This window comes from Rhamphochromis sp. 'chilingali' (assembly GCF_963969265.1).
Source record: "Rhamphochromis sp. 'chilingali' genome assembly, chromosome: 21".
Classification (NCBI taxonomy): Eukaryota; Metazoa; Chordata; class Actinopteri; order Cichliformes; family Cichlidae; genus Rhamphochromis; species Rhamphochromis sp. 'chilingali'.
Window position 1 is genome coordinate 12,123,918 of NC_137949.1, and position 284,233 is coordinate 12,408,150.

Below are 284,233 nucleotides of genomic sequence, written 5' to 3' on the forward strand. Positions count from 1 at the left end.
GATTTAATCAGACTGGCTGTGGACACAGCACAGCCTCGGCTACAGCCTTTGTCCCCAACGCTGAGAGCAGGCAGAGACCAGCAATAGAACAGAGATGCAGCAGAACAAAAGAGCCTAATGAAGCCATTGGGGTTTTTTTTGTTTTTTTTTAATATCCTTGTTCAAAACACACAGACACAATTTTTATCAAGGGAAACAGTGTTTTACTTCCCTCTTGTCCAGTCATCTGGCTTCACCGGCTCCATATTCCTCGACTTATTCAATACCTTCAAAGCTCTCAGCGACTTGGCATTCTCATATTTTTCAGACCTTCACCCTTACGCCCCTTCCCAGTTTCAGCTGCTGTTCTGACTGCTCCTCACTTCAAACCTAACACCACGGGTGCCCGAGCTTTCAGCTGTGTTGCAACTCATCACCTCTACACCTTCGCCAGCTCGACTCTTTGTCACAGTTCAAATCTCAGCTCAAAACCTGCCTGTTTTCATTTGCATATCAGCTGTAATCATCCTGTTATGTGTTACTTTCTCAGTTATTTTTATCTTTTAATAGTGTTCTTGTTGTTTAGCGTTGTGTAAGATGACCTCGAGTGTTTGAAACAAGCCAACGGATGAAACGTGTTATTGCTTTTGTTGTCTCCAGCTCTAAGTTAGTCCGTGCGTTTTCCCTCACTGTGGGGAAAATAAATGTATTTACCTTTTGTATTCCAGTTTCCAGATACTGACTGTAAACTGAAGGATTTTAGTGCTTGAAGTACTTTGTTTGAAGGTCACATCTCTAATGCGAGCTAACACCTTAGTTTCCTGCTCTCTGACCAGAGATCATTGTGGCTGTTTTCACAATTTGCGTCCCGTGTGACCTGGAAAACCATCTATAGGCGATGTGCGGGAATTCAACAAGTCCCTGCGAGGCAGGAGTCAAACTGCTCCTGTAAAGAGCAACAATAGTAAAAGGTTTGTGGAAAAGAAGTCAGACAGTAGAGCCAGAGGATCAATGGGGAAATTGGCTGCTTAGCAAGGAGTGCAGCACGGAGGTCACTGTCTAGACTTTAAAGTGTACTTTGGATGGATGCCCATGAGACCAGGTTACTGTGAAAAGCCCATAAAGTGGTATAGCTCCGAGCTTAAGACTAATGGACCTGGTGGACCTGACTGGGAATGTCCCTGATGCCATCTGTACGTTTGACGGTGATGCTGATGACTTTATGACAGCACAGACAGATGTTTTCTGGCTTTAATGACATTTCTAAAAAGGTTCTGTGGATCTAGTTGGCAAAACAGTCTTTTTGGAATATAGCCGCAGTGCATCTTTAGAGGGGGATTATGATGACATCCAAGGCGAATAAACGAGAACGCCACGAATGCTTTTAGTGTTTATATCAAACATCGTATGATCAGACATGTGAACAAAGGCTTCAAAGGGACAACACCAGATTTTTCCCCCCTTGTAAAGAGGCTGTTATTAAAAGGAGGTCTTTCTGCATATCAGGCATCAGTTGCTGGAGTCCCAGGGGCATGTTTAGCTCTAATTTACTCATCAAAAACATCAGAGTGTCTCTCAATAATCTCTGCAGTCCATTGGTTGTTTGGGGTGGAGTCCCCTGTCAGAAAGCATGCCCTGGAATGTTAAACACTAATTCACCTCTGAGCGGTGGAGGTGGATAAAGTGATTGTTCTATCTGGGAGCTGATTAAAACAGGCTCTAGCCCGTTTCTCCCCTCTGCATTCACCTCTGACGTCCATCACATTCATTTCAGTATTCATGAGTGGATGAGAAAGCCCAGGCAGAGCGACTGCCGTATTACAGATAATAAGGCCAGCGGGCACCACATTCACTGCCACAGGTCCCCCCCCCCACCCCTGCCCCAGCTCATTCAATTACTCTACAAGAGTTCTCTGAGGCACAGCTGCACTATGGGGGTAAAGAGGAGCAAATTGAGGTACATTCATGTAGACGCACACGCACTCACGCACCTCACAGATACAAAGAAGTGGAGGAGGTACGCACACGGCAGCGAGAGCAGCCAGCGTATAAAGCATCTCACTGACAGGCATTTAGCTTAGTAGTCAATACATTACACAAGTAGACAACAAAAAAGGCTCATCCTCTCTAACTCACTGGCTCCCTGAAGATTATATTGATAATGACTCTATAAGAGAAATGAAACCAAGGCCATTCCTCATAGACTCCATATATGAGGTTGCCATTATCTTGATGAAAGTGTAGACAGCAGCTGTATCATCTACGAGCATGAAAGATGGACTCTGGCAGACCTAATGGGCCATATCCGTTATCTATTGATTATCATCCATTCATCTAAAGATGCATTAGGGCCGTGTGAAAATCTCTGTTAAAAACATAACTGCCTGCTTCCTGAATTATTTACAAAGTTAGGTTTTAAACAATGGCTCTAAATGCGATTGTCCACCTGGTGTCATCACTCAAGAGAAGACTGGCTGCTCTCCGTGGTGCTGAACTTCTCCCCTGGAGTTTACAGCAGCAGCTGTCTCGTAGAGCACTGAGGATGTAAAACACTTAATGTGTAAATCTTGCTCTCAGTGCGCCAATAAAACACCCATTTTTCCACTGTGCGTGCTTTGATTGGTTTTTAAAATTAAAATTATACATAATACTTTTTGGAAATTCATGTATTTGCTCATGTCCCACACAACGATTGGCCAAATCTTTGCATTTCTAATGGAAATGTCTGGCTTGTCTTAGTAAAGCACAGCGCTCTCCTTTTAAGTACATTTATCCTTTTGTTTGTATCCTTTTGTTATAAGTGTTATAAGGGTAAAACCACAGCCTGTAACATGATATCGCGAGTTTGGCTGTTTCCCTTGCTTTCAGCTTTTCTGCTGCTTCATATTTACTTAAATCAGCGAGAGTGGTATTGATTTTCTTTTCAAACACTTACTCTAGCAACTTAAATTGTAGGCTACAGAAAAAGATGAACGTAGCCACCGTGATGTCTCCAGTCAGATTTGAAGCTTTATGCTGGAGCATCTTGGATTTTTTGTTTTTAGCGGTGGATCTATGAAACTGAGGAAATCCCAATGCAGACTTGTAAAAAGCTAAAGATTGAGATCATCGATTCAACAGGAAAGCGTTTAATAAGGTCATAAATTAAGGGAGCGAGAAGGTCATTTCCTCATAGATTTCTATACAATGCATATTTTTTTAAGGAACAGGAGTCGCCCCCTGCTGGCAGTCAGAAAAAATACAGATTTAGGGCACATGTGCACTGGCTTCAGTGCAGCATGTGGTCTATGTTTAGTGAGCCTGTTTCACAGACATTTCTTTGAGTATTACAGCCCAGAGGTGGGACCAAGTCATTGTTTTGCAAGTCTCAAGTAAGTCTCAAGTCTTTATCCTCAAGTCTCAAGTCAAGTCTCAAGTAATGTCAGGCAAGTCAGAGTCGAGTCTCAAGTCACTGGTGTAAAAGTCCAAGTAAAGTCACAAGTCTGAAATTTTGAATTTCAAGTCCTTTCGAGTCTTTAAAAAAAAAACGAAAAAAAGCATGTTGCAGTTATATGCTAAATGTAAATATTAGACCATGTAATTTTAAAATCTGTGTTTTTCTCAACACATGACAAAATAGTGAACTTAGAAAATATACACAAATTGTGAAATTGCACCTCTTTAAAATGCAGCTCAATTAAACCTAGCTCCAAGAATAATTTTCACCGACAGTTCTGAGATAAGCTGCATGTTATTCTTGGATGCGCTTGTAGGACCGGCTTTAAAATCGCATGACAAAAATATCATACATAAATAAATGATATTTTTAAAAAAAATATAATTTAAAAAAAAACTGCATCACCAACGTAGCCTGGAAAACATTTGCTAGTTAGATGAAGTCAGCTATCTCATCGTAGCATATTTATATGCATATTTATAATTATACGGTTCTTGGAGTGAGTGCATACACTCATGAAGTTTAGTAACTTCCGGTCACTGCAACAAGCCCAGGTACAGTTTACCGACGGATGGGTGCAGGACCTTGAAATGCACCGTGTAGAACGAAAGACCATCGTACGTATCATAAGTTTACCAGTCTCACAAATCGTCGTCATAAATACACAATCGTTAACCGTTTATTAATAGGACCTTTGAGCTCAACGGTAATTAATTAGCAGTGGAAATAATTTCTGGTAGCATCACAGAAATGTAGCAGTGACAATAATATTGTATGCTGTAATCGTACTGGGCAATTAGTGATACAAAACAACTGTTTTACCCTGTGAATAAAAGTATATGTTTTTGTCAATGTACCATAATAACAGAAGCGAAACACAATATTCTGTCAGGACAATTCACTATTTATGCACAATAAACAAAGGAGCATAGCGCGACAATTTCTGTTCAGCGCCAGACTTGCTTGTAACCTATATCACCAATTATGTTAAGAAAAATGACGCATTAACTACAACAGCAGACTGACCTTTGTGTAAATGCTTGGAGCAGACTAACCTGTGAGCTGGAGGGTTCTGGGACGTTATATTTGGTCTTTGAATGGCTGCAATCCAGTCGCATCTTTGTTACTTCGGAAACATGGCTCGAACAATTTCTCTTCAACGACGTAATCCGATAACAACCGATCTCTTTACCCGTCGGCTTCCCGTGGCTGTCATGCGACCAGCTATTGCAGTTAATAACACAACAGCTTCTTGACATTTTTGTGTTTCTTTTTATCGCTGTGTGACTGGTTTCAATTGAAAGCCTGCGTGCGCTAGTACCGCTTGCCACGAGTTCCCAGAATCCTTTGCGGTTCTACCCGTGAATGACGTCACATTTTCAATCTCTATATAATATGCGTGTTAAATTTTATATTTGGGGTAAAATATCAAGTCTTTTCAAGTAAACCGGTTCAAGTCCAATTCAAGTCCCAAGTCATTGGTGTAAAAGTCCAAGTCAAGTCACAAGTCTTAGAACATTTTTTCAAGTCAAGTCTAAAGTCATAAAATTAATGACTCGAGTCTGACTCGAGTCCAAGTCATGTGACTCGAGTCCACACCTCTGTTACAGCCACACGTTGACTTTAAAAACGTACCTACTTTCAGCCGCTCCTTTATTCACCGGGGCCGTCACAGCAGGTAACTCTGCACGTGTGATTGGCAGATTTTTTACACCAAATCAAACGTCCTTAGATGAATGTGTAAACCACTTTATCTTTCATTAATATAATAAATGCTATGTCATCATGACATATCTTTGTCTCCTGCTCTCACAGTTCTCCGCTGAGATTTATCAAAATCTAACAAATGCACAAGTCTTGGAGACATTTTGAGCTCAATTATCAAGTCCACCCTTAACACATGTACATTTCTTGACATTTGATTTGGGAATTTTCCAAACAAAGAATTCACAGAATTGGTACACTCTTCATTAGATTGCATAATTTGCATTCTCTTGTAATTGTGCTGCTTCCTTGATTATTAAACGATCACCCTAATTAGGGAGCATAATAGGGTTAATCAGACTCTGCTCGTCACACTTATTATTCCTCCAAAAAATGAAGGAAAAAGATACAGTACTTGATTAATTATATCAGCCTTTTCATCAGCTGGGCTACCATCCCCCCCCCCCCCCCCCCCCCCCCTGAAATTAATATCATGTTGTAAATGGAAGGAAGGAGCTGGCCGGACACAGACAGATGAAAGATTTCACTCAAATTAATTAAGCACTAATTATGCGGCGGGAGTTGGGAGCAGTTTGCATAATGAGCTCTATCAAAAGAGATCAGTCATGAAGAGGGACTGTAGAGTTTCTATACAGCCTTCAGATCATACAGACACACCACTGCACTGCACGAAGAGGGCTAGCAGAGAAGTGGGAAGAGGGTTAAAGCACTTCGAGGCTTGAGTCGTGAGGTTGAGGAGTGTTTTGTTTGGTTTGTCAACATGCCGAGGATCAGAGCCTTCCTCACTTGTGCTACAAATATGGATTATTCCATTCTCACTTAAAGGTATCACATCTGTCCCGAGGCTGTGTATGTAATTTTTTTTCTCCCAGCTTAAGAATGAGATAATGAATTCCCTGGTCTGGCAAGAGCAAATAAGAACAGAATGTACCTATAAGTCCAAGCTAATCACAAACAACCTGCATCCACACTCGAGGGAGCTTTAAAGACCCTAATCACCTCCCACTCCAATTCTTGTGGTGTTCTGTTATTGCTGATCAGGGACTACACTGTGGCTATCTATTTAGACAATGGGAAAAGGGATTAAATAGACAGAAACTCTAGGTCTTAATCGCCTGTTTAATCACTGCAACTGTGCAGTCTGTGGAGCTGAGTTACTTGAACTGATTTGTGCCATAGCAGCAGCAATCATGCATTGGCTAATCAGGGTGCACAGCCCGGAACTGCCCTTCAAGGTCTCCGAGTGGAATTACAAAGACTATGATTAGTTAATCAAATGAAGAACCCAATGTCCTTTCTTTATTTGTGTATACACCTTATCTAAATGGAAATTGTATAGCTGAGGCACTTCCAGAAGGGCACATCTACATGTGAATGATCCTCCTCGAGTCCTTGGCACTGAATGCAGAATAAGATCTTTCACTCCCAATCATCGTGTTATGGCATTGTGGGGACTTTTACATGTCTGAATGATATTTGTTGTCGATGCGCGTGCGAATGATGCAATCACTCCGTCTGTTGTCAAGTAAATCACAAAGCAGTAGACGGCAACTCTTCGAACGCTCGTGATGATCTGTGGCAGAATGTCAAGACTATTACTTTGAGAAAGGAGAGAGGGGGAAGCAGACGGACAGCTTTCTGATTATGACGATAAACAAAAAGGAATGAATCAAATGTGCAAAAGGCTAGTATGTATGTATGTGGCACAGAGATGCTGTATGTAAGCCTTTAATCATGTTGGGTGTCTGCTAATCAGGTAGCCTCCTCTCATTGTTTCCTAGCAGAATCCAGATGATCTTTCCATCATCTGGATTCACTTACTGGTAATATCACAAATCTGTTGTAAAGACAACCAACCAACACATCAAACAAATACACCAAAGATTAAAGTTGTGTTTAAGCATCTATATGTGTTACTGATGCTCAGCTCATCTAAACTTTAGTCTCTCCTCTCAGCACACAGAGGTCAGAGCGACCTTCCAGGAATGGTGGTGCTATGGTCCAGAGAATTGATTGGTCAGTATCATAACCTGCTCCAGAAAGGTTATCTGGATAAGATGAAACCCTGCTTTGTAAAACTGGGCCCTGTTCTGACAGTAAATTAAGAAAATATTGAAAAAGTCACCATGTGGAATACACAGTTCTGTTCTTTAACTCTACAGGTGACCGTTTTCATGTCATCATTTTAGCTTTTCTTTTATGATCTGCTGACTCATATCTTAGTGACCGGCAGTAGTGGCACATCCATCCTTTTTGGTTCTTTTGGACACAACTGGGTTCCATGATTAACCGAAGCAACGCCATGCCAGAACCAACTGGACCATAGAGTCATCAGGAATGTGCTTATTGAGTTCGCTCATCAAAGAAGCCAGTGTTTAAATTTCCGTAAGCTTCTACACTAAGGACTTGTTTTTGCAACTACAGGAGATTACAACAAATGTAGATTAAGCCACTTACTTCACTTGTCTGACCCAGAAGTTAGGTCCATCTTTCATATACAGTCTATCGCCTGGTTTTTGTCCTTCTGTAATAAATTTTTCTCCTGGACATTTTTACTAGTTTGCATTAATTTGCTAATGCATTAATGGCTTGTGTAGGTTTTCTCTGCACAAAAACATTTCTGTTATGTTCCTTTGTGACTCACCTAGTTCATTTAAATCAGATTCAAAAAATATTTTGAGTCATTTTCACTATAATCAAAACATCTAAAACTCCGGTAAAACCTTCACTTGAACTACAACTGAATTTTAGCATCAACAGTCAACAACATGCTACATTTTAGTTGCTTCCAGTTGCTTTTAAATAACAAATATGTTCTGGGTTCACTACATGGTGTGCAAGAGTGTACAAGTCCAAGCTGGGAATGCCATAAAATGGATGCATCCGTGTATCTTTTATTGAAATGCTCATGCTAATGAAACAAGAATTCCAAAGGATGCTGTAAGAGTGTCGTCGACTGGGCCCAGCCAAACGCACATTATCATACACAGCCATTAAATGCGCTCTTTTCTTTTAGGTATTTAAAAAGCGTAAAATGCTTCCCCATATTTCCCCCCCACTATTTATCACTCATAACTGTGCGCTGAATTACATTTAGATTGATTTTAAATAAAGTCATTTTTTAGTGTTAAAGCTTTCTCTGCCTTCTGTCAGACATGCTGTTTGACATTGTGACTCTTGTTCGTAAGGAGAAAAGAATTTCCCTCCATTGCTTTGTGATAACTTCCTTCCAGGGCCAGCAGACTTGACCCGCACACTCCTACTAGAATCACCTCTATTATTAGTCCATGACAGCAGCCCCGTGGAGGGCGGGGGCCTCCCTGAAAGGTACAGGGTCGCGGATGTCCCAATCCATCTCTGTCTGCCAAGCGATTGATTGTGATTTAGTGCACGGGGCACGAGATGGTGGGGTTCCTTTCTGATGAGCGATAGGTGGGAACCCTTTGACTCCCAGCACATGGCAAGCAGAGGCAGGGCTATGATGAGGGGTCACAGGCAGCTGATGGGGGTAACTATGGTGGGTAGAAGCAAGGTGGGGGTTGTGTGGATCACAAGATAGAAGATGTCAGAGATCCAGGACAAAGCCCCTCTTCCCCAGCAGACAACCAACCGCCCGAGTCCATCACTTTACCCATCTATCACCCATCCGGCTTTGTGGGCAGCGTAGCAGTTGCCTGCTAATTGTTCATCATCAGGGGGATCCATCATCAGCAACGATCAGTGTGAATAGAGAGGGGCAGGGAGGCCACATCAAAAAATATAAGCCCCTATGAGGGGCGTCGTGCCAGCTGCTTAAAAAAGTGGGTTTAACCCACTGAAAGAATGAGTGACATTACCACCCCGGATTTACCTCCAAGACATATGAACACCAAGAGTGTAAGATAGAGCTGATTGGATGCTTAGAAATGAACAGCTTCTTCATTTTTGGATTCTGAATCAGGATTTTTCCAATATTGTGCTCTCAGAAACTCTGGGCACATACTGTGTCTGCCTTGATTAGGAGACTAAAATATGGCCAGAGTGAAGAGGATATATTTGATATCCTGTCAGATGCTCCAATTTCCCAGTTCTCCTCTAAATATTACCGACCCCAGACAGATATGCATAATACACAATATCTGACTGGAAATCAGAGGGAAATGGCTTTCACTTTTTTCTTTTTTAATTTCATTTTTAAATCTCAGTACTCAGGAGCAAAGTTCAGACAGAAAATATTCATCCCGCTGTTTTTTTTTTCTCCCACTTCAGGCCTGGTGTGAGACACAAGCTGCTCTAGGATGGATGTTAAGCCCAGCCGCAGCCTCGCTTCACTGGGCCGCTCCGGCAGCTTAACTCCATAATCAACCTGAGACCAGCTTTGCTAGGAAATACACTGCACGTGTTAGGCTGCATTTTTATATAATGAGGGGGGTTATCTGCTGTTTACTTTTTATTATCCACCCAAACATCCATTAGCCGTTCTCGCTTACCCTTTTAGAGGGTCGCGCAGGGCTGGAACTCCAAACACAAACGCCGTAGCCAGCCAAACCCAGAACCTTTTTGCTGCGAGACGCACTTCATACCATCGTGATTTATATATTTTTGTTTTTGTCCATTTAGATTTTATCCAAAAACATTGTCTCAAATACGTGTGACCTTAATATTATGAGGCCAGCAGTGAATAAGGCCAGCATATTGTCAATCACAGGAAGTTGTGTCAGCCAGGTCAATGTGTAGCCAGTAACCTGAGCTGCTGTTGACAGAACAGGGACAGGTGCACCAGCCAAACTAATCCATACATGCATGCCAGACACAGGTCATCCATTAAGGCAGATTGATTCAAAGCATTAAAAGACTGTTCCTCAACAATCCCTCACCCGGCCTTACCTTTGCTGTTGCCACGATACCAAATTGCAGTAATTCAAGATGGCCTGAACTGGAAAGGGAAAGGAATGTTCACTGTTTGCCCAGCTAATGCTGGAAACATTTTGTCACACAGCGGCCGAGGGAACATTTCTGGAAGTTTTGTCTGAGCTTTAGAAAATGAAAATGAACTGGTTGGTTTAGCATCTGATGTATTAGATATAGAGACTCTTTATTTAACCCGAATTTCTTGCTGCAGAAATATCGAGTACCTCGGGCTCGTGGGAGGACTTATACCCTGCGTGGCCATTTCACATAATAGCCTTGTACAAAAACATATAAACCAGATTTCACTTTGATTCAGTGTTATTATCAAGCCCACTCCTGTGAGGCCCCAAATGCCAAATAAAGGTTTACTGGCAGAGGCTAGACATCTGCTGCTTTCTGATTGGTTGATAATGCAGCAGTAGTCTCACCTGTTTTCCACAGCCCAGTGCATGGTAAACACCCTGAGTCAGACTTGCAGGGAGAAGGAGCCCATCTGGTCAGCAGCATTAACAACTAGCTCTTTAACAATGGCTTCCAGGAAAAGGAGAAGGGCACAACAGGCCATATCAGCCAATAAAAACAGGCTATGCATGACATTTAGCGCCTGATGTGGGGCTTAGGAGTATACAGGTTACCTACTGTCCACACCAGCCTCTGGCAATAAAACAAAAGCCAATCTCACAGAGTGAGGGGGATGCTGTGCATAAAGCTGCCTGTTTCAGCTGTTGATCTTATAAAATCTGTATAAAGATGCACACGGAGCATCAAGGAAGAGGATCATTTTCATATAAACATCAAGCAGCATAAAAAGCTCTTTTTTTTCTGCTATGCACAATAGTTTTCAATAATCAAACGGACCGCGAGAGTTAATGGATAGGCTCGTTTAGAAAGATGAAAAACATGAAAAAGTGCGAGACAGATAAGAGGAGAAAACCACGTCTACTTCTAGATGTGGACGCATATCTACAGAAAACCACTGAGGAGGTTATTTGACTAAACAGTGCCATCTACTGTTCTGCTGTTAAACTCTGAAACTGCAAATGTCACATTGCTGAATTTGTGATCACACCAGCTTCCTCACTGCTCTACAAACAGTTTTTCATTATTGTCAAACCTCCTGTGGAGCTGAACTAACGCACATTGCTACAAGAGGCCGGACAGGCTAGGAAACGGAGGCACCTCGGGTTTTTAAATATCTGATCGTGTCTGTTTTTTGCAACTAGGACGCAGAGGATGGATGCAAACTCTAAATAAGATCTAGGATTTATCAAGAGGGATGTGAAGACAGAAATGTTCGGGGTGGAGTTTGAACAGCAAGCAATGGGCTCTCTACAGCTGCTGGCACTAATGAGGATAATTACCCCCGTAATAACATTAGCCTATCTGAGGGAATGGAGGGGAAGGACAAGTGGTTGTGTTTGTGTGTGGGAGGCTATTCAAGCTTGTGTGTGTGCGTGCGTGCTCGTGCCTTTCCTTCTATCTCACTTGCGGTCTCTCCCTCATTCCCTGAATCTCAATATCTCTTTGTTAGCCCACAATAATTGTATTTGGGCCTCATATCCGCCATATCAGATTCGAGTTTGTACAAGGTAATTAGCAGAGGAAGGGAAGCCTCCACACCAGGAGGACAAATGCCCCCATGACATCATTCTGGCTCCACTCAGGAGGGGAAGCTTTTTCCCCTCGCTCCCTCTTACTCATCTTTCTTGTCATTCGGCTGTCAAGAAAGCGCAGTTAATGGGGGCAGACTTGTAGTAACAGGCAAAAAGTTGATGACATTGAAAAGGAGAAGAGCCGGGATTAAGAAGATAAAGAAATGAAGAGATGGAGGAGAAAATGGGGTGGAAAGTGATTTGAGATGAGATGGAGGGCTGTGTTTTTGCAGCAGGCCTGTAATCTCCAATCAGCTTCTACTAACAGACAGCAGGGGAAAGTTCCTCGGCGTTAATGCAGCTTGCCATTCAGAAGGAGCCGGTGTATCCAGCTGGGAGTCGGGGGATGAGGGGAGGATTAACGGGCACTCAGGTGGAGAGAGATGAAGAGAATCAGACGGAGACCCCGCGGATGGTCACACCCTCTCTCCCTCCATCTCTCACGCTCCTTTTTATTTTTGATGAACAAATGTACTCCGCCGTTTTAAAAGTGGAGTGGCGAAAGAAGGAGGAAATGATAGAAGCTTTACTTTAGGGGTGACTTCTCTATCTGTTGATGATTCTAATTTGGATCTGTCCTCCAGAAGACAAATCAAAAGCTTCTCCTGTATAGTGAAGGACTTGGATCTAGTATCTGCCTGCCGTGAAAGAACATCCCAGATTTTCCTTACAGATCAGTAAAATATGATCAGACAAATTTAAAAAGCTCCACAACGTAGAAGTGATTTACTCTTGTGCTCTAATGTATCATTGTAAAAAAGTCAACTATATGCAGAGGCATTGTCAAATTAGTCATTCATCATATCAAATGAAGCACGACTGACAAACATCATGTCTTTTAATTTTATTTCTTTTTTTGGCTGATCCCATGTGCTGGTTGAGACATTTTTTCCTGAAGCCTCCTCATCAGCTGCTCCTCTAAACTGACTTAAATTAATGGCAGGTAATCTGCAGATGCCAGCTGTGCAGCATCACTGCCTTCCTCCAAATGATCAAAGAGTTCTTCCTCTTCTTCCTCGTGGCTACACGGCCTTTCATCGACTTCATCTTTGCAAAGAAGATTAAAAAAAAAATAGAAATAAAATATGTATGGTGTAGTTAAAATGGGTTTGCCATCCAGCTGAGAACAGTTAACAGACCTTGTTGTCTGAGAACTCACTTCTCTGAAAGTATTGTGGGAGATGCGACAGCAGCAGAGCGAGTCTGTCTGTCTCGAACAAGGCTGAACAGAAATGGGACTAAAAAGATAAAGAAATGAAGAGATGGAGGAGAAAATAGGATGGAAAGTATTTTGATAGACCCTAAGACAATTTTGTGTCTTGGCAGTTTAAGTCAATGCAGGTGAATGATGGTGCAACACATGTGAGTAAGGTCTGCACATTTTGTTGCTACTGTGTCATCTCAGCTTTCAGTCCAGTTTTGTTTCAAACAGAGGCTCTTTACTGAGGGATGATGGAACATATGACTCAACGCCAGCTTTTCTCTCTTTAGTAAAAATAGATCTTTCTCTCCATCTGCAGTAATTTATATTTTGTGGTATGGCTATTTTCTGGGACCTTTTCACACTTCCATATCCATATCTGAAAAACCTAAGGTAGGGAGAGCACTCATCCCTGCCTGTGCACGTACAGTTAGGCCCACATGTTTTAGGACAATGACACATTCTTTGTAATTTTGCCTCTGTAAACCAGTAAAATTAGGGGGGAAAAGTTTCACTGTCCAAAAATCTATGGATCAAAATGTACACAGACCCCTCGCAGAACAGGGGATTCATAAATAACAGACTGTGAGATCAGAAATAACATGAATGACATTAAGTCAGTGTAAAGGCGGGATGTAAAAAAAAAAACAGCTTGCAGAGTGTGCAACAACTGCATGCAGGTTGAAGCAGCTTAAATACTTTATATTTTTGCAGATAAATTGAGATAGCACAAGTTTTCCTGTTTAAATTCATACTTCTCTGGTTAACAATTATACTTTGACAAGATGATAGTCAAACAACAGGTAACAGTTAACAATGTAAAAGCGTATTTTATTGTAACCTACCTTTTAAGCCACATGGATCATTCGGTATTCCAGAAATAAAGGGTCTGGTATCTTTTACAAAGTCATTTTGGTGATTATTATCCAGTGTTTGTTGTTTTCCATTGTGCAAAATCAGTTTAAATATTCTTTAGTATTCTTGATTAGATGATTTCTGGATGAAGGGGTGTTAAACTGGCACAGGACACAGTTTAATCTAACAGAAATTCTTAGTGAAACACTCAGTTGTGTATAAAAACTGAAGGTCTGCTCAAACCTGAACAGAAATGTTGGGATCATCTCCTGTCAGGAAGTCAGTCCCGGTCCTCCTCCGGTTCAAGCCTGGAAGAGGGTAGGCTGCGCTCTCGCAGCCAAAGGTGATGTCACTCCCTGGATAGCTGGAGAGATTTATGGGACCTCAAAGGATACAGCAAACTGCAGTAAAAGGAAAGGAACACCCCAGTGTTTAATCGCCTAAAACTGCTCCATGTCAAGATAATAATGCATTTACAGTTTTAAAATATGAACTTTCCTAAACTATGATGTATGAAAAACAGAAGTACATTAACTGGAATAACAGGGTCCCCTCCTGCTGAGGTTTTTGGTTGTGTTACTGCTGCTGGCAGCCTCTCTCAGCTGGCAAATACTGGGGTGGGTCCACCCATCTGAGCCACACACAGGGACTTTCTCCTGGCACGCACATGAAGGCTCTGGCTTGGTCCTGTGTCCCTTCTTTGGTAATTTAATCTGGCAACCAAGGCAATCTCCACAGTGGTCATATAACTTCTAAGCTCCATCTGGGTCACGTTACACGTTTGCACACAGCATCTGTAAGTGTCCTGCACCCAGTCTGCAGAGCAGCTGTCCGGCACTGGAGGGCAGAGGTGCTCGTCGCACTCCCTGCGACCCTCCACCTCCTCCCACAGCCGCAGACGAATATGGTGCTGGGTCTGCAGCCTGGGGGAGCGTGCACCATTACATCCATGCATACATAGACACAAGCAGAGCTGAGGCCTGCTGCTAACACACATCAGTGCACAAAGTCAAAAATGAAGTCTAAAGTAACCAACTGAGGCCAGACAATGTAACTGCAAAATGAACCACATTCATAAGAGAGACTGCATTCCTGTTTTTCTGCTCTCTTACAGTCAAACATGTTGTTCCTCCTCTGAGTTTTAAATGTTTCCTTCTGTCTCCTCTCCTCTGTCCTCTTCTGAATGGTTGATTTAGTTTTTTTTATTAATACCATTGAACATTGCTGAATTATATTGCCATGCTCGTGCCCCTCCTTTGAGATTTCTTCATCAGCTTCGATTCCTTCCTAACAAAGAGATGGAATTTACAGGGAATGAAGCGAGCAAACTTCATCTCTCAGGTATCTCTTTCCTTTTTTTTTTTCTTGCTTTACTCACAATTCTGCTGCCTTTCATCGTGTGCCAGTGAGACAGGACTGGAAACTGGGATTTACAAGAGCTACGGGAGATTCTGTGCAGTCTGCAGGTTTCAGGTTGAAGAACTTTTGTCAGCTATGATATTCACGTCTCTTAGAATTATGACTGAAACTTTAACAGATATAACTTACATTCAAGGTGCTGTATCTGACCAGTGAGGAAAATCATCATGTTTAGATTCACTAAAACATGAAGTCATTTTGCATCTGCGTGTTCGTTTTTTGTTGTTGTTGTTGTTTGTTTATTTTTACAGAGCCTGCTATTATTTTTGGGATTTGAAATGTTAGCCTGCAGTTTGTGTCTTAACCCTGTAACACTACCATATTTGACGCATGGGTTCTCTAAATCAGTGTGGTTTTATTTTAATTTCTCAGAGAGTTTAATAAATACTCCAGTTTACAAGAAAATTGATTTCTGGCAACTATTTCACAGTACAGGCATTAAGGGGTTAATATAATTGATTTCAGCTTCCCAAAAAATGTTTTAAAGTGTTCACTGAGATGTGCTGTGTAGCTTAACTGAGTTTCATAGGCTGCTGTGTCATAAAGACACTGGTGACTTAATTATTTGGGTTGGAGCAGGGTTCGGTCACCAGCAGCGGCTGAGACTGGGTGGAGGGCAGTTTGTTCAACCACGTCTTAATGTCATTTGCTTAAATCAAATCCATAAACATGCTATAATAATACGTTGTAATACTATATCATATGAGGCATTTAAATGCTATGAGACCTGGTTTAAAAGCCTTCTGTGTTTGTGTTTACTCCTGCGAAGCTGCACTGCCGGTAAGTCCGGTGTTTAGGTAACGTGGCACTTTTCCTTTCGCCATCTAGTGTGGCTCTGTGCGTACACAGAGGTGGAGGCTCTGCACAAACGCTTCCTTGTGTAAATGGCAAAGAGGCGTGGCTTACCTCACACGTCACGTCGCTCACGTAGCACGGCAAGAGGATTGGAGATCCGTGAAGTTAATGAAGATGCGTCATTAAAATCCGTTTGATGCTTCAAAGTAAGAAATAAATTTGTTTAATGTTCCCAATAAATGTTAATATTACATTTATAAAAGAGCACAGAGGCTGCACATTTAGGGGTCACCCCAACAGATCATCTGCCTCACCTTTTCTCCAGCGTCCTCCTCTGTCACCCCAACACTCTCCATCAATGAACCTGTTTTCCTCCTCCTGCTGCATCCAATATATATTCAGTGTTCCTCTCCTGCACATGTCTCAGCCCCATCCCTCTAACTTTAACTCCAAACCTGAGCTGTCCTTCTGGTCACTAGCCTCCTAGCCTCACATAAGAAGGTTCTGGGTTTGAATCCAGTCTGGGGGTCTCTGTCTTGAGTTCGCACGTTTTTCCTGTGCTTACCTGGATCCTATCTGGCTTCCTCCGACAGACCAAAGACAATTAGTAAAGTAAGTATATAGGTAAATTTTGGTGAATTAGATTAGCAGATGAGAATGGATGGATAGACTGCTACTAATAAAGCATCTGATGGCCAGTGGGGTTAAAGTATTTATCAGTGTAACATTAATGGATGTCAGAATTTAAGGAGTAAAGGAAAAAGCGACAGATCTAAAACTAAACTAAACTGATGGACTGTAAAGAAGTCCATCAGTTATATTTATCCCATATGGTTTTACAGAAGTTGATTTCGCTTTCTTGAAACTAAAGTGAATTTACCATTTGTGCTTTTATTTTGAAAGTAGGCGTATAGGAAGTTGTCTGTTAAACTTTCGCTTGACTCCGCCCCACGTTTTACAGGAAGTAAAGAAATGTCTACAGGAAAAACTAGAAGACTTCACTGAATGAACTGACGGATAAACCTTCAACACTCACCTCTTCTGCTTCTGCTTCCGACAACGTTTATCAAGAGTCTCCACCGGAAACGCCTTTTCATCTCTCAAAGAGAAACGGTGAGTATTTTACAGAAACTCTAAATGAAAGTGAACTGTTGTGTCATTTTAGCACTTATTACTTAGGTTATGTTTTTATTCTTCAAGTAATATTATCAGTTTCGGTTATTTAGCCTGAAGAAGCAGCTTTTACTTTTTTCTCTTTTTAAAAACAAAAAGCCTTCAACGTTGCTCTGATCCAATATTTCATCCATTTGAATTAACTATAATATGTGGAGTTCTGTAGAGAGATAAAGTATAAGCCTTGAGATATTCTGATTGCTTCCGTGGAACAAACAGGATGTCTTCAAGCTGAGTAATAACTGGAACTGAGTGATAAAGTTTCATCATACAAAGTGCAGGGAAGTTGTGGCCTGTTGGAAAGAGAATATCACTCTCTCGAAAGATAAGATGGCTCTTAACAATAGCCAGTAGTCACTGACGTGTTATTCTTCGAGCAATATAATTGTTTCATGTGGTTGGACAGGTGAAGGCTTGAACCTGCTGACGTGGGACAATACAGGTGTGTCACTTGGCTTTAGACAGGTGTGTCAGGATAAAGCATCTCCTCATCCTCCAGTCAGGGTGGCATAGTTTTGCTTCCACTACAGCATTCAGACTGAGAGAGGATTTTGATTGACTTGATGTTATTGTATCTTTTATCCATCAGACCCAAAGAATGGCAGAGAAGGTGCTGGTCACAGGTGGAGGAGGCTACATCGGGAGTCACTGTGTGGTGGAGCTCATTGAAGCAGGCTACCAGCCAATCGTGGTGGATAACTTCAGTAACGCTGTGCGAGGTGAGCTCACCAATTAAGAGCTTTTACTGAGAAAATTACTGAAAAAACTGTAGGGTCTACCTTACAGGCAACTGATTTGGATTAATTAAAATTGAATTGAATTGAAAAGTAATCAGCGTGATACTTAGACCTAGTGTTTCTGTATGTGTGTGTGTGTGTGTGTGTGTGTGTATCCATTGTGTTTTGGATTGAGGAGAAGGGAATGTGCCAGAGAGCATACGCAGGATAGAAAAGCTCCTGAAAACCAGCATTGAGTTTCATGAGCTGGACCTCCTCGACCGCCCCGGCTTGGAAAAGCTGTTCAAAAAGGTCAGAAAGTTGTTACACTTGGTTTGTTTTTCCTAATTATTCATCTGCATCTGCTACTGTTTTAGAGAGTGCCAACAGTGTACACACTTTGATTTGTAAAGTCAGTGTGTTTGGGGTTGTTTGGCTAAAAAAAAACAGCCCGGTTTCTGCTTTACTGTTACACACATAAAACAATCAGCAAGAAGATAAATGCACCACCATTTAACTTTTTTAGCCTTTGTTTGTTTCCTTAAAAATGTCCCTGCTGGCCTGCATAAACTGTCATGAAAAGCAGTTCATTTGTAGTATTTGCATGCCTTAAATCTGAAACCGGCCTGTGTCACACATGTGCTTCTCTGTTTGTGTGCTGCAGCATTCCTTCAGTGCTGTGATTCACTTCGCGGGGCTGAAAGCTGTGGGCGAGTCGGTGGAGAAGCCGTTACTCTACTACAAAGTGAACCTCACCGCCTTCATGAACCTGCTTGAGGTCAGTCAGTAGCTCCTGGGTAAACTGATCTCAGATCTGCACTTTCAATCTTTGCTCTGCACTCATTATTAATCCCTGCTCTGACCTTATTCTGTGTTTGCTGAGCGCACACCCGTGTGTTCATTTGAAAATGAGCTGATAAATTCTAAAACCGCATCCTTCTGATATGTTATGCATGTGGAGCTCATCATAACAGCCAGAATCAGCCTTTTTTCCTCAGCCCTGAGCTGTGGACTGCTGACTCGCTGGCCACTGATTGTGTGTATGTGCCGTGTTTATGTGCATCTGCACGTCCCCCAGGTGATGCAGGCTCACAGAGTGCGCAATCTGGTCTTCAGCAGCTCCGCCACAGTATATGGAGACCCCCAGCGCCTCCCCATAGATGAGCAGCACCCCGTGGGAGGCTGCACTAACCCCTACGGGAAGACCAAGTACTTCATCGAGGAGATGGTCAAGGACCACTGTAAAGCTGAGAAGGTAAACTCAGAAGAAAGACATTCACAGACGCACACACTTCCATCTCCTGAGTTGTCTCATTATTCCTTCTCTGTGGGCAGGACTGGAATGCTGTGCTGCTGCGCTATTTCAATCCAATCGGAGCTCATTGCTCCGGTCAGATAGGAGAGGACCCTCAGGGTATCCCTAACAACCTGCTGCCATATGTTGCCCAGGTATCTAAAGTCTCTGCCAGATGCCACGCTGTGCTCATCATAGTGATTGTATTTCAGTCTTTCATCTGTCTCCATGAATCACATGACTCCGATTTGCTTGCATTGCTTAATTTAGGTCGCCGTTGGGAGACGAGAGTGTCTGAGCGTATATGGGAATGACTACGACACGATCGATGGCACAGGTAACGAAATTACTGCAAATCACTGCACTTGCTTTGAAATAGCACTTTAAATAGCAGCCAGATACTCGGTACCATGAAAACGAGGCTCCTTTCTCTTTGCAGGTGTGAGAGATTACATTCATGTTGTGGATCTGGCAAAGGGACACATAGCTGCTCTAAAGAAGCTGAAGGAGGACTGCGGGTGCAAGGTATAACAACTTGGAGCAAATTTCCATCACGACCATTGTCACATAGATGCTTTAGATATTTATTAGTGTGTGTGTGTGTGTCTGTAGGTTTACAACCTTGGGACAGGAAAAGGCTACTCAGTGCTTGAGATGGTGAAAGCCATGGAGAAGGCTTCCGGAAAAGAGGTGAGTCATCGTGGTTACTGTGAGAGCTGAATCATGTTTATAGTCTGTTTTCTAGAAGTGACGCAAAGCACGACCAATCTGGCACTGTGGAAATACCTCTGATCACCTTATTTTTCCATGTAATTAACATAATGTGTTTTCTGTTTAGATCCCATATAAGATCGCCCCTCGCAGAGGCGGAGACGTAGCTTCCTGCTACGCCGACCCTCGCGTAGCTGAGAAGGAGCTGGGCTGGAAGGCTCAATTTGACCTGGAAAGAATGTGTAAGGACAGCCACGCTGGAAAATCTGATTCTTCTCCATGATTGCTCTTCTACAGTCAAATAAATGCGTTGTAGCATCTCCCGTATGATCTCTGTGTTTTTTCTTTGCACTCCTTTCCATGCAGGTGAGGACCTGTGGCGCTGGCAGACCATGAACCCCACCGGATTTTCTAACGGCACTTGCTGACGCAACCCGAGCAGACTGTTGCTTAAAAATCCTCTTTTAAAATCACCAAAGGGAACCACCAGCTTCCTCATTGGCGCAATGACACATAAGACCTCAAGAGAAGCTGCATTGTTTTTATTTTTGTTAAACTCTAATGATTCAGCTGACTACAAGAAGAGTATCTAAATGTTTGTTTACTCTTTGCTGTTAGATCAGACTTAACAACTGATATTTTCTCTATAAATGTATTGATCTGTGAGCCATAACAATGAAAGAATAAATTAATTTTCTTACTGAATAGCTGAAGCGCGCACTTTGCCTTGACTGTCTGGAGTGATTGTGACCCCGGTTTTTGTTGTTATATACATATAAAAAAAATTCTGAAATACGGGGGCAGATTAAAGATTCGGACCTGTGTGGTAAGGTTAGAGGAGCATCATGAGCCCTGCACAAATACTGTATGAATATCGCTCCTTTCGCAACGAGGGCGTCTGTTTAAACGGGGCACTGGGACTTTAAATGGCTCCTTGAACCCTCGGGCACCCAGTTAATAAACACCCACGTCAGCACTGTGCTCCAGTCGGTCTAACCGGGTTTCGGTCTTTAGGGCTGAGCAGGAAGTGCCTGACTGTGGACCCTGGACGAGCAAAGAAAAGAGCGGAGGGGGGGAAAGGCAAACGGGAATTAAACATGGATATGGTGGCGGACTTGGGGGCGAGCAGGCTGTACAGGGCGCCGGGTGAATCGAGCCACCAGTGAGTATCGATGGATTTTGTCAGGGGGGGTAAGAAGGCGTGGGGCGTAAGCGGGTCCTGCCGACACCTCGCGCCTGCGAAGCAGTCGCTCGCTTTGGGCAGCAGTCAAATCCTCCCCGCTGCTCGCCGGACCTCCGGAGAGAAGTGGGGGTGGTCTTGAGGATGAAAACGGGCGTGTTAGTGCGTCGTTGCCCTAGACTGTTACACAATGCGAATAGATGTGTTTTTCCAGCTCGCAGCGCGCTCACTTGCCGGAGGTTTGTGTCTGTTTTTCTATTGTGTGCTGGCTGAAGCCTGAAGTGGGCGTCGCTCCAGGACAGACAGACTGGGCTGCCCGCTTTCCTCTCGCAGGACTGCAGCACTGTCGTGTTGCTTTGTAGGTCGAAGGATGTCTGATTTTACGCGGAAGAGCTCGGTGGGGACGGTAGTCTTGATTTCGCGTGCCGTGAAAGGCACCGTGGAGTCCTGCGGGCGGGCGTTGCACCGTGGGTTGTCGGGCGCTGCGGAGGTTGTCACACAGCCGCGCTGATGGCTCATTAAACACGAAAGCGTGCAATCCCGAGCCTGCACGAGCACGGATTGAACAGGTTACCGTGAAATGAGAACTGTTCTGAAAATCAGGGTGCTGGACATTTTTTTTCTCTTTGCGTGTCCGGCTGCAGTGTTTTATTTTCTCTTCCTACAAGTCTGACGCGTTTACTCCATCGGGGGTTTCCGGAGCGCGTGAGACCTCAGAAATGATTAAAGGTTTTGTCACCCGATGCTCTCTGACTGACTTGAGTCGGGTGTAACCCATTAGGAGAAGATTTTGCCTGAAGGATCCTTCAACAAATCAAAATGCAGAAAAAAGTCAGGTGGGCGGGCCCTCTGCTGAGCCCGTGTAAAGACAAAGATGCAATAATTGACAGCTGCAAGCATGTGGTGATGCTGCTGTGTTTGTTATGCTCAGATCAGTGTGCCATGATTACCATTGTAGGCTGTTACCAGACCATTAAAATCCAGGAGCCCGTGTTTCCTTTATTTATCTGTTAATTTGGCATTGGGAGAAGTTCAGTAATAAATGTCCACCGGGTCTGCGGGACCTCTGTCATTTCTTATTTTCTTGATAAAGAAGTGAGTGTGTCCTGCATACAGAGCTAGTGAGCAAGCTGTCATGTTGTCTCCTGCAGGCAGCCTCAGAGGTGGTTCAACACGGCCGACATCACAGTGTCTCACCAAAGCAACATGCTGAAGCAGCTCAACCAGCAGCGTCGCCAGGAGCTTTTCTGTGACTGCAGTGTGTTGGTGGAGGGCCAGCTCTTCAGGGCTCACCGCAATGTTTTGTACGCCAGCAGCGGCTACTTCCGCATGCTGCTGTCCCAGGGGCCCGATGACTCTGTCAACGCCACCTTCGACGTCTTCAGCCCCGAGACCTTCACCGTCATCCTGGATTTCATCTACTCCGGCCAGCTGGACCTCTCCAGTCACAATGTGATTGAAGTTATGTCTGCAGCCAGCTACCTGCAGATGAACAACGTCATCAGCTACTGCAAGAACTTCATCAAGTCCTCCTTGGACATCAGTGTGAAAGATGAAGACAGCGATCGCTGCCTCAGCTTGTCTGAGACCTGTAGCTTTACCAGCGGAGCAGGAGAAGACTCCACAGAGCAGCATCAGGGCCCCTGCTCTGTTAGCCCTCCACCTGCGCTCTGGACTCGGGACAACTCCAGATCACAGTCTAGCTTTATGGGAAAGGACTCGGACCAGGATCCTTCGGCCTCAGCCCTGAAGACTGACCCTAACAGCCCTGTTAACGAGCTCAGTGCAGATGCAGAAGACCTCCAGGACCCTCAGGACCCTTTGTACACCTTGCCTGGATCAGAGCGTCGGCGTGGAAAAGGGAGCACAAAGAGGCGAGCGTCCAACAGCGCTCGGTCCAACCAGCACGAAGACTTGGACATCCAGGAGGCACGGACACGAAAGGCTGAAAAGGCAGAGGAGCTTTACGCTACTCTACCACCGATTGTGGGTGTTATTGGACACTTTAATAAAGGTGTGTGCTGCCAGAAGATGATGATGACTGGAACACTTGGACAGAGATGATAGGAAAAAGTCAAATGTCACAATTTCTCTGTTCCTCTTTGCAGATTCGAATCCTACCATGCGCTTCAAATGCCCCTTTTGCACACACACAGTGAAGAGGAAAGCAGACCTGAAGCGTCACCTGCGCTGTCACACCGGGGAGAGGCCGTATCCATGCCAGGCCTGCAATAAGCGCTTTACTCGCCTGGAGCATCTACGCAGCCATTTTGAGACAGTAGGTGTTTTCACAGCAGATGGTAAATTTACACTTTCTTCTGTGTCTGTGTCGGCTTACAGCTCCAGGAAAACAAGCTGCTAAACAAATTTACTCTAATATTGAATAAATCTTTATCCGATCTTTTCTTTTTCTTTTTAATCTCCCAGATTCATCAAGCCAGGAAGCTGGTGTGCAGGAAGTGTAAGTGTCAAGTGACCGAGGAGACCGGGCATGTGGTGTGTGAGGGCACGAGACGCTACCGCATGTGCACGGCGTGCATCCAGGAAGTGGGCTGTGACGACGTCCCCATGAACAGCCTGGAGGGGCACAACGAGGAGCCGGCACTGTTACTGGGCGTGGACGGGGAGGAGGAGGGGGACACAAAGAGGAGCTGGATGGTGACTGACGACGATGACCTGGCAGAAGACTCGGGCGCCGACCTCATCATCCAGCAAGTGGACGTCAGCGACGAAGAGCTGCAGTGAAACTGGACCAAAGTGTGCGTGTGTTTGTGTGTGTGCAGATGCGTAACCATATTTGAAGTGTTTGTGTTTTAAAGTGCCCCTGGTATGCTTATTTTCAATTTAGGGGTTTACTACAATAAGTTTACATTCATTAGTATTCAAAAATCATTTTTCTCATATTGTACTGTGCATAGTGTTACTGCTGCTCCTCTTTTCACCATCGGCCTGAAATGATCTGTTCTAGGAAAGCGAGGTATCCAGCCAGAGTTACAAGTACCCCAGAGAGTACTTTAGCAAGAGCAGTTAATTAAATTACAATTTCATTAAAGAATTGATTGAACTTAAAGAATTTTTGGCAGATAATTAATTGAAAGTAATGGTTAAAAAGAAGAATTGGGCGAAAATAGTCATGCATAAATGATTCAAACATATAAGAAATGATCAAAAATGAAATATCCTGCTAAAAGCACAGCTAAAATCTTTAGCTAAGAGAATATGCAGTTCAAATGGTTCAATAGTGGATGAATATAACAGTTATATAACAGTTACAATTAAAACACAACAGAAAAATAAAACCTGTTTTCTAGGCTGTATTATAACACAACTAAAGATGGTTAGCCGTGCAGCATTTTTGTGATTTCTACTGTCATTAGTTTTTTTTTTAATTAAAAATGGAATAAAAGAAATTCACCAGGTCTTCAGTTCATCAGCCGGAGGGCACAAAAGCTTGTTTTCATTCTTCCAGCCTCGCAGAATACTTGGTTTGCTGACATGTTTTACATTTCGTTTGTAGAAAAGAGAAAAATGGCAGACTTTTAGGCAGTTGGTGCAACTGGATGTAGCTGAGGCATTCTTTGTTTAGCTGCTAAACTGGCATTTTACATGGTGACATAGAGAAGTAATGGAAGAACAGCCAGTTTCACAGGCAGTTTCACTTCAGTGTTTTGTGTGGGTGGGTGAAACTTTACTTTTAATAAAGGTGTGAAGAATAGGGAAAAACCCCAAAAGCTTAACAGGGGCACTTTAAAGCCATGCAGGAGAGTTTATGCATAAAATGTGGGATTCACTCATGTAAAAACATACGTTTATGATATGTTGTGTATTAGTTTAGTCTTTTCTTATCAGTTTGTTGAGCTTTGTCAGAAAAAAAATGAAGGTTTTCTGTTAAGCTTCATAAAGATATGCAGTATCTGAAGCATGCATATTATGTGTTTCCTTTGCTTCAATCATAATATGATATTATAATCTTTTCAATAAGCTTTTTTTTCTCTCGTGCATGAAAAGCTTTGGTCCTTTTGGCTGCTTTCTGCCAGCCTTTCAACAAAAAGGTGAAGAACAGAATGATCACCTGTATCCTGTAGGGACAGTCTTTTTAAATGTTTTGTTATGATATGCAGTATGATACAAACGCATAATTTATTTGTTTGTTTGTTTGTTTTTTACTTTTGGACACATTAAAGATATTTTTATAAATTTGTTTCTGGGTCTTTAACTTTAATCACGAACAACCGAACGACTTCTCATTCAAAGGAGGCTCTGTTTTTTATTATTCTTATAGGAGTATTAAATGGTGTAAAGTAAGATAGAAGTAAAGTCATAGAAAAATAAATAAGATAAAGGACAACGATTGTGGGAAAACTGGTAACAGTGAAAAAGTGCAATAAACTAAACCTGAAAAAATTATAAAATTTTGTACATCGTTTTGTCATCTTGGAACAAATACATCAGTATATACAAAAACTTTACAACTCTGAATGCAAATTGCATGTTACCAATAAAATCAATTCTGGAGTCATTACGGCATCTGTGATGGAAAAGTTTAAATAATAAACGACAAAATATTACAACAATGTTGAATATAACCTATTTAAACAGTTCTATAGTTTGCTTTCATAATGGTGTGTTTTGTAGACGCTGACAATGATTTTCTTACATCTTCAAGAATGTTCTTGGTTCGATGTTGTGGGGAGGTTTTTCTTAACCATGGAAATAATTCTGTGATCATTCACTTTAAGTTGTCTGCTGAATTTCTTGCTATTCCTCTGATACACCTACTTTTGTTCTTTAAACCTTATTCTGAAAGTTCCTGTCGTGGAATTTTTTAGTAATAAAGTCTGCAACACGGTCAGCTGTGGTCAGGCTATTTTAATTACTGCATGCAGGAGAGCCAACACACATCAAACATCACAGTTCACAGTCATGCGAGCTCTGCCCTTAAGATGTTGCAGGTCTCTTTTATACCCACACACAGCTCTCGGTATCTTTTCCGTTACAACAGGTTTTTTGTCCCATGGGCTGTTGCTGGGCAGAGAGCAGTTTCCCATGAAGATCCCGGCACTGGTCTTCTTGGGAGTTTCGTCCTTGTACGCCCTTACAGTTAGCAGATAACACAGTGAAACATTGTTTCACAAGGTCATATTGACACATAATGTGAAAACTAGAATTTTCCCCATTACATTACAGATAAAAGCTACCAAACACAAGTTCAACACTTCGACAATAAATCAACTCTATATGTTTTATCTGGTTAAACTGCCTTGCCATTTACCACTGAAGCTCTGAAAATGAAGGACCACGAACACATAGTCTTTCATCCATAGTTTGCCACTGTAATAGTGTACAGATGCAAAATTACAAATATTGTGGACCTAATTATATTTTAAAAGGAAAGGAAACATATCTGGCCACAAGGAAAACCAAAAGTGAGCTAAATTAAAAATTAAAAGATAATAATTAATAATCTGGTTTTGCTTGAAGTTTCTTCCTGCTAACATTGAGTTTTCTCGTTCCACTGTCCACAAGTGCTTGCTCACAGTGGGTCGTTTGATTTTGAGTGTATTGTAGAGGATACAAAGCGCCTGGAGGAAACTATTATTGTGATTTGGCGCGTCATAAATCATAAACAATTCTTTCAGTTCCACCCTTTCGCCCATAGATGGCGTCCACGCGGTGCTTTCGTGAGCCTGTGAGGACTCCGCGCCTGGAAGGGACGTCGTGACGTCAAACCGGAGGCTGGACCATCATGGCGACTGTCATGAAGCTCGTCCACAGGAACGCTTTAACGTCGCTTATGGGGCAGCACTGCCTGTCGTTCAGCTCCGCGGCGGCGCACAGAGCAGTGAGTTTGAATTGTGTGTGATATGACGCGCTGCTTAGATGCACGGCCGTGTTTGTCCGCTAGCTGTTAGCGTCCCCTGCTGTTATGCTAATTGTCGTTACATGTTCGAGGCCCCTAACCCTAGCTGATGGTAATTTAACACCACTTGTTTCTTCTGTTCGTGTTTTAGGCTGGAGTAAGAGCGGCCCAGGCTTTTCCAGGGAAGGTGAAAATAGTGGAGGTGGGACCAAGAGACGGCCTTCAGAATGAGAAGGTAGCGTGTGTTTACGATGGCGCAGGCGCATAGTTCGTGCTTTGCGTCACCAGGTGATAACAGAGTTACCCGAGTTAGTTATGTCGATCCTTACATAACCAACTCTTTGCACTTTCAGACTCTTGTACCAACAGAGGCCAAAATTAAATTAATTAACATGCTGTCAGAGTCGGGGCTGTCCGTCATTGAGGCTACCAGCTTCGTCTCCCCAAAGTGGGTTCCACAGGTGAGTATGCACACGCACACACAGTGCTGGCACATCCGGCTAAGGGCAATACACAAACTGCATGACTTCTTTCTGTCACTGCTGACCGGTTTCTGTCATCCAAATGTTAGATGGCAGACCAGGTGGAGGTGATGAAGGGTATCAGCAGGAAGCCCGGGGTGACTTATCAAGTCCTCACCCCCAATCTCCAGGGTTTCCAGGCTGCTGTGAGTGTCAAGCATCCAATCTCATCAACCGTCACTACATAAACTCCTCCATCGCCATCTTCACACACAATCGTTGGTGCTTCAGTTTAATTCCTCACAAGAAATGCTCTTATTTACTTCAGGTCAAGGCAGGAGCCCCAGAAGTAGCCATATTTGGTGCTGCGTCTGAGCTCTTCAGCAAGAAGAACATAAACTGCTCAGTAGATGAGAGTTTACAGCGCTTTGACGAGGTTATGAAAGCGGCTAAAGAGGCCGGTGTGCCAGTTAGAGGGTAAGAATAGTGGCCTCCCCTCAACTGTCAGCAGATCTTTAAATCACTTCAATTGCCCTCTAATTCTTGCTTATGTGCTTCTTGTCATCACAGTTATGTCTCCTGTGTCGTCGGATGCCCGTATGAAGGCAAGGTGGCACCTGAAAAAGTGGCACATGTGAGTTATGGCTTGTTTAAAAAAAAAAAAAAAGCAAAACTATTTTGCATTAATTGATGTTGCCGCTCAATCTGTCCTCTGCCTCACAGGTAGCTAAGCGGCTATACTCCATGGGCTGCTACGAGATTTCTCTGGGTGACACCATCGGAGTGGGAACTCCAGGCAGCATGACTAAAATGTTGGAGGCAGTGATTAAAGAGGTGCCCGTCAGTGCGTTGGCGGTGCACTGTCATGACACCTATGGCCAGGCTCTGGCTAACATCCTTGTAGCTTTACAGGTCAGGCTGGTTTGAGACTATTTTGTTTACACACACATATTTTAGGGCTGCCACAAACGATTATTTTGATAGTCGACTTGTCAGATCATGCATCCATTGGACCTGAAATGTACAGCTTATTGCTCCAGCATGTATCTGCTCTTACATAACTATCATTAGCTTACAGCTTAAAGTGTTTAAGGTATGTGCTCCCTAAAAATAAAGATACGATGACAGTTTATTAAAGATTAGATTAGGTAAAACTTTATTAAAAAATTGTTCTTGAATTCAACCATTTCTAAGACACGTGGGTGAAAATCACCTGACGTTAGTGTTCTAGGGTTAATCTTTGAGTAATGCAGAAGGATAATTGGGTGTCCTTTTAGCTGATCTGTTGTTTGCAGGATTGTACTCAAATATTTGATTTCTTTAGGCGGGGTTTGTATCATCAGGCTTGAGTTTGCCTCACTGTTGCCAGCTTGGGCGCTACTTTTTAACCTTCTTTAAAAAAATACAGAGGAAAAACATTATTTGTGGTTCTGCTTTTCGGAGCAGGAGAGTGAGGAACACCTCTCTGTACACCGAGTGAGCTGCAGCAAGGCTGACGCTTTTATTGTTTGTAAAGGGGGGAAAAGGAAGAGTTGTTCTGTTGCTTCCAATTTTCTTTCTGTGTGATTATATAGAGGAAGTCACATGACAGCCATTAACTTCCAGCTGGTGGTGCCATGTTGTTTGTGTGTATTTTTTCTTAATCACCCCATTTTGCTGTTGATTACCACTCAGTCTCTTTAAAAGAGAACCTGGTATTTTTGAATAGCTGCAGCTGGTCACTGTTGTCTGTTTTCCTGATTTCTATGCTTTGTGTTTGTTTGTTTTTCAGATGGGAATCAGTGTGGTGGATTCATCAGTAGCTGGACTGGGAGGCTGTCCCTATGCCCAGGGGGCTTCTGGGAATGTTTCAACTGAAGATGTAGTTTATATGCTGCACGGACTTGGAATTCAGACGGTAGGAGGACTTCAGACTTTGTCTGCGTCGATGCTGCTACCTGGCTGCTTGAAGATAATTACGACTTCCGTGCTTAAGTGCTCTAATATGACCTCTTAAATTTTGTCTGTACCCCAGGGAGTCGACCTCTCTAAGCTGATGGATGCTGGAGCTTTCATCTGTCGAACCCTCAACAGGAAAACCAGCTCCAAGGTGGCACAGGCAGCCTGCAAACTGTAGAGGAACGACAAACCAGAGGCTCTCTCTCTCTCAGACTGAACACTAAAGCGTGATTATGTAACCTGGAGCTGTCTGTGTTTTTTGTTGTTTTTTTTTTTTTGTTTTTTTTTGGGGGGGGGGGGCGCGGCGTTAATTTATCTTCTATGGAAGATCAGGATCAGTAGGCTATGCCAGTCAAATCGGAGTAAAATATCTAATTGGATATTAATATGACAGCATTGCTGGAACGGTGCCTTATGTAAAGTAAGTGTAATCACATCATGACCTGTGTGCCTGTGTTTTAATAGTGTGCTTGCATTAGTTTCCAGGCACTGGCGAAGCCGACATGATCGCCAGACTTTGTTTATAACAATAAATTATCCAGTAAGCATCTTGTGGGCATGGATGACATCACCGTTTGAGTTTCCATCATTCTCCATCCTCGACTCAGGCATTGAGCTGGCTGGTGAAAAACTGTATTGACACAGGTTATTTTTATTTTAAATGTATTTATTTTCAAATCTAAAATGCAAATGTTTCTGTAGACTTTGTTTTAAAAATAAAGATTGATAAATTGTCTTGAATCTTAAGGATCACCTGTGTCTTATCTGGTATGATTCGTGGCCTGAAAGGTAGCTATACCTATACTCACATTTATTTTGTGCTTTTTAACCGTACCTCACACCCACAGCCAATTTAGAGTCATCGGTTAACATGACATGTACGTCTCTGGGCACCAGAGAACATGCAAACTCCTCCAGAAAGGCCCCAGCTGGGTTTCAAACTAGTACCTTGTAACGATGAGTTTGCAATGCAAGTCAATGGAGGTGAGAGTGCATCTTCACCATTTCTATAGTAATTTTCCAGCTTGCGTAAATGACTCAGGATAAAAACGGTTCCTGCTACACCTTTTAAAACCGGCTTTGTGAGCCTGACAGGCAGATTGAGATTCCAGAAATGTCCGCTAAAGATCTTAGACAAGCAAAGCCCGTAGGAATGAGTCGGTGACCAAAATCTAAGTTATGTAGTTATCTAAATTCTAACTTGTTTACAAATGTGAAAGTTGTCAAACGTATGTTGATTTTTCAAATCAACGTATGTTTTTGAAACAACTTGAACATAATATAATGACAAGCAGACGTCCCACCTGATCACAGATCGGCCTAAAAAAAAATTAATCAAGGGGATTAAAGGCAGCTCTTAATAGCAACAAAGAGGATGAAGCTAGGGCTGTTTTTAGACATTTTAGGCATTTGAACTGGCATGGAGTGACGCTCTGATAAAAGAACAAACAGAAACATATTCCAAACATTTAACATCTTTACAATAATAAAAATGAAATAATAACAAGGACAGGAAATACAATTCCTCAGAGCTTCCACAGTCGCCAATGAATGACTCACAAAAATACTTGAATACAGTTCCGTGAGCCGTGTGTGTGTCCACAGTCTTCCAGCACTGAATTAAACAGCAGCATTCCTTTCACCTTTAAAATCAACAGTGGTCTTGGATCAGACGGCGTTGTGTACAAGTACGTCAAAACACAGCGTGTCTACAGCATAAACTGAGACCAAGCAACATGTCTACCAAGGATTCAGAAGGAACAATGCAACAACAATAAATGCATTTTTTGTTACCATAGTTGATCCTAAATGCAATAGAAAACTCATTTTTTAAGCCAGTTTGCACAATTTCTACTATTCCTCAAACATACGTATCACCAAACGAGCCTCCACACTCTGCTGCACAACACTTTACTATAAAACTGGGAAAGGAAATCCATGATTTAAGTTCAAATTAAAATAAAGGGATCACAGAAGCAAAACGGGAAGTAGGGTGCTCAGACATGTGGATACTGGCAGGGAGGATTCATTACCACCACCAACCCCTCACCGCGCAGTGAACCTTTATTAAAAAAATTCAAACCGCATATCACTAAAAGACCAATTTTGCTTCAAGCCAAAACAAAAGTTCATGTGCTCCTTAAGTGTTGCATGTGGACACAAGGGTCCACAGGATGAATCCAGTACTGATGACTCAACTTCCAGGCTCTGACAGAATGTAGTTTGGCTCATTGTTCTGAGTCTCTCATTTTTTTAGTTCTGTCTTTGGATTGCAGCCCAAACTCTGCAGAGCTTTTGCTCTTTGGCCTGGTTTCAGCTCTGATCATGAGATAGATAGGTTAGGAGCAGAGGCTCGTATCTTCTCCTCAAGTCTGATTGCAGATGGTCTGTATGGAGGAGACTTGTATGAAGATTTGAGGAATGAAGGCTTTTCCTTTAGATCATGCTTCGACCCAACACGGTTGGAGTTGTTAAAGGGGTCCTCAAAGTCGTCATGTTGGATGTCCATGGCGCGGTTGCGTCTTTTAACCTTTTTTGCACACTGTACAATGCGCTTGTAGATGAGATAAAAGATCTCACAGATATTCAGGACGATGCAGAGGGCTGAAGCTCCGACCATGAAGTATGTAAAGACTTTTTTTTCAGTGGGGTGACCAATGTAGCAGTCCACAATGTTCGGGCAAGGCGACACTTCACACTTGACCAGCCTTGGCAGGTAGAAGCTGTTGTATATTCGGTGGAGGATATAGAGGAAAGCGATTTCAATGCCCGTCTTAGCAAAGAGGCTGATCAGGTAAGTCCACCATAAGCCGCCATGTTTCTTGCCCGTGTTGTTGTACAGCTTGGTGTTCTCACCATGCTTGGCCTTGTACTTGCGCTCACGGTCATCACGATACGCCACATGCATGACCACCATTAATGATGGACAGGTGACAAAGATGAGCTGCAAGGCCCATAGGCGGATGTGGGAGATGGGGAAGAAGTGATCATAGCAGACGTTGGCACAGCCGGGCTGCTTGGTGTTGCAGTCAAAGTCCTTCTGCTCGTCACCCCACACTCGTTCTGCTGCCACCACATACACCAACACCCTGAACACAAACACCACTGACAGCCAAAGACGCCCAAATGCCGTGGAGTATTTGTTCACCCCACTGAGGAGGGCTTGAAAGGTTTTCCAGTCCATGGTCTAGTCTGGCAGTTAAGTATCTTGGTAGCAGTTTCTCTTCAGACCTGGATGTGGTAAAATGAAGAATGGTTGAGCATATATTCACTATCACCTGAATTATCTGCTTTGAGACTCTGAACGTTAGTGTTTGTGAGCTCTTACATACGAGGCTTTCTTTAAAAATAAAAACATTTTCTTACTTAAAAGGAAAAAAATGGCACTGGATCTTGTAAAGCTGATTTTTTATTTAAAAACAGCTCCCACTTCTAATCTATCAGTGCTACCAGAAACACCCACAAACGCAATTATGAGGAGGCTTCATGCCAGCTTGATCAAAAAGGAAATAGCTGAGCCAACACTAACACACCCAACCTTATACACATAAAATGTACTTTTTGGAACTTTATAGTTAAACAGTTAAACATTAAAAGGAGATATATAAGCACCAGTCCTATCATGTTAATTTGTTTATGAGTAGACGCGGGTTCTTGGAATCTTTACAGGTCGTTAAAAAAGCCTTTTACGCACGGGCTGTCTTGGGTTTTGTTTAGTTTTTTGACTTTTTGGACACCGCGGTACGTACATGGCTCTTCTCATTCACCAGAGATAAATTGCAGTTACGTAAATTGCTCCACGAAAGTCCGCGAATCGATCACTCAGCCTGCGATCATTTCCAGCTTGCGCAAACGCGAAGTACATTTACGAAGTTTAAATGTCAAAATCAAGAGGAGGAAGAAAAAGGTTTTCACTAACCCAAGAAGGTTAATCCATAATTGTTCCAAACTGATGCAAGCACGTGTTTATTCCCCGATGATCTGTCGTTTCTTTTAGTTCGTTTGACTCCTTTAGTGCACAGACTTGGCTCTGCTCGCCAGGTAAGGGAGCGCAGTGCTGAGAAATGTCTTTGTGGGTGTGGTTAATACGAAAGACTAGAACTTACCCCCAGATTTTCCTCATCTCCCTCTCTCCATGTGCCTCTTGTTCGCCAAGACAGTATAAAAACTATCACAGCAACGAACTGCGTTGTTTCCGGGTAATTCTGGTAGGATTTGAAAATACGGGAGCAATCACCACACTTGGTTCAAATGTACTGGTGGCAATCTGGGGACCACCAGGAATCATTCTGAGGGTCTGAAGATCAGACTTATCATCACTTCACAATGAATAAGAGTTTTCTTCCCCACACATGTACCTTCTGAGGTGTACCAATATTAATCTGACTGATTAAATCTCATCGAACAGCGTTAACGGGCATTAAACCCCTTCAATATATTACTTATTTATTTTTCAAAGGGTTAAAAGGCAAAGCACTTAGCTTCATTTTTTATGTTTGAGGATTCCAAGAACAGGGTTTGCTGCCTTGCCTCAACTTGTTTCTGAGTGCTTAACAGAGTAGACTAAAAGGAGGACACACCCTAAGGTGAATACATTTTTTGTTGTTATGTGTGACTCTTCCTCTTCATGTTGAAACTTTCCCTACACTACTTTTTTTCTTCTTCTTTTAACGAGGTTAAAGCAAAAGATTAGACTTTTGTTAGCGGGGAGATCAGTTTATATATTTGTTTGATTTGTGTTCTTTTCTTTGTAAATGAATCAGTTTTCTTCTTTCAAGGCTGAATATTGTGTTTCCTTTATGCTTTTTGAAACGTCTACTCGTCTCAGATAACAACTCACAAACTCCCAGAACGCTCAAGCTCCTCTTCATTGTAAGATCATAAGCTGCAGCTTTTGTCTCCTCTTTATCATCTGTAGGTTAAAAACTATTGTATTATTTTGCAGATGAAGATCCTGTCTGGAACATCCAATGTCTGTTTGTTTGAAATTCCAGGGCCTTGCTACAACTTGCCAGCTCTTGTGCTGAAAGCATTTCTATTCAGTCTTTGAATACAAATAATATAATGCAATAACATAAGTCAGGTTTGTTTGTACTGTTTAGTATCACAAACACAATGCCCTAATGGGTTTGATACAGGCTCATAATAGCCATGTCTCCCCACCAAACACAAAAGTTAAAATAAGTCCAGGAAAAGTTCGCAGAAATCACAGAAGTTCCTGTTCAGGTGTCACATGCACGGTGCAAAACCAAACCTGATCATCAAGTTAAGTTACTGTTACTCTTTGCACCTTGTAAACCGCTTAAAAGACAAAGATATAATAAGAACTGTGAACCAGAACCAGGTGAAAATGTGCACAACCACAATTAATTCAACTGTATATCTTTAAATGCTTTAGAAAGAACTTCCTTTACATATTCCAGTCTTGCATTCAAACAACAAACACCTTTGTGTCATTTTGTAAATGTAAAAGCAACACTAGATGCAGATTGTTGGAGTGGTGCTCTCTTTAAATGACATGGCTGAACTTGAAGCTTCAGCTGTAGCTGAGCTTTTCAGGAAATCCTCTGAGGGCAGGGCAGCACAACATCAGCAATTCACAACTTAGATCAGTTCAGTGGACAGAAATTACATTCAATTCGGGGAGGGGTTAAAAAAAAGAGTCTTCTAGACTTTAAATGAAGAACTAGTCAAGACAGATGAGGCACGCCTGGAAAAATGCAGTCTGTGACTCAACCGTGGCAAGTCTTTACGTGAGAGGCCAAAACGACAGGATAAACACTTCTCTGGTTGTGATGAAAGTAAGGAAACAGAACAGAGGAAGTTGGTGCAAGATGAGAAGATACACCAGGGAAGGTCTGATGATGAGGCTCATTAAAGAAAAGACCCACACAAACAGACCACATAGAACAAGCACAGAACAGAGCTGAACATAAAGCTGCTCTAAATTTCAGTGCCAGTTTATATTACACAATACTTTATGTGACGAAGGTTAATAAAGTTATTATTGACCTAAGTCATGTACACACATACCAAAACAAAATTTTCTGCTTAGTGCACATCTGTCATATTTCTGATGGCATTCCACAGTGAAGGTGAAAGTGGCTTTCCTGAATGTTATTACGATAATCTACAGACCTCAGGGGTAATTTTTGAAAAGAGTGTCTACTAAAATATACTTTAACACTTCCAGTTGAACATTCACGTCTACATGTCTCAATGAGAGCAAAAAACTCTCTCCTTAGATCTACTTCATCTCTCTTACAGTGTAAATACTGAAGCTGTCCATTCAGAATAGCAAATTCCTGTGCTGGGTGGATCCACACGTCAGCAGGGATGAAACAAACCGAGGAGTGGGAGGTTCCTGCTCTGCCCGTTTTAAAGTACCAATCAACTGTAAAAAGTTATGAGGGCGCTGCTCATGGCAACAAAGCAATTTGTGCAGCCAATGAGAGAGGGCCTTATGAAACACATGGATGAAGGAAGAAAACAAGAGAAGAAAGTCTGACGCCTTAGTCCAACCACAGAACCTCTAATCCTTTTCTGGACAGGCCGCCTGCTTTACATTGTTCTGCATGGGAATCTGTTTACTGGAACTACAGCTCTCATTCTGAAGTTAATACAGTATATGCTGCAGTGTGTGGACCTCTAGGACTCAACCCTGCACTAATAAAAACACACTCAAAATGCAAAATTATAATCTTTAATGAAAAATAATCACAACAAAACTGCATCTCAGTACAGTGAAATATAAACACCCTGATATCACTGACTGCTCTTTGTTCTCTACTGCATGTACACAGGAAATACAGAAAGTAAAATGCAGCAACTTTCCAACCTTTTGATAAATAATGAAAAATACAGTTCACCAAGAGTCTGACACACTGAGTGTCTGAGTCAGAGGGAAAGACTGCACACAGTTTGAACCAAACACCTTGAGGCTGGGCAAGAGCAGAAGGAAAATCTTACACACAAACCACATGTGTTTGTAAAACCTTACTCGCCAAACCAGCGAGTGACTCATGTATTTGATCTCAAGGCTCAGTTGGACACCGCTTTGCACAAATTGTTTTTTATTCTCTGCAAGGGCTAAAGAAATGTAAACTGTAAAATAAGTCCCTACAGCAGAGAGGAGTGCAGAATTTAAACTTTTAAAACCATATAGAATAAACTACACTGCAGTTCAGTCTCTGAGAAGAAGAAAAATCTTCTGTCAAGTCTTTTAAGGAGGTTGCTGTAGAATGGCGAGAGACAGCTTTGCTTTCCCATGTCTTTTTCATAAAGTCTGTGTAATGTTCTCAGTATCTCAAGATACGACGACATAGTACGACTTCTTTTCAGTGGTGCCTTGTTCCGCTGACTTTAGAGCGTTTGCCTCCATCAGTTTGCTTCCACTGGACATTGAGTGGGTGATGACCTGACGAGAGTGATGGGCTGAGCTGAGAAACTCATGGCAGCGTTTTCCGACTAGGTAGAGGATTTCAAAAAAGGAGAGGAGGATGCAGGCCAAGCTGGTGACCACCATGAAGATGGTGAAGATTCTTTTCTCAGTAGGCCGAGAGATGAAGCAATCCACCGTGTTGGGGCAGGGATCCTGTGCACACTTAATGAGACTGGGGAAGCTGTAGCCCTCGTACATGTGGTAAACGAGGAAGACGAAGGTGGCGTCCACGCCTATTTTGAAGACCAAAGTCAGGATATAGGTCCACCACAGGCCTCCACGCTTCTTGCCCGTGTTTGGGTAGAGACGCTTGCAGTTCTCGCCATACTTTAGCTGATTTTTCCGTTCTCGGTCCTCCCTGTAGGCGACGTGCATCACCACCAGGAATGAGGGGCAGGTGACGAAGATAAGCTGGAGGGCCCACAGGCGCACATGGGAGACGGGGAAGAAGTGGTCAAAGCAGACATTATGGCAGCCGGGCTGATTTGTGTTGCATGTGAAGTCTTTCTGTTCATCTCCCCACACCTTTTCTGCTGCCACCACAAACACCATAATTCTGAAGAGAAAAACAACCGAGAGCCAAACTCTGCCGAAGGCTGTGGAGTATTTGTTCACTCCGCTGAGGAGGCCCTGGAGAACTACCCAATTCATGATGACTTTTGTTCACAGTCTGTCTTCTCTTGCTGCTGATGGAAGAGAGAGGCAGCCGTTGGTGGAACAGACCAACGTGAGGGATGAACTAGCCTGAAACAAGAAGAAAACGCAGTCGAATCACAAATGCATAAAAAGGGAGAAGAAACAAAGTGTGGAGGAGCTGGGTCATAAGCGTACACGTTTGCGTGTTTACACGGATTTGGGGCGACAGTGAAATACACAAATCCGTGTAACGCGAGCAGAAAAGAGACTAAAAACGTATACAGTGTGTTTTCAGTTGCAAAATGTCTGACTTTGGCAATCATCTGCGTGCGGAGTCTCAATCCGTCAAGTCAAACCAGCCTTTCCACTTCACACAGTTTTAACAGTTAACGCGTAATAGCGCAAACCAAAGTAGACAACAAGCACTAAAAATCCACTGAAACAAACTCGCTTTAATATCTGAGCAACTCCTTTACACATGTCTGTGAATACTCACAGTTTAAACCCAGATGTCGCGGTTCAAAGTCGGAGCGGAGTTTGGACGAACCTCTCCGATGACACTCTCGGAACATTTCCCGACAGGATGGGAGTGGAAGGGGCGGAGTCGCTCGTCTGCCTCGAGCTCAGTGTGTTCAGGTGAAATAACTGCTCCACCTAGAACGTGTTCAGTCATGGGGAGTTATTTTGGCTGCTTTGAAATATGCAACAATAATTCCGATGCAACTTTTTTTCCTCCTCGCTGTTATTTTTTAGAAGACTAATTAAAAATCAATGATGTGGTGGATCCTGTTCAGCTGGGAAACAACAAGCTTAAGCAGAGACAGGCAACAGGCACAAGTTAAGGTAAACTGAAAGAATGCATATGTCTATTTACACTGTCTGCTGCACGTTTGTGCTAATTTGCAGTTTTTTTTTATCTGCATATTCGCTAAATAACGTTTCCCGAAAAAAAGTCATTTCAACATTAAAATTTTCTGTAACGCCAAACGTCTACTTTCATTCTTGTTCTAAATGTCTTTACATTAGAGTTAGATTTATTTAAGTATATTATGCCTAATTTGCATATTACTCTTTGCTTTATAATTTGCAGTTCACATTAGATATTCCTGGATTGGAACCGGCCCCTCTCTACTTTTGTGAGGGGCAGCCAAACGGAGGAAGCGAGCTTTAAAGGGAGGATGGTCTTTAAGTGAGTTGCACTAAAACCCAGGTTAAGATTAATTGGGATTATTTGAATCATGCAAGAATAAAATTACGAAGCATATTAGGTCCCTGTAACCTTGCAAAACCATACAACAGTAAATATGTGCAAAAAATGGCCTTCACTGTGGAGCTTTGAATAGGTAAGCAGATAAGACAATCAAAGAAAGATGTTTCATTATAAAATGAGTTTATTGAAATATTTACATGGCAGAAGATCTGGTTTCAAAGTACAAAACAGCAAAAGGTCATCTTGCTCTCAGACATGTGCCGCTTACACACACACACACACACACACACACACAGTGCTTTTTATTCACACATACTCTCCACAGTCCGAGATGATCACTTTCTGCTTCGGCTTTCCGTCTTTGGTTCCCTGAGCCTGCAGAGAGAAAACAACAACAAGTTATCTGACATGACACGATCGTTCACTGTCAGTCCTTTAAATGGTAAATGGCCTGTATTTGTATAGCGCTTTACTAGTCCCTAAGGACCCCAAAGTGCTTCACACATTCAGTCATCCAGCCATTCACACACTGGTGATGGCAGCTACATTGTAGCCACAGCCACCCTGGGGTGCACTGACAGAGGCGAGACTGCCGGACACTGGTGCCACCGGGCCCTCTGACCACCACCAGTAAGCAACGGGTGAAGTGTCTTGCCCAAGGACACAACGACCGAGAGTGTCCAAGCCGGGACTTGAACCGGCAACCTTCCGATTACAAGGCGAACTCCCAACTCTTGAGCCACGATTTAAAAGTGACATCTACAGGGCCACAGTAGTCCAAGCTGTCTCTGCAGATCATTCCAGAAACAGGGAGCCACGCGTTTGAAAGCGTTGTTGTCCGATTCTGTTCTGAATGTTGTGAGAGCTTTTATACTAGTATACTGAACATTCCACCCCCATATTCAACATCCTTTGCTCTCCACCATCTCTCTTCTGCACATGTCCAAAACATCTCAGCATCGCTTCCTTAACTTTGTCTCCAAGCTGCACAACCTGGGCTGTTCCTGAGAATTTTCTAAACAGAAGGTCCACCACTGAAACGCTCCAGATGCAAAATGAAGGCGTGAAAAGGCGAAACAAAACTGTGCTGGAGAGGTCTGTGCACCCATCCGGTGCATTCCCAGGTTTATGGAGCACAAATACTGGTGTATATTGAAAAAGAACAGTTTTTTCTTAACAAAAACCTTTACAAAGTGAAACAGCCAACACCATTATAAAGAAAACTCCTACTGCAGCTTTGACCCTTACCTCCATTGCCCTGAGTACATCCATCCCCTCCACCAGCTCTCCAAACACCACATGTTTGCCATCCAACCAGTCCGTTTTGTCAGTGGTGAGGAAGAACTGAGAGCCGTTTGTGTTTGACCCAGAGTTCGCCATGGAGAGTTGCCCTGTGTGCATAGGAGACAACAGTTAGTCAGTCAGCCCTGCCTGAGTCTAGTTCTGCTCGAGGTTGCTTCCTATTAAAAAGTAGTTATTCCTTTCCACTTTCATCAGGTGCTGCACATAGGGGATCATCAGATTTTGGGGGTTTAGATCAAATACCGTAGACCATAAACGATCTGCTTTAGTGAATTGGCAGCATTTCAATAAAACTAGCTTCAACTCTTTCCATCCATTCGCTTCCGCTTGTCCTTTTTCAGGGTCACGGGAGCCTATCCCAGCTGTCGCAGGGCTAACACACAGGGACAGACAACCATTCGCACTCACATTCACACCTTTGGGCAATTTAAATTAATCAATTAACCTATCCCCAATAAGTGCATGTCTTTGGTGGGAGGAAGCCTGAGTACCCAGAGAGAACCCACGCAAACACGGGGAGAACATACAAACTCCACACAGAGAGTCCCCGGCCTGATGGTGGAATTGAACTCAGGACCTTCTTGCTGTGCGGCAACAGTGCTAACCACCATGCCACCCACCACATTCAACTGAATGTGGAAAATATGTTGTTACAATATGTCTGCACAAAGTCTGTGATAACATTACCAGTATTGCAATGATAAAACGTGTGTATTAGCTATACAGGCCTATTGTTCTTCTTTATCAGGTCCAGTCTGCTCGCATAAGCACCAAACGCTGAATAGCCTCGATCCACTCAATCAACAAAAGTAAAAGAATTCAAACATGCTTTTACTGAGGTCAAAAATCTGAGGGTAAATACATGCCACGAGTAAATAAAATAGCTTTTCTTATTCACTGTGGATTTTGCAATGTTCGTTCTGCACGTTCATATAACAATGATGAAGAAATTATGATTTATCAGTCATCTCTATGTCATGAGTCTAAAATCATGCCTTCTGTGCAGAACCTGCCTACATATAGCAGTGCTGATAACCCAAACAAAAACCTAGAGCACCATGATAGCTGGGTAACGTTCTTTGTGTTATGACAGGGAATGCGCACGTTAACACGCTAATAAAAATATAAGACTCTTGAAGTTACATTTTTAGCCTCTCAGCAGGTAACAAAAAGTTATAGATTAGAAGTGGCACTACGAATATTACAGTAACACACCTGCCAGGTTTCAAGTGATCACAGATCGAGTTTGTCACTGAGATGAGTCTTCCATGTAGGATTTGTTACTGCAAACTGTGAGCTATTCCAGTATTTACTTTCCTTTAGTCAGTTTGTTGAGTGGGTTGTGCCTACATAGTTAATCATGTAGCCTGCAAACTACTTTAAAAAGAACTCAATTTCATCTATAACGCTAATTTTAAAAAAGCCTTTGCGTCAGTAAAGTTCAAAAAATCCACCAGTAAGGTTCATTCTTCGTTAAGGCATTACTGTAGTTTTCAGGCTAATAATCCTGAAGTGCCAGAATTACACTTAGTGCCATTTATGTTAAATAGTAATTGACAGTAGTGTTAGTTTAAATAAGTGTTAATTAAAAGTCAGATAAAAAGATTATTATAGCAGCTCTTAGTTACGATGGTATGAGAAAAGTGGTGAGAAAAGTAAGTTTGTCATGAAAAATCCCACTTGTTTGACTCGTGTGAATGCGATTGGAGGATGGACTGATCTGTTACACTCGCTAACCTGTGACTGAATTCTTGACACAAGTCTGTCAGCGAGTTATTTGTGTTTCCTCACTTGATTTACGAGTTTTCAGCTACATATGCAAAGAATTCCAAATGTCAGCAACAGCTCTTCAGTCATGCCACGTTGCTTTTCAACGCTTTAGCAATCACAGGTTTGAAACAAAAATGCTGGCGTGTCCAATCTGGTCGTAGGAACAGGAAGTACGAGCCAACACACCTTTGTCTTTTGTTGCGCTTCTGACGTAAATCACAAAAGAAATGATTCACACTGAAAGACCCATTTTTCCAGTGTTAACAAATCTGGAGACTCTCACCGGATGCTCCTAATTTTATTCTTGGTGATTTTAACAATTGTAATCTTAAGAAATCACTGAACAATTTCTTTCAATATGTCACTTGTCCTACAAGGAATAACAAAACGCTGGATTTGTGTTATGGACCAATTAAGGGGGCATATAAGTCTGTGGCCGGACCTGCGCTAGGTTCTTCGGATCACAATGTTATTCATCTCCTCCCTGCTTACAGATCTGTGATTAGGAGGGAGAAGGCCTGTGTGAAGCGGACTAATGTCTGAACAAAAGACAGTTGTGTTGCCCTTCAGGGGTGTTTTGATTGCACTGACTGGTCCTTGTTTCAAGAGAGCACTTCTGATTTGGATGAACTCACCGATGTGGTGTGTAGCTACATCTCTTTTTGCAAAGACTCTGTGGTTCCAGTCAGAGAATTTAAGACTTTCCCTAATAACAAACCGTGGCTCTCTAAAGATATTAAGGATCTGATTCTTAAAAGGAAAATTGCTTTCAACGAGGGAGACGTTCCCACTATGAGAATATTAAGGAAGGAGGTGAGGGCTGCAATAAAGATTGCCAAGATGAGGTATAGAAATAAGATTGAGGCAGAACTCAGCAGTAACAACCTCAAAAGAGCTTGGCTTGGTATGAAAACAATGGCAGGGCTACACACGAAAGGTAAAAGTAATATTACCTTAGAGGGGTTTACCTCTGACAAACATCTGGCAGACAGTCTTAACAGTTTTTACCTTCGTTTTGAGAACTTTGACTGTTCTAGGCAGACCAGCACACTGAGGGAAAAGACTATCACTCCCCCATCAATTTGTATTGATGAGAGGGGGGTAGATAATCTTTTTAGACACACTAAAAGCAAGAGTCCTGGACCTGACAACATCTGTGGACAGGTACTGAGAACTTGTGCTGATCAGCTGAGTGGGATTTTTCACTATATCTTCTCACTTTCTTTAGAGCTACAGACGGTACCTAAGATTTGGAAACATGCTATGATTGTTCCTGTTGCTAAGGGCAGTTCTCCTAAGGCACTGAATGATTTTAGGCCTGTGGCTCTGACTTCTTTAGTGATGAAGACATTTGAGAAGATAATTAAGAAGGAGATTTTAATGCAGGTTGAACACCATCTTGACCCCTTCCAGTTCGCCTATAGAGCAGGAAGAGGTGTGGAGGATGCTGTTGTCACACTCCTGCATCTCTTGTATAAGCATCTTGAGGCCCCTCACACCCATGCAAGATTATTATTTGCTGACTTTTCATCAGCATTTAATACAATTCAACCCCTCTTACTTGCTGACAGGCTTTACAATCATTTCAAGCTTGACACTAGTCTGGTCGGCTGGGTGACAGACTTTCTGACTAATAGGTCACAATGCGTGAGGGTAAATCATGTCTTTTCTGATGTGCTCTCCTCCTCTACTGGATCACCCCAGGGTTGTTGCCTCTCTCCCCTTCTGGTCATTCTGTACACGAATGAGTGTCGCAGCAATTTCACGAACAGACATATCCTGAAGTTTGCTGACGACACAGTGATCGTCAGTCTTCTAGTGGGGGACGAGTCAGGCCATGGACAGGTTGTAGATGATTTTGTGAATTGGTGTGATGAGTCCTTCCTGTCACTTAATATGTCAAAAACTAAAGACATGATTATTGATTTTAGGAAGTCCTCTTATAGCTCATCACCCACTATCATTAAAACTGCCGTTATTGGGATCGTTGAGAGTTATAAATATCTAGGTGTGGTACTTGACCATAAACTGTGTTTTGAATCTCATGCTGATGCCACTACTAAAAAAGTTCAACAAAGACTGTTCTTTTTAAGGAAAATGAGATCTTTTAATGTCTCATCCGAGATGTTGTCTTTGTTTTATAGAAGTTTTATCAAATCTGTGATGTCTTTTTGTATCGCTGCCTGGTTTGGTAACCTGACGGTGAAGAATAAGAATCGGTTGGGACTTCTGGTAAAAACTGCTAGCAAAATTTCAGGGCGCTGGCAAGATGGACTTTTGGCCATTTACAATAGAAATGTGCTTAGAAAGGCTCATTCTATTATTAATTGTTTGAACCAACCACTTCACAGTGAGTTTGAGTTGTTGCTTTCCGGCCGTCGTTTTAGAGTACCTCCGAGGAGGACTAAAGGACTCCAGGTCTCTTTTATCCCCACTGCATCTTCTCTCCTCAATGGCAAATAACTGTCCTTGGACTTTCTATCACTATTATTGTCATTATTATTTTATAGTATTGTTCTGTTTATTTATATCCTGCTGCTAAACTAATTTCCCCTTGTGGGACAATAAAGAAATTGAATTGAATTGAATCAGCTAAAAACCAGGAGCCTTGTTGACATGCTTCACTGCACCTTCTCAGAACAGTATAAACGACTGCTCACCTGGAGCTGTGTGTTTAAGGACAAAGTTTTCATCATCAAACTTCCGGCCATAGATGGACTTCCCGCCGGTGCCGTTGTGGTTGGTGAAGTCGCCTCCTTGGCACATAAACTGAGGGATGATGCGGTGGAAGCTGCTGCCCTTGTAGCCGAAGCCCTTTTCGTGAGTGCACAAGCAGCGGAAGTTCTCTAAAATTAAAGAGAAGAGTTGTTCTAACAGATAACACAGGTTTCTTTCTACACACATGGAGACCAGTTCAAAAAAAGAGGAAAAATTTGGGATTTGTAGCATATACACATACACACCTGCTGTCATGGGAACAATGTCAGCCCGGAGCAGGAAGCGCAGTCTCCCTGCTGGCTTGTTGCCGATCTTTATGTCCATGTAGACCTGAGGATTTACTCTGCCCTTTTTAGCCGGAGGCTCACCCTGCAAGAACAAATTACCGCCTCACATCTTAACAGATTTATAAAGGGAAGACCTCACAGAGACACAGATTAGAAGTGAAATCCTCTCACCTCCTGAGCTGTAGTTTGGGGTGTTTCTCCAGCTGCTGCCTCTGCCTCAGCTTCTTCAACGGTCTTCCCAGAAAACTTTTTCAACCAGTCATCATCCGACCACACTGCAGGAAAGGAAGACTTAAAGTTTGAACCGCTATTGTTTTTTTTAAAGAGACAAACAAAATGTATGAAATGTTTGTTATTCACCTGGTCGAGAAGAACCTTCTTTGATTCTCATGGGTTTGGCAATATTGACGCGGACAGTCCTTCCAAAAAGTTCAGACTCATTCTAGAGGGATAAAAAAAACATTTTAACAATAATCAAGCAGATTAAGGTTTTTAACAGAGTGACGTTATCTGTGAGTGTCTGCATAACAACCATACTAAGAGCTGCTCCAGATCTCAGACTACTAAGGAAACCTGCTTCAGTGCTTCCTTTAATACCTAATTTAGCAGATGATACACTAGACTGTCCTTTATGACACTTAATGAAAACAAATGATCAGGTGACTGCTGTGTTTTCAATCATGTGCCACGACTTTCTAATATTTAGGGTCGTGGTGGGGTTGGGGACTATCCCCGTTGTCATAGGGCGGGAGGCGGGGTACACCCCGGACAGGTAAAAGGGTTCTTTTGATGCTGTTTTTTGGCTATTCAATGGGAATAACGTCTCTGGTCTAGCAGTTATATGAGAAACTTACCATGTTATCAATAGCTGCTGCAGCATCCTGCAGAAGATGAGAAAGAAGCCGTAAATAGGTTATGAGGACAGAAATATGTTTCTCCTGAAGTCACCAATAACCATTCAAATGACTCACTTTGGTAAATTCCCAGCTCTTAAAACGGCAAGATGCAGATGAACGCTAATTAATGACGAATACCCAAGTTAATACTAAGTGATGATGCCACGCCAGAGAACAAACAAAACTACTTCAACAAGGAAGTGGAAGATCATATTAAGATTTAATACATTGTCATTTTTAATTTAAATAAAAGTATACAGAGCAAGATCATCATGTGCATAAAATAATCTGTGATTGGGTCATTTTACCTCAGTTCATCAAATTAAAACAACAACAACAAAAAAAGATGGATATTTCAAAAACGAGAGAGAACATCAAACTTTTTTGATATAATATGAACACAAACTTCCTCTTCCTAAAAGCGATGACTTGGATTTGGTAGGTAGTGTCATACCTGTGGAATTACACACTCGAGATGAATGAAAAGGTGTTTTTGTAATATGTGTAAAACCATTCACCTAATGTGAACCCTGGCCTTAAAGATACTATGTGCCTTACTGGGGATTTATGCTTCAGTGAGAAATATTATAACTGCAAACCCCTTTGAAACCCTACATCCTAACCTACAGCATAACATGATGTCCAGCTCCCACAAAATCTAACTACATGTGGGGTCGATGCAGCCCACAGCTACTGTGAGTGGCCTGCCGCCGTCAAGCAAATTCCTGGAGGATGATGGCTGAAACTATCAGAGTGGATGTGAGAGAATGTACAAAGAAGTGGAAGAACTGGAGGGACAAGTATGTTTGACCCTTAAAAAAACTGATCATACAAGCACAAGGACCCAGGAGGAAAAAAAAAGTAGCAGTGTTTTATTTGTTTCTATCATAACTCACAGCATATAAAGCACCAGGACATGACTGTTATCTAGCTTTGTAGATAACAGGTTTTTTAAATGATATCGGAGGAATATCCAAACAGCTGCCTATCTTCATCCCCATTAAGTATTTTTAGTAAGATTTTTAATGACAGCAGGGACCTGACATTTTGCATAATCATTATTAAAAAGAAATTTTTGCCTGGAATTTTTTTTCAGGAAAATCTGACCTGACATAGAATGACCCAACGATACTTGTTCCACTGCTGTATCATTTACATAATACCGTTAATAGGCTAATATTAGCACACTGTAGGCTGTATACGCCGGACTCACCTCTGCAAGCTCAAATTCGATGAATGCAAAACCTCTGTGCTTCTCTGAAAATGTAAAGCACAAGACAAAGCCAACACTTTCATCTTGTGCTGCTGCAGGGTTTATTGTTAATCGTGGTTAAAACGGTCCTGATCTTACCCGTTTCATAGTCCAGCGGGATCTGGATGTCGATGATGTCTCCAAAGGGAATAAAGGCAGCATGGAGCACCTTCTCATCCACCTCTTCTGCTAAACCACCTGACGTAAACACGCATTTTTAAGATCCGCATTCCAAAAAAGGGAAAAACACTTTCAACAAATACAGTGTAGAAAGCTGGGATAACGGACAGTATTTACATGCCGGGTTAAACGTGAGCTCATTTTTCGGGCTAAACTTCGCTTTCGCGCGTCTTTGTCGTGTTCCTGACATGCGCAGAATTACTGTTACGATACAGATTTATAATACAGTCGTAAACTCGTAAGCTACATACACTCAAACAGCGAAAATTTAACAAAAACGGCCATAACGTACCCACATACAACACCCGCTTGTTAGCCGCCATATTGGATTTAACCCTTCAACTTTGAACCCAGCAGCTTCCTATTGGTGGAGAGAACCAGAACTAAAACAGGCAGCCTCGGATTACTGAACTCTACCGCCCCCTGTCGGAGGAATCTCCCATTATTACAATAAACTCTGAATTTTACTTCAATTTGGATTTAAATATTTGTAGTTTTAAAGCCACGATGCAATCTGATCTTTGCTTTGATTTTTTTTAAATTAATCTATTTTTGTCCAAGACCGTCCCGCTTAGTTATCAAGCCTATGTAATCAAATTACAGGAAATAAGTAACTTTTATCAAATCAAATCAAATCAAATCACTTTTTTATTGTCACATCACATGTGCAGGCACACTGGCACAGCACATGCGAGTGAAATTCTTGTGTGCGAGCCCCACAAGCAACAGAGATGTGCAAACACAACAACACAAACGAGCAAAATACAAGAATGGCCAACCTGAAACTAATAAATATATGTACAATATATAATAGTGTATGCATTTCTGGATGTGTATACTAAATATTTTCCTACGTGTGTGTGTGTGTGTGTGTGTGTGTGTGTGTGTGTGTGTGTGTGTGTGTGTGTGTGTGTGTGTGTGTGTGTATACACATTTTTACAAATTAAATAGTAAAAAAATAAAATAAAATAATAATAATAATAATAATAATAAAATATATAAAATATACAGAGTTGAATATGTGCAAAACAAGTGGCATTTATATACAGTGTGGAGTGCATAATGTTGAAGTTCCAGTAGTGAAGCTGAGGTGTCTATGACGTGTTCAGCAGTCTGATGGCCTGATGGAAAAAGCTGTCTCTCAGTCTGCTGGTACGGGACCGGATGCTGCAGAACCTCCTTCCTGATGGAAGCAGTCTGAACAGTTTATGGCTGGGGTGACTGGAGTCCTTGATGATCCTCCCCGCTTTCCTCAGGCACCGCTTCCTGTAGATGTCTTGGAGGGAGGGAAGCTCACCTCCAATTATCCGTTCAGAGCACCTGGGTCACACTTGAAAAGTGCCATTAAATCATAGTTACATTGCCATGGATTACTTTTTTGTTTCTCTTTAAACTGCCACTTTAAATTGGTGTAGAGGGAAGATGTTAAACCATTTTATCACTGGGTTCCTCGAAACAAGTGAAGAAACCCTTACAGGCAAGCTTCCATGTTAGTAAGCCAAAAATAAAATCATTTGATGTGGGTACAGATTTGATTAAATAAAGGCACGAGCAACAACTTACAGTTCACAGTGTAAAAACAATGGAGCATAACTTGGTAAGATTGCTTAGTGGCAAAAACAAGAGCAAAGCAGAAATTTAATGGCAGCATCCAACGTGAAGGCAGAGTTAAAACATACTCCGAGGTTTCCAATAGAAGACTTAGCAAAAATGGCAGGAGGACCTAGAGTTTCCATTACTTTGGGCATAAAATTCGTAAAGGCTCCTGTTTTCTCTTTATTAACTTTTAATAGAGTCAAACTAATTTCCACATGTCTCTCCTAAATCAAATATTTTCTCTCTGCCTGAAACCAGTCCTTTAATCCGTCAGAGAAATTAATCACAAATAGTAGAAAACAATTGCAAACTTCACAATTCCTCAAAACTGTTAATAGGACAAGCTAAAGATAGAGTTTAACATTTTACTACAACCTTTTAATTCTTTGCAAAATTTGCATTTTCAGAAGTAATGTGTAAGCACTGCAAAGCCACTTTGACAGTTTCCACACTGGATCATTTGAATATAGGGAAACGTTTCCTAACTTTTTTCCTTCTTTTTGATTAAATGCTAAAAAAGAAACACCCTAAATAACACCAAACACAACTTATAAGTACGTTATCATGTTTCAGTATTACTTTGTACCAAAGTGTTTATCAGACACACACTTAAGTGTGTTTGGTCAATAACAGGCTTTGCAATTTTGCCTCTGCACACCACCACCATGGATTTTATGTCAAACAGTCAAGATGTGACTGGAGTGACTTTAACCATTTTTAAAAACATAGTTCCCCATTTTCAGAGGTTTAATAGCAGCTGGACAAATTAACTTAATAATTTTTCTTGTTTTTAATATTTGGATGAAAAATCAATGACTGCTGAAAGACTAGAGCCCATGAATATCATCGGGTGCTTCGTTTCATCACTTGAGATGCTCGGCCAGGCTGTCACTGCAGTCACCTTCAGTTGCTGCTTGGTTTGTGGGTCTGTGCCTTCAGTTTTATCTTCAGTAATGAGAAAAGGCTGCTCTATTGGGCTGAGATCAGATGCCTGACTTGGCCACTGAAGATTATCTAGATTTATTTACCTGGAGTAAACTCTTGCTTTTGCAGCTCTGTGTAATTCTCCATTTGCACGTTGTAGTGCTCTCTGTGCGGCTTTATTACAGTTGTCTGAACCTGAGCAGAGTCTATAGCTCTGCACACTCCACATCACATCCTGCTGCTTCCATCAACAGTCACATGATCATTAAAGCTGGTGGTCCAGTTCCACTGCTCGTGCCATAACATTACCTCCATCACGTTTCACAGATTACTTGATATGCTTCTCCGCTTCTGCACACTTTCCTTCTCAATTAAAATAACACAAGGTGAGTCGCCTGGACATATCATCCCTTTATTGAAATTACCACACACCCATTGATAACGTGTTAGGATGGAGGAGTCATCTCACACCAACATGAAGCTTTCAAGCAAAGACAGAGAACAAGGCTCTTTTTACTTCCTCTCCTTTGCCACAAAATAAAGGGCCTTTGTTCAAGATTCATTTGCATCACTGCATCTGGCGTGCAGCGTTAAAAGTATTACAGAACTACAAAATTATGCATTATGTAATATTTTTTCAAAGTGTACATTTAAAATAATGTTTTCCTTTTTTTTCTTGATTTTTGTTTTTGTGCGATTGTTCAGAAGACTCTGGGCTTTCCAGCGTAGTGCGTCTCTTCCCATCTCCTCTCAGTTTTCTATGCTCTGAAACAACACAATGTCTTCCCATTAGTGCCGCACAATCTTTATTATAGCCTAATGAACCTGATTGATTAGCTTGACTAAACATGGATTTCCATACCAAGTTAGAATAGCTCAGAGTCTTCAGGATGTGGCAGCAGCAGCAGTAGGAGCCATGCCACCTACTTTCTGGGTGGCGTCTTTCTTCGCCTGGTGAGCCTGTAGAACTGCAACAGCTTCTTCTACCTGTACAAACACAAACATGAGCATGACGCAGCTTAGAAAATGGATACAGGACTATTCAGTGTGCTTGAGGTAGCGAGGTACCTTTGAACGTAGAGACTCATGGGACTCAAGCATGTGTAGTAATTCAGAGTTGTCGATCTCCAGCAACATGCCAGTGATCTTTCCTGCTAGGTTGGCATGCATGGCCTGAATCAGTGGGAACAGACGCTCCCCTACGGAGGGGAAAAAAAAAAAAAAAAAAATTGTGAGTGAGTATAAATTTGCCCAAAAACCAAAACCCTGAACAGCATTTGTTTGTATCTGTCAGTCTTACCCAGCATCTGTTTCTGCTCCTGAGGAGGTGCAGCAGCCAGCATGGAGGCCGTGAGGGGCTCTTGGCCCTGAACGTGCACAGCTGGCTGAGTCTGGAAGGCACAGTTAAGACTTAATGAGGAACAATGTGTCAACATTTGGATGCTTAATGTGGGAGAAGTTAATGTGATACCTGCTGTAAGGCAATAGGTTGCACCACCTGGGGGTTGGGGTTACGGACACCAGTGGCGTATTTGTAAGGAGGCATGGCCCGAGGACCGGGGACTCCAACTGAAGGACGAGGACCCATGCTCTGACCACCAGCTAGCAACCACGAGGAAGAAATTACAGTTTTAATAACACGGAAAACATTTGTATAACATCAATATCATTGATTTCAAATTCCAAACCCATAGTCAACGAATTGATGCTATTTTTTTGTGAATGCACCTCGTGGGCCTTGTGTGCTGCTGCTAGGACTCATGTGTCTGAGGTTGGCACGGGGCCCTGGCTGACGCAGCGAGCTGGGCATTGCTTGGAAACCCCCTGGAAGTGATGAAAGAACAGATAAAAACAATGTGAGTATGGGCATAATGTTCAATATATCACAGACATGTGCTCCATCATGGTCCACAGGCTCACCTTGACCTCGTCCACCTTGTTGCTGCCATCGGGGATTTGGTCGCATTTGAGCAATCTGATTGGGTGCATAGTATGTAGTCCTATTCTGAGCCTGATGAATGCAAGAAAGTCAAATGTGTGATCAATACAAACTTATTATTTTGGGTCCTTGGAGACAATCAGAACAACCCTGACAGCACCATACTCTCTCCATGTTGAGCCCAGCCTCAGGCCGTAGTAGCTAGTCCTCATAAATCAACTCTTTCCCCCATAAAAACGACATTCGAGGACACCCCAGCACCCTCAATGATCAGTTTTGACACCTCAGTATATATCAATAAAAATGCGGTGGGACGACCATTAGAATAGTTTCTGAGTTTTTCCAAGGATAGCTTCATAGCCAGAGACCACCCTCACTAACCTCTGATGCACACCCAGTCATTTTGTTCTTCAAGCAGGCCTGAAATATGACAGAAACCACCCTGAACATGCATGCGTTCCTACTTGTAGGCTTTCAAGGGGAGAAGAATTAAGTTGCTGCTGCTTCTGCAATGCACTTTGCAACCGATCTCCACTTTGCATGGCATTACTGCCTGCTCTGTCCTGTAACAGGTGTCGCTGCTGCTCATCCAGCTTCTGTCTTTTCTTTGTTTTTGCAAAAGAAGTCATCTTTTAACCAAGTGGTCATGACTGAAATCACTTTTTGGAGCTTTTTCACAATAACACCTGCACTACAGCTCTAAACAAAAATAGTAAAGTTGAACAAAGAAGGTGAAAAGCATCTGTGCATTTGTGATTGTAATATAGCCCTTTCATATTAAACACAGTAATACAATCAGTTTTAAAATGCACATCAAGCCTGAATTTGATTCTCACACCTGTGGCACAGCTGGCATGAAGTATCCACTAGTGGGCTGGAACTGATTAATGATGGCATTAGCTGGCATGGCTCTCATGCCAGCTATTCGCTGCATGTACTGGTTGGTGAGATGGGCTTTGCGCTCCTCTTTGCGCTGAGCAAGAGCCACGTAGAGAGGTTTAGAGCCAACAATACGCCCGTTCATTTCAGTCACAGCCTTGGTAGCCTCTTCAGGGGAGGAAAAGCAGACAAAGCCAAAGCCCTTGGAGCGCCCCTCCTCTAGCATCACCTAAAATACAGACAGCGGAGGTAACTTATGTGTTGAAGTCTCTTATTTATTCAGTGTATTGAGCCATTTTTACCTTAGCACTTGTAATTGAGCCAAATGGAGAGAACTCCTTGCGCAGTTTCTCATCATCTATTGTGTCATCCAAGTTTTTAATATAAAGATTAACTCCCTGAAACAAAAGGTACGATTTATCCAGAACCATCAGCTTACTTACTGACATTGAAATATAAATGTTTATAAAATTAATTGATTTTTATTTTGACAGACAACCAGTAGTTTCGGCAGACCTGATAACGACTGATCCTCTCTTGTTTCAGCTGCTCAAACTTCCTCTTCAGCTCCGCCTGCCTCTCCATTTTCTTCTGAGCTCGGCCCACGAACACAGTCTTGCCGTTGAGTTCAGTGCCATTCATCTCCTCTACAGCCTTAAAATGAAGCCACATTTGTCAGAGAAAACAGACAAACGCACACTTGACACATTTCCAAAAGTACAAAGTACCTTGTTGGCATCCTCATGTTTTTCGTAACTAACAAATCCAAACCCTCTGGATTTGCCGCTGGGGTCTGTCATCACCTTCACACTGAGTGTTTTACCTGCAAAGGCCAAAAAAAGTGGATGGAAAATGAAACAATGTGGCTGCACAGGAATATCAGTGAAGCACAACATTTTTCAACTTCATCCATTAAAAGTACAATTCACAAATTGCTCCCAGTGCACCGGCCAAGACCAGATCTGCCCCCCCCAGGAAGTTCTGTTCTGGATTTCTGCATCTGCAGTGTGCACTGGATTATCTTTACTATTTCCAAACAGTGACCCTTCAAGTTGGATTTACTTCTGGGTGAGAGGTCAAAGTCAAAGGGAGCCAAGTCTGGAAAGACTGTGGAGCAATAAACCACACTTTAGGTCTTTTTGGTTGATTGATCACTCCCAGGTCTTCCCCTGGAGGACAAATTCACAGTACACGATGCGCATGCTCCTCAGTGCCCCACTAATCAGATGCACCACCTTCAGGCTTGCGCTACTGCTCATAATGATCCTAATCAAGAAGGATGAGCAGTTTTGACACAGAAGTTTTGTTTTGCAGTCCTTCCAAGTTTCAGGTCTACAGTGAAACTGCAAGTACCAGTGGTCAGAGCGATCTAAAAGTAGCAGGAGCGCTGCAAATGCTGCAGCTCTTCATCTGGAAATGATCAGGAAACAAATTTAGATTTACCGTATTTGTCAAAAATCTCCTTCAGGCGTTCATCATCCATGTCGTCCCCAAAGTTCTTGATGTAAACGTTAGTAAACTCCTTAGCTTTGGCACCGAGTTCAGCCTCCCGTTCTTTGCGAGATTTGAAACGACCCACAAACCTGAAGACAGAGGGAGAGTAGCACAGGCACACTCTTGGAAAACAGGCTTGACAAAAGAGAAAAAAGCAAAAAACAACAAACCAGACTCCATCTCTTTTGACTTCCACTTTCCAGTCTACAAAAACACTGGCTGTCCGGGGTTCCACGTTAAGAATGATCAGCAAAAACCTAACCCCGCAAACACAAGAACAGGGACAACATCCACAACACAAATTCACAGCTACGTTTCATCATGGGACTCATCATTCCTGGGGTGAACAACGTGTACAATCCATTCAACTGCTGTTAATACCACCAGACGCAGGCAGATATGTCAACACAGTGGCAACCATCTTAATTCTTGGTCCAAAACTTGATGTGGAGGTAGATGGAGAGGGATGGAGGAACAGTACAAACGAAAGCTGAGGAGGACCAAATGATCTTATATACCTTGCCATGATGACCTCTCCCCTTCTGCCATCCAGTATTGCATTCCTGCATTCGATCCATCACTAAAACACACAAGCATGGTCATACACACACACACAAACACTCCAAGATGGGTGACCAGCAAGTGAACTGAGGCAACAGAAAATGCAACTGGTAGGAAGGAAAGGTAAGAGGTTTTTAGTCTGTTGTCTCTTAGTTTAGAGGCTATCGTCAGACTGGCGGCAGTAAGAGATGAGTGTATTAGTCATATTATTCACACACAAGCTCACCAACTGAAAAAAAGACACAAAAAGTCAGTTGACGCAACACAAACGTAGAACACACAAGTCAGATTTATACATTAGACACAGAAAACAACACGATCTGATGCACATAAGCTGCGGTTTTCAATATCATGATAACTTTTATATTATATCAAAGTCATCTTGAAATTCAGGCAAATTCTTCAAAAGTCTTCCAACAACATTAAACATCCACACCTCCAGTTCAGAGATTATCAGACACTCACACCTTGCGGTCATTCAGAAGCATGCCGTTCATCTTCTCGATGGCGCGATCAGCCGCGTCCTGGGTCTCAAAATGGACAAAGGCGTACCCCTTGGAGCCGTTTTCATCACACACCACCTACAGTGCAGGGAGACGCACATAGACACGACTATGAATGAAGGCAGTTCTTTCATTTTGAAGCAAGTTCGACATTTGGAGAGTGGCGTAAGGCGACTCAAATCGGTTTTATCACTTCTCTGGATGTGTCCAGTGAAGAAATTATGTTTTGCTGTTTTAAATGGATTTATTGTTAAACTCCTTTAATGTAATTGTAATTTTTCATATATTTTTTCACTGTTTTTAATTAAAGTTTCCTTTCTTTTCTTTTTTTCCCCCTTAAAGATACAATAACAGATTCTAGGCTGCTGCTATCGGCTACAAGCTTAAACAGCAATACTGTTTAAGTATTGCTCAAAAGGATCCATTATGCTTTTTTTCTAGAGTAGCTTTGCATGATTGCCTGTCTGGAACAAGCCAGTCTATCTCCTCAATAAATCCATTTTCCAAATGGAATACCTTCACAAACAGAAAGTTTGAGGGGTGCTTATAAACTATCTGAAATCAAACATTTGGAGTGAATCCTGAGGTTTTGGCTTTAAAGGATTATTTGTACATAAACTGACGTCATTACTGGAAACACTTTTCATGTGTAATGTGAGCATCCACCACAGGAAGAGTAATCTTGCACCAAATACACCAAATCTGTCAGGAGTTCAGCAACCAACATGCACATCTCAGACCTCTGAAGGTTCTTATCTATATCAGATATTTTGATCACGTTGCCTAACAACCACCCACCAACAGCTAAAGCTGCCACAGGTTTCATATTTATGCACCTTTAACACCATATAAAGGCACTTTATCGTTCTTATTTTATGACAAAAAACATCAAATGTATATATCCTCTCTGAATATAATGACATATGATCTATTATTATACCATCATGTTGCCCGGTGTTTGTTAGTTTGTTGCCTGGGAGTCACCTATCCACAACAATAATTTACTGGCTATAAAATTTAATGTGTGATAAATAACTAGTAAGTAAGTAAAGTAAGTAAACTTTATTTATTAAGCGCTTTTCACAGACAGGCAATCACAAAGCGCTGTACACAAATATTAAAATATTAAAATAAACAATAAAATCAATAGACATTATATACAATGTAAAAGATAAAAAGTAAATAATGTAAAAAAAATAAAATAAAATATGTAGATCAACAAAAGGCTTGTTTGAACAGAAGAGTTTTTAACTGTTTTTTAACCCTTGTATGGTGTTCGGGTCTGTGAGACCCGTGTTCAGTTTTTTTCAAAAGAAAAATTAAACAATTAATTATTTTTTCACGTGTAAATGTGTTGTGTCTTTCCACTCACTCCACTTGATTATAACTGATTTATTTATAACATTTTATATAAAAGAAAAACGAGAAGCACATTAATTCATAAATGTGATCTAACAAAGGTAAAGGGAAAAAATTAACCATGTTTGCTGTTCATATGTCTTGTAATTGGGATGAAGTAAACATCTGTTGAGTAATTTAACATAAAATTGTTTGATAGTGTTAATTTGGAAAGCCAAAACTCTAGCGGGTCCACCAGACCCATGAACACTGGCTGAGTAACAAAAATACGAACACCACACAAGGGTTAAAAGAATCCACAGAGTCAAGCAAACGTAATTGTAGTGGTAAACTGTTCCACAGCCTTGGTGCAACAGACTGAAAGGCTCTGTCCCCTTTTGTCTTCAATCGTGTACGGGGAACAACTAAGAGACTCTGAGTCTGTGAGCGGAGATGACGAGCAGCAGTGTATTTTAAAAGAAGCTTGGATAAGTAATCTGGAGCCTGGCCATTTAGTGCTCTGTATGTTAAAACAAGAATTTTAAAGCGAATTCTAAACTCTATTGGGAGCCAATGTAAAGAATATAAGATGGGAGTGATGTGAACACGCTTGGTAGAGCGAGTTAGTAATCTGGCTGCTGCGTTTTGTATTGTCTGGAGGCAAGAGAGAGATGATCTATTCAAGCTAGTAAACAGGGAATTACAGTAATCTAAGCGTGATGACACAAATGCATGAATGAGTTTTTCCAGTTCAGCTGAGGAAACCATATGTCGTAGTTTAGATATGTTTCTTAAATGATAGAAACAGGAACGAGACAAAGATTTTACATGAGAGTCAAGCCCAGGGAAGAGTCAAATATTACTCCAAGATTTCGAATATTTGACTTGACAGATGGACAGAAAGAGGCAAGAACCTGACTGATTTTAGAATGTAGCTCAGGAGGAGCTATGATCATGGTCTCGGTCTTGTTAGTATTTAGAACAAGGTAGTTGCTTGAAAGCCAATCAGAAACCTGGGTTAAGCACTGGACTAGGGTGGACAGCCTATCCAGCTGATGAGGCTTAAAGGACATATGGAGCTGAATGTCATCAGCATAAAAATGATAAGACAGGTTGCTAAAAGATTGAATGATACTAGCTAAAGGAAGCATATAAAAAGAAAATAGTAATGGACCTAAAACTGAGCCCTGTGGGACACCACAGGTCAGGGCAGCAGTGTTAGAGGAGAACCTATCAGTCCTAACAGAGAAGGTCCTGTCTGATAAGTAGGAAGAAAACCAGTCTAGGGCAGAGCCAGATACACCAGCCAAAACCTTCAGCCTGTTAAGTAGGATTTTGTGGTCGATGGTGTCAAAGGCTGCACTAAGATCAAGCAAAATGATCACAGAACAGTTCCCTGCGTCAGATGCCATTAACAGATCATTATAGACTCTTAAGAGAGCGGTCTCTGTAGAGTGCTGCTTTTGAAAGCCAGACTGAAAAGGGTCAAGAATCTGTAATTTACATAATAGAGACCTGAACTGATTTTCAACAATTTTTTCAAGTAATTTACTGACAAATGGCAATTTTGAAATAGGTCGGTAATTACTAGCAGAGCTAGGATCGAGATTCTGTTTTTTTAACAGAGGAGTTACCTCAGCATGTTTAAAATAAGATGGAACACAGCCTTGCCTCAGTGAACTGTTGATGATGGATAGTAATGTGGGACCAATGCTGGTGATAGACCCAGACAGGACAGAGTGAGGTAATATATCTACAGAGCATGACGAGGATTTCATTTTACCTAAAACTATAATTAAGTCATTTAGTGTGATTGGAAAAAAGGAGGTAAATGATCCAGGACAGCAAGGGGTATCTTCATAAGGGGAGGCACTTGAGGAAATTTTAGATTTCAAGTCCATCACCTTATTTACAAAGTAATTAAGGAAAGTATTACAATCTTCATCGGAAAGCAACAGAGCATGCTGGGTTGGAGGAGAAACAATACTGTTGATGGTATCAAATAGAATTCTGTGCTAAAGGTGCTAATTTGTCAATCTTACAAAATAATAATTTACCAAAGCATCTCATTTTGGTTTTTCCCTCAGGTGCATGTTATTCACCCACAAAAGTATAGCATGAAGCATTAAAATATGCAACAATGAGAAAAGTTAATTTATGACATCAATATGGGGGTATATTGGATAGAACCTATTCTTCACCATCAGACCAGAAAAACTAAAGAAAGGCCTAACAGGTCCAAATGAAGAAACAGGTGTGGGGACATTCCTGTTCCCTTTTCTTGTTTTGAACGTGTGCAACTACCAAAAAGTTGCAAACTTGGTGCATTTTACAGAAACTGAGGCAAAAAGCAGTTGAGGCGTTGTTTTTTTACATTTGTCCTCTAAAAGGCTTCTGTTAAACTTGATCACTTTATTTATGTATGTGTTAAATTTCAAACCAGCAAATAAATTAATACATAAATAAATCAGTGTTATGTCAACTGTACCTTGCAGGAGAGGATGTTGCCAAAGGCAGAGAAGGTGTCGTACAGGGCTTTGTTGTCAATGGACTTGTCGAGGTTCTTGATAAAAACATTGCCCACACCCGACTTCCTGAGGGAGGGATCTCTTTGGGACCACATGATTCTGATTGGCTTCCCTTTCACCACGTCAAAATTCATGGTGTCCAGGGCTCTTTCAGCTGCCGGAGGAAGAGCAGAGAGGTCACAGGAAAGGTCACTGGTGGTTATTTACATGTCAGAAAACATATCAGTCACCTTTATGTGTCATGCTTCAGTCTGTTATCTGCTGATACCATGCAACAATAATAATGCAGCCATTTTTAATGCATGCACTATAATAATAAAAGAGAGAAACTGCTTAAATGCATTAAAACAGGCCGCTAACATGTTCAAAGGGGTGAAGGTACTGCAGCAGACAATAAGGCTGATGAGCTTTCTGCAAGCAGCTGGTAAAAGTGTGGGGGGGCAGCTGCAGTGGGCTAGCTTGGAGCACATGTCTCCCTGTTCTGATTAACCACATGCTGCTGAGCCACATGCCACTTAGCAATGCAGCAGGCCTTCATTTAAACACTATCAGAATATCAGCTCATGTGGTAGAGATGAGCAGTAATATGTTTGCATTGACCTTTATTCTGTGATCTGTAGGCCCAGGCGAACAAATGTACCCCCCCCCCCCCACACACACACCATGTGGGCACATGCCAAACGTCCTTTTGTTCACACACACACACACACACACACACACACACACACACACACACACACACACACACACACACACACACACACGGCTTTCCAGCTGAAAGTGTCTGGTAAACAAAGCGGAGCTGCCTTGCGTCTGCTGGCATCAGCAGTTTGGTTTGCAATTGTACTTCACAACCTGTGCGCTCAGGGAAGATGTGTGGTCACCGTCAAAAAAAAAACAAAAAACGGGACTTCAGGAAGGTTCAGAGTTGGGAACTTTATTCAAAAAAGGCCAAAGTGACCTCTGTTGACCTCATATATCAGATGTGTTGTTTAGAAGAGAAAATGGAGCCATTAACGGTCTTGAATTACCCATTATTGTTAACCACTTTTTATTTAAGCATTACGGAGCAGGCACGTTTTGGGCTGCACAGGGGGAAGCTATATTTAGAGAGGGGTCCTGAGAGGTATGTGCTGGCATGGAGTGCGAGTAGGGCATTCTCTACCACTGATGGGGAAGAGACATGTTTAAAAAGAATGCTCAGAAGAGCGACACCCGGGTTTGTGTTTGTTTACAGATACAACTGTGACATTAAGAAATGCAGCAGGGAACACAGTGAAGCATGAAGACCGCTGTTTCATATGAAACGCTCTTTACTGACAACTGCTTTGTTATAGTTTTGCATTAGTAGCTGTATTATTCAGGCACAAAGCTACTGCCCCACAGACACGTGCTCAGGACTCCATATAAATGCCCAGCAGCCAACACCCCCTCCCCCCTGGTGTCTACACCTCTTGTAACAAATGGTGTCTTCTAACTTTTGGCTCTTCTCACGTTTGTAACGGAACGATATCCTGAAAGCGAGCCACTCGTAACCTCTCATTTACTTTGGCTTTTGGTAACCAACTCGAGCGCAGATAAGCTGTGACAGGTGTTTTTTGTTGATAGGACAAACAGTGTCAGCGCACCCCCAAAAAGAACCACAACACCTGCTACTTTTGCTCAGTGCTTTGATACTCCTGCATTGTAACTGGAAACAGTTTTATCACAAAAGGTACTTAACAGCACTGCTGATACGGTTACATATACATTCACTTTTGTGTATCATGACAGATTAACAGCTTTGAGTGGTGAGGATATAACAGATAACCCAACAGTGTGAGTGAACTAATCCCAGCTATTAAAGCTGGGATTCAATTCAAATAGAAACAGGATCAGGTTTTTCCATTTGCAGTGAATATACAGACAAGCAGCAGCACAAACAAGCAACAAGCAGTGCAGCGGGCTCAGCTGTGCTTGTCTCTTTCATGCTTTCAGTGAACATGCCAGCAGAGGGCAATGGGAGTTAGTTTCACTCAACTCATTGGCCCTTTAAATAGGCACAGAAATGGGTCATTTTGGTTTTTAAAAAGGTGTAGGAAAAGACTCCATTTACCCAAATCTAGGCCTGTGATTTATGGGGATGGTTTGTTGATTTTGGCCAACTTTTAAGGACAGTTTAAATTCTGCATGTTCTGGGGGCTTGAATTACATCAGAGACACACACAGGCTGCTATATTCCCAACCATACACGAGAACTGGGACGTGCTTATGTAGGTCAAATAACTGATACAGTCTAAAGAACTGCTATGAACATTTCACACTGCAAAATTAACCACATTTATTTGCGTTTAATTCAGGCTCTGTACACAGTTTCAATGGCAGGCTGGAAATGTCAACATGTTCACGCCTTGTGGAGGCAACGTGCTCACACAGCACAGCTATCCCATCCCTGCTTACCGTCAGCCGGCTGTGAGAAGTTCACATAAGCGTATCCCAGGGACCGCCGGGTGATCATGTCTCGGCAGACCCGAATGGAGAGCACCGGTCCGGCTGGGCTGAATTTCTCGTACAGCATAGCCTCCGTGATGTCGGGGTGCAGGTCGCCAACATAGAGAGAAGCCATCGGATAACTCCCCGTCGCTGTGTTCATATCGCTGATTTCAGAGGATGAACGCAAGGCTTCGTTTTAAAAAACGCCAGAAAAATGTCGGTATGGTCTCTAATCCGGATCCAAACTGCGCTTTGGTTTAAAGACACGCTGCACAAACAGCTGATCGGGCGTTTTGAAAATGCCAAACCTGGAAAAAGCAGCGCGATAAAGACGTGTGTCTTCTGAAGTGTTTCCTTTAAAAAAGACGACAACTTCGAGTTAAGCCGGAGGCCTGATGTTTGTTTGTTTTTAAATAATATTTTGCTATTTTTTTTAAAGGTTTCTATTTCTTTAAGTAGATCTGCACTTTTTAAGATTTTGTGGATTTTATATTTTTTATATTATTTTTATTTTAAGTTTTTCAGGAACAGTGAGTTGGACACTCACGGTTGTTTTGTGGCCGGGGAAAGAGACTGCGTGGGGGGAAGCATGGGCACTTTATAGAGAGTGACGGTGCGGAGGAAATAGTGGCCCGGGTCAAACTTGGGGTGGAAAAAACACTGAGCATGCGGCGTAAAAGGGAGAGCGCACATGGTACTGTCCCAACTACAGCGCCCAGCTCCCTACAGCGACATCTGGGTGGGAATAAAAGCCTTTCACTGTAGCCAGGATGGGGCGTTTCATAAACAGGCTAATAATGTGATGCACTATTGAGCACCGGTGGAGAAATGTTGTGAATGAGTATGACTGCCTTATTTAGTCGACAGTGTCATTTAAAAATGCAGCTTGTATTTCAGACTTGCTGCTATGATGCCAGGTTTCTCTTGGAAATGAGATTTTTACCTGGATAAATAAAGGACTAATACAACCTTTTTTTTTTTTTAAAATAAAAGTGTAATGAGACCAGATAAGTGCACATCAGTTTTATTTATCTCAAGTACAAGTTTAAAGTCTTTTAAAGCCGTGGTTATTCTGCATTCTTCATCCTCCTGAGGAAAAACAAAAACCAAATTAAATCAGCCATCTTCACATGCATTAAACAGTCTGCCAGCTAACTGCAAACAAGTCATTTACCTCAACAGATTCAAGAAAGTTGAGTGCAGCCCCTTTAGTTTCAACTGTTTTCTTTCCACTGGACTTGTCTTGTGTACCACTGCCTCTTCCTCATAACTCAGTGTCTGCGACCCATCAGCAGCTTTGGAAAAGGAGAGTTTGGAGCGCGTTATTGGTGGGATTTCATCTGTTCCTTCAGGCATCATAGCACCATCTGTCAGCATCTGGGGCAGGTCATCATGGTTTGGGTCCTTAATCTCATTCTGCAGCCATTTTTCACTTTGGGATTCCTCTACAGCAGCTGTGTTGTCCAATTCTGCTGAATTTGGCCGTTCAACCAGCATAAGGTACTTTACACTAATCTCAGCTGGCAAAGAAAAGTTAACCGGTTCCTCTTTGCTGTCAAAGTTACCAGATCTTCCAGACCGGCTTTTTCTTTTGAAGTCCTCTGGAACAGCTGGGTGTGGAGGACTCTTCCATCCGTTAACTATAGTTGGCAAATTCATAGTTGACGGAGAAACACTACTGAAACTTTGACCTTTGATCTCATTGGTCGGATTCGGATGAGGTTCTTGATTTGTGGTTGAAGAATGCAGTTTGGTAATGTCATTTGAGTCAGACTGAGGAGGCACCTGTTCAGGTAGCCAGAGCGTCAGCCTGGTGGCAGGGTCCTGACTTACAGCCACTACACCCTCTGGGCCAGCATTGAACTTGCTTCTTGGAACAGAAGAAACTATCACATCAGCAAGATCTGGAAGAGCAGACTGCATGGAGTTTGGGACGTTAGCGCTTTCTTCTTCGGCGATTGAAGGCAGAGTTCTCTCACCATCTTCATCCACAATGACAAAGGGACCAGTGCTGACCACAGCTTTGGCATCTGAAATGACACGCAGCAAGTCTGTTATAAAGTTTCTGTCTTCCATCACCTTCAGACAGAAAACCAAAGCACTTACCACCAGGAAGGTTTTTGCCTTTACACCTTGAGCTACAGCACTCACATGCCTCCAAATCACCACTTAGTTCCTCCCATCTGAAAGGAAAGTTTCATTTATAGGACATTGGTAAAAGAAACAAACACATACATTATGTGAATATTGATACCTTGATTCAATCACATTGTAGTTGCAGGATTTAGAGCCTGGGGTGACACCTTGGCCTGAGATCAGCACGCTACAGTGGATATACAACTTGTAGAGAAGAGTACACAACTCAGTTCAGAGAAGATTCAGAGCTGCACATCAGTGCAATCCGTTTATAGAGACTTACCTCAGAAATGAGATAAGACGTGTTCAGAACAAAATTAACCGCATCTGCGCTGTTGGAGGCCACAAACGTCACTCTAGTAGTGGAGGAACCCAGTGGGGTTACGCACCTGCAGTAAGCAGTGATATCACAGGCAATCAGAAGGTTAGACATAACAAAAACAGTTGAGATAGACACCCAACTGAAAACTCACCCTTTGTTAAATATGACTGTTTGCCTTGGTTTGGCCCGAGGCTCAGGGAACACAGAGACAAAGCAGGACTGGATGAAAGCCTCTTGATTTATTCTGGTTTTAGCCAAAACCTGAAGATTGACAAGCTGGCCTCTTTTGTAGATATTTGACTCTGCTGCGCTCGTCCAGGACGCTGCAGGAAAGAACTGTGTTTACAAATTAAGCTGCAGCTAAAACTTGTTGTTGGATGTGTTTTATTACTTACGACTCATGGCTTTGATGCTAATGTCATCATTCTCAGGAAGTGCTGTGTCGCTAAACTTTGGAATCTTGTTCAACCTGTAAATACATGGACCTACTGTAAGTATGGTTGGTGACTAGCTGCAGACACTGAAGTAAGAACATACCTTTTTGCAACACAGAACACGTGGACTGCAGAGGGAGTTTCCCACCAGGTGGGAGAAATTCTTCTCAGATTCAAGAACAGGGTGTTGGTGAACACCTCCAAGTCATCCTCCACCTGTAAGATGGTGCAGTTTTGGTAAAGGCTTCATAAAAAGATGCAGAACTGCAACAGAACTTTATGCTCACCATAGGTGTAGTTCCACATTCACCAAAACCATAAGTGAAGACAAATTCATTTGCAAGCTCTCCATTGCTGAAGCAGCCATTGCCCAGCTGTATTTCCTCTCCAGTCAGTTTGAGACCACTGACACTCTTATCAACCAGCACGGTTAGTGTAGATGCGTCACAATACACCTGTACTCTGGGAACATTGAGGAAGGGAGAGAGTCCAGCTAGCCTGTGAAAGTCGGGGGTCCAGGATCGCCAGGAGCTGAAGATTGTGCCTTGCGGAGTAAAATCAAAGTTTCTTCCAAATGAAAAAGGCACTCGATTTTCATAAACTCCCACAACATCCTGGGTGAATCTGCCATTGTGATACAGAACAGACTGAACAGCAATAACACAACCAAGAAACACACATAAAGATATCTGCGTGGTCCCCATCATGAGCCCCAAACAGGACCAACAATTCAGCTCATTCTCTTTGACAAGTGCATCATTAATAAGGTGCAGCGATAGTGGAGACAGGTGCTGGCAATCAAGCCAATGAAGCTGACTGGAAATGATTCTTTATTCAGTGTTAACACCACGGCAGGTGGATGGGACACATCTAAGATGCTGTTAGTGAAAAATGCAAAAATAAATGAAGCAAAATGTGTATCTTGTTCACATTTGTGGTTTTTCAGAACTTGGTTTTAGAAATCACTCCGTTGAAGGCCCAACCAGCTGCCGTTTAAACCTGTTCTTGAGAACTATTCTAACCAGAAGGCATAAAGACAGGATGGCTTTATATGGAGACGAGCTGAAAAAAGCTAGTTTCAGACAGAGGGACACTGAAGGGCTGCACCAAGGCCCAGTTTAAGATAAGTCAGGATTATTTGGAACTATAAATTATACAAAACTGTTTTAGTAGACTCCAAACACAAAAAATATGGTGCTGGATATAAGAATTATGCCTGTTTGTAAGGTGTTTGTGGGCTTGGTGATAACATGAAAACTTGTAGGTTAAGTCATCTGGCAGGCCATTCCTCGGCTACAATCTGAACAAACCAAAAGTTGTGAAAACTTGGTTAGTTTGGGTTAATCTAATGTCTATAACACCAAAAAACTTGTATTTATGTTACAGAATTTTCTTAGGCAAAAATATTCAAAATTATATATTTCTATTAAGTAGATGAAAGACATGTAATTTAACTCTGGCTTTTCTTCTGTGTTGAGCGAACCTCGAGATTTAAGATTTAAGATTACATGTGTTAGATGTGTGTCGGCACACATGGCAGAAAACAAAATCACACTATAATTCTGGAATACTTTCAAGGAATGAAAGGAGTTGAAGGATAGCACATAAGAGGAAACTGGTTATAAAAGATTAAAGAAAGACATAAACTGAGAGCACACCACCTTCTGCCTCATCTAGGTGGAGCCATTGTCAAAAAGCTGACTAAGGCTACGTTCACACTGCAGGTCTTAATGCTCAATTCCGATTTTTTGATCAAATCCGATTTTTTTTTCTGCTTGTTCACACTACAAATAAAACGCGACAGCAAACGCGCTCTAGTGTGAACGCTCAAAGCGGCCCGCATGCGCAAAAGATGTCACACACAAGGCGCTCTGTTTAGACCCAGAGCAAACAGTATTGTTTGATTGATGGCCCTTAATATAAAGACTTCGGACTTTACGTTTCCCAATTTTTGCTTTAAGTTATTTTGTTATTTGATAATGTAAATAACCTAATAATTATCCTTATTGCTGTTTTAGAGGAGCGGTGCTTCAAAGGATAGTTGCAGATTTTGAATTTGGGGCACTGAATGTGGTTTTTAATCTGCTTTTTTTTTTAGCAGCTGACTAATCGATTAAGACCCGATGAATACAGAGCATTTGCCCAACACTTTCTTCTTTTATTTGACACTGGTATTGTTGTGATGGATTGTGCAAAGTCAGGAAAATTTTATATTTGTAACCTAGGTCTCTCCCCAGCAATATAAGGCTTGAGCAGGCAAATGCAGTGCTGTGCAAAAGTCTTGAGCCTCCCTCATTTCTTTACATTTAGCTTCCAAACAGACATTTTTTTCCACTGGGTTTTCTGGAGGTCTTTCAAAGGTTTTCTTTGAACATTGGCCACATTTTCACTCATTTTAAGTCCCGTCCTTGTACCTGACAATTTTTGGAAGAGTGTTTGGTTGTTTTTGTTATGTTTTTTACATTCGTTAAGACACTTAACACTGACATATGAGTCACTTAAGCATTAAAAAGGGATCTAACTCATAGGAACCAGTTTTTTGTCTACACATAATAGACACGTTAGAACAAAAAACAAATTTAAATTGTAACTTTTGGCTCTTTGTCTTAAAGAATTTTACAGATTGTTCCCATTTCTTTAGTAGAATCTTTGTCAGAGATAAAATATATTCACAGGCATGAAATATTACTTTTGCACAAAGGGATTCCCAGAAAGCTATCAGCTGAAACCTTGGCATATATCATGCAGTCCTTAAAAACTGAGGAAACTGGACAAGAGGAGGACGAAACAGTATCTGAAAGCTATCTGTAAAACACAGTGGAGGTGCTGTCATGTTTGGGGCTCCATTTCAAACATGGTGTGTTTCCTATTAATGGGATTATTAATGTAGAAAAGCTTTTTGATATCTGGAAAGCATCTGATTGGCCACAGCTTCATTTTTTTTAGCATGACAATGATCCCAAGCGCACTAACAATGCAGTATAGCATTATAGCATACCTGAATATAAAAACACACAAAGGAATACTCCCCGGCCCCTCAAGGCTTGTTAGACTTGTACAAACTCTGCTTGTGCCTTATCTGTTTCCATATAGTGTAGTCTACACGTTTTAAGAAGTAGCTGCACTAATTCCCAATTTCCTTGCAAAATATAAAGAAATGAGGGGTGATTCAAGACTTTTGGTCTTGTAAATAACAATTGGCCTATATTCTCATTCTGGGAGAATAGGAAGGTTAAATCCAGGTTTAGTTTTATACTTTTTGCAGAGAATATGTAAGCTACAGTCAACAGCATTCATAAGTATAAGAGTATTTCCCAGCAACAGACAAGGTTTGTCTGAGTCCACTTAAACCTGCCGTTGTGGTAAATAAATTACACAATCATGAAGCACGGTGACATGGGGATTAGCACTGTTGCCTCACAGCAAGAAGGTCCTGAATCCATCAGGGTGTTTCTGTGTGGAGTTCTCCCCGGGTACTCCGGCTCCCTCCCTCCAAAGACATGCAGTTAGTGGGGTTGGGTTAATTGGTAACTCTAAATTGCCCACAGGTGTGCGTGAAGGTCAGTGGAAATGGTTGTGTGTCTCTAGGTGTTAGCCCTGCGACACACTGGCGACCTGTCCAGAGTGTACCCTGCCTCTCCCCCTAAGACAGCCGGGATAGGCTCCAGTCCCCCTGCGACCCTGACAAGGAGGTTAATGGATGGGATCACGATCATGACACTTTTTTAAAATCTAAAAACAATCTAATAAACTATAACAATAGCGTATGTGAATAAAGCTGTATTGTTTGTAAACATATGAATACTTGTTATTGTCTCCGACCGACACTGGAGTGTTTTTTTTGTTTTGTTTTGTTTTTTTAAGGTATCGTGGGCGGAGCTTCCGCTCAGGTAGAGCCCGTGTGTTCCCAGGTGTGCGGCGTTTAGAAGAAACCGACAACCCGCCGAAAAACGGTCGAGTCAGAAAGCTGTCGAGAATGAATTTACAAACGACAATAATATGAAAAACAAAGGAAACAGAAAGACGGGCACAGGTGAGTTAACCTTTCACGTAGTCTGGCAGGTACCGAGCAGGGGAATGTACGTGCTAAAGTTTCTAGGCGTGGTCTGTGCTTTTGAACATGGAGCTCAGTGAGGAAGAGACATAATCAAACCACAGTGTTATTGTTCTATTATAACTTAATATTTTAGTGTTTTTCTCGCCGTTTATACCAGTTAAGAATAATCCACCCATCGTATGGTTGGGTTTTACTATCAGTGATATTTCTTTAGACTTTCCTTGATATACAAGTGGTGGGAAAATGTGTGGCAACAAAGGACAAACTGCCAATATTATGACTGAAAACAAGTATTTCAACAGCACCCACCTGTGCGTGAGAGCAGCGGACCATTGGGCCACCTCTGTGTGCTGATAAATGTTTGAACACCCCACCCTGAGCTTTGTCTTGTTTGGTTCAGGATTTTCTTACATGGTCTCTAAACATGTGTGCTTCACTCTTAAAACGAGGGACACAGAATAGTGCACCGTGAGCCTGCTGAGACCTGCAGTCTTACCACAGCTGCAGTATTTTCTGCAAGCAGTGGAAGACATCTTCAGGCCTCTCTGCAGGGGGCTGGGGATAATTGTGGTTACTGCCTTGTTCTCATTGTGCTAACCGCTGCCCCGCTTCCTTTTTAACTCTGCATAAGCCACGGTAAAGTCTGCACTAACTTCACACAAGGTCTCAGTGTTTCACATTGAGATCGTATTTCAGTTCAGTTCACATTTAATAAACTTGTATGCACACGCGTCAAGCTGATGTGCACACAGCTGTCAGAAAGTATGAACTGCTGCACACACAATGCAATGATGATGTAGCTGTTTATCCGTTTCCCCCCGGCAGAGATCATCATGTTCAAAGCTAAGTTAAGCTCATGATTTCAAAATAACATATTTTTGGTTTTGGCTTCCCTCAGGACTATGCTGTGCCAACCTCAAGGACAACAAAGTCTTGATGAAGATGGGGTTGGCGCTGGTGCTGGTGGGCCATGTAAACTTTATTCTTGGAGCACTGGTGCACGGCACTGTGCTCAGACACATCAGTCTGCAACACCAGGTCAAGAATTTGGTGTACCCCATCGCCAATATCATCGCTATCGTGGCAGGTCTTTTGGTAAGGGCTAGGACTGACAGCTGCGTACTGTTACATACTGCATATTAAAAGGGAAAAAAAGAGACAAAATTACAGAACATATATTTAAGGGTCATTAATGGCTTTATCCTGACCACACCAAAGGGCCAATCCCTGGATTAAACAAACAAACAAACAAACCCATTGAAAAGCTGCAGGAGAAGCAGGTTTACAGAGACAAATTTACAATCAGAAACATGATCAAACCATCACAATGGCACATTCAGTATACAGCTGGAGTGTCCTCTCTGTCACTTGAATGTTAAACTGAATGTTTGAGTCATGTTGCGTCATCTGTCTGAGTAATCATCTTCTTTTGCTGAACTTCTGGTTTTTCTTTAGGGAGGGATCTGTGGAATAACAGCTATAGTCCTATCCAGAAACAAGAAAAACAGGATCCTGGTAAATATTCACTTTGCCAAACGGCTCTTGTTTCCTGGCTGCTGTTAGAACCTGCTTTTTGTTTGTGACTCAGTGCGTGTGTGTGTGTAGATAACGATTTAAATACGTAACATACTTGCATGCAAGCGTAAGCTCCAAACAGGTTTGAAACATTGGATGTGTTTTCACTGAACAATCTGTGCCATCAGCTACATGCTAAATGTCATCTTTTCTATCATGGAGAAATATTTCTATCACTTCCCAACATACACTACAGCTCAAAAGGCTTTAGCCAACTCACACTTCTTTATATTGTGCTACCAAGGAGTGCTCTTGAGCAATACTTCAAAAGTTGACTCTGATCATCTGGACGTAGCGTTTTCAGTCCAGATGAACAGAATCAACTTTTGGAGATTTACTTACCTGGATGATTGAGCATGCATCAAGACTCTTGAGCAATAGTTCTCCAGGCATTCTAAAGCTAGCGTCCAAAGTTGTTTTGTTTTTTTGTATCTGTATCTGAAAATTTTCAGATTGTTTTTGAGATTTTTTTTTTTTTTTTTTTTGTTAATCCACGTAACACTGACCTATATGAACACATTTCAAATTGCTTCTTTAGGAACTTTGTTACAAGTAGCCTGTCACAAAAATCACATAGTTTGTTCCAGTTTCTTCAACTGACTCTATGAAAAATGCTGCAGTTTAAAAATAACAGTTTGACAGGCATAAAATAGCAGTTTTACCCAGAGTGCTGTTGGCTGAAAATTTAGATCTTAGCATATCTTAGCCTGATGTGCAGTCACATCACACACTTTCCATCAGGAATGTGTCTAATTGGCCACAGCTTCATTTGATTTATTTATTTGATAGCATGACAATAATCCCAGCGCTGTTTTGGCAGTGCAAAAAAGCATACTTGGATGGAAAAACACACAATGGGACATTTTGAGTCATGGCTTGGCCTCCCCACAGTCCCACAAAGCTTTGAATGTCGTTCAAGAAGCCTGGAGAACTTTTCCTGAATAGTACTTAAAGGTGGTCATTTCAAGTATTGACTTTCAAGATCATTCGAATTGTACCAACTCTGTTTTCGTCGTGTTGTTTTTGCAGATATGGGTCCTGCTGGTCTTCAGTTTCATAGCAGGTTTCCTGGCGTCTGCCTCCACCGTGGGCTTGTTAGCTTCTGTGATTACAGCTATTATGTCCAAAGGAAAGGCCCTGCTGTCACAATGCAACGCAGCCGTTCAGAATATTAGCTCTTTTAGCATCACAAACGAATGCCCCTTTGATCCCACCCGTATCTACGTAAGTTTAATATAAACATTCATCTAGTGACCGCACTTCTGATTTGAACTGTTGTGTGGTGATCAGTTTTGCACTTTGTTTCATCAAGGCGACCACCATCATTCTGTGGCTGCCGCTCATCTTTATGTCTGTTGTGGAAGCAGTGTTCTCCTTCCATTGCTTTGCTGCCTGCATTTCATTCCTCTACCTCTGTCCATGCAGGAAGAGGCCACGTGTGAAGAACAGGGTAAGCGACAGTCAGATCATTGTCAGCAGCGTTAGCGGTACATTACTTATTAGGGTCACATCATAGTAACAAATTTCAAGATTTTGTTTCTGTGAGGAAAATGATAACGATAATTTTCTACCTGACATTCTTACAATGATATCTCTCTGTAATAAATATATATTAAAAAGGCAGACATGTAAATGCTGAATAATCATCAGCCAGACGTCACGTCTAGATTTGGTTGAAAAATACTTTGAAAAGAAAATTTGCAAAGATGTTGAAGATGTCATATCGCCGTCTGTGGGACGTCCTTCTTGGTCTCTCTAGCAAGAGAAAGTTTGTGTACAAGAATAGTTTTATTTGATCATTTTAACGACCATGTTTCCTATTCTTATCACTTGTGCCTTCTGTTTGCAGTAGTGTGAATAATATCTCTTGCTTGTCTGACTGGATAACTATCGTTGGTGGAATTAGAGTATCCATCCAGCATACATGTACAGCTATCCTTCTCTGGTTCTGTTTTTACAGTCACTGATCACTTTTGAGTGGCAGCAGAGCAAAGAAGGGAAGCGATGATTAATTTTAGGAAAAAAATGGCATAATTTTAAGAAAACGTGAAGAAATTAAACACAGAGGTTGATGCAGAAATAGCAGCAGACTTTGAGTGTCTCTGTGCGCTAGAACAATATTAAAAACTGAACGTGTGCACTTTAAGCACTTTTATATAAGCACTTTTCCAGTGCTCATATTAATAAGGTCTCACCTATTTGAAGTAAGGAAAAAAGCCAGCTACGCAAGAAATGTATCGCTGTCATCGTAGCCCTGTAATTAATACCGAATCTGATGCATTAAAATTGTTCTTCCATTAAATTAATATTTGTGCGTAACACAGTTTTATTTATTTTTCAGCTGAAGCATCGGTGCAGCGTAATGATCTGTTTTGAACCAATTTCTGCATATATAGCTTTGCAGTAGCTCTAACCAAGAGATTAGAAGTTGACATCTTATTACCACCATGAAGTAAACCTGTGCTATTAATTCTATCCCATCCCCACTGTTGGAAAACATCATGTGAAATCATTCATATTTCAGATGCGGAGATCTGCTGAAACCACACCAGCACTGCAATACAGGGAGACGGACACTGAAGTGGGATCTACAGAGCAGGATGACCTGCTGGACAGCAACACTGCTGGGGTGCAGAGTGACTTACTCTGAAGCAGCTGAATCTAAGAGAATAGGTTACAAAGTGCTGAGCTGCACTGGCTAAAGCGTGGATTGTTACACATTTAATGTATGAAGACAAGTTGACAATAGGGCTAGCCTTTTTATATCAAAATGCATTGTATTCTTGTGTTAAAGAATTAAAACTTTTCCAAACAAAACTGAAAACTACGGGACCTTTTGTTGCTCAATAACATCTGGAAGCTGTCGTCTTTTGTGTTGAACACTTTTACTGATGTTTTTCAGAATACAAATTTATATATACACACACACAACAGATGATCTCTGACATGTCTTGCCTCTCAAGTTCCTGTGAGATCTAAGCCTTACACTAAGTCTGATTCAATCTGACAAAACGTTATCAATGTCACAACCCGGGAGCCCCAGAAATCAGACAGATGTCATCGTGGCTGTAAAGGACAGAAACTAGAACCTAAAATATAAAAATATGCTTACGATGTGCCACAAAAGCTAATTGTGAATGTTATGTTCAAGCGTCTCACTGACTTTGGCAGGCAAGACCAGTGACACAACATTACAGAAAAGGATCTAGGGTACCAGCATGCTGTTCAACTACATATTCAAAGGCACAGGACAAAAGTGGGACTGAAATACCTAAAATAAAGTAGCCAAAATATCATGATTTAAATAAATTAAATCCATCAGATATATAAAAGCAGACATTTGCGAAGCCATTTTTACAATGTTGGTCACAAGAGGGGGGGAAAGCAAGTATAAGAGCATAAAAAAACGAAACCGTATACAAAAACAACACTTCAGTCCATTAACAGCAAAGTTGAAAAGGTTTTCTAGAAAAACACAGAACCCGTCTCCATTCTCATGGAGAGAGGTCTCATTGTAAAGTCAAAGTCCTTTATTTGCTTCCACTGCAGCAGTCTTATCCAAACAAAATCTCCGTTCTGATCTGTTGTATTGGCGTCACTGGGTGCTGAGGACCTCAAGGTGTCTTGGATTCCTCTTTTGGCCTAAAGAACCCAGAGTAACAGCGAGTAAGGACATTATTAGCATTCCCACTTAACCACCTCCTGGACAGCAGGGTCAATGTGTGTGTGTGCACTGTTTTCTCACTTTGATGTGTCCATTTTCTCCTCCTCTGGCACCTTCTCCTCTTCTTTGACTTCTGTTAAAAACAAAAATAGCATCAGCCACCCCGAGAGCCATAAAAATCATATTTAAGTGCTCTTGATATTACAGAACTACATGAGATAGGTGAGATTAGAATGAAAAGCATAGATACCTTTTGTTTCTCCCTCACCTTTCTTCTCCTTTTCTTCTCCCTCTTTCTCTCCTTCGGATTTAGTTCGCTTGGCCTTCTTGAAGCTGGCAGCATTTCTGCGGCCTCCTTCACCTTCATCCTCCGAATCAGAGAACTCCTCCTCACAGGCTATCCTCTTGTCACGAGAACGAACTGAGGGGTTAAATTTGAACATGTTACACTCTCCCGTCTGGCAGTTTGAACTGAACTGGGGTCTGTGTGAAGGTTCTTACTGGATACGCGCTTGTTGGGATCCTCCTCCTCCTCATCCCCGCTGTCCTCCTGCACTGCATCTTCTGGAATGGCCTGCATCTGGACACCAGGGGCATGAGGGAGCATCCGCAAGTTCTCAAACAGGCGCTGCCTAGAGGGGAGAAAGGATTTTTCAGTCAAAACATTTTCCACAACCTATGTGAGCTGCTCTTTTCCAGCAAGGCTGCTATAAAAACTAAAGAGCTGTTGAGGAAGAGCTTTGTGTATGCCTTTCTTCAATTCTAGCCAGGATACCAGATTTGTGTTCATTTAACAGGCCCAGGTTTCACTCTGTGTGAAACCTGGGCCTGAGTGTAAGCAAACAGACCAAATTGCTGATTTAGGTTCTGTTTTAGGCTACAATGTGTCATTTTGGAACATGTTTTGCTGGCAGGGTGCCACGGGATATTTTTGTTCTATAAAATGTGTCGTGGCTCAAAAAAGGTTAAAAAATACTAATTTAATCTATTTTCATGAGCTTACTTGATCTTCTCCAGGTAGTCGTTGGTGTTCTGATTGGTCATGTTGGAGGGGCTGATGTGCAGCTTGAAGTCTGGCCCAAAGTACTCAAAGTAGTCGTTGTATGGAAGCTCTGTGAAGCAAGTTTTATTAAAAGTATGTTAATGCTTTAAGGAGGCTGCTGGCCTCCTTTAGTGCTATGAAACCAAAGTTTGCTGCTAGTTCGTGGGACCAGCACAGAAGAATGTTACCCAACGTCTGTGTCTTAATTACAGCAAAGACATTTAAACACACCATTTGGGATGGAGGTATCTAGGGCCACGGCAGTCTCATACGTCCAGCAGCGTGCCACATTACGGATAGTATAGCCTCCTCCACCCAGCATAAGCAGTGGCAGGTTGAAGCTCTTCATATACTCCACACACTTAGCATGACCTAAAGCAAACAACATGGAAACAATCATTAAGCCTTCTTTAGAGTCTCAGTCCAATTTAGATCAAGAGAAGAGGATTTTTGTTTTAGTTAGCCAACCTTTGATGGTGAGGTTAAAGCAACCAAGCCTGTCTCCAGACAGCGAATCGGCTCCACACTGGAGAACCACCGCGCTGGGTTGGTACATCTCCATCACTTTAGCCATGATCTACACAAACAACACAAACACTATCACGAATGTTTCGTTACAAAAATGTCAAAGTGCAAAAGTTAACAATAGTTTTTTTTACTCACAGGCTTAAATATGGCTTCATAGGACTCATCGTCAATCCCATCCCTCAGCGGGTAATTCACAGCGTAATATTTGCCCTTTCCAGCTCCGATGTCCTACAGATAACAAAGCAAATATCAACTGGCTGCATTACCACACTGACATTTTGAAATGTATTCATCAAAGACCTACCCTGAGGTCACCGGTGCCAGGGAAGTACTCTCCATACTTGTGGAAGGACACGGTCATGACACGGTCTGTGGTGTAGAAAGCCTCTTCCACACCATCTCCGTGATGGATGTCAATATCTATGTACAGAACTCTCTGGTGGTATCTGAAAATAAAAGGAAAAGTTCTTGGAATCCACATAATGTCAGAAATATCGTCATTTACTTTTGAGGCTATATCACTTGTGTGCTTTGGGTCAGTGGCTTCCTTCATCTTGCAACAACACAGTTTCTTCAAAGAACAGTTTGTTATCAGCTGTGAGGTACCAAAGAAACCACAAACCACGATGCTTCTTCCAGTATGTTTTACACCCGGAATGAGGTTTTGGTATGCAGTGTTGCCTTTTCTTTTTCTGCCCTCCCAAATGTGGTCTTTTGAATCGAATTTGGATTTTGGTGGGCCTTGACTTGACTTCTACAGTGTTTTTGTCATCATTCATGCCTTTATTTACACCTCCTGGTATGACTTTTGATGGATTTATACTGAGTATAGTGAGTCTGATTTTGCCTTTTCCAATTTGTGCATACTTATAATTCTTCATCTAAGGCTGTGTGAAAGTTGTTTGTATCGTGCTATAGTTCCTACCAACCCATCTGTCTTGCACTGATCACTGATAAGAGTGTGGGACCTCCTCAACTTTTGTTTTCAATCTACTCATCTAAAACTGTATCTTTTGGAGAAGTAATTTGCAGAGACTTTTACTTCCCTTTTCCCTGCTGTAGCATTTTTGACTTACTTCAGTAACTCCAGGATAGCCAACACGATGTCATTGACATAACAAAACCCAGAGGCCTCTGACTTCTTGGCGTGATGAAGGCCTCCAGCCCAGTTGATAGCAATGTCTGTCTGCTGTTTGTTCAACTTCACAGCACCGGCTGGAGGACCGCGAGGATGTGAGAATTGAGAATCAGATTAGGTTGAATTTAGCAGATTACTGACATTATTACTGAAAGATGCTGCATGCCTCTCTGATGAGAGTTCAAATAAAGAAAACTCACCAACGGAGCCCCCGCCTGACAGCTGGCAGAACTCAAATAATCCATCAAACACTGGACAGTCCTCCCCCACATTAACTGTAAAGAAAAGCACAAAATTAGTCAACGTACACAATCAGTTTAATTGACTTTAGCTAAACAGCAAGTCTCTTACATCTCTGCATTTGTTTGCTGTATTCTGACATGTTATCGGGCCGGATTGAACGCAGGAACTTGATGTAATCGTCACTGTGATACTTGGTCATCTCCTCTCCACTCGCTTTGTGTGGACGCTGCAACAAAAAGGGCAAATTACTTACAGCTACTAAAACCAAACTTACACATCCAGACTGTAACTTTCACATACATATATTTCCATCTTTCTGTAGAGGCCATAGTTCAGTAACAGGTTGTGTGTCATGCGGATTCGGTGGGGCTTCATGGGATGCCCCTGTCCATAATAATAGTTTCCAACATCACCTGAAATGAGAACAAATAAAAACACACTGGATTACTATTTTACTCTACAGGCACGACCTCAGTTAGGAGAAGCAGAGCTGAAGTACAGAGGTTTGCACGTATGAAACATCCATGCAGCGGAAAAGGTTGTGAAGGTATCCAGCTGTAACTTCACGCAGGTCTGTTAAGGACCTCAAGCCAAGACACGCAGATCAAAGAGTCTCTGTTAAAGTCCAAAGTCGTGGCGTACACGGAGGATTTAGTGCACTGTGGGTCAATATCGATGAAAAGCATTTTTTTTAAAACCAGAACCACCGACATCTGAAGGAAGTAAGACGACCTAACCAAGTGTTAGCCTACTATTAACCAACTGTATTAACAATGAAGTACCCATTGTTAGCCTGCTAGCTAGTAACATTAACTAGTCCAGTTAAAGTAACAAGGTCCGGAAGAAAACGCTTTTAAGCAACATCTGAAAAGAAACCCTAGTATTTAGACAGTCTGAGCAAATATTATTGGAACATTAAGGCTCTGCTCGGACACAGCGGGACTGTGAGCGGCTCAGATGCTGCAAAGCCGCCTGCGACTCGAGCTAGCTACGTTAGCAACAGTGCCAGGTTAGCAGGAGGTTAAAAAAAAAGAAACGGTAACCTTTGTTAGTGCAGAGAGGCGGGTTTGATTCATCAACACGCCAGCGGTTTAGAGTGCAGCCACCCCAGTACTCACCATCATAGTAGTAGCAAACTTTTTTCTTTGTTCCTTGAGAAGTAAGCGCCATTTTTAGTCCGTTTTTAGCTGAATTTCACCGCCGCCGCACACACACCGCAGGAGACAACGGCGACAAGAGGCGGAGAGTTTGTGCCACGGCCAATCAATGGAGTGTGATGCTACAGTCTCGCCACAGGGGGCGACAGAGGGAGAGGCTGACAGAATCCACAACATGAACATGAACTACAGCGCGGATGAAATTATTTCTGTAGTTTACCTCATTAAAGACAGCAATATCATAATTGTTTTTAGTTAGAAGAGATTTTGCTTCATCCAAATCTCAACATTAACATAGAAGCAGAAGTATAATAAAGATAAAGATCCCTTTAGGGGTCGCCAAAGTGGATCATCTGCCTCCATCTCAGCCGATCTGTCAGCATCCTGTCAGCCTCACCTCTCCAACTTTGTCTCTATTTGTCTCTGTCCTTCTGATGTAGGCATTCCTTATCTTTTCTATCAATGAAAATCTTCAGCTTGACCACCTGACTTTTTTGTTACTATCATTATCTCCATTTTCCATCTTTTTCTATCATAGAAAAAGATGGACTATGGACTATGATTCATAGCCCTCAGAGCCTGCTGTCTGATCGTGTGGGTCAACTGTTCCATCACCATTGCTTCTCTCCATCATACCAGCAGCTCTCCTCCGTTACCTGTCAGTCTTTAAATTTAACGTACATACTCTCACCTCTGCCCTGCCTTTCATTCTCTCTCTGCTGCCTAACACACCTTCTCTTTTCTTTTTCATTTGTCTTCAGCCGACCTTTGCACAGTTTCCACCTTCACCCTGTTGCCCAACAGCACCAAAGGAAGTCATTGTTAAACTGGGATCTGACTGAAAAGGTATGAAGATCTAATTTTTGGTTTGGCAAAAAATTTACTGTGTTCTTCCTGATACAACTCTCTCGATTTATCCAGGACTGGAACCAGCACTACAGGTATGCTGGCTTTTGTCTGGTCAAAAAGCAAAGCAATTAGTATATTTAACTATAAGTAAAGTCAAAGCTAAAACTCAGATTGATTTTGTTTTATTTAACTTACAAAAATAAATTGTTTAGGGAAAAAAAATTACAGTACTTGGGGAAAGCCTCCCTATATTATTATTATTATTATGAAAAACTGAGCTAGAACTGATGCTTTAATTAGTATAAACTAAACTAAAAGCAGTAAACCTACTCAAGCAAACCCACTCGGGAAAAGAAAACTAAATGGAAAACAAAAATTAAAAAGAAATAATAAATATATAGAAAAAACAAAAAATGACTGTGTTGTAAACAGCATTTTAATGATGCAGCTGCTTTCTCCATATTTAATCAGAGGCAAATTTCTCAAATATAAACGTCTGTGTTATGTAAATAAAATCCTACAATAAGCAAGTAGCGCTGCCCCTAAAATAAATACAGCATTGTAAAAATATTATTTGCCTTTAAAACGAAATGCAGTACAAGTTTAAAGAACCCAAGATCAATGGAAGATTCAGAAGTTACCCCAAAACTTACAGTACTCGAGCAATAGCAATAGTTTGACGGCTCTCATGATTTTAGGGTAACGCACTGCAACATCAGCAATGATAAACTAAAATAATGCACATGTCATCTGGTAACAAACAACATTCATGAACAGCTTCTCTTTTTTTACTGAAATTAAAACACTTTCAAAAACATTTATTAAACAGCAGAGGTAAAACACAGCTGAAGCAGTGAACAGTATTTACACGTTAACAACAAGCACCAGGAGAGCAGCTGGTTATCCAGCTACATCAGTCAGTCCCCAGTTAATTCAAGCAGCTTGGCGATCACGCTCCCCTCTGCTGCTGGCTCTGATCCAGCTGGTTCATATTCATAGTTCCATAGGTAATAGTATCATATCTAAGTGGTCATGTCAGAATATATTTGATGCAGAAACTTGGAAAATGTCTGTTTATCCCTATCAGTAGAAAGGCATGCATTCTTCTAAAGAAAAAAATCAAAATCCAGCATCCACTGTCACAGGCTGTGCCTTAGTTTGAATCTGTTTATTGTATGTGTCTATTCCTAGCTATTCCTGGTATTGCCTCTCTGTGGATGTGAAGAAATCCTCCAGAACATTCCTCAGGTACTCGAACGTAGGTCTCTCCTCCGGATTCTCCTTCCAGCAGTGACACATGATGCTATAAAGAGCATCGGAGCAGTTGTCAGGCTGTGGCATTCTGTAGCTCCGCTCCAGGTTCTGGATTACCTCTGGGTTGGACATACCTGATAAAAAATAAATAAACAAATAAGAAATCAAATGTTTTTACAATTATTATTATTACTAGAATGAGTAATACGAGTGTGATCATTTACCAGGGTAAGGAATGCGTCCATATGTCACTATTTCTGTAAGGAGGATCCCAAATGACCACACATCAGATTTTATGGAGAAGGTGCCATAATTAATAGCTTCAGGGGCCGTCCATTTGATGGGGAACTTTGCACCTAGAAACAATGGAGAAGATTAAACAAGAATCTATGAAATGCTCTGAAATAGAGCCGAAGAGATGATATAGGTAAAGCTGTTGCTACCCTCTCTCGCTGTGTATTCGTTGTCCTCTATGAGTCGTGCGAGTCCAAAGTCGGCAACCTTGCAGATGAGCTCATGAGAGACGAGAATATTGGCAGCTCGCAGATCTCGATGAATGTAATTTTTCTGCTCAATAAATGCCATGCCGTCAGCCACCTGCAGGGGACAGCACAAGACAAAAGAAGCATGAGTGTGTGTGTGTGTGTGTGTTCAAGCACAAAATAAATGGCTGTGTACGGCCTGTGTGTATTTTAGCACTGTGCAATGTTTGTGTGTTAGACACATGAACCAGACAGATTCCCAAAGTAGGGAGTTGACTACTTCCTCGGGTCAGTTCTCTCTACCCTTTCACCTCTGTGCTCCACCCAGGTGCACAACACCAGCTCTACTTCCCAAAACAAAATGCTGCAGTCCTTGCTTTGCCTTCCCACAGACTGAGAGTTTATTACAGTGGCAGTCTGTGACTCATTCAGGTACAACACAGCTCATTTTGAAAGACGTGGACCTACAAGGGACTCTGATAGTGCACTCCGATGAATAAGGAAATTGATGCTAAGGATTTCCACAGAATTCACCACTCCACAAACACAAATTATCTGATACATTTATGGCGATCTGTTCATTTCTCTAGTTTTATCTAGTTTTTCTGAAGCTGCGGTGCATATTTCAGGCGTGAGAATGTGTCACATAGGCGGGGAGAAACCTGAGATGTACGTATGTTTGCGTCTTTCACAAAGTGGCAGTGTGACCTCCACCTCTACCTCTTTATACCTCTTTACACCTTTGTTCCATTCATTTGATTGTGGCATGAAAGAAATAATGGAAAGCATTTAAAAAGTTCTTAAAACCACACTTAGATTTGTGGTTGCCACTCTCAAAATATTATGAGTAAAAGCTCTAATTCCTCTAACTGCATGCATGTACTTTGATTTAAACATAAGGTAGGGTTGTGACCACAGCAATAAATCACATTTGTCTCTATGGTCCACTGCATGGTGGTTACAGTTACCACAAAATCTATCAGTGCATAACTGGCTTGAAAACGTTGATTCTGTAAAAATGCGTTCACTGCTGTGCACAAACTCCAGCCCTCTGCAGCGAGCTCTGAGGCATTCGAGAATTTGCCTCTTGCACATCGAGAATCTCGTCAGGTTAGACTTTGAAGCTTCAGCCTGCCTTCCTGTGGTTTTGTTTTCCATTCCCAAACCTACACATTTAACTTCTTTGACAGGTTATATTTCACAAAGTAGGAGTGGGTACAAATAGTAATATATGCTTAAAATTTTGCAGCTGAAGCCAGTGTGAAGTCAGCAGTTGGCTGGTTTAGCTTTGCTTTGCATTAAGACTGGAAAGATAAGGAAGCAGTGGGTCTGACTTGAAAGAAGTTTCAACTACACTTTTTCGTTTTCGACCTAAGCTTATTATAATACTTTCACTGCCACATGTATTCGGTGGCAAAGGCCATACTTTTAAAATTTTAGCTACGTTGGCATCTTTGTGCAAATGTGTGATTAAAAAAACACAAGATAAAATGTTCAGGCAATAGCCCCCTTGTTCGGTGGTAATAAGCCTCTGTGGTATATGTGCCACAGTGTCTAGACCAGCCTGCATTCATCAACATGGTTTCACATCTGCACGCACACACACACACACACGGTTCTGATATTATCACCAGATTAAACTAAGCCTCAACAGTGGGTACTTTACTGCGTGGAAGTGCTGTGCTAGAATAATAGGAAGTGAAAAACGAAATCTTGTAAATAACTTGAAGAGAGGATGGAGATAAGTGGGCAGATATATTCACTGTAACAATAAATGTCTTGCCTGAGATGACATCTCTATCAGGACGTTCATGGGCAAATTGCTCCCCTCTGTTGTTTTCAGGTAATCCACCAGGCTACCTGTAAGAAAAATATACAACTTAAGTTTTCATTCATTCAAAAAGAATAACAGGTTGCATAATGGCGCGTCCACATTACTGACTGTTATGCAACAAAGATTAGGCAACAATGAATGCTAAAATGAATTGGAAAAAACCATGCACTGTCCACAAGACTAATTATATTTCCCTTTATCCACAACAAAAGCCCTCGCGATTCTCCGCAGCCATAAATACAGCGAGCTGGACCAGAATAGCACCTCAAATCAGTGAACATTTTACTTGGAGGAAGCAGAGACCATCGGATATGTTTCTGATAGCTGACTTTGTGTTGACTTTGATTAGCAGAGAACAATACCTCTGTGCACCACCCAACCAAGTCAGACCAAAGGAAATAGTTTCAGAGGAATGACTGTGCCAGGAAAGAAGAGGCAGTTACTCCTCTGCTTAAGTCCGGAGGACAGTTTTTGAAGTATGAGAACCAGGGTAAAGCTCTTTGTCAAGGTCACAAAGGGAAGCTGGGATGGCACGCCTGTTATTTTCCATCTTTGTTGTCTCTGATAATAAAAAAAAGGGAGAAGCGGAAAAGATGGGAACTCCAGAGCCGTCCTTTCTTTTCACAACAGAAGCGACAATTGTGTCCCGTTAACATGTGGATCCCAGACAAAGACACGGCCTCACATAGAACCAGTGCTGGTGGTTTGCAAGCTACTCACAGACGACTATACAAAGGCACGCCATTCATTTCAGCAGTAGGGCCGTTGTTGTGTTTGTGACAGCATCTCTCTGTGCATTTTGCGATTGTTCCTCTCAGTGAAAGATTTGTGGGCAGTAAACCTTTATTGAGAGTACTGAAACTGCTAACATGATTTGTGATTCACTGCAATTCCTCATATGTTATGTAAGAGGAGAGGGGAAAAGAGGAAGACACAGTGGCGAGATGCTGAACAAACTGTTATTCAAAGCGCTGCGGCATGTTTGTTTACGGCCGCAGCGGTGCAGTGTGCCGACATTTGTGTAAATGTGTCCCTGGAAAAGAGCCAGGCACCATCAGGGGTCTGTGTGAACAATAACACAGTGATTCATCCTCTCCTAATTTAACACCCTTCGTCTCAGACGGGCCGGAGAGACTTCCCCTCGATGCGTAAACACCAGTAACCTGTCTGGAAGGGGCCCAGCAAAGAAGTGAAAGTTCATGTTTGCTTTGAAACATTTTAGCAGCCAGCAGTGAAGGCCACGAGGAGAAGCCGAAAATGGCCTATCAGAGCTTGGCCGCTTCATCAAAGCAGCAAGTTTTGAAGGGAAGGGCCCGTGAGTTACTGTGGCTGCCTCATTCAGATTTCCTCACACGACTCGATTCATGTAAAAATTACAGAGCTTCATCTCTTATCAAAGATCAAAGTCAAACAAACAGAAGGGCAGCTGTGGATGTACCATCAAAACCTATTCTACTGATTCAACAGGCTCACTGAGGTGGAGCAGGTGTATGACGACATTATGACTCAGGGAAAAGAAGAAACGCATTGGGCTGCCCGCTCTTTTGTTCGAGCATGTGCTTTCACCCAAAGTCTGATAGGAGATCAACATGTTTAATCCTGAGCGTCTATAACAGCGCGAGAACTTACAACAGAAATTCTTTTGTCTTTGCTGCAGGCTGCAGGCACAGAGCTCACCCTGACACGGCAGGAGATGTCAGACAGGCTTAGACATATTTTAGATTACTTAATTGAATGGAAAGGAGCTGGTGTGATTACAAACGCATATCTCTTTAATTTACCTTCAAATAGGAACTGCTCAGAAACACTGATTTATTTTCCTTTAATGCTTCAGCTGACATGTGGAATTCCCTCTTGAGTGTTGGGCGCTACTAGCTCATTAGTAAAATTCTCCAGGTTGTGACACATGTTGTGTTTCTGCCTACCATTTTCCATGTACTCGGTGACAATATAGATCGGCTCCTGGGTAACCACAGCGAAGAGGCGGACGAGGCGAGGATGCTGCAGGTTCTTCATCATGTTGGCTTCTGCCAAGAAAGCTTCCACTGACATAGTGCCCATTTTCAGATTCTTGATTGCCACTTTCCTGTCGTTGTTGTAGACACCTGAAAACATATGGGCATATAGATATCACAGGGTGAACTCATGCTGGTGTTTACCACTTAGCACTTTTTACTTTAGTATGTCAGAGCTGAAAAAATTGAGCTAACAAGCAAGTGTCAAAAAATGGCAAGTGTTTGAATGGCCACTAGTGGCTGGTTTAACCTTCCCATAGTTAACAACCTTCCCATAGTCTGGTGCAAAAACAGGTTTCTAACTGTTTCACTGTTTAAATCGTGGCAAGAGGACATGCAAACGCATGACTGTGGGTTGAAGTTTGAAAAAGACAAAAGAAGTGTTATATAAATACACATCCATTTAGCCTTTGGAGTTACACATTACAAGGGTGTGTCTGCCTTGAGTGTCTTAATATTTAATCTGTTACCCACCACCAGTCCAGTATTTGTGCAGTGCACCAGCACAGACTATGACTGTAACTTGCTGAGCGGTTTGTCAGTGAGATGGCTAAAATGAAGTGGGTGACTCCACGTTTGCCGTTGATTAAATAACATTGAATGCTAAATCATTACTTTTGTGTGCGGTCATGACTAACCAAGTCAAGTCAAATGTTAGAGTGCTGCTTGAAACAAGTCACCCAGTACTTTATATAGTGTAAGGTAAAGACCCTAGAATAATACAGAGAAAACCCAAGAATCCGATGACCTCCTATGAGCAAGTACTTGGTGGCTCGAAGGAAAAGCTCAGCTTTAACAGGAAGAAGCCTCTGACAGAACCTCAGTGTCTGGGGTTGAGGGTGAGGGGAGGAGCGTTTAAAGCTGAATGGCGAAATGCGGTGTATAAAAATGTTTGCAGGCTCCGTGCTTCTGAAAATGAAATCATTGTGGGTGTAACAACAGAAGATTTATTATCGCACAGCACGAATCCCAGCTATGGAGACATTTGGTAAAGCTGTCTTTTAATAAGATGTTTTATCTTTATTTTATTGTCTTTTTTTCCTTCCCTGTAATGAAGGCCGATTGATATCATATCGTGCCAAATATGTCAAACAAAGCAAAGTCAGCAGGACTCCACTCTACTCATTTTTAGAAAATGTAACAACTTTTATCCACAATCAAATGTTAGATTATAACCCTGAACTGATTGCCAAACAAAGCTATGCCTCTACTCCAACTAAGAATGTCCTGTTCTGTCCACACGAGTAATTAAGCCCGTCTAGTTGCCGGCTGGTGATTTGATGACTCTAAACACAGCTCTTTTGTCACCAGTGGAGCGATTCAACGTGGGCCAGGCGAGCAACAGTTTTTGAATGGCTTTCATGCAAACAGGTTCTCATTCCAGCTCTGGAACACTGACACCCTCCTCATGCCAACTAAAGCCACAGCCGAGCAGTTTCACTTTCAGTTACACAAAGCGCTGAACAATTCACACCAAACATGAAGTGCAGCGACACTGTGAGCAAATTATTTTTACTATTCAAAGCATCTCTCTGCCCCTTTTATCTACTATGGAAATCTTGTTAGAAGACGTAGTTGTGTATTTTCATGTGCATGTGAATAAACATTTCAAAGCCAGGGACAGTCGCACCCACAATTCAAGAATGTCACTGAACCAATGTTTGGATGAGGATGAAGAAACAAACAGAGCTCTGGCTACATGGGAGCAAACATTGTAAGTATAAAGTGGCTGTGAGTGGAGAAGTTCCATTGTTGGTAATGTTTAGCTCTTAAAGAGAGGTTTGTTTGGGATGTTAAATTGTGCTGGCAAATGAGGATGGGGAATAGAGGGAAAGTTACCCCTGCAATTCAGTAATAATGGGGTTGTGGTACAGATTAGTTCAACTGATACCCATGTGATCCAAACACTTTGTGTCTTGTTTACCTTAATCCTTCACAGGAAAGCCAGATTTATGCTGCTTGAGCGATGTTGTGTAACACGGTTAATACCTCCCATCACTCTTCAGTTAACCAGCTCAAACAAGCCTACAATTAAGACTGCATGGAGGAAACGCTTCTGCATACACTGCAGAAAAACCCTGGCGAAAACTTTCTGGCAGCCACGCAGTCAAGGCCACAGCCAGATTGAGCAACTGGGCTTTATACACACGATCTTTTTCTGCAAAATTCTGCAAACCTTTAAAAGTCATGCAAATGGAAATGCACTTACCCATCCAGACTTCTCCAAACTGCCCAGCTCCGAGCCTGCGTTCCAGTTTCAGAGACTCACGAGGAATCTCCCACTCGTCCTGCCACCAGGGCTTCTGCGGTGCCCTAGACTGACATGGTTTCACCAGCTTTGTGCACAGCCCGTCTGCATCACCTGAATGACAAAGAAAAGAAACGTATAAAATTATTAGAATGAAGACTCCACAGTAACCAGCAATATCGATAATCCCCTCAAGAGGCTGTACGCACGTGAGTGATGATGGACGAGCTCCTTCAGCGAGTTGAAGGATATCTTCGCTGTGATGTAGAAGCCACCATTGTCCATGTTGCGGATCCTGTAGTGCTTCACTCCTTCACCTGTGTTATGGTCCAGATCTCTCACTGACAACGAGTATGATCCTGGAACAGGAAGTTAGAACCATGATGATTTACTCTAAAATGTCCTAACTAAGCTTTTCACTGTCAGACACTTAAGGCTTTCCAAAATACATAATCCACTACAACGCATGAAATTAGTAGCTAATGTATTGGAAATGTCAATATTAATACATCAGTACATTAGTACTATTAAAATTTTTTAATTTTCTCATAATATAGACAAAGTTTAATGCTAAAATGGCCTTTGAAGCAGAAATAATGTTGTGGGCTGATTCGCTCTGCGTAGATTTGCAACATCGTGACAGCTTTAATGCTTAAAGTTGCTAATCTGATCATTTTTACCAACCAGGAGCATTGAAAATCCTTTCCACCTGACAAACCTGAGATACATGCACTATCTACTCCCATGTAACATAAAAATGTTTGCTTTGTTTCCCATAATGCTTTAAACAGGAAGCATATTGGTGTCATGGAGTTGTTATAGCTTGAACACACGTGGTAACCTCTGGGGCTTGAAAATTAAGAAAAGGCTTTGATGAGGCAGTATTAGGGTCTCAGCTGTTGTGAGTGACAGGTCGATAATACGTGTAGCTTCTAGCTGTCTTCCAGGTGTCACCTCACCCGCTTCCTGTCACCGAAATGGACTTTTTGAGCATGTTTGCTGCCATGTTAACAGACCGTCCAGCAAACTCTTCCAGTTTTTCGGTGAGTGACTTACTAACAGCGAGTAGCTGTGTGTGCATCTGGATGCATCTTGGCAATTAAGCTAGCTAATATAGCACTCACTGACCATATCAAAGATGGCCAACGTGATGGGGTGATAGTGGTGTTTGCAAACAGACTACAGTTTTCTCAGTGAGAAACAGCCCCAGCCCTGGTCTCTGTTAACAGTTTCCTGGTGGTTTTATGGGTTTAGTCGCTGGTTTTTGGTGAGATTTTCGATTTGTTGAGTAAAATGTTACCGTAAGTCCATTTTGTAAAGTTTTATCATTCTAAGTGTCAGAGAGCGGGTTTATCGAGAGGATGCTCATTGGCTAACGACTTGTGGTTTTCATATTAGCACTCAACCATCTGGTCCAAGTATTATCACTCATTGCTCCACAATAGTGAAGGCCATAATGCCAAACTTCAAGCTGAAAAACATAGTTGTGCAATCATCTATCTTTTATACACAGCTTATGTTTTATTCAGCTGAAGGTGAGAGTTTGAATCCTGTTACATTTCTGAAAATTTACCGCTTCAAAAGTAAGAGGAAAAAAAAGGATTTACAAGCAACCAAATGATGCAACCATCACTCGATTAAGCTGGCAATGAAGAAAGCATGACAATGATTCTCAGACAGGTTTTGGTTTACGTGGCTGGGGTCCTCTTGTAAAGCTTAATGCACATATGGGAACACCCCTCAGTAACCAGCCTACATTGTAGAGACGCTGGTGTGGTCGTCTTTTTGTTGGAAAACGATTTGGGTGGGTTTTTTAATCTGTTTTTATTGTTTTATGTGTTATGAGGTTTATCTTGTTTTTATGGACTATGAGTCTGGGATAAATAAAGATTGATTGATTGTAATAATTTATATTTTATAGTCATTTTACTACAATGCATAGAAACATCACTTTTCTCACAAAATGTGAGTCACCGTGTGTTCCAGTGTGTTATGAGTCAGAGTTAAATATCTGTGGTAATCACACTGTACTGCGTTGTTCTGTGAGGCTGTACGTGGGCACAGTCGAATACTTTAACAATTATAAGGTTCATTCGACGATGTTAAAAAAGCACAGTGTAGACCGCCGTACAGAACTGTGTGCCAGTGGCTAAAATAATGAATCGTGGCACACTTCAGGGGGGTGAGCATTTAGCAGTCGTGGCTTCATTTCCAGTGAAATTAATGCAGCATGTAAGTCATATTTTTATTTTAAGCAAGGAGCAGGAAAACAAAACTGAAACAAAACAGATGAGACAAATTGGGAAACAGGTAGTGGGATTACGGGAAATGCACGTAATAACAAAACTGACTGCTACTGAGGAAACCAGTCATATTGTTCATGAGCTCACTTGTTCCATTTAGGTTATTAAAGGTTTAAAATGTGACATATAGCATTTAAGTGCATCTCAATGTGAAGTAAAACAGACTGCTGAGAAGCCGCCTGTTGATCTGCGCAGTTGGTTTTCTGTAGAGCATTTTACCTTTGGCGGTCTCACTCTCTCGAATCAGGAAGGAACCCTGCGTATTCCCAGGAGCGAGGAGCAGCCTCATGGCTTCGTTTCTCGAAATGTTCCTGAAGAACCACCTGCAGCGCAAACACACCATATGCTTCACACTTTGAGCTAACCACTTCCCTTCCCTCAGGGACAGATAATGCATTGCATGACATGAGATGGTGTTGAGGTTGAATGACATGGCTTTGAAAGGCGTGTCAGCGTGCTTCCTGTGTGACGTACGGTTCGGTCTCCACGGTGGACAATGCGACAAAGTTGTAGGGGATGTAGCCCTGCTGGCCTGTGGTGAGAGACTCTGCCAGATACCATTCTGGATCATCCCTGCATGTCAGAAGAGGCAGCAACAATACTCTGAGTTAGTTATCATAGCCGTGATGTGTGTCACACAGCTTCAGAAAACAGGTTCAGTTCAACCCCAAAAAGGCCTCAATAGTCTTTACGTGAATAAAATGAAGCGCATCGCTGGGAGGGAGAAAAATGTGTTGCTCTGTGTAAAAGAAGAAGACGCTGAAGGGAAAGAAGGATGCTCAGCACAGACTTAATTGTAAACGGCCCTAAAAATGAAAGATTTAAGATCTTGAGCTACATAAATTAATCTTGTTATGTCGTTGGAGTTCTGCCTAAAATCATTAACAATTGTCACACGTTTTAATACAATATTAGCTAGCAGTCGTTCCAGGAAGTTATGTTTTCTATGTCACAAACATATTTTTTTTACTAAAAAACTGGTAAATCTTGCTACATTAAGTGTGCATGCAGAACACTAGCTTTTTATATTTTGATATATTAACTTTAACTTTCAAGCAAAAGATTATTTTCTTTTCTGCGTACATACACATATTCGAATGAGTTTCTATTGCACATTTTTATATTTACCCACATATATATAGCACAGTATGTCATATGGCTTTATTTCCTTTGCTGTTATATGTATGTTTTTCTCTTGTTAAAGTTTGTGTTTCCTCTTTCAAACCCGCAAAATCACACGTCTGAATTTTTTGGGGGCATTTTTTTACATTTATTCAATTTTCAACAGCACACATTGACAGGAAGTGTTGGGTGAGATCATGTAGTCATAACATCTCCCATCTGAAAATACATTCTAAAACATATGGCGTGTATTTACAGTGGGTGCTCGGCAGTCCAGCAGACCCACAGCTGTGTGCAAGTATGATTAAAAGCTGAATTTAAGTCATTTGCAAATAAGTTAATCCCAATATTTAACTGAAAACGTACAAAGACAATATAGCAAAAAATGTGCTCAATTTAAATTTGGCGTCAACAATGCATTAAAAGAAAATGTGGGGACAGAGCAGTTAGAGACTGGAAAAACTGTGTAATACGCAAAAAAAGCAGTTGGTGGAACATGAAGCTAGAAATGTTAATTAGAAACACGATCGTTTTTATAACGAGCGTCGCGCAGATGTTTTCTAATTTAAGTCTTTATCTGAGTCTTTCGTATTTAACCCTAGGGCGAGGCTGAGCACTTGAAATATCGATACCCATGATCTAAAAACACCACAGCCATCTTTTGGTGTAGTAAACAATGCGTACTGCCATGCAGGTGACAGACATTCTTGCTTATTTTAGCAAAACACTGCTACTCTGTATTATTATTACAGCAGCTTGGCTTCACTTGTGGTCCAGATGTGTCAGCCATCCCAAAAACAAGATTACCCCAGCTGTTCCAATCAACAAACAAAAAAGAGATTTCACTTTCAAAACTGCAACGATTGATTTTCTCGTTTTCCTAACATACACAGGGTCACGATACACAGTGGAAAGTGTGTCAGTCCCAACTTTTTCAAACATATTTCTGGTATTAAAGTCAAAATGAGTGTATATATAATTAAAAACAAAACAATGCAGTTTCTCAGTTTGGGTTGTCTTTGTACAATCATCAGTTAAATGTCCTGGTGTTAAGGTTTTATAGCTTATGCTCCACTATTTATGGGGTGAGTGGATAATGGACCAGATTAGTTCTTGGTTTCGTTGCAAGACATTGCTGTGTGTTTAAAAGCAGATTACTTGTTGAGGATCTTGAGTTTGTCTCCTTTGTCGAAGCCGAGGTCGCCGTCATGAGTGGGCTCATAGCTGTAAATGGCCACCACAACGTTGACTGCAAGACAAAATTTGTAGTTTTAGATACAATTTTACTTACAATTAACATGAAAAGCTTATGTCAAGCTTATTTCAACCTATTCCATTTTACATATCTGACAAAGACATGTGGGGCCCTTTCACGGCGGCACATTGTAATGCATTACATTACACAGAAAAAGCAAACGATCCCCTGTGAGCGTGAGCTGGCGATGGCGAATAATCCCCTCTCGTCAGAGTGTACGAGAACAGCAAGTAGACATTTACAGGTGAATAATTAAAGATTTATTTATAGGGCAAGATAATGGCATTATAAATTGTTGTCTTTTCATTATTTATAGAACTAACTCCAACTTAGAGGCTAAAAATATAATAGATAAACTAGCGGAAGCTGTTTCCTGCATGGGGAAGTGAATCATCATAAAAAATGTGTCACTACATGATTTACTGTAACTACTTGCTGCAACTGATCCTGGATCACATTCATTATTACACAAAGGACCCAGGAAACAAAGTGTGGCTGTGGTACTTGAGTACACAATAAGCCCAAAGTTACTTGAATAATTTCATGCATACTTGGTCATATTTGTGTAAACAGCAAGAGGAACCACCGCGGAAACCAGAGAATGGAAAGCAAATGGAAAACTTTGTGTTCATAAACAATGAAATGGAAATATTTATAATGTGATGGGATGAGGGAAAAGTCCAGATGTACTGACACTGACACAATAAAAAAAACTATATTACATAATTATGTATACAGTTATTTTCAAATTGTACTCATGCAGTGCATCTATTAGCCCGCAGGAAAATGTCTGAAGTGCTAAACTGAGGCTGTCGTGTGTAACTAAGCGAAATAATTAAAAATGGATTTAACTCCATCAGGATAAGTTTATAGACAAAATTTACTTTTTCTAAAACTTATTACCTGGTAAAGGTGATGTAGGAGGTGTCATCTGCGATGGATATGGAATCAGCTGCTCTGTGTACTGGGAAGAAATAAACAAGATTAGATTTCCATTTTATACTTTGTAAGATTTATGCGGTCAAACAAGACACCATCGCACGTCACATTCACTGTAAGACCGTGAAGTTCTACGGTTTCATACGTGGATCGTGACGGTAAATCGTAAGACATGTGGTTTTCTCCTTTATTTCTGTCATTTCCAGTCTAATGGGAAATCTAATTCTCAGAGAGGAAACAAACAACATTGGACGGATAGTTACGCCCGCATTTAGTTACACAACCAAAAGGAAACTTTCCTCACAGTTATGTAAGTTATACAGAAATATATGACAATAATCAACAACAATCCACACAACACAAAATACACTGTGGGTTTACAGCTTATGTGTTTGTCCCCCAAGTGGTCATTCTCACACACACCACAAACCAGAAGCTTTTCATGTATGGACGCTCATTCATGTGCACCAACACACTCACACTAATGTGCACATGCTACACACAAGATGAACACTTACTGGGTTGCATGATTGTGGCGGTATGGGACAGTTGCAGTGTTCGCAGATTTCATCCAAGTTCTCGATCCACTCACTGTCTGAATAGTCCGAACTGCAGTTGCAGCCCATCTTTTCTGCACGGCGGAAACTTGTGGTTATTTTCAAAAAAATCTGATGCTCATAAAATGGGAACAACAAATTAGCAGTGGAAGAAATGGCATCTTAGATTCACCAACGAATGATTCCACGTCGCTTTACAACCACATATTATAATCACTATTTAAAATTATGTAAGTCGAATTCTCTTGGAAAATCTAAAGAAAAACAGTTTGAGTAAATCTTTTTTGGCTAAATTTGAAATTGTGTGCTCTAAAAAGCTTTTGCTTCCGAAAACTGCTTCAGTCAGATGTGACTGAGGGCCTCGCCTCAAAATGGAGCCTCAGAGGGAAATCGGGCTCAGAAATAAGAGTCTGAGACCTGAAGGGACTTTTTTTAAATGCTACCCTGCGTCAGTTAAACAAAATCACATCCAGAACTGACACAGTTTTGCTATAATGTTCAGCACTGTTCAATGTTCAGTCACATCGGGGCGTTTCCTGCTCTCATTCTGGAGAAAGTAAAGCAGGCCCTGCAGAAGTGTACCAGTGTTAATCTGGTATAATCCAGCATCTGCACGTGCTCTGTATATTGTGTTTTAGACTGGTACTCTGTATGAACCGGCTTTCTCAGGCTCGCTTGGCTCCCACCAGACCATTCATGGAAGAAGGTCAGTGGGCCAATCGCAGCAGCCGTCTGTCCCAAAGGCTCAAAGCCGTGAGAAAAATCTGGAGAGTAACAGCCCACTACTGCCCTGAGACCCCAAGAAAGGAATCACAGAGGGATCATAAAGATGTTTTTATTTTATCATCAGCACTCCTACACTTACTGACACACACTCGGGGAGTAATACAAGTCAGCATTTTCCACTGAGGGGTTACCCTCTGCTTTTTATCATCGACATCTGAAGGCTTTTCCAAAATCATACTGATGGTTGTTGTTATTGTTTCCAATGTAACCAAGGGTACTTCAGATATTAAGTGTACCAGAAATGATGTGATGAACCAAGATTTTAAGACTTTTGACTTCAGTCACTCATTGTCAGTTCAGAAGCTTGAAGAAACAAACCATAAAAAAATCATATTTTTGTAAAAAAAGAATAGATTTTAATAGAGTGGAATAGATATTCGATTGATTTAAGTTTTTATGTAAATTGCTGGTACACCATTTTAACAGCATACTGTTAAATTTATTTACCGTTTTAACAGTTGTCATTGTCGACATTGTTTCCATATACAGACAAACTTGTATAGGAAGTGTCAACTTTGTATCAAAATACTTTAATACCCAAACTTTTTTTTTTTGAAAATGTTATTTAAAGACAGATTAATAAAGTAGATTTACAGAAGCGTTGGTATTTCATTACAAGAAAACGGTTTGTTCTTTTGTGGTCACATCTTCCTTGTAATGCAGATTTATATCAACAGAGGAGATAACCAGTAGCTGAATGCGCTTTGTTACTGTTGTGAAGCAGGCTGAACATTATTCATTTATTTATGGATTTATTTTGCGTTGCTGCTATTTGTTATTTTTTTAAGTTCAGTAAACTTCATAGAAAAGACCAAATTTGAAAACAAGCCCCAGATTTATGTAGAATATTTGCTTTAAGACAAGAAAGATGTTTAAATCCTTTCCTGTTACACCTTTATCACAGTTTCACTTTACTTCTTTGACCTAATCTTAAAGTAAGAAGAATCACACGTGTGAAACTCACCTCTTTGGATATGAAACGTCTCCTCAAGCGTCCAATAATGTCCAATAATGTCCAATAATGTCAGATTTCAGGTGCCGCCATTGGGAAATCTTATTTAAATCTTCTTTTTTTAAAAAGAGCTGTTTAAGTGCAGCAAGCAAGTTTTTCAGCACTTGAGCCTAGGTGTGAAGATGTCATCATCCGCTTCTCTTATTATAACACTATCACAGGAGCACTTGTGCGGCGCCTGCATGCACACATGCGCACTATGGAGGGGAGCAACCCAGAGAGTTTCCTGTCGTTGAAAGGTTGAGGGTTGCTCTGCAGGCTTTTAACAGGTGCTTACTGTGCAGCTGTGTGAGAGCAAGGGGGAACGTTATGGGCTCTACGGTAAAGGGGTCAGGACAGCACCTTTCCCAAACACGGAACAAGACATGAATTTTCCAAAACAGTTTAGAGACGGGGGGCTTTTGTAGGCCGCGCTTTTGTGTCGCTCGCTGTTTGCATTTAACGTGCGACTTGCTGACCTTTAAAGTAAAGAACATCTTCAGTGTGCAGCTGAGGTGTTGGTCCAGAGCGGTTCAAAAGATATTTGAATATCTTGCAGCACTTGGGACAGTTGCATTTCCTGTGTCTTGGTTTTATGCCCCAGGTGTTAAGTCAACAAGACTACAAAGTTTTCTTTTTTAGTCAAACATGTGGTTTGAGGATATTTTTGTCTGTGGCCAAAAAAGGCTTTAAAATTAACCTTTGGTCTTGGTTTACTCAGCTTACTATTAAAAAATGTGAAAATATAAAGAGAAAAGCCTCGTCACAAGCTCCACGTCTCCTTTAAAGAACATTTTGTAACATAGAATCATAATTTTAGCTCTAGCAGGCTGTCTCATGGTCACATTTCTACTCGAGAAAAGGCATAAAGTAAAAACCTCTCTGCCTGTTAACACCCTCTAAGCCTGTGCTGTCGCATTTTCGACATTTCATACAACTCTAGCCGTGGACCGCATCTCTTCTCTTGTGGTGAACGGCTGCTGCTACATAGCGTGCACTAGCAGGAAGTCAGTCCAAACATTACAGGAAGTGCACAGAAATATGTGCTTAGAAGACTGCCACAGCATAGATTAAGTCTCACTCATGATGAAACCACCTGAGTTCACTCTTTTTTCCGTTAAAGTGCAGAGTATAAATCTAGGAGGATGTGTGAAACGTGCTTCATTTTTCTTTTTTTTTTTAATTTTGAGAGTGATGTAAATAGGTAGGTGCATGTGACAGAAGATAAAGTCTAATCATCCAAGAACTCTTCTTTGATACGTGCTGGGAGAAAAAGTGTCCCGCCATGTTTGGAGATCAGCTTTGTCCAGGCCTTCTGGAGCTTTAAGGGTATTCCTTTCTTCCTCTCGACCACAGTTGTCACTACTTCCAAATGTGGTTGGAAATCACATTCTGTTACGCAATCAAACTGCGATGCTATCAGTGTGCAGAAAGTTTTCCAGACCTCCTACCTCCTGCTACATGATGCAGGTGCTGGCCTCTTTCGTGAATGTAAATGAGGGCTCTTTTTTTTTGCCTCTAGTGCTTACTCATGTGCATCATGTAGGCTTACTTGGCTTTATGATAAACAGATGGATTACTATTCTTTATTTACACTGTAATATCTTCTGCTGGTTTGATGGCAAGCAGAAAGATACGGGCGAAAAAGGGTCACGGGAAAGTATCTACAGGGCAAAGAATGAGCAGCCTGAGAAACACAAGTCTGCAGCCCTTTATTCTGAAAGCATTCACTCAAGAATACGGCCTCAAGCCGTAGTACTTAATCCTCTGTGTCTTCCATATGATACTCATTTCCATGTGTCTAACTATTGAGGTCCCGCGACCCACATGAGATCACACAACTCCTGAAGTATGCCACTTGTGATCATTTCAACAGTCTTAGTTGCGCTCTCATTTAACACGGCGTCCGCGCTCTGCCAAGGCATATTTGGTGTCGAGCTTGACTATGTCTGCTTCTGCACATCCCTCCAGGGCCCCTTTCATACGTCTGAGTGTTATAGCAGGTCATGGCTGTCTCTTGGGAAGGAAAGAAGATACCGTTGTGCCTGGGTGGCTTTAGGACCGAGGGTGGATGATGGAGATGGATGTGCTGGAACATGTGGGGATGTTTTCCCTCACTTACACCGACAGAAATCATACAATCATCAGCATTTCATATCTCTGTTCATCCATACTCATGTCTGCTCCTCCCATCTCAGAACAAGCCTAACTCTAATTCTAACTTCAACCAAAACTACTTACAAAAAGGCTGTTTAAAAAAAGAAAGAAAAGAGATATCTAACCAAAACTTTCAAGCTTTTACAAAATATCATGACTCTAAACGCTTGAAACCTCAACCTGTTTCTGAAAAAGATGGCTGGGAATGTTTTCATTTCACTCTATTCGCTGTGTGGTTTCCTGAGACACTTACGTTGCTCAGATGAGAGGTTTTTTTGAGAAAGCTGTGACCCATTCTGAACAGGCAGGTGTAACACTGTCTCCCATCATATAGTAATTATAACTGATTCAAATATGATAAATAAAACCTCTTTAATATGTCTTTTATGTGAAAGAAAAAGATTTAGGAATTTACACTTTAAGGCGTTTTTTATATATATTCATTCAGTTAAGTCATTACATTCATATTACAACTTGATTTAACAATCTGCATAGAATAATACATTTAATAGATGTTTTACACTTTTAAACATCTGAATGAATTTAACCAAAGTTAAATTCATTCATTCTTTAAAAAACTAAACTAAAGACAAAATCATTTAAAACATAAAATATACTTGGTCACTGGCCAGCCACATATAGTCTAAAATCAGTGCTCTGCAGCATCCTGACGTGCTAATGAAAAACAAAGAACATCGGACACGAGCTCCTGGTTTGTGTCACTGCAGCTGCTAGGTTGCAGAGATATTTTTGGTTTGTGAAGAAGAGGTGTAAAAAATGCTGGAGTGTGACCTGCCTGTGGCTGCTGTAAGTGTCTGCATTAAAGGACTTTGTTTACTTCAACGTGTTGCTGAGCATTTCTGTATCGGCCCAGACCAGACAGGAGCAGCTGCCTTCATGCATCAGTTTCAGTAAAGCTGTGTTTCCCAAACTTTTTGGCTCGTGACCTTTTAAAAGGGTCGTTAATGGCTTTGCCTAAATCTTACTTGACATTCAAAGTGCCGAAAAATATATTTGATGGGAATACATCTGACTCTTTTCAGAGGTCATGACCCAGTTACTTAAAAAATAAATGAATAAAAATCTGCAGACGTGAACATCATCTATCTAATCATGATGCTTGTAAAAGCATGATGGCAAATAAGAAGTAAAGAGGCTTTAACCTTGCTTAACTGCAGTCCTCACATGGCAGATCACGGTAGATTAAAAATAAAACTTGAGTCATGATTTCAGAGAAGAGACGTTGCTGCTGAGGTATTTAAATGTATTTTAGGGGAACGCTATTAGATTCCATTTTATTGAAGAGAAGCCAGGCAAAGTGAGAAACTCACAGCCAGAGAGATGAGTAGCATGAGTAGCACTGCAGGCCACAGGGGAAATATGTGATTTTTTTTTTTTCATTCAAGCTTGAAAACAGCTTCAATATGTTTTGTCTTTATTTCATTTTCTAAATTGTAACATCTCACTTTTGTTCCAAGACCTATTTAGGCTGGCAGCATAATTTCTGAGGTGATGTAAGGTAGTGTGACCTGAACACGTGGGAGGGCTACTTTCATTTCTGTATAACCTTAAAGTTGACCTAACATTTCCTCATTTTCTGTCAAATGAATAAGATCAGAAATGATTTAGAAATCTGTAAAAAAAAAGAAAAAAAAAAAGAAGAAGATTTTCTGTTGTTTTTTTTATCAGGCAAATTGTTGCTTCTGTTCAGGAATGCAAGTAAATGACTGTAATTCTCAGATAACATTAATTATATTTTTCATTTTATTTTCATTGCAAATATGAATTTGATTAAAGCGCCTGCACGTGCTGACAGATTTCAGAAAATTAAAAGTTCATTTGGTAATTTTCGAAGGCATGCTCTAATGCATGTTTTAATCACTGTATATATAAGTTATATCTGTTCTAGGCACATGACAATGGAGAACAGTCATATTAAACATGAATTAAGTTCCCAATAATGAGGTCAGTGTATGCAAAGTAATCCCCGTGAGCCAAAAGCTCAGGCACAGACTGCTCCAAACACAGTTTCCGACAGTTTTTTCTAATGACCTCAATGAGAGGGGATAACCTTAACAAAATCGCCTCACCTCTTCTCAAGAGGGGCAGCCAATCACAATAAAGGTGGCTTCGGGGAGCTCGTTTCTAACAGTGGGTGGAGTGAACTCAGTAGAAGGTAAATAAGGCATATTTGAAATGTGAATTTCTACTGCACTCCTGCAGAGTCCAAGAATATGAACAGATTTATAAATGAGTTATTGTCCCGCTTAAACTTCTTTGTTCAATATGAATTTGCATCACCAAATCACCTTGGTTTCTGATATTAAAAATATACTCAGTTCACTGAGTATACTTCAGTCTAGCTCTTAGTCTTCATTAATTCTCTCAGTCAACAGCAGAGCTGCCCAGACCTCATCCAGCAGGAAGCTGCGTGATGATAAAGGTGTATGCCCCTGCAGGTCTGTATGAACAGGCTTCCTCATGCATGTCATACCAAGGCACACATCAAAGTCATCAACGTTTTCATTTTCATTCACAGCTGCTAGTGGCTCATCTTTACTTTTGCCCCACTGCGCCATCAACGGAAATAACCCTTTATAACAATAATGCCTACACAAACACAGAGGAGGTGACGGAGCGTCCTCGGTGGCATGAGTGAGGCCTGCGGTCTTTAACACAGTGAGAAACGCCTGGAGTTGATATTCATCTTGGTGAGGCCCAGATGCTTTAGAGGGGTGGACAGAGCAAAGGCAGCCTTCATGGGGATATCACACAGCAGGTCCGACTCCTCTCCGCACTCCTCCAGCTCGTACGTTGCGTCGTCCAGCATCTCCTTGTGACGGTGGCACACTTGCTCCACTTTGAGCCGATGGATCTCCACCCGCAGACGGATCAGCTGACGGGCCAGTCGGTTGTCCTGAACTTGCATTTCCCTCTGAGGGTAGAGGAGGGATGGAGGGAGCGCGTTTGAGAAGAAAGTGAGTTTCAGTGTTCAGTTTAGCAGAACATATGTGGAAGTTTGGATTTGGATGGTGCCTATCTCCTCATCAAAGGGTAAAAATCATGTGGACTACATGGGTTGCAGCTTATGAGAAAACAGGCACCATATTGTTTCGCAATCTGTGTGTTTAGACTTCTTTCCCTTAAGTTAAGACAAGCAGTCATGCAAGCAAGATCACTGACACCTAAAGAGATGCCTATCTGTTTTAAAGGTGAAGTAGGAGATAGATAGCTATCTGTATTTCTCAAGAATGGATAAGGACTCTGTATTATTTATTTATTTACTTATTCATTAATTAGTTTTAATGATTGGAGATTATCAAGAAGTGCAAATTATTTCTCAGGGCGTGACGCATCTTTAGATAAAAATCAAATCAAATTTCTGGAGGAACTCACCAGCTCTTTTCTAAGATGCTCCAGGGCATCGTCCATAGTGTCAAAGCCACAGATGCTGCCCACAACCAGTTCTGACCTCCTCAAAATTGCCGGCACGGAAACGACTTGCTGTCCTCCTGATTCGGGACCGTCCGCGGAATTTCTTTCCTTCCACGCTCGGCTCTGTACGCGCTCCTGCCACTCGAGGTAGGACGGTCTGCGGGTCTGTAACTTCAGCTTCTCCGTCAGCGCTTTCACGCTGTCCAGATCCTCCGTGTCGCCCTCGGAGGACGAGCCGTCTCCAAGCTCCTTAAAATCCATCGGTGCAGCAGATTGCTGATACACGCTGAGCATTCAGGGAGCAGGCTCGCTTTCTGCGCTGGCAGCTTGGCGATTAGAGCGCAACAGGTCCATGCCTCCTCTCCTTTATAGGGAGAAATAGCGCAGTGACCGCCCATCCCGCACAGGACAGGGAGGCTGGAGAGTTTGCAAGCTTTTGTCAGGCGAGGGAAAAAGATATCCTGAAACCAAAGTCTGAGATTTTATTACTGTGCATTCACAAGTTAAATGACTTAAAACTATTTAAAATAGTTTTACATTTATATTACAGGAGAAACTGCCAAAAGAAGAAACGAATACAGATGTATGCATGTATTTCCTGGACATCAGGTTGATGTGCAGGAATCGCTTTTCTCTTTCTGCTTGCCTTGCTTTGCATTCTGGGGTAGTTTTGATCTAAAAGTGGGTCAATTAACTGCGTGCACTGAAGTATAGATTAAATTTCCATCTGCAGTATGAAAATGGAAATAATCAAGTAAAGTACAACAAACCTGCGCCTGGATGTATGAGAAAAATCTATACATACTTACATACTTACACACAGTCAGGTGAAAAACCAAGTTTTCTGTTCAGCTATGTAAAACAGTAAGTAGCCTACAGGCTTACTGTGCAATTTCCCAACAAATTCCCCTCAAGGTCAGACTGAGCAATGCTCAGAAAAACTGCAAAAACCCAGGAGCTCCATCTCAGACTCTACAGGCCCCAGTTAGCATGTTAAAGGTTAAAGTTCATGACAATAAAATTAGAAAAAGACAGAACACGTTGGCTTCTTTGGAAGGGTTGCCAGGAGAAAGCCTCCTCTCTAAAAATAACATGGCAGCACAGCTTAGGTTGGCAAAGTTGCAAATGAACAGTCCATAAGACTTCTGGAACAACATCCATTTGTTTGTCCATAACGCACAGCACCATGTTTGGAGACACCCAAACATAACTTATCAGCCCAAACCAATTATACCAACTGTGAGCATGGTGGTGGAAGTGTGCTGATTTGGGCACCTAGCAGTCACTGAGTCAACCGTGAGCTCCTCTGTATACCAATGCAGAATGAAATGTGGAGACATCTGTCCAACAGATAAAAATTGGCCAAAAAAAAAAAAAAAAAGCAAAAGAATTAATGTGCTGCAATGATCCAGTCAAAGTACAAAACTCAACCTGACTGAAAAGAGCTGAGCATGAATGAATTCCTGCAAACCTCAATGAGCTGAAGCAACGCTGTAAAGACGAGCGGGGCTAAAACTCTTCCACAATGATGTGACACATCGATAAAGTCAAACAGAAAACTGCCAGAGGTACTTCTACAAGCTTCTGAATCATGGAGGTGGAACCCACCATGACTGCATATAAAACTTACTGGATGCATATCTAAACTAGTTATTTTAGGCCTATGTTGGTCACTTTTTTCTTTCATTTTAAAACTTGTTTGTGGTGTGTTTTCTTGCATCAGTGTTCCTGTTTTTATTATTGTGGTTTATGCTGCATGAATTATATTCCCTGGGGCAAAATGTGTGTTTAAATGGATGGATGGGATAGGACAAAGCATCATATTTTCCACTTGGTTCAATAGCCCACACGTGGGTGCGCTGATACACTGTACTCTATGACGTTACGTTTACTCTTTACAATAAGGCTAGATACTTATTTATATATTTTACAGGTGACTTTATTTAATGCAAAACATCTCAAATTGCAAAATATAATGAAACTAGTCAAAGCTGAAAGTTGTAGGTTCAGTACTACACTTGTTCACACTGTAATGCATCGTAATACCAGCAAAGTGATACTGTGTCAATATTTTGTAGCTGACAGATTTCAATAGTTACACACAGCAAAAGCCAACTTGGCAGATGAGTTGTGATTGACGATTTTTTTGTGCTTGAGTATGGCGCCATCTAGTGACAACCTAATATACTACAGGTACTTCACAGTGGCTCTCTTCTTCCCCCCCCTCTGCAGTGCGCACAAGTTGTGATAAGTGTCACTTCTCACTCACTGTCTCAGGAAACGTAGACTTCCGCCTTTTGTCGCCTAAAGCAGCACATTTTCCACTCCCACGGCAGTTAAGCTTAGCCAGCTGTGTGTGCAGAGGTGTAGCCACATAAGAGGACGACAATGTTCAGGAAAATATGAAGCTTCTTCTATTTATAGACTTCTTATCGCCAATCAAACAGAGCGCGGCTGCAACGCTGCCCAACCAGCTGTGCGTGCAGAGGAGGAAGCCCGCTTTCGTTTTCTTACAAGAGAGGCGAGGACGTGATTGAGGTGCTCGGCCACTTCTGTAGTTTAGAAAGTACAGAAACAAAGTTCTGCAGACGGACTTTGGGTGTTTGAAGGGGAGCTGATGGAGTTTGCTGAGCACATCAAGACGGCCAATGTGGAGGATGTTGTGCTCCGACAGCCGCTGCAACCCCCGAGCAGAGGAACCCTGTGCATCACCGGCCACCACCTGCTCTTCTCGGACAGGGAGGAGAGTGACTCCCGGCAGGTTTTATTGCTCCTTAGGAACATCGATGCCATTGAGAAAAGGTGAGGGAGGATTGAGATCAGAAAGGTGATAAGGAACCAGATCAAAAACGTGTCTTATAAGAAAAGTAACGAGTATCCTGCAAGAACAATGTCGCACTTTTCTCTATCTCAATTATTTTTTAATTGATTAAATTGATGATTAAATATTTGATGGTGGACTTGTGATTCTTAGAACTTATTTATTATGATTATAACTCGCATGATCAAACCAGTAATCACACTAATCAACACGAAACGGTGTGAACTTGCCGGTAATTCCTCTGATCTCTCATTCCTTCCTCAAATCTTTTTTAACCAGTGTGGAAAACCTTACGGGCTATTCCGGCTTCTTCTCTAATGCAAGCCACAGTGAAAGGTTGGACATCCTCTGTGTTGCCATGTCATGCTGTGTGCTGCTCTTGATGCAATTCTGAAGAAGTAACATTTCCCAACAAGATTAATGCAACGTTTTTTCCGTTTGCCACCCTCCACATGCTCAGAGCTGTGTACTGCTTGCAACTAACAGCTTTTTTTCTTCGTAGCTCTCTGAAACCTTTTGTTAGGTATTGCCACCCCCCCCCCACCCCCCCCCCCACACACACACACACACACACACAACCTACCTGACTCGTTTTGCCCACTTTTTCTGCTGCAAGTCGAGCCTCATGCACCGCCATAGGCAATAAATGGGGCTCTTAGAGGGGGTGCATGTTTTCTTTTGTATAAGAATCATATATTTGTGTTTGTGTGTGTGTGTGTGTGTGTGTGTGTGTGTGTGTGTGTGTGTGTGTGTGTGTGTGTGTGTGTAGGATGTCTGGTTCATCTGGAACAATTACGATGAAGTGTAAAGATCTGCGTGTGCTCCAGCTTGACATCCCAGGCATGGAACAGTGTCTCAACATTGCACACTCTATCGAGGTACACAACTAATGCAACCTGAAACACACAGGCACAAGAAAATAACTGTTGGTCTTAGAGTAGCCTGCTATTTTTCTGCATATGTTTTTCACTTCTTTGCATGTATCGGTAATCTCTCTTTAACTTTCTGCAGACACTGTCCTGTCTGGACTGCGTGTCCGCAATGTACCCTTTCTTTTACCGACCTGTTGATCTCAGCCTGCCGGAGCAGTGGGGTCTCTCATCTCCTGAAATGCACTACAGTCAGATGAAGGAACTTGTAAGCAACATATAAAACTCTGTATGCTTGTTTTCTGCTGTAGATAATTTAATACTTGTAGACACAGACATTTTTCAGGTAACATTTTCCAATAATGTCCCTACAACCACATGACAGGAAAATGCCAGGGAAGTGTAGGGGTCGGGATTCAGGATATCCTTCTTGCTTAGCTTTCATTTGTTTTCCCCTTAACTTCAGAATGTGTTGCACACAGCTTGAATTCATGTATAACACACCAACGTCTTCCCGTGGGAATGGCATGTTGCTATGGTGAAGGGTCGCAGCTGAGGGCAGCATTTTTGCATGTGTTTTACAGACACAAAATTCCCAGAACATGTAGGATATCTGTGCTTTTAACCAGACCAGCCTGAGTAGTGTTTTTCACCCATGATAAAGTGGCTGGAATTTGCAAGTCCCAATTATTTCTCTCCCACCGACTCTTTCCATCACGACAGGAGCTGAGCTGTTCTGTCTAGTTATAAACTACGAGCTTCAACCATTCTTACAGAGTTTTTAAGAATACCTTTTACAATTTAGGGAACTTGATGATTAAGTTTCTTTGATAAAATTAAGAAAAGTGAGAAAGTTGTTATAGCGGTAAGGCAAACAGAGCTATAGTGATTTAACTTAGCCTGATACATTATAGGAGAATTCTTCAACAGCAATGATGGTGAAAGAAGCGTGACACCTTACTTTGGCGCAGACCGGTGATTTGATGCACGGTTTCTATGGATTTATGTCATTGTGATGTTTCAAATAAGAGTGCAGGGATGTTTTAGGATAGTTGCTGAGTGGCTTCCAGAAGGACTTTAGTTTAGCTTAGTTTACAAAAACATTAGAAGTAGCTGTAAACAGCTGATCTGGCGCCCTGCAAGGGTAAGAATCAGTGAGCTTCAGAAGCAACATTTCTGAAGCTCACTGATTACTATGCTGTCTTTTTTTGATTTTACCTGTTTTTATAGGCAGGCTCCTCTGGTCACCAACCTCACAGTGCCAAAAAGACTTAAAAAGACTTAAAAAGAGACATGCCCCACGTTAGGTTTTGTGCACATTAAGGAAAGCAGATATTCAGTAGAGGTCTTTGAAAAGGAGCTTTCTTTACTTGGGAGAGAGCCGAGCTACTGTTTACAGTACTTATGCTTAAGTAACCAGCTGGTTAGAGTACATTTTTATTTGTTATATTGAGGAAATGGTACCTATTCATGAGGTTAACCGATTAGAATCAAGTTCCACAATTTGGGTTTTCAGGACTGCACCTAATCAGGTGTGGGTACTACTGAGAAAACATGTCCCTAAAAGAGGCCACACAGGAGTGATCCTGCAGTCTGGACATGAAGAAAGGTTCAGATCTCCCTAAAATCATCCCTGAGTTCATCAACTGGAAAACAGTCTGTCCAGCAGTAGTCATGGTCTTTTATTTTTCTTAATCTCTTACTAAGAAATCAAATAAGCCATAATAGGGCAGTTGTTATTAATTAAAGATCCACTAAGGATTAGCTTGGAGCATAAGCACACGCTTTATGCAAAATAAAAATAATGAGACTTTCCTCACCTATGAACTGGACTACTCCCAGTCCAGCTCAGCTCAAAGTCCCCTGTGACTTTAGCAACCGGGAGGTTAGCATGAATAATAACAGGTTACTTGATACTAAAGCTCACATTTTCCTTTATCGCCTTCTCTCTCACTTTTTTTCAGTATGAGAAGTGGAGACTGAGCACCGTGAACAGAGATTACTCGGTTTGTCCCTCCTACCCTCCGGCAGTCATCGTCCCAAAAAGCATAGACGACGACACACTGAAAAAAGCAGCCAAATTCAGACAGGGAGGACGTTTCCCTGTTCTCTGCTACTACCACAAGAAGAACGGCATGGTGAGGTGATTTAGTGTTCACTTTTAGTGTCACGGTTTGTGGCAGAATGGCTAAAAGCAATATAAAATGTCCAAAAAGTCCAAACATGAACAGAAAACATCCGAGGAAACAAACAATCCAACGACTAACACAGGAGAGACAGGGGGACAATATATAGTCGAAGGAAGTGGGAACGGCTGAGGACAAGACACGGGTGAAGAGAATCAAGACACAGGATAAAATATAACTGACTACCAAAATAAAAGAACTGATTTGCTGAACATGGTGAGCTTGACACAGGAGGATAGACCAGTACTCAGAGGAAAGAGAGTGAAACTAACACTCATAAAACCAGTGAACAGAAGAAAACTGTCAGAAAACTGCAACACTTGAAACCAGGAAGCCATAGAGAAACTCATTCGATAATGATACAAAATACAAGAGAGCCAAAATCAAAGCAATCACACGAAAATAAAAGAATTTAAAGTCCCAAATTTAAAAAACTGTTATGGTTAAGGCTACACATTTGACTGAACATTGTTAACAGGATGAAAAATGTTGTAGGTCATCATGCGCAGCAGTCAGCCGCTGCTAGGAGCCAATAGGAAGCGCTGCAAGGAAGATGAGCTGCTCCTCCAGGCTGTGATTGAGGGTTCGGACAAAGGCTACATAATTGACACTCGCTCCATGCAGCAGGCTCAACAGGCCAGGATGACAGGTGGAGGGTTTGAGTCTAAATCGTTCTACGACCGCTGGAAGAGATTTCACAGACAGATAGAAAGGTGTGTTTGCTGACTGTCTGATAATACTGATTTGTCAAACTTGCTTCGCTACACACTGCCTCATATGTGTGCAGGGGTAAAGCTCTCCAGGAGAGCCTAATTAAACTGGTGGAGGCTTGTGGTGATGAGTCCAACAACATGGACCGCTGGCTCAGTAAGCTGGAGAATTCAAAGTGGCTGTCGCACGTCCAAAATGCTCTTTCTACTGCCGGCCTGCTGGTGGAGTGTGTGGAGAGGTATGAATAACACCCACACTCTTATGACTTGGAAAACTTTATGGTAATATCTTGTGACTAATTCAATTTTATCTGGAAAGTACCAATTTACAGCAACTCCCATCTCAATGTGCTTTTTATTGTAAAGACTCTATAATATTAGAGAGAAAACCCACCGAGGATCAGCACTTTGTGACAGTGGGGAGGAAGAAATTACTTTTAACAGGAACAGAGCTCGGACATAATCAGGATCAGGGACAGGCAGCTATCTGCCTTGACTGCTCTAACTCTAAGCTTAGTCTTTAAACTTTCCTTTTTGCTAAAGCATATAGTTAGGGCTGGATCAGGTGACCCTGAATCCTCCCTTAGTTATGCTGCAATAAGTGTAAGCTGCTGGGGGATTCCCATGATGCACTGGGCTTTTCTTCTTCACTCACTGTGTTAATAGACCTCTCTGCACTGAATAATACTTGTTATTAATCTCTTTCTCTCTTCCACATTATGTCTTTATCCTGTTTTTCTTCTCTCTCCTCAACCAATCACAGCAGATGGCCCCGCCCCTCCCTCAGCCTGGTTCTGTTGGAGGTTTCTTCCTGTTAAAAGGGAGTTTTTCCTTCCCACTGTCGCCAAAGTGCTTGCTCATACGGGGTCATGTGATTGTTTGGCTTTTCTCTGTATGTATTATTGTAGGGTCTACCTTACAGTACAAAGCGCCTTGAGGTGACTGTTGTTTTGATTTGGCGCTCTATAAGTAAAATTGAATTGAATTGAATGTAGACACAAGGAAGTGAGGGCAAGTCAACAACCACTTGTTTTAAATCTTGAAGAAACAGAAAGAAGGCCATAACTGTCTTCCTTACACACAGGTTTGTTTTTCTTGTACATGTTAATGAGTGTTGTTTCTTCCAGGGATGGCCATTCTGTTCTTGTTCACGGCTCTGAAGGGACAGACTGCTCTTTGCTCATCAGCACTCTGGCTCAGCTCATCATGGATCCATGCTGCCGCACAGTGGAGGGCTTCTTGGGACTGCTGGAGAGAGAGTGGATACAGGCGCGTGCCAGGTTTTAAGTCGGGGAGGATTACAAAGAATTTTAAATGTCTTTTTTTCTTGATTTGCTCCCATAAATGTTGTCGAGAATCCAAAGAAATGCATTGTAACATCGGGGATCTCTGTCTACTTCTGACACGAGTTTCCAAACAAGCGGTGAGCTTTTAAAAATAGAAGCACACCCAGCGACTACAGGACTGAGCCTATCTGTTGCCACAAAATTAGATCCTAAAAGCTGACACGTGTTTGTGTGTTTGCAGGCAGGACACCCGTTCCAGCAGCGATGCGCTCACTCAGCTTACTCCCATGCTCGTCTCCAGCAGGAGTCTCCGGTGTTCCTGCTGCTGCTGGACTGCGTGTGGCAGCTTTGGCGGCAGTTCCCCTTGGCTCTGGGCTTCTCTGAGGCGCTGCTCCTGCGACTGGCGACTGAAGTTTATGCCTCGGATTATGGCACCTTTCTGTGTAACAGTGATCAGGAAAGGTCAGTTTTTTCTACATATTTAAAGATTGCTGCCGAGTGTCTTCATTTCAAACTAAGATTCACACTTTGTTTGCCCTTCAATCAGGTGTGCCTTGGAAGTAAAGGAAAGGACTCACTGCTTGTTCCGGGCTCTGCTAAGGCCCACGGAGAGGGATTACTACTCTAACCCCCTGTATGAACGCACTGAGCTAGCAATCTGGCCCTCAGTTCATCCTCAGTCCCTGCAGCTCTGGAAAGGTGAGCTTTGCCCTGCACTTGTTTTCAGACCTCATCTTTTTTAGCCTTTAATGTAATTGCAGTGTTGCTGTTCTGAGCTTATGTTGTTACCGCTTTAGTTTAGTTTAAGTGTTGGTGCTCACTCTGCCCCGCTGTCTAACCCTCAGGCTATTTTTTGAGGTGGACCCAGCAGGTTCGTCACCTTGAAGAGGCTCAGGAGGAAATCAGGAACATGGTCATTGAGTGGGGGAAGTTAGCACGCAGCTGATGCCTCGTTCGTGTGAATGAGGTGGGATCACATGGTTCCAAGGAGTTAAAACAAAATACCTGATTTTGATTTGACCTGTCGCCTTCAAGGTTGCCCGCTGGGCACTTCTGGACTGTTTTCGCCCTGGCTGAAACTTGTAGATCACTCTGAACCTGGAAGTCCCATTCTTATTGCACACCATGGATTTAAAAACGTCTATGCCAGTATGATCCAGCTTTTATTAAAGATACTTACCTGTGAAGAGGACAGTGTACCAGACCAAACAGCAGACTCCACAGTGTTCCAGTCAGGTGAGGAGTGTGAGTGCGTTGAAAAGGCAAGACGATCTTCATGTTCCTCCCTTAGAATGATATTCAAGTTGTAGGCTCACGATTTTAGATGTGTTCCAACACGCATCACATTCAGAAATGTGCAGGGGGCAGAAGAATTCGATGAGGATTAGACTGACTTGGACAAAACCGTTAGATTTTGGATACATGTCTAAATTCACCTGTTTCACAAAGCTGTGGATACCCATTGTTAGAGATGTTAAGCAGGAAAATGGCACACTGAATTGTAACTAAAATGTTTTTCAAAGAAGGAAAAATCACCAACAGTGAAGCTGTCCAACCACTCAGCTCTGTTTACCGCAGTGGAAAATCTTAGTCTTTTTGAAGACGTGTGAAGACTTGCCTTCAAAACGGCAGTAAAGACGTAACAGTATAGAGTATATGAAGTGTCCCTCCTACCTCAGTCAGACTCAGACCAGTTTAGCAGAACAAACAGAAATGGCTGGCGTCCTCGATGCTTTATATTTAGACAGGATCTTAAAACCGCAGCGGTCCGGAGGTGACACAAACTTGAGAGAAAGATCAGCTAAATTTAAATTAGGTGCTTTTTATTGACAGAGTTGCAGAACTTTGTGATCCTACCTTGTGTGAATTAGAGAAGATGAACCTGATGAATGTTAACAATATGCAATGCCTAATGTGTTTTAATGTACAGTATTTTTTACACTTGCATAAAAGTTTTCTTACAAAAAATGTGGTGCTTGTGTGATTTTAATACACTAGGCTTGTGTTTCGGTCTAGCATTTTCATATATATTTATCCCATATTGTGTTAAATAATGATTGATGTTACTCTGATTTCTCTTTTCTAACCTGTATGCTAAGATAGCCTGACTGCCTTATGACTATAGATTTACATTTACTAGACTGAAGCAGGAGTACCTTTACAGCTCCCCATGCATCACTATGAACAGGCATATTTCACCAACATGTCTAAGTGATTCCTTCAGAACTCTGGAGCTGTTAAATACAGAGGACAAAACTTGCCAAAGCTTTGTTATTTTTCCAGTGTTTAGCATAATTGCAAAGGGATAATGATTTCATGATATGTATTCACTCATAAATATTATGAATAGAAGTCAGCTGTATAACAGACACACCTCCCAGTCCTGTTAAGCTCAGCTAAACACTCTTCACAATGCAAATCCCTGTGCACAGCAAGTCAGCATGTTTGCACACACGTTGCTTTGCACGCTGGAGACTGTAGTCCTGCTCAGTCAGGAGCCACAAGCCCTGGTGATTACACAAAGTGGAGAAGAACCACATAGCCCAGCATGACTTAACGCACCTGCTTATTTATCCAGCTTGACTGGGTGAACTGAAACGGTGACCAATGGGCTGGTAATCTTTTTGATTCTCACCCCTAAATGCTGTCTTATCAGCTCTTATTTTATAGATTAGTTTAGTGGACTAGTTGTGAATTCACTGTTACATCTGCTGCTTGTGGAACAAGAATCATCTGCCTGGGATTCTTTTTCTAAATCATAAGGACACAGGTAATACATTTCCCCCTTTTTTAAAACATTTCGAAACATCTTGTTTGTGTCCAGGTGTCATTCAAGAGATTTTAAAGGGTTTGGTGTAATATATTTGCTCTGCTTAAGTTTGGTGTAACTTTGTCAAGGACTGCTCCTGGACATGAAACCGGGTGTGCGGGTCTGTGTGCCCTCTGCGGCGGTGCTGGGCCTGTTTTGCCGAGGCTGTCTCAGCAGGTCGCGGAGCTGGCCCGGCCGCAGCTTCAGTTCCACCTCCAGGGAGATGAGCAGGTGGAACAGCCAGGACACCAGCCCCCCATCTCCTCAGGAAAACGTGCGCGTGCTCATCACAGGTGATGCAAATTTCCATCCATCATTAACGCACAATAGTTGCTTGTGTGTGACGTCGATGTATTCAGGAAAGGACTTTTCCACAGTTGCCCAAACACTGAGCCTGGGAAGCTGCCATTGTTTTCTACCACTTTCACTGCGCTGCCTCTGTTCTGAATTGTTGTGAGAGAGAATGAGTCGGATCGTTTCCAAGCAGAGCCCCAGTTTCAGATCAAATCAAGTGTAGAAATATGATAATGAAGAATTCGTTTTACTGGAGTATCAGTGTGAAATGCTACAAACATGTGCTGCAGGGTTTTTTGAGTTGTGTTCACTTTGCTCCAACAGCGGGAGCCCATTTTGATTCATCACAATAGAGTGTGTACAGACAGTGCTAGTGAAATAAAAGGGCCAATGGGTGACTGTGGGGAGAATAATAGCCTGCTGTCACTTTTTGTCCTAGGATCAACAAACAAAAAGCTTTATTCATCTGAAAGTGAAAACCAACAACATGGATTTTACTTTTATCGATTTACCAGTCTTCCACAAATACAGATTATCTGTGTGCACAGGTAGAAAGCTAACGCCTGCCTTTGTCTGCAGGTGGGCTTGGGCAGTTAGGTGTGGGACTTGCACAGATGCTGAGGTGAGATTGTAGAAATTCCTGAGTTCTTGAAACTTGCTAAAAGGTTTGAAGTTTAAATATCATCATACTTTTGTTAATGTCTAGAAAACAGTATGGAAGGGACAATGTAATCCTGTCAGACATCAAGAAGCCTCCACCTCACGTTTACGCCAATGGTATGTAAAATCTAATTCAAGTATGCATATTACTTTAAAAGTTACCGATTACTTTACTTTTTTTCTGGCATCACTGTTGTTTTTTAGGCCCGTTTGTATACGCTGATGTTTTGGACTACAAACACCTCCGAGAACTTATTGTAAACAATCGCGTCACTTGGCTGGTCCACTACAGCGCTCTGCTTAGTGCTGTGGGTGAGGCTAATGTGGCTTTGGCACGAAAGATCAACATCACAGGTCTGCTTGAACATGCACATCCTTTACACATAACCAGGTTTTAAGGAACAATCAGGGTTGAACTCGTGCTCTCTTCTTTTCTGCCCATCCAGGCCTACATAATGTGCTGGACTTGGCCTTAGAGAACTGTTTGCGCCTCTTTGTCCCCAGCACTATTGGGGCATTTGGTCCCTCTTCTCCACGTGACCCGGCCCCTGACCTCTGTGTTCAAAGACCTCGAACCATCTACGGCGTGTCTAAAGTGCATGGTGAACTGATGGGGGAGGTAAAATGTTTTTTGTACACGTGCTTACAGAGACGCCTGTGACTCCATTTCATTTTCAATCAGCTTCTCTTTCTTTAGTATCTCCATCATAAATACGGCTTGGACTTCCGCTGCCTGCGTTACCCTGGAGTGATATCAGTTAACACACCTCCTGGTGGTGGAACTACAGGTATTACCTGTGTGTGTTGTGCAAATGTACTCCAATCCATTGGATGTCATAGACTAAGTGCTCCGGACCTCTGTCTTCGCAGACTACGCTGTTCAGATCTTCCATGATGCTCTCAGCACAGGTCACCATGAGTGCTACCTGCGACCCGACACCCGTCTTCCCATGATGCATATCTCTGACTGCCACCGTGCCACGGTAGAGTTCATGCAGGCTCCAGAGTGCCAGCTGTCACTGCGCACCTACAACATAGCTGCCATGAGCTTCACCCCTGAAGAGGTGGCCCAAGAAATCCGCAAGCATCTCCCTCACCTCAAGGTCACCTACAATCCTGACACTGTCCGCCAGACCATTGGTATGGTATCTTTTTGTTTTTAAACCACTGGTTGGACTGATAATAAACCAATATAAAACTAAATTGTCCTTGCTGGTTTTTGCAGCAGACAGCTGGCCTGTAAGATTTGATGACACCAATGCCAGGAGAGACTGGGGCTGGGCGCCAGCCTTCGGGCTTGAGGAGTTGGTGTCGGACATGCTCCGCTCCATCCGAGACAAGAGGACCAGCGAGGGTTTGCCAGTCAGCTAGCAAAACCTGCTGCACCAAGACTAACCAATGCCCTACCTACCACTGACTTTTCTTCAGTCTACATTTACCAACAGCACACTTTGTTTTACTTCACTTTTACAAATTGTCAACCAGTATCATCTGTTTGTCTGGAGCATTGCTGCACCGTGCCAGGGACTGATTGTAAAATGGAAATTCTCAGTCATAACCTCTTTATATTCAGTGGAAAGTGAGATGTCAAACACGTGCACACACACACACATGCACACACACAGACACACACACACTTCAGTCTTTTCAGGGAATCAGATGCTGTCAAATCTTTGTGGTTTTTATTGTTCTCATGGTATAAGCATCACTTTACACATGGGCATGTTGCCTCAGGTGGAACAGAAACATTTCTTAAGCTTTAAAGAGTTTCAGATGTTGATCACATGCATGAGCACACCAGCGTGTTTCAGCGTCTGTTACAATATCTAACACAATATGGACAAGTTCCACGTGTAGAACAACAAATCTGTTGGACATTTTGAATCCAGGATCATCTGGAATGACTGACTCAGTTGACTTTGGACTGTAATGAAAAATCATGTATCCTGGCTGTTTTGTAAAGCACTCTTTTATAATATAGGCTATCAAACGAAACTCACAGTATATACAACCGCACTACCTTTGCCGTGGCACAGAACAGGAAGCCTTTACTTTTTTGCCAGCGGTGTGATTACAAATATGAATGAGTAACAGTATCAAATGAGGCCGTATTTACTTAGGAAAACAATATATTAAAAATGCTGTGTACTTTGAATCAGACCTTTAATAATAAAAATGTTATTTACCCAAAGAGCATTGAATACCGTACGCTGCCAAAGTTTCTTTTTTCTGTGTCGTTTTTGCATCCAAAACACCCGATCAGCTTAAAAACAAGAACGCTATAAAATGAAAAATGTAACTTCTATTTAAGAAATAGTTAAAGTTGTCTCATATGCTTTCATTCTCTAATTTGTTTGAGTAACATATACAAAATTAAGGTATTCACCAGCCACTTTGTTAGGTACACCTGTTCTAAATATCTAACTAGCCAATCACACCGATTAAGGCATGTAGAAACAGTCCAGATAGTCTGCTGGAGTTCAAACCAAGCATCTGACTGGGGAAGAAACATGATTTAAGACACTTTAAATTGTTATTTTCAGACTGGCTAGATTTTCCAACACAGCCATTTCTAGGATTTACAGAAGTCTAAAAAAGAGAAAATATCAAGAGAGTGGCCGCTCAGGTGAAAATCTAGCGAACAGGAAGGCAACAGTAAATTAAACAAAACAAAACAAAACAAAAGAAGTTATAACCAAGGTCTGCAGACAAGCATCTCTGAATACACAACACATCAACGCTTGTAGCAGATGGGTAACAACAGCAGAAGACTACACTGAGTCCTACTGGGTGAGTTAAAAACAGGAAACTGAGGCTACAAGTCACACAAGCTCAGCAAATTTGGACAAAATAAGACTGGAAAAGCATTGCGTGGTTGACAAGTCTGGGGGGTTACTGCATGTAAACACAACTGGTTCTCTTACAGAAAAAGCAATTAGTCTCAGTTTCAGAAATCTAATTTAATGATCGTCATTATGATGCATGCAAATGTTTAGTATTCTGTAGGAAATGGACCACCAGTTGACAAAAGCAAACTAAAAAAATGTTACTGAAGTTGCTTTGAAGGACAAAAAACTGATAAAAATGTTCAATTATTTCCCCAATTACCACAAGAGTGATGATATAAATGACAGATTACCTCTTATTTTTTATTCCAACATAACACTTGTTTTGCTGCACACAGAATTTTCATGGGAAGCTCTTTAATTTTATCATTTTTTGTTTTTCTCATTTGTTTATCTGAGCATTTATTCTTACTGGTGAATGGCGGTTGGTGAGGTTCAGGTTTTGACAAGCCCCTAACTGGACAATGAATAAAAACAAAATACCTTTTTAAATCCACAACATTTGAGCAAACCAGTTTAAACCAAGGTTTGGGTCTTAATAATATCTGTGCAAGCTGTCTCTGCATATTGAGGCACATTCTAGTCTGCCATATTTCGTGCATCAGGTGATGAGCGGAATCTTCTTCCTCCTCCCACTGTAACTGCAGTACCTGTTGCTTCCTGTGGGGGCACTCCATTCATCCGGCTCGTCACCCTGAATTTCACCGGCGGACCAGCACACAGCTTTCTCCACAGCACAAGTTACGATCCATTTCACCTAAAATGGACGCGGGATTCTTCCGCGTAAGTTCTTCAAACTTTTATCTTTGTATTTGGTATATTATTATTTAGCTGCATGTAGATCTATATACGTTTTATGGGATGGATGTTTCCTATGTGTCTTCAGTGAAGAGCCATGTAGCTAGCTAAACAGCGGTCAGGGCTTCGACTATCAACTGGGAGCCAACAGTCTCAGGATTTGCAATTAGTCTGCTTCACTTGATGTATTCTGGGAGTTGTTGCGTGTTCCCTATATTGATGTTTTCTGTCTTATAATTTATGAAAGTGTGTAACTTCTTACGTTAAAACCCCGTACGTGTTATTTTACAGACAAATTTACAGGAAATAGACGAGTCAAGTTAGCTAGCTAACTAAAGATGGCGCCCGGGCGGTGCATCGCTCCTGTCTCCATGAGCTAGTCACGACTGCTGCTGTGCTGGCCTTAGCAAGCCCTCCGTGTTTGCTGAATAATGACATTAATGTGTCTTTTAATATTCTGTCAATGTCAACTCCGCTGTCAGTCAAAGTAGCCTTCGGGCTGTGCCTATTATTAGCCTGTGCGTTCGCTTTCGAGGATTAAGCAAGTGGTTAGCATGGCTAATGCTAACCGACTGGTGTCAGTGTCGCCTGCGGCTCAGTTAGATGAGCTAAAAAGAACATGAAGTGGCGCTCTAGGGAACACACGTGTCTTAAGTATTTATTTTAAGACACGTTAGCTTGAGCAACGTAATGTTTTTCCATCTTAAACTTTGACTCTCGTTAATGTTATCGGTAAGTAAGACTGCTGTAACTAACATGGGCCCAATAGTGAGGAGTCTGTGCAGCTTGAGACTAAAAACACTGTTCGAGACGGGTTTCTGTTCTTCTCTGATTTGACATCTCCGATGAAAGCTGATCATCACGAATCCGCTGATGTTGGCTGTTATTTCTGCAGGGTACGAGTGCGGAGCAGGACAACCGCTTCAGCAACAAGCAGAAGAAACTGCTGAAGCAGCTGAAATTTGCAGAATGTTTGGACAAAAAGGTAACATTTGTTTTTACATTTTATTTTCTCAAATAATTGTTAAAAAAATCATGTTAAATAGTTATCTACAAACTTGTATCAACATGAGGCAGTTTATGGCAATCTGTGTAGCCTGGACATTCATACACCACAGGTATGAGGGTGTCTGTGAGAGACATTTTAATGGCCACCACCTCACCAGGCCTGTGATTAATGAGCTTAAGTCAGGTTTTTGTTTTGTTTTTTTTCTTAATCCGGTAGCAAAAAATAAAAGGTAAATGTTAATTTTTCTGTTAAATAGTCATTACTTTAACTTTGGTTTATTTATATATAACCTGTTTATATTTTTAGTCTCCACCCAAATGCCGTTTTTGATCCTTTGCAGGGGACTGCCTGGTCAGTAACAGGTGGGACAACAATTAATATACAGTGGGGCAAAAAAGTATTTAGTCAGCCACCGATTGTGCAAGTTCCCCCACTTAAAATGATGACAGAGGTCAGTAATTTGCACCAGAGGTACACTTCAACTGTGAGAGACAGAATGTGGAAAAAACAATCCATGAATCCACATGGTAGGATTTGTAAAGAATTTATTCGTAAATCAGGGTGGAAAATAAGTATTTGGTCACCTCAAACAAGGAAAATCTCTGGCTCTCACAGACCTGTAACGTCTTCTGTAAGAAGCTTTTCTGTCCCCCACTCGTTACCTGTATGAATGGCACCTGTTTGAACTCATCATCTGTATAAAAGACACCTGTCCACAGCCTCAAACAGTCAGACTCCAAACTCCGCCATGGCCAAGACCAAAGAGCTTTCGAAGGACACCAGGAAAAGTATTGTAGACCTGCACCAGACTGGGAAGAGTGAATCTACAATAGGCAAGCAGCTTGGTGTGAAAAAATCAACTGTGGGAGCAATCATCAGAAAATGGAAGACATACAAGACCACTGATAATCTCCCTCGATCTGGGGCTCCACGCAAGATCTCATCCCGTGGGGTCAAAATGATCATGAGAACGGTGAGCAAAGATCCCAGAACCACACGGGGGGACCTGGTGAATGACCTGCAGAGAGCTGGGACCAAAGTAACAAAGGTCACCATCAGTAACACACTACAACGGCAGGGAATCAAATCCCGCAGTGCCAGACGTGTTCCGCTGCTGAAGCCAGCGCATGTCCAGGCCCATCTGAAGAGAGCACATGGATGATACAGCAGAGGATTGGGAGAATGTCATGTGGTCAGATGAAACCAAAGTAGAACTTTTTGGTATAAACTCAACTCGTCGTGTTTGGAGGAAGAAGAATACTGAGTTGCATCCCAAGAACACCATACCTACTGTGAAGCATGGGGGTGGAAACATGATGCTATGGGGCTGTTTTTCTGCCAAGGGGACAGGACGACTGATCCGTGTTAAGGACAGGATGAATGGGGCCATGTATCGTGAGATTTTGAGCCAAAACCTCCTTCCATCAGTGAGAACTTTGAAGATGAAACGAGGCTGGGTCTTCCAACATGACAATGATCCAAAACACACCGCCCGGGGAACAAAGGAGTGGCTCCGTAAGAAGCATTTGAAAGTCCTGGAGTGGCCTAGCCAGTCTCCAGACCTCAACCCCATAGAAAATCTGTGGCGGGAGTTGAAAGTCCGTGTTGCTCGGCGACAGCCCCAAAACATCACTGCTCTCGAGAAGATCTGCATGGAGGAATGGGCCAAAATACCAGCTACTGTGTGTGCAAACCTGGTAAAGACCTATAGTAAACGTTTGACCTCTGTTATTGCCAACAAAGGTTATGTTACAAAGTATTGAGTTGTATTTTTGTTATTGACCAAATACTTATTTTCCACCCTGATTTACGAATAAATTCTTTACAAATCCTACCATGTGGATTCATGGATTTTTTTTTTCACATTCTGTCTCTCACAGTTGAAGTGTACCTCTGGTGCAAATTACTGACCTCTGTCATCATTTTAGGTGGGGGAACTTGCACAATCGGTGGCTGACTAAATACTTTTTTGCCCCACTGTAGTTGAGTAACATTTAAGGAAAGCCACAAAAGTTTTTGATTTAAAGTCCTTCTTTTTTTGTCACTGTAACTTCTTAAAAAGACACAAAGAAGTGACAGTGCGGTTGAGGGTAGGACGCCATCTAGAGCGCACCACATTTGAATAAAAGTGATTATTGCAACACGTTATCACTTATAAGGAAAACTTGACACATGACATTTTAAAAGCAGATCTTAAAAGAGCCAAATGTGTGATCAGTTGCTACATTAACGTTAAGCATTGTTTGTATTTGTCTTCTGTCTGTGTATTTTTATTTGTATATCACATATCAGATTCATGTTACTTGCCCAGTGGCTTCTAAAGAAAATGAGCTTTTTTTTGATAAATTCTGGCATGTGTAAGTTTTGTATTATTTTGGATTGATGACCACTAAGTTGTTCCATGGTCCACACATGGTTACACATTGGTCTTAACAAGCAAAAGATCCCAGGTTCTTCAACATAACGACTGACCCATGACGTCCATTAATATAAAGCGTCAGAGTCAGATAAAAACAATTTTAAGGTGCGACGAGATAAAAATTAAACTGGATCCCAAAAGGGAACTTTTTTTGTACAACATCTAAAAGTTAAGACAAGTACAACAAACATAAAACCAGACAGCTTTATAGAGTAGAATGATACATTTGGTAAAGTAAATGTAATATGGCAAAACTAATATCTTGCGTTAAATTAAATTAAAAATAAATACAGTAAAATATAGATTTATGCAGAAATATAAAGCCGAGCTTTGTGCTACGTTTTTCCCCCCAAAGCCATCCGTGGTGAGAAAATGTTAAATCTTTTGTTTGACAAAAAAGGTTTTTAAATTTACCTTGTATGATTTTTAAATATGTAAGTCAGATCTTTTAAGGACAGTAAAGCTTTTTTTCTTCTTTATTTAAATCCTTGCCATAGATAAATCACTGTGTTGTGTCTTGTGGGATTTGTGTGTAATCTATTTAGTTGTCAGACAGAGTGAAATGGACAGGTTTTTGTCAGATAACACAATCGCTTTGTGCTCTGATTGCATTTTGTGCCCATTTTGAGCCAGGAAAATCCATGTTACATAATAATATATTTATAACAAAGCAAAAAAAATACCGTATTTCCCGGACTACAAAGCGCACCTAAATATTAGCCGCACAAGCTAAAATCAGGGGAAAATCCTGTTTTGTACATACATTAGTCGCACCTGACCAAAAGCCGCAGGTGTTTCAATGTTGACTTATCATATGTAAGAGAATATGCACAAAGGGAATTGTCAGGAAAGAGATGGCTGTTTGGAGACATCACTTTTATTAATATTTTGAAAAACAAGTTATGGGTACATATTTGCACATGTAGTACATAACAGTAGCCTACAGCACACCAGAAAAATAGATTCGGACTACCTTTTAGGCTCAGGTGCAGTGACACAGCTTTAACAAGAAGAAAAGTCAGTCATTCACCACCATCTTTCTCTTCTTCCTGCGCACTAAAACCACCAAAGTCCTCTTCTCCAGTGTCGGATACAAACAGGCTCATGATGGCTTCGTCATCCACTCTTCTTCTCTCCTTCGTTGTCACTTTCAAAACCAAAGAAATCCTCATTGTCAGTGTCAGAGTCGAACACCCTCAGAAGGGCCGTGGCGGTGTCCTCCTCTCCATCATGCAGCAGTCCAGCCCTTCAAAATCCGTTGGTGATCGTGGATGTTTTCACACTTTTCCACGCTGTCAGAATCCACCGGTGGAGTTGGGCATAACTTGCTTTTTGGGCATAACTTGCAAGTTTATCGCCGCTCATCATCCACGCCTCCCGCTGAATGCGTAGCGCTACTTTGAAGTTTGTTTTTCGCGCTACTTCGTACGGCACTACGTTGCCTGGCGGACGGACATGTGACTAACATACCACTCTTGAACCCCGATCCTTCCGCCAGGCAACGTAGTGCCGTACAACAGCGGAACACACAAAACAAATCGTCTTACGATATGACAAAAATCACGGACAATCCATAGAAAAGCCGCACCTGACTAAAAGCCGCAGGGTTCAAAGCTTGTGCAAAAAGTAGCGGCTTATAGCCCGACATTTACGGTAGTTAAAAACGACTTACTAAATCTGGCTACAAAACAGAATCGCAAATATCAGATGGAATTAAAGCAGCTGTGTATAAAACAGTGTGAGCTGGCAGCGCAGGGTTGAAATAAACCGTTAAGATGAGAGAAGAGACAAAACGTTATGAAAGATATCTTGTATCTGTACAGGTGCATATAAACAGGTGCTGCTGTTTCTCATCACTAACGGTCTGTTTCACGCTCAGGTGGACATGACCAAAGTGAACCTAGAAGTCATCAAACCTTGGATTACGCAGCGAGTCACTGAGATTTTGGGGTTCGAGGATGACGTCGTCATAGAGTTCATATTTAACCAGCTTGAGGAGAAGGTAATGTCTTTAATCGTGTTTATTTTTTGTTCTTTCAGAACTGTCATATATTGAAGGGCATTGCTTAGTACTTAGTCAGTAAGAACGATATAAGCAAATAATTACACGTCCTAGTCAAACTGAGATTGAATGGGAAAAGTAACAGTTGGTGTAAGACTGATTTATAATGACATTACCATGTTTTGCTGTTATGTGACAAAGTGCCTTTATCCAGCAGTCTTCTAATGATGATGTGATTTATGATTTAAAAGGCCTGAACCAATATGGATGTTATACCTTGCATCAGAAGTATAGCACCAACACCTAATTAGCTCTCTCCTGAGCCCAAAGTCACTGAGCCCAACTCTCCCTTCATGATGCAGTGTGTGGTTTGAGGTGAGTTATATGCAGGGATCACCTATATCATGTCAGTGAAAGAAACGCCTAAAAAAAATAAATCAATTAAAAAAAATGCCATAATCATATTCTTTGTAGGTGTTGACAGCCCATCGGTAGACTGCCCAACTCTCTTTAAACGTAACAGGAGGTACAGGCTCAAAACAGGACATAAAAGGGCTGAAACAGCCTGATTTTCTGTACTTTCTACCAATTGGGTTATCACGCAAAACTGAAAAGTATTGTCTCACTGGCCACCTCTGATTGCAAGTTTTTACTGTCTTTTGCACTCTGTTGAGTGTGGTCAGAAGTGTTTTCGCTTTCACTTGTTACCACACAAAACAGTCATGTGAGGGTGTCAAGAACACAAGTGTTATAACGTCACTGCAGCAAGTTGAGAACTTCAACCTCTGGAGGTCAGCATAAACCTCGTAAGAAACAATACTTTTCAACTTGGTTTTAAGTTAGTACAAGTTCACTTATTTTCTACAAAACCCCTCTTAACAGTAAACCTGTAATATTGTAGATCCTATTTTTGTAGACTAAAGTGTACATTCACTCCAGGCTGTTTTATTTTAAGCATTATGTCCAGCTGTTTTCCTTTCCATAAACTCTACTCTGTCCCACTGATAGATCAAAGCATGTAAGATGTCTGGAACTTGGGTAACTTCCATTGCACAGACATACTTTATAAAACAGGAAACATTTCAGATAATTTATACTCTGTATTTGTAATTACCATACTGTCAGTGTACTCGTATATTTTTTGAATGCAAGTTTTGATTTCAGTGCCATTTATCTTCGTTTATGGCTCGTTATTCTAAGAAAATCCAGATGTATGTATTTTCATATTTTATGTCGCCAGCATCACACATGTGTATTATTTTTTACTTATTATTTTATCTTTTACTTGCCAGTGGGTGGGCTGTTTGAGCTAAATTTAAAGGGTACTGTTGCATAATGGAAAACAGTTGATACAGTTAATGAGATTACGCTATCTCACAATCATTCTATCAGTTGTTGAAATAAAACTCAGTTTTTGTGTAACTGTGTACTCATTATTGCTTGTTCGTCTCTTGCAATTTAGATAAATGATATAACATTAAGCTCATGGTGGTTGAGTCTCAAGCAGTAGGGAGGCGGAAGCAAGCCAAGGGAGCTCCGTGCCCACTGATCCCACGGGACTCACTGAAGACACCGGAACTGTACTTGCAGTGTTGGGTTTTAATGCACTCTGTATTGTGGCTGTTTGTTTACCTCCTGAAGTGTAGACGGTGGGGAGACTGGAAAGCAAGGGGTGGGTAGCGGCCAAGGGGATGTATGGTAGTGGGCTAGCACTGAAGAAATCAAATTATACTACAATTTCTTTGTATTATGGGAGGTTTTGTTTTCTTCTTTTTATATTTTGTTATGGTAGATTGTAAATCTAGGGCAGCAGAATTGCATGCTGTGTTTATTTTATTTCTTTAACATCATTAGATGTGTCTCCCCTCAGCTAGCTCACAATCTCAGTTTCCTGAGTTTGTGAGTACAATTTAAATCAGTCTCATTTTTGTAGGTTGAGTCTAATATTGGATCCAGGGATGTTAAATAGCCTAGTCAGTGTCTTACATGTTTTTAAGATGGTTATCTAAATAGTCTGAGGTATAAATTTATAGAGGAGTAGAAGGTAGGGAGCCCCGTTTGTGGGACCCTACCCCCCCTTGCTGTTTGGTCTTCAAGTATTTCAATGGCTACGTTTTTGTTTTTTCTCTCCTCCCTTCATGTGTGTGTTGCAGCACCCGGATAGCAAGATGATGCAGATCAACCTGACTGGCTTTCTGAACGGGAAGAACGCCCGGGAGTTTATGAAGGACCTCTGGCCCCTGCTGCTGAGCGCCCAGGAGAACATTGCGGGCATCCCATCAGCTTTTCTGGAACAGAAGAAAGAGGAAATCAAACAGAGACAGGTGAGTTTTTCTAAATGGTGGAAGCGGGGATGGGCAAGATCACGCTGAGCTTGGTGGCTTTCCATTTATCTTTTTTTGAAAGTGTGTCATACAAGACTTTTTTTCTTTTTTTGGGTGGGGGGGTGGCTTTTGTTGTGTTTGCACAGCTGCTCCTCAACAAATTACATGTAGGAGGGGACCTGTAGCACAGACACGGGAATATAATGGTGTAAAATAAGTATTGACAAATTGCAGTAATAAGACCCCTTTTCTGTTAAAAAAAACTCTATAAAATATATCATGTTGAACTCAGTAATTATTTAAAAATAGGAGCAAAATGATTCATCTCTCATTGATCTGTTTCTGGCAGATTGAACAGGAGAAACTTGCTTCTCTGAAGAAGGTGGATGAGGAAAAGAAGGAAAAGGACCTTAGAGAACGGGCTCAGTCAAAGAGCCCCAGGCGGTACGATTATTTTCATTTTGAGACCCATAGATGGAACTACAGCTTGTGAATTCGTTGTAGAACATGCAAACCTCTTGTATTTGCCTCTCTGGCCAGACGGAAAACGAGGTCACCATCGCCGCGAAGGAGGTCGCCATCACCACGGAGGAGGTCACCAGCGAAGCGGGAAAGGAAACGCAGCCCCTCACGCTCACCAAGGCGCAAACAAGCTAGTCCAGTTGGTGGCAGTTCACCCCCTCCGCCCCTGATGCAGCTGTCCACAAAATCTTCAGAGGAGCCAGTAGAACCAGATACTTCAGGAAGAGCTGTGCCAGAGGCAGTCGTCCAAGAAGCTTCTTCCACCTGGTTTGTGGAATTCTTGCTTTTATTTGAAGTGGGCATTTAGTTGGACTGGTATTATTTAGAACTTAAGACATTTAAATACTTTTCTTTTGCAGTGAGACAGTTGTGGAAGTAGTGAAAGCCGACTCTGTGAATGAAGTCAAAGAACAGTCGCCAGAGAAAACCCTTAAGAAAGAAGAGAGACCGAGGTCACGAGAAAGGGAGAAGGACACGAGGAGGGAAAGACACCATCGCTCACGCTCTCATTCTCGTTCTCGCAGACGCCGCTCGCGCTCTAGGTGATTTGACGTGTGGCTTTAACTTAAACTTTCATTATGAAAAATCAAAGTCTGTAAAGGAGTTTTCTATATTTGCTGATTCTCTACCCAATCAGATCGTACTCCCCTCGCAGAAGACAAAGTCCCAGAAGGAGAATGTCTCCTCGTCGTAGGAGCCCTCCTAGACGTGCGCCAGCTAGCTCCAGGCACAGACCCAGGCGTTCCCCCGTCCGCAGGTCGGCATATTTATTTATTTTTTTGTATTGGCATGGATTTAATATTTTACTTCATGTTGTCTGTGGTATACAGACGCCTTTAAGCCTTTTTTTTTGTCCTACAGGAGGCGCTCCCGCTCTGCTTCATCCTCTGGTAGCAGCTCATCAGGCTCTCGCTCGCCTAAAAAAGCAGTGAAAAGAATATCTACCACACCACCCCGAAAACAGGTCCATCATCCTGATACTTCCATTAGTCCCACAGGCAAGAACAGACGATCACCGTCTCCACGAGCTAGAAGGGGCCGGGGCTCTCCTTCCCCACCCAGATCATCAGGTGTGCTTCAGTTCCTCCTTTGTACATTATATTAAAATATTTTTACCTATGAAAACATTTGAAGACTTTATGCTTCTTCTGCACAACCAATGTTGGATTCCAATGTTAAACTTAATGAGTATCTCTAAGCTCGTTGCTGTTATTTTAATAAATCTGTGACAAGTGCATATAATTTTTGCTGTGCATTGTTTTTCAGGGTTTAAGAGAAAACAAGGAGGAAGGGCTGATTCTCCCCCTGACAACGTCAAGCCCAGACCATCTGAAGGCTCCGACTCGGGTAAGTGTAAAACGTGTTAAAGAACCATGCTGCCTTTCACCTCACGGATCTCGAAATATGGTGACTGTTTAACACTTTAACTCATCACTTTGCGCCCTGTGCAGTTACTGTGGCTTTCAGCAGGATGTACATGTTCACTTGTCATGCTTGTGCACCGTATTGTGTACTTGGAGAGCTTAGTTGTAATTATTCTCATTGAGAAATTTAATTTACCAACACATAGTTGGGTACTTGTGTGAAATTCTCAGCATTCCCAAGCCTCAGCCTTTGGCTTGCTCCCACACTGAGAAGGCTGAGTCTGTGTAACCTGAAGGATCTCTTTACAGGGTGAAGCTGAGCCACCAGAACTGTTAAGAAACTGTGTGCTAATGCAAGGGGAAACTATAAATGTTGTAACATGATGACAGACCAAGCATCACAGCTATAAGTCTGTCTTCTGTAATACTTGTAGCATTTCCTTGGCAGTCTGTTTCCGGCTTTGCTAACACTGATGGGACACTCAATGCTCTGCATTTCAGAGGAGGATAAAAATGAGAAAGGGGCAACAGCAGATTCGGTGCAACAGCGACGTCAGTATCGCAGGCAGAACCGACAATCGTCTTCAGGTTAAAAGCGTTTTTATCCCCGTTCTTTCTTTTCCCATACCCCCGCCCCTCTCTCTTTAACGAGTCTGTCCATGTCATCTTGCACTCATCGTCTCATGGACTTTTGAAGCTGTGTCCTAACCCCAACCTTGGTGTTTTTTCCCTGACCGCATACTGCCAAGGCTTCGCTGAAGCAGCTCTTGATGTCATTTGTTTGTGTGGTTTCAGAAACGGGGTCTTCATCCTCAGAAGATGAGGCGCCCAAGAGGGCAACAGGAGGGTCAGGTGCCAGAAATGGTGAGGTCAGGAGGAGGCGCAGTCGTACACAGTCTCCTCGAAGGCGACACAGGGATCCCTCCCCGAGGTCAGATAACACAGTATTTACACATTATCTGACTTTTATTATCTCACTTTAACCTCGAAGTCTTAATAGTTTGTGCTCTGCTTATATTGTTTGTATGTATTAATTTTATTCCTCTGCGCCGACAGAGGCCTACTCAGGGCCAGACAGTGTTACGTTAAGTACAGTGTATCACTATCCGCCCACTTTCATCCATAATGTGGCACAAATGGAGCTGCGTGGGTGCTGCTCTTCCTAAAAGTGGATGTTTATTTTCCACATAACATAGTAACGTAGGCTGTACTAGCTGGAGAGCACTGGATCACAGTCTGTGTTGTTCATAGAACAGCTAATATCTTTTTTTTTTCTCTTTTTTTTTAAGTCTTGCTCATTGTGCTCGTGCCTGGCAGTGGGCCAGTCTCGACCCTGGGCTTTGCAGTACTGTGGCTGAAGCTGACTTGCAGTCAAATCTAAGTTAAAGATTGTGACGCAATTTTTACATTAAGAATTTGTAGCTTTTTTGTCACTGGCAGTTATTTACTGTTGTGTGTGTGTGTGTGTGTGTGTGTGTGTGTGTGTGTGTATATATATTTTAATCCAGTGATTGCTTTAGTTTGGCCAGTGAATCCTTTATTACCAAATTCCTTCAAGGTCTGTATAACAAATGTGTTGACTCTTTACAGACCTTGAATAAAGCTGCAGCTTGTCTAGTTATGGGAGGCGGGCGGCCACAAGTTGGTGACTCTGATTTTGTTTTTTCCTTGCAGGAAAAGACGCTCTCCATCTCCAGTACGCAGACGTCGCACCCCTACTCCTCCTCGGCGTCGCAGATCTCCCTCTCCTCCTCAAAGACGCAGGTATAAGAATGTTTCCTTTTAAATTTAGACAAATGATCTCTCCAAACTTCTGTGTTGCAAACAGACTCCTGGGCAATAGCATGTGTTTCATACAGGAGTCATTGTTCCTGTCTTGTGGTTTTTATGAAATACTTAAAATTTTATGAATTACTTACCAATTTTAAAGTATTTCCTAAAGGTTGTATTTCCTGCTTCACAGGTCTCCTTCCCCACCACCCCGTCGTAGATCTCCATCCCCCAGACGATATTCTCCCCCTATCCAACGTCGCTACAGTCCTTCACCTTTGCCCTCTCAGAAAAGGAAACTGTCTAACTCGCCAATGAAACGCTCTTCACCGGCTACCAAGCGACGTCCCTCCAGATCCCCCAGACATAGAAGCTCTCCTCCTCCAAGAAGACGATCCCCTCCCTCCTCGACATCTCCACCCAGACACAGGAGGAGCCCCATGCTGCCACCTGGGCGGCGAAGCAGAGATGCTCGATCCCCTGTTGCGGCATCCAGACGCCTCTCCCCATCCCCTGCAAACCGCAGTCACGCTGTTAGAGGATCCACAACCCCCCCACGGCGCTATGAAACCTTGAGCACATCTCCGTCTAACCAGCGCAGACAGCAGTCACCTCCACACAATAAAGTCATCCGCAGAGTTTCACGCACCCCAGAACGCCGTGACAACCAGAGGTAGGGATCACTTATGTATCAGACAGAACAGCGTTTCAATTTCTGTTTACCTGTGACATTTTTGTGTGCCAATTATCTGATGTCACCTGTGTCATCTCTCTCAGACCATCTCCAAGCCCTCAGCCTATAAGAAGAGCGTCCTCCAGATCTGTTTCCCCTGAACCAGCAGCTCAGAAACGTCCGACTCAAGCATCCGCCTCCCCCTCCCCGTCTCGCTCTGCCAGTGCGTCTCCACCACCAGCCAAGAAAGCCAGCAGCGGTTCTGGAAGTCGATCTCCAAGCAAGGTTTGAGCTTATTCGCAGATATAAAAAAAAAAACAATTTGAAATTTTTTTTTTTTAATGAAGGATGGTGGGGGTTAATGGTCTAACTGTTAAAATCTGTGCACGCCAATCATGGCAAGTTATAGCCTCAGGAAGTTGAACTTTTGCAGCATTGTTAAAAGGAAATGTCATCATATATGTTCAGTGTTTTTAAAACTTGAAACTGTAAATTCTAAATTCCTCCAACAGAAACACATTAACTGTAAGCTGAGCTGCAGCACCGTTGCCATAATCCTTCTCTTAACTTTGTGTTGATATAAACATGCTTCATGCTTGTGTCGTCAAGTTCTGATGTTTCTCTTTCAGACTTCGGATGTTGATGGCGGTGCAAAGAAAAAGAAGAAGAAGAAGGAAAAGAAACACAAGAAGGAGAAGAAGCATAAAAAGCACAAGAAGCATAAGAAGGAGAAGAGCAGTAGTGCTGCTGTGACTGGAGACACACAGGAGAACCAGGCTGCAGAGGAGGACAGAGATTCCAGAAAGGTAACATCAGTTTCCCCTCTGTCTGATTTCTGTTCGGTACAACAGCGGATATAGGTCGTTGAGTAAATGATGCGTTGTTGTTGTTTAGGAATCGGACAGTGACGTGGAAAACACCTTGGATGATCTGGAAAAGCACCTTAGAGAGAAAGCGCTGCGCTCCATGAGGAAGGCCCAGATGTCTCCATCACAGATGTCCTGAAAGCAAGCGGCTCTCACTCGTGAATTTTCCAATCACTCTTGATGTTTGTCATCAACCTGGTTCAGCTTTAGAATGTACAAATTGTTAAACCTTGACTTTTGTGTTTCTTTTTACTGGTTTGGTACATTCTGAAGGGTTTGATTTGTTGGTTAGTGTATTATCTGAACTGTAAAGAATCTTGTGATGTTCATAATTTTAATTTGTCAGCAGGGAAACAAGTTAGGCTCAGAGGTTTTGATTTGGGCAGGTTAAATATTATTTCCACAGCCTACAGTAGATTCTGTTGAGAAATGATTGCATGTGCAGTGATTGTCTCTGATGTGCATGAACCACTGACCTTATGAAGTATAGGTAACTATACAGTAACATACAGTTACTTTTGCCTTTTAGTTGTGAGAGACGGCTGTGTCCACTATTAAAGAGGCTGTAACGGAACCTTTTGTCCCATATTGTAACTTAATAGAGGTTTCGGCATCATTTAACCTGCTTATTTTTGAGTTTTAAATTCTTGTTTGAAGACTATGTGATACCTGCTTTGTTTTTTTTTTGTTTTTGTTTTTTTTCTTTTCCCAAACCGATAGATGATGCAGTTTGTGTTGACACTCTTGTACCAAGCTAATCTCTGTGGGACTGCTAATAGTATCTTTGTATTTAGTAATTTTGCCTCTTGTCATCTTGTCCTTTCAGAATTAAAACCTTTTTTATAGGATTAATGGTTTTGGAACATTTTGTCATTCTTTTTGGTTGTAATAAAATGTTGTAGAAAAGAATCTAAAAAGGGATTATTATTATTCTCCTCATTATTATTATTATTATTATTATTATTATTATTATTATTATTATTATTATTGTTGTTGTTGTTATTTGTTTTATTTGTTTGGAAACATAGGCTGCTGTCAGGACAAGCAGCAAAAATGCTAGTTTCTATTTTCTGTACGTAATCAAAAGTGCAATTGCCAAACATTTTTGTGTCAAATCAGTAAAATTCTGTTAAATCCATCTTAAAGGACAAACATTTTTGGAATAAGGTTCTGTATAAGGCCTGAGTTCGTTTAGCTTAGATTTAATTTGAAAACAGTTCTATATTATGTAATGTATGAGATCAAATTTAAGAAGCCGTGAGCTTAACAAACATACAGCACTGAACTCATTTAGACAGCTAAGTAACTTCTGACATTTGAATATTCTTCAGGAATTGTTCTCTGGGCTTTTGAGGGACATGCAAAGCTCTTGTTTGGATGTTGTCTGCCTTAAGATGAGCCCACACTGCTTCAGTAATGTTGAGGTCTGGGCTCTGGAGACCAATCCATGACCGGTCATGTTACATCGTGTGATTGAGATAGATATAGATAGATAGATATATCTTTTTTATTTATTAAATCCAGATATGATCTTAGTGCGCTGTCAGTGTGTTTGGGATCATTGTGACTTTGAAATGAAGCTGTAAACAGACTCGTTCCAGTATTTTATGCTGGATCAAAATTGGAAGACGTTTAGATCTTCTATCAATTTTGACATGATCCCCAAACTATGAGGCGTTGCACCATGTTTTACAGATGGCTGCAGACTCACTGTTGTACCTGTATCGTCCACTTTCATAACACACACACCATGCTGTTTTATGAACTTAATGGTTTTCAGATAATAGCTGTTTAGGAATCACTGTCAGTAAATTGTGCTATCTTTTGTCATTTTTCATTGATTGTATTAAAGAAGTGTTTATTTTTTTAATGCAAAGTTCCTAAAGATCCAATTTAAAATGGGTTCTTTGTTAAGTTGTCTGTGAAATGTGGACACAACACTGGTTCATCCCTTGAGTTAGCCTTTTTTATACTCGAACAATTCATAAGGTCTAACAAACAAAAGGATTGGACTGAAAACGAGTCAAAAAACAGCCAAAGAAAAGCTTTGAAAGATCAAAGCTGAACACCACTTTAAAAAAAAAATTACAAGTCTGGCTCTTTGGAAGCTAAATTTAAGGAAGTTTGGGGTGGTAACAAACATTTGCACAGTAGTAGATGTAGACTTCAGTGCAGATGCAGGAGACACCTCCCTCAGAACGTGTATTTACCCCCAGGCAGATTTGCCTAAAGAAAAAGTACTATACCATTACTCAGCAAAGCAACAATTTCTCTGACTGGGTGGATCTCTAACTGCCTGAAATATGATTGTGAATTATGAGCTTCTACCACCACTGACATTTTGTGGTAAATGTCATTATCTCCACCACACACATACAGTGTTGTGATCTCAGCAGCACGTCTCCTCCTCATGATGGCTTCCATATGTTGCAGGTTCATGACGATGAAAAACGCTAAAAGGAAAAAGAGGGAGGTCCTTTTTTAAAAATAAGAAAATCTGTGAAAAAAGTAAAGTTCATGATGGAAGGGGCTTGTGGAACAACCCAAAGTAACAGTTTTCTGCATAATTTTATCAGTCTCTCACATTGTTATGGAGGAATTTTACTCTACTCTTCTTAACATTGCTTCAGTTCATTGAGGTTTGCAATCACCACAGCATTTTAGTCAGGTCAGAACTTTGACTGGGCCCTAATTCCTTTCATTCCAATGTGTTTGAGCTTTAACTTTTGGACAGATGGCCTCATATCTGACTCTAGAATACTTTGGTACATAGAGGAGTTTGTTTTCAACTCAGAAACTCCGAGGTGCCCCGATCCTGTGGCTGTAAAATAAGTGCAAATCATCACCTTTTCATTCTTTTTTTAGAGAGAGAAGTTTTCTCCATTCATACTTTTTTACTATTTTTCTAATTTTACTGTCATGATTTTTAACATTTAACATGCTAACTGAGGCCTGAAGAGTCTGAGACGTAGTGCTTGTGTAATGTCTCTCAGTACTACACCGTCTGACCTTTGGGTAAATTTGTTGGGATTTCCTAACCTGGCAAAATTGTAGCATTATGTTAACACATGCATGAATGTGTCAGACCAGCAGGCTGCAAAAGCTTCTGCTCTTTTGCAGATGATCAGTTAACCAAGTAGATTTGATTACCTGGCTTCCACTTATCCTCCTAATTCCTAAGGAAACAATGATTTTTTTTTCATAGGACTGCATAGAATCCCTAACAAGAATTTTGTGACTCTAGGTTCTGCTTGATTTTTTAAAAATATCATTAAGATTAAGTCCAAGGTTTAGTTTTTCCTCACCCAGAACTCTGATAACTCAACATCAGTGAAGAGTCCTTTATTGAACGACCTGTTCATAAAAGCAGTTTCTGTATAGAAAAACTGCTTCTCGAGTCAGCAGCAGAACTTTGAATTTGACTGATTTCTCTAAAACTTAATGCCTTCTTTCAAGCAGCAATGCCTGCAGCTTACAATAAAACAGAATAGACCCAAATATTTAAATAAGATAAAAAGTAAGCTGAAATTAAAATAAAGGAAAAATTATTAAATTAAATTATTTTATTATTATATAATTTTTTAAAAAGGAAAATATTTAAAAATTTAAAAAATGTATTTAAATGTATATTTACAACAAAGGAAAGGATTCTGACTTTTTTCTCAGAATTTAGGAAAAGAAGAAGAAAAAAGACGTGCCCACTTTTTTTTCCCCAGTGGCCCTAATCCTCTTCTGTAATAGATAGATAGATAGATAGATAGATAGATAGATAGATAGATAGATAGATAGATAGATAGATATAACTATTATTTCAACTGACTTACTGAATGTTAAAAACAAACAAACAATGATACTACTTTTTTATGGTGCCTGTGCCACCCCTATGAAAGTCCTGGAAACGCCCCTGCGTTTTACTGGGATCCTTAGCGACCGGACTCCCTCCACCTCCAACCCTCCCCGCTGATGACGTCACGCTTTAAATATTCCCGTAGCTTCTTCACGCCGTCCTCGTCACCATCCACCCAGCAGATAGATCCTGTGACGGGTCAGCCGTACGTGTGTAGCCTGGAAACATTTCTGTTGTCTGGAAGGCGCCGCTGCTCTGGTCCGCTTTGCTCTGCAGAACCTGGAGGGAAGAAAAAGGCGTCTTCGGGATTGAGTGCGCAAAAAAAGGGGGGAGGCGGATAAGAGCTAAGTCGGGCGTGGTAGCGGGGAAAACTCATCTTTGTGAGGAGAAACTTCAGAGCAGCAGCTACCATGTCGCTGTCGGTCCCGCAGAACGGAGTGAAGGCGGATAATGAGCCCGTTATCGAGCTCTTTGTGAAGGTAAGACCGCAGGATAAGTTTTTCTCTCTCTCACTTGGCTTAACCCACATCTGCGCATTGTGCTCTCACGCGCTTTATTTCTGCCTCGAAAGCGAGTAATGTTAGAGATTTGCACATATAGTGTCTCCACGCAGGACGGCTGTATGGAGGCGTGTGTTTGAGAGGCTCGGAGCTACATGTTCATTTACATCCATAAACCTCTTTGCCATTGTGGCCATGTGGAGCCCGCAGTGTCACCAGCAGGGCGGATACGGCCATCTCCCACCTCTCCACCCCTCAGCGTGGGTGCAGATCAACCTGCCGTGCTGAAAACTGGGCGCTAATTCTGCAACAAAAGCCCGGCAGCTGTGCTTCACAAGAGTCCACCCGACAGTGGGATACATGCTGCAGGTGCATTTTCGTGTTTGGGGCACTAAGTGGTAGATGGTATGAGAACTGACCCTGGTTCAGCTTTAAATAAGAGTGCAGGGTGTTTGATGTTTGGTTCACCAAAGCAACAAAGAGCCTGAAGGACAAACTGCTTCACCAGTTTTCCAGCTTTGTTTCACACACAAAAGAAAGTGTGTGGCAGACAATGCTGTTGGTGCATTTTCATTAAAATTGTTTAAAGCGGGCAGTTGGGTAGCTTAATGGATGATCTCCTGCTCAGTGGAGACCCTGGTGGAGGTGGTGGCGGTGGATGCCTGTTTTTTTTTTTTTTTGTTTGTTTTTTTCTTTCTTTCTTTGAGCCTGATGCTTCCCAGAGCGGGAAAATGGCACCAGGAAGAATAGAGGGAGAAGCACACTGGGACTGAAGGGGGCTGGGGTAGTGGGAGGAGGCTGTGGGGTAGCGAATTAGGTGGTGGAGTTTATGGGTGTTGGTACGTTAGGGTGTCACTGACCAAAACGGCAGGCTCATAACAGTAACAGTGGATGATTGCGGCTTTGAAAACACTGATACATGCTACATATGAGAGCAATTACCCTCGATAAGCCCAATTTATAAAGGGATCCCTATCTAGGAGAACCACCTCCATTACATCATATCAGTTGGATGCAGTACAAACCCCGCCTCCGTCCTGTTTGTGGTGCTTTTGTAGACTCTGAGTTTAAAGAGGAGGTCTCCTCAGCGTAAAACTACAGGAACAAACCGTCCAGTGCTGCTTCTACTACTGCATTTCACTGCCTACAGGAGAGGTTACATCATCCCGAGGCCTGGAAGGTTTGCACTTGTGGCCGGCTCTTCCCTCCCAACCCCTCCCTTTCTAGCCCGCACAGCCAGAAGTTTCTTCATTGTGTATCTTCTGGACACGTCTGCGTGGAAGTGTGCTAGCGTTTCCCTTCACTCCCTCTCACATGGCTCCGTGTTGCATGTACCAGAGTTTGACTTGTACACATCTATTATTCATGCAGCCGTTTTCACTGTGTTGCATTAAACACAGCCATGGGAGACAATGGCTGGCATGCAGGTTGCCATAGGCACATTGCTGTTAGCTGGGCCTCTGGGAACAGCTGATAACAAAGTGTGTGTGTGTGTGTGCTCTCCACACACAGCTGTCAGATCTGTTAGGCCTCTGCCACATATCAAAGCTGACTAATTATGCTTCCGTAATATCAGTTGCCACAGTGTCCATGTCTATAGATTGAGAGGCGTCAACACTGTTTACTCATTAAAAGTAGCTGGCTCACCCAGTTCAGAGACTGTTCGATTATCTTGCAGCTTTTCACCACCAGTGTTTATAGCAACAGTTGTCAAACTGCTATGGGAACACTTGGAGTGGGCTCATCGAGGGTGGGGAGGTGAAGCTCGTGTTGTCTCCGTTTATTGCTCTGTCACATCAGCACAATGTGATGACTTTGTAAGTGGGAGGATCGACCCTTGACCTCATCACAGCGCAGCAGGTTAGATATTGTTTTTGATCACAAGTAGCTGTTGGGCTGTGGAGGGTGACTTCCTAGCATCCACCCAACACATTAGAATACTAAATGAGATGTCGTAATTAAATGGGAGAATAAAGCTTGTATCTATCTTTTGTATTTGTATTTATTTGAAATTGTTCCTCTTAATCACGACATCATCCAGACTTGGGAGCACATTGGACTGCTTTGACCTAAGTGCAGAGCATTGCAGATCAGTGTTTTGTGGTAATGGTGCTGTCTCCTGTCGGTCCCCTTTCCATGGTCACGCCAACTGTTGGGCTTTTCTGTGAATAAAACTAACCTCTGCTTAAATGTGATTGGTCAGTCGGGCTCGGGCTACAAATGTAACCTGAAAGATTCACACTTGCAACCTCTAAATCCTCACATTTAACACAATCATTCTGCTCTTCAACGGTTCTCACATTATTTCCTCGCCAACTTCATCTCCTTCTCTGACGATCAGCTTTCCCGCCCTGATGGCACTCAGCTCCAACCCTTCTGCTGGTTTTGGGGGCTATCACGGTAGAAGGCGACTCTCCTCTAACCTTATTCTGTTTATGGTTATTCCACATGTTTTTGGTACTGCCACCTGGTGACAGGATGCAGCAACAACATGTAAATGCAAAGCTGTGCATAAGATGGGAGCACAGCCATGCTGGTTCTTTACATTCTTCATTGTTGTTTTTGTGTTCATAACTTGCACTCAAATGATTCTGTATGTTTTATTCAATTTTCCTTACGAAGATTCTCTGAATTAATTCGGGACATGCATGCAAATGAGTCATTCTGCACCAGCATATGATCATGGGTGGATGACAGTGAGTGGAATATAGATGAGCCAAAGGAAACAAACAGCCTTTATCTCCACTCGCATTTGTGCGTCTGCTGGCTGAGACTGTGCCAGGGTCACACGACCGGTCGCAAAGCCTTATGCTGCTTCCAGCTCTCAGGCCAGCAGAGGTTGAAAACATGTTCAAGAAGTGCTTTTAGGTCTGGGTGGCAGACTGTTTACAGTGGAGATGAAGGCCTACAAAGCCCAGAGAGGAGTTCACAGCTATGCAGCGCTTTTGTGCGGTCAAGGAGGCTAAAACGTTGTTAGCTCGGTCTGTAAAAGAGAACAATGACAGCTCGGGTTTAACTTCATCTTAACGCGTTACACTCTGAGCTGTTTGCAGGCCTGGCCAAGATCGGCTCATCATGTTGTGCAATCAGTTGGAGCATGTGACGGTCAGATGCATGGCTTATATACTGCGGCTCGTAACAATGCACTGCTCACCCAAAAGCTGTAACCGTTAAAATGTCGGTAGTTTGAAAGGTTTAGTATCGCTACCCTTAGCAGCGAGGTTCCATTTATTGTTTGTTTCTTTTCAGCATAAAATAAACCGTTCCTTTGTCCCTCGGGTGGTATTCTAGGGAGCTAAGTGCTGTTTCTTTATAGGAAAATCAATAGAGCGCTTTATTTTTTGTGAGTAACGCTGCAGTCAGCATCTTGAGTTAGAGGACAGAGATTAATGGCTTGTTAGTGGTGTGGAGCTTGCTGAGCTTGTGCTGTGTGTCCTCGTTTCTGCACCATGGACTTGCTTTTGCAGCACCTGGCCTGTCACAACTTCTTCTTTGTAACTGTCTGGTTGACTGACTCTCTGGCCACTGGCCTAATCGATCTGGCAGTGTGTTATTACACCAATCTGAACTGGGGCTTTGGAACCACTCAGAAGTTAATTTATGTTCTTGCCAGTGGACTATAACATGTACTTAAGCAACACGGCCCTAGTTGTACCTAAATAAATGGCTCTTATGTAAATGATGTTCAAATTTAAAAGCTTGAGTCATCTCATTGAGGGGCGGAAGAGCTGGTCTCATTTCTGTGCTGTTCAGTCAGGAAGCCGATGGTTAATAAAGCATTTTTCAATGACCGGAAATGAGGTCAGTCCAGAGCAGCACGGAATGGATCCAATCACTGAGTCATGTGTTATACTATTATTGTTAAGGCTGTACCTGCCGCAGCCTCTGGCTGTAGCTCCTCTATTACCTTTATTTTCAGAGGTTAAACTACATGCACTACATCAGTACTGACTGTAATCCCAATCATTGATGAAGGTGCATGCTTATTGCTGACTTGATGCTTTGCTTGCGGCAAACATTTGTATATGTGGAAATGCAAAGTCAGGCTTGTCCATGAGTGTTTTGCATGTTAGATTTTTATGATGGTGTAAAACAAAAACTGTTGATCATGCACCAGACAGGCACTGAAATGCAGCTCGCCGGTGGGTCAGAGTCTATCCTGATGATGTGGCTGGTGTTTGTGGTCTGGGCTTCTGCTGCCATATATGTATCTGGCATGTGTGGTAATGGCACACTAAGGATGTGTTGATGCCAAAGGGTCATAGCTGTCTAGACGGGGCTTTTGTCCTGAAGAAATCACTACAGGGTTCGGGGTTGCTTTAATTACATCACTGTGCAGGCAGACTTCAAGTTTACTGTTAAAGGCTTTTTCAGGAACCAGTTTTGTGTCATTTCAAAGGAAAGTGTGAGGAGAAATGGGCAGGAACAACGCAAACATTTGGCTTTTGTGTTTGCGAGTAAGAGCACGTCTCCCTTTATGGTCAGTGAAATTTTTGCAGAGGTGGGGTCGGGGCCAACCTGAGTATGCAGCTTATTGTTTGTATTAGATACTTGGAAAAAAAACAGCAGAGCGAGGAGTCAGTCGGTTCATGCTCGTCTCCCACATTTACTGTCTGCTCTGCCTTCATTTTGGATCTGCATTACTCATCACTTCCACTCACCCTGGGCCTGGAGAAACCTGACCTGGCTGCTGCTTATCTCCTCTGGTTATTCAGTAAACTTACATCATTGCCACAGCAAGAGTAAGCCTCATTTAGACGTCAGCTTTCCACAACTTTCCACTGAATCTGACTGTGAACAGTAGGCCTGTGTCTCAGTGGAAGTCTTAAGTTTTCCCCTGAGTGATGTCAGCCTGAGTCACAGCCACAGAGAGGATGTTGCGATGTTTCCATGTCCCAGCCGAATCCGACTCCCCTGCGCGCTCGGGCACCCACAGTGTCTCAGGTTGGAGTGATTCAACCAGGAGGTCAAATCTGACCGGCTGATTTGGTCAGTCTGCCAGGAACCCTTTTAAGTACCTAAAACTTACTTCACATGTTGAACTATTGCTCTTCTTCATTTCTTACTTTTTCTGATTTTCATCAAACGGCTGCTGAATTCAGATTGATTTATTTGGGCAGACTTGACAGGCTGCTTGGTATTAACATAAAAATGCTGTTTTGTTTTTGTTTTTTTTGTTGTTGTTGTTTTTTTTGTTATCCATAATCTACTTTATGTTTTTATATCTTCTTTATGATCAGCTTGGTCTATAAAATGTCTCAGAAGTCCAAACACTGGATAGTTTGTGTGTAAAAGTTTTTAAAACAGATTTTTATTTTATTCTTAAATAAAACTTGATAAAAATTAGATCCTTTCCAAATAAAATAAGAACATATTATTGTTTTTATTCCTTTTGGTGTCTTATTCATAGAAGTCAGCTTATGAATAAGGTGGTGACATATACAGAGTCAGTTCATGTACAACTAGGAAAGTTTCTGGAGAAAATGCTACAGCAGAACTTCTGTATTTTCAGTTATTTTACATTGTTAAATACTAAAATTGGCTGTGGTTCTTTAGCTGACCCTCACCCTGCCATGTCTGACAGTGTGTCTCATGAATTCCAGCCTGACTCTGTTTAGCTTAATCATTCAATGCCAGCGTAAGCTGACAAACAGCGGGCAGTTTTTGGGTCCAGCTTCTTTTAATCCTACCTTGGCCTATATGTGTGTGAGTGTGTGTCCAGCAAACAGGGAGAGGCGCTGCCATGACGCTAGCAGGGCTGCCCACCCTCAAACGGACATTCCTGCAGTGTGTCGAAGCAGCCGAGCTCCAGAGCTCGCTACTTCGTCAGTTCCTTATTCGGTCAAGTGTGGCTTGAACTCGCTGAGCAGCCCAACCTATTTAGAATGTGAAGTGCGGGGAGGGGAAGGCGAGGGCCGCCACGTTACTAAAATTAGGCGGTGAGCAGAGATTGGGAGGACTGGGCCCAGCATGAACAGGATCATTGTCCTCAGCTGCTCACTGTAGAAGCTGTGATATCACACCGCTGCTCTAGAAAAGGAATGTCTGTCTTAGATAATGATGAGAGCCTTTCTGTGAGTGAGAGAAAGGTGTTGTTGCACATTGAGCAACTCTTTTATGTGCCAGGTTGTAAAATGTTATTGGACTGCAGTGGATAAAAGGATACCTTGCGTCCCAGTTAAAAGTACAGCCATCTTTAAGAGCTCAGATGGCAATGAAACGTTCAGGAATCCTTGTCATCACTGCTGAGATCTGTTGGGCGACATTACCAGGTTCCTGACTGGCTTAGTGATTTAAATATGACACACAACAGGCGATGGATGGATGAAGTTGAACGTTGTCTCTACGGATACTGCGTGTGACTTTAGATGATTTGAAACCATTAATCAGATTCTTAAGTAAAGAAAATGCATTTTAAACGTTTGAGTGGATTTTTGTGGATAAAACTGCACACAGACTCGACTTCATGTTATAGTTTCAGGTGTGCAGGTCTGCTAGAGTGAGAGGCTTCGTGGAGATCTTTAAATGCCTTCTAACTTTTAATTTTATTTATTTATTTGTGATCATGAGGGTATGGAGATTGTTGGGATTAAAAACCATATTTACAAGAGGAGGATATTACACTGCACAGCACCAGCTATGCACTTCATGTAGATTTCAAAGAGGTCTCAACTGAGTGTTATCCCCACTTTAAGGTGGATGAAAGCCTCACAACCCAGCGTGGTTCTGCAGTGCTTTGATGTTGGAAATGAAGGATGTTGAAAAGTAATTTCCACCTTACTTGATTCGATCTCCTGGGGTGCAGCCCAGGCTAGTGAGGGGTGGCTGTGTAGCATCTGAGAGCCAACCGTGAGCTGGCGTTGTACAATAATACACAAAGAAACATGACACTTTGCTAATATCCCCGCTGACGCCTGGCAAGGGAAGTAATGTTGAACCATCCAATAGGAAAAAACGTCGATGAGGAAGCGATGAGCGGTGTGACCTCAGCGCGTTCAAGACGAGTTGGCTGCTTGTCATGGCCCTTCCAGTGTCCCCAAGGAAGTCCTGGCCTACTCCTGCTGGTAATTGGCTGACATGAGAAGGTCATCAGCTGATGCAGCTCACCTGGGCTTTCCAGGCTATAAAAGATGACTTGCTCTCTTTGATTTAACGGAAACTAGTGTGCACTCCCTCCATGTCACACACTTGGAGCCAGTTTGTGCCGGTTGTCCTGGGTACCGCTGCCTGCATTCCTCTGTGTGTTTTGTTCTAAATATCGGTTTGGTCAACTTGCTGTGTCTTGGAATTCTTTTGCTAGCAAGGAAAACTTGAGTTTGTGGGAGTGGCTGGTAGAAAGGACCACTTTGTGTGTTGTCGTCTTCTGTTACTTTGACTTGTGTTTTGGCTTAGTTGTTACATCACTGGCTCCACGAAGAAAGGGGAAGTGATAAGAGGTATGATCTCACTGGCTGGAGACCCAGACCCACCCTCAATGTACTCATCGATGCGTCACGCTGTCCTGAACTCCTAGATAACATCCAAGATTAAACATGACTCACACCCTTCATCAAGCAGCTGTGTGCGCTGGGATTAAATAAACAAGCATCTGCTGACTTACCATCCACTGAGCCTAAAATAAAGCTGGAGAGCCTGTTGGCAGCAGTCAGCTGTTGCTGCTGTGGGCCAAACGTTATTGCAGCCGATTTGTGTGAATCTGTGTACTACTTGTAAAATGTGCTTCTTTCCAAACTCGTGGGCTTTGCCTTCTAAAGATTTTCTCCCCTAACTCCAGAGTTTTATTGCCTTTTTTTTGCCTGCTAGCTGATGACGTACCTGACGATCTACAAACAGAAAGTGCTTTGTGTTGAAGCCCTTTCCTGAATGTCACACCTTAATATAGGCTTTCTGGAAAGTGTCAGTTGGGCCCATAGGCTCCATATTAGAAGAAAAACACGAAATCTAAGGTTTTCTGATCCTTCTGGATTTATTTCGGCTATTTTAAAAGCAGAAGTGCTTAAAATGTCAATCAAAAGCCGTTCTTACAGTTCATTTAGTGCCTAGCAGCTGCTCCCGAGGAGCACGTCGGAAATGCAGCTCCGCCAGCATCACTGCTTAAACTAAACAAAGCGCCATCTTCGGCGGGAGGAACAGGACATTTCTGGAATAGTTTCTCCCTCCTCTCCGAATGCCCAACCCCCCCTCTGACTCCACAGAGGGGCCCAGGATAAGGGGTAAGGGATAAAGAGGGAAGAGAAGGAGGAGGAAGAAACAAGAGGGCCAAAAAGCACACTGAAGCTTACTATCTTTCCTCTTCGTCACGCTTTAAGCATCCGTTACCACTTGTTCTCCCTCCTGTTGGTTAGCACCACATGATCCCCAGTTTCCTTCTGGTTTCCTGTAATCTCTCTCTCTGTGTCTGCAGCCTGCTCTGCTGCAGAGTCCAGAGAGTAGGAGTCTGAATGCCCAGAACCTGAAATCGCACTGAGACAGGAAGGAAAAAATGAAATGTCTTTCTCAGCTGCTGTGGCCTCCTGTCTCACCACTCGACCTGCAGAACTCTGATGAACTCTCCTTGAAAGCGGTTCACTGAGTGGTAACATCTTTACAAATGACATTCAACAGTGTATTTGCATTTTATCACCACCAAAAGAGAGCCGGCTGCAGACCGCTCACCTGTGCATTGTAATCCTTTTCACAATGCATGCATTGCTTTCCATGTCATACGTTCTGGCCATTGCCATGGGAACAGTTGCTGTGCTGCGTTACCACCCTTGATGCAGACCTGAATGCTTCTCTGTAGGTGTAGCGCTGCGGGGAAAATGGAGTAATCATCCCATTGATGTCTTTCTGATCCCCTTAGGTTCAGCTAATGCTAGTCCAGCACCTCAGGGCTAAAGCCTTATTTTGGAATTGAATCGTGTAATGTGAAAAGGGGACTTTCATTTGCTAAACAATGGCAGTGATCTAATCCAAGCTTTTCAGAAATTGAATTCAGAGAGGGAGAGGACAGTGGCAGTACAATGGGAGCCAGCAGGCAGATCAAACAGAGCCGTCTCACTGGGCGTCACACAGAGGACAACAGCAGCCAGCCTGTCCGCAGCAGCAAGGAGCTGCTGCACTGACTGAACCCTGCACAACAAAGTGCCCTATTGAGGACCTGCAGATCTGACATTAACAAATATATATTTGTAAAGTTAAAAATCATTTGAATCTTATGTTCATTCAGCACCCTTTTGCAAATCGGTGGTATTTATGTGTGATTTGTATATCTTTTGCATTACTTGGTATAGCAGACGCCTCTGTGCAGGTGGAAAAAGGCTGAAAAGGACGAAAGAAGCAAAGCTGAAGGGAATGAGCAGCGAGTGACGTCACACGAGGCAGACAACAAAAAATAAATGACATTCAGCTTATTCAGAGGCTCTGCTACAGTCATCCACTGAATGAATGAGTGAATTCCAGAGTGCCAGGGTTTCAATGACCTCCATGTATGTCCTTGTTAATAGAATAGCTTGGCAGGGTTGGTCACCACAGAGAGCACGAGCTGGATGATGGAGGTTGTTGTGTGTCTGCTTTTGTGAATATTGAAGAGGAAGAACAAAGAAAATGCCATTTTTCTCAATGCATGTTTTTAAAAATGACAATTAAGAAAAGAAAGGAAGCAGGATTTCTTTATGACACCGTGTAAAACTCTTAATCAGATGAAACGCTTACTCTGCCTTCTGATGTGGAGTCCAGATGATATTTGTGCCCATGTGGTGTAAAACTAATAAAACAGCCTGCTGTGTGTGTTTGTGCGCAGATTAATTTGCTGCATCATTCCCTAGTTTTACAGTACTTAAGCTGAGCTGCTATTGATTTGTTTGTTTGAAACAGATTAAATTTAATATCCAAATAGCGTCTTTACCGCGCTCCTTCCCATCGCTAAACGATGAGTGTGCGTCATTCATTTGGAGCGCACACCACTTCCATTGATCTCGTTCCCCCCACAACTCGGCCTTGTTTTTGTGCAGTCTGGCTAAGAAGGAAGCACAAGGCTATCTGAGCCTTAATCACTCTACAAGTTTCCTGTTGCTCTTAGGCTGTGGTTCTCCAAATGGAAGGGGGAAGTGTGCAGACGCCTTCAAAGGCATGTGAGTTTGTTCGTCAGTCTTTGCCTCCTGCTCGAGTCTGAAAGAGTCATTGTGTGAAACGGGCCCCTGTGGGTGAGCGCAGCAAAGCGCCCAGGTTGTGCAGTACAGCTGAAAAGGTTATCAGGACCTGTTTGTGTTTTGGACTAAACAGTAAGCAAAGTGCTGTCGGCCATGGGAACCAGTCATAGGTGCTTTTAGATCTTTGTCTGCTAGATTGGGTTGTATGCCAGTGGTAATTAAATGTGAGATGCTTCCACCCATCTTTTGTGTACTCAGTTCTCAGGACTGGTACCTGGAATATGTTTCTGGTGGTTAATCCTGCTCCTCTGTCTGTGTGTTTGTTGAAGGCAGGAAGTGATGGCGAGAGCATTGGGAACTGCCCCTTCTCCCAGAGACTCTTCATGATTCTGTGGCTGAAAGGAGTCGTCTTCAACGTCACTACTGTGGATCTAAAGAGGTGAGCGCTGTTCTCTTTCCTCTATAATCATCTGTTCCATCACTTTTCCTTCTTTGTTAGCCTACTGGAGCGTTCCTGGGCGTTTCCCAGTGTACTGCTTTGATCCAGCCCCACCTCTGACACACTCGCTGCTTCCCCACTGCTTATTTGGTTTTCCCATGACCCCTTCCCAGGCCAGGGAAAATTGGGGGAAACTAAACATTCAGACTCTGGAGAGGTTATTTTAAGATTCTTGACTCTGCTCACTTCCTGCCTAGAATTTGTTGGGCAACTGTCTTTTTTTTAAAAACCACTGGGATCAGTGATCCTCTGCAATTTTGTTTTTCCTTGCCAGCTGCAAGCCAACACACTTTCACACGTGGATTCCAGTACTAGGAGCTCCAAACAGACTACGTTTCCGTCTGTATGATTCATCTAAATACTCCCTAAATGTTTATCCACTTGTTAGGCCTGATTATTTTGAGCTGTATCCACCAGTCAGATGGACGCCTGGTTTCTGCAGTCTCTCTTTGTGTCTTTAGATTTTTAAGATTACCGACCCTGGTTTCCACAGTGTCGTTTATTCTTTGCAGCAACAGCAGAGATGCATTTGATAAAAGTGTTTCCTTTGTTTTGTTTTTTTTGTTTGTTTTGTTTTTTAGACCGCTCACAGGAGGAAAGTGAGAGCCATTTGACTAGTGGCTTAATTTTCACACATGCCTTGACGTTCAGGATGAGTGCATGGGTTTGGGTATTTTGCATATATTTTCCTCCCGGGTAGAAAGTCTCTGTGTGAGGCAGCGAATAACCTCCACTGCTTTTGCTGTAGCTGGCGAAAGGCCATATTTGCTGCAGAAGCAAAAAACAAAATATTATTATTGTTTCTTTTTGTTTCTGTTGGGTAGGTAGCAGCCAGTTAATCAAATGCATTTGAGTAACTGATCATCAGGAAGTGTGAGCACTGCTATAAAAGCTGAATTCTGTCAGTTTGCTGTCAAGAAGGAACAACATCAGTAATTTCAGAGAAGCAACTGCTGCTGCTCATCAGTCTGTGAAAGAATGTGCCCATCATTCTGCAGTGAGAGAGATTATTCACAAGTCGCAAACATTCAACACAGCTGTGAATCCTCACAGCAGTGGGTGTCCCAGCATACTGACCCCGTCAGACCGTGCAGTGCTGAGTGGAAAAGTGCAAGAACTGCAGGGAAACTGCAAAAAAAAAATCCCACGAGCTGCAGCTTGGACTTCCTGACTTGGTGTCAGTCTGCATGTGTTCAAAGTTAGGAAAAACTGCAAAGTGTGGCCTCTTTGGAAGGGTTGTTGGGAGTAGGGCAGGGCAATTTGGCCAAAAATATTTATCACGATATATATTTGAAAATTTGCAATAACGATTTAGCTGAAGCAAAACAAAATACTTTACAACTTTGGTGGGTTTTTTGCACTAACAATGTATTTTCACTTAAACAAGCAGCTGTTTTTCATGTGCATTACAGTTATATACAAATGTAACAGTGCAAATTCCTCGCTGACAGTTTAACCAAAAGGCATTTCCCTGGAAACTGGCCGACATATCCTAGAATAACCATGTTTAATATCCACAACACTTAAAAAGAGGTTATACACACACAATACGGTAATATTATGTTGAAGCACAGTACGTATCACTCTGCCAGGCTCCTGCCTACGGTAGCCGTAATGCTCCGACAATCCATCAAGCGGTGCGGCTTCGTAGCTTAGCAAAGTCGTACTAAAACATTTTTGAGCGCCGTGTACATAAAAACGGTTCGGTAATAACGTCGGCCCGCTAGCACGCTCTACCAAATATAGGGCTTTGTTGTGTATCTTACGGACGAAAGCTAAACCAGTTCCACACCACTGAAGTTGCAGCATTTTTACAAACCAATTCTGGTTCTTCTATTTCATTTAACGATCCGCTTTCGCTCTTCTCATTCTCCGTCGCCGCCATGCTTTTTCCACCGTGTGCGTATGAAAACGAAGGCGTGCGTGTTTTACCCATATTCTATCGCGATATTTCATTTTCTTATCGTTGCCTTACATTATACCGATATTACCGTGAACCGTATGATATGCCCAGCCCTAGTTGGGAGAAAGCCTCCTCTCTCGGTTTGGGTTTGCGAAGCTGCATCTGAACAAAGCAGAAGACTGATTCTGTAAGTTACTGAATGGTGGGGTGTACTTGGTCTCACACACTTTCTGCGGTTCGTCTGGTTTTTGTTGAATAGGTAACAACACACCATGACGTGCCATGTGTGGGTTTTTTTGGGGGGGGGTTTCTCATTTTAAAACCTGCAAAGAACCTGATTGTTTTATTTATTTTAACTGAAAGTGGGACTAGTTGTACTACAGATTCTGGTGTAATTTTGGGTCAACAGTAGAATGGCAACCAAGTCAAATATGGTGTTTTATTTCTTCTTGTCGTCTTTCAAGGCTCTCCTGTTTTTCTGTGATTCGAGGCAGTTTCTTCCTCGCTCCTTGGTGATAATCGGTGGGCATGTCACTTCCCCCTGACATGCCAAAGAGTTGAAGTAATTTCCCCTTTTTTCTGCCCTTAAATGGTTTGTCCCAAAGCTCGCCATCATTATGGGCATGGACTCAAAAAACCTGCACTGTTGGATGAATGATGTTGATGGTATTATTAATATCAGTCACTGTTTAGACTGTCCCCACAAACCCATCAGAGTCACTGCTGTTTGGTTGTTTTTATACTGAAGACTCATTCAGCACATGCTCATTGCTGTTTGTGTGTCAGCCTCATCTGCCTGCCAGAGACATCTGGCACCAAATGTGCTGGTTTGAAGGCCACAGAGGAAAAAAGGGGACACAAACAGACTCGCAGCACAGCGGCTCCAGCTGGAGGAGGAGGGGGGGTTGTAGAGGTCTGAAAAAACACGCAGCAGAAACGCAGCCCTTTAAATATTTGAACTTAAAGTAATTACACAGTATATTATACACACAGTAAAGTTAAATCTCTGGTTCCTTTTGTGGGGATAAAAGCAGATTTTACATGTTAGAAACGAGCTCCTGGATTGGTTCTGCCTTCATCTGCCCACTGACATTTCTCCACTCCGTGTCCCAGGAAGCCCGCAGACCTCCAGAACCTGGCCCCCGGCACGCACCCGCCCTTCATCACCTTCAACAGCGAGGTCAAAACTGACGTCAACAAGATCGAGGAGTTTCTCGAGGATGTTCTCTCCCCGCCCAAGTGAGTGCTTTCTGTTTCAAACTCCTGCGATGACTGCTTGCCACACCTAGACACCAAACACCCCCCACTTATGATTAACTGCACCGTGAGCAGTTAATTACAGAGCCTTTTGTTGATTGTAAATGACGATTAAATAAAGTTTTGCAGTATTTATTTTATTGTCAACACATTTTATGAGCCTTCCACTTATAGTGTTGGTGTCTGTCAGTAGTAAATGGAGCTTTTATTGAGCTGTTCTTTGCTCATTTTTATTTTCTAATGATGTCTGCACAGAGAAAATGTAAAATAACTGCAGCACACGTGGCTTCATATGTGTTTATTTTGCAGGTACATCAAGCTTGGTGCAAGACATCCAGAGTCAAACACCGCTGGCATGGACATCTTTGCCAAGTTTTCTGCATACATCAAGAACTCCAAACCAGATGGGAACGAGGGTAAGTCTTTACACGCATGCACGCGGGAAGGTGCAGGACTTCAGTGTGTAGTGTGCTTTACTGGTTGCTAGGTGACACTGGTAGCCCTGCCTGGATTGGTGGATTAAAGTCTGACTCGGGAACACACGGCGCTTTTGTTCTGCTGCCTCCTCCTGTCCTTTCGCTCCCAGTCTCACCTGGAACTTTCTAGAAAAGTGCACAGCCATGATCCAGAGAGCGAACTGGTGCTCATAACCTCACCCTCGTTCCAGATTTATGTAGCCCACAGTCTGTAAACGATTATCAGAAATTTAATATTTTATTGGAATAATGTGAAGAAAAAGTAGTCCTTTGTCTTTGAAATCCCGTTGTGTCCTTCTTTGGGGGGAAATGTGGGAGTATGATGTTTTGGAATGTAAAAAAACAGACTTATCATATCATGTTTTAGTTGGCTGATCTCCACTCTGAGAAAATATCAAACCACAGTGAGCTGGATGTGAAAGCCAAGGCTATGTCAACAGAGTTAGAGAGTGAATGTCATGGTTCAGTGATAAGTTACGGGTTAGATCTACTGTCAAACCACTACACCTAGTATGTGTTCATGACATACTTTCTATTTGTGGAATGAATTGTTTAGTATCTGTAGATGGGTGGAATATGAGGACAAACTATCACCTGTGCATTCCTTTTCAGACGGCATTTGAAGCGCTCTCATATTTATAAAGTGCTCTCTGTGTGCGTCTCTTGATGAAATGCTGCCACCGTGTGGTTGCTCTGCAGTAACCGTCTCCTTCTTTGCAGCTCTAGAGCGCGGGCTGCTAAAGACCCTGCAGAAGCTGGACGAGTATCTTCGCTCGCCGCTGCCCGATGAGATCGATCACAACAGCATAGAAGACGTCAAAGTTTCTAACCGCAAGTTCTTGGATGGGGACGAAATGACCCTGGCTGACTGTAACCTGCTGCCCAAACTGCATATAGTTAAGGTGAGTCATGAAACACACCTGCAGGCGTTGTCATTTAACCACCAAATCAGATGTTTGTTTTTTTTAAGAAGAGAGCATACAAGCTGTACTTGAGGAAACGCTCGCCTCATGCTGCACCTGCAAGGGAGGGACTGGCTTCAATTACTGGAATAAATGAAAATGGTTCTCGTGTAATTCTCAGGCTAATAATCTGAATAAAGGAGAACACCTGCCTGCATGCTCGGGCTGGTCGGATAGAAACGGCTCGTTGTTCGGAGCTGAAGCTTTTCATTCACCAGCAATGAGGCTGCTGTTCATGCTTCTGGAAATAAACTTAAAGGTCCTAATTTATCTCTACAGGGCAGTTAATTTTCTTAGTTTGTGATCATTTTAGAAATTAATTTTCAAGAAAATACTAAGAGCATTTTCCCGCAGGTTATATATTAAAATGCTTTAGCAAATATTGGCGCATCATCAGAAGTTGTGCCGTTGCCACTCTATACTTTTTACTTTTCACTGCTCTGCTTCAAAAATTACCCAGCTACCCCAGCTCCCTTGGTAAATCTTAACAGTTAACCTTTAACGTGTCATATTTGTGGAGTTTTTGGAACTTGTGCATCAACAGTGTGATTGAACAACTCGCGTCATTCTTTCAGGTGGTGACTAAGAAGTACAGAGGCTTCGAAATCCCCAAAGAGATGACGGGCATCTGGAAGTACCTGAACAACGCCTACACGCGCGAAGAGTTCACCAACACCTGCCCCAGCGACAACGAGATCGAGATCGCCTACGCAGACGTAGCCAAGAGGCTGGTCAAATGAGCTCCTCCGTCGCGACCGCCTCCTTCCATCCCCTCACCACCTCTCTATACTCCCCTGCACCTCCCCATCCTCGGCACCGGGACTGACGTGCTCATTCACCATAAAGGAAAAAACAACAACTTTGGACTTCTTTTCCTTCTCTCCTCATCTAGAGTGAACTCCATGCATGAACCCTTGGTCATTCATTTCTTTTTTTTCTTCCGGTCATTATGAAGGTCTGTTTAGTTGAATCACCCTCGCTCATGTTTGTCCCCTTTAATTGCTTTTTGTTTTTCATTTGCCAATGAATGTTGTGAGGCGACGGAGAAGCAGCCAGGCGTGCACGTCAGTGCTTGTCGATGCTGGGAGTCGAGCGCGCTCCCTGATAAGTGACCTTCAAGCTGACCTTTCCTCCGTATGCAGGGGGAAAGGCCACACACTGGTATTTCACTGTCGTCTGTTTAAATTTCACTGTCGTCCGTTTCTTGGATTTCTGAAGACTAAGAAGCTTTTTTTTTCTTTCCCCTCATCTTTGTTCATGTAAACAGTGTTGACGCTTCAGTGTTTTTTGGCTCAAGTATTTGACAGGTTAAAATAGAAGCTAATCCAAACCTAAGTGGTCGACATATCAACTGAGATGCTTTATTTTAATGTTGAGCTGTTTAAAATAAATGAGAATATTTGTAACTGCAGGTAAATCTACCTGGCAACCATGCTCTGATTTCCTCACTGCCCTAAGTGGGCACAAGTCTTGTAGCTCGGTAGAACTGTAGGAAATTTCCCGTACTGCTTGCAGAAGTAATAGCAGGAAAAATGCAGCCTGAGGTCTAAGAAATATTCACCTGTATGTAGCTTATTATTGCCTTTGAAAGCGGCTGTTTTAATCAGTAGAGTTTCTTCTCATATCGAACACATTGTGCTTACTGTAGCCATAGTTTGGATTATATGTTATGAACCAAAAATGGGGGGGGGCACATTATTCTGGTCTCACTGTGGATGACAAATGAAGAAACCACACACGCTCAGTCTCCTGCTTCATAACACACAGGTTGAAGGACACTAATGTTGGGTTGAGCACCGCGAAAAGCAACTCTAAAGATATTTATGACTAAAAAAGAAGAATAGAGGAGAGTAGCAATGAAGGAACAGCTGTGCAGATTTCTGTCATCAGTCCGTATGTAGATCGATCTCCGAGGTAGTGAATGTAGTAGCTCCAAAAAGTGCTTTAGTGTGGATAAAGCAAAACCTGTTTTTGTTTTCTCCCATTTGCCATGTTTTTTTTTTTTTGTTTGTTTTTTTCCTTTCGTGAATTTGTTATAAAACAAATCTGATGGGAAGGGAATTGTAAATATTTGTTTTCATTGCTCAGATTGTAAATTTAAAGCATTTCATCTGAACCTTTGAGGAAACGTGGGCCTTTTTCTTGCCTGCTTGGATTTGAACACTAGAGAACGCATCTCCTCTTTGCCTTACTCGTTTCTCTCTGCAGATGTTTCGCAGGAAGGATTTTTGTTTTACGATATCATTTCATGACAACGCGAGTGTGGCGTTGTACCAAGAAAATATCAAAGCTATGTCATTGTTTTTGGGGTTTTTTTTGTTTTTTTTTGTTTTTTTTTTTTCTTTTTAACAATATTGACTGAATTAAATAAACTTCTTATTGGCACTCGGGGCTTGTGTGTTTGTTTAAACCATCAGTGTTTCAGTTACATTTCACAGCCCAAAGCAACATCTGATACCAAATGAAACTAGCTAAATTCACTTAAACGTTATATTGTAAGATAAAGACAGTCTGAATCCATCAGTGTGAAGATCTGCTATGGTGATAAAAGTGGAGAGGGAGAGCCCTCTTCTAACAGGAAGATGATTTTGAAAAGCATAGTTAAAGCCCTAACATCACTCTAGATGTGCTGGAATGAAAAAGAGGACAAGATGTGTGTGAAAAACCTGACAGGGACTAGAAAGAGAGAGCAGATTTCTCCTGTTTTGGCTTCCCTTCATTGGCTCCCTGTTAAATCCAGAATTCAAAATGCTGCTCCTCACATACAAGCTCTTAAATAATCAGGCCCCATCTTATCTTAATGACCTTGTAGTACCATATCACCCTATTAGAGCACTTTGCTCTCACACTGCAGGCCTACTTGTTGTTCCTAGAGTATTTAAAAGTAGAATGGGAGGCAGAGCCTTCAGTTTTCAGGCCCCTCTTCTGTGGAACCAGCTTCCAGTTTGGATTCAGGAGACAGACACTATCTCTACTTTCAAGATTAGGCTTCAAACTTTCCTTTTTGCTAAAGCATATCCTCCTTTAGTTATGCTGTAATAGGTGCAGGCTGCTGGGGGATTCCCATGATGCATTTAGTATTTCTTCACTGTGTGTTAATTGACCCTGTGCACGAGAAAATGCTAACTTCCTGGTTTGAGACCGGATGTGGGGTTGTACATTTCCAGTAGCTTTACTTTGCAGTCAATCGCTACTGCGACGATATCCTCCAAAATCATGTCCAAAACTTGAAATCAGCTAGTCAAGTACACACCTACACAGCATGTTAACAAACCGTGAAAAAAGCTACACAAAAAATGAATGATTGCTGGTAAGGGTTTCTATACATTAGTATGTACGAAGGGTATGTTGTGGCTTACCTTAAAAATTACAGCGGTCCCTCGCTAATAACGCGGTTCACCTTTCACCTCGCTGTTTTGCAGATTTTTTAGTGCAAGTTTGCATGCTTATTTTTTTTTTTTACATCACATTGTGTCCTGCGTCCCGATTGCTGCAGACAATCTCCTCCGTGACGTCTCTCCTGTACAGTACAGAATCGCTGCATCGATCGCTAGCAGTGTGACTCTGAAGTGCAGTACTGTATGTCCACGATGTCCACGAAACGTTTTGCACTGTCAAAAAATAAAATTGGCTACTTGATTTCACCTATCACTGGTTATTTTTAGAACATAACACCCGGGATAAACGAGGGACAGCTGAGAAATATAACATTTGAATCCCTTTTCTCTTTTGCCCTGAGGTGCAGGGAAAAAATATCGACAAGTCGATGAACATCATTTATCATAGAAATGTAAATCGCCGCTTGATTCATTCATTTGCTTAACTTGTTTTGGACCATAAACCAGGCACGAATAGGACACCGGAAACAAAGCTCCCCACAGGAGTTTCCGCACCGGAAGTAGCATATGCTAACGTGCACACAGTCAATAGACCTCTCTGCATTGAATCATACTTATTATTAATCTCTGTCTCTCTTCCACAGCATGTCTTTTATCCTGTCTTCCTTCTCTCACCCCAACCAATCACAGCAGATGGCCCCCTCCCTGAGCCTGGTTCTCTTCCTGTTAAAAGGGAGTTTTTCCTTCCCACTGTCGTCAAAGTGCTTGCTCATAGGGAGTCATATGATTGTTGGGTTTTTCTCTGTATGTATTATTGTAGGGTCTACCATACAATATAAAGCGCCTTGAGGCGACTGTTGTTGTGATTTGGCGCTATAAAATAAAATAAAATGTGTTTAACAAAAGATGAAAAACCTATGCAGGTCTACTGTTCCTTAAGGCAATCAAAAACAAGCTCCAAAGAAATGAAATACAGATGGAAATATGTTGTAAAGCTGTAAAGCGGTCGATGAGTTTTTATACTCGGTGTCAAACTGATGAGAGCGGCTGTGTTGGAAACAGTGCCATTTAAGAAAAAGGAGGAGGAAAGATGGAGGCGGCTGACTTAGTGATGTTAAGATTTGTGTTGGAAATGTAAATATGGACAGGATTAGGAATGGTTATATCAGAGGGGAAAAACTAAGAGAGGTGATAGTGAATTGCTCTGGATAAGTGTGGAGGAGTCATTATTGGTATGCTGAAGACGGAGCTGCCAGGGGAAAAGAAAAGAAGTCCAAAGCTACTCATACTTCTAATGAGTATCGGCACCACAGTTTATCCAGGTGCACAGCATCAGGATCCTGATTTCACATTAGCAGCAGATTTATGTTATTATTTATCTTTTCCTGGTGTGATGAATGTCTCTCTGCGTGTTGCTGTGATGTGAGAATAAAGTTTCACTGCAATAAAAGTAGACATGTAGCAGTTATGGAACCATTTATAGCCTTCTGTGAATGAGGCCTGAACGGGAATTTGAGGTATCGCGTTTAGTTTTATTTTCCGCTTACTCGTGTTTAACAAAAACAGATGTGTGCCTCTGCCAGAGAGGAAATCCACATCTGAATGACTGGAACCGGTAGCACAAAAACATCCCAAGCATCCCACAGAGGTACGGGTCAGCCTGACATTTTTAACTCTTAAAAATGAAATCAAATTAAGTTCAGCAGGAATTTGTTTTCGGCACGATAATAAAAACATCTATTTGACTTTCTTGCTTTACCTTCAAATATGTTGCTGTGAGTCTACAGGATTTGGAGATCTGATACACAGATTTACAGGAATCCTTGCACCAAAACATGTTTGTTTCCAGCTCTGTTCTTCTGCAAGGAATGTGTCATGTGGGTGTCCGCCCACTGTGGCTTCCACCTCCCCCCCCCCAAAGACACCCATTTGCAGTAAACTTGGTGATGTTTTCAGCCAATTCCCTACTGTTCCTACGCATAAACAAGCCCATTCTGAAGGGCTGATTGCAGCCAAACTTTCGCAAGAGAAGAAAAAAAAAAAAGGTGTGGGGGCGTAAAATTTTTGGATGCCCTCCAGCTCATTAAAGTGTCATGTTTCAGCCTCAGAGATTCATGGCCCGCCTGCTCACTGGTGAGCACTAAGACACGGACTCCACTTGTAATTCACAGGCAGGAAATCCACCCAGATGCAAACAGACAGATGTGTGTGTGTCCATGTGTGTTTTGGTGTGTGAGGTAAGAACCAACACAACAAGGCTGGCTATCGTTCAGACCACACAATCATTACAAGCACAGCGAGTGTATTAGTGTAATTGGGTAATGAAGGTGAGGCCAGGAGGGCCGAATGTTATTTCTCAAACATGTAGACTGGGAATGTGCGGCTTTGTAAGTCTATCTTCGTAAGGAGCAGTTTGAGTTTTAGACCTTGAGGACATTTTTGGAAAGTGAGGAGAGTTCTGCTTTTTGGAGCGAGCTTCAAAGAGGTGTTTGAGGGCTAAGAGTTGGTTTCCAAGTTAAGGTTAGAATTAGACCGAGGTCAGGCATGCATGTGTGCATCTGTGTGTTTTTCTCTTTATTACACACCGTGTGAGGGAGCCAGCACGTCAGCTAAACTACAAAGACACACTGACTACATTTATAATCTTGGATCTTTCTTTGTCTCAGTGAGAAAACTTCCCCATCTATTATTCATTGAAGCTTTAGTTTTGCCCCATTCTGTTTTACCTTTAACACGTTAACTCAATCAGCTGTGTATGCTTTAGTGGATCCGTTTCTTTTTGGCATTGACTCTTTCCCAGCACTGCCAGTTCAATTTGCAGGTTTTACACGACACCCATTTATACAGCTGACTAAATATTTACACTGGTAAAGTAGCTCGCTCAAGGGTACACAGTGATATCCCAACTGGGTTTTGGACCTACAATGTGTTAAAAACCTTCTTTGCATATGGACTCTGTGCACCTGACACTTGATGTGGCTCCATGTATTTGATTTATCCTGCTGACTGACAGGACACAGACCTGAACATTTTATATGCCACGAGAACCCGAGATTATCGCTTTTTGCTGTGAATATTGCCCAGAAACACTGCTGTGGTGTAAAATATTAGACTTTAAAGGTTTGTCAGTAAGTTAAACGCTCACCTTAGTTCACCAAAGCTTGTAATAAACTGTCAGTATGAATAGCCTGCGTTTGCTTTAAAAAGTTAAGAGTGTTTTACACACAATATGTAAATGATGCGTTCAGAGGCAGAAATCTCAGCTTTTGTTTCATTCTTGTGCCCCGTACACCGCACGGTTACAGAAGCACTGGTTTGGCCAACATTTAAACAACAGCCATGAACCTTAATACTCACTCAGGGTAATGGTGTCCAGTTTGTGGCAGGATTTAAAGTTACACATTCAAGCAGTCCCATGAATCTTTGCTCTTACTGGATTTTAGTCGTAGAAATATCAAACAGACCGCTAAATGAAACATGCACAGTCCTGTGAAAAAGTACATTTCAACAGGACTCTATTCAATCCTACACACACCTTTACTGCTTCCATAGGAAACAACAGGAACTGGCAGCCAGCTGCTACTAATCAAGTGCACTTTATTAAATAATCAGCAACAGTAAGCGTGAGCATCTCCATCAAAACAGAAATGTTGTCTGTTTGTAGATCTGGAAGCTTCAGGTGTGTGTCAACAACCTACCCAGCAGAGGACATCCCAGCAAATTCACCCCAAGGTCAGACCGTGCCATACTCGGAGAAACTACAAAAGACAAAGCGCTGCTCTGAGGCCTCAGTTAGCAGGATACATCCTAAAGTTCATGATAGTACAGTTACAAAAAGACCAAACAGGTTTGTAAAGCTGCATCTGAATAAACAAAGAGTTCTGCAATAATGTACTTTGGACAGACAAGACCACAGTGGAGACTCCTCATACCAGCTGCCAGCACGAAGGTTGATGATTTGGGCATTTTGCTGTCACTGTACGCCAAAGTGCTCCAGAGTCAAATGTGAGGCTGTCAAGCAGCTAAAGCTTGGCCCAAACAGGACAATGAGGCCACACTCAGCAGCAGCTCTACAGCAGCACGGCTGACAAAGAAAAGAGTCAAATCAGTCACAACTCCAGCAATTTGAATGCTGTGACAGCTGTGTATAAATTATAGTCCAATTATTGTGAACTTAGAATACTTTCTTTTTCACAGGACTGCATATAATACAGATGGGTTGAAATAAAACTTCAAACACTGCTGTTTGCACTTACAGTGTCATAGTATTCATGCTCACGTGTATACAAATGATCTGACCTCTGTCGTGATCGCTTTAGCTCTACATCAGCCAGCATCAGACTGCGTTAACCTCTGTTGGGTTGAGATTTATGATAGTTTAGGGGGCCAAACAAACATGTTCGATTCAGCGATCTCAAAGAGAAGCCTGCTGGCAGACCAAGACAAGAATACACTGCTGCATATTTGTAATAAACCACAGTTTATATCATATAGTGAAACAAGGCAGCATTATTCTTCTGGTCTTACTATCATATGCTTCCTAACACATTAAACAGTAAATAAAAAAAAACTATAAAACAGCAAAAATAACAACATGATACAAGCAGAGGTGTTGGTTCCAAACATGTTAATAAAGTGACCATCAGACATGTGATTGTAGTAAAATAAAGACTGACTTTATTTTTTTATTTCCATTACAGGAACATATGAAAGCAAAACAAAACAACCTTTCTACTTTTGGTTTTTCAGTGGCTTGTGAGGTCCAGGCTCTGATGTGTGAAGCCAATGCCTGAAGAACACTAAGCACCAGTACTATGTAGCGATTACCATAGTTATAATTATGTGGTTCTCAAAGTATGCATTTCCTATTTTTCTGTAACAACAGTCGGGGACGCCTTAATAGGGTTGTCTAGCTGTCTAAACACACTGTAAACCAGAGTGTGACTTGTAAATGAACTAATAACATTAATAGTGGCTGTATTCCACTCAGGTGAGCCAGTTGCAACCTGCATGCTGGCTGAGCTCCGGGATACTGGCACATATATATGGAACACAATCATAATTAATGTTATTAGTTCCACCTGTGCTTTGCCTGCTATGAAAAGCCATTTTGTCCAGAGATGACTGCGTAACACATCGTTGCACGTGGTTTAAACTGCGGCTGTGCGAGTGCATCCGTATTCAACAATGAGCAGAAAGTGTGGCGCTGCTGCCATCCTGGCACAGACCCCGCGGTTGTGTTGCTGCTGCTGTTGTTGGATTGCGGTGAATTTCAGGCATTTCTCGAGCACTGCAGACCTCACAGCCCCCATAATGCTTTCCATGCTCTTTATCTGCTCCTTACATCTACACTAATGTTATTCAGAAAATATGCTGGCATGAGCTCGCCTCCTTTAAAACCCTCCGTCGTCTGCGGCTGGTTAACAGGAGCGCCGACCCGGCGTGCTGATCCTTCAACAAGGTGCGCTTTTCTTGCCAAACGTCTTCCACTCCTAGAAGCTGTCACTGACCCATCATCTTGCATGTCTTTCTTGGCACCAACAGAAACTTTTTTTTCCTTTTTCTTTTTTCTCTAGTGGTAAGTTACCCATGTCTGATAGGCCTGGAAAAAAACCGTCAATACGCTCAGAGTGATGCGGAGTGGCACACTGCAGGAAAGCGCGAAACTCGAGCGCAGTGCTCGTTATTTGGCTTTCACATGTAATAAATATCAATATTTTGGCAATTTAACAAACCAACAGTGTGAAGACTGTAATAAATGGTTCACGTGTTGTAGGGCCGGTGTTTTAAAGGTGTAGTCCACCCAAAGATACAGTACAAGAAAGCTAATACTGTTGCAAGCAAGGCTACAAAAAGTTGCCTACATGCGTACATAGAGGCCACTTTATTAGATGCACCTGTTCAAGTGCTTCTTAATGCAAATATTTAATTAGCCAATCGCATGGCAACAATTGAGTGCGGTCAGGCATGCATGTAGGGTCAAGGTGACCTGCTGAAGCTGAGCATCAGGATAGAGGAGACTGAGTGTGTGGTCTGAATGTTTCAGAATCTGCTGATCTGCTGGGATTTCCCCACACAACCACGTCCAGGGTTTACAGAGAATGGTCCTAAAAACAGAAGGTATCCAGTGCCAGCAGTCAGAGGAGAATGACCAGTCTGTTTAGGTTGCTTTTTGGCAACAGTAGCTCAAATTAAACCAAGGAATGCTGAAGAGCATCTCTGAAGCACGAGACGTCAAACCTTGAAGCTCCGGCAGCAGAAGGCCACACCGAGTGCCACTCCTGTCTGCTGAGAGCAAGAAACTGAGGCTGTAATTTATTCCTGGCTTCTCTGCACTCTGGCTTGCACTTCAGGATGCTTTTACCAGCTAGAAATCAAAACGAGGAGGAGCTTTACTGTCAGTAAGGGGCATGTGAGAGAAGTCTATTGTCATTCTAGCAGGGAGGAGCCAGCAGGGATGTTTCTATGTAACTGCAGTTTTGGCTGGCATGAAAAGAAAGCCTGAGCTGGAAATGCATGATTGGCAGTGAATTCCCTTTTATGATATTCTTTACCTGTTATTCATGGCCATTTTATAGGCAAACATGTATTTTCTCCAGTGAAATTCCACTTTAAAAACTGGTTTCAAGTATATTTGAGTGATTTTTGTGAATTGAAGGCCAAAACCTCTTTTTGGAGGTTTCCCGAGCCAGTTGAGAAAAGTGTATCCTGGTTTTGCCCCACATCTTCCTTCATGTTCTTACACACACACACACACACACACACACACACACACACACACACACACACACACACACACACACACACACACACACACACACACACACAGGGCAGCTGTGGCTACACCTGTAGCTGCCTCCACCAGTGTGTGAATGTGAGAGTGAATGAATAGTGGAATTGTAAAGCGCTTTGGGGGTCTCGAAAAGCGCTGTATAAATGCAATCCATTATTATTATTATTATGTTGAACATGCGAAACACCTGAGCTGGCTCCTCTTGATGCAAAGGATCAGGAGCTCCTCTGTATATATTTTATTGTCCCACTGTTGCATCCAAAATCTTCCTTTTTCTGTCTGCGACTCTGTGGCATCTTTTATATACGCTGAGGTCGGTGTAAAAAAGGAATCATGACCAACACTCCACACCTTTTATCAAGCATCAACAGTAAAACTGGTCCAAGTGCTCGGGCAGTTTTCTTTAAGAACATTACAGTCAGCGTGATAATATCAGCAGATGCTTTTTTGTTTCTTTTAGCAATAAAAATGGTATTTATTCAACTTATTTTGACTTCATATTTTTCTCTCCAGTCATCCACACCCAGTCTGCAAAAAGAAGTGGCGCTAAAACAGTTGTTCCAGACAGCAGATGAACTTAATGACCGCACAAAGGCTCACGATATGATAAATACGGATTATTTGAAACTGTCGATCATGCAGAGCTGCTCTAGTAGAGTCCCAGAATAAAAATATGGAGGTGGAAAAGAGCATAATGGGTCTGAAAATATTAGAAGGTCAGAAAACGATCAGTGTAAGCAACATAATATCATACTATCATAACTAATGTAAGTGGATTGGTTTTATTAGTGATCGCAAAATATTTAAGCCACATATTGTTAGTGTAGTTGGTTCAAGTAGGATAGTATTTTTTTAGATATTTGTGTACAATTTGGTAGTTTAATACAAGTTTATTTTACAGGAACAAATGTTGCTGATGTGTTTTCATGATATAAATAATTTCCTTTCTTGTTGTGCACAGGAGCAGAAATCATCAGATGGACATCTGAAGGAACATCTCTGAACAGCACCACAGGTACAAGATGTGTTTATTCGTCTGTTTCCATTCAGTACACAAACGCTGGCACCCATTATTTAGGGAGCCGTACGGTTCTGCATTACCGTTCGAGTTTTTAGACCACAGAGTAACAACCCAGCTTATCTGCACCTCTTCAGTGCCTACAGTCAACCAGTCAGGGTGGATTTTGTGTGCTTGCATTGTTTATTTTAGCCCTCATTAAAACGTGGTAGTTGGCTTTCTCTCTCCAGGGTTTTTTGGCTACTGTGGTGGGGAGATAGGGGAATGCGGTGGACCCCTTGGGCGTCCCACAAAAAGCTGCCTAACCCCCTTCCCCGGCTCACCACTCACCCCATCTGGGTCCTGCAGTCACACCCTGTGGCAGGGCTGCGGTTAACTGCAGCTGTTGACTGGTAAAGAGGCACAGTGAGGGGTTCTAGGAGGCAAATCCAAGCAGATGTGACTTTCACTTTAACTACCACTAGAGGGTACTCAACCACAGTAAGCCAAAACAGGGGGACCTCAGAAAGCTGGCACAGACTCTTCTCGCGGGGTTTCTTTCTTATCTCTTTTACATGGTCAGCACTTTTTCGCAGGAAGCACAAGAAGTTGTGTGTGTGTGTAAGAATAAAGAGAGATGTTTGTCTTTTACAGGAGATGTTTTTAAAGAGAAAAAGGGGGGCAGAGAGCCCTCCTCAGTACTTAAAAGACACCTTGTGACGTCAGCTCTGCTGCCTCAAGCAGCTTTTGTCCATGTTGTTTAGTCTCTTTATAGGACTACAATAGTGGTCTGTTTTATTTTGTCTGTGACGGGGAAAAAACCTATTAGACATAAAAGGCTTTGCTCTGTCAGCAGCCACACCCTGACCTTCGCTCCACACATTTACCTTGCAGTTTATGCTACCTTAGTGTATCAGAGCCTGCGGCAAATACCTGTCTGGTATGCTCTGTCTGTGTGGCTGTGCATTAGTTTAATGCTGTGTCTGAACCGTGTATTTTCACAATGCACCATACTACTGTTGTTCATTTTTAAAGGAATCAGGAAACGTCTGTTGGGTGTCTTGATAATCCCAGGTGTGTGTGCTTAACAGACAGCGCACGTATGTGTGTGTGTGTGTCTTTGTGCTAAAGTGAACTAGCAGGTTCTCTTTCAGAGTTATACAGCTCATCGAGGGGGAGAGAGAGGGAGAAGAGGTCTTTGAAGTTTTGGTTCTGCCATCCGTCTCCAGCTCTCAGGCTTTCTTTTCATGCCAGCCACTGCAGATGCCTGTTAAAGAGAAACACCCCAGCTGGCTCCTCCCTGCCATGTCTCTTTGGTAAAATGACAACAGGCTGCACTCACATGCCCCGTACTGACAGTAACGCTCCTTTCTGTTGTGATTTCTAGCTGGTAAAAGCATGCCAGAGTGCAAGCCCGAGTGCAGAGAAGCCTAGAATGAAAAGCAGCTAAAGAGCAGCCAGTATTAATGGACAAATCTGATCTCCCCTTTCTCCAGCTGCTCACCCGCCATTGCTGGTTTTCCTCTGATTTAAACCAGTGTCTCCTTTACACGCCAGCAACCATAGACGATGCTATGACATTTAGCTTTAACACTGGAGGAGGAAAGCAGCAGCAGCAGCAGCAGGAGGATGATGATGATGAGGGGAGATGTATTGATTACCCTTAGCTGTTCTTTCATAGTCTGTGCGCTTGGTTTGTGTTGGCTAAGCCCTCTAGCCTAATGGCTTTTAGACTTCCATTAGGTCGTTGCAGGCAGCGTGGTTTAAGTAAGTAACAAAAGGCTCTGTCAGAATGCTTTAAGCATTAATAAGACAGTCGGTGTTACTTCTCTGGTCTGCCAGCTCATCAGGAACACACCAGTCTGGATCAGGAAGCCAGAAGGCTGGTTTACTGTCGTCATCTCAAGCTTTTATTTGGCTATATTGCTCCTGGTAAGCCCGGAGCTGGATTAACTTTTAGACTTTGGGGAATTTGTTTCGATTGAGCAGTGAAAGCTGCGGCTCACTCACCCCGTAAACTTTGGGTCCTGGAACCGTGCACAGTAAAAATCCTGTCTCACACTGACAAACGTGAAGAAGTGCCAGGAGCTCTCGGCATTTGTATAGTTCACTTAATGAGGAGAGAGCTATGGCTCGAAGTAGGGAAAGAGGCTCAATAGGAATGGGGTGAGGAGTGCATTGTTTGGTGCTACATGGCAACAGACCCGTGTCACCAGTTTCAAGGAGGCTTTTGTGTTGCCGAGTTGTTTTCTGGTTCTACTTTTATGGGCATCTTGTTTTTATAAAAGTTGTTTATTAGGAGCGAGGTCCTACTTTTGGTAAAAGAAGCTGTGGCCTACACTGTTTCAAATCTCTGTAATTATTGGGTAGGTCTAGCTTTGATGGTGAACATGCTAGTATTTCGATATGTACACGTTTCCCATATACACTAACTTACAGCCCGTCTCATACTGGTTTGATTCCCTTTCAACAGTCTGTGGGCGTACGCTGCCGCACTGACCCATCAGTCCCAACAAACTCCTCTGCTTTCTGGATATTGTGTGGTCTGCATGTCTTAATGTCGCTGCGTCCCTGCAATCCCTCAAAGTCCTGAGCTTTAATGCATCGGTTACCGTATTTTTCCACCGAGATGACTGTCGCTTGCCGGGAAAGCTTCACATTGTGTGTATGTGCGTGCGTGCACTTGTGCCATTTTTGGACAAGACCCTGTGTTCTCTCTGCACCAGCTACGGAAGCCTCCAGGGTCCATTTCTTCTGTGGCTAGACCACATAACCTAGAATCCTGCTTTGGTTGGAAATGTGTCTGTTTTCTTTTTCATCAGCCATCATAAAACAGACAAACTCCCCAACTGTCTCCATCCTATATTAACAAGCTGTGTTTGGCCCTGGACTCATCTTAACAGCCCTTCTCTGGGTTTCTGCTGGTTACAGTAAAAATTAACACCTCCTCTACTGCAGGCTGAGGCTTTTCATTGTGTGGATCCAGTTTCTGCTAAGACCTGCTCAGTCATGTGGTCTGTTTATGTTTATTGCCTATAAGAACCTCCAGACTTTACACACTGTATGTAAATGATGTAAAAGGTCTGCACGATGGCACCCACAGGTTCTTTGGCAGCTGCCGTGGTGTTTTCTTTGTTGCTAAGTAGCATGCAAGTAAAACTGCAGACACCAAAGCGGCGCACAGACATCTTGCTATTTATCAGATCGTTTTGTTTTTAAAAAACGTTCTGCAGAAAACACTGACGGCATGAGAGGTTGAGTTCAGTGAGTGAAATTAGTGGAGGTGAAACCAGGCAAACGACTTGCAGCCACAGCTGCCTGTGCTGGCATACTCGTCAGTCAAAGGGGCCATGCCCCAAACTTTAAGCCCTACTGAATCCGAACGGGTGAGTAATAAAACAATTAGTCCAAAGTACAGTTCTTATGAAGGGTGAAATTTGCTTTAGAGGCCAAAACAGGTTTTGTAGCAGACGGTAAACATGTGGGCACTCCTTGATTCAGCTTCAAGTGGACATTAGAGGAACTGCAGTTGTTGGCACTTTCACTTTAGCTTTATTTTGCAGACAGTTGCTGCTCGGGGTCTACTTTGGTATTGGGCAGTATTTACAGGACTGTACAAGTCTTGAGTTCTGCCTCATTTTGTTCTTATAAATTGCTTTGAAGAACAATTTTTTAAAGTGCTCTTGAGCACTTTTTCAGTCCATTTTCAGAGAAATATCACTTAACACTGAACTTTGAATTATTCAAGCATAAAAAGGCCTAACTCAGGGCATGAACCAGTGTTGCATCTACAGATAACAGACACTGGTGGCTCATTGCAAAAACACATCTGTCCTCGTTTCTTTAGCTGAATATATGAATAAACAGATTGACAAGCATAAAATAGGATTTTTGCAAGAGCGAGATGATTTCCAAAGAGTTCTTATCTGAAAACTTGGCATCTCCCAGCCTGGTGTGGAGTGTGTCCTTGAATAAATGAGAGGAAAGTGGACAAGCATGGCGCAGTTTAAAAAGCGGTTTAAGGATATGGTTTTTACAGGGTACAGGGAAAAGGTAGAGATTTGATAGGGTGTTCTTGTCTAATACTTTCATGTGTGTGCGCATGCACGGGTTTGTTGGTATGGGTATATATATATATATGTATATATATATATATCTATATATATATCTATATCTATATATATATATATATATATATATATATATATATATATATATATATATAATTGTAGGCTGTGTATCCTTGAGGTGTTAATGGGGTTATTGAAAATGTGTATATGTGCGTATGTGTGTATATACGTATGTATGGATAGATAGAAACATATATGTGTATATATTTAAAAAAAAAAAAAATTACACATAACATATAATGTAATTGCAAGGAGGTATTTCTGTAGTCTATTGATACTAGATAGTGGAAAAGGGGTGGGATTAAATAAGCTTATGCTTCTTCCTGCTCCTTTTTGAACATGGACGTTATTTGGAGTTGTGGTTGCTCGTTTTCCTTTTGTTTGCTTTGTTCATTTGTCTCTTTTAATTCTATTTTTTTTATACTTTTTCAACATGTTCAAAATAAAGATTCAATCAATCAATCAATCAATCAAGTAGAGGACAAAAAAGGACACATATATCTAAAAGTCATGTCTCTAAATAGCCTGTAGTCCTGGGTGTCTCGTCAAAATCGATGGAATTATCAACACAGAAATCTGATGGCAGAAAAGTACGATCAGATTTTGATGCACTGTGCAGCAACATCTGGAAAGTGTCTGATTGGCTCCGTTTTTTCAGCATGACAATGATCCCAAACACGCTGCCAGTGTAGTAAAAGCATACCTGGATAGAAAAACACTATCAGTCATGGATTTGCCTCCAGAGCCTGGACCTCAACGTTATTGAAGCAGTGTGGGATCATCCTGACAAAGAACAGAACAAAACGCAGAAACATCCAAAGAAGACCTCTGAATATTCTTCGGGAAGCCTGGAGAAACGTTCCTGAGGACCAGAAAGAAAGCTTTCCTAAAAGAGAGTTCATGCTGTGAGGAAGAATAAAAGAGGTCACACCAGTTATTGACTTTCAAGTTTATTCGATTTGTACAAAGTTTATTTTTGCCTTATATACCGCATTTTCATTTATATTCCAGTTGGTGCGCCTGTTTTTCATTTCCATAGTCAAAATATAAAGAAATGAGGTGTGGCTCAAGACTTTTGCACAGCACTGTATATAAATGATCTTTTGATACTTGCTAAGCTTCCTCACATTCTCTCCTTTCACATGCTTTCTGCTGCTAGACGTGACCATTGTCTGCAGTAATTTTGCAGGATTATCCCCTCACCACGCCACCTCAGACATACTTGAGTGGCGCTCCAAGACGAGGATAAATCTACCTTGGCCTCTTGCTGGCTGGCTGCTCTCTGGTCTGCCAACCAAGCAAGGAAACAATAGAAGTCCAGAACAATGTGCTGGCTGCAGATCAGTAGGGGCCCACTTGGACTCTCCCAGACGCTACGTCTTATTTCCTTTTTGATTACTCACGCCTGCCTGATGAGCGGCACACTCACACTCCTCGCCGTCTGCCCGTGAGAGAACTCGCAAAGAAAAGACTTTTTGTCGGAGGCTGGTTTTGATTTGCAGGCTGGAATGCCTTTGTGATAATGTCGCAAGATTTGCTGGCAACGAGAAAAGTTGGGGAGAGCTGTGATGTGCACAATTTCCAATTTTAGGCACTCTCAGGTGTCAAGGCTGTCAGAGCATGTGTGCTTATGTGTGTCAGAGTGTTTTTCTGTGCCGATTTATGTCGCTTTCCACCGATAGGCGTTCAGGATATTCTCGTAAACAGTTTTTAAATGAAGGAATAATAGTACTGGTCAACTGTAATGCCACCCAAGCGTGCTGCACGCCTGCTGTGGGCTGGGCTCCCTTTGCCTTGGCTCTTGCTAACTCCCACTTCTCCTTGTAACCCCCCACCCCCACCCCCCTCACCGCCAGGCCGGAGGTAGGAAATCAAACCAATTACGGTTGTATTTAAAGAAAATTGGAGCAGGGCCGGAAAAGTGGGGGCATTTCCAAAAGCCACAAAAATAAAACTGCAGGGCCACACTTGACAGGATACATGGTGGCTGGAGAAGAAAACGTAAGGAGAAATCCAGTGTGAGCAATGAATGGCTACTATATCTTAATAAAGCAGTCAGAGCTGGTAATCTACCCTAGCAACAAAACGTGCCAAAAACTCTAATATTCCTCTGGATGTCATCAATAATCTGTTTCTGTGTCGGTCTCGAGGAGAGAGATTGATGGATTTTGCTTCCCGGTGGATCTGTTTGATGGATGGCGTTTAAGGGGCCAACCTTGTTTATATTCAGGTCTGCTGTGCCCCGCTGCGACTGGCCTGCCAAACAGCCGCACCTCATAACGTGGCTGAATGTGCCAAGAGCCCAAATCCTCCTTGGCGTGCTCTGCTGCTGCAGCCCCTGCTGCGGTGTGGTACGGGGTCTCTCATAAAACACAAACACCTGTATGCTTCATGACTAATGCACATGTGCGCACAATCCTTTGGCCAGTGTGTGTCACAGTCTGAAGCCGCCTTTACAGCCAAAAAGCTTGTCTGGGATCAGTTGTGTGATCGCCACCTCCTGATCTGATGCATTCTCTCTGTTTTACCTCTCCCCCCCCTCCATCGCTCTCTGATCCTCCTCCTCGCTGTCATCTCTCAGGAAAACCCCCTCATTACCAGGGCCCAAATGTAAATGCTTCATTTTCCATAACCCCACAATCCCTCTTTGTTCCACGGCCCATTTGGCTGTTATATCTCAGCAATTATTTCTAAATCTGAATGCTCCCAAACAGACTCCTCCAGATACTTGAAAGATATTTTTCTTCCTTCAGCTTCCCCTCTGCCTCATGGGCAAAAACAAAAGGAGCAGAAATCAAGGTGTCTGGTGTCTGCAGGCCAGCATACCTCATGTGTGTAAACTCACGTGTACACACACACACACACACACACACACACACACACACACACACACACACACACACACACACACACACACACACAGTCAGCACCTTGTTCTACAGGTGCATGCATAGAAAACAAAAAAAGCACACACTCAGACAGACTGTTTACTTCACATGCACACACCATAAAGAGTGTAACATGATCTCCCATTAAGGATGAAAACAAACCAGCGAGTGGGAGGTGTCCCCCGAGGACATCCACAGTAGCTATAGTGGAACCATTGAACCATGGGAACTGGTTAGCAGAGCCCTTGCACACACACACTGTTGGCTGGAGATGGAAACACCAAAGTAATGGCTTTTAATCACGTCACCTGTCTAACGGTAACAATGGTTCACATTTTATTGGGTGTCAGCAGTAATTTGATTTATCCACACCTGGCTTTGATGATGTTTGACAATCAAAGCACCAGAATCACAACTGCGATAAAAGTGACTGCGAAGGAGAAAATGACGATTTAAGAAGTGCAACACTGATTATTTAGTAATGTTTAAAAAGATGCTTTAATCTTGTTGCTCTGTGTCAACCCACTGATTTCTTAACAGCCACTTATTAGGTAACAGATAACAACCACGTGGATTTACTGTTATGTAGAGATGCAAAGGAATTGCTGACTTTGCTGCTTCCAAAGGAGACAATGAGAGCAAGAAAGGACGGGACAATGCAGCTTTTAGCAGCCATCCACGTTCCCACATGATCCAAAACAGACTTAAGCAATCATCCTCATTTTACTCGCTGTTTGCGCACATGGATTAAAAAAAAAAGGAGTAGTAGTAAGGGAGATAGAAAGATAGAGAGTGTGTATGTGAACCACCAATTTAGCAAGTTCCCCTGCTCAAGTGAACACAGACCTGGTCCACAGGGATCCCCGTTTCCCCTCGCCGTCTTCCTTCCCCCCACTAAAGCCCCTACCATGAGCCTGGCAGAGAGCTATAGTGTGCGTGTGTGTGTGCGTATTAATTTCCTGTTTTATAGAGGAAGTAGTGTTTGCATGTACAGATCGTTATTCAGATTTTCTCTGTGAGAAAAAAGCACAGAAAAAAAAAGATTGTGTCAATTCTCATGAATCTGTATGGGAACAACGAGTATTGTTTCTGGGAAGCTGCCCTACTTTCTTAGTAAAAACATATTTTGGTTCACTGGTAAAGTGCAAATGCAGTGTCTAAATCAAACTGAAAAGCATGTCATTTCATTATTCCCATCAACAAAAAATCCCAAAACACTACAAACTATCGTCCTTTCATTTCAAATGTTCTACTTTTACTCCTTGACAAATTAATCAAATTAAGGGCAGATTGGTTTGACACAGACAGCTGTGGTCATTATGCAGTAAGGACAATCTGCATCCGAGCCAGTAGGACGTCTAAATGAAAGTTAGCTGCTGTGGTCTTAGCCAGATTACCCTCTAACCATGGACTGAGCCACAGGTCGGCCATCCAGTGGTCTGATGGGTTTCTTTAAAGGCCTCCTGTTTTTGATTCATTTACATGTCTTGGTTTCCTGTGATGAGATGACCGAGTTTAGTCATAAGATTGTTTCGAGCGTCGCTTATCGGTGTCATCAAACGTCTTTGTATGAGCGTTACTCAGTAAATGACGTGCAATGTGAAATTCTGTGAATTGCCACCACGGAAGGAAAAAAGAAAACATCCTGCAGCCATGCAGCCTTAAAAGAAACTCCTGTGGTTCGAAATCACGTCTCAGTTTCATTCGGGGCTGTTAAACCATAAAAACATGCAACATGGCAATATGGGCAGAAGGATGTAGGCTATATTATTGCTTTTGCATCTGCATCTGTGGAGTTATTTTCGTGTCTGTAATGTGCAGTCAAGCAGAACAGGTCTGCTGTGAAAAACAGGCCTGAGAGAATCACCATAGACTCTGTGATTTTTATTTTTATTTTTGCAAGTAAAATAAACAGGAGATTAAAATATGAATAAAGGAGTTTTGCTTGCAAATCTAAAAGTTTGTACTTGTTGCTGAGATGATTGTAGTTTGGAAGTGCACTGAAATGGGCTCCCTCTTGTTTACTGACAGCAAATGTTGTCAGTCGCCACTTACGATTAAGACGTGTGTGATATTTTTCAGGGTAGGTTAAGCTCAACAATATCCAGGTTTGTTAACAAAACTCTTAAGATTCAAAATAAAGGTTAGAAAAAATATTAATTTCTTTCCAAAAATCTGCAGATTATCATTTTTGCATTAAAGAAGTAATCATTACATTCTCACAGCTGAAATTAGGAACATATTTCACATCTTGGCTTCAAAAGTGTGATGATGATGATTCAGCAACAGTTATCGTGTTGTTCATGGCCCACGTCTCTTAACCTTTACATTTCCCCCTCTTTTTAAGCATAAATAGTCACAGGTAATGAAACATCCATTAATCAAACTGATGAGTAACAGCTTGACATATCTTAGGAAAATATGTTCGGTTGTAACCAAATATTTTCCAGGTGCTGTCAGTACACTGATGACATCACATGTTTTCCTTTGCTAAGGTTTGTTGAGATCTAAAAACTGTTTTTATTCATTTTTTTCATACATTTCCCAGCAATGCATCCAGGGAGACGGTTAAAATGCGACACGGCTGATTTAACAGATTGTTCTTTGGGAGACTTTTAAGAGCGACGCGTCTCCCATTGCTGCTGAATTTGTTTGTGTTTTTATGAGATCAGCAGCTCGTTAAGAAGTCACACAGCAGAGTGTCGTGCTGGCAGCTCTCCGGGTCCATCTGACACTGTGACCGTTGCTCCCGCTTTGAGCGGGAACCGACTCCTACAGTACAGCCCCGCAGAGAGGTGCTCCACTGTGGGAACTGGGAGTCGCCCGGTTCCAAAGATCAGTCTCTGTAGACTCGGCATGGATGAGAAACTACCTTCACTGGGATCCTTCTGAACTAGGAGAATTCTCTCTCTCTCTCTTCATCTCTCCCTCCATATCCCACTCTGCATCAGCAAAGCAGTGCTCTGTGTGAGAATGGTTGCATCACAGCTCTCGCGGTTTCTTAGCCCCTGGCCCCTGTGTTCCTCGGTCAATCTGTGGGAACCCTGATTTTGGACGGTAGTTGCTGTTCCCACCACCAGTCTGGTTAGAAAATAGACTGCTGGCCAACGTACCAGGCACCCAAAACAAGCCGGTTCAGGCCCACTGCTTCTCACGGGTTCAGGGCAGAGGTTGTTAGTGGCTCCAGAAGAGGCTGTAATTGGTTTCGCATGCAGGTATCATAGAAGCGACAGCGGATACTGTTATCATGAGAAACTTTCTCTGTTTCGCTTTGTTTGTGTCTTATTTCCAGTTCAGTGTTTTATCATCTTTCTTTTGAATAAAGATGAAAAATCCTGGAGGCCAATAAGCAACAGACAGAATAAACAAAGCAGTCGTTAGTTATTCTTTTCTATCGCCATGGGGCAAGTTATGCGTCTATTTTTTCAACTTTACCCACTTAAAAAGTGGTTTTGTTTGTCCTATACACCAATTCATCATGCCTTTTGACTACAATCACATCCAGACAGGCAGCCTGATCCAGGCAAACGCTTCCCCTCTTTCCGGGAGAGTTACAGTTTTTGGAAGAGGAGCAGCAGCGCTGCAGGAACAGAGAGAAGATGAAAAAGCAGCTCTGCTCGTGTACATCCACGACTAAGGCAGAGCCAGATGAGAGCCTCTCTGCTCCACACATGTGGACAAGAGAGTCGGGTCTCACAGAGTGTGTGAAGACAGCTGTAAAATTCCCCTGAGCCTGGCCTAATTGAAAGCTTATCATTTTCTCTTTGTGCTTCCTGAGTGGTGGGGGATCAGCGAGGGGCGAGGCAGAGCGCTTCTCTGTGATGAGACCTGGAGGAAACGCTGTTGTGAACTCGCACTGTAAAGTGGAGCTCAGACCGTCTTGGTGGAGGGCTGGTGCGAGATCTGTCAGCGGGGGATTGTGTGTGTCTGCGTGGAAATGCTTTGAGTGTGCAGAGTTAATTGAATGCAGTGTGTATCGAGGCTGCATGTGTGCATCCTGAGGCTCTGTTGTTCTGCCAGCCATAGAAGGCCTGACACAGACACACGCATGCAGCAGAAGCCACACAAAGGCGAAGAAAGGTGAGAGCTGAACGAGAAGAAAGGATGAAAGAGGCAAAGAAAGAGAAAATGCAAGCGTCTAAACACAGGAAACAAAAGAGTGAAAAATTAGTGAAAAACAAAGTGAAAGCCTTTCATGGCACATCAACAGGTGGCATTAGTTAAAGAGCGAAGAATTGTGGGTATTTGGTGTCAGGATAACCACATCTGAAATCAGACCACCCCGCAAGGTGGCATCTCAAGTGTTTAATCTTATGGCTCGGCTTCAAATGGGGCAAACAGATGGCATCGGCGCGGTGTAAATTAACAACCGCGCCGTCGGTTAAAAAAGGCCGCCGACATTCCAAACTTCTGTATTGTTTTTAACAAGTGACGACTTGCCGACGTGCGCTAACATGGAGGCTGCCAGGGTGGTGTCGGATTCCTGAGCAGCGTTTTATTTACGCTCAGGGTACCACCGCGCTGACAGCTGAGGCATTTTCAAACCTCTGGGAAGCGAGAGGAATTGCCAGCGAGAGTTTCGCTAATGGGAGAGAGGAGGAGAATTATTAGAGGGTTACTGGGCACAACCCAGCAAATGTAAGGTTATGAGATGAAAACAGTGGCATTCGTGGTATTTTTTCTGTGTGAGCCGAAGAAGTTAGAAGTACAGAAATGTGCTGGCGTGGAATCGGGTCCCATGGATGTTTATGAGGGTTTTCTTTTTCCTTCTTCATTTCTCAGCTGATGTGATGGTGTGTTGGATTCTGGAGATGATTTAAAAATGTACCCCCCCCCCCCCCCGTGTTTTAACTCTCAACACCTCGCCCTGTTAAACTACAACACCTCACAAGCCTAGGAGTACTGCTACACTGTGCTATTGTTTTTATAATTAAGCAAATAAATTCAAAGAATGTGGCCATAAATCTGCAACTTTAATCTAACCTAGGTGTGATTTATTCATTTCACTCCAAGAGTTCCTTTGAAGGGGCTATAAGGGTTCATTCCTGGACTCTGCTGAAGTAGCTGTAGCCTGTCGGCTCTATTTTTATGTTCTCTTTGAGCCTTTTTTCTGATTGGCTGCTCCCTGTAAACAAAAGGTTTCACAAGTGGGTGGGCGGAGCCGTGAGCATGAAGTGTGGCCATGTTTTACAAATCTTATCCTTCAAAAGAAAACAGCTTTGGAGACAAAAGTGAGACACATTTTTTTTTAATTAAAATGAATAAAAACTACATTATCGCAAACTTTACAAGCACTCAGTATAGAAGCATTATCGATATCATTACATACATGGTGAAATTTTTTTTAAATTAACATACCAGTTTCAGATGTACATGCTTTGAGCATCAAAGAGATGGAGAGAGCAAGATGAAGGAACATTTTGCTGGAAAGGGATTGTTTAAAAAAAAGTAACATTGTGCTCTTTAATTAACACACAATAAAAATACGATTTACTCGCACACTTGGGCTTGTTTGCAGAAGAAAAACAAAAACAATATTTTTTGCCACACATTTTCTCCATCGAAAACATCCAAACAGTATTACAGGCAGTTGTGAAGATCTTTGGTTTTTTGTGTTTGAAGGAACCACACAAATCTCAGTACGTAGGTGGTTTCTCTAGCTGCATGATGTTTGCCTATAATGCAGTAAGGTTTTCAGGCACATCCAGGCCAAAGGGAGATGGGAATGAGACGCTGTCATTTAGAAAAAAACTAGGAATAAGGCAGAGGGCATACAAAACAGCTTGCATACTTTTTTTTCTTTACCTGAGCTGCAAATGCTAGCTTCTTTGGATCACTTCTCACTTTGACATTAAAGCTTACTTATTTATCACATGAGCCGCCAACTTTCAAAGTCATGAATCCTAATCATCTTCATTCTTGTGAAAGAGTTTCCTGGTAAATACTGGATACCTGATACTTCTTGTAGATATCTTTAGCACACCTCGTGCCAAGGCGATGTGTGCAGGCAGAGCTGGCGGAGCTACGACCCCCTGGCACTGACAGTAAATTAGACTGGGAGCCATAAAAGGTTTCAAAGCACTCACTGATTATTTAGAACAAAAGGACCGGTGCACAACAACAGAGGGGTTTTTTTCAACTGCCTCTGGTTTTGTAAGAAGATACCCCTTTTGACCCCACCTGTCTTCCTCCATCCCTTCATCCTCTCCTCCTAATTTATGGAAACACGGGATCACATGTGTAGCTAAAGGGGAAAGGCCCTCCCAGGACAGGGGGAATGCGCACACACACCTGTGGTGCAGGAATGTGTTTGTGTGTCTGATCACGAAATTATTTGGCGACTTAAGTTGATGTCTATATATCTATCCATGTTTAGTTCGGCACGCTTCTGGATATTTGTAAATGTATAAACCCAAAAATAAAGAGAGAAATGAAAGTTCAAACATAGTGCAAAAAATTCAGCAAATGGCTTTTTTGGTTTTTTTAAGCGCAGAAAGGCAATTTTGGAACTTTTTTTAAAAGCTTACAGCTCTAGAAGATGCTGTTGGGCACTGTTCACTCAGGAATAAAAGTTTTAGTGCATCAAAGCTACATTGGAAGGCAAAAAATTACATTAAAGGTTTTGGGTTTTTTTATAATTTAGTAGCAATATATTACACAAATTCCAAATTTATACTTAACAACAAAACATGGTATATATACTGTATATATATTTATATATATAAAAAAAAAGGAAAGGCAGAGAGAAATGCTTAAGGATTTGGGGTATATGCATACATTTCCTCAAATTTTGGCTCAAATAAATATGAAAGGTAAACTGTCTCATCCAGTTTAAAAATACCAGACTAGGACTTTTTTTTCTTTAGAAAAGGGCTTGAATAAGAACATCAAAGGAAAAGTAAAGAGTAGAGACAACAGGACTCCAACAGAAAAACAAAAAAACCAAGAAACCCTCCTCTGCTTTAGTCTTTATACATTCCTTGAAATATCAGCCACTGTCCTGTTGAAGCGTGATTGACTGATGACGCGGCAGAGGAGGAGTCATATCTAAAAACGTGACATGTAAAATGCTTTTGTTTCTCAATAATGCAGCAGTTGTGTCGAAACGTCCACTGCGCAGTGTGGCTCCAAACACTAATGTGTCCATTTGGATAATAAATTAGGCAATAAGGTACTGCATAACCACCGTGAGCGCACGAAACAGCCTTGGGTGCAACTGACAATGTTTTCACAACTGACTCAATAATTTTTTACAATGTTGAAATTTGACAGAAATTAAAGCTTTAAAAAGGAAGGATTGCTACAGCAGTGCAGCCATGCCTCGCAGGAGTCCAGCCCGACTTCTCTCCTCCACCCGCCGAGTGAGCTGGATCGGTCTGTTTGAGGGATTTCTGCTGCGGTTTTCCAGTTCGTCAGCTGTGCTGATTGATCACACCTCCGCCGCCTTTTGTTCATTTGTCTTTGATGAGTACCTGTTTGCACAAGACAAATGAGGCCGGCACATTACTGCGGCTTCACTCGTTTTACTCTCTCTTCTGTTTACAGTCTCTGCCAAGTAACGCGTCAGCTCGTATGGCTTTTCCGGTTCTTTGACGGTACCTCGGTACAGTGCAGGAGTTCAAGAATTTACAAAACAAATAGAAGTCTTGGGGGATTTGGTAAAAGCAGAAGGTCTATAAAGCGAGTGCCGGAGAAATAAAAGACAAACATGCAGCATTTCTCTTTTTTTGTTTTTTTTTCTTCTTCTTTTCTTTCAGTGTTCAGCTTCTTTTTTCTTTGTTCATCATCCTCTTTACTTTGTTTTCTCCTTCTCTTCTTGTCTAGCTGTCTGTCAGTCAGTAAGGCCTCCAGACAGATTCATCCAAGCGACCCGAAGCGCTCATGGCTGTGGGGGAGTTGCTGTGGCTGCCGTCGGCTTCCACGCCCTCGCTCTGGGTGTTTAGGCCCGGGTTCATCAGGCTGTTGGTCCCGCCAGTGCCTGTAGCCCCCGAGCAGGACAGTAGGCGGGTGGGAGAGCGCTCGCCCCCGGTATTCCCTGGAGCCACCATGGAGAACTGGTAGGATCCAGAGCCTGTGCCATAATACAGGTAAGAGTTGGACTGGAAGTTTTGGGATTGGTTGTTTGAGTAGGGTGGTGGCAGGTAGGTGTGGTATCTAGTAGAGGCTGACATGCTAAGGCCACTAATGCCGGTGCTGGAGGTGTTGGTGGAGTAGGGGAAGGCCCCGGGGTAGTGCATGCGGGGATCTGAGAAGCGAGGGTCGGTCAGCGGTGACAGAGACGGGAAGGTGGTCCTCTGCGGGAAGAGCTCTGTAGTCGCTGTTATAAAAACAGAGAAACAAAAGGTTGGAAAGAGCCAGAAAACATTCAAACTGCTCTTGCAATTATGAAACCAGCGACTCAGAGATCTCTCTTTTCTATTATTCGCAAGAAAAAAAAGACCCACATTTCCAGAGCAGCAAATCTCCCCAGACCCCCAATTCTGAGCTCAAGTTTCTTGCGATATACCGGTCCATGGAAATGTTTGCTCAAAGTAATGAACTGAGACATTTCTTTGCTTAATAACAGTCATCAAGCACTGACAGCACATCATCCCACAGCCCCGTGCACAAGACTGAAGTTATGAAAAGGCCCCCTTGCCACAGCCCTCCCACCACTGCTTCAAAAGACGCAACGCACAGTTTTCTATCTTTTTCAGAGCAATGAAAAGAGGCATTGTCTGTAGTGAGGGGTGCTTTGTATAAACACAGACAGCTCGCTGCACTGTTGTGCGGCTTGTCATAAATCCTATTTAGGTGGCAGAGGCAGACGGTCGCACTCGGAGACGGTCAGAGAGAAAGAGAAGGGGAGGGGACGCAGGAAGAGAAATTGTGTTTCTGTGTATATCTAAACTAATGTGTATCACAGTGAATGACCTGTCAGAGTCGCTGCCAAGTGTAATCTCACAGGTAACGAAGCACAGTGGAACCAGGCTGCTATGTCTGCCATTTCACTGCACACCTTCTCATTTATTCAGCTGGCAAAAGGGAAATAGAAATATTGCTGAAGGGTTCGGCTTGGCGGTTTGCTGCTCTGAGATTTGATGCCACTACTGTCACCAAGGAACTCAAACACCATATTTCCCTCCTCGCTCAGCTAAGGAGTGCTATTGGCTGATCTTACACCACCCGAGCTTGGGAAACGAACCCATTCACAGATTTATGAAAGCTGCCGACTGACACCTCCGATAGTATTTGTGTTTCAGTCCAAGTACAGCACCAGTTATTTTCCAAGTTTCTGCTTAATGTACTTACGATACCTTTGATTTATTTTCACTTTGTTTTAATTGCATGTAAGCTAAATGCTAACACTGGGAAAATTACCTGCTACTGTTGTGGTTTTACTGGCTTCAGACACACTTTTAAATTCCCAGGTAAAGGTGTGAAATATTAAGTGTTGCTTGGCAAGTTGACCGCGCCGAGTCTTTGTGTTCATGATACTCCGATATTTTCCAAAGCAATAAGGTGGCCTTCAGCCAGAACAAACGCCCTTGGCCTGGTTGTATGCCATAAAGACTAGTGAGTGTTCCTCACACCTGATGTCAGCCTACAGTATGCGCTCAGCCCACGCCTGTGTACGCCCGTGGTTATTTGTTTGTCTGCATGTGGCTTCCATGGGTCCAGTGTGCCCACATGACTTCAAGTGTAAAATGTGGATTTGGATGGCAGAGAAAAGAAAGCTTGTATTTGTCAAATAGCAAGCGCTTGCACGCCACAGCCCCGAGGGGGGAGAATGCCAAACTTGCGTGCCACGGTCTTGTTGAAATGTCTTTTCCCTGTGTCTGGAGAAGAGGGTCCATTTTCAGCTGCAAAAAAATCAGTTCCTTTGCAATTTCCATGGCCCCAGCTTTACTCTTTGTTTTTTTTTCAGCAACACATTGCTGCTGTTGAATTTCCTTTTTTTTGGGAGGGGATGAGGGAGTTAGTAGTGGTGGTGGTGGTAGGGGGGGCTGTTTCTTTTTCCAGAGTCTACCAGGCACAGGAGTCGAGCTCCGTATCTGATTTCACGCGAGGAAAATCCAAGCCCTCAGCTGCTGTTGATTCGGGTGAAGTGGAGTCAGCCTACTAATTCCTACCGGACTCTCAAAAAGCTTTTGCTCCCCCTCTCTCTCTCTCTGTCTGTCCCTTCATCTGTCCCACTCTGTGCTAAATTTAGGCTTCGGGGTGAAACCGGGGAGGCGTTCTGTGGCTTGGGGACACGACAGCTCTTGCTGCTGCCGCCCACGCCGCCCACGCCGCCCACGATCTCCGCTTAATTGAAGTCGGTGGAAATGTGTGGGCCAAACTGCGGTGGGGATCGACTCCTGTGTTCCGTCAGGGGAAACTGGACTGGACGCTTATCACAACACCTTAATGGGCTTATGCAGTCTCAGGTTTTTGGCTGGGAGCCCTGAGGAGTCTGGTACAGTACAGTAGCTCCCTCTGGAGGAGAGGGCTAAACAAAGTGTCCTGTAATTGAGAAGCAAAGTTTGCAGTCTGCTTTTTCTCCCTCTTGACTGCGTTGCATACCTTCCTGCATCCCCACCCTCCCCCACCCAACATAAGTGCAGGGTTTGCTGCTGCGGCTGTGGTAACGGTGGTGTATCTTTGGCAGAGAGGGTCTTCCTAACTGAGCCGAGTACTCGCTGCCTGTAACCTCTACGGCACAAAACCACACATGATCTCCATTAGGCTCATCTGAAACGTGTTGACTAAATTGCAGAGACAGGATAAAGGATGGACCCCAGAGGCCTAGCTAGCACAGTGTGTGATGTTCTGAGTGTATGAAGCGGGTAGCTGGGAATCGGGGCTTTTTTAGGGGCAGGGATAGCTCAGTAGGTAAAGTGGTCGCCCCATGATCGGAAGGTCGGCGGTTCGAATCCACTTAACGGCTACCCTGAGGTACCCCTGAGCAAGGTACCGTCCCTACACACTGCTCCCCGGGCGCCTGCTTAGTGGGCTGCCCACTGCTTCACTGAGTGAATGGGTCAAATGCAGAGAAAAACAAGTAATTTCCCCATGGGGATCAATAAAGTATCCATTATTATTATTATTATTATTATTATAGAGAACACGGTGTTCCAGCATGAGCTCTGAAGTGCAGCGCCATGCTCTTTTTGAATTCTGCAGTGCCAAGGGTGGAGCCCTCCTCCTTTCTGCTTAGGTCAAGAAGTCCTCTAGTCCACACTCAAGCGTGTAACCCAGATATGACAGGAGGTTTGTCTCGTTTGCATACGGGAGAAACTGATTTTGGTTGTTAACACAAGGGCAGGTTTGAGGCGGTCACGTCTCTGTGTGTAATTGTGCACGGGCTTATGTGTGTGTGTGTATGCACGTGTGCCTGAATGTGGTGGCTGACAATGGGGGGGATGCAAATCCAGGCATTCACCTGTGAAATGTTTACTCAGGCTTGATGCAAACTGTGACGGCCAGCACCCAGGGAAGGGTGTCTCAGGCAAATAAGTGAAAGGAGGAAAAAGAGAGAAGCCCGGGCTGGTGCGGCTACGTGGAAAGAGCCACTGTGCTGTGTAATAAGAATGTTTTCTAATCTTTTTCTCTGATATAATCCCTGAAAAGGCCCAGCTGCTCTGCATTGTGGACTCCCGAGAAGGGATTTAAGTCCTTTCACAAGCAGAAAGCGTCCGGTTGATTTATTGACTGGTTTGAACAGTGGATGCCATTAGTTTGAGAAGGCGCTGTTGATAATTGGCCGACGAGTACAGGGTAACGTAACGCCACGGCAGGGCCGGTGCTGCAGAATAGGAGACCCAAATGAACACAAATGATCTCCAGGTGTTTATTTAAGCGCCGAGGCTGTGGAGCCGGAGCATCATGTCGGATGCAAATACCGATCACCTCTGTACTGTGGCAACACGGTCGGCAGCCCCAAAGCCTCATCCACGTTAGCACTTTATCATGTGAGCGCGGAGGATTTTGCATGTTCTCAACTTGTGACATGCAACACAAGCAAGGGAAAAAGAAGTTTGTGATTATAAAAACCCTGAGATTTCCCTAATGCGTCGACACACGAGGTGACGCGATTAAAATATTTTTTTGTTAAGTAAATCTTTTTCTGCGAGAGATACGATACTCACTTGTAAAGTGACTGGTGTGATGTATTTGTTAACCAGTCATTGGGATTGTAGCTACATGAGAATCGCTGTTGTTAAATTTTTTTTCTCACTGCTGCTTCCAGTCTCTCACACAGCCCCGAGTGCCTTTGCACAGACGCCAACAAACACGTATAATTCTGCTGTGTCAGTGCTTAGACACATTTCTTTAGACATTGCGTTGTATCTGATAAAATGCAGAAAAGAGAGCAAGAGCGCAGTGCTAAATCTAAAAGTCATTTTGTGTCTGAATGCGGGACTTCGTCACAGCGTGAGCGTATGAGTCAGCACGTCCGGTGTGGAGTGGTGGGTTGTGCGTAGGAGAATGCAAGACTGAGAGGGCTTTTAATCAAAATCGCCAAGATACAAATGAAACAAAGGAGAAGGGGGAAAGGCAGCGGAAGACAATGAAGAAAAAAAAAAGCGAGAAGGATGGTGGCATTACGGGAACGCCGTGTGATGTAGTTGGGCCCTACAGGCAAAATGAAACAGACTCTAATATCATTGGCGCACCCTTTCCAGCTTGTTTCTTTCAGTTTGGAAAAACTACGTTTACTAATTAAAACAAAGCAGTGCGAGATGTTTTTAAAGACTTATATTCAAAGCGATCTTCATTGTGTTTTGCACGCTTGCTCACACAAGTCCTTACTAGTGACTTCACCCTTCAGGCTGCTTTTTCGCAACTAGCGAACACCCTCGGTTTCAAATTGAAAAACACACACAAAGACACAGTCATGCATAAACAACATCCTAAAATAAATACAGAGTCTCATGCTTAGTTAAATTAGTTCTTTTATCAAGTATGAAGTGTAATAGTGAGACTTCTTGCAAGAACCAACCATGACCTACTAAACACATCAAAACGTCTCTCCCCTTACCAACCAGTCTGCAGTCTGAGACACTCAGACAGGTTTCTGATTTGATTTTGACTTAAATATGTTTAATTTAATTTGCTTATATTTTATCTATAACTGTTGATTGCCTTTTAGTATTTCAGAGACTGCACGAACTGTTCTCGTACAATTTTCTGTATGACGGCATTTTATTGCATATAATGTGTTTTTAGAAACCTCCTTGTCAAGCTGGTTTTTGATGAGCGCTATAAAAATAACCTTGAAAGCCAAGAGACAAAAAGAGTGTGTGGGGTAAAAAAAAAAGCAGTGCATTGCAGTGTCTCACCTGGCCATGGTCTCAGGTCCTCCTCCACCTTGCAGGTCTTCAGGGTGGGGGTGTCCATCTGCTCCTGCCACAGGGCTGCAAGAACACACACAAATACAAGCAATATGTGAGGATGTGGGCTTTATAAACAATCCAGTAGAGCAATTCTGGGAATTAATACGAGTTGTGTGCGTGTACAGGGTGAGGAGGTCACTGCCTGCGCCTTAGCAATCTAAAACACAATCCAAAAACGCCTTCTCGACAGACTGGGCAGAACCGTCTTGACATCTGGACATTTGGAGATGTTTTCCTGTCACAGGTCGGTCTCTGCTGACTGAGCAGTGAAGGCTGGGAAGAGGAGGGGTGGTTTTCTCACCACAGTGAGACCAAGCTTGGAAAAACATGCTCGATGGGTGCATATGAGATATTTTTGGGACTTTCAGGCGAGACACCGGAGAGACCTGTGAAGCTTATCCAGCCAAGCTGTCAGGAAGCCGAGGAGGGTCCAGGAGCTACTGGCCCAACGCGTGGGACCCTGCTTCACACTGGACGGTCACACCGCAGCACAAACAGCTGGCTGTTTGCTCTCGGTCTGAGACGGCGCAGTTGTTACACGACAACGTGCACGAAGCTGCGTGGAGCGCCTCGGCACATGTGCTGCGTGACAGCCCAGTCTGCGCGCCTCCGGATAGTGCTACGTCCCGTTTAAAACTTTTTCATCAAATGTGCGTAAATATTTTCAACATGCAGGCAGAAAAACGTGTATTACATTTTTCTCGTGTCGTCTCCCTTTAACGACAGCATCAATCAGCCGTCTAACCTCAGCGTGACTCTGCACACCCTCCCTCTCCCAGCCTCCTGTAGCGGCAATTAGGATGGAGAGGGGATGCCAGAGGCAGAGAGGAGGGCGGTGCTGGGTTGTTCACCTATAGCCACACTGGGCTTAACTAGTGTACGATCTCTGCTTCCCCTGGAGCTCCTCCACTTCCTTTGCAAAGACCCAAATCAGCACTCAGTCACTGAGAGGTCCTGCACTATGCCTCACAATGGCAAATTCTTAAACATAAATGGCCTTATTCAGAAAGGCTTGCAAGCAGCTGGTGCGATTCGCTCAAGAAAATAAACATTTCCTTCAAATATTTTGATTGGCCAGCAGACAACGTCAATACCAGAGGCACAGATTACCCCTGTTAATAAGACGGCCGGCCGCCCCTCAGCCCTGGGCGGAGCCGAGGAGTGAGGAAGGCGGTGGCTGAGCAGGGAAGAAGTGGCGACCGCGTCACTAATGAGAAGCTTTTGGGGTGGTGCCAGTGTAGTTTTGGAGAGGACTCGCATATAAACACACACATGTGCTGCTTTTTGAAGTGCATGTGTACATGAAAGGAGGAGGCTGAGAAGATGTTAGAGCCAAAATGGCGTCCATCCTCGTGACTCCGGATCTAGCGACGCCTCTGAGACATGTAACGCGCCTGCTGTAATGAAGCGTGTCATTGAGACACAGTGAATGCTGGTCCTTGTGCTGGCTTCCTGTTTCGCTCAGGCCTTAGGCGTCGCAGCAGGGAGAGAATGTGAGAGAGCGAGCAAGACAGAAAGAAAGACGCCAGCGAGGGAAGGGGAGAGAAAGAGAGCGTGTTAGAGAGGGGAGGAACACGGCCTTGGCTCAGCTATGTGGGACATTTGATATGTCTTTTGAGCCCTCACTTATAACGTGAGCAAAAACAAACACATGGGCTGAAAAATCCTATGTTCTCTTTCAGGGCTCGTTGTCCGCCCGCCCTTCCCCTCTCCCCAGACTCAATAGAGACTGTTCATGGCACACATGTAGTTTCTGTAATTGCTGAAATGTAAAACTGGGCCCGGCTCTGATGTGAAATTATAACTTACACAAACAGTTGAGTCTGGTAAAAAACATCTCGCTCTCACTTCTCCTTTTCTTTGTTTTTTTTTTTTTGTGTTTTTTTCCCCACCAGGGCTTCAAAAGAGCTTTTTTTTTTTCTCAGTTGAAGAAAAGAAACATTTTCAGTTTGAATTATTCATCTCAGGGTCACAAAAAGAGACTAACCACAAGTGAAGCTTTCAGGCACCATAACAAATAAACTCTGTGGTGGCCATTGACATATTATGTAAATAGTGGAGTGCAGAAGTAAAACAGAGTGTCTAAAGGACTGTTCCAGTTCCTGCTCGTTTTAGTTGCATTTACCTCAGAGGGCCAGCTTCCTGCTCGGGTTTGGCACAAGTCTGCATGGAACCCAACGAGCGCGGTGGCTATACTCTAAAGCCTACACCACAGCTACCTGACGGCGCTAATTTCCTGTCTCGCTCTTGCTTCTAATTGGCTGATCGTGTCGTTCGGGATGTGTGAATTAGCTCGAGCCTCTCAGTTTGCGGCAGTAGCAGAGCGCTGCCTCGAATCTGGGGGGCCGGCCGGCTTGTTTATGTGGAGTAAACAGTGTGGTCACTGTGGACGAGGCAGGAGGGGCTGAATCAGGCCGGTCCTCCATCAAATGGGACTTTTTCGAGTCAATTCCAACTCAGAGGCCACAGCCTGAACGCACTGAGCGAGCGCGCCAGAGCCGAGCTGCAGCAGATGTGCGCCAGTTGTGCAGCGTGACGCCAGCGGTACCAACATTTGTAGAAGAGTCATTAACGGGCAAGAGCTTTCCGGGTAAAAGCTGAATACGGCAAAAAAAAAAAAAAAAATGTAGTGAGTAATATAGTAGATCTGAAAGATTACGCCGAGTTTTTCAGCAACATCACCACATGACTCAGACACACACGCACACACCTTTGGGCCGTCATCAAAGCCCTGAGCACTTGACTTCAGAGAGGAACACACAGGTGTTGGAACAAATAACATGTTAAGTGATACCACCTCAAAAGTGCCAGGACTTTCTTTTTGGATGATTAAATTGGTGCTCCATTTCTTTTCTCCCCCTCCTGCCTCTCTAACTGTTAAAACACATTTAAAGTTAAAAGAACGTCTTTCTTCTCGGCTGTCTGTTAGAGGCTCTGCCAAGGGCTTGTTGAGTTTTGTCCGCTTTTAAAACGGATTAGGGTAAAACTGGAATCTGTTTTCCACTTTTAACTTTGATATAAATCAAATTTTCAATCAGCTGCTTGCTTCCCTTAAGACTGTAAATGCTGTCGAATACATTGTGTATCAGAGGAAGGGAAGAAAAAAAACTGCCACCCACAGATACACATAGTATACACATGTAGCTCACTTGAGGTTTTGAAAACCAGAATAACAATTTAGTACTTGATTGTCTGAGTGTCAGATTTGCTTGACTGCACGAGTTGAACCATGCATTTTTCAACCACACGCACGCACGCACGCACACACACACACACACACACACACACACACACACACACACACACACACACACACGCACACACACGCACACACAGTCCCTCCACCCTAGCTGAGAATCATTCCACATGTCTAGCAGGCTTACCTGTGGACACAGAAGAACAAAAACAAGCAGCGAGTGTAGCGTCTGCCAGCGCGCAGGAATCCTGTCACTGCATGCACTGTAATGAGCTCTTAATTACCCTGTCTGTCTGGGACACTAGCGGAGAACTTGCAACACTAGAATGAAACTACGTGTGTGCGTGTGCGTGTTTTATTTTCAGTGTGCTTATGGTGCAATCATCTTTGTCTCGGTGTGATTTAAGAATCCAGCGGTAGCTGATGTCTGCAGACGTGTCCTGTTGACGAGCAGACTGAGACAGAATTTCACGGCTCAGACAACAATATGAAGCAAGTAGGCTTTAGGAGGAGGAGGAGGGTGACACTGCTTTCCTTTTTGTAGCCATCTTCAGAGGGGACGGGGTTGGAGGGGGGGGAGGTTCCAGCCTCGGATAATGGAAAACATCTTTTGTAACAGCAAGAAGGGAATCCATTTAATTATAACATGTTGATGGGCGATCTATCACCCGGCAATTCTCAAACAAACAGGCTTCGGGACTTAAAGTATCTGCAAAGTACAACAGCGTCTGGCAGGGATTGTCAAAAGCAGAGACGTGTGTGTTGTTGATATGTAAACACCTCCCTGTGTCTCTGGATGGGATTTATTACAACAAGTCTATTTTTGTTTGAGCTTTGCTCGTAATGCTGTCGTGCTGTTGTCTGTGCGCGATTCCTGCGCATACGGGACCACTCTGCGGGACCCGTGCCACAACATACATCCACGGGCTGCCGCTCAGCCAGCGGATAGATGAGGTGGGAGGGAGAAAGGCTCTCTCCTCTGTTATTTAATTATTTTACCACTCTTGCCCTGCGGTGTGCCGTCACGATGGTAATACCACAGATTAAGGTGTGTGGTTTTTACAGCCCTTCCCCTCGTCTGTCTCACTCACATGCGCTTCTTATAGACAGCCTCGAGTCACCGGCAGCTGTAACTTGAAGCTCAAGGCCTTTAACTTATCTTGACACTTCCAAGAGATGTTAGCGTGTTGTGTCTGCTCTCCGACTACATGTGTGTGTTGCAACATTGCAGGCCTTTGAAGCCAGGCAAGTCTAATTCCTGCCCTAATCCTGCGTGAGGCAGACGAGAGCCGAGCGCTTCGTCTGCTGTCTGGACCGTGTCTGTACACCTCCCCGCCGATTGGCGTGCATCCCCGCCGGCCCGCCCATGCGCTCCCCCCGCCCACTTTTCAAGTCAGAAACCTAAAGTGTGAGCTTTGCTGCAGGGGTCTTTTTATTGGCAGGCAGCCTGCGGTGCGCACGGCAAACCCTGAGCCGTCAAAAAATGATCATCACAGTGACTGTATTGTGTCGAAGAGCCGCACCGTTTAGTTTCAGCATAACCTGTCGCTGGTGTTTCTAAAATGGCTGACGTGTTTTCATCTGGGTACACGCCGTACAGGGGAACAAAAGCGATATCAACAGTAAGTAAGGACAGGGGAGAGAAGGGTGAAAGACCCCGTGTTCTCTGCAGTCAGCTGTAAGATAGCCCCATACTGGTGAGTCAGCGCTGGCTAAGCTAAGCACAAGGCCAAACAGTGTGCACACTGATAGTGTTCCACCCACACACGGCTCAGAGGTCCCAAACAAGCCCTCCTGTACACAGCAGCATGCTGATACAAAGGTAATGAGATTCATTAGCCAGCATGAGAACCAGAGAGTGGGCCGAAGTTTGCGTTCAGGCATGTGTGCTTCCTGTTAAAGAGGCTCCAACAGAGAGGGAAGAGTCATCCTCACCCACGCAGCTGTCCACAGCTGACACACAGCCTCCTCCCCTCCAGTCGCACCACCTCTGTCTGACTCTCAGCTCTCCCCCCAGCTTCCCCCGCACCCCTACACATTCGGACAGTCTCAGACTGACGTGATTGCCAAGGTAGCGGAAGGCTGCTACATTCCTGAGGCTGTAGTTGCACGGTGTGCGGAGGCCAGCTTCGGCAACTTGGCCAAGCTCGGCTGGCAGCGGCGGCCGTGCCACCTGGCTGCAGATTCTACCCCGCGCACTGTGGGGCCCAGACCCACCAGCGCAGGGCATCCGGGGACAAAGCTGACATGAGCTTCCCCTCGAACGGCCAACACATAACAGCTCTCAGATTAGTGGAACAGACCTCAGGAAAGTTTGCGGAGAACATGAAAGTCTCTTGGCTTAGCTCAGGGTGAGGTGAACAGCGTGTGCTGTGCTGACATATGAACAGATTCAATTACTTCAGCCAAATTAAACCAAATATGTTCGGCTTATTAAAGGAGATTTTCAGTTCTAAGTCATTAAAGGGCCAAATTAAAGTGTACATATTCTTCCTTCTAACTCATTTTTGAAAATATGGGCTGTAGATGACTTTCTTCTCTTAAATATGTTTGTGGAAAATTAGATAAACACGGTTAAAAATATGCACACTTTGTTTTGTCTACAGTATCGCGATAGTAGGAGCAGGAAGTCGTTTCTTTCAGCTGATCTAAGTCTGTCATGAAGCTAAATAATGTGGGTCGCCATTAATGTTTACGAGCTTCCCGTCACAGGTAGATGCACAGTGATGCTTTGTGGGTGTAGCTCAGTAGAAGAAAATGGCTCCAACAAATAAAATTACTCACAACAACATTTGTGTATTTTTAGATGTAGCCATGTTGAGTTTTTCAGATGTGTGTGTGTGTGTGTGTGTGTGTGTGTGTGTGCTCAGAGTCAAGCAAAGGCCTAAAACTATCAATAAAAAGGGTCAAAGTTGAATCATAAATAAAGGTCAGCACGAAAGTAACAGCAAATTACGTTTGTGAATTTTCCCTACACACACTCATTCAGCGTCACAGTTTCACAACTAGTACTTTCGAAAGAGATGTGAAAGTTTGCTGGTTGTACTCGTATATGTCAGTGGACCTCCTTACCTGGTGTGGTGCCGAGGTGGGGTTGGTGGATTTGGCGAGGATTGGTGTTTCCTGGGCCTATCCTCATACTCCGCTGGTAGCGTTCGATCTCTGACAGCCTGTCTGAGAACTGCATCTTCTGGGGGTCTTCTAACTTCACCCTGTGCCCTGAAAGAAAGACATGAGGAGGAGAGAAAGTCAAGCACTTGCACATTTTACCTCCTACACAACCTGGAAAACTGGCACTTGTTGCCAGGCTTGTACAAAAATAGCAAACACAATAACAAGAGTCCTATTAGAAAATTCCCCTTCTCCCTAATTTCTTTCTGGAGCACAGCGGTTTGACACATCCTGGCAAAACAACTTTTCCTGTCTAAACTGTAATTAGTGTAAAATTAGTTTGGACTGTGACGAGCATCAGTATGCTTCAGTGCAATTCATTTATATATATATATATGTATATATATATATTCATATTTAAAAAAGAGAGAGAGAGCAAGAGACCGTCACCGTGTTTTCAGCTTCCACATACAAAAATATTATTAGAATGTCAGCAGACCTTGAAATACATTGGCTAGACACTAAATGTTATACAAGCTGCACCTGCTGCCACGTCATCCGCAGATAACGATAGCGTAAGTGGTCAAAAATAATTACTGGAGGAATTTTGTTTCCCTGAACCTAAAGTCTAAGAAACAACACACTACCAACTGCTGCAGGAGTGCAGGAGTGCAGCAGTGGACAAAAGTGCTTTTGTTGGTCTTTTTAACAAGATTAAAAGAAAAGAAAAAAAGTGAGTGCATCTATCTCCAATAACCACTCGTCTCTCACACCCACACCCACGCAAATTCAGGTCTGACTGACACAGCACTTAGTCAGAAGGAAACACCCAGACGAGGTTAGCAGACCATGCAGTCATCGCTGTTAAACATAACGAAGAGAAGGGAAAGAGAAAGAGACTTTAGCGCGTGTCTGTGTGCAGGAGGTGAGACTTAACTCTAAGAAGCGAAGCAGCGCTTCTTTAATCCAACCGAGTACCTAACCCGCACACACTTAGCCCCCATATCACTTTGATGCCCTGTTCAGGGAAACGATGAGATGAGAAAAAACCTCTGATCATGCCTTTTATGCAGACGCACTCATGTACAAATACACATGTGAACACACCTTAAATGTCAGACGTGAGTGCGGATGAGGGCTGTGCCTCTAATGGGAGGAAGACATTTTAATGTAACTATCAATGCACCAAAACTGTGTGTGAACCGGCATGTATACATTCTGTGGTTTTCTCCCTGGCATCTCTACAGAGTGGCCTAATGTGAAGTAATGGCTGGATTTGAATATTTTATCACTATATAAACGGGGCAAGGCAGACGGACCAATATGGATTTTGCCCGTCCTTTCTCTGCACTGACCCATGGGCAATATATCTTCCCTCCGAGGCTGACCCATGGGTAAAGTTTCCTCTCGTTTACCGCTCTGTCCATTTGTTTGTGCCCACCGCCTCGCTTCCGGCCTCTCTTTACAAACTATATAGAAATATCAAGCTTTGAAGCCCCCTCCCCGTACGCACACGCAGGCAGCCACATACACGGAGGGGTGATGTTCCGACATAATGTGAACACAAGCAGGCACTCAAATCAAAATTGTCGCTCTTCATTCACTCATTAGGAGTTGGATGAAACTTTAAATGTGTGAGAAGAAAAAGAGTCAGTCATGACTAATCTGTAGGAGCAGAGACAGGAGTCGTGTTGCTGCTCTGCAGCTGTTTGTGTGAGTGTGTGTGACTGAGTCCACCCTCTGGCCTGCCACTTTGCTCTGTGCTGTTACTCAGAACAAATCCCGGATAGACTCGTACGCTCTTGCACGCTCTGTAATATCATTTTTATTCACATGTGGCCTTCTTTTTAAACTTTGATGGAAGGTAGAAGCCAGAATACTTCTCTCTCTCTGCACACACACACACACACACACACACACACAGCGCCTGGTACAGGCTCCATAACCCACATAGACACTGTGGCTACTGTCTGTTCCAAGCCAGAGCAGGGGCGGCCAGGGGAAGCAGTCCTCCAAATATAGCCCCTATATGTGTCCTTGTGTAGTTATTAAGAGATTTACACCACCTCAAACGGCTGAGGTCGGGGAAATGATACATCCCACTGCTCTCTGGTTGGAAAAAAAGACAGGCAGCACGGGGGAAAAAAATGATAATTGGTCAGTTTTTCTGTGGCCACTGGTGGTCTGAGATGAATTGGCTGACTCTTTAGGGATGAAAGTGATCATTCAGTTACCCACAAACATGCACATGAACACACTTGAGCTGTGGATCCCGTGGCCCAGTTCCAGTTGGCAGGGATGCTTTAGCGACACACTGTTCGCAGCTTCCAGCAGGGGGTTTAGTGGCTTGTGAGAGGGCGATGTTTGGAAGGAGTGAGCGAGCGGTGGCATCATTAGAACAAGACCTGGCGCTCATTAACCCTGGCCTTGCAGTTGCTCTAAACATTGCACGTCGACTGGGAGGTGGCTTGAAGCTTTCGGCACCTCCTCTCAGTTTTACTCCTCGTCCCTTTTGTCTGTGTGAGCCTGTAAGCCTTACTGGGAAATTGTGATCAGAGGTGGTAGGGCATGAGCTTCGGACTGCCCGTGTAGCTTGAAGCAGGAATTTTGCCATTTCTGCACATGGCAAGTGTCTTAAAAAGAAAACTGTTGCTCCCTGTAGAAAAGTTTTAATAGCTGTCTAAATGATCCGCATAAGAGTCTCTTTGGCCAGCTGACCCCGGCTATAGCTGCTTTGTGTCAAGTCCAACCGCCAACATTTGACTTCTACTCTGCAGGGCTTGGAGGGCCAGAGGGGTGCCGGTGCTCCACACCAGCCCCATTTCAGAGGGGTTTCTGTGGTCAGATGAATATTTAATGTGTTAGTGTGCACTTAGGAAAGAATGCCTTTGTTTTTCTCTCTATGATATCATAACCACAAGATAGAGCTGGGAGATGGGAGGCAATGCACACATGAGGCCTAAACAGCAGCGCTCAATATGCATCCAGAGCTGAAAATGGATGCTAAAGGTTGTAGATTTACTAGCCTCCTCTCAGAGTAGTGGTCGCATCATCTGAAAGCATTATGGAAGTCTATGAAGAACAAATAAAATGCTTGATATAAAATGTCTGGTATTAACAATGTAGTGAAAGGCGACGGCTGTGTTTTGAAGAGATGGGTGTGCCGTTCCCAGCCCTGCTTTGTTTCGCGTGTGTATGTGTGTGTGTGTGCTTTTATTTCCTGATAGTGTTTTATCTTCACTGCAGCATTGCTTTGCTCTTTTGTGTCTGTGCTTTGAAGCATTTTGAGGTAAGTTCAGGTGTAAAACGTGCGAAAAGTGTAAAGTTATGTTCTTCCTCACACTGCACGTGGGCGTTTCGAAGACCAGACCGCACGAACAATCTCCACCGAGCGTTGCCCAGCCTTCCCTTCACAAAACCCGTATCAGCTCAACAGGGAGGCAGTGTTTGCTCAGCGAGGTGACTGCCAGGACTTTAACACGATGCCACAGCTGAACGATCACCCAGTGCGACCTGTTTCCTTCCTTCACCCTCGCACTTTTCTCTACTTCTCCTCTCGTTTTCTGTCTGTCTGTCTGTCTCTGCCTCCTTTAAAAGAAAGAAACATATGTTGCCGTCCAAAGGGAGACACATTAAACACAAGCCCTTTTTAGTTAAGGGCTGGGTTCTTTTTCAGGGACAAAGTGAAACTCTATCTGAACAGCAAAGGCCAATACGTGCTTTGGCTGTGACCCAGCTCTGCAGTGAATATATTTGAAGTGTAAATATTTGTTTTCGTCGTATAAATGGACTTGATAGGCCCCTGGTAACAGACAAGAATTAATGTGGAGTGCATGTATCACAGTGAAAACTATGTCTGGACTGTCTATGTATGCATGGTATTGAATTGCATAAAAAAAACAATGTTTGGGTAGTGTAAGGAGCACTCCCGAGTCCAGCGCAAAGTACACAAAATGGCAGCTGGGTGAGCTTTTTTTGTTGCATTATTGAATCATTTTAATAATACCACAAGTTTTAGGTCAGGGAAGCCCTTGTTTTTTGTGCTAGCGCACTGAAACTAAAGTCTTGAAAAGATATGAAAACAAGCTGCATCCTTATCTAACTTCTGAAACTCGACAGTGTACCGGGGTGACAGTTGAACACATGTTGCAGTGGGGCCTACTTGCCTGCGAGCAAACTTCCGTTTGCCCTCAACAGACACTGGGGACGTTTCAACATGTGTTGAGCAAAACCTTGTACACCTGTCTTCCTCTTCCTCCTCTCTAGTGGACCTGAACCCCCCCCCGTCACGTTCCCACCCTGCTTCTTTCTGCCACCCTTTTCGTTTACTTCCCTTTTCGTTCTATTATGAGCACAGCCCAAAACACTTTTCTGCAGCAGTGCATTTGGCTCTGTGCTTCCCAAGGCCACCAATCACACCATTGGGTATTTACAGTGGGGCAAATCAAAGTTCTTGTTTTGAGGCTGACCCTGAAGGATGTGGGTTTTACCCTTGGCTGGTGATTGTGGCTGTCTCGTCTGGGCCTAAATGAGTCGATGCTTGCCACACTCAGACATTACACTGCTTTAAACTCATTTACATAACGCTCCCGTACGTCCTTATGAATAAATGCGTAAAGTTTTACAACTCTGTGCGCTCACTTCATGATAATGACAAACTGTATCTCTGGATATAAGTGTGAGCTAAAGTGTCTATCATAAACACAGCAGCGCTTTTAGTTAGTTTTAGTTAGTTTTTTCTTCTTTTTTTTTGCGGAAACATTATTTAGGCTTTCAGGGGGACGTCAACAAAAGTTGTGGCATGCTTTTATCATCCTCTACGGCCACAGCTGGGGGACCGTCTGGTCCCTGAGGCAGATGCATCAGCCTGTCTCTGGGGACATCAGCACTGTGAAAATCCCCCTCGTAGGCCTAACACAAGCTGCTCACAACGGAAGTTGCTACATGAGACTGTTTGAGCAAAGAGCGAAGCCTTCCTTTTCTGATAAGGGGATAAAGTGCTTTGCGTGTGTGTGTGTGTGTGTGTGTGTGTGTGTGTGTGTGTGTGTGTGTGTGTGTGTGTGTGTGTGTGTGTGTGTGTGTGTGGAACAGAAGCAGTGCCACACAAGGACAGCCCTGCAGCGAGGCAGGTTGAGGCAGGCAAAGAGGGTGAGGGGGTGCCAAAATAGTATACCCAGATTCTAGAACAATACAGCAAGGCCCGTAGCACATTGAGAGCAATCATCCCTCTTTTGTCTGGCCTTTCTGTACTTTTGTGTGTGTGTGTGTGTAACTGTCTTCTGAGGCGTGTTGGGGGGTGATATGAGTGGAGCTGTTTTGCAGGCCTTTTGGCTGAATGCCTGCAGACTTTGCAGTGCTGCTGCTGCTTTGGCCTTGTTGTGCACAGAAGGCCTATTTGGCTCGGGTGACAGATCATATTAAAGCAATAAGCTGCTCTGAGTGTGTTATTTTAGCTCAAACGGTGAATGAGGTTGTTGTGCACATCTGTGTGTGTGTTTACGCTCGCGTCTGCGTGGTAGTCAGGTCGCTCTAAGTAGCGAGGTGCTGGGTGAAAGGTGGGGGCCTCGCAGAGCTGTGGGAAAGGAAGACAAGCTGCTGCTGTCACATACATCAATGCAACGCCAGCAGATGTGTCAAACGGCTTTGCGTTCACACCTCCGTGCATAGTAGCTCACACACAATTATGTGCAAAAATGAGTGCATTTGCCCCTAAACACACACGCAAACACACAGAGTTCCACTGAATGACAAGATTAAGATTCCAGGTGGGTCAGAGCAAATGTGTGAAATGTAAAATGTGTGAATTTTCCATCATGTAGGCACGCATAAATTTTTTTATTTATTTTTTTTACTTTCAGTTCTTTCTCTGTGTGTCTGTTTTGTTTTTTTTTTTGTTTTTTTTTTAATGCTCTTGGTGGACTGTTGCAGAAGTGTCAAGGTTACAAGACTGACCTCTCCTTTGCTCTGATGATTCCAGTCTGTGTTTACCTACAGAATTACAACTTTCTCCACTGCTGGAAGCAAAAGAAAAGTTCTTGCTGCACCTATTATTTGCTCACTGTTCCTAACCATTAAGGCCTGAAGAAATAAATATCCAAACCGCAGGGTGGTGGTACACAGCGTCTTTTCCAGTAACCAGCAGGTGCCTTCTTCCCACAAACCGCCCCCCCACCCACCCCTCGCACTCTTTGCCCCAACGCAGAAAACGGTTTATTGTCATAATCCAGCGGGGGAGAAAAATATTCCTCCACTCATGGGCCATTTATTTTTCTAAATGCAGATCGGAACTTTTATTGAATTACAGCTGAAAGGTCGTAATGGCTCCCTCCTGTATGGGTCAGTGTAAATAAGGAAGAGTGAGCACACACAGAGTGGGCATTTTACTTCAAGTCATAGGTAAGTAAACAGGAAAGACGCTTGGCTGCTGAGTTTGCAGGGGAGTGGGTAGGTGGAGAGAGCTGAGTGGAGATGTTGGCCCGACTTCTTATTTGATTATGAGAATGTGTCTTCTGCTTGCATCATAAGACTGAATTAAAAGTGCCGTCTGGGACCTCTGTAAATAATTTGGTAATTCCTGGGACGTCCTGCTGTTCTATTCGCCGTCAGTGAATATGGGGAGGAAATTTGTGTCTGAGCGGAAAAAGAAAGGGCATTTTACCCCAAAGCTTGTGTGTGTGTGTGTGTGTGTGTGTGTGTGTGTGTGTGTGTGTGTGTGTGTGTGTGTGTGTGTGTGTGTGTGTGTGTGTGTGTGTGTGCCTCCAACAGTCATCAGCCGGCCTGAAGGAGGAGGATTCACTGCACTGTTTCAAAATGTGGACAATGTTCTTCTTTTTCCTCATACAGCTGAAACTTGTGCATTGACACTGCAGCAACATGCCGAACAACAAACAGAGGCAGCAAAGGGAGAAGAGGAGAAAAAACGGTGCCCGTGATTGGCTAATGGCTGCAATTTCTTTGTTTATATCACAATTCGGCCGAGGTATTTAAACTAATTAGCTCTGCTTTCACAGGAAAGCCTAAGTGCAAAAGCTTAAGCAGGATTACCTACAACTGTGTGTGAATGCACGAGTGCGCGTCTCGTCCTCAAAGAGAATTGGCCTCAAAGCTTCTAGATGTGGTTAAGGTGGCAACAGTGGTCAGAGAGCTTCCATCTCAGTCCTTTATTTATCCTCCCACGACAAAATTTGATCATGTTACACTCACAACGAAAAAAGACATGAGAAAATAATTAGCAGCCAAGTGGCTGCTTCTAAAGCTTACGGATATGCATGATATGGCCCTCATCTGCTTCCCGTCACAAGTCTGAAAGCTCAAAATGCGGTGGATGGTTTGTCCCAGTACACGAGTTCCTCTCTGAAATCAGTTCAGAACTATTCAATATGTACCACTGCATTCCAGTGGATTTATCAGTTAGCCACTATTTGTTCTACGTCTAATCACTGAAGCCAAGTATGATGCATCTGGAGTGACCCCGGGGGGGAGAAAGACCACAGTCGACAGGCTCCAGTCAGTGCAGACGCCACTGAATGTCATTTCTTCGAAAAGATATAAAATCTGCCCTTTATCAGTTCCCATCTGTTTCTGTGTGGTGTTGAGGCAGACTCTCGTCTCAACCAAATCATAAATTAGGTGGTCATGAGGTTGATCGTTGAGGCTCGCCACTATTTGTCTGTGTATGTGTGACTGTGTGCATGAGCAGGCTGCTATGTCTCCAGGTTATAACATCTCGTAGTCAGGAAAGCACCCGGCATCACGCATGCCGCTTCCCCCCCCTCCCGTGGCACTGATACACCTGTAGGCCTTTCTTTCAAAGACACCCATCTCCATTTTCAAACATCAAAGTTTTCTTTGAGAGAGCAATTCGCACCGAGGGGGATCCTTTCATGTGATCTGCGGAGCATGGGCGTGGCTGCACTTAAAGAGATGCACCTGGCAGGTGCATAAGCTGGGCACCCGCACACGCAAATGCATACGCAGCAGCATTCATGCTATCTCTTTGTTTACTTTGCAGAGCGACTGCAATATCACAGGAAAAATAACACAGCAAATGTCATTGTTTGTCTATTTGCATACTTTGTACAGTCTGTGTGCCAAATGCAAATAAAATCAACCCGCCAACTCTAACATGCACCCGACCCCCTCCCCTCCCTCCCTGACTACCTCCCTACGCCCACCATTCTCCTCATGGAGCTGTAGGAACACACCCAACCGAGTAAACACAGGCAACAAAACACGACAGTACTTGTGTGATTTTGGATGCGTGGGCCTGTGTTGGTGGGAAAGTGTGTCAGCTCTGGCTGTATGTATACAGGTACTGCACGTATGCTGTGTAATTCTGTTAGTGGTTACGATGTTTTCACGTGTATCATTCTCAAGTATCACAAGACAAATGAGCACTTTGACGTCGCTCAGGTGGAACGAGCTGCCGCATCTTCAGCATTCAGCAAACAACAGTCTGTGCAAATCTCATCACCTCATACGTGCACAAAAAATAATGAGCCAATCTATCTAACAGTTCATATTCATCGTTTCGCTTCTAGTGTTATTTATCCGTCTTGATTATATTACTCTGATTAAATGAGATGGCACTCGAAAATTCATTTGAAAAACTCAACAGCAACCACGACACGGTTACTCAAAAAAAAAAATCCACAAACCTCATTGGGAGCGGTTTCACATAGGAACTATTTTGTTTCTACCGAAGCGCACCCGCCAACCAAAGGAAACACGCAGCTAGATAATATTACAGCTCAGTTGAGTTACAGCATTAATGTTTACACGCTGTCACAAGCGTGACCCTCCTATTGCAGGTAGAGAAGCATTTTCTTCTGCATACTGACATAGTTGGCAGGTGCAGTTCAGTTAAAGAGGAAATAGTTCCCACGTGAAACTGCTCACATCAAGGTTTTATGGATCATTTTGTTTGGTTTTAGTTTTTTAATATCTTGGTTATGATGTGCTACTAATAACGAAACATGGGGCACAGCACATATCTCCAAAAAATAGGGCGGGGGGGATCTCCACAGCAGGGCAAAGAGGCAGAGGCAGAGTTAAAACTAGATATTTAAGATTCAGCTGAAAATGTGTGGAAGCTATTTTCTAGTTAGTGACATTACAAACACACACTCATAGCTGAACTGATTTCTCACACACAGACAAGTCTCTAATCTGCTGTCAGATATTAAATTTATATAATTTTTTTGACACCATATACTTGTTATTTGTCAGCCTTAACGAAAGAGCTTTATTTTGTCTGAACTCTCTGCCTTGACCCACAGCAAGGTCTTTCGGGGAACTGATTCATTTCAGGTTGAGAGATACAGAAATACAAACGGGCCCTTCCCCCGGGGCTAAATAGGCAGCAGTTGATGTCATGTATAAGCGAGGTGGTGAGAAGGGCAACAAAAATATAGCTGAGGGATTAATCGGTGAGAATAACCCTGCTCGGGCGTATGAGCTGTTGTGTGGAGGCATCTGATAGCAGCGACAAACAGGGGAGGGACTCGACACTTCAGTCATCTGCTTTCCTTTTTTGCCTTTCTGTCTTTTTCTAGCTCAGCAAGCCCTCTCTTGTTGCTGGATGTGATATTTTGTTAGAGCTCAGACGAAACTGGAGGGAGAGCTTTCATCAACAGTTGTGCTTCCAGTTTGGGCTCAGCAGAAGTTTGATATTAAAGTCTGACAGATAGATTGGGGGGTGGGGGTGGATTAGGATGACAAATGCCGGATGTTTGATGAGGAAATCAGCAGCAAGGGAGACAAAAATACTGTTCAGGAACAGAATTCTGTCTGTGTGCATTCATGACCGTGATGCTGTGTGTCTGGGCATGTGGATATACATTAGTGTACACAACTGTACTCATAGCGTAAGTGTTTCCCTTACTGCTCGAGCGCTTTCAAGCATAGCATTCTTTGTTACATTGCCGCAGGCGAGCCACCGCTGCAGTCCTGTCCATCAGGTTCTCTCGACTAGATCCGTAAACATTAAAATCCCTCCTTCCCTTCGCTGCCAGCTCCTGCCATGGCTCGACAGGCAGCAATGCAAATGCAGGCCGTACACAAACAGCCTGCAAAGCCCCGCACGGCCGGGCCTAGCGGCCTGCCAGCCTGCAGACAGGTGAGCCCGGCACTGACCAAGGTGTACAGGCATCGTTGTGTGTAATCGTTGACTAACAACAACCAAAAGAAAAGCAGTTTTTGCATGTAAAACTGTCTCTGAGATGACATTCATAATTTTTAAAAAATGCAGTTTTGTGTGTTGGCAGAAGCGCCTCGCAACATTTGGCTCGACACGTTGCACAGTTGCAATGTGCTGCCTTGTGGTTAGAAAATGATCTGATTAATTTTATGGTCCTAATAATGTCTGAATGTTGGTGTGTGTTCCTGTTCTGTCTGATATAGTCTCAGAATGTGCTTCTTGTTTAAATAAGAGAGGCCCTTAATCTCATCTTGTGAGGTTTCTATTTTGAGTTTTTTTTTCTTTCTTTTTTTACGAACTAAGCTCATCTCGGCCTCAGATCAGACACACCACATTGAAACCAGCATAATGAACAATATAAATGTGCTGCGTTTCAAAATGCTCCCTCTATCCTGGTCTCCTCACAGAGTGCATTTTAACCTTTGCACAAAAGGCCACCAGTCTGTGTTTGAAATTGAGGGGGCTTTAGTTCGAGTTCATGAATATTGAAATCATATTCAGACGTTTCTTTTCTGTCATTCTGTGAATTTCCTCTCAGCACAGTGTAACAGAGTTTAATGGAGCTCTAAATTCCTCCTGCCCTAAATTAAACAGTGTTACTTTATAGCACCCAGCGCCAGTGTAAAAGTAGCACGGCCTCTCTGACGCCTCAGCTGAAGCCGTAACTTGTTGACAGACAGACAGGAGACAGCATTAACGTACACAGTTATTTCACACCGACACACTTGCAGATGAACCAGAGAATGCACTTGATGCACTCGCACACACATTCAGCTTCTTTTTTTTCTATTTGAACAGAATACAATCAAATTGAAACCATGCCCGCACACACACACAGCGTTTATTATTATCTACTCGCTGTTCTCTTTTATACCTCTGCAAATAGACGGCACTTAGTTTGGCAGGGTGAGGAGTGGGGGTGGGGGGCTTGATGCTTCTCACTCCATGCCCCCTGAGCTCCCTTTGCTAACCGTGTCCTTTCATGTGGCTCTCGCTGCCACTCTCTCTGTCCCCTGTGTGCTCCATGTTCACCGGTTCTAAAGAACCCACTTCCGCATAAGCCGCAGTTATCCACCTCTAAGCAACCCTGATAAGTAAGATTCCTCCATAGAAACTATCAGAAAATCCTATTTCTCATATCTATCTCACCTTGAGCTCATTAAAAAATAAAAATGCACGCATACAGCTCTAACCGTCAGTGACTGAGTCATCTGAGTACCTCTGCTTTCACCATCCCTCGCACTAGAAGCATCAAACCACAAGAGCATGTAGCTGTGGCTGAAGGATGGCGCTAACAGCTTTAGCATGCCGTGCCTTCCTGCCAGGGCTAACGGTGGCTGGAGTCTGCCCTGTGTTAAATCAACGAGCCACTTATGTGGTTGTGCAGGCAGGTACAGTACGACCCCTCTGACCAGCGCTGAAGAAGGTAGGAGTGAGGAGGAGGAGGAGGGTTCCACTGAGCTGAGCCACCTGCGGCTTGGAGACTCACTCAGCTCCTCTTAGTGGTCTTGGGTTTTGCCTTAATATGCTTTACAGTTTCCTCTGACAGGGCCCTTCCCTGTGCCCCTGCTGCACACACACACAGACACACAAGCCTACCCTACTATTTAAGTGAGGACAATATATTGCCCTACATTCATTCTCTAGAGGCTTACCATAACCCAAGCTTAACCCAAACTTCACTCTAATCTTAACCCCAAAACCCAAGCCTTAACCCCAAAAGAAATCTAGGGGAAACTGGATTTTCTAGCACATCTTGATCGTGTGAACTGATTCTCTAGCTCTCCCTTCACCAAGGCACTGCACACCCACGAATGCACTTGCACTTGCTTTCAGGCCTGCTCAGTGTAAGACTCTCATCTACATTCAAGAAGCCAGTAGGTTTACTGACACCCACACTTAGAGAATCGGGAGTCGACGCTGACAGTGCTGTGCAGCATCGCACCTCAATGCATTTTAGCAATAATGCTAGTGTGAGTGGGTCTCTTTGTGCGTGTGCGTGTGCACTTACTGCGTGGTTCGCGGGGTCCGTCCACGGTCACTTTGATGGCGCGGTGGTACGTGGCCACCTGAGGCGGTCCAGTGAACACGGTGATGGTCAGAGTGAAGCTCTTTCCTGCAGCACAGCAACCAAATCGCGTTCATGAGTGTTATTTATTCTTCTTTGTAAACGACCGTTTAGAATGATCCGCAAAACTTATTTTCTCTCTTCTCACAACAATACTTCGCTTGTTCAACCTCAAATCATCACCGGCTTTCGTCCCGCTGCTGCAGCCTTTGAATTCAAATTAAATAATAAGAAGAAGAAAGAGAAGAAGCCAAGGACCGGCTCTCTTTTGACGGTCTGGCTGCGGGTATGATTTGGATTATTGAGGGAATGTCTTCCAGATTGTGCCAAAGAGCTTACAGCAAGAGTTTATTGTTCAACAAGGCAGGCTCTCGCTCCCATTCTGCATCAAAGTGCAGAGAGAGGAAGGCTGGACCACGCAGGGAGTCCGGCGCTCGTCCCAGGCTCTGAGAATAGCGTCCCTTGTTAAATGGAGACTGAGTGGGAAGACAGACATAAAATCCTCATGTGGGTGGGCTAATTGGCTGCAGAAATAAAAGGTACGAACTACTTTAAAAAAATCATGGAAAAGACAATCAGATAAAAAATAGAAATATAAAATCCAGAAATGGCCTCACGGAGAGAAGCGAAATGACTCCGATGAGGCTTTTAAAATCGTTCTCTTTTATTATTTAAGTTGACCATATTTACTTGAACTTTGCGCTGTTTTGATTTTCTCAATATAGCATAAAATGGTACACGGTAGGCCTATGGTTTGACCACAACATCCTGGAAACGAGCCTGTTGACGTGGGAATTTTTATACAGCAATTAAACGCAATAACCGTGATAAATAGTGCGCAATAGTCCATAAGATGCACGCATCCTAAACGGTGGCGGGGATTATTTGACAAATTGCCCCGGGACATAAATTGCACGGTGGTTTCTCATCCATCCCTCCGACTTGCACCACGTCGATGATTATTTGTATTCCCTTGGATTAAGAAAATTATACAGCCACATTGCAGCTGCATACCGTGACGCAGGCCAGATGTTTCTGATGACACCGTGGACGTCAGTTGGCAAGGTGTGGGCACTCGTCGTACCCAAACATAAACGCTTCCACATTTGCAGAATTATCTCAGCAACAGAAATCATCCCCAAAACTGACAGAAAAGTATTTATGCGCGAGCTGTATTTTAATACGCGCAGCGGTGCAGCCTGTGCAAAATATTTAGTTTCATATCATCCGCGTTCTCTCAAAAATAATATGTTGTCACTCGTTTTTTGTTTGTTTTTTTCTGTGCCCAGAAATATGATCTATTATTATGTGTTTTCAAATGCATTACACGCAGACATTCCCTCATCGTTTGTGTGCAGGCCGGTGTGTGTGTGTGTGTGTGTGTGTGTGTGTGTGTGTGTGTGTGTGTGTGTGTGTGTGTGTGTGTGTGTGTGTGTGTGTGTGTGTGAGAGAGAGAGAGAGAGAGAGAGAGAGAGAGAGAGAGAAAGAGAGAGAGAGAGAGTTTCAGAGGTTACGCTCACCTCGTCCGCTCCTGCCCACGAAGCGCAGGTCGTTGAAGCGAGCCACCTGGTTCTTCATTACAGCCGAGGCGTTCCTCAGCTCGGCCGAGTAGTTCTCGTCGTTTCCGGCCATCACGGTGACCAGAGTCCCGTCGGGGACGTCACCAAGAGCCACAACCTGAGCGCAGGAGAGGGAAAAAAAGATGTTGGTCACTCGGGTCATCAAAGCAAATGTGCTCAATGCGCGCGTAAAACCGCATCCGACTGTTTCGTAATATTAAGTTAGAAATCGTACATTGTACAATTTGAACACAACGTCAACAATAAACTGCTGATTGAATTATGCAGCTTGGAGATTTTTTTAAAGTAGACAATGTCATCACGTTAACAAAGAAATCATATAAATTTCACTACACGTTCTGTGACTGTGATGTCCTCATCCGAGCGGATCCGAACACATGACAAAGACAGTTAACTGATAAAAACACAAGAATTGACTCAGGAAGCGTCAACATTGCGTAATCCAGAAACACATAAAGGTACAAAATATTAATTCAGCTGCTCTTGCTACTTGCACTTAAATTTCTTATCCCTTATTGTGCAATTTAAAGCCTAAAAAAGCAAATGTTATTTTTACGATTTGATATTTAAAATTTCACTCAAAGCAAAAACTGAAAGTCACCCAAAAATCCCATCAGATAATTCTAAATAAAAGAAAATGGATTACTTCCTCAAGTCCCATTTGCTTGGTTTTAATTTATTTATTTTTTGTTCTTCTTTTTTTTCTTTACTCGTACATTTAAGGAAGTTAGAGGCCTGCAGTGGGAATTATTAAATGAAAAACATAACACATGATAATAAGGAGCGATGTGTCTTGCCTTGAAAGCCACGGGGAGCGTCTTGTTGCACCTCCAGTGAGACGGCAGCACAGAGCAGAGGAAGTTCGGGCTGTCGGTCCGGACCAGCTCGCCCGCGTGGTCCGCAAGGACGTCCACCACGTTCCTGGTGTCCGGTCTTGACCTGATGGGCCCTGCGGTGGCCATGGCCCCGTTGCTGTCTCCAATCTTGCTGCAGGGGAAGGATGTGGAGGGCGGCGTGAACCGTCTGGTGGTCGGCGGCTCTACGGGAATATGCATCACAACAGCTTGGGTCAGTGCCACCTGACTGGGTCGGATCAGAGGAGCAAAACTCTTTGGAGGGAAAAGTTTTTGTCTGTCTCTCCAGACGATGCTGGTGTCAAGAGTCCACTGTGTTGGCGCAAAGGTTGGAGGCGAGAGCGCAGAGTGGAAAGAGCCTCGCTACCTGAACAGAAACTACAAACTGGTGACTGTGTGGCTAGATCATCTGCACATAATGTGTCGGCTCGAGCAGCACCAGAGCCGACAAGGTTTGCTCTAATTTCAGCAAAGACGTGCAAATAAAAGCTCTGCGGCAGCGCTCAGCTTGTCTTATATCGGTGCTCGCGTCTGCCGCACACCGTGGATTTCTTTCTGCCGCGTGAGAACTGAATATAAGCACCACAAACTGCCCGAGATCTCACTCAAACTCGCAAATAAGTGAATGAATCTCCCAAATATTTTTCTGCAGATCGGTAAGAGTCTGTTGGCACAGGTAATCCAGGCGCGATATATTTAAAAAAATTAATCCGCCTAACTAAAACCAAAAAAATGTCTCGACTAAACAGCGATTTTCTTTTTAAGCAGACGCCTCCCGCTGATTTCACCAGAAACTTTTTTCACCGCTGGTTTAAAAACAAAACAAAACAAAAAAGTCTAATTAAATTTCTCAAACTCGAATATCTACAGTCAAACTGCAGTTAAAGCACAGCGATGTCCTGTTTCTTGCGTAAAAGTTCTCGCAACCGTATCCCAGTTTAGGTGTTCCCACAAAAAAAAAAAAAAACCCAAAACCAACACAACTCTGGAATAATGGGAACGATCCTGTCGCTCCAGTTGGATTTCCTTTAAAAGTTATCCTTTAGGGCGCAAGAAGAAGCCGTGAGGATGAACAGGGTGCAGAGTGCCGCGATATTATTTTACCCTAGTCATTTTAGTGTTTAGTGGTTGGGAGTGTGGAGATGATTTCGACCAATGAATCTACTGGGCTGGGCTTTCATCAGACCAATCAAACTCGCCGGTGCTCCCTCTGCAGCTATGCACTGTTGTCACACACACGATCTAAATTATTGATACATATCTCTGCTTTTCTCTGTGTTTTTATGCGCTACACACGCTTTTTACATGAAACAGAAAGCAGGAGACAGCGTGCGTTAAGAGGAAATGTTTTATTTTTATTTTATTTTTTCAGAATAAGAGACGCCAGATATAACTTACGAAAACAAAACCAGCATGCAAGCAAATACTTTTGCTTAAATTATTATTTTTATTATGACTATTAATGAAATAAGCAGATGCTTTAAATGGTGAATTTGATGGACTATAGCGCTTAAGAATAAATCTTGCGTTTGGCTTCTGTGGAGATTTACTGTAAATCCCGAGTGTCACAGGGCACCACCTTAATCGTTAAAATATTATATAAGATCAAAGGTGTGCACCTTTATCTCCACGCTGGTTTATCACACAGCCTCCTCTGAACTCAGCTGTTTGGAAGTGATCTAAAGAAGGCCCGAGACTGCACAGGTCTGCGGTTTCAATCTCATTTATTCATTTTAGACGCTATTATATCTCGAGGCTTCGCACCATCTCTAAATTTTCATAAAGTGAAATTATGGGTTTAAGATAGATCCATATCATTTTAATTGACTGAGCGGAATTCAATAAAAAAAATTAAAGCAAACAAGCAAATGTGTTTTTTCCACATCAAAGAACATAACAGAGTCAATGCGTGTGTGCCAGAGGCTGAATTCATTAGAAATGTTGAGGGTTACATCAAATGACGGCACACCCTGCTAAAGCCTTCCGCCGTGCTACTTTTTGACACTAGTTGGCGCATTTGCCTTTTCAATCGCTGACAGCCCCGGCGGTCTGAGAAGCAGACATTTCACATCTGCAGAGGAAACTTTTATCTGCTCCCTGAGATGAGTCGGAAATCTGAATTAATTTCGACTTTAGGCCAAACGCTTAAACATATTTTTGATTTTTGGGGGGAATTTCTGTTTAGCTGGTGGGAGATTTGCTCCCCGGGCATTTTCATATTCACATCCACGTGTGAGATATTTGCCCGGATCACAATAAAATGTGTTATTGTCGGGAAATAAAAATTCTTATTAGAGCACGCACATTTATTCGTTTAAAAACTTCTCATTGAAGCCAACTGAATGAATAAAATGCGATATTTGCGCGTCTACATACATCATTTATAGATTCAATTCTCTGAGAGTTTTTTTGTGTGTGTGTGTCTGCTGTAATTCATTTTAAATGCACAGACAGGCTTTTAAACATCGCTTAAAAATACCGTGTACACATTTTACTGAGTTTGGCGAGGAGTGATCGATTAGGAGAGAAAGCATTACGCTCTAGAAATTTGGTAGTTTTGATTTAAAAATGCCACAAAACGTAAAATAATAATTAATGAATTAAATTCAGCGAATATATGTTTTAGTAAAATTTTCATAGTGTGTGTGCAGTTTTTTAACGCTGTTTGTTTGCAATATAATTAATTGAGAGCAGCTAAGTAGCTCGTCGGAGTGGTTTCCCTTAACCTTTCCTGCCGCAGTGATCAGAGCTGCAGTCACACAGCAGGATGCAGAGCTTAGACAGAAACATTATAAACATCATTCTAAAATTTTAAGATGTTAAAATCGTCTGAAAACTCAATTTTATTTCCTAATAGCTATCAGCAAACATCAGTTGATCATTGTTGGCGCATCTGTGCAACATTCATTAATATTTACAATGGTAACGTTGCACAACCGTGTGCGCAGAGTGCCAGCCAAGTGTTGCTAAACTTTAGTTCTCTAAATAAATTCTGTGAAATTCTACCTGCGTGCCTTTCTCTCTCTTTCCTTCTGGGCTGAATGCTGTGAGAAATATTAATGTGCAGGCTTGTTTTAACACTCTCACACTCCTTGTCTGTGGTTGCTTGTTTTTTGTAATGTAGGACAGCGGTTCAGAGGGTTTGAGCAAAGCTTTGAAAAAAATTACGCACTGAAAGCACATGAGAAAAAAAAAAGAAATATTTTATGGTAGCAAAGCCACCATCACACTTATCCCTGGTTCACAGAAGACAGCAGCATAAATAATTGCTTTATGTGTTGACACTGTTGGTATTTATTTTTTTTACCTGATGTGAGAAATCTCCAAATCACAGAAGCTTAGAGCTGTACAACCTGACCTCCCTGAATTAAAACAATAAATAAATCGGATCAGATTAGCTGTCACACTGCCTCTATTTTAAAAAAGCACAGCTGGACTGGGACAGTGACAATGCTGGTGGTATTTTAGTCATCCTCCTGCCCTAGTTCATTATTAATATGTGACCACACGCCCCAGCTATACCCCACTCAGCCTTAATGTGCGCTCCGGGCGCCTGTCACATTTAGACCTCCACATTTCAACATGCAGTTTCTACAGTTTCAGCCGCACAGGCATCGAGGACGGAGCCCGCCGTGCCCCTGAACGATTTTTAATGATCCGAGTGGGCTGAGCCTGAAATCAAGACAGAACTCCTGGAGGACATGTGAAACCCAGGACCCACCTCAAAAAGGCCTCAGCGTATAAGATTCTTGAGCATTCAGGGATGAAAAGAAAACAGATCCTTCAGATATAAATCAAGAAATCACATCATTGTTTACTGACGGTTGCTCTGTGAAAACCTGTGGTTGAGAAGTTGCCTTCATCTGTTTTCCTGGCCTGAATCAGAACAAAAGAAGGGGTCTCCTCAGCATCAGAAAGCATCACACAGTCTGTCTGAAGCACCGCAGTAAAACAAATCTGAAATGGGGCATTTTAGACACTCTGGACAAGTCGAATAAAAAAAAAAAAAAAAAGGAGTTCAAAGGTTTTGTGGAATCTTTACAAAGTCTTCTGTGAATTTAAAGCCAAAGGAAACCCTGCTTGCTTTGGGTTCTGTGTGCAATGAGTCAGATTGTAAAGACTAATATGAGTATGATCCCTATTAGTGGAGAAACAGCAAAGCCTTTGGGGTCTGTAAAGGTATACCTGGCTCTAAATGCCAACCACACTGCTTTCAGTGCCACTTAAAAGCCACTTTGAAGATGGGGACAGTCTCAGATATGTCGAGATCTCTTTAAAGTTTTTCTTTTTTTTCCCCCCTCGAATATGATCTATTAGCCTGTGTAAACTCCCAGGCTATTTTCAGACATGCACACATAAGCCTTTGGATGGGTAGCTATTCATTTGGAAAAGGGGGCTATGGGGGCAATTAGAAATAGTTTGAGGTTCAGCGATGACATAAGACAAAGATTTCTATCTTTAGAGGAGCTGCGGCGGTCACACATTTCTGTACATTCACAAATTACAGGGCAAGCTTTGGCCCTCAACCCACCGAATGCATTCCTTCCGAAAAGTGTCTGCTCGAATTTCAGCCGGGGGTTTCTGCTCAGTGGAAATCTGAGTGTTCTGAATGGACGACTTCTATGAAATGGAGTTTTATTCCTCTTGGATTAAATTAGCTCTACTTTGGGGCTTGGGGTATTTTTTTGTATGAATGATGAATTCTGTGGTGACTGTGGAACGCCAAGCTTGTTTACCCTTCCCTCCCTTTTTCCCCCTTTTTGCTTTTTTTCAAAATGCAGCTCGCTATGAAATGGACTTTTTCTGCTTGATATGACAAGAGTGTCTGTGATTAGACTTCTAAGCATGATGTAAGTCACCAAAGCCATTTGTGCTAGTCCCCTCAAAGCCAAATCATATTCTAGCGTCAGAGTGTTTATATACACAAGTATATGGAGAAACTTTTAAACAACAGTGAGTGGGTACAGACTGTTTGGGTTTGGGGCTCTTGCTGCTCTGATGCCTGATTCTTTCTCAAATCTTGATTACAGAATGTGTCAGCACATCACAATTGGCGGTCATTTTTGTCCATTTTGATGTTCGGGCAAGAAAATGGGAAACACATTGAACAATTTTGATCATGTAAATTTGCATGTTACTTTTTTCTCCAGCAAGGTCGCCTGTGTTAGTTTTAATGATGGCTGGAATGCATCTGTGTACGTAAACTTTGTTTGAGCTCCTAATGACCCCAAAAGTCTTTATTTTCATTTTCATTTCTATAGTTTTCTTCAGCGTTCACCCCCCACCGCCTGCCGCCTTGTACTCGGGCCCCAGTTTCAGATCCTTGAAGGCATTTAGAGTATATTTGATTCCAGAGATGATGAAGAGGATGGTGACACTTCCAAACCCAGCAGCTAATTACTATGTAAGCATGATGAGCTGTGATCAGGCAGTCACCGGAGGAGACAATGAGCACATTCATCTCATGCATCTTTAATACGCTGCATACATTTTAAAAAAGGTGCAGAGTGGAGCCAAGGGCTTATTAAAGCCTCCTGAATCAATTTAGCAACGTAATGGCTGTTGGGGGAACGACTGCAGCTACGTTTTTATTTCTGTCTGCTGAATGTAAATGGCCTTCTTAAAGACTGCATTCATCTTCAGACCCACCAAACGGTGCTTCATCACTTCATCCCATATTGACTGCATTATGAGTTTGGTAGCGTCGATTTTGACCAGCCCGGTGCTGCAACGCTGGAAAGACGCAACAGTGCGTTTGTTCGACGAATGCAGGAAATCTTCTGAGTGATTATGGCAGAAAAACTAAAATCACACTTTAATGGCAACCAAACAACTGACATGATGACTCTGTAATGCTAATATTTTATAAATCTAAACAGTTTGCGTTGATTACAGGGACTGAAATTATCATAATATAATGGAAATATTTGGCACAGCATGTAGTTGTCAAATTAAGATTTTATGTTCAAAATACTTAAGTCTAACAAATACACCCAATTAAACTCCAACCAAATCATTATTTAGGTTATTAAATAATTTCTTGTTATGCCAAACTTCTGAAACGGCTTCACTCTAAACCTGTAATTAAATATTTGAATTCTATATGTAATTATTTAAAGCAACACAACTCAAACTAGTGCAGAAACCAACGTGTACCCATTTATAATACAGCCATTATAATACTCACTGGGGCAAAATTAGGAGCAAAAATAACACAACTGCACTGCAAGTGTTCGTACTTTGCACACAATGCAGAATCATTTCGATTCGATAATCTGACAGGTGCTTGCACACCGTTTGCGATCAGCAGCCTGCCACGCCCATATAAGGTAACATCTTTGCTGCACCGTGTCATAGAGAAAGCAAGCTGTTCTAATTGAGAAGCCACTGAAGTAAGACAGAAATTGAAACCAATTGAAAGGTACACTTTCTATAATGTTTCAACATAAGCGATTTTAGTAAAAACAGACAATGACAAGCAGACTCTGGGAACGGGAAATAAAATGATAAAAATGGGTGTGGAATTAATTGTGAAAAATAAAATCGACCACAAGACAAAGAAGGAAGTAGCCGCCTAACCTGTGAGCCCAAGACAAGAGACACTTATGTCCACAAAATAAATGTTCAAGTGATGAAACCCAGCAAGGATGAAAGGCCACCGATTTCAGTGCATAACTAACTGCATTAAATATTGTTTTCTGTCAAGTACATTCTAATATTTAATAAGACGAGTGTTTAGATTTTCCCTAACAGCCAACAGAATGAACACATTTTGATGAATGAAACAGTCGCTGTTAACTTTGAAGTAACTGTGTGGGGTCACAGACGTCTTTGTGCCTCGGTGATGTTTTTAAATGCTTCTGAGCATAAATGTGTTAATGCTCCTCTACATATGGTATAAAGAGTGCAATGGAGATTATAAAGTTATATGGGGACTCGACTAATATAAGTATGTCTTTTAACATTCGAGGCTTTGATTTTATTATTGATGCTTTGCTGCTAAACTTGTGGCTAACAGCCTGAGAGCCGGAAGATTTACTGCTGCGAAGCCTGAATGCTCAACGTGACAACGACACCGGATCAACTGGCAGAGACCATCCTCGTTAAGTTATTTTTCCATAAAAAGTGATTAGGAACAACAATTAATGGAATCAGAAGATGATAAAGACAACAAGAGCCAATAAGAAGTAAAATAAGTGAGTTCTGTTGCTAAGCAGCTTGGTGAGTTGAGGGTTAAAAGATGATTCGTGCCTATGTAGTTTTTGCAAAACGGCAATTGTTTCTACTCCAAATAAAAATGTAAATTTACCATGAACAACGCGCGCATCTATTCTATTAAATGCTGCTTCAGCTTACGTCCTTAATGCCCACTAGCTTACGGAAACTAATGGTTGCGTAAAAAATGCCACTTTATTGTCAGTTTCCCACTTTGGTATTTGTTAATAATACTCCAGTTTTTTCATTTGAGTAGAATTTGACTTGTCATGGAGCATTTTTGGATTGTTGTGGCTGTTTTAAAGAATCTGCTGCAAGTCAGTTTAGGTCCCCCTCCTCCCCACCCATCCTTTCAATGCCAGTTCACCCCACCCCCGAGCCAGGCGGGGGGGAACTCGCCGTAAACCTCGGTGTCACGGTCGCTCCGCCCTCACATCATCCGTCGGGTACACTCACCCAACGATGACAGTCAGAGGCCTGTGATGTGGTTGGCAGGCCTGTTTATTCTTTGGAAACCCACTAAAAGTAGCATTGGATGGTAAGCTCACCAAAAGGCCCCAGTGCTATTATAGGAGCACTTTTGGGTTGAGTTTTGATCTGGTGGGTTTGTAAATAGGGCCCTGCCTTGCTGCGGGGCACCACTTTTGGGCTATATTGTTTAGTATGACCTGAAGAAGCTTTTTGATATTCAGGGTGATTTGTAACGTGGAACAAAATGCAAAGCCTTAAACTGGAGGCATATAGGCTTGTATACTCTACAAGAGCACCAGTATACGTTTCTCATAATGTTGATGATGATGGACAAAAGGCCTTGAAAATGTGCCCTGCTCTACTTTTACTGAAGGACAGATTGCATTTTTTTCTTTCTTTATTTACCCGAGTAAGTCAGTATAACTTTTAAATCTAAATGAGACCCATAAATACGTCAACTCCCCTATTTTTTTCAGTTGTGGTTTTTAGTGTGAGCTATAATCATTTCTCATCTTTCTTTGTCTCCGTGTCTCTGTCTATTTGTGTGTAACGACACACACACACAAACACATATGCACACAAATGCACAGTGTTTCTCCTTTTCTGGCGAGAGCTTCTGATGCAAGGACGGCAATCTGTAATCTGTAGTAATTGCATGTTGCAGAAAAACATTTTTCCGCTGTGGTAATCGCTGCAATATGTGCAGTTGTGTTGCCAAAGTGACAGCACCCCCACCCCCTACAGTTTCTCTCTCTCACACACACATGCAGACACACACACGGACTGTCCTCAATCACTTTGACTTTGCCAAATGTGGCCGAAATTTTGGAGAGTGCTCCTCTCCTCACGGGCAGACAGGAAAAGAGACGAGCAAATGTAGTAGTGTGAGTGGTAAACACACACACGCACACACTTGTGTACACACACCTGTGCCGCTGTCATGCTGCTGCATTCACCTTCTGCAAAAGATTTACAGTTCCTGACAGTGACAGTTTAACTGCCATGCAGCCCCGGTGCCAGAGCCGTGCCAGAGCCCAGCTGCCACACACAGATCGGCAGACAAATCTTTCACAGGAGCCACATCAATTCACTTGCCTCTCTCCGTTTTACCAGGTATCGCACAGTGCGAGCAGGTGACATTAACACGAGTCCGACTCTAATCCCCTGATCTTGTTTGTAAAGTTGTCTCGGAGAGCCGAGTTCCTCCTGATTACTGGAAGTTGCAGCCGCATTAAATTCAGGCGGTGCAGTGACGGTCTGTGGCTGAACCAATGATGCGCGTTGATGCTAACCATCGTCTACCATTTTCAACACGCTGACACCAACATCTACTCGACTCTGTTGGACTGTGGCTCGGGTTTATGAGGTCATCACCACCGTGAGACCGAGGGCAAACTATGGTGTGTGTGCAGAAGAAAAAACCCAACACAGCTTAGTTGCTTCACTTCATACTGCCTCAGCAGAGAATCTCTCTCGCTCTCCGGCTGTCTGTCATTTCAGCCCAGCAAAGCAGCGACACACGTTTATGATATCATTACTCACCGCGTCATCGCCCCCTTTTGCCCAACAGAGCCCCCAAAGTATGTCAGCCCCGGCTGTGTCACCACACACACCTACTAGAAGGACAGCTAATACTCAGAGACATTTATAGATACACAGCACAGACACCAAGATTGCAACCAGACTGTGTGTGCAAACCTTTTCCTCTCTGGGCTGCTACTCTGACTGCTGAAGCCATCCAACCTCCCAGCAGTTGAACTTCCCTGTGTCTCTAATGGAGTCTCTCTGTCAGATCAAACAGCTCCCACTGGCGAGGAGAGGAGACAGATCGCAGCGCTGGAAGCCGTTCAGTCTGACAGCCCAAACACGTTTGACTGGCAACGCAGCCTGCGTCTACTCTTCCATCGCTGGAGATCCCACACAAATATAGTAGCGCCACCAGAGAGGGGAAAAGGGGGTGAAGAGTAGGGAGGGGGTAAAGGAGCCCGTCAGCTCAGAAAATAAGTTGTGAGGCGTCCCGCTCACACAAAAGCAAAGCCCAAAAGCTCGGCTTTTTCTCAAAATGAAATCGCATGTGAGCCGAATATTAGGAAGTGCACATGGCTTCCAGCAACCACCAAGCCATTATAGCAGAGGCTGTAAACCACATTTTCACCAGCAGACAATGCCTCTTTGTGCGTGTTGTGTGGCGGTCCCCACTCGATGGCTCTCAAAGAGAAACGCTACATGTTTAAAAGCTAAAGAGAAGTATAGCTGATGAAGAGCAAGTGTCACTTTTAATATCTGGTTAATTAGTGGCAGTCGTGACAGGAGGGGCGAGCAAGACAGTCTGCCCTCGTTTAGCCCCATGGCGAGGGAAACCTTTGATGTGGTTGCACATGGAATGCTGTTGTTCATTCCTCTCTGCAACAAAAGCCACATGTTTTACTTTTTGAGACGAGGTTTCTGTTACTTTAAACTGTGAAGGAGCACGGCAAGGTATGTAACGTGTGACACGAACGGCACGAATGCTGACAGGCAAAACGCACGAATGTTTTGTTATTAGTGGTGTTGTGCATTTAAAATCAAAAGCCTTAGTCATCACTGCTCGCTGTGCATGTGCACACATTCAAAGTCGCTTTACGGGGACACACAAATCCAGACAATGTTCATGTTTTTGACTTTTAAGCTGTTGTCATCAGCGTTCATCTCTTCCAGCTCCTCTCGTCGCTGAAGGGACTCTCTCTCGAGGGTCATTCCAGGTTCTGTCACACTCATTCAAGTGCAGAGAGACTTCAAAGAGCCCCCAAATATTGAATTTGCATTTATTTCCCTCTTCAGAGGGTCAGCCTCCCGAGCACCATCTGACTCACTGCAGAATTCGACCAGATTTGAACAGGAACCCGGCGCTGGTTTCCTGACAAGTGTCCATGCCACTTTCCTCTGCAAACGTGAGACAACTCTTGGAAAGTACTCGACTGGCCCTCTGGGCTTTTCATCGTAAGGAAACAAGGGTGTGGTGGCCCTCAGCCTGCAAGCCAAACAGTTTTGGAAAGCACTTAGATGCATAATACTGTCATCCCTCATAAATTTAATCTTTTGCACAGTAAATGATTATTGTCAATCACTGCGATTGATTACAAAGTAATCCAAAAGAAAGTGAATTATCTCCAAATGTCACTCAGTCTTGCATGTAGCCATGTGTCTGTGTGTCTTTTTTGGGTCGATTCCCAGTTTTAGATTAAGTAAACTCAATTGAAGGCAAAAACGTATTTTCACTAGAGTCCTTCCATTCAAGTCATTACGCCAGTCAAATACTAGGTATAATTGTACTCCAGGAAACCATCCGCGGGTCTGAAGTGACTGAATGTTTCCTCTCATCATCTCCATCACTAATCAGCAGTGGCATTGCCCGAGTACAGTTAGCACCCCGGCCACGTGGAGCTTGCATAGTAAGGCAGGACTTTCCCTTCTTTGACTCAGAGCCTGAGGCGTCCATCGAGGCTTTGCTGTAACTGCACTCTAATCCCCTGATTGCTGTGTTTACGCCCGGCATGTCGCTGCTCCACGTCAAGGCGGCCACAGCTAACGACGAGCTAATGACACAACGATGACAAGGAGCGTTTGTAAACCCAATCAGTAGCCTCGAGTCTGGCTGCCTGGTGATTAGGTTAATCAAACTTTATACTGACTGAAAGACTGGCTTGCTGTCTGCCTCTTATGTCATCACGCTGATTAAAGGGGAAAAGCTGTGTTCACGTCCATCAGGCTCGTCTGACACACACATACACACACACGTCTTTCTGCCAGGTTGGCAGTGTTAACAGATTCGGCTGTCTTACTATAAAAGTGGAAAGATGAATGCCTCCATTTAGCTGAGAACTTCATCTAACGTAGCCTTAACCAATCAGCTAGATAACCATGTAGCAAGAAACTAGATTAGCTATTTAAAAAAAAGTTAACAAATGAACAGATGACCAAAATAAAGATGCTAAATATATAACAAATAGTCAAAAAGGGCTAAAAAACACTTGAAATCGCTTACTACAAGTACACATACATAAGATGAAACTGTTACCTAACATTGTGGCTAATTAGAGGCTAACCATGTTGAAAGAGCTAGCTAAAATTCTAAATAACAATTTGGAAAATTCTTAGCTACCGGTATGGATTCGTGGTTGAAAGGGCTAGACAGAAGAAACCATCTTGAAATGTTGCCTAAAATAATTGATAAGAATCTGAAATTGATGACTAAACATAAAGAGTAGCAACTAAAAGTAAGTAAACCAGTTCCTGTTGATACCTGAGACAGTGGTTTAGGCGTTGTCTCAATTTCACTGCCTCTTACCCGAATTCAGCCGAAATAGTCTTCAGCTCATGGATGGATAGATGTAAATGGTAAATGGTCTGTATTTGTAAAGCGCTTTCCTAGTCCTTAAGGACCCTAAAGCGCTTTACACACTCAGTCATCCACCCATTCACACACACATTCACACACTGGTGATGGAAAGCTACATTGTAGCCACAGCCACCCTGGGGCGCACTGACAGAGGCGAGGCTGCCGGACACTGGCGCCACCGGGCCCTCTGACCACCACCAGTAGAATGAGACATTTTGATAACTGAAAGCACACATCGTGATGAAGATGTAGTTTAACATTTCTTGAAAAGGTTTCTTGACTCCTTCTTACTGAGCTTTAGGGGCAGCCCAACTCCAGATGTTGGGGACCACTTCTACAACACTTCATATCTAACAGGATAAAATAAATTGAGTCTCTTTCCAAGTCACAAGATTTTCAAAGTTTTACAGTCTCACAGGAAATGCTTATTTGGTTACCACCATCTCAGTCCCGACATTACAGTAGTAACCACAGTACACAGTAGTCGGTTAAATATTTTTTTAAGCTTGCAACACCTTATAAAATCATGAAGGCGGTTGCTGATATTTTCCTGTTAAGTCCTGTGTGTGTTTAGTCACCATGTGGGTAATTCTGCTGGACTAAGGCATCAGGAGACCATATGTTAGTCCTGACCAGCTATTATGGTGAGGTCAGACAGCATTTACAGCGGGGAAAACGTCAAAGTCATCATGTTGACATGCACGGTCCTCTCTGAGTCAGCACGGGGAGGAGTCTGGCGGTGGACTTGGATATGTGCGTGCACGCAGCCTATACACATCACCGCCGGTCTGTACGTTTACGCTCGTGACGGCTGCGATCGTGAGAACGGTATTTGCAGCAGACAGAGTGACCTCAGTGCAGACAGACTAAGGAGAAGAAATGGAGGGGCCACTTCTGCTGCACAGCTGAGGGGGAATCCCTGGCATGGTGTTTCCTACTGAAATAATACAGAAGTGAGCAGCTGCAGAGAAAGTACAGGCTCCCTGAGTTTACTTTAGGGCAAAAACCTGCTGCAGCACAGGGACAGGAGATCGTTATCTTAATTCTGCATGAAGTTTCACAATGTAGACAAATACGGGAATAATATACGGGCAGCATTTGTGGAGGAAGTAGATAGTAATTTTAAATTAATTTAAGGAAACATCTTTTTTTAAACGAGTAGTCAGACATTTTGGGAAATATACTGGAAGAAAAAACTTAATTGAGAAACAAAGCGTAAAACTAATTTTGGCTTTTACAAGGGGGGGAGGGGGGCAAGTGTCAGACTGTTTCTTATCCAGACGCTGCGACTTCCTCGTCGCTGAGCGCTTCAAAAGACACAGAATCTGACCACAGAGCCGTCAGACACATGATGCCAATTGTCATTATTATTCTTTAGCTTTTGTAGCTATGAAATAAAACTGTTAAAGCCAGACGCAGGTTTGCCACACTTGCTAAGCTAAGCTAACTGGCAGTATCAATACTATGTGAGAGTGATATCAGTCATTACATCTCAGACAGTACGTTTTTCCCACGATGTCTGACTAATTCCTCAGTAATATGTTGGTCATAGTAATACGTCTTTGTTTTGGGTTTTTTTCCCAATTCGCCCACCCCCACCCTCTTCAGTGCTAAAGACAAAAAGCACATTTAGTTGGCGCGTTACTGCAGCATCGTTACTCATCCGTTTCCCCCGATGAGCCTGAGAGAAAACTAAAATCCCATTTTTGAAATGCTCTTTCCACAAAAATCAATTCCCTGTGGTTAAAGTTATGTTTGAGGGGAGGGAAGAAGCAACCCAAAAAACATGTTTTATTGCAGCAATGACAATTAGCTGTATGTAAACAAGTCAAGAAAAAAAATTCTGGGAAAATGGAGGAAAATAGAGAATCAGAAAACATTTCATTGCCTGCAGCCGCTCACATCCTATCATTATCTGCATTTTTCCTCCACCGTAATTAAGTGTTTTCTTTATTGCTTATGGGAAGGAGGATAGGCTATAAGGATGTTTTGAGCATGATTAAAGTTGGTCATAATGAAGTGAAGATTCAGTGTGGAGGAAGGATTTTTGTCTGTGAAAAACACTGCCTTTAATCCTTCTGATGGTGACAGAATGAGTTGCTCTGAGCCTTAGATCTTTGCTAACCTTTCACACATGATAAAGTACTCTTTCTTTGCTCGCCATTTCATTTAAAAAAAAAAATTAGAAGTTTCTGCCTGCTGATATGTTTCTGAACATGTGGGATCTCCATAAGTTTGAGTCAGTTTATGTGCCGCGGCGCAGACCCATGCCTGCCCATTAAAGTAATTTGTGGGTTAGAATGCGACTGTAATGTCAAAAACAAAAGTGCGCAGGAATCGGCGTTGTGCTTAGTCACAGGCAGTTTTTGCTTCACCTCTTTTACTGCCGCAGAAGAGATGCTGTCGACAACATCAGCCTAACGACAAAGGGAGGGGTCCGAACAACAAGTCCTCTTCATCTGAGTCAAGCGCAGGACACGGCTCTCTAATTGTAGCCAAATCCCTGAAAGCAAACTAAGCCTGTGATGAAACAAATGCTTATTTCAGGTTTTACTAAGAATTGTTTATCTTATTTCCAGTTTTGCCGAAAATTGCAAGCAAATTCCATGCACCGGCATAATTGCTGCATAAATTTAGGTTAATAATACATAAATTAGCTAACAATAATACTCCTGTTTTTTCTGCAATCCCAGCCTTACCATGTAATAAGCTGTGAGGCCGGCCTGTGGTTTAGGGCGTAGGTTTAAAACAAAATTAAATAGCCAAATTGCAAGAGGAGCTTTTCCTTAATTTAGCTGTCCGCTGTGCAGGATGAATGAGATCATGAAGAGTCTAATAACAGTTTGGATTTAATCATTTTAACGTATGAAATATCATCAGCTCGTAAGCGAAGCAAATTAACCGTAAAGAGATGACTCACCAAAGTTGAAGAGACTCATCCGGTATGGGCATTACTTTTTAGAAATAAAGCTCGAGAGTTTTATATTGTGATCATTTCCACCTCATTATCCAATTACAAGTCTGCATATTTTCCTCCAGACATATAGTTTGTTCCCGAAGAAGTTGGTCTAGACATCATAAATTCCTCTGACATCACTTGCATCATATCAGGAAATTTTTCAGTCATTTTTTAAAAAAACGCTCTGTAATTCTTATGTAAGACTATAGTGCATTTTCAGTTCTCTTGCTTCAAACGTCAGATTTCTCTCGGTAACACACCCGCAGGAAGTTTATTGCTTTCACAGCAGCAATGCATGGTCAGATTAGAGTTTAACGTGCGAGGAGCCGAGTCGCGCAGCAGCCTCGGATCGTTTGCACCCTTCGCAGGATGCCGGTTCGCAGCCAGCACACCTCCAGTTTACTTTCCAGCAGATTCACAGAAACATGCCGGGAGTGTTTATTGAAAGAAGTTGCTCAACCTTTCAGAGCGCTTTTTTATTTTTTTAAAGTCGGAGAAACCTTTAAAAACAAAAATCCATATTATCAGATTGGCTGCAAAGAATTTGGCCCCTGTGGTCGCTTGCTAACCACCAGAAAATTGTATTTACTACTACACTTAACACAGCTTTAACCTTGACCAGTGCAGAGCCGCTGTTTTCAGCCAAAAGTCTGCAAGGGCGGAGGCACGTTTAGGATTAGTCGACCACATAATCAGCACGCCCCTCTGCATGCTCTACCTGGAAGCCATCTTACTGGCAACCCTCCCGCTCCCCACCCCCTCCCACTAAAAGTGTGCCCCATAACGTTGTGTTGACAGCCGGTGAAAGCAGCGAGACGGACCAAAAAGTAAATAAGTACCTCCAAAAACATTTACAGCCCTAATCAAGTCCAGAGCGCTGCTTCCATCCAATATGCCTTCAGAGTTTTATAAATAGATATTACACTGGGCTAAATTGGAGACAGGATTTCGCCGCTCTGTGGCTGTCATGCGTTTTCTATTATTTGCTTTCACTTTAAAATATTGGAACTCTTAATATCTTGTTACAGATTTCAGCCAGCTCAGCCAGTCTTTTTGTTTTGGCGTCACTCGGGGGCCTTGCACTCAGCAGGATTTTGAACGGGCTCCATTCAAGCATGTTAATTTAAGAGAGGAGAAAAAAACATTCACCATGTGACTTGTTATTAATAAATTTAGCAGAGGCCGGCTATGTGTTCAGTTAAATTTATAGCCATTTTTTTGAGCTACTGTATAAGGCCTTTTTATTTGTCAGTGGTTCTGAGGCAGAAATTCATCGTAAGTTTTATCCTCTGTGAATGATTCATTTTGATGCATATAAAGGGTATTTTTCTCATACTGCCTTTTCCCCCTTTCTAACACTTGTAGAGCAAACAAGACCACCTCCCAGAAGCCTCGAAAATACAACTCATTCTCACATACGAGCGTTCACTTCAATTCACGCAGCTCAATAAGCCAAACATATAAAACCATTCCCACCCTAATAAACTGAGGCCTTTTTCTCCGCCACAAAGGGAGCTGGCTCCCAAGAGTGTTAAAAAAAATCAAATGGGACTCTTGAATGTAAAACAGCCCGCAGGGAACACAGCGGCCCTTCCAAGTGGAGGGAAATGTGGTGACAGCTACTGAGCCAAGGAAATGACCCAGCACACAGCTGCTGTAAGGCAGGTACCCCACCTGATGCAAACGCTGCCAGCACTAAGGATCGGAAAAGTCAGTAAAGTTTATACAACCCTGCTTCACGGGGGGAAAGTCCAGTGTTTTTTTTAGGAGCTACCGAGTTTTTTTTTTTTTTTTTTTTTTTTCAAAAGGTCTCAGAAATGCTGCTTTCTGATTAAATAGTGGTGCTGATGTGTAAGGGTTAGCAGGTGTAGCCTCATTGTGGTTTTTATCAGCAAACTGCAGCAGCTCTGCGAGTCTGCATCAGATTACCATGTCGCAAAGCTCTCCCCGTTGCTGCCTGTTTCTTTCACAACGTGCTATCAGACTATTAGCTTTTTCTTGTGATCTATACAAAGTTAAAGTTGACGAGAGCAACGGTGTCTGTTCCCTTTGTGCGTGTGTTGTGCGCTCATGTGTGTCTCAGTGTGTGTTTGTGTCTCCATGAACTTTAGCGGAGGACTGAGGTTTCTGAGGTGAGGCGTCCTCTCGCTTCTCACGCGAAGTGCATCTGATGTTGCACATCACATGTGTCGTCTGTCTGCTCTGTGAGATCGGTTGAAATATCTAAAGTTACCGAAATAACACTTATAGACCGAAACCGTCTGTGTATGGTGCTGATATTTTTGTTACAGTCTTTGTTTCCTTTTAGCTCCAATGAAAATGTAACATGATTTGAAACAAGACATGTTAAAGATCAGAATGATCTTGGATGACTGTGTTTTTCTAAATGAATAAGATGCTAGTATTTCCTGACATCTGAGGAGATGAATGCAGTATTTCCATAAGCTTCACGTCACACTGCATTAAAGTCAGAGCTCAGGAAGCCAGACATTTAACAGTCTTCTTGATTTTCTGTAACCGTTCCTCTTAATTTCAGTTTGATTTGAGTCTAAAAAAGAGAGCATTGGCCAAATTGCTTTGCCTGTGTAATGCAAGTTGTTAAACTAACCGCTGGGGTATTTTGCTTACATGAGGTAGTCCTGGTTGGAAATGCTTTCAGATTGAACTGGGGGATTTAATGAGTCTTGGCCTTTGTTCTCGTGCAGTTCGGTTTCAGTCTCCTGACAGAGCGAATTGTAAAAGGATATTGCATGTTCACTAATGATTTCCAATGGTTGATCACCATTTTAAATGCTCGTCTCTTCTTTTCCCCACCCTTCTGACCTACTGTCTCCTTCTGCCACCTCAGTGCTCTGCTAGGGTTCAAAAACAAAAAGAAAATCAGGTCCCCCGAAAGCACATTACGTTAGAGGTTAAAAGACAGCAGGCGTGAACCCTGAAGTTGGTGACACACTGATCTGTAAAACGGTGAGGAGATAAAGGGATGCAGATCCAGCGGTTAAAGAGAAGAAAAGGGGGGCCTGAGCTTGTCATGAGGAAACTATAAATGCCTGAGTGTGTGTAGAAGCTGTGAGAACACTAGAACATCATCTCCTGTCACTGCGGTTCCACTGAGGATATCAGAGGATTGCTCTCATGTGAGACACAGATGTACAGAGTGTGTGAGGCTCTGCAGATTTTAAGATATACTCTGCAAACAATTACCAACTGGTAGTGCTTCTCCTGTGGCTGTCTCTAATTAACACGGCAACAAGGCCTTAATTGGGGGGGCGGGGGTATCTCCTTTTTTTCCCTATTGCCTCTCAGCGGCTGTCTCGGTGGCTGTTTGAGGAACTGTAAGAAAAACTCTGCCACCGTCGGATTAACAACTCGAGTGTCAACGCTGCTTCGTCTCAGTGTTTTTCACGACTTACGGGAATAAACAGGATGAGGACTGAAATCAGGTAAACGTTGCGCTCTCGCTCTCCATCTCGAGAGCTTAACTGCAAATAAAAAGCCGCCTGATTGGAATTGCCATGGCAACAAATGGCTTCTTCACTGAGGCTCGTCACCGAGCATAGTGCACTCACCTCACCGCACAGACCAAAAGTACCTCCTGGAAGTAAAGCAGAGAGAGCCTAATATGTTTTTTCTTTTCTCTTTTATTGTATTGCCGTGTTCCAGTAAGGGGCCCAGTCACATGGAGCCTCTGAGCTCGTATTCTCACTGAGAGAGCGCCGAGTTTCACTTGATAATGAATGTCTGTGGTGAGAATCCCATTATGGCGCTACTCCATCAAGCCTACAGAAAACACAGGAGCTGAGAGGCCTTTATGGGACATATCAGATGAGAGCTACTGTGCAAATCACACCCTCCTTTATGAACCTATTTCACAGCACACGTGACAGACAGATAAATGCATTCAAACGCTACAAGAAGCAACTCTCACATTTCACTGTGGAACTGTCAGTGCTTTTTTTGTCAAACTGACAGCACTGCACGTTGAAAACAATGGTCAGAGGGTGAGCAGAGCAGAGTGGAGAGGGCAGGATCAGCACTTACCTCTTAGTAGACTGCTGCTGTAGTTGGAGAAGGAGTCAAAGATGCTGTTGGATGCCATGACAGAGAAGCCAGAATGGTGTGGAGCCCTCGCTGAAGTCAATCTCCACAGACTTCTGAGAGAGGGGGGCAAGAAACAGGAGGATTGAAACACAAAAATAAAAGTGTAGCATAAAAAGAAGTGAAGGGAGGAAGGAGAGCACAAGAGGACAAAACTCCTGGAGCTCCGAGACTCTTTGCAACCAAGAATCTAGGGTTTGTGACTACCACAGGAATCCCAAGCCACAAGCTTGCAGAGAGAGCAGCAGCATGTGTTAGCAGCAGCACCACAAGACATTTGAGAGAGAGAGAAGTGAAGAGAAGAGGGTCAGAGGCAGAAAGAAAGAAGAAACAGAAGAAACAGCAAATGTGGTTGAGAGAAAAACAGTTTAAACAAAGGCAGGCATCAACATTTGGGTCTCCAGGTGCGGAGGTGGACTCACCAGGGCTGGAGATAAGAGGGGGCCCCACCTAACGGTGCCCGGGTGGCGTAAGCAGGCTGACGGGGGCGGGGGGCCGCTTTTGTGGTGGTCTGTCAGCGGCCTGAAGGTCTGAGGTTAGCCAGCTAGCTTGTTAGCGTGGTCTGTCTCTTTCTCTTCCACGATGGTGGCGGCCTGACTGGAGCGTCAGTGCTAGTAAAAGGCTAAAAGCCACAGTCTATCTGCATCCTCCTCGCCATCCTCCACACAGACACACACTCCCCTCCGTGAGTGGTGGAGCCCACGTCACATGTCACGTGAGGTCACCGGGCCTTTCCCTCCCACCCTCCTTCCCCTCCCTCCCGTCTTCTCCTATCGTCTTTGCCTTTTCTCTGGTTTCTCTTTTCGGGTTGTACTTTCCATGGTTCTTCTTCTCTGACTCGCCGTCTTCATTCTCACTTTTCATTGGTCGTCCAAGTTTTGGAAATATTCTATTTTCTTTTGAGTTCAAACCAGGCAGCGGCCTGCGTCGCTGTGGCTCACTGAGGTTTGCAGAAAGAGCACTAAAAACCACTGCAGAGGAGCTGAAGAGACATTCAGATGTATTAAGCCCAAGACAAACACAGGAGAGAGAAAAAGACAGGACTGAATCAGATGAGGAGAAATAGAAAATGAGAGATAGCTGTGGCTTGAGGAGACAGGAAAGTGTTGTCTCTAACTGCCGAACAACACTGAGCATGCTGTGTATACTGTGTATGTGTGTCCTGTGCTAGTTTTATGTTTGTCTGACTCACGGCACATCTGTGTTTGTAAGAACCGGTGGTTTTGGGCCTGCAAAACCTCCACCCTCACTTACCACTTGATAGTATCATAATCTTAGTCTCATCAGAAGCCGAACGGCTCGACTCTGCCCGGGTTCTCTCCTCTGCCATCAGCCTTTGAAGTTCCCTTTTTTTCTCTCTTTATTTTGCCCTCTTTTATATTCATGTACATTTAATTCTCACACAGCTGAACCTGCATAATGCAAAAATAAAACTTTGTGTCCACGTCACAAAATCTTTAAATATTAATTATATGCGTCCCTTTTTTTTTCTAACCTGAACTTCCTTATGCAATACAAAAGATATTTTTATAAAACTTTAGTATTTGCGGGCAACTGAAGTCTCTTTCCCCTGTGAAAGTGCAAAGCGATTTAACCTGATTGTGGTTTTCACACTTTTTCATTTTCTGGGTTGAATTTAAGAACGGAAAAGTGTTCACTGATGTGGCTGCTTGTACTACCCGAACGGCGTGAGCCCAATATGTGATAGCATATCACATATTGTGTTATTTTTGGAGATTTTGAACTATTTATTTGGAAGTTTCATCTGTAGTTATGAGCAAAACAGGAAATGGTTCATGTAGTTTCAGACTGCGAGAGAAATTAAGGCGCGGCACGACAGGCAAAAAGATAGTTAACAGAGATTTTGTTTCTACGGTATATTTTGTTTCAGACCGGTGGGAAGAAGATATCAAAATAAACCATCAGGTGATATTGATGCAAATTAGAGCATAATTAATGAGATAGAATCATCACTGAGTAAATTCTCATGGTGTTATCTGTCACTTCATTTCTATTGAAGATGCATGTGCATATCTCCATATCTAAGCTGTGTTCTCAAAATGACTTTGTTCACATGCACTTGGCTGTGCATCACCTCGACTGTAATACACCAAACGTTCTTTTATTTGGTCTATAGCCTCAAACTTTCTGTTTTGTTGTTGACAGTGTTTTATTATTTATGAAGGAAAGATAAAATATTTTCTATGTCTTTTTTCTTTTTACACCTTAGACTGTACCAAAAAAAGAAACCGTGCTCTAAAATGAAAGTTTCAGAATGAACTTTGCACCTGACGTTATTCACTGTTTACATCTCCTGGGAAAACTATGCAAATCGTGCTTACTTAGACAGATAGCTCTTCATGTGCGTATTGGAAATACTCAAACTATTTTTAATATTTCCATGTGAGTTCGTTTTTTTTACCCGTGGTGGCTCTCGTTAGCAGAGTTACTGTGTGCAGCCATACTGTTAGGCTGCGATCTTGCAGCACAGCATCTGCATGTGTGTGCAAATAACTGGCATTTGCAGACCTCTGGGATGCTCACTTCCTCTCTCCTTTCTCCTGTCTCCCAGTGACACACTGACCATGTCTGGCCATGGGACAACAGACCCAAACCACCGTCTGGTCACTCATGTGACCCACTCGCTTTCCCTGGAAACCTGTGTGTGTGTGCGCGCGCGTGTGCGTGTGTGTGCGCATGTTTCTGTTCTGTTTCTGCTTCACACCTTGTTGTGTATGGATGTCAGCCCACATCTGCTAATTGCTGGACAAACCTGCTGCATGGACCACAGCATGTGTTTGTATGTGTATATACAGTACCATGTTCTGAACGTGTGTGTGTGTGTGTGTGTGAGAGAGAGAGAGGGAGAGCTTGCCGCTCTTCCTGGTAGGCCGCACTGCCCTGTAAATGAGCAGTTGCCGTTGAGTTAGGCGGCAGCGCGGGCTAAATGACACGGCGTGTCAGCGAGTGTGGCCGAACGCTGAGGCCACAGCCGTGGCCCCAGGGCTTTTATCAGTCCGTCCATGCGGCCACTATAGGCCTCTGACTTAACCTCACACACAGCGGAGCTTCCTCTTCTAACACCTCTCCTGCCTCCCGACATGGCCTCGGCCCTGGCCTGCCAGCCCTGACAGATTACAGCTCTATGTCTCCCTGCTGAACAAGAGGTAGTGTTGTCACACAGGCCCGGAGGGCAAAACCTGCAAGTCCACAGACGGGGTTTCCAGACCTTTATGCTGTATTATACTTTAGAGTCTTGAGCTTCAGCCCAAGGAGGTTGGACCCCAACCCATCTCCAAACCCTAACCTTAAATGTTGTTTTGTTTCTTTAAAAAAAAGAATAACTTTTGATGAGTGTCAGTTAGAATTTTTAGCTTCTTTGGGGTCACAGGCGGGGGTTCGGTTTGGTTGGTTTGGAGCCGGGGGTCTCCCGCCTTCTGCGTTGGTCTCGTCCGTGTTTGCTGGAGTGCAGCGTACTGGTTTCACAGTACAGAGCCTCGTGGTTGTTTCGGTTTATAATCATTTTATGTGGCTGTATTTGTGCAAGCGAGACATGCTGCTGGTAATAAGTCATGTTTTCTTCTTCAGATTTCATTAAAGTGAGAAATATATTTTTCTGCTATTTGTTTCCAAAAAGGCAGACTGCTTTAGATTATTGTCAATTTCCTTGTTTTTGTCTGCTTGTGGAAACAAAGACACTGCATCTGGATTTTTACTGAGAAATAAAGGAAAAGCTAAAAAAACGAAAACACACACACACACACATATATATGCAAAGAGCCATCCCACAGCATTGTGCAAGAATGGGAACTAGCTCCTGCTGTCCAAACTTGACATTTGAAGAAAGCGCCGGAGTCGAGGCCTCAGTCTACTGTGTGTTTTTTCTTCTTTGTCTAGGTAAACATCTGCTTCATGTTTTGAAATGTATCTCATGGCTTTGCACTGCCCATGACCGTGAGGGGAAAATAGTCTCAAGATCATTGTGGCCGTCTTCCTCTCAATTCTTTTTTTCCCCTGCCCAGGCCTTGTTTATCAAGCCCCTGTATTTAAGCTTAATATAACTCCTGTTTTGCTGAGAAAACTGTGGTGGTTTAATCACTGTCAGTGGTCCTACGCCTCTCGGGTGTGGCTCGCAAGCAAAAAGGACTCAGTGCGGTCGTGCGTCCAGCTGCAAAGGGGCTTATTTTGTGGTCTAAAAATTGCAGGCTTCCCCATATGTTCCCCATAAACGTGGAATGCAGCGTGGGACTTGAGGAGGCTTTTATAATGAAGTGGCCGTCATTGCATCAAACACCATGATCCTGCCTGCGCTCTAGGATAGGCCATGGGAGCCCATTTTTGGGCTGCGTACACGGGTCCAATGTCCTGACTTCTCACTCACACCTCATTTCCCTGATTTTCTTTTAATTATGTTACAATGCTCATTCCACCTACCAGTGTCCCAGTTTGCTTTCAGTACTCAGAGTCAAAATTCCCCGTCAAATTACAGTAAAGTAGTGGTGGTGTCATTTCACAGCATTAAACTGGTATTTTACAGTGTGTCTACCGTAATAACAAGTTTCGTACTTTTTGTTTTGTATTCTGCGTGAATAATGTGTTACGATGGGGTGTTATGCTGTAAATTAACAGTTTTTTTAATTATTAGTGTAAAGACACTGAATGTTCTCAACCTTAAATGCTGTTTTTAAACACAAAATAACTGAAATAACTTCACAGCATTTCCAAATTAATTATTTGAACTCGAGCAGTTACATTTCCATGACTCCCAGGCCGTCAACAAGGAAAAAAACTTTGTTATATTGTAAAATGTAAAGTGTCTTCCTGTTAATCTTCTATTTCCCTGCAAAGAACAGGGAATTATCGTAAAAAAAATCCTTTCTTTTTACAGAAAGTTAGTAAAACGTGAGCTTGATCTGCTTAAACGTTTAAGTTAGAGTGCTTTTGGTGTACAGCGGTTTTTTACAGTGTGTCATTTATTAACTTGCCCATATTTCATGTAAAAATAGCCTCCGAGACAAAACCTTTTACATATAACTCCAAACACTTCTGGAAATTCTCAAGCACTGGCACTCCAAAGAGGAACTGGGCATCGGACCTTGTAAGAGACAAATAAAAAAAAGTAAAACATTCCTAACGTGTCACACTTCAAATAAACCGGGAAGCAGCTGAGCAGCCCGAGCTGTTATTCTAGAGAGTTCTTAGAAAAGAAAGTTGCAGCTGTGTGAGAAATTAGTTCAGTGTTACCAGCTCAGCATTAATCTGTAGTGTCTCTCTGTGTGTCTACATGCGTGTGTGCGCGTATGCTTGTGTTGTTGTTTTCACTGTCAGCGAGGCACTCCCAGATGCAGCGGTTTCAGCATGCAGTATCACCGTTGGAAGCGATCGCCAGGCCCATTATTTATTTATTGGCTCCAGCAGACATGGAGACTGTGGTAACCGCACTGAGAGGAGGGGCAGCGGGGGCGCCGTGTCGCCACACACGGTGCAGCAGGCCGTATCCCAGAGATCCCGAGGAGCGCTGCGCGTACAGTATACGGTAACCCGTGGCTGCTAAATAAAGGAGAACTGTGCCACTCCAATGTGGATATTTCTGGAGAAAGCTGACCCTGCATTAGGTCACGATCAGCAACGATAAGCTGAGTGAGGAGATTAAAGCTTAACTTTGTTCCAGCTGCCAGGTGAGGGATGTGGCTGAATTCATTCAGTGTAGTTTTGGGCCCCTGGCACCTGCTGCGACCCTTTAAGACATATTTACCATGTTTGCAAGTAGTAAAGTCTCCATCCGACCCCCTTAACCAAAGCTCTTCCTGTTATTCAGAAACTGTGCCAACGCAAAGACTGCGCATCCAGCTCCCTTTACACCAGGTTGATTCAAAGGCTTCACGCAACTTCTGGCAAAGAGCCGTGCAGGCTGAACGTCAGACAGGTGCCCCTGTGTATTTAATGAAAGTGCAAAAACAGTGCATTTTGTCCCAATAAGTTATTTTTGAAGTCGTAATCTGATTTGCTTTTATTAATTTTCAACTCAATTCCGTTTGATTTCCAAATCTCAACAACAGTCACCTCACGGAGCTTTATGTAGTAAGGTAAAGACCGTACAATCATTGAGAGAAAAAATACCAACAATCAGGCGGCCACCTATGACAGGGGTGTCAAACATAAGGCCTGGGGGCCAGAATCGGCCCACTAAAAGAGGACAGAAACTTTAAACTGTATTAACTTTGTTTTACAGCTTTCCACTTTTATAAAGTGACAGGCAAGGGAAAACACCCTTTTAACAGGAAGACACCTCAGAACCTTCAGTGTAATAGGTAGCACTACATACTTGTATTAATTAGTGCTTCAGCTAAAGAGGAATCTGTTGAGCAAATTGTCCAAGTTGGTTCAACTTTAAATAATTTGGAACCTGTCATGGCTACTGAACGGACTCACGCGCAGACAGTTCTTTCAAGGAAACAAAAAGGGGATTTATTTACAATAGGGATCACCTTAGTGCAAAATATATGTACAGTGAGTTGGGAGGGGGTCCAGGGCTCCAGGGAGAGAAGGGGGGGGGAATCCACACACACGCTTCCTCTTCCACTCAGGCACCGCCACCGCTCCTCCGCACACACGCACTCCTCTTCAGCCGCACTCGCTCCAACACTCCACACACTGCCCCACTTGGACAGGTCCGGTGATTCGGTCCAGAATTCAGGTGGTTCAACATTCCAGCGGTGAGCTGCTCTGTGCCACTGCCTTAAATAGCAGCTGGGGAAATCAGCCAGATCAGCCGCAGGTGGACACCATCACACGGGTGCGTGGGCCAAGAGTGAGAGCCCGTAATGAGCTCCACCCAGGCAGAGAGGAGGAGGAGAGACAAAAAACCAAAACTAACAACAACAAAACCTGTAGCCAGCGTGGGCCAACCAGAGAGACACGGGGACCGTGACAGAACCTATACATTTGCTCTCTTTAGGTGCTGGGATAACTCGTCAGGTTGAGTCTTGGCCAAAAGGCCATCGCCGGGGCTTAGGTTTGAGTCCCCCGAGACCACTTCCTGTTTGCGTCGTTCCCCCCCGTCCGCTTTCTCTCTCTCTCTGACTTCCTGTCTAGTCTACTGCCCTCACAAAGGATAACCAGTTGGTTAATCTTTTGTGTTTATTGCAACAGTCTGGATGGTAGCTGAGACGTAAAAGTAGTTCAAGAAAAAGTAAATTTAACATTTTACAGTCTAGTAGTGTGCACCCACTATATAACCAAGCCTATTAAAAGCACTCTAACAGGTATGGAAAGGTAAGGAAGTTATAGGACTTTAAATAGAGGCGATTTATGTATTTTAGAATGATGTTTGGGGCTTAAAATGGGGTTAAAAAGGTTTTAAAAAATGTGTTAAGTACTGGATGTTTAATCAACGTGTTGTTTTCATCATCAAATTTAATATTCTAAGATTTTAGGATCCTAACCCCAACCCTGTATTATTAAATAAATAATAAAGAGCGTGTCTTATTCTAGGCCAGGTTTGTCCTGGCCAAGGTTCAAGCCCAGATTCTTCTGCAGCTTCTAGCTGATCAAGTCAATTTCTTTACTCCCATAATTAATGAATGTATACTGTATGCATCATATCATATTGCTGTTCATTATATTTTCATATATAAGAGCAAATAAAAGAGCTACTTCCGGATGTATAAATCAAAATTCTGCTAAATCTGAACTAGTTAAACTCTAAAACTGTTTTTTATTTAAGTATTTATATCAGGCAAATATGAGCAAATATTTAAGAAAAATGCTGAGCTAACCCAATTTGTAAAGTCTTTGAAGAGAATCTTCAATCAGATTTCCAGCCGGTGTAGATGTTATTTCCTGAAGGTTGTGTGCCAGCTAAAAGATGTCAGGCTTACCAAAAATTTGACGAACCTATCCCAGAAATAATTAATTTAATTTGATTTAGTTTAATTGAATTTAATTTCTTGGCAAAATCGTCAGCTTTTGGCAGATTCTCTGACACACAACATCACAACTCGGCAGCTTTTGGAGCTAACGCCTACACACACAGTGACCGGAGTTAGTTTAGAAAGCGTGCAAACCTCTATCCCAAGTTTCCTCCGAGTATTTCTCATTGTGTTCATAAATAGAGAATTGTGAGCACTGCAGTGGTTTCCTTTCTGTGTTTGCGACATGACTATTACTTTGAAAATCAGATGAGGAAGAGGAGTGATAGAAAAGACAACACTAAACACCCCACCGAGCGCCTCCTAATTTTATGATGTTTTGCTTGAGAGTGCTTATCACATTGTGCCTGTATGTTCTGCGAACCGCTCGTATTCACCAGAGTGGTAAATTTACGTTCAGCTTTGAGGTACACAGAGGCACCACATCATGGCAACAGAGCAGCTGGAGGGCTGAAGAGCTGCAGCCTCACATAAAAGCACCCGTAAACCCGAGACCTCATTTACCCCAAATGCCCCAACTCTCAACACACACGCACACATCTCAGCCCCAGTCAGACCAGAATAGAGCAGGCCACGGTCTTGCCACAAACCCAATTCATCCCATTGACCTCAATGCATCATCGGGATCACCTGCACTAACGCAGGTGGAATGCTCTCATACTTTTTTGTTCTGTTTCGTGTCACCATTTCATGGTTACCGCTAAAATCTAACTCCTGTGTAATTTGTGCATTTTCTGCACATCTGCATGTTTTTCTTTGCAGAGCTGCAGCAAGTATGTCAAACTGGTATCAGCATGTTTTATTACGTGTGCGTGTATGCACGCATGAGTCTATGTTTATGTGTGTGCGTGTTTTACGTATTTCCTGTGGTTCAGACATGGGTTTTGAATGTGACAGACAAGCTTGCGAGCATGCTAGTCTGTGTGGGGCAGGATGTTCCTCTACAGCAGATGCATAGTGGTTTAGTTGTGTGCGTGTGAGCGTATGCCCCTGCATAGCTACATGAAACAGTCGCTTTAATCCTGCAGCTTGTTTAAGAAAAGTTCAAAGCAAATAGGTCCAGTGTGCACGCATTTCACTCTATAAAAAGTGACGTGCATTTTCGTCTCCATTAAAGCGCCTCTGTAGCAATGTTAGATGTAAAATAAGTTCTCATTTGCAGCGTGGTGGAAGAAATAGTGAGCGCCTTAGCTTGTGCCAAAATTGCTTTGACACAATATGAAAAAGCTGTCTTGCAAGTTAAAATTACAAGTATAGGAACAAAATGTAGTTGCCGGTTTTGAGGCCAAATTGTTATGTTCTTACTCCCTCTTCTAGGTCTATCAGCATTATTGTTATTTACTATAAACATTTTTTTGTATTAAAATTTCCCCTCTCGCCCCTGCCTGTCTTTATCCTTCAAGCAACCGTGGTTCTGACACTCACGAGTCCTCGGCCTCCTTCCTTCCGCTCAGCGTACAGCTTCAGGGTGCTGGACTTGGGGTGAAACCTTCCATACGTGGTAAGGTTTCTTGTCTTGATGTCAGTGGCTGCTCTCGCCTCCTTTGGCCAGCTTATTTACCCCATCAGGGAATCTTGTTCGTCCCATTCAGCTGACTCCTCAGGACTTGCCTGACGCTCTGCAGGTATTTGGTGGTTACAGCTTTCCTTGCGGCCTCTTCATGGGTCTGATTTGCCTGTGGGATCCCCAGGTACATGTAGCTGTCCTCCATGTCTGCAATATTGCCTTCAGTTCTGACTACCTTCCCTCTCTTCGTTACCATCCGACTACACTTCTCAGATCCGAATGACATTCCGATATCGTTGCTGTAGATCCTAGTGGTGTGGATCAGTGAATCGATGTTCACTCATGGCATTCAGCTTGATGTCATCCATGTAGAGGAGGTGGCAGACGATTGCTGATGATCTCCCTGAGGGGCTTCAGGCCTATGCAGAACAGTAGTGGGGACAGAGCGTCTCCTTGGTAGATCCCATGCTTGATGATGACTTGTACTGTAGGCTTGAAGTGTGTGTATATATAAATGTATAAGTTAAGCATATATTTTGACATCATAAATGCCTAAAGTATTTTTTTGGAAAGTAAATGTAACTACAGCTGTAAAATCAAAGTTAATATTTGGATCCAAAGAGTTCCATAGCTTGTACCTGATGGAGTATTTATTATGCCATCTGATTTAACCGGAGCATGTGAGCGATTACGTGAGAGTTTGCAGTATGATAACACATGACTGACTGTTTGTAAGCGATGGTTTAACCAAATTAGTGTGATTTATTATTTCCTCCCCACACATCCGAAACTAAAAACAAATCATCTTTAATGGTGGAATTATTATTTTTCTCAGTTATTTAAACTCCCGCTCTCCTCAGAAATATGTTTTGCTTATTGTTAAATCCTCGGCTGTTTGGCCTTCACTGTATAATATGATAAATGTTTATAAACCGAACGTCTGTTTTCAAATTCATCTGCTGAAAGCGTTCAGTGATGTGGGAGAAATTTTGCGGCCGATGAATGAAAATTGTCTTTTGAACAAAGTCAAGTCAATAGAGCGTATTTCATAGGACAGACAGAGGGCTAATGTGCTTAAATAATGAAATAAGATTGATAACAACTGTCTTACTTTTGTTTACATGATAAAAAGTTATTAATAGAACTTCACATTATCAGCATGATTATGCATCTGTATTATGGAGAGCAAACAAATCAAGATATTTACTTCATAATCAGCAAAGAAGAGGATGTTAGATCACAGCTCATGGTGAAATTAAAAGCAGCATGTTTGCATTACCAAGAATTTTGAGACTCAGTGTGATGGGTAATGGCCAGTGCTGACACCATACCCTTCACATAACTCCACTGATTTTGTATGCATGCATGCATGCGTGTGTTTGTAGCTGTGACCTGCTTTCATATTGCAGCTAACTCATCTCAGAAACTCGGTGGTTTTACTGACCTAGAACGGGATTTTTTTTGGGGGGGGGGGGCTCAGGAAATCCACGGCTGCGTTTTTGTGTGTGTGCTTGTATGTGTGTGTGTCTGTGCAAACTGTGAATGTAGGCATATGTGCATAAGCTTTTTACAGTCTTTTGAAAGCCGGTAACATAATAGCACGCACCATTATTCTCCATAATGTCGTTCTCACTTTCACCCCCCGACAGCCTCGCTTTCATTTGTCTCCTGCTTTGACAAATAGGACTGACGTCCATTACGATGCTTTATGAGGTGATGGTAACACGGGGCACTCTCATAACACCGCCTCGACTCCCCAAACACGCGCACACACACACAGTCTGAAGTCTCCCTGTGTTTCTCTGCCTCCTCGTTCATCCTTTGTGCTCTTTAATATCGGAGCTCATTGCTCTTTGTCATCCATTGCAATGCATCCTCGTGCTGTCTCCTAGTGTGTGTAGTGTGTGTGTGTGTGTCTGAATCCTCGCTGGTCGAGGTGCTGCACACGTCTGATCTGTGATCCAAGGCTGGCTTTTTTTCAGAGGGAAACATGTTGTGTTTCCTTTGTGGGTGAGGAGTGTGTCTGTGGAGGGGGATTCCTAACGAAGGCCACTCACAGTGGCCTCTCTCCTGGTCTCTAATGCATCCCAGGCCCCCCAAGACTGGCTGACTAGCAGGCTGTATGACAGCTTGGACTCACGGGTGCACGACGATATAGTAGGCGTGCTACAGCGTAAACCTGCTTCACTCCCCTGTGCTCCACTCTGCTGATGGTGTCAAAGACCACCGTCAGGCTTCTTTTAATGACTCTCCTGGTCTCACTATTATTTAATATAGAAGGAGCACCTCGCTGATAGTTCCAGTCCACTGATTTTTCACCTCACAGGCACAATACACTCTCAGGAAATAAAGTACAGCTGTTGTACCCTTGACTGCGTACTGTGAGTTCATGTTTTTTTTAACATACATATGCATAGAAATGGACTAGCATTTGTATTTTTATTTAGATTTAGAGGTTTGAGGAAACCAGAACACCCACAGGTCCCTAAAGACAATCAAACCCAGACCCTCAGCGAGCTCTACGACTAGTTTATTTTACGTAAACAATTATATGAATAGTAAAACCTTAAAATGTTACCAATTTTCTTTTTGCATTTAGCTGAGCACACACAGTCTTCTGATATTGCTCCTGACATGAAGTGTCAGCCCACCAAAGGGTCCAATCCAAACCACTGGATGGCTCTGAAATATGTGAAAACTGCATATTTGAATTTTTCAGCTGCGATCGCCTCATCTTTAAAGTTATTTGAATCATAAAAATAGTCAAATGTATTCAGTTGGAAACACTTTTGTGCCTTTTTTAGGCACTGCGAGCTGTAGATTGTACTGCACATGTAACAAATAAATGTACTTTACAATAGAAGACTCAGTTTGTGTAATAGATATGTGTAAAGCATTTTTCTGGTCTGGCCCACTTGCACTCTGATTGGATCACATGAACAAAAAAAATGACATCCCCGATTTAGGTGGACGTCACAGGCCCAATAACTTTGCATCCCTGTGCTCTTTCATGTAGAACAATACACGTACTTTTACTGTTCCGCCATTTCTGTGAGACAACATGCTAAACCACGGCCGTGGGCAGATTGTGATGCGAATGACTGCCTCGCTATGTCTTTTTAAGGTCATAAACTTCCCTATTAAAAGCAGCAGAAAATGCCACTTGCTGTATCCATAACTTTCAACATGGAGAAGTCACACAACAGCTGTTTCATTCTGGGAGTTGACTCAAGCTTTGTCACCACAGATAGAGCTCACAATAGAGGCTCAAAATATGTCACCATGATGATATAATTCAGCCTACAGTGAAGGAAAAAAAATCCCCTAAAATGACCACAAGTAAGTATGACCTGACCTTACTTACACATATTGTGTGTGTATATAAGTGAAGCCTGATAAAGTTGATTCCTCTCCGTGACCGAGCTGCGTTATTGTCCAGTCATCGCTATTAAAATCATACCAAAAAGCCACACTGCTGCAAAGGCTGTTCCCATACACGCCATTCTGCTGGTCAGTAGAGCAAGAAAACATATTCTTCCTTATTTAACAATGCATTTCTGCAAGACGTTTTTTTTAACCAATTAAAAATTTGCAGTATTGTAGTGTAGCATAGTTCACAACTACTGATAATGAACCACTTCCGCAGCAGCCATAGAGCTATATCTATAAGAATTTACCTCAAATGATCTGAAAACAACAAAAACTAGAGGCCAGTGTGAAAGGAGCGAATGGAGCTAAATGACTTAAACAGTTATTTATAAGCGCTCTTAAACAAAGAAGCAAAATCATATGTCAGAACGGTCTTTCTCTTAGAGGGAAGCTTCTCCATTTTCTCCTACAGTAAGCCGAGGGCCAAATGCTAGCCTTCAGGTAAAGCCTGCTGACTGGTCAATTAGGATTTTATGGCAGGACGTCCTCTCTCCGTGGCACCTGTTTCAAACAAAAACAACAGACATTAGGAACATTGTGAGAACACAACCGAAACTTTGATGTTTGTGTCCAGAGGAGCTGTTTGCGGTGGTGGATGGTAACTGCTATCAGGAAGCTGCAGCTACAAATGTTCTGCTTCCGCTCACTTCTTACCCAGCATGTGAGTCGTGGTGCTGTATTCTACAAAAATAAAATGAAATATCACCTTTGCCTCCAACGTCTTATCAAAAACCTGAACATGAATCAAATTTAAGCCATGAAATTTACATTTCTGGACTACAGCGCTTTACGGTTGGACTCTCTCATGCTGATGTCGATGTTGAGTATGTATAGTATATGCAGTATAAGACACGTACAGTAATGATAATAGTAGTATTTTATTTTTTGGATTAAAGGAATATAAAGGCATAATAACAATGACGGCTCGCTAGCTGGGCTTCTGCTGGTGCAGACCAATGTAGAAATGAGAAAGCTGTGAATATATATTCACCAGCACTGTGGTTTTAACACCTTGGTACGAGAATATAAACTCTACAGAGTTATAGGGAACTATATGATGATGCTTTTTTCCCCCAACAACAACAACAGACAAATTTTTTCCAAATTTACTGAAATAGCTGAGTCAAATTCAGACCTCAGGAGCAAGGTCTGCAGAGATCAGCGATGGAGGCACCATCTGCGACATTCCAGTTTTAGTGTTTGCATGTGTGGAGCGAAGGTGCACAAGAACCAGTATGACTTTTAAAAAGATGTTAATCAGAACTGGCATTCACTTTCTCACACCCTCTCACAGCTTTGGCTTTAGGCTGTAAATTAGGCTTATGTTCAGGTTAGGAGAAGCGTTGGGGTTACACACGTCATTTTGATGGTTAGTGTTAGGGATCGTGTATTAACAATCAATGTTCCCACAAAGCCATCCAAGCGTGTCTTTGCACGTGTGTGTGTGCGTGTGTGTGGGTGGATGGGTGCGTGTTTGTGTCATTTCCTCAGTATTTACTGATCTTCTGCATCTCCTATCTTACATCTGTCTTCAACTTTGGTTCTGTGCAGACTTTCATGGAAATTTGCCTTTATTTATTTTTTTATATACAAATAAAAATAAACAAATATTCAAGATATGTGTCACTAGTAATGTATGTAAAATATTAAAAGGGAGATTTTATATAAAATAAATGTATATATGTGTGTGGGGGGGATATATTGATTTATTTATGTATTTCATGCATATATATCGCTTGTTGCTTATGTGCGATCTCTCGGTTTTGAAGACGGGTTTTGAAGTTGTTTCCCACGCTCATTGCTGTAAATAGGTCTAGAGGCTGCTGGGTAAAAAGACACGCACGCATACAAAAATACACACAGAGAAACTTCCACTGCGATCCATGCATCGCTTCACCTATATAAAATATATGGCGCTGCTTTGACAGGAGCAGGTGCTTTTTGCATGTTCTTCCTTGGAAGGCACAAAAAAAGCCAAAGTGTGCATCTTAAGGTGCTCATATGTAAATTTCTGCTTGTGTGTGTGAGTATTTGTGTGTGTCTGCTGACTGTCTGGGAGCGGGTATATAGCCAGGTGCTTGCTGACATACTGGGGCTTTGTGGTTGTGGTTGGTGGCTTGCTTGCTGTGCAGACAACCGAGAAGGAACTGCCTATTTTTTCTGTATTTCTATCTGCTTGTGTGTGTGTGTGTGTGTGTGTGTGTGTGTGTGTGTGTGTGTGTGTGTGTGTGTGTGTGTGTGTGTGTGTGTGTGTGTGTGTGTGTGAATTTATTTTTGAGTATAGATCCTATTCTATATCGTTCGCACTCTGTTTCGTGACTAGACTCGGGGCATATGGTTTCCGCTGCAGTGCTACTTGAGTGCATGTGAGTTTGCTGCAGTCTGCCAGTTTGTGTCTGCAGTTGTAGTGATGTTAACATTTTTATTCCATTTTTCCTATCTTGCTTTGAGCTGTGGATGTGTCATACGCAGGGGTACCTGCTGCAGGCAACAAATGCCGTCGGCCGTCCCACTTTACTCTACAGTGAATCTCTGTGTTCGCCATCTTCAAAATGGAGCTGCACCGTATAAACACACCAGCAGGCAGTTTTAGAGGCAGCAGGTGATAGATCAGAGGATATAGAAACATTGGCTTTATCAAAGGCCCCGTTCAAACCCACATAAGGGAGTTTATTGCGGGCTCACTACAAAGGGAAACAATGGTTGGAGTAGGAGTAGATAAAGCTCTGCCATTCCCGCAGCCTTGGCTCAGGAACCCTGGTGTCACATGATGCCCGAGGTGAATACGATTGTGGCCTATAGGCTTGAAAGCAGCAGCGTTTGGTCTGTGGGCACATGACATCGGTACTGTATGGCAGTGAGCCTGCCTAACTGTGAGTGTGTCAGAAGCTGCTTTTATCATGTGGTTAAAACGGCAGATTAGTTAACTAGATAAAATTGATTCTAACTATTTTCAGCTCATCATGATGCATTAGTGGCTAATCAGGAATGATTTCGTGTCACATGTATCTGATGAGTGGCTCCGCCTGGGATCTCAGTCGCACTATGTTAGGTGCTCTGGTAAATTAAGGCTGGTGACTGATGCGCCGCCACACCCACAACATCAAATTAGATCTTACCTCATTCTTTAGATAAAATTCAACTTCAGATGTTGTTCTTTGTAAGTGTAGTGTAACACCATTTTTGATGTCTTATAGCATGAACTAGGCTGATGTTGCCACAGAACAGGACATATGTTGCCACATTCTCACGGTTTTGGTTAGCCAAACCTCCCTACCCAGAACTCTTGGCTAGGTTCTGCTAAGTTGAGTCATCTCAACACAGCTAAAGGCTTCAGCTTCACCCACACACAAACCACCAAGTATTATCTGAGTCAGAGAAGAAGTACTTAAACCTGTATGCATTAAAAACACAGATTTAGCCATTTTCAGTGTCCTGATTTGGCCTCATTCCATTGAGGATTGGTTGATTGGAAAATTAAATTTCCCCCTTCGTGCAGAACCATCAGGGTTTACAAGAAAAACTCTTTTTGTTTTTAGCACAACCACAGCTGTTGTTCAGTGGTAGTGTACAATTAGCCAAAAGCTCAGAGTGGTTTCTCCAACCCACACACACATACACAATTTTCCACTGCAACGTCAACCTGATCTGCTTTACCTGATATTTCACTGATGTGCCACTGTTGTGATTCATGTGTGTAGAGGAATGAGTCACCAAGTTGCGATACTGTGAGGCTCGTTCCATGCAGTGAGATTTGACTTTTGAAAAAGCAATGTTTGGAGTGTCAAATGCTAAAAATTTGCATTTTTCATCTACAGAGAATAAGCGTCTTTTTACAAGTGTGCTAGACCTTCTTATTCTGCAGCTTCTAATATCTTAAACAGGGGTTAGCTGTGGCCAATTTTATAATCACAAAGAAATGATCGCCTCCTTCCATCCATTTCTATCAGCTTTACAATCACGAAAAGTTGCAGTCAGCAACCAGTTACTACTGTAACTGGTTGCTGACTGCAGCTCGCAGTACTGGTCCTTGTACTTATCGTCAGCCTGAAGAGGCACATGATCCAGAACAAGGGCCGCCATTATCTGGAGTTTGAGAATCATAGTCGGAGACTCAGTGGAGCACGTGGCGCACGGCCGCAGCGCAGGCCTGGTCACCTGCATTCAGGGAAACCTCAATGCAGGTTTCCAAAGTTTTTATTATTAAAGTTCGGTCAGCAGACCGAACTTTCACAATAAAATGCTTTCATAGTGCTGCTTTATGAGGCTCCAGCACCAGAGTGACTCTGAATAGGACAAAGGGAAGAGGATGGATGGATGGATGCTTGCGTTAGAGCCTTTAAGAAAAAATGAAATTGGGAAGCATTTTGGATTTTTTTTCTTCTGTTTTTGCTGAAAGGTTAAGATATGTGTCCTGTTGTAGATAAAAAAGACTTTACGACTAAAAAGACTTGTTGCTGTTGTTGTTGTAGATATTTTATTTTTAAAAAGATACTTTATAAAGAATTTATCTAAAGCTGTTACTCTTCTATAGTCGCCCAAATGAATAGCAGTTTAAAAACGATTGTTATTGTTGTTGATGCGGTCTTTGTTTAAAGTAAAGATGTGGTGTGAAATGTAAATCATGTAATTTTACAGATTCCTTCAAAGAGAGTATTTTGAAACAAGCTCCACCTTTTCATGCCAATCTTTAAATAAAACCTTACTGAGTAATCACGCTAACAAAAGAAAAAACAAACAAAAATGGTAGAAATGCAGAAAAAGCAACATGAAAAATACATTTGAATTTTTTTTTGTTTGACTGAAATATTCATCATCTGAAACCTAAACCCTCTTTTAAAATAAACCATAATAGGGGAAAAAAATGCCAGCGACTTTTCGTTACTCAAACCTTTTGCTTATAAAAGAGAAAAACGCTGAAGGATAAACTTTCTTTTCTGAAGTGATTTTTTTAGAGCTTGCTGAAAGGTTTCAGTGTGTGTGAATGTGTTTCTGTTCTGTTTGTTATGTGCAGAGAGCAGACCTGCCTGCTGTAGCTGAGTGAAATCAGAGACAGGTTGGCATGGGTAAGACTTGCATTGGCACAACTCAGGCCGCAGACGGGTTCCGGTATGAGTTTACAATATAGTGTGCCTCTCTGTGGCTTGACAACTCTGTGCTCTGAGAAAGACTTAACCATGCGACAGACATGCTATGCACTTTCCCACAGCCGCTGAGCAGCTAAGGCTACTCTTATGGTTGTTTAACATTTACACTTGGCTACCTACTTGGCACTGTGATATTGCAGGAGTTTCATTTTTTCTTCCTCATAACAGAAGTGCAAACATTGATGTGTGTGTGAAACGCGGCTTTCTGTCAAGTTTGCTGGCAGCTGGTTTTGACACTTCTAGTCAGTGTCAATCAGTTGTTTTACATATATTTGTTTTTTAAATCAGACATTGCCCTGTTTTATATCCGAGATCTGTGTACACTCTTCAGTGAGAAAGCATGATTACTGCAATGACAAAGCAAAAGATAAATTCAGTATTTTTCATTGTTTTTCCTTTGGGCTGTGCAAGTATTGCAGAGTGACTCATGGTTTACATAAGCAATGTCAAAGCCAACGGTCAACAGCCTCAAAATAAACGGCAGATATGAATCATCTCATCCAACACTTTGGTTGTCACAACGTCTCCCTCATTAGCTGTTTCCATTATGTTAATGAGGAAAGTAGACCTGCTCCCAAACCCACGTCTGTCATTGGTGTCAGACGCAACCTCCCCTAGACCTGCACACCCGGGCAAGGAGCATTCAAAGTGCAATAACAACCTGAAGTGTCTTAATTAAATAAGGAATGCATTTAGCATCTCTGCGCATTTTCGACATAAACCACACTTTGCCTGCAGACTTGTTACTTTCAGTTTAGCCCAAAAATCCTGAGGAAACTGAATCATCATCACTATGCATCACACCCGCTGCATCAGCGTTAATATCACAATCCCGTAGACAGATTTTTTTTTTTTTTTTATGAAAGGGGGGGAGGGAGATCACTGTGGGAAGATCGGCTGCTCGCCGTGCATTGTGTCTGCACGTCTCCCCAGCCTTCCCTAAATCAAGAAGGCAGAAGTGAGAAACGGTTGAGAAGTACGACCAGCGTCTTCCTGTTATGTGTGCGTGAAACCCCAGACGGCTGTCTAAGCTGCTCGCACGCAAAAGCCGGCCCAGGAACCATGGTAACGGCAGGTCCCCACACGCAGAAGGCGGAAGTGAGCCAACGTGCTGAGGAAGTTATTGGTTTTTTGATGGCCATTGCCGTGGTTTCATGAGAAAGACCGTGACTCTGCCCTTGTGCTGTGCTGACGGTCAGCCAGCGTGGGAATGTAGCCTCCTGAGTGATGACACCTATGACTAGACACTGTCTGTGACACTGATGCAAACGTGAATTTATACAGGAATTGGAATGGAAATAGATAACATCAGTTTTTTTAAAGTCACTCAGCAGCAGTGAGACGCTTCTTGATAAATCTCCTGCAGCGCCTCCAAGCTGCAGCTTTTCCTCCTCCATTATGCACGGTGTTCTGAGAAACACTTTATTCCTGCAAACTGCAAAGCGCGTCTGCATTGTCTGACGTTTCTTCAGCTCACGAGGATGTTTTTCCTGACGTGAGAAGAGCGGGCCGCCGTTTCTGCCTTTACTGTATTCCTGCTGCCGTAGAAATGGTGACGTATGTCTCACCTGCTCTCAGCCAACCACAACAACCTCACCCTGTCTTCTTACCCTGCAGTCGTGTGTGTTTCAGGAGGTGGGGGGGATACTCAGAAAATGTATTTTTGATAAATTCTTGTCAGGCGTTACGAGGCAGCCACACTGGTTTAACACGCATCTGAGGCCTCCCAGAGTGGCTTTAGTAAAGTAACTCTGCAATGATTTAATGCGGCCTGTTTTTGTCAGGCCCTCAATGAGGTTTTAATGGTCAGTTTTCTCTTTCTAATCGCTAGTTTGCCTGACGATACACGATCATTACCAAATATTGGGTAAATAAGCGCAGAGTCACTGCAAAGTCCTGCTCTGCGTGTCCGAACAAGAAGACCACGAAACGAGGATGGAATTTCATCCTGGCCTCTGCAGTTCTCTTTTGTTTTTTTCCAGGATGTCGCGAGTGTATAGTCATGTATACAGGTTATGAATTAAGTGGGTAATAAATGCAGCTTGGATATAATTCACTGATTTGCATGCAGCAACATTTAAGGACAGGCTCAGAAGGGCACTAATGCTTTCATTTTCTGTAATTTATAAAGCAATTGACAGCTTCCCTGCACACAGTTTCTATGTGTTTTTGAATCATATCAGTGTATAACTTGCAGAGCACAGGAGGTATTTTATCTTTCAGAAGAGATGTGTGGCTATAGATGTGGCTGTTTCCTCTCATATCCCATAGCCACACCTGCCACAGCCTGGCTTCTACTTGGCCTCAAGCCTCCTGTGAGCTGCGCCTAGGTTGACCAAGCATGCCACCAAGCACCCTTAGGGGAAAGGGTTCCCCTCAGCCAGAACCCTGCAACCCCAAGGTCTCATCCTACCCGAGAGCCTTAGAGGGAGTGAGTCTGAGGCGACTGGGGTAGAAACCACTCTCGCCTATAACTTGTTTCTGTGGTGCTAAGACACCAGAGGCTGAGAGCTGTGCTGGGACAAACACAAAACTGGAAACCAATTACATGAAAACAAGCACCTGATACTGACTGCAGTAATTTTTGTGTGCACACGACTTAGAGAGAGAGAGTGAGAGTGAAAGAGAGGGGAGTGGGGGGGGGGGCGTTTATGGGCTGCTAAATGCCAGACTCACCACAGGTGGGAGCTCCTCTGGTGACCCCGTTAAAAACAAGCAGAATGTAGGGTCTGTTCAACTACTCTGTGACTTGGCATTCGGCAGTACCTCGAGCAGTGGTCACAGGCGACACAGAACAACAGCTCAGCAAGAAGGTCGTTTTTTTGTTTTTTTTGTTAGTGTGCTGACACAGTTGTAAATGCCGTGTGGTTTGGTTAGAGGGGGGGGGGCAAGCTGCTACTAGGGTCTTCTGGGAAGTCCCCCCGCTTTTATAGATGTGACTGCACTCATGTAGCAACATCTTCCATGTGCAAGCACCCCAAAGGTGAATCACTCGCTCACTGAAAAAGGGAAAACCAAATGTTGTTGACCTAGAATAAGAAATATATTTCTTTCTTGGACTTTTAGAGCCTGAAAAAAGTCCCCCTCTAAAGGTCAAACAAGCCCGCGCACAATTCTCTGCTGTATTACTTTTTTTTTTTTTGAAAACAAACAAAATGTCACGTTTACCTGAGATGCTCCTCGGAGATTTCGACGGATAAATTCTTTCAGTATTTCCAATATCTTCTGTCTTTTCACAGCCTGTGATAGGCGAGCGGATCCTACACAGATCAATTACACAGTCCAGCAAACGGCCGTTCTTGTGCGGCCAGGTTTAAGGGCCCTGGTTAAAAACACAAAACCAAGCCAGGCTTTTAGGGTTGGTGCTAAGGAAAACCACCACTCCACGACAATGAATATTTTACCTTGCTACTGGCAGTCCAGCGGCATTTAGTGACCACAGGCAATGTTAAGTGTTCCTGACCAGAGGCGAAGGGGGCACTTAACAAATGATAATGCCCACTATCTGTCAGTGGTCTGGGCTGCCACTGCTGCCTGAGAGCTGGAGCCAGACCACTCTACGCCCACCGCTGACCTGCCTGCTAACCACATACTCCACAGCCTCCAGCACACGCACCTTCTATTTCCTGGTGGGAAGTGGGACTCTGGTCATTAGTTAAATGACAGCTGCCACTCTGGTGGCTCCCTGACCCCCTGACCTCAGCCATCAGTATAGAATGACACCCACCTGAGCTTCTTAAGAGGCTTTTTACAGTAGCCGAAAACCACAATTGCTTTTAAAGACTTGGAGGTTGAGAATGGGTTTATATGGGGTTACCTTAACCTGCTAGATCTGAAGATGCAAAACATTTCACCTGAGCCTGAATACATCTCCGGCTTACATGATCAGAATGCGTAAATAAAGACCAACACGCCTTACACGACAGCATCAAACACACTGTAGTTAAAACATTTCCCCACATTATGCGGAAAAGCTTTTCAGGCCAATGCGATTAGAGCCAGAGCAAATCAGATCTGCTTCAAGTGTGTTTCAGGGCTTGTTGGGACCTCCAATATCAGCCAGTGTGATGAGAGGCAGAAACAGGACAGCCAGCGATAACTCTCATCTGATTGGATTTGCCACCCAGGGGGACCTACAATGTGAGTTAATTGTTGACCGGCGATGTGCTAGATGCCCACTCTGATGGGTTCACATGACGTGATAACAGTGCGGGGTCCCTGGAGGGTGGTGTGAGGGCCAGGGTGGAAACACGGGGCTCTGAATGAACCAGCTGTGTGTGTGTCGTCTTCAGCGCGAATCCTGCGTCACCTTTGCAATTTTATTTAATTTAAAGAAGAAAGTGTTTAATTTGCTGCGACTTAAAAGCGAGAAGGGAAAAAGGAAGGAGGACTGTAACTACACATCTCACTTTCCTCCAAACTGTGCCTGACGAGCAGCCAACAAAACTGCAAGAGCAGCCCAAGTAGTGAGTGAGGGGAAAAGGGAAAAAATCAGAAAGAGTAGCCAGCGGGCCGTCTGTGTGGTCCTGCTTGAGAGCGTGTTCTGTTTAACTCTCGCCAAAGTGTTTTAAAGTGTTACAAGTGCATTAGTGCCGTGGGTCACGCCTTTGCTTGGCTAACCTCTGACCTCCGGCCCCTTTAGCAGCTCCAGGCCTGAGAGTGAGCTCATGTTGAGGGGTTCGGCCCCACTGTTTAGAGAGGGAGTTGCCCTGGGGAAGTGTGTGCGTGCGTTCGGCTGTGTGTGTGTGTGTGTGTGTGTGTGTGTGTGTGTGTGTGTGTGTGTGTGTGTGTGTGTGTGTGTGTGTGTGTGTGGGTGGGTGGGTGCAGAGGAGAAGGCCAGGCGGTGGCCTATAATGATCTCCTCATGGATCTTTAATGGCTCCCCTCTGTTAGTGTTAGTGTTCGCACTGGGGGGACACTGAATTATTCAGCAGCCTAAAACTGTGATCACACACAGACATGCTCACAGATATATATTCCTACACACACACACACATATGTTCACACATGCACACTTGAATGCAATCACTCACTCACACACAAGCATTCATTTCTCACACTGTGGCTCTTTATCTTTCTTATTTCTCATTCTTGCACTTGGTGATTTCATACACTCCAAAATAACATCTGCACAGTTTTTCCGAGAACTGTTGACACAGTGTCTTTGCTGAATGTGCAGCTTACAATCACACGGCGTTTGAAGACATAACATCCTTTGATGACAACATCATGTTGCTTGCACAAAGCCCAGTTATTGTCAAGGTGCTTATCGCTGCGTTACTTGTCAAATATCTCATTGATCAGCAGTTATCCCTCACATAATGATCTAGAACTTTAGTTTCTGTGCTAATGCTTGTGTGTGTCTGTCAGCTGTTATCTCTCTCTCAATCAGATATGCAGAAAAACATCTTACTCATCAAGCTGCAAGAGTGATGAAATGTCACACTGCTGCACCTCACATGTGTATGGTTTCTGTCTTTCAATGGGTTTCTTTGTGTAAGTGTTCAAAGTGACCATGCCACCTAGTGGTATTACAGCTGCAGGTCTTTCGGAGCCAATGCTTACACTAACTTTACTATCAAAACAAAGTCAGTTGACCAAAGATGGTTAAGATCCCACATTTGATAATGTAGCTGAAGTTGCAACCTGAGAAATATTTTCTATGACAGGCTCTCTGTTTCCTCCTTTGCTATTCAAATAGTGTGAATGTAACCACTCTTGAAAAACCAACACGTTCTCTGAGTTTTTTGTCATCGGAGTATCTGCTGATCAGTCATCTGGATTATTTTGCTGTGACTTGGACAGTTTTGCAGATAGTGGCTGTAAATATCTCTGCATTTCTCTTGCATATATTAAGACTGGATTAGTGCTTACAGCACCAAAATAAATATATTTTAAAAAAATCAGCATCCAACGTATCATCAATCCACAAACTTTGTTCTCTGCTTTCTCGAAATCATTGCCTTATACTGAAACTGCATGCACCATCTAGCAGAAGAGTGCAACTAGCAAGCCTCAGTGCTTAGGTAAGGGGGACACTATTATTGTTTACATCCTGTCAAACTTTTGCAGGTCTGCAGTCACGGTTAAATGCACGCTTCCTTCTGTGCAGAGATACGATCGACAGGTGTAGTTTGATAAGAGAAGAAGTAAAAATATTTCCTACAGAAAAGTGCTCAGAGCGAGGTGACCACTTCGAGGTGATTTCTGTTTACTCCTAGAGTTGACTGAGATGGATCGCATAGCTCTGTAGGCCAGATTTAGGTTTGGACTGTCCCTTTAAGACCTGCAGCCCCAAAAGCAGCCTGAGCTAATTGCCAACATCGGGGCACAGTCGGTCCCACTGTCTGGGCCGTGCACACTGCACCAGAGGCCTTACCCTTATCTTTTGCCTTTATTTCTGCCATGCTCACCAGAGACCTGGTTTAAATGAACAAATTCGTAATATCGAGAGCCCGAAATCACTCAGCGTGATTCCTGCTGCAGGAACACGGGAGCTGAAGGCATCCACTGTTCGGTCATATTAAAACTCATTACATATCTTGTAGGTTAATATCTGTGGAAAAGCCTTGAGTGTACACATCAGGGTTTAATATAAGGCTACTTTCACGATGGCGCTCACTGTACTATAAATGCTGCATTGTCTCCCTACAGAGCTGTCTGTGTGAGGCACCGCTCGCTGTTCAGCATCAGGGAACAGCATGTTTTTCTGTGTATAACACTATAAGCCCTGATTGAACATGTCACTGATGGCTGATGGGGGGTCCCTGGGTAGTAAATGACCCATCGGCTCCCCGGGGTGAGCTTCATCTGTCTCCCTCTCACTCTCTCCTTCAACCCCTTAAGAGGCTGGCTGCAGTTTTCACTGCAGACCCAGGGGTCAGATGGAAAACATACACTCATAAACAGCATCTATTATTCATGCCTTCAGCCCGGTGATCCACTCACAGCGCGCGCTGGCTATGACAGCTGTCCGGCCATTCCACTGACAGACAGGATCGGCCTAACGACAACATCTACATATGAGTTAATCTATGGCCGCTTTAACCAACTGTAGTTATTGCTGATGAGATAAACACATCTGTGTGGCATCTGGGTTCAAAATAAGGCAGCCATACACACTTCAGACAGCGAGTACATTTTCATAAGGCTGATGATGATCACTTGTTGTAAATACGCTGTTTGTGTTGTTGCCTTTTCCTAATCAACTGGCTCAAAACATTGGGCACAAAAATGAGTCATTTGAGTATTATGAAGTCGTTTGTTGATGCCTAACAGGAGCAATTAGGACTTTTCCAGCACACTGATTGTGTCATTTGACAATGTTAGTGTGGGCCCAGCTTGGCCCGGATTTGACAGTGTGTTAGTGTACTAATCCATTAGGGTCCCCTAAGGCCTTGTGATTATACACACTGCTAATACACACATTGGTGCCTTTTTGCTGATGGTATCAGAGGCAGCTTGGGTGGTTTTTGGCATGTATGTGTGACTGTTGGAGGTGGACGGGTGGGGCTGATGGATATTTGTCCCTGTGTGTGCATTTAGGGATCTGGCAGCTCAGAGAAAAGAGAGTGATGTTTGTCACCCCCACCCTCGCCCACCCCTGCCAGCATCCTGCAACCATCCATCTGATATGTTGGTGTTGTTTCTGCAGCATCCTGTAAATTTTGTTGACCACTCATAGATTTACGACCTTAGTGTGGTCAACCCTCCCATTAAAAAGAAGTGCAGAGCATCAAAGGCTATATAAAGATGGGGTTGTGTCGGATGAAAGGCTCAGAACGTTCACTCGTGGGATTAAGGTTTGCCTTCTGTGTAAAACTGAAAGTAAATGTGGGATAAAATCAGTTTTTATTTGTTAATTAGGACAGAAACTAAAAATTCAATCCTTTTTTCCTTGTGTGGTCATTTTCCCCAGGCTGAATGTTGAACACGATGTTGCAGGAACAACACCAGAACAATGAGATCTGGCCTCCTGCAACAGTGTGCCTAGCCCCCTTTTTTCCTCCCAACCCCACCCAACCTTCACAGCGAGCTCAGCAGTAAGTGACTCCCGCTAACGACCTCTAATGATTTTAATCATCCGCAATCAGGAGTCACGAATCTCTGGACTAGAAACAGAGAGACAAGACAAACACAGAGAAAAGGGAGAAGGAGTGCATTTACTTTGGTGGGGCAGAGGGGTGGTCGTGTGGAGCGAAGGAGCCTGGCACAATTACCTCCAAAGCTCTGCGGGAACATGACTCCCGACTCCGGCATGAGACGAAGAATGGGAGCGCAATTCCGGCTCAAGCACGCTTGATTTCTTGGCTGCATGTGTTGTGATATCTGTAACGGGAGAATCTTAAGTCTTCATCGTGTAATTTGACAGTCGGTTTCCAACGACCATCACCAGTGATTTCACTGCTCTGCCTTGGTGATTTTAACTTTGAGAAAGAGACGGAGGGATGGATACAGCAGCACAAAGAGACACAGGAGGGGGGGAAGACACACTGACTCGGTAGATTTGAATAAAACAAAACTTCTCTTTAGTTTGTGTGAACCATCATTAGCACCTTTTCCCCACAAAATACCATGCAAATAAATAAACACAAACTCACAGGGGGACTAAATATAAATGTCCTCGCCTACAGACATTCTTTTCTCACTTTTCGCTTTTCCAAAACCCTCAAAAATACAGTACGTCCACATCCTCCCTTCTGACAAAAATATCACTCGCAACATTTACTGACTCTCTGTGGAGCTCCTCATCGGGAACACAGCGAGTTTGTTTGCGGCTGTTGGGGGAGCCAGAGAGGAGGGGAGGTGGGGGCGATTTGAGCAGTGCCCTGCCAGACCCGCATGAAGCAGGACCACCCAGGGTGGCGTCAGGAGCTTGGCATGGGTTCAGGGAAGTTGGTCGGCGGGCCGGCTGGCAGCCCGAGCCCGGGGCTGAGGCAGCAGGCGGCAGCAGGCACTCTGAGGCCCTGCCAGAGTGGACGCAGCCCACAAAGGCCACTTCAGCCTCCCAGCAGCATAACACAGCAGAGCCACAGTGATAGGGTGTGTGTGTGTATGCAGAAGTGGGGGGGCTATGTGTGTTGGGTAGAGTTTGGGGAAAGTTGAAGGAGATATTTTTAGGACTTAGTTTCCCCTGAAATAAGAGACCTCCCACATGGAAATTAAGAGGTTAAACCAGAAAATGTTTATTCATGAGAAGTCCATGCCTCAGCAGTATAGCCTCTGTCCTGGGATGTTCTTGCTCTGCTGAAAAATCCATTACTTTGCCATTTAGGATCTGCCTCTCCCGTCTGTGCACAGCCGCTAGCATGAGCGCAGTGAATGTTAACCAGCTCCTCTCTGCTGTAGTCGATAAGGCTGCAAAACAAAGACTTTCCCAGCGTGTTTATCTCTTCCAATGGGGCCAGTCATTTCATCGCAGCACTTACAGCTTATAAACTCCTTGACAAATCACATTAGTATTTAGCTTCTCTCAGCAGTTTACTGCTTTGCTGCCAAAGTATCGTTTATCACCCTGTAATTCACTTTACTAGGTAAATTCACTTTGGCAGGTCTGTTGGGTCTGTCTGCAGCAGAGGATGTCCGAGCAGAGGGGATGCTGTTTGAAAACCTTGGGCGATGTTTTATGGTGAAAAGTGAAAATAACGTCTGTCACTTCATGTGTTTGTTTGTAGTTTCCTGTGATTCCAGGAAGTGATAAAGAGCGAAGGTGAGCAGCGCCGCTGTCATCGAGTCCTTCAGACACTTTGCCCTGCGTCGTTTTATTCCCCCTTTGTCTTCCTGTCTGTTTCCCGGGAGACGACCAGTGTGCACAACTCTCAGACCTGATTCCATTTAAGGCTTATAAAACTTTCTCTAACACAGAATAATATTTGCTGTCAGGCTTTTATTGAATTATGCCAGCAGAGGGAAAAAACAGAGGAGGATGTGAAGGCTCCAGAAGAGCAGATTGACGTTTACAGTGATGATGCTCAGTGTAGCTCAGTCAGATATTTAAACTTTTTCCGCCCCTCACGTGTCGTTATTGGACAGATATATTTATTATTCTAACACATAAATTACTTAAACTAAACCATTTGTTGGCTTCACTGCCACAGACAGAATCTAATCTTTTTTAGGCATCATTTTAGGGGTTTTTCATTACAGTCGAGTAGACACATAGAGTTGGAGGCTTTCTCCACCCAGTTAATCCGCAGTTTATTTTCATATGCATGAGCAGGAACGGTGACAAAGCAGTCAGGGGAAACAAATTAGTATGGTATAAGTAAATATACTGAGTAGCAAGATGAGTTATTAAAATAAAGACGTAACCCCTAATTTTAAAAAGAAGAAAACAAACTGTAATAAACACACTGGAGGAGTAATTGCTTTATATTTAAAATTTGTACTTACGTGTATTTGGAATATAACTTGGCAAAAATAGATTCTCACTTAACATATATATATATATATTTAATCATTGTTCATGTGTTGCATAATGTTTTATTCTTAGTCTAAATGCTGCATAAGAACCACTAAAGACGCGTTTGGAGTTTTCTTCTGCGACTGTGAACCTTGAGGATGAAGGTCTAAATTAAATTACAGTTCAACCTTGTCAATGGCTTAAAAACAGTGAAGTCTGGTATTTTGGACACTTTTGCTTGTCTCCTTTCCGGTCTTGACTCAGCGAATCACTGTGTGAAGCAGTTAAAGTGCACTTGAATCTCCTCCGTGTTTACTGTCGCTGCAGTAAACATTGTTGCACAGCTTTCTCTGTTGCTACCAACTACCAGGTGAGAGTGGAAGAAATGATCTGTAAAAACAGCCCTCACTTTTTAATATATCAGCTGATTTGCCATATTTTTACCATTTAAAGAACAGTTTTATGGTAGGTAACACAGACAAACACATGTCTAAATAAATCACTTGATTGACTTGTTATCTGCTTCCAATATAGGCTTTTGTACTAGTATAAACTTTATGCTTCTTCCAAAACATCAGGTAGGTAGGTATGAAGATAGATAGATGCATGCATGTCTGAGTAGTTTGTTTGAGTAGTCACTTGACCCACCTGCTGTTTAAACCTTTCGTTTGTGAGAGGAAGCCAATCAGAAGAAAGACTGCTTAAAGGGAGGATGACATTCACAGAAGAGAAGAGCTGTAGATCAGTAAGGTTATGTCACATCGGCCGGTTTTGCAGCTCTTAATTTTGTAACTTGGCAGTGAGCGAAGCGACCCCTGTGGAGGGTATAATGGCATGGTAGGTTTGTCATAGACTCCACTAATACACTGTGGCACATGTCACACCCATAACATGAACTCTAGGCTGCATCTATCTCAAGGGTTAAAGGGCAAGTTCAGGGTCGTAGCCTATCCTAGCTGTGACTGTGAGAGAGGCGGGGCATACCATGAACCAAACCCGTACACCATTTTTAACTGAAGCCCACACAAGCACAAGGATTTGAACCCCCAACCTTCCTGTTCTGAGGCAATAGTTCTAACCAACACTCCGCCCTGTTGCGCCATGTGTTTGTGCTTCATGGGCATCATTTTCACAATGAAAAAAACAAACAAAACAGTCAGTCAGTCGCTACCTCCGCAGCTTTAACAAAGCTTAATAACAAGTGAGTTAAGTTGGGGTTTTTTCTATATTGTTTAAGGTTCAAAAGACTGCAATTGTTGGCATTTCCTGTGTTATTGAGAAGGTGGGAATCTCAGTAGTTATTTGCTGGAGGCCCTGTTTTGTTTTGAACTGTCAAAAATAACATCAGTCATTCGCTTTGAGCCGTCAGTCACAGTTTTACCTTGAAGACAAATAACCCTGGTTTGTTTTTTTTAATGAGCAATGAATCCGGCTCCTCTTTTGTCTTGACACACCTGTTCACATTTTGTGGTTTTGAACAACAAAAAGAGAGATGGCATTGGCAGGAAAGCAGCCTCCTCCTTCTTATGTTGGCACGCTGCACTTCCTGTTTCCCACATCTTGTTTGAGTTGAGTGGAGCTCATGCAGGGCAGGGCAGGTGTTTGACTGCTCTTCATAGCCTGTCTCCCCGGGCCGTTTATCAATGTCACGGCCGCAGCACAATTCACACTCCTCCCATCCTCTGCCTCCAGCAACCGCCGTTTTTAAGGATTAACAGACCCCTCGGATTTCAGATGCAGTCAAACGTGAGCCGCGTATCCAACGGGACGCTGCTTCTGTGCTCGTCTCCTGCTCATCTGTTCACCTCATCACCTGCGCCGCTGTTCGGTCACCTCATGCTGCTTCTTTCACCACCGGCTCGCCGCTCTTGTCCCCCGTCCATCAGCGTAGATGAATCGCCCTAACCTTTCCTCTTTGCCCCCCTCAACGACACATTTGCAATTAATTTATTTTGCCGTGGTTTCCTCTCCCCGTGCCTCTCCTTCCCCTTGATCCACGATGGAGAAGTCTGGAAATGATTTTGACGCTTTGGTTGTAGCATGCAGCTGCCTTTCAGGGCATTTTGCACTCCCTGGCTTTTTATTACAAGGGAAATAGGTTGGGAGGGAAAGACTGTTTAATAGAAAATTGCAACGTGGTGTTTAGGTTTTAGATCTGCAAAACTTTTAAGAATTGCTCATTTAAAGTCTGCTTCCCGAAGAACTGCTGCTGCTGCTTCTTTATGTTACACCTTTATTTTACTGATGATCTAATCAAGGAGTGGACACATGTGAAAACAGACTCAAAGCATGTTTCTGAAATGTATGTCTTTGCTTCCTATATAAAGCGGAAGTGGTTATTGAAGGTAGCTGTGAAGTTGCGAAGGCGTGGGCTCTGAGGTTTTGTGTGCTACATGCCCTCCACCCTGACACCTCTCTCCGCCCTGCTCTTCTCCCCCGCCCCCACCATGGGCTCTTAAACTAAAAACACACTTTGACCCCAACATCAGCTGACAGGGCAAATCACTTCTGACACTTAAGGACCTTAAGTGTCAGCCACAGGTCAAAATAATTTGCCACATTTCTGCTTGCATCATCTTTTTTTCTAACTGAATAGTTGTTTTATGGGTGTGATTCAATGTTTAGCCCAAGTGTAACCGAAGCACACAAATCCTGATGGAGCTCGGCGACTTTAAGATAACTAGAATATAATCCAAGTGTCAGATGGCCCTTTAACACGGTACATGCAGGTAAATATAAAGTTGCTATTTTGAAACGAGGGCAGCTTCAAAGACACCCTCGCCGAATGCATGTGTGTAATTGTGCCTGCTCAAAACATGGCCCTGCACAGCGGGAAGGTTGTGGGTTGCAGCTGATGTCATTTGTCACAGGAAACCGAAGATAAAGGATAATTAAAGCAAACTAAAACATGCACAGCTGTCTTTGTGAGAACCGCTTTGAGTTTTGACCATCTGAGTGATTCAACTTTTTCACACCACCTTCCCAGGCATGCTTGAGAGTTGTTGGTTTTAAGTGGGTTTAATAAACAGTGGTTGAGAAAATGTAAAGAATAGAGGGACAAACTGATCATTACTGAGTGTAATGCTAAACTGTTTTTAAACTTTTCTTTTATTTCATTGGTGTATCTGACTGTAGGAGTGACAGAAAAACCCAGCTGCACATTTCCCTCCTGAAACTTTATGATTCTCTAACTATGACCTTGACCTTTGTAACTGTCTCTGAGGAGCAGCAGCGGGTGTAGCATTTTTTTTTAAGTGAAAGGTAAAATTTATGGTAAAATAATGTGATGCTTTCTGGAATTTGTCAACAGTAAACATGCGACCTTTTACTGACTTGATGTTTAATCTGAATCACTATTTTGTGTTTACAAGATATCTGTATCCCACAGTCTTCCTCAACTGATGAAGAACCTTAACTTTCACATAATTGCAGCTTTTTTAGTCAATGTTACATTCAAGGGGAGTTCACAAGCTCGTTTTTACCTTGAACACGAGTTTATTTTTACTGTTGATTGCGTGGAAAGCACCAGAAAAGCTTTTGAGCAGCCACTTTGGTGAGGCTGTTTTGTAACAGTGACCACAGCCTTTGTAGTTTTTTCCTACCAGCTTCTTTTTGTTCCTAAACAAAAGTCATTTTTTAAAAATTCCAGAAAGCTCGAGCGAGCAGATCTCCGTTTAGTTTTGACAATCCCTGCTGGCGAGTTCACCTTACCTCAGATACAGCGGGCTACTCTCCCCGTCAGCGATCAGCCCGTGCCCAGTGACCCTGCAGATGTTTAATCTGTGCTCAGAAGCAGCACCTTGGCTGTTCGCTGATAATCTGTCAAATCAAGTGAGGGCAGGCCTGTAATTAACCTTGGCAAAGACCGCCAAACACACTGATATCAGGTTTCCACTCTGGCCTTCACCCCACTGTTTAAAAAGATTCCCGATTAATGTACTTTTACACAAAGCTGTGGATGATTTAAACATATAAGAGGGTAATAAAACTCATCAATATCTGCACACAGGGACAAATGCTGTGGTAGTCGTGGAATACCATGGAGAAAACTCCCTACTGATAGTGAGAAATCTTCAGCCAATTATGTGGCCAATGGTCAAACAGTTGTTTATATCGCCACCACTGTGGTCGATTTGTTACCCTCCCTCACTATTTCTAATGTGTGTTTATGTGTGTGTGTGTGTGCTGTGAGTGTTTGTGGACCATCCCACAGTCCCACAGCCTAGTGGTCGTCTGGCGGTTTTAGGGGGAGAATCTCCTCCCCAAGTACAAAGTTGGCTAATTGCCCCCCACAGCCACACAACACACCCATTCAGACGCGCGCGCACACACACACACACACACACACACACACACACACACACACACACAGAGTTGTTCTGAGTTGTTCTGCTGGTTGCAGGGAGGAGGGGGAGGATTACTTCTAATTGCGATGTGTGGGAGTCTAGAGAGAGGCCAGGATTACTGGGGGCTTCTCCTTGATCCACTCAGATGCTGATGGTAATGCTCCCTGTCCGTCCCCTGGCAGCTGCCTGCGCCATATACGCATATGCATCAGACGCACGCCACTCCCACACACACACGCACACACCGGAGTACAGTTTCACGAACACAGCAGCCCATAAGTATAGGTTATGTGTCCTGAATCACCGGGGTTTGGTGATTCACTTCTCCCGGCGCAACCTTAGCTGCACTGCAGTGTGTGTGAAGCTGTGGCCTTGCGTCAGGGCTGCTGCACTGCTGTTTATGTCTGCTGTCGTGTGTGCAGGCTGCACCCCCATCTGACGCACTATCACCTCAGTGGGGTTAACCCTGTCTGCAGTGGGAGATGTACTTAGCTTTCAGTGCACTTTGTTCTCTTTCACTGTGACTTTTGTGCACTCAACATTATGAAGGGCATAAGCTCTCTCATGGTTGCATTTGCTCATGTGCTTTGTAGCGACTTGGACTTTGGCCTACATCCCTGTTTCAGCAGCATTCTGCTTTTCGATTGCTCTTTCGTTTCTGCTATTTTCAAAATTAGACGTGAAAATTTGCAAAGCGTGTATATGGAAACAATCGCTGTGAGACAAAGGCTCGGTTTCAGACCATTTCGGACCACGAGCGGCTGCGTCAAGGCCAAGGATGAGATAAATAAGGCTTACTTTAAGCTCTGAATCATTCAAAACTATCCTAGAGCCCAGTATTAAAAATATGCATGCTTTTCTTTATATCAATTTCCACAGCCATCACTTTGAGTGCAGCGTTTATGAATGCAGGTATCTCTTTGTTCGCGGAGCTTCAAGTGGGACCCTTTCTGCCCCGTCAGGCCTCTCCACTATTATCCTAGCCTTTGTGCAAGAAGCCGCAGGCCTGCCCTCCTCTCTTAACAAAATCATGTCAAAAAGCAATTAATATCTTAATACAGCTCCATCAGCGCCAACCGCCAAGCCGCCGAATGGCTCAACTCTTTGTTTTTTCCACCTTGGTGTCTGCTGCCGTGCTGATCTCGCCTGGCCCCGTGGTTTCCTCGGTTTCATTTCCCCGTGCCCCGGTGGTCAGCTGTGGTTTTCCAGGGGGCACAGAGGTAGGACGTTGTGGCCAGGAAGGTCCTCCACTCCACCCAAGCATTAAGTACTACTCTTCAGGCCTAAGAGCTCCACTGGCCACAGCCCTGGCCCCATCTAATGCAGCGGCCTATGCATCAGACCTTAGCAAAGCCTCTCATCTACTCTGCAGGCTTTCCATCCATTAAGGACAGACCGGGATAACATCAACACCTCTGATTATTGCAACAAATTTGATCTCTGGGGAGCCTGACTGTGTGGAGGTGGGAGGTTTTCTTTTTTTAGTTGAATCGAAATCCAGTTTTTACTGAGCAGAATTGCCCTCCAATTATTAGACGCATCTGTAACAATAACTACCTTTGCATTTCTTTTTCTCTGACATATCAAGGCATGTTAGAAAGTGATTAATGATGTCTCTTGTGCTCTTAAGCCACACAGGGTGGAATAAGGAAATATTGACATTTCCATTTGTTTTGTCTTTGAATAGCTTATATGAGCTTATCTTTCACAACGCTCCAGGAAATAATTTCAAAAATTCAAGAGTTTTCCTTGTGTCTCATCCACAGACATCCATTGAACACAATACCTGGTCCTAGTTAGGTGTTTCTTTTATAACTAAGCTCTTCAAAAGGAAGAGAAGGAGATGGGTTTCGACTTCTGCGCCATGGCTCCACAATATTTGGTTTCTCTACATTTTCATTCATTTTTTTGGCAGGCACGAGCAGTAACTGGTGGCAGGTCTTGGCAGAACATACGATAAAGGCTCATGATTAAAGAGACTAAAATAAGTACTGTATATAACTCATGCATCCATTAACCGCTGAGAAGAGAAACAGAAAGAGCAAAAAACTGTTTTTCTTCCCTACCCTTTCCTCGCCAGAGAGCCTACATTATAAATGTAAAATATATTCCCCCTCGTTTCCTCTCCCTGCTCCTTTGTTTATCCCTCTTTCTCTCTGCTGTATTGCACCTTCTCATTCAAAGAGCTAAAAATGTCCTCTGTAGTTTATGAGTTTTTCTGATGCATATACTATATGATCAGTATGGTTGTGTCACATTCACACACCAACTGTCCACAGTCATCTAATCCCAGCCAGCAGGCCCACACACCTTGGCCGGCCTGGGTGGTGGAGCCTTTGAGCACACTGTCGTGGTTTGGCCCCGAGCCTCTGCCCTGCATGCCTGCCGGCATCTGCGCTTTAGCTCCTCTGGACAGTCCATCTCACAGCACTTTAAGAGACCTGGCTATACGGCTTTCCTTTACCTTCAGACGGCAGCTAAATAGCAGCTGTGCAAACACATTTACATTAAACCGGGCCTGTATTAATGACTTTATGTTGGAGTCTCTCTGCGGCGGCGGTTCTGGTATTCTAAGACGTTGCAGTGGTTGTTGTAGCGGTGGTGGTCTTATGGGCAGAAGTGCTGATGTCGGCTGACTTTTTCAAGGGCGCACGCTGGTGGGGAGCGATGGCGTGGAACCAGCGGGACTGGGCTGGACTTCAGGAAGTGTGTAGCATGAGCCTCGACGTGGACAGTGTAAGTGCCTATAAACTATTGGGTTACAAGTGATTTGGCTATGGAGAGCACATTGTCTTTTTATAATGACAGGTTTTATGATTATGGGGTTTGGAGGACTTTGATTTATCTTCGCAGGGATATGAGACTGTGAACCAATTGAACGGCTTGAGTAGAGATTGTTGATGGTTTAAGACAGAGAGAGGTTGTTACGATCCATCCTGCACAAACTCTGAGTGGGGCAGAAAAGATTGATTTACTATTTATCCCTCTGACAGCGCAGATAGGGAAGAGTCATAATTCTGTGCACTGGGGAGATTAAATTCCTGTATCGCTGTCAGCTACATTAACTGACTTCCTGGATCTCAATTCAATTAGCGCAGCAGCATTCTCTAGCATTAATAAATCAATAGTGATGGCCAGCAGTTAGACATGCTGCATACAACATGTTGAAGATGCTCTCTGCGCACATAGAAACACTCGTGTGCTGCAGTATGTCTCTGAAGCCTTCATCACTCTTCATTAATGATTCCCAGCCCTGCTGAAGTCACAACAGCCAACTAACAAATTAGCTGATGTTTAACTACACGTGCAGATGGCTGGGTGGTACACGCACACCTACCAGGTGAAAAAAGTTACTGGTCTCAGTGAAAGTCTCAAACCTTACCCGATGTAAAGGTGTCCGATCTCCCCTCAAAAGTCTTCTTCCTGTGCAGCTCTGAACCGCTTTTGGATCATTGTCTGGAAGTTCCCAGCTAAATCAGGCCAAACACATGGAAATGACCTCAGTGAGCAAACACATGTCTCTGGTCCATAGGGGCCACCACCACCCACACATTTATACGTCAGCAACACGTCAGTGCATTGTGCTGGATACTGACCTCGTCCCTCCTTAATGTCGACATCGGGGTGACGGAGGGTTAAACCGGTCCAGATATGACCCACAGACCAGGAGCCAGGATATGTGGACCTGCTTCTCCCCCTTTGCTGTATTTTTTCAGAATTTATTCCTCAGGGTCCACTAGGATCAGGCTATCAATACCAAGTTTGACTGTAACGTCAGCGTGAACAGCTGAACGGTGCGGCATGCCAGCAGTGAAAAAATAAAGAGTGAGGCACAGTCTTCTTGCCAGGTTTCATTCCATGCAACTTAGAAATCAAGCTGAGACATTTCTGTTTGTGCACACTGGAGGAGATCCAGTGCCGAGAGTGGAGGCACGCGTGTAAGTAGTCACAACAGGACATCCACAGAGCAAAAAGAAGTCCAGTATCTCATGAGAATCTGGGGAGATCAGGTAAACCTAAATCACCTAAAGGTTTCAATTTGATAAGTCCAAGGACTTGTTCATCGCACCTTGCAGCGATATAATTTCTGGCAATAAGAGAAGCACAGCTTTACAGTAATAGTTGTCATCTTGCTGCTGTTCAACCAAGTAATTGTAGACCAATTGTCCCTCAAGGCCCCGAGCTCTTCGCCTACTTCTTTTGTAGAGCCTCATGCCAACAGACGTCTGTGAGCTGAGGAAAAGACACAAGCTTGTTGTTTTCCAGCCGTTAAGCCTCCACAGCTGATTGGAAACCTCTGCAACAGCCAGCGGAGAAGCAGAACCAGATTCTGGGTGCCACTGACAGATAGAAGGAGGAAGGGCATGTTAATTGCATTTAAAAAAGGTGCTCTATAGCGTGCACCTGCATTGCAGAAGTACTATCATTCACTGGTTTGTTTGCTAATTGATTTATTGGCCTGATGTTTGCATGCCGATGCACATCTGTGGCACTTAGCACGGAGACAATGTCGCTGTGAGTGCCAGGATGATCTAACTCTGTGGAGGAGAAAGTATCCAGACCGTCTGGAGTTTGTAAAATGCCATTGAATCAGCTGTCTGTAGTTTAAATATTGTTTCTGTCACACCAGTCTTTTCCAGCTCATCAGCAAATGCGTCTGCCTTTTTTTTCCCTACGCCACATGTCGGAATAAGGAGGATCCCGGTTATGGGGCATCTTTCTCTGCCTCTGTACATTTGAAATTGTGATTTCTTTATCATCATCTTCATCTCATCCTGTCGCTGGCCATGGTTAGCTCTTCTACTCACTGTTTTTCCAATGAATGCTCTCATTTCTTAGATGTTGATTTCTCCCTGATTACACAAACTATGCGTCACTCTGTGAATTGCCAGGGGCTAATTTGGCCAGTCGGCCTGATGAGATAGTTGATAAGGGCATTGATTGGCTCTCCTTCAGAAGAAGGGAAGGATTTCATTGGGTCAAAGATACGGGGGAAACGCGGCATACATTTCAGCAATCAGTCCACCGTACTCCCTCCTTCCTCTCCTTTCTCTATTTGACCAAACTCTTCCCAGAAGTCTTTCAATATGGATTACACTGTATGATACACACAGTGGTAATTCAAGGTGAAATAAAACTCTTCTAATCCTACTGGACTCAGCAGTGAGAGAGAATCAGAAAAGGCAGAGAGACAGACGTCAAGCTCGAGGTGATTAGATGTACTTGGCCTTTCCTTTGATGCCCATAACTGCCTATTTCTACCTCTGGAAGTTGATTTGGTAGTAACGGTCTAGTGAGCACATCCTTAGTCAAGTCCCTGTCTCCTCCTCTTTCTGGATGTGATCGCTGCTCAAAAAAAAAAAAAAAAAAAATCATAGGCCTTCATTATCTCCAGTCAGGCAATTTTGGGAACATAATACTGTCTCAGGATTGGAGAGCTTGCCCCCATCACGGCTGGGGCCTGATCAAACCACTTGCACTGAGAGAGGAGAGCTAAAGAGAAGCATGCCTGCCAGTCGGTTCATTCCCTTCAAAGGCATATGGTGCAAATTTCATCAAAAGTATAAGGGGGGGAGTTTGAAGGGGCATTCACGTTGCTGATGTGAAAAATAAGGCCAGGCTGTAAAAAAACAAATCAAACCATGATCGGATCTCTGGGAGCAATTAAAGCCAAAAAAGAACCAGCTGCATCTCAATCTCCTCAGCACACTGGCAGCCTGCTGGCCGGGCAGCAGGGAAAAGGGGGGGAAGACAAGTGCTCATCCCTTCATCTTTCTCAGCGGCTCCTGAGCTCTGAGCAACCACAGAAACAGAAGAGACAGCAGGCGCGCCTGAGACACGAGGATAAGGAGAACCAGAGTCTTTTTTTGTATATATGTTGGAGGTGTAGAAAGAAAAGTAAAAGATGAGCAGAAAGCAAGAAGAAAGTGCTGTATACCAGGAGCACGGATGTATGGACCTGCTTCTCCCCCTTTGGGATGCCAAATGGAAGAGTCCCAGTTTGTCCTTAAATATTGATGTGCAGCGTGAGTTGTAGTCTTCTCTAATGTTCACTAGTGGCCCTAAGAGACCAGACCCTCTGTAGATGAGTGTACACTTCATTTCAAATTACAGTCTATCGTTCAGGCAAACACTTAGAAATCATTGTTTTACAGTCAGTCCGCCCAGTGTTAATGAAGTAATGCTAATCTCTAATCTGCATTAATGAGTCCTGAGTCGTTCAGTATGTTGCCTAATATTGTAAGCTAATCTACTGAATTTAATACTATTATGTCACTTGTGGTAGTGCGTATAAATCTATCCCAGTATGAACCAGCGATACCATAGTGTTAAAAAGTAGCTAGATATGATCATGTTGGGTCAAAAGTATCGTTGTCACTGTCAGGCGCATGGAGGTTTCTTCCTGTTAAAAGGGAGTTTTTCCTTCCTGTTGCCACCAAGTGCTTGCTCACAGCAGGTTGTAGAAAAGCACCTTGAGGTGACTGTTGTTGTGATTTGTGCTAGCTAAGTAAAACTAAATTAAATCGTTCCACAGCCGAGGTCTGTGTCACATATAACAGACACTTAACACGGTTCAATATGATACTTTAACAGTTTAACATGTCCTGTTTTATTGCTGATTGATTGTAAATATGTTACTACCCATTCTGCTTCAGCTTATCCAGGTCATTGTTTAGGCTATAACTCTTTATTATGGCCTGATTCATTCATATCTTTATTTATTCTACCCACACGTGTAAGCTTTGTGTTACCAAAAGGTTCTGCAGAATATCCCCATTTAGCACCAGGGCTGATCACTCAGCCCCTCCTTGTCAATCAACTCAAGATACTAACTTTTTTACATGTGTGTATACTGTTACAGTGCTGGATGTTTGTATTAAACATGCCCAAAGTCTCAAATAATGAGGTCATCTTATGTGAAAGTAATCCATCTGATTTAAAAGCTGATGATTCAGTTTTTTTCTATTCTTGTCACTAAGAGTAAGCCAGACTCACTAGTCTAACCCACCCTACAAGTTGGTGTTTGCGAGGGGCAGCCAATCAGAAGAAAGAAGGCTTAAAGTCAGCTTGGCATGGCTAACCGACAGCTACTAGAGCAGGTTTGCATGTCATAACCTTGAGATAGCCCCTTAGTTCATCTTCTGTCTGAAACAAGCCTTCTTTCTTCTGATTGGCTGCCCCTCGCAAACACCCGCAAACTGTGAGTCTGGCTTACTCTTAGTGACATCAAACAGATATAAGAATAGAAAACCTGCTATAGTAGCTGTCTGTTAGTCATGCCAAGCTGAATTTAAGCCTTCTTTCTTCTGATTGGCTGCTCCTTGCAAACACCAACTTGTAGGGTGGTTAGAACTTCACTTACTCTTAGTGACATCAAACAGATCTAAGAATAGAAAAAAACAGAATCAGGAGCTTTTAAATCAGATGGATTACTTTCACATAAGATGACCTCATTATTTGAGACTTTGGGCATGTTTAATACAAACATCCAGCACTGTAACAGTATACAGTACACGTGGCAGAAAATAAGGAAAACCAGAATAGGTCCACTTTAAAAAAAAATGTTAGCATCTCGAGTTGATTGACGAGGAGGGGCTGAGTGATCAGCCCTGGTGCTAAATGCGGATATTCTGCAGAACTTTTTTGGTAACACATAAAGCTTACAGATGTGGGTAGAATAAATAAAGATATGAATAAATTAGGCTATAATAAAGACTTTATAAACACTTCTGATGAACCAGTCTTTGAAACTGGCAAATGATGGTAATGGATTTAGACGTTGCATAGCAGACAAAATTAATATGACCCTTTCAACTTAGAGTTTTGTCAGTCAGGACTCCAAGAAAACTAGAAGGTGAAGCCAAGGTAATTTATTTTATTTAGAGTCCAATTAAACCCAAATCAGAGTCAGCTCTGGCCAGATCCCTGTAGGACTCTGCATGTTAGAATAGCTGTACCGGATGTTAATTTAAAAATAAACTGTTATATATTATTAATATAACTTAAAACCATTTATGAGGCATAATTTATGTGGGTGTGAGCACTCTCCAGTTCACTGATGTAACTGAAAACTTTACATCTCCCCCCCCTAAAGGTTAAATGTACTGTAAGTGTCACTCTGGGCAACTTCCTTAGCGAAGTCCTTTCTGCCTTAATGACAGCAGTAACTGATAGAGAGAAGTCATCACTCATCAGGGCTCTAAAAGCCCCTTTTGTCATCCACAGGGGAGAGGTGTTAGATGGAGCTGAGAGGGCGTAGGCACCAAAGGGACTGTATACTTTGTATTTTACGCCTAGATGTAGTCAGTGTCTCTCATCACCATGAATCATTCAAATAAATCTGGCTCACGCTTACGGTCGTGCTAATATGCATGCACGCACGCACGCACGCACGCACGCACGCACGCACACACACACACACACACACACACACACTCGGGTCCAGAAACAGTAATCGATGCCATTACCAATAGAGTCACAGGAGTCAGTGCAGGGCACGCCCCCTTCTCCATCCTCCAAAGCCACAGTCAGGTCCAGAGGTGAAGGTCAAGTTCTCAGAGTGACTGTCCCAGCTGTAGCTTGACCACAGAGCAGAAGGCTCATCCCTGGTCTCCGTCTGTTTGCGCGTTCTCCACTGACCTGGGCTTTTGTTCAGGCTGTGGACCCCCAGATTGCGAATGGCCCGTCCTCGTGGCCCTCGTGGTCACGATCAGCAGTGCCTGTGTTAGTGGAGAGAGAGTGGGGTCACGGCACAACAAAGACCTCGGCTGTTAGCTGCAGTTAGTGGGGAGGTGAGGCCTGGCTGGAGGGCAGGGTGAACGCTGATGATATTGATTAGCTATCATCCAGAAGGAAAAACATATCAGGCTGCTGAGGCAAAGCTCGAGGCCTTACTGTATCCGGGTAGTGATTGATCACTTTCCTTGCGTTTAAATGTTGTGAGCTTGAGCTGCTGTGCAGTACAGAAACACTGACTAATGGGGATTTAAACATCCAAGCAGTTTTATCCCGGTCGTTCAGGCTCTATTGTGCACGCTGTCTGTATTATTGTTGTGTCGCCATGGCGGTGTCTGTGTTTGTGTCTGTTCAGACACATTCCTGCATACACACGAATGATGACTCATGGAGTAAACTTCAATCTTACGCCACCGGTTTCCTGTCAACACAAGTGCGATGAGTTGATGAGGAAATACATGTCCATGAATGTGTTAATGTATCTAATAATAACGTGCTGTTTAGCATAGTCAGGTGTTATTATCGAGGCATGGGACTTTGAGAGCATCCGGTGGAGGTCACGGGGAATTACAATCAGTGTTTTGTGTTTTCGAATTCGTTTTTTGTTGTCTTTATTTTAGTTTCATTTTGCTTGAAGATAAAGGCAGGAGCAAGATTTCCAAATCACGCAACTGATTTTTTAAAATTCAAAATCAACACTTGCAAACATCTAGATCTCAGGAAACATATGAAGGAAAGCCTCATCAGGCTAGATTTGCAGACAAATGTAGACATAAGGATTAATTAACTAAAATGTTTTTTTCACAGCTAGTTTTACTGTTTATTTTAGTTTTAGCTCATAACAATAACCCGAGTGGAATAGCAGTACTTTCTTATCTTCCTTATTAATGTGCATTGTAGTAAAAAAAAAAAAAAGGGCTGATCTCTGAAAGTTTAACCTTTCTACTTAAAACTGAGCATTTCTTCATCAAGATATGCGATATATGTCAGGAGCTGCATGTAGTTAGAGCCGTTGTAAAGGGTGATTAAGGCTGTCATAAGGTTTCTACGTATGCAAAGGTTTCAGTGTAGCAGGTGTCTTGCAGCATTCGTATGAGAAAGGAAATGTTTTGTGCAACGATACAGCTATCTCTCCCAGAAAAGTCAGTACAGCAGCATTTTTATTTATAACGATCTTTAAATTACTTCAATAACAGTAATAATAATTAGTAATAATAACTAGAATCTCATTCTGTATTCTGGCGTGATAGAAGCTGTCGCCTGTTTCGATCCATTTATATTCAGCTGTGTATTCCAGTCCATCTCATGGGTCAGCAGTCAAAACAGAGACCACCTCCTCCAGCTGTTCTGCTGGGACACAGAGGTGTTCCCAAAGCAGTCAAGAGATAGAAAGTCTTCACTGTGTCCTGTTTCAGGGCCTTCTCCTAACAGGGCATGCCCGGAGTGATGACTGTTAAACTGATGACTGATTTGACAGATCTTTGCACAGCCAGCAGGCCATGATCACATGACCTCTGGGACCTGCTGGCAATGTCAAAGTTTGCCGGTGTACCCTGGTGCTTGTCGACGCAAGACTCTAAGAGTCAAAACCAGAATCTGAAACTGGACTCTGAAGTCAATGAGGAACCAGCAACTGAATTAGCAACAGTGTGACGTGAGTACTTGGAAGGCTTAGTCACAGCCTGCGCACATTCTGAGGAAGTTTTGTTTATTTAAGTGAACAGTGAATTACAATAATCCAGATGTGATGAAATAAATATGAATAACAATCATCAAAACAGAGCGTGATACAGTGGAACTCAACGTGGCGAACACATTCACAGTAAAAGCAGAACTTGAATCGACAGCTACGCTTTCACGCACAGTCCTCTCTTCACCGCAGCAGATCGGTCCATCGGCAGTGATGCGGACGCCGTACTGATCCATCAGCCGGTCTCCTGCCTCTCACTTATTGGCAGCACTACATTTAAAGTAAAATTATACTAATAGAGCTCCATTTGAAGTCCACCTGTGCAGCCCGGCTCTATTATTCAGTCAAATCCTTATGGTTGTCTGACATTTTACAGTGGAATAAAATAAAGATCATAATAAACTAAATTCAGTTTAACTGAACAAAAAAATCATATTTGTGGGGAAAGTCAAACAAATTTCATATTTTTCTGAGCTGTCTGCTTTGCATTAAAGTCTTATTACACTATACACACTTATATCACACTAGCGCAGCTGGTTTAGTCTGATTGTCTTTGTTCATTTCCAGCCTTTGTTGAATCCCCCCCTCTCGATCTGTGTCATAATGCATAAACACATGCACTGCTGTCTTTGCAGAGCATGTCCATGTGTTGTTTTGTATCACATTCAATGTAAGTCAAATCTGCGATGGTTCCTACACATGCACTGAAATAAAAGAATCAGCCATACTTGTAAAAGCCTCGCCATATGCTGACATATGGAGAAGTAAAAAAAGTTTGACAGTCGCCCCCGCCTTCTTTTTGAGTTTTAGCCATTTTTCTTCCCCAGTGCTGGTAGGTATGGATGTATTCAATCAGAAGCCATTCCCACTGAAACATGCTCTTACACAGCGAGTGAGTAAACCTTTATGTAACCGCCAGTCGAGTGGGGAGTTCATTTGATGGAGAGCCCTGCTTGATTTGTTTGTGGCTCCAAAGAGGCTTACGACACGCAAGCTGCCCCTGTTCTGCTCTGATAAATGGTTCTGGTGAGAGGAAGGAAGGAGAAAAAGTGTGTGTGAGACCTCGCCAAAGACTTTGGGGTTTTTCACAGCTTAACTATATTAAGAGACAATCCCCCACAGACACGCACACACACACACACATGCTACACACATACATATTAAACTGTTAAATATGAATACACACTCACGTTGAGTCACAGAGATTGAGCGCAATTAAGTCCCGCTCGCACCGGAGGAGAAAACAAATTTATGGCTCTCCGCTGAGTTTGTTTTGTGCAAAGGTGCCTCATTGTCTCTTCATCTGCAGACAGCAAAACTAAAAAGTGCCGAAAAGCTTTAGGCCACATCAATATTTCTGAGCAAAAGTATGTTGAAAATGTTCAACTTGTAGAATAAAAGTGGATAACTCAGAAAGTACATTACTGTGCTCACTTCAGCAAACTAAAATGTATCTTTGCAACAGCTAAATAAACAAAGCATGCTAAAATTAGATTGTAATAGAGTGAAAACTAATGCTTTTAACTAGCTAACAATCAAACAACCCCTTATGAGCAAGCACTTGGCAACAGTGGGAAGGAAAAACTCCCATTTAACAGGAAGAAACCTCCAGCAGAGCCACAACCAGTTAGGAGTGAGGGGAGGCACGTGGCAACAGCTCAACGCATTTAAGCATGTAGACAACCTGCTGAAGTTCAAACTGAGCATCGGGATGGATGCTGATCTGCTTGGATTCTCCTGCACAACCATCTGTAGGCTTTATAGAGAATAGTCTTAATGTCTTAATGTCTTAATGCTTAGTCTTAATGCCAGGGGTCACAGGAAAATGACTGAGCTGATGGGAAGGCAACAGTAACTCCGATAGCCACTTGTTACAGCCAAGGCATGCAGAGCAGCATCTCTGAGTGCACATCAACCCTGCAGCAGTACAGGACCACACTGGGTACCACTACTGACAGCTAAGAAAACAGCTTCGGGCTGCTGCTGGTGGTGGTGTAATACTGTGGGGGTGTTTTCTTGGCACTTTCTTTGGGCTGTGTAGTACCAGCTGGGCATTGTTTCAACACTACAACCTGCCTGAGTATCGTTGCTGTACATATCCATCCTTAATAATGTACCCATCTTCCAGCAGGACAGTGCGCCGTGTCACAAAGCTCACATCATCTCAATCTGGTTTCTTAAACACGACGGTGAGTTTGATCTATTCAAATGGGCTCAACACACCAGATCTAAATTCTTTGGGATACGGTGGAACAGAAGATTTACATCATGAATATGCAGCAACACATCTGCAGCAGTGTGATGCTATTGTGTCAACATGGACCAAAATCTCACGAATGTTTGCTTTACCTTGTTGAGTCTTTGTCATGAAGAATTAAGGCAGTTCAAACTAGTCAGTTTTGAAGATTAACAATGGCTAACACTGAGCAATGCTGATTTTCTAACACTGGAATATTTCTAACACTTATTTTCCAGTGTTAGAAAATCAGCACTGCTCAATGTTAGCCATTGTTAATCTTCAAAACTGACTAGGTTACTTTTAAACATATAACACTGTCAAAAGTGTTAATTTAACACTCAACAGTGTTGTATTTAACACTCAGAGGTGTGGACCCATATAGACACTCTCCAGTGTTAATTTAACACTGGAGATTTTGCTGTGTAGAAAAGTGTACCTAATAAAGTGGATCGTGAGTAGCTTTGTGGAAATGTCTAAAGCTCATTATAGGAATCAAACCAGAAATGAGTAACTCCAAGACAAGGAAACAGAAGTGTAAAAGCAGCGACTCTTCCAGGTTTACGGACACTCCACTGTGGGGTGAAGTGATTTCCCCTGTGACGGGTTTGGTTCTGTCTCTTGTAGCTGGGTCGACTCATTTAAATAAACAACAAGTGTGAACCTTTTCTGTTCCGACACCAGAGGAAAAGGTGGTGCTTTTTCCCATCTTCCTGAAGAGCGTGTTGTGCGTTTGCTTAGTAACACAGTCTTTTTTGTCTTTTCCATGCCAGCCATGTAGGCCTCTAATTGAATGTTACCTGTTCCACCCAGTCAGGCTACGGCAAAACACTGCCACAGCCGATTAGCTCACACTGCAGCTATGCTAATGGTCCGTGAACACACGCCTGTTCATGACAGTGTGTGTGCATGCGTGTCTCCCTTACATCTGCTCCCCTCTTTGTCTCTGAGACTATTATGTGTAATGAGTGAGCATTACTATAGAGACCGGCTGCTGACAGGCCACACAGACTGGAACACCGTGGTCATGCAGTTGTCCCACCGACACACACACACACACACACACAGTCCTCACGTCAAGACTGGGCAGGGAGTGTGTGCCACTGGAGCACACAGATTTGCTCCGGCTGATGGCAAACCACAGCAGTGGAGCCTGTGGCGGCCTGCATTTCCTTTAATATCCTGGCTAATGTACAGAGAGAAGCCAGGGCCTCTAGAAAGCCACTGGATCCCAGCCAGACTTCCTATCCTACCACCACACCAGTCTTATGTAATGTTTTGATCAGTACAGTAGGCAGCGTTTAGTGTGCGAGATGTAAATGGGACTTATATGAGGACATGGCAGTGTCTCAGCTCGTATGAAAGCGCCCCATATGTCTGCTGCTTTTCTTAACTAATAGCTTGTGATTGGACTTCTGGCATTACATGGCCTCATATTAGTAAAGTTTTACTATTACTTTGAGTTTTACTTGCACAGAGCCTTTACTTCGACAGTCAAGAAGCCTAATTTACTGTATTTGCTCCAGTGCTACTACTAACAGACCATTGCTACGAGGTCCCTTTTGCTTTTTTAATTTAAATATGAAATATCTATTAGAACCTTATGGACGGACAACATTTGTGTAGCTAAATCATCCTGTTTGTCAGTCACATACTCAAAAGCTCTTCAAGCAGGTATTTGCATGCATTTAGCTGGATTTTCTTGAGCAGTTAGCCTTTCATTCAGGACCACTTGAGTCAGAAGAAGATTGTTATTTCCATGTGCAGTAATTTATTTTTTGTGGTACGGCTCTGTTCTGGGACCTCCCCGCCCTTTCAAACTATAAATGGAAAGATTGCAGCAAGACCCCCGCAGTACACAACAGAGCAGGCGTCAGCGACAGCAGGAGGGACACTGATTAAGTCAGACGCATAACCAAAAGGAGGAAATACAGTGAAGGGGGTTGCAAAGCAGCTTGCAGAGGCAGCAGCAACAGTCGGCAGGACTAAACATCTTAAATAGCGGGCTTGTGTGCTGTAAATTTGTCCCCAGGGTTGGACAGTCAGTGCTGGAACATCCCGAACATTCGCAAACAACGAGAACTGTAGTGCATGCCACTGAGCCACCGCGTGCCCTGTCACAGCTTAAATTAAAGGAGCATTTTTGGTCATGCCAAGTAACTCTACACTGGAGTGCTTTACAAAAAATATTCCTGCTTTTATCCTAGGATGAGACACAAATCCCTTTGGGGATTGTGTCAGGAAGGCTATCCAGCATAAATTTTGGTTTGAGCTAACACACAACACGTGTGTTAGCTCAAACCAATATGCCAGATTTATCTCCCAGCAACTGTGTTTCTAAAATTCAACTTAAAGTTAAAAGGTGTTTGTTTTGACCAAAGCATGACCACCGGTGCCACAGACTCCAAAGTTAAATTTTCAGCTTTACATCCTTAGACTTCTATGGATATCTTCCTTCCTCATAACATCTCAGTGCAGAGTTAGGCGCTAAGGGTGTTGATTAACACACAAAGGCCGCATTGATTAACAGCTTCCCAGTACATATCAGTGGCGCCAACAGGTGTCTGCAAGGCCTCGTGTCCTCTGCACTGAACCTCTGTGAACTGTGTGTGTGCTGTTGGTACCTTTCTAGAGCATTTTTAACATAAAATTATGGTTTGCTGTGTCATACAGACCATCCAAAAATTGTTTTATTAATGTGTTACTTAGCACCTTGGGCAGTAACGCGTTACTGTAATCTGATTACTTTTTTCAAGTAACGAGTAAAGTAAGGGATTACTATTGCAAAAACGGTAATTAGATTACCGTTACCTTCCCGTAGGAACGCTGCGTTACTGCGTTACTAAAACCGTGATTTTTTGCGAGAATGTCTCACGACAGTGACGTAAGCGAGTGCGCCGTTAGAGACAACAGCTGTGTGCAGATCAACAATGGATCACATATCGATTGTGGGAGAGAGTATGAGCGTGCAGCGTTTAAAGCGTGGAAGTACTGACCTTTGAGTTTGATTCCATAAAAAGTGACAAAAACATTAGCGTCCATCGTGCGTGGGAAGAAAACTTATTTTTACAGCGAAAAAAAACCCTAAACTTCCAAGCAAGCACCGAGTAGCTACGACGTAATGGGAAACTCACAGAGAAACTCGCAATTCTTCAACTCACCGCGGCACACCTGCACCAGGGTAAACCTCCGCCTGCCCCACTCCTGCTTTACAGGTGTAAATAGAGCAACAGGACCGCTGAGTCTTTGACTTTATTTATTTTCAGCTGTGTTTTACTTGCATTTATTTGAAAGACTGAGTGTAAACACAAAAAATATTTTATTTTATGTGCTGGAATGTGCAGAAAATAGGTTTAAATGTTAAACTAATTTATTCAAGTCAGAGAATGTTGCATATAATTAAATTTTTGCTTGATGCATAAAGTTAAAAGATTAAAACTGATAAAACAAGTTAAAAAAAGAGACTTTTCCATTTGATTACATTTTGTATGATGGATTATGTAGAAAAAGTAGAATTGGGCTGAAAGATCTATCGCTTTATCACCTCTTCAGGTTGTAAATCGTGTTTTTAAAAAGTAACTAAGTAACTAAGTAATTAATTACTTTTGAAAATAAGTAATCAGTAAAGTAACGGGATTACTTTTTTGGGGAAGTAATCAGTAATTAGTTACTGATTACTTTTTTCAAGTAACTTGACCAACACTGCTTAGCACTGATTAGCTGATAGTTTTAATGATGCAGGTTGTTAATCAATCCTTTTGTCCATACAAGTACATTTCTGGCTAAAAGAAAAACGGCACAAAACTTTATAAGTACAGAAAATCAAAGCTGTAACTACATAAACTTTACACTTTATGTTCTTCATGGGATATATCCTGGTTTTAACAGAAGAACTCTTCAGATTTAACTCTATATCTATATTTCTATATGAAATGACTCTAACTTTGGGTTTCAAGTGGTGCAAAAAGGCAAACGTGAAGGGGAGATTGGCCAAAGTAAAAAAAACCCAGATAAACTTTATTGCTTTACAGGACACAATGTCTCAGGTTTTTTTTAATGCACCTCCTATAATATGATCCCCTCTTTCCAGCTGTAAAAAGCAGAAAAACGTGCACTCGTGTATTAATAAGCGCTGTGTTTATCATGGTTGGTTCAGTAAAGGATGTAAGCAGCAAAGATAAGCCACAAGATAAAATCATTAAAAAAAAGGAAGACTTCAAAGCCGTAATACGCAGAGATGATGGAGTATTGCAAAAAATTGGGGGCGTAAGTGGTGGGGGGTGTATGGCGGCCTCGACCACTCAAATGCAGCATGCTTTCATGCGTGGACCTTCATTGCAGGATTCACAGCAGCTGGAGAAACCGCATCTCCTCCCATGGAGCTAGGCCAGGGCCACAGCCAGACCCGAATAAGCATAATCTTTTTTATACCACAAAAGAAAAAGAGACTGAAGGAGAGGGAGAGGGAGGTGGGGAGAGGACGGTTTAGAGTGCAGCAGTAAAAGGGAGGTTGTCTGCATGGGGGTTTAAGGCCATGGAGCTGAGGAAGGAAACCACAAGAGGATTACAAGCGAGGGGCTCTGTGTTTCAGTTAAACTTTTCTCTCTCTCAGAAACCGTTATATAGACTTGCTGACCCTCTCTCCTCCCAGCAAGAGCTTCCTGCCTCTGTCTACCATGCAGAAACCCTCACCCGCTTTGAGCCAAATCACACCTCTCACCCGGACTGTGGCAGTTCATGAATTACTCCGCAGAGAGGTGTTCTTGCCCAGACTCACTTCCTCGCCTCCTACTTACAGCTTGGGGGAAAGGGGGGTTGGGGGCGCACAGATTTCTATACTCTGAGTTTAAAACTGGCAACTTTTAGGCTGGCTGTCACCAAGTCGCTGAGTAGGCACTCCTGAGGTTTGCCTGTCTGACAACCTGGGACGTTGCAGCTGCTTCTGGCACTTTGATAAATGGCAAATGAAATAAGAGTGGAAATAGGAGAGGAAAGCTCCCTCGCTGCTGTCCTAAACCGTGTTATTCCTCCTGTTCCGAAACTTCCTGTTGACCTTGGTCATGTGACAGGGATGACTGCGGCCGGTCGGGATTGGCTGTTCCGGCCTCGTCTGGTCAGGTCTGGTTTCTGTTCCCGCGAGCTGCGCTGGGCCCCGCTCTACTCGCCTGCCCACAGAGGTTGGTGTTAACAATGGGTGAATGTTACAGTGAGTGTTTTTGCGTCCACGCAAGATAATTGCACCCTGTCCAGCGGTCATCCTTGGAGCAGAGCTATATGCAGTCCGTGTATTGACTTTAGCTTTTTGGACCCTTTTTGGAAACTTAGCTTATGTGACATATTTTGACTGGCGAGTGATGGGCCTTTTTCTTGTTGTGACAATTGGGTTCACACTGAGGTGACGGAAGTGGCTTTGACCTGCTTTGTCTGAGTCTCCTTGCTTTGAACAGTTTAAACGTGCTGTCTTTTCACAGTGTTTTATGTCTTGTAACAGTTTACAGTAAGGTCCTGACCACCTACACTGTACAGTAGAAGGCACAGAAGTCATTCCAGCTGTTCTGATTTCGCTGAAGCCTTTGAAATGGAGCATTTGGCTTTAAAATAAATGTAATTAACATCACACTTTTCCCCTCCTCCTGCATTTATTTTTGTATTATTTGCTGTCTCTTTATTGTTTATAAAGAAGGAGTTATTTCAGCAGCATGGCTGCATTTCAGAATAAATACATCTGTCCCCTCTGTTTGGTGTAACATAACATTTCTACTCATCTCTGCAAATCTGGAAGTCGGGAAAAAGAGAAGAGAAGGAACATCTGCAAAGAGCCTCGGTAATTATATCTAAAGTTGTGGATAAAGAGAGGGGGGGGGGGGGGTTATAAGGGAATAAAATAAGAGGGGTGAACAGAGACAGAGGGGGGGTGGAGACAAAAAAAAATGTTCTGACTGTGAAATGACTGCCAGATTCCTATTTGTGCGTCTTGAAAGGCCTGTGTCTCTGCCGCTGCATATGGGATGTGGGATGAGAGCTCTGGCAAATCAAAGGCGTGCTGGATAAAGATCTCTGGAAGCCCGTGCTAGTAAACAGGCCCATAAAAGCAGCTCGAGGGGTGGAGCGTCAAGGAAAAACTTGAACATCTGCCCACCTCCAATAAGCCAGAGCTTCTGCAAGCATCAGTTCCAGCTCTGCGCATGGCCCGGCCCGCAGGGCCAATGGTGGTTTGGAGCTTCATCGTTGTATCTTATCCTCTGATTAAGGGCTATCAGTCATGCAGGGTACTACTATACCTCTGATGGATTTTCCAACTTATCTTCCCTTCTTTTGCTCTCTTTTTTCATCATTTTGTTCACCACCCTGCGACTAAACTCCTCTCCAGCTGTCAACATTGCCTTTCAGTCTATGTTATGCACATCTTGAAGGCTTAATTTCCTCACCCATCCTGCCATTTTCTGTTATTATGACCCACCGGTTGTCTTTAATCTAATCCACTTAATTCTTTTTCCAGCAAACAAGGCCCATTCCTGCAGTAGCACTGGTAGCATTAGTGCTAAAGATCCAAAGACCTGAGTCAGCAGATCTCCTTTGGCTCTGCAGCTGCTTCATTTTCGCACTTTATCGCTGCCAACCGTTATTGCACGTTATGCTTTTTTTGGTAGCTCCACCAAGGATGTAAGTGTTTGTGACATTGTGACTGCGGGGGCTGAAGGGGGTGAAGGTGCTGAGGCCAAAAAATGTCATTTGCAGCTCCAGTGTTGGCATCCGTCCTGCAGTTTGTCTAATAAGGAGGGGGGAAAGGAAACAGGAAGCTTTTATGTGAGCAATATATTTCACACCACAACCTCCTCCCCATGTTTTTTTTTTTTAATCTAACATCAGCTTAATATATAAATCGTCGTGTCAGTATTTGAAATTGTGGAGCTATTTGAAAGTTGAACACTCCTGACAGACAATGACGTCTGATCAAAATGTTCCAAAGTTCTTCAAAAGCTTTAGAAAAAAATTTTTTTTTAAATTTACATCACGCATGACGCAAAATCTACCCAATATTTCATATAGCCTGACTTTGTCCCCCTAAATCTTCCCCTGTGTCTGATGCAAAAGCGTCTCCCAACAATGAGTGCTCTGTGTGAAGGCAGACAGTGCAGTGCCCTCCAGTGGTGTGGCAGATTAAAAGGGAACCTTCAGTGCAGAACAGTCTTACATGCATTCCTCCTCGGTCGCAGTTAAGCGCTCCTGGCTGACAAAGGCACACACAGCAGCTTGAAAAAAAAAACTGTTTCCACCACAGTCTGAGGAATGTTTATCAGTGGTAAGCACACTGCCCTGGAAGCATATGGTGTGGTTTCCCTGCTTTGGGTGCACGAGAGGTGAACTTCAGGAAAAGTCGTATGATCATAGGAGACCTAACGGCTGGTTGAACATGTGAGTTTTGGTAGTACATTCTGCCTCGTGCTTTCCACCTATTCGGTCATACACAAAGTGCAGTATTATTTCTAATCCTTCAATTTTCACACCTTTATTTTAAAACACAGGCATGATTTAGTGCCTCATCAAATGACTGTATACACACACACACACACGCACACACACACACGCACAGATGCATTTATAAGCACTATACTTTTAAAGGTGTTCAGTAAATAAAAAAGCCAACTTATCCATCACGCCAGGATAATAAAGTCACAGCAAAAAACCAGGTCTTTGATGTAAATGCTAAACTTTGTTCCACAGTTTGAGGAAGTATGATACTAATGATGCACTGACTGTGGTGTCACACCTATGTTTGCACATTGAAGACAAGCAAATCTGCTTTTTAGTTTCTGACATTGGTGAAAAAAGATAAATGTACTTCCAGTAAGGCCCGGCCCGCGGGCCTTACTGGAGGTATATTACAGTATATTTTTATACTGATTGCATTATACTTCTGCCTCGCTGCGTTCCAACGGGATGTATTACTTTCAGCTGTATGGATGCAGTTCAGATTCGGATTAAAATGGCGCTTTTGTTGAGACCCTGCATGGACTGGGAAACATAATGAAGGGTTATGCATATTGCTATATGTCGTACTATTAGGCTCAGGGGGCCTCCCTTGTACATTGTCTTTGGGGTAACAGAAACTCCAGGAGGCATGCCTCTATGACTCTTAGGTGAGGCGTTTCAGGCATGCCACAGTGGGAGGAAATCCCACATTTTGGGAATGGCTCAGTATCCCTCGCAGAAGCTGTAAAAATCGACTTGGGCATCTGTGCTTACACTGCTGCCCCGGTGATGCAGACCTGCTGGATATGTGGCAGAAGATCCTGCCCGCTGTCACCAAGTGTCAACCAAGAGGGTTGTTGGAGTTTCTGTAATATTGTAGGTTCTTTACCTTACGATATAGAGTACCATGAAACTGCTGCTTTAGCTTTTTCTACCCCTGTGCAGCAGAACGTAGACTACAGTCTGCTGTATGTGTCCAACGACATCAGAGTTGTTGATTCAATTTGTAGTTTTGAGTTGAAGATGTTGTTATGGGTTTGTGTTAAGAGGGGTATAGATGTTACTGCCTTTACATTTACAGATTGTCGCTCTCTGACACTACATGCGTCACATTGTACTGATGCAACTAGCCAGCATTTGGAAAACCATAAAATACCCGTGAATGTCATTTAAAAAAGTTCTCCAGATTATGTAAACTCATCATATACACACATGCAGCCACCCCGTCTCTGTCGACAAGCCTTCCACTGCCCTATGCTTTAATGACCCGCTCCCCAGCAGGCCTCGTTAACGTCTCCTCAAAACAAATTAGGAGGTGTTACACGTGTCATAGGTCACCCCGCTTCCCCTGTGGCAGCAGTGCAGTTTTCTCCTAAATTCGCAACACATGTTCACATCATCCGTAACCCTAAAAAGGTGTTAACTCAAAGTTCACCACCTCATTTAAATCCCTGGTTACTGCTGGAGCTCCGTTGAGCCGAGTCGCTGACGAACGGGGTCAGTTTAATCAAAAACAAACAAACAGGAGCTTCAGCCACAATCTGACATTTTGCTGGCTGATGCAGCTGCTTGTGACAAACCACTGTTTTTCTTCGGTTTTCTTAGAATAAAAAGTCTGTCTAGCCAGATATTGAATAAAGTTCATTATGTCTTGTGCAAACATGCAGCAGAGGGATAGCATGGGATTTTTGTCAAAGCCACAGATTCTTAATGCTGGTCATTTACCTCATGCATTTACCTAAAATATATTTTAGGACCAAAAAGAAACATTGTTGAATGAGTACTCCATGCGTAAGAGTTTCATCAAAAGTCGGACTGTGTAAACGGATGACTATTATAGCTTTTAGGATTTCAGCTGAATATACTGGTTCCAGTCATTTCCGATATGAATCAAATCAAGCAAACAGCAGCAACTTTAGAGCAAAGATTGTTAGTGAAATCAGAGCCCACTGAATAGGATTCACATAACACCCTTTGGAACAAATACACTTGTTTATTTCGGTCTGTGCCCCGTGATTTCTCGAGTATAAGTGTAAATTACATGTCGCCGGCATTAAATATTAAACCGAGTACAGCATTAATAATTGATTGCATCACTTCTTCTTATGCAACGGTGGCCGAAGATCTAGTCCAGAAAGGCCTCTTTGCATTAGGCCCTCGTTGAGGTTAGAGACTGTGGCCACGGTACCCACCCATTTCTTTTTAGCAGGCTGATGGATGATTGCAGGAAGTTCGTAAAGGAAGATCTCCCCCACCAGAACGGCAGCGTCTTGGGCAGGGATTGACTGCCTGCTGAGTGGATGTAAGTGCTTCTTCAACCACAACTAAGTACGTTCTGTGGACCTGAGGACGTTTGAGCTGTTGGCACGATGGGTATAATGATTGGCCTGACAACACACCGTGTGTGCGAGTGTGTTTTTGTCTTTGAGTGTGTGTGGACAAAGTGGTACAGAGTGGGTTAGCCACATGGCTCTGAAAGCCTGTAAAGTCATTCGCTCTGCCGCCAAAAGCGCTGCGTTCGGGGTGGCGCTGGCATCTCGAAATGCTACCGCCTCAAAAGTTTATTCGATAAATGGACAGCTGTAATTATTTCGCAGATCAAAGATGGAAAAACACTGTTGGAATTTAACCGTAGACACGACTTTCTTGACATTGATCCGAAAGAATAGCGCTCAGTAAGGAGACAGTAAAGACAGTGTTTATTTGAAAACACTCCAAACTGCTTTAAACTGTCCAATACTGCACATTATTACAGTAGAGTGTATTTTTATTGCAACGAGCAGTAAAAGTCTCTCCCTATACGCTTCGACAGTCTCTCTCCAGGATGCTTAGCTCCTTCTGGCACTAATCAATACAGCTTAATAATAACCTCTAATCAGGCTCGTCACATTGAGACTGATGGTGACTGATAGACCTCCAATGTCCGCCTGGCGCTCCTGCTGACACTAATGCACTGACTGTCTATAAACGACTGTTTATTACTCAATAAGGACATTTGGAAATAGCTTGATCAATAATGGATGGCGCTTCCTTAACTCTGCCTGCGTACATGGAGGAGCTTGATAAATAACATGTAAACAACAAGGCATCTGGTGTTTTACGACAGCGAGGGCGGGCGATGTCCTTCGGAAGAGGTACCCCAGGAAACAACAACTTGTCTGACCAGTCTGTACAGTTAATCGATCCCGCATCAGTAGGTTTTCAGTGCTGTTCACCTAAAACATTCCTAAATCCACATTTTACGTGAGCGTGTTGTCAAATGACTTTTATGACGTGACTCGGTTTGTTTCCAACTCTTGTCGCATGCCCCCCCCCCCCCCCCCATATATCTCATCCGACTGTGCTCTCTTTGTTAATACCGACTAGGGGTGGGTTTCAATTTCAGTTATTGATTTTCTGATTAAAATCGATTTTAGCTTCAATAACGCAATATCGATTCATTAAATCCTGAATTGATTTTTAAATATAAATGTATTTTGCCAGAAACGCCAGAATCTCAGGTTAAAGCTTTCATTTCAACAACCACGAAACGGCTAAAACAGCAAATGAGAGCAGATAAACTGGTCCCACACAAGGACGTAAACACAAACGCGGACTCGACGCATCAGAATCTGTGAGCTGTTGTTTTTCTCAGCCGACACGGACACGCCGTCGGGGCTGAAAGCCAACAGCTCACAGATTCTGATGCTGCAGGTTTTATCACTCTCCGACCAGAATTCACTGAACCAGCAGCAAAAGAAGATCCAAACTACGCTTCACATTTGATAAATATCGTTATGAATTCCCTCTTACTTTTGCTTCCATCTCGATAAAATCACACTTCCTGCACAGCTCTCTCTTTCTGTACTTCAAGAACCGTTTCCCATCTCAAATGAGTTTTCTGCATTATTCGCTTGCTTATTACCCACCAGTTTACCGTTGTTTACAGCAATGTTGGCCACTGTGTTTTGGTTTTTCAAAAATTACCTGCTTGAAAGCCTCATTTCAGCTGTTCAGTGCCAAAGAAATGTAAAATGATTAAAATTATGCCAAATTGCAAAACGTTTAGCTGTGTCTCCAAGAAAACCTCTGTAACTTTGCTCTGCTTCACTTCAGCAGCATCAGGTAATGTTTATATGTTGATTCACTGTTTTCTTCAGTTTATGATCTACTACAGAGGTTATAAGCTTATCTGCTATAAAAAGCCAGGCCAGGAAAATCTCCTTCATGTTTTTCTCTGTGTCTGTGCATCTGCTGTGATGCTCACACCTCTGATGAAGTCTCACAAGTGTCAGTACTGATAAATGATCAGAATTATAATATTTCTGACTGTCTGAGGCACAATTTCCCCGAGTTGAATCAAACCGAACCTTTGTGAATCGGAATCAAATCGATTATAGAAATTAGTGACAGTGATACCCAGCGCTAAGACCCACATTACTTTTTTTTTGTTGTAGTAAAACTGTGACCCTTCAGCTGGAATTTACTTTGGAAGCAGCCGGGTTGCAAAGATGTAAAATAAGGCAAGAAGAGCGAAATAATAACAGAGGCAGGCAGATGGGTAGATGTAATTGTGCTGATGCTATTTGGAAGCGAAAGCTGTCTCCATAAACTGTGCTGGTGCAACACACAGACCAGCTAATTAGTGCCAATAGAGCCATAAAATAGTAGAATTTCACTCATCAAAATTGAAGCACACGGTGATATTAGTCAGATAACCCATTAGTACATACTCGGCTCAGTTTTCAGGGTTTTCCATTAGTTGGTAGTACCTGGTACCATGTACCACGTTTTTAAGTACCTACTCGGCCAGGTTTCCATGTGATCTGAGGCAATGAAAAAGAGGACATCAACAGACTGCATGCAATCCCTTTTGGAGCCTGCTTCAAGTCACTATTACAGGAAATTGAGTTTCTTGGTGCTTCCATGTTGGCCTCATTTTTCAGCTCTGGTAGTTTCTCTTTGCTTTACACCAACTAATCCCCCTTCAGTGGCAGTTCTACCCTGGGGTGTGAATCAATTCTGTTAATTTATTTATTTATTTTTAAACAGAACAACAAGCAAAGTCTTTATTGCAGTCATGATGTGCCTCCTTCGGGCTTGGACGCTGTAGACTCTCCAACTGAAAGCTACTCTTTGATCACGAGTCATCGCCAGAAAGTCATGTCAGAGTGACACAAGTTCGAGGTGCATTCAATCACTGGCTCAGAACAGAACGGTATCAGAATCAGAATACTTTTTTAATCCCTAAGGAAATTATGTGGTTAGAGTTGCTCAAAGACAATAAGAACAGTAACAAACTGAACTGAATGAAATAATATAATATATTGCAAAGTTACAAAATATAAGAAATAGCTCTAATATATGCAAATAGCTCAATTATAAAGATCAACGATTCATCCGGGAGGTCACAGAAGAACCGAGAACATCTGAAGACCTGCAGGCCTGACTTGGCTCAGTTAAGGTCAGATTTCATGATTCAACAGTGAGAAAGAGACTGTGCAAAAAACGGCTTCGATGTGAGAGTTCAAGGAGAAAACCACTGCTGACCAAGAAGAACACAAAGGCTCATCTTTGGGAAAAATATTCTGTGGACTGAAGAAACAAAAGCTGAACTTTATGGAAAGTTCATACCAAGAACATCATACCAACAGTCAAACATGGTGGTGGTAGTGTGATGGGGCTGCTTTTCTGCTTCAGGACCTGGATGACTTTCCATAATTGATGGAATCATGAATTCTGAAGGTGAATGTGTAGCCATCAGTTCATGCCCTGAAGCTCAAGAGCATATGGGTTGTGCACACGCCAGCAAGTCCACCTCTGAATGTTTCAACTCAGTCGACGTCTGGATTTGGCGTGACCTTAAAAAACCCTGGAAAACTGGAAAACCCTCAGTTCTGTAAAGATTGGGCCAAAGTTTTCCACAGTGATGTGAAAGACTAATCATCAGTTAAGGGTGGCACAACCAAATGTTAGGTTTGGGGGCAACTGCTTTTTCACACGAGGCCTGGAAGGTTTGGTTAAATAATTTGATTGATGATCTGAGACATTTAAATTAGATCAATATGCAAAAAAATAAAAAAATAGTAAGGCAGAAAAAAAATGCACAAACAAATCCATTTTAGTGCTGATTCACTACCTGCAACAATGCATGAGCGTGAATCTGATTGCATTTCATTTTACTGTTTTAAAAAAATCACATGGGTGATTCAAGCATGAGGAACTCATAATTTTACTGTGGACTGAGGTGGCCTTCCCTCTCAATAGAGGGTCATTTCACATGGTCAGAGCACTTTGATTCTGGTCAGTGAATGGTCCTTTTCAGCTGACACTCGCTTTGAAACAGCAAGGGCGACAGATATATAAAAGCGGCTCTTCAGGCCTTAGAAAATATTTTGGGAAACCGAAATAGCCTGGCACTTATGAGAGGGAGAGAGTGACACTTTTTTTCGCAATGCAACTAGAAGGGGCTGACCGGCAGTATATCTGCCTGTTGAAATCTCATTGGAAAGAAAAAATGTTTATTTTTTTCCTCTTGGCCACAACTTAGAAACCCAAGGAATCTGTGTTCCCCCTCGCTCCACCATCTGATGGTTTCACTGTTAATGTTTGCCTCCAGAGTCGCTGGGGCTGGCTGGGGGGGGCTGACTGACTCTAAAAGCGGCTGAGGTTTCTCTGGGTCCTGAGCCCAGCGAGACCATCCTGAGCCCGGCCTAACACCAGGAGAAACCCAGAGAGGAGACGCCCCATCGTCTGCCCGTCTCTGGCAAAATATTTGTTCCGTGAGGATGAAGCTGTGTGTGTGTGTGTGTGTGTGTGTGTGTGTGTGTGTGTGTGTGTGTGTGTGTGTGTGTGTGTGTGTGTGTGTGTGTGTGTGTGTGTGGCACTACACCCTGGCTGTCTTGCCACCCTTTGCCACCACACACGTTCACTCATCTCACCTTTGCAGGATGAGTGCATGTCCGTCTCTGTCCACACAGACACACAGTCAGACCACCCAAGCAAGAGGGGAACCACGAGAAGGCCACTTTATGCTCCCAGACAGCCCAGTCCGACCACAGTGGCGCCCCTCTAACACCCGTGCAGCCACTATTACCCACAAAGCTTGTGTGTGTGTGTGTGTGTGTGTGTGTGTGTGTGTGTGTGTGTGTGTGTGTGTGTGTGTGTGTGTGTGTGTGTGTGTGTGTATGCATCCATGTGCCTCTAGATCTGTTGGTCCATCCGCCCTCAGTGACAAATCTGTGTGGACAAAGCAGAGACTCTTCTTTTTATATTGTGCCAGCCACAGGCTCCAGCACATTTTACTGGGTTCATTTACTTTAACGACTCCAGTCCAACATCACACGTTTCACATTTGCTACCTGGCAACCTCCTACGTGTTAGCATGGAGGCCAGCAGCAGTCATTACTCCTCTGCTTCCTCCTGGCCCGCCATTATCCTTGCTAATATTTATCAGTCTGTTTTGTGTTGATAGAAGCAGAATAGGAGGTTAGATTGGTCAAAGTGCTGACATTTATCCTGTGTGTTTGTGGCTGCGACGGTTTGGTGGAGGCTTGTCATGTGACCGCCTCGGCTTTGTTCTATCTCTCTCTGTAGACCATCACCAGACCGTGATGGAAATTGCCAGGGACAAATTAGCCGCATATGTTGAATAATGGTTACAACAATTGATTGGGCACAGCCTGCCTTGGAGGAGTTTCTGTGTGTGTGCGTGTGTTTGCGATTGAGCATGTGCGGCTGTGGATTTCTGAATGGTTGTGAGTTAAGCTCGCGTGTATTCAGACCGATGTGTCATTTATTACACGTCGCAGCTTGCCAGCTGGTACGGCGTATGCACGATGCAATATATTTGTTTGTGTTCATCTTGGTATCGATTGCTTGCCGGTGATAAACAATCCGCCGATTACATTTTCTCTGATTACTCCGACATTCCTGATGAGGGAGGAGGAGACAAGAGGGAATTGCACCAACAAATCTGGGAAAGCATGAGTCATTTTCTGTGATGCTTTTCCAACTAAGCCTCCCACAGTGTCACGCACGCCGTGGCAGCTGTTCTGCTTTTGATTGATGACTTCTCGTATTGTCGGACCTCGTGCCTATGATCTTTTAATAAAGTTTGTTTTTACACGAGGAGAGCTGGTTGGACTCGCTGCACTTTGGGAATGCTGCTCCATCTCAAGTGTTTTGCTTCTGTGTGAGGCGTGACACATTCATATTTTCAGTTTTGATGGTGTTCTGATGGCGTCTTGAGCTCATTTGTTCTCCAGTATTGGGTGTGCAGTAACATACTGATTTTTTATTTTTTATTTTTTTGCAAAAATTTCAAAACCTCTAGATTAATATGCAAAAAAACAACTTTACTTATTTATCTCTGTTTATTTTCTATGATTTTTAACTTAATGATATGAAAACTGTGTCCCTTGTTGGAATTGTTGTGGTTTAATAATTGTGCAAATACTTCCTGTAGCACGTTTGGATTAAATTTCTGATTAAATTTCTGGTTGATGATGAATAATTTTATGCTTTATTTAGGGAATGACAGGCGTTCCATTGTCTGTCAAACCAACCATCGACTGACTGGAGACTGTAAGCTGGACCTCTCTCCTCGTGCTGCTGGATATATGTTTAATTGAATTAGCTGATAACTTATCATCTAGAAAATGGAATCTCAACAACTCCTGGAGCCAACGTCTTTGGCTCCAGGAGTTGTTGAGATTCCATTTTCCATTCCATCCATTTTTCGAAATGTTTATGATTTTAGCCAAATAAATAGGTTAACAGATGATACATTTTAAGATTCAAATGGTGAAAATTACATAAAAAGGAAACCCTGAAGAGGTAAAAGATGAGGTCAGTGTATGGAAAAACTTCAGTCTGCTTCTAACCGTTGTTCTGCTCTTGAATGAGTGTGATGTCATAGCGAGAAGATCTCCCTAATATGCTCAGACACACCAATCTGCCAGCCCCACCCACCTGCTGTTCAATACAAAGCCCTGTATCAGATAAATAAAAATTATCTTGAGCTGTGACTCATGCAAAGCTACCCTAGTTAAACCCAAGAATAAAAACAAGGCGGTAAAAATGAGCACGAGGGTTTCCACTTCAAGTTACTTTCTGAACATTTAATTGCATATCTATGCTGTTGATTTTAGCCTATCTCTTCAGCCCATCTCTATTATGTAATGCGGAGTAACTTCTGCTTAGAATCATTTTTTTAGCAGACCGGAATGACGTTTCAGGCTCCGTGTTTAAAGCTCTGGAAAAGCTGAGACTGAAGGAACAAAAAATAGATGGTAAAAACAGCCTTAGAAACACTGTCGCCATCACACCCGACACGCCAGGAGGAGGATGATGAAACTAACGGTATGAGCTGTCCATGACAGAGCCTTCTATTTATTTTCTTTTCCTGCTGTCTGATTGGCCAGCTGAGGTGTGCGGCCAGTGAGCAGCAAACTTCCCCTCCAGAGCCCGATGACAGATCTAAAGGATAGTTCCCTATCCCCCTTGTTACAAATAACTTCCTTTGACATGCTTGGGCACGCTGACAATGTTTTGAGTGAAAACAGCTTTCAGGGTTGGATGGGATACAAGCTTTCAACCCCTAGGGTGGGCTACTTCTTCAACTGCTGCTTTATCCCTCTGAAGAGAAAAAGCAAGAGGCACCAGAGAGTGAGAGAAATAGAGACAGCCGGACCCCAAGCAAAGCTGGGATTATGGACTGCACAAGACAGTGAAGCAACGTGAATTAAAGCAGTCTGAAGTGTAAGCGTTTTGGCTTTACACCGTGTGTAAAGGCCTGTTTTTTCTCTCTCGCTCCGTGTCGGTGCTTTAAATACATGCAGGAGGCGGGAGAGTGCGAGCTGGAGCAGAGGTGTGTCATTGTTGACACAGACGGGGAAGGATGCCTGGACAGTTTTCCTCTGTTGCTGTGACTGGATCCACTTCTGTGGTCTGGACTGTGTGTTTAGGAGCCGTTTCAGGTTGTTTCATGTGATCTGTGTCTTGGGCCCAGACTGGCTTTGTGTCTGCTCTCTGTCCTCCAGGTCTAAAATCATTCTGCAGAACATGTCTTACTGCTTTATTTAAGCCACAAATCATTTGTTTGGAGTCAGTGTAGGCATGGAAGTTTTTATGGTGCCTTATTTTTAACTCCTTTACCAAATAACTGTTACTAAAATGCCCTAAGCAGCAATTTTCATTCATACCATACAGACTGTAACTGTGCATGTTAAGTCTTTAAAAATGTGGATTTTCCCAAAAACCCAAAGCATTATAAATGGATCTGTGGCCATCATTGACTAATTACATTAATTTGTGGGGTTGTTTTCAAATTATGTGGTGTTAAGATGGTGCTAATGTGGAAATACTAACAACTGCAGTATCTCTTATGGCCCCTTGGGGCTGGCTCCAAAAGCAATACAATCCCCATTGGTTCCCACATTAAAATGTGCAACTTAACAGCATTAAAAAGCATCTTTGTGGACTGTGACAAAAAACATTTTGGACTCTAAACAAGTGTCAGCTGCACACCATGTGAAGTGTACTGGCATCAAATTACTTTGCTACTTTGTAAAAAATAATAAAGTGCTTGCACTTAAATACACAATGCATAATTACAACTACAGTAAATAACTGTTTAAGTCATTTAGCTCCATTCGCTCCATTCACACTGGCCTCTAGTTTTTGTTGTTTTCAGATCATTTGAGGTAAATTCTTATAGATATAGCTCTATGGCTGCTGCGGAAGTGGTTCATTATCAGTAGTTGTGAACTATGCTGCACTACAATACTGCAAATTTTTAATTAGTTAAAAAAAACGTCTTGCAGAAATGCATTGTTAAGTAAGGAAGAATATGTTTTCTTGCTCTACTGACCAGCAGAATGGCGTGTATGGGAACAGCCTTTTCAGCAGTGTGGCTTTTTGGTATGATTTTAATAGCGATGACTGGACAATAACGCAGCTCGGTCACGGAGAGGAATCAACTTTATCAGGCTTCACTTATATACACACACAATATGTGTAAGTAAGGTCAGGTCATACTTACTTGTGGTCATTTTAGGGGATTTTTTTTCCTTCACTGTAGGCTGAATTATATCATCATGGTGACATATTTTGAGCCTCTATTGTGTCTATCGGTGGCTGACTAAATACTTTTTTGCCCCACTGTATGCATGCAATGTAGACTCCAGTGTTATACAAGTGCAAATATTAGATTGTAGATACAAACATGAGAGACATTATCTCAATGATCACTGAACTCACCACACACTAGAAAAGTCGAATGTGAACACACATTATCCTTAACATATTTCCATTTGTTTTGCAATTTTCGAGTAAATGCTTTAAAACTCGCTGCAGAAGCTGATGAATGACTTCTTTTTAGTTTCAAAGAAAGATGAGGGGTACTTTCCAAAGTGTAACCTGCATAGGCCCGTCCACGCAGTGTTCTCCGCAGTCATGCTGGTTACCATGCCTGCTGCAGAAGCACTAAAGAACTGTGAACCAAGTAATTCAACTGAGCTCCCACTGTAATAACTTATCAGCGTTATGGATGTTTACGATTTCATTTCCAAAGTGTCTGAATTAGAGTGATTTATAGTTGAACTGAGAGGGTACAGTGACATTATTGAGTGGTTCTGAACCACAGGGCCCGTTCATAATCTCTACGATTCTCTGGGTAAATAATTTCCCCATTTACAACAACTCTGTGAGGGGTGATTTTTGTTTTGTTTGTAAGTTTTGATAATATTATGTGTTAAATATTATGTTGTGTAGTAAACCCCCCCACATTTATACTTTAGCTTTGGTGAGTTAATATTAGTCTGTTTCCTTGCTGCACCAGTACAGTTTACAAATGTAGCTTGCCATGTTAGCCTGCTAGCTTTAGCTCATAGGTGTCAAACTCTGGCCCACGGGCCAAATTTGGCCCGCAGCCTAATTACATTTGGCCCGCGAAACCATATCAAATTACTATTAGAGCTGGCCTACTGGTATTATACAGCTAATATATATATTGTTTAGTATTAAGCTTTGCTTGTTCCATATTCAGTTTTTCAGCAAAACTTGTCTGAGTCCATAAGAAGAGATTCATTCTTAAATCTGGAGGAAGATTTTTTTTTTTCAATAAATATTAACGTTAGCCCGCGACCTTGTTCCAGTTTTGAATTTTGGCCCACTGTGTATTTGAGT

At 42.9% G+C, this 284,233-nt stretch overlaps 17 protein-coding genes and 1 long non-coding RNA gene across 26 annotated transcripts; 9 read left to right on the forward strand and 9 right to left on the reverse strand.

Annotated features, from left to right (window-relative positions):
* The first annotated feature begins 16,906 nt into the window (after positions 1–16,906).
* Positions 16,907–20,551, forward strand: gale (UDP-galactose-4-epimerase). Of its 2 annotated transcripts, none has more exons than XM_080871189.1 (11): positions 16,907–17,065; positions 17,715–17,844; positions 18,038–18,153; positions 18,506–18,619; positions 18,920–19,096; positions 19,177–19,290; positions 19,406–19,472; positions 19,575–19,660; positions 19,748–19,825; positions 19,974–20,088; positions 20,213–20,551. In XM_080871189.1, the coding sequence occupies exons 2-11, from the start codon at positions 17,724–17,726 to the stop codon at positions 20,272–20,274; spliced, it is 1,050 nt and encodes a 349-aa protein (XP_080727315.1). In that variant the 5' UTR covers positions 16,907–17,065; positions 17,715–17,723; the 3' UTR covers positions 20,275–20,551. The 2 variants fall into 2 exon arrangements, with proteins under 2 accessions (XP_080727315.1, XP_080727316.1); XM_080871190.1 differs by having other exon boundaries at positions 18,041–18,153.
* Positions 20,552–20,709: 158 nt separating this feature from the next.
* Positions 20,710–24,451, forward strand: zbtb8a (zinc finger and BTB domain containing 8A). Its single transcript, XM_080871188.1, has 4 exons — positions 20,710–21,008; positions 22,178–23,040; positions 23,135–23,304; positions 23,454–24,451. Exons 1-4 carry the CDS (start codon positions 20,944–20,946, stop codon positions 23,769–23,771), a joined length of 1,416 nt encoding a protein of 471 aa, XP_080727314.1. The 5' UTR covers positions 20,710–20,943; the 3' UTR covers positions 23,772–24,451.
* A 2,263-nt stretch (positions 24,452–26,714) lies between these two features.
* On the forward strand, positions 26,715–30,610 carry hmgcl (3-hydroxy-3-methylglutaryl-CoA lyase). Its single transcript, XM_080871545.1, has 9 exons — positions 26,715–26,868; positions 27,038–27,121; positions 27,240–27,347; positions 27,458–27,553; positions 27,676–27,824; positions 27,918–27,981; positions 28,071–28,259; positions 29,119–29,244; positions 29,362–30,610. Exons 1-9 carry the CDS (start codon positions 26,773–26,775, stop codon positions 29,461–29,463), a joined length of 1,014 nt encoding a protein of 337 aa, XP_080727671.1. The 5' UTR covers positions 26,715–26,772; the 3' UTR covers positions 29,464–30,610.
* Positions 30,611–30,749: 139 nt separating this feature from the next.
* gjb3 (gap junction protein beta 3) lies at positions 30,750–33,359 on the reverse strand. The gene is made up of 2 exons (XM_080871547.1): positions 33,205–33,359; positions 30,750–32,516 (listed from the first exon to the last, which is right to left on the reverse strand). The coding sequence occupies exon 2, from the start codon at positions 32,467–32,469 to the stop codon at positions 31,609–31,611; it is 861 nt and encodes a 286-aa protein (XP_080727673.1). The 5' UTR covers positions 32,470–32,516; positions 33,205–33,359; the 3' UTR covers positions 30,750–31,608.
* Positions 33,360–35,964: 2,605 nt separating this feature from the next.
* On the reverse strand, positions 35,965–37,989 carry gjb10 (gap junction protein beta 10). The gene is made up of 2 exons (XM_080871548.1): positions 37,859–37,989; positions 35,965–37,470 (listed from the first exon to the last, which is right to left on the reverse strand). Exon 2 carries the CDS (start codon positions 37,375–37,377, stop codon positions 36,592–36,594), a length of 786 nt encoding a protein of 261 aa, XP_080727674.1. The 5' UTR covers positions 37,378–37,470; positions 37,859–37,989; the 3' UTR covers positions 35,965–36,591.
* Positions 37,990–38,735: 746 nt separating this feature from the next.
* Positions 38,736–47,339, reverse strand: ppie (peptidylprolyl isomerase E (cyclophilin E)). Its single transcript, XM_080871546.1, has 10 exons — positions 47,270–47,339; positions 46,897–46,995; positions 46,759–46,802; positions 45,504–45,530; positions 45,010–45,091; positions 44,821–44,924; positions 44,608–44,731; positions 44,305–44,490; positions 39,821–39,963; positions 38,736–38,947 (listed from the first exon to the last, which is right to left on the reverse strand). The coding sequence occupies exons 1-10, from the start codon at positions 47,298–47,300 to the stop codon at positions 38,879–38,881; spliced, it is 909 nt and encodes a 302-aa protein (XP_080727672.1). The 5' UTR covers positions 47,301–47,339; the 3' UTR covers positions 38,736–38,878.
* A 2,556-nt stretch (positions 47,340–49,895) lies between these two features.
* On the reverse strand, positions 49,896–61,798 carry pabpc4 (poly(A) binding protein, cytoplasmic 4 (inducible form)). Its single transcript, XM_080871714.1, has 15 exons — positions 61,179–61,798; positions 58,700–58,893; positions 54,836–54,951; positions 53,759–53,898; positions 53,044–53,138; positions 52,832–52,969; positions 52,618–52,713; positions 52,275–52,544; positions 51,418–51,508; positions 51,226–51,321; positions 50,969–51,099; positions 50,798–50,888; positions 50,566–50,696; positions 50,360–50,484; positions 49,896–50,262 (listed from the first exon to the last, which is right to left on the reverse strand). The coding sequence occupies exons 1-14, from the start codon at positions 61,369–61,371 to the stop codon at positions 50,383–50,385; spliced, it is 1,884 nt and encodes a 627-aa protein (XP_080727840.1). The 5' UTR covers positions 61,372–61,798; the 3' UTR covers positions 49,896–50,262; positions 50,360–50,382.
* Positions 61,799–63,049: 1,251 nt separating this feature from the next.
* On the reverse strand, positions 63,050–67,819 carry zpcx (zona pellucida protein C; the record flags this gene model as incomplete). The annotated part of the gene is made up of 10 exons (XM_080871130.1): positions 63,050–63,081; positions 63,191–63,241; positions 63,363–63,394; positions 63,466–63,551; positions 63,631–63,736; positions 63,821–63,992; positions 64,065–64,138; positions 64,207–64,319; positions 64,391–64,727; positions 67,734–67,819. The coding sequence occupies 10 exons, from the start codon at positions 67,817–67,819 to the stop codon at positions 63,050–63,052; spliced, it is 1,089 nt and encodes a 362-aa protein (XP_080727256.1).
* Positions 67,820–67,977: 158 nt separating this feature from the next.
* On the forward strand, positions 67,978–72,535 carry tmem54a (transmembrane protein 54a). The gene is made up of 6 exons (XM_080870202.1): positions 67,978–68,136; positions 69,059–69,255; positions 69,616–69,675; positions 70,765–70,959; positions 71,048–71,185; positions 72,260–72,535. Exons 1-6 carry the CDS (start codon positions 68,103–68,105, stop codon positions 72,383–72,385), a joined length of 750 nt encoding a protein of 249 aa, XP_080726328.1. The 5' UTR covers positions 67,978–68,102; the 3' UTR covers positions 72,386–72,535.
* Positions 72,536–72,601: 66 nt separating this feature from the next.
* Positions 72,602–77,623, reverse strand: LOC308389061 (putative histone deacetylase 1-B). 2 transcript variants are annotated; one of them, XM_080870200.1, is made up of 14 exons: positions 77,469–77,623; positions 76,651–76,763; positions 76,459–76,576; positions 76,308–76,382; positions 76,046–76,184; positions 75,274–75,415; positions 75,105–75,197; positions 74,910–75,018; positions 74,673–74,813; positions 74,403–74,511; positions 73,901–74,031; positions 73,668–73,820; positions 73,481–73,532; positions 72,602–73,377 (listed from the first exon to the last, which is right to left on the reverse strand). In XM_080870200.1, the coding sequence occupies exons 1-14, from the start codon at positions 77,518–77,520 to the stop codon at positions 73,350–73,352; spliced, it is 1,455 nt and encodes a 484-aa protein (XP_080726326.1). In that variant the 5' UTR covers positions 77,521–77,623; the 3' UTR covers positions 72,602–73,349. The 2 variants fall into 2 exon arrangements, with proteins under 2 accessions (XP_080726326.1, XP_080726325.1); XM_080870199.1 differs by having other exon boundaries at positions 73,650–73,820.
* Positions 76,770–79,659, forward strand: LOC308389064. The gene is made up of 3 exons (XR_013970211.1): positions 76,770–77,072; positions 78,269–78,353; positions 79,548–79,659. It is a non-coding gene; the product is annotated as an uncharacterized lncRNA (long non-coding RNA).
* On the reverse strand, positions 78,685–92,434 carry lck (LCK proto-oncogene, Src family tyrosine kinase; the record flags this gene model as incomplete). The annotated part of the gene is made up of 12 exons (XM_080870201.1): positions 78,685–79,744; positions 79,835–79,966; positions 80,054–80,207; positions 81,876–81,952; positions 83,852–84,031; positions 86,151–86,303; positions 86,399–86,548; positions 88,712–88,815; positions 88,967–89,065; positions 90,773–90,863; positions 91,773–91,833; positions 92,327–92,434. The coding sequence occupies 12 exons, from the start codon at positions 92,432–92,434 to the stop codon at positions 79,548–79,550; spliced, it is 1,506 nt and encodes a 501-aa protein (XP_080726327.1). The 3' UTR covers positions 78,685–79,547.
* A 4,257-nt stretch (positions 92,435–96,691) lies between these two features.
* On the reverse strand, positions 96,692–100,073 carry fam167b (family with sequence similarity 167 member B). The gene is made up of 2 exons (XM_080871494.1): positions 99,696–100,073; positions 96,692–99,234 (listed from the first exon to the last, which is right to left on the reverse strand). Exons 1-2 carry the CDS (start codon positions 100,026–100,028, stop codon positions 98,971–98,973), a joined length of 597 nt encoding a protein of 198 aa, XP_080727620.1. The 5' UTR covers positions 100,029–100,073; the 3' UTR covers positions 96,692–98,970.
* Positions 100,074–102,022: 1,949 nt separating this feature from the next.
* Positions 102,023–109,844, forward strand: LOC308389911 (myotubularin-related protein 9). 2 transcript variants are annotated; one of them, XM_080871514.1, is made up of 11 exons: positions 102,023–102,536; positions 102,835–102,891; positions 103,325–103,433; positions 103,567–103,692; positions 105,389–105,562; positions 106,106–106,323; positions 106,398–106,559; positions 107,448–107,593; positions 107,852–108,068; positions 108,154–108,305; positions 108,452–109,844. In XM_080871514.1, the coding sequence occupies exons 1-11, from the start codon at positions 102,352–102,354 to the stop codon at positions 108,550–108,552; spliced, it is 1,647 nt and encodes a 548-aa protein (XP_080727640.1). In that variant the 5' UTR covers positions 102,023–102,351; the 3' UTR covers positions 108,553–109,844. The 2 variants fall into 2 exon arrangements, with proteins under 2 accessions (XP_080727640.1, XP_080727641.1); XM_080871515.1 differs by lacking the exon at positions 102,835–102,891 and having other exon boundaries at positions 108,452–109,840.
* Positions 109,845–110,120: 276 nt separating this feature from the next.
* Positions 110,121–113,037, forward strand: tdh2 (L-threonine dehydrogenase 2). Of its 3 annotated transcripts, none has more exons than XM_080870241.1 (9): positions 110,121–110,376; positions 110,485–110,708; positions 111,289–111,331; positions 111,416–111,486; positions 111,574–111,723; positions 111,816–111,988; positions 112,067–112,157; positions 112,240–112,509; positions 112,595–113,037. In XM_080870241.1, exons 2-9 carry the CDS (start codon positions 110,519–110,521, stop codon positions 112,738–112,740), a joined length of 1,134 nt encoding a protein of 377 aa, XP_080726367.1. In that variant the 5' UTR covers positions 110,121–110,376; positions 110,485–110,518; the 3' UTR covers positions 112,741–113,037. The 3 variants fall into 3 exon arrangements, with proteins under 3 accessions (XP_080726367.1, XP_080726366.1, XP_080726368.1); XM_080870240.1 differs by having other exon boundaries at positions 110,505–110,708; XM_080870242.1 differs by having other exon boundaries at positions 110,121–110,708; positions 112,598–113,037.
* A 1,829-nt stretch (positions 113,038–114,866) lies between these two features.
* On the forward strand, positions 114,867–128,814 carry srrm1 (serine/arginine repetitive matrix 1). 4 transcript variants are annotated; one of them, XM_080871031.1, is made up of 17 exons: positions 114,867–114,998; positions 115,909–115,998; positions 120,321–120,443; positions 122,597–122,767; positions 123,117–123,211; positions 123,308–123,556; positions 123,649–123,831; positions 123,927–124,046; positions 124,151–124,359; positions 124,556–124,636; positions 125,155–125,241; positions 125,449–125,584; positions 126,328–126,417; positions 126,617–127,096; positions 127,201–127,381; positions 127,726–127,902; positions 127,991–128,814. In XM_080871031.1, exons 1-17 carry the CDS (start codon positions 114,978–114,980, stop codon positions 128,099–128,101), a joined length of 2,604 nt encoding a protein of 867 aa, XP_080727157.1. In that variant the 5' UTR covers positions 114,867–114,977; the 3' UTR covers positions 128,102–128,814. The 4 variants fall into 4 exon arrangements, with proteins under 4 accessions (XP_080727157.1, XP_080727160.1, XP_080727158.1 ...); XM_080871034.1 differs by lacking the exons at positions 114,867–114,998; positions 115,909–115,998 and adding an exon at positions 120,695–120,818; XM_080871032.1 differs by lacking the exons at positions 114,867–114,998; positions 115,909–115,998 and having other exon boundaries at positions 120,695–122,767.
* Positions 128,815–131,950: 3,136 nt separating this feature from the next.
* Positions 131,951–149,345, forward strand: clic4 (chloride intracellular channel 4). The gene is made up of 6 exons (XM_080870363.1): positions 131,951–132,288; positions 142,769–142,878; positions 145,955–146,080; positions 146,408–146,514; positions 147,295–147,476; positions 148,112–149,345. Exons 1-6 carry the CDS (start codon positions 132,220–132,222, stop codon positions 148,274–148,276), a joined length of 759 nt encoding a protein of 252 aa, XP_080726489.1. The 5' UTR covers positions 131,951–132,219; the 3' UTR covers positions 148,277–149,345.
* A 21,581-nt stretch (positions 149,346–170,926) lies between these two features.
* runx3 (RUNX family transcription factor 3) lies at positions 170,927–219,730 on the reverse strand. The gene is made up of 8 exons (XM_080870676.1): positions 219,591–219,730; positions 219,112–219,224; positions 199,991–200,232; positions 199,134–199,290; positions 197,557–197,661; positions 185,309–185,455; positions 178,987–179,061; positions 170,927–173,999 (listed from the first exon to the last, which is right to left on the reverse strand). The coding sequence occupies exons 2-8, from the start codon at positions 219,167–219,169 to the stop codon at positions 173,518–173,520; spliced, it is 1,266 nt and encodes a 421-aa protein (XP_080726802.1). The 5' UTR covers positions 219,170–219,224; positions 219,591–219,730; the 3' UTR covers positions 170,927–173,517.
* Positions 219,731–284,233: the final 64,503 nt, after the last annotated feature.

Bases quoted from the DNA above. Each gene is read 5' to 3' on its own strand.
- tmem54a (XM_080870202.1), top strand. From the start codon at position 68,103: ATGAAAAACAAAGGAAACAGAAAGACGGGCACAG. The intron at 69,676-70,764 runs GTAAATATTCAC...TTGTTTTTGCAG, and splicing joins ACAAGAAAAACAGGATCCTG to ATATGGGTCCTGCTGGTCTT. The intron at 71,186-72,259 runs GTAAGCGACAGT...TTCATATTTCAG, and splicing joins GGCCACGTGTGAAGAACAGG to ATGCGGAGATCTGCTGAAAC.
- tdh2 (XM_080870241.1), top strand. From the start codon at position 110,519: ATGAAACCGGGTGTGCGGGTCTGTGTGCCCTCTGCGGCGGTGCTGGGC. The intron at 111,487-111,573 runs GTATGTAAAATC...GTTGTTTTTTAG, and splicing joins ACCTCACGTTTACGCCAATG to GCCCGTTTGTATACGCTGAT. The intron at 112,158-112,239 runs GTATTACCTGTG...CTGTCTTCGCAG, and splicing joins TCCTGGTGGTGGAACTACAG to ACTACGCTGTTCAGATCTTC.
- LOC308389061 (XM_080870199.1), bottom strand. From the start codon at position 77,520: ATGGCGCTTACTTCTCAAGGAACAAAGAAAAAAGTTTGCTACTACTAT. The intron at 74,512-74,672 runs GTGTGTTTAAAT...CTTGCTTCACAG, and splicing joins AGATACCTCCATCCCAAATG to AGCTTCCATACAACGACTAC. The intron at 73,533-73,649 runs GTATCTATGCTT...TGTTTTTAACAG, and splicing joins AGGTGAGGGAGAAACAAAAG to AAGTCAAAGAAGAGGAGAAG.
- hmgcl (XM_080871545.1), top strand. From the start codon at position 26,773: ATGGCGACTGTCATGAAGCTCGTCCACAGGAACGCTTTAACGTCGCTT. The intron at 27,122-27,239 runs GTAGCGTGTGTT...TTGCACTTTCAG, and splicing joins ACGGCCTTCAGAATGAGAAG to ACTCTTGTACCAACAGAGGC. The intron at 27,348-27,457 runs GTGAGTATGCAC...TCCAAATGTTAG, and splicing joins CCCCAAAGTGGGTTCCACAG to ATGGCAGACCAGGTGGAGGT.
- clic4 (XM_080870363.1), top strand. From the start codon at position 132,220: ATGTCGCTGTCGGTCCCGCAGAACGGAGTGAAGGCGGATAATGAGCCC. The intron at 142,879-145,954 runs GTGAGCGCTGTT...TCCGTGTCCCAG, and splicing joins ACTACTGTGGATCTAAAGAG to GAAGCCCGCAGACCTCCAGA. The intron at 146,081-146,407 runs GTGAGTGCTTTC...TTTATTTTGCAG, and splicing joins GATGTTCTCTCCCCGCCCAA to GTACATCAAGCTTGGTGCAA.
- runx3 (XM_080870676.1), bottom strand. From the start codon at position 219,169: ATGGCATCCAACAGCATCTTTGACTCCTTCTCCAACTACAGCAGCAGT. The intron at 185,456-197,556 runs GTAAGTGCACAC...TCTTTCTTTCAG, and splicing joins CGGACCCCGCGAACCACGCA to GGCACAGGGTGAAGTTAGAA. The intron at 179,062-185,308 runs GTAAGGAGGTCC...GTGTTCTTGCAG, and splicing joins CCACCTCGGCACCACACCAG to CCCTGTGGCAGGAGCAGATG.
- ppie (XM_080871546.1), bottom strand. From the start codon at position 47,300: ATGGCGGCTAACAAGCGGGTGTTGTATGTGG. The intron at 46,803-46,896 runs GTAAGATCAGGA...TTACATTTTCAG, and splicing joins CCCGCTGGACTATGAAACGG to AGAAGCACAGAGGTTTTGCA. The intron at 44,925-45,009 runs GTGAATAACAAA...CCTTTCCTGCAG, and splicing joins AGAAGGTTCTTCTCGACCAG to TGTGGTCGGATGATGACTGG.
- gjb3 (XM_080871547.1), bottom strand. From the start codon at position 32,469: ATGGACTGGAAAACCTTTCAAGCCCTCCTCAGTGGGGTGAACAAATAC.
- zbtb8a (XM_080871188.1), top strand. From the start codon at position 20,944: ATGGATATGGTGGCGGACTTGGGGGCGAGCAGGCTGTACAGGGCGCCG. The intron at 21,009-22,177 runs GTGAGTATCGAT...TGTCTCCTGCAG, and splicing joins CCGGGTGAATCGAGCCACCA to GCAGCCTCAGAGGTGGTTCA. The intron at 23,305-23,453 runs GTAGGTGTTTTC...TTAATCTCCCAG, and splicing joins TACGCAGCCATTTTGAGACA to ATTCATCAAGCCAGGAAGCT.
- gale (XM_080871189.1), top strand. From the start codon at position 17,724: ATGGCAGAGAAGGTGCTGGTCACAGGTGGAGGAGGCTACATCGGGAGT. The intron at 19,097-19,176 runs GTAAACTCAGAA...CTCTGTGGGCAG, and splicing joins ACCACTGTAAAGCTGAGAAG to GACTGGAATGCTGTGCTGCT. The intron at 19,473-19,574 runs GTAACGAAATTA...TTCTCTTTGCAG, and splicing joins CGACACGATCGATGGCACAG to GTGTGAGAGATTACATTCAT.
- gjb10 (XM_080871548.1), bottom strand. From the start codon at position 37,377: ATGAATTGGGTAGTTCTCCAGGGCCTCCTCAGCGGAGTGAACAAATAC.
- pabpc4 (XM_080871714.1), bottom strand. From the start codon at position 61,371: ATGAACACAGCGACGGGGAGTTATCCGATGGCTTCTCTCTATGTTGGC. The intron at 53,899-54,835 runs GTGAGTGTCTGA...CTCTGTCTTCAG, and splicing joins CTTCTGAATGACCGCAAGGT to GTTTGTGGGTCGTTTCAAAT. The intron at 53,139-53,758 runs GTAAATCTAAAT...TGGCCTTTGCAG, and splicing joins GGAGATTTTTGACAAATACG to GTAAAACACTCAGTGTGAAG.
- srrm1 (XM_080871031.1), top strand. From the start codon at position 114,978: ATGGACGCGGGATTCTTCCGC. The intron at 123,832-123,926 runs GTGATTTGACGT...CTACCCAATCAG, and splicing joins AGACGCCGCTCGCGCTCTAG to ATCGTACTCCCCTCGCAGAA. The intron at 124,637-125,154 runs GTAAGTGTAAAA...TCTGCATTTCAG, and splicing joins ATCTGAAGGCTCCGACTCGG to AGGAGGATAAAAATGAGAAA.
- LOC308389911 (XM_080871514.1), top strand. From the start codon at position 102,352: ATGGAGTTTGCTGAGCACATCAAGACGGCCAATGTGGAGGATGTTGTG. The intron at 102,892-103,324 runs GTTGGACATCCT...GTGTGTGTGTAG, and splicing joins AATGCAAGCCACAGTGAAAG to GATGTCTGGTTCATCTGGAA. The intron at 108,069-108,153 runs GTCAGTTTTTTC...CCCTTCAATCAG, and splicing joins TGTAACAGTGATCAGGAAAG to GTGTGCCTTGGAAGTAAAGG.
- fam167b (XM_080871494.1), bottom strand. From the start codon at position 100,028: ATGCTCAGCGTGTATCAGCAATCTGCTGCACCGATGGATTTTAAGGAG. The intron at 99,235-99,695 runs GTGAGTTCCTCC...CTCTACCCTCAG, and splicing joins AGCATCTTAGAAAAGAGCTG to AGGGAAATGCAAGTTCAGGA.